Genomic DNA, 288,358 nt, shown 5'->3' with positions numbered 1-288,358 from the left:
CTATTTTTCTAGGCAGAATGCACAAGTAAATGATGTCCTCATATGGCACGAATATGAGCCAGTATGGTGAATGGCCATCAAAGACATCCCAGATGCATTGGCAGACTCACTCCACCGGCTGGCCATTCGTTTCCTTTGTTCAAATAAGATACGACGAAAAATATGATGATGATGATGATGATGGAGTGGACCTTCATTTATTCACAAACTCGCGTGCCGATGAAATGCATACATTTGCTCAGGTGTGTGCTTGCCGGATGGATTCAAAATGAAATTTGCCTAAGCAAATGTGGGCGCTCATAATGATGGGTATAAATGACGGGCTAAGAGATATTAGTATAAGCCAGCACTGGCCTCCGTGAGACGTTGAAAAGTGTTCCGATCATCCGAAAATTCTCCGACCCATGCCCAATTTAAGAACTGTCCTGCTGTTCATTGTAATCCTAATATGACCTCAGACTTGTATATCTCAATTTTAACTTCATCAGATAAATGATTCTTGTTGTTAGATATCAGTGACTGTTTTCATCTAAAAGGTTCATGTTTAATTTTTCGATTTAAAGCTTTCGTGACTGCAGGGATTCATCTTCTTGGTTCTTTCGGTAAAGTCACGTAGAAGGGAAATAATAAAATAATAAAAATAAAACATTATTAATAATTCTCACGACGTTTCGGCCATAACGCAAGCAGCCGTCCTCAGGTGCTGCTTGCGTTGTGGCCGAAACGTCGTGAGAATTATGTTATTATGTTTTATTTTTATTTTTTTATTATTTCCCTTCGACGTGACTTTACCGAAAGAACCAAGAAGGTCCATGTTTGGTCGTTAATATGTGTGCCCACCATGCATGCATGCCCGGTTGTTATAGTCTGCTGTGTGACTTCTTAGTTGACAGCAGGAGAGAGTGCAATAAAATATATTGTCGTGCTATACTTCTATGCTCCCGTCACTATGCTCCCTGCCTTTACCAACTCACATTGACCAGTCTGGTGAAGTAGTGTCGTCTTGAGATGCAGTTTGCGGCGAGATACTTGAGAAAATGAAGTCAAGTTGGATTGGATGGGAAAAAATATCAGTGCGAAATTAAATCCATGGGATTGCCACATAATGACACATAGTAATCTTCCATATGGTGTCACGGGATCATTAATTTCCACTCAACTAAAACTCTATTACTTTCACGATTAATAATAACAATCATGATACCGATAATGCGAATGTCCTTGTAGCACACTCAGACCACGTGGGACACAATATAGATGATTGACTGAATTATGTAAATTCAAATCGTGTTGTGGAGGCAATAGAAGGCTGAAATTTGCCACGAAGATAATTTAGACTTAAAACTATGTTATACTTAAAACTATACAATACAAAATTTAGTAGAAAATGTATGCTCCCATAAAGTACATCCTGGAGGTTGATTTACTTTACTAAATAGGGCAGCACCAGCCCAAGCTTATAATTTTATTTAAGTTGCATGCTGAGCACTTAAAACCCCATACAAAGAATCGTCAGTGAAACAATGCACCTGCTAAAGCTGGTATAATGTGGGCAAAGTCAGCTGGCCAGTTCTGTAGTAACAAATAGTATACATAGGTCAAATGAACGTACAAACGTGGATGCCACAACATAATTATTGCAGCTTTGTACGAAATAAATAGCACGTATTTGCACCTACAAGCGTGCAGCTCTTGCACTTACGAAGTGTTCATACGGAGCGCACATTTTAATTATTTGCCTTCATTAAGTCAAGAATTCCTAAAGTGTTTTATCCACCCGCGCGCATCCGATCCCACGTTAAATTACCATTAAATTAGCCTGCGGTTTTTTTTTAGTTGACGGTGTTTCTTTTCGTAATCGTGTTTGCGTCTCTCACCTCTACGCTCCGATAGACAAATTTAAAATTTAAACGCCAACAAATCCGCGGGCGTTGCCGTCGGCGTTGTGAGCGCTGCTTCGGGAGAAAAAAAAATAAACGGTGAAACATTTTTAAATAATAATGATCAAGGAAAATCAATCATCATCCAAACGAATGAATTTGCGTTAGCACCAATTTCTTCCGGTAGATGAATGTGTGTTGTGCGAGCAAACGGAACTCTTAATAAGGTTTCAATTAAGTAGGCAAATGTTTAATGCACTCAACAGTTGAAGCCACGCTTAGCAATCGGTAGACGTGTTCTGTAAATAAATTCCCAACCGTTTATTTACTTTTTAAAACTTTATCACAAATCCACATTCTTGAGAGCTATGGGCACAAATTTGGTATCGTTTGAAGCACATCGTCTGAGGATGTGCAGATTGTTTTTATTCTACAACATTAGATTGCGATTAGTTATTCGCAAACAAAATGTTTATGTGGGTGAAACAATTCAAAACCTTGCTCGCGTTAATAAGCTTATGTGCACTACAAAATAAAATTGTTATCTGCTGGTCGCGAAGACCAAATCCTGGACGGGGGATCACTCAGCCCATCATCCCTACGGAGAAGATAAAATTGGTACCGTTTTGGTGGGGAAGTCAACAGTGGTTGTCCTATAGAGAGACTCGCCCCTGCCAAACTAACGTGGAAATTCCACCACCGACTCGGGGCTGTGAACAGATGAGCACCGATTCAATCCTCATTTGAGCAGGAAATCACTTTTTTTACTGTAAAAATATATGTATATATTTACACAGTGGATTTTTAAAAGAAATGTGCCAGAGTTATGACAGTTCATTCTCAAGGGAAGGCTCAGACCTGTGTGCGCACATTTGAACGAACGTGCAATAGCAGAAGCACTTCCCACGTATACCAATTCTCATGGGGTAGCAGGTGGCATCGAATGGATTACAGCATTATACTTTGTTCAAAAACATTTCCTACTGTCCAACGTAAAAACAAAAACAAATGTAGAATAAACGCCAACAATCACCACCAAGGTTCTTTAAACCTCGCTCAATTCAAGACAAATATGCATGAATATGTGTTGAACTTCCTTTGCTCCGTACGTAGCCAACCATGCTAATCGGAGGTGCGGAGGACAGCAATTGTTCTGATGCTTACATTGTCTTTGTGCTGTTCGCCTTTTGGCGTTCTCTGGTCTGTCACTGGTGAGACAAGGCCGTGAAAAGACCGTCTCTGGTTAAGGCCAATCAGTTTCATAGACAATGCCATTTATTATCAGACGACGTTTGTTCGTATGTTTTTGTCACAGTTAATCACAGCTCCTTTTGTATTTTCCTGAATCGGTTAAACCTATACTTATTTATATATTTAATTTTGGATACTGGTAAAAAACGGTCCTAAAATAAAAAAAAAACGCTTAGCCTATTACACCATCAACAGTGCTGGTTGTTGCTGACTTTTGACCGTCTGGGCCTGTGGCCCGTCGACGTTGGTGCAAATGTTCATGAGGACAAACCTAATTCCTGAGCAGTAGGAGGGTCTTTTCCTTCTTCGTCGTCTCTCTTGTCCAACCGGTATTTAGCCTTGTCCCAATATTCCGTGCAGGAACATTGGGTCCCAATATTCCGTGCAGGACCACCGCTTCTGGCTTTGGCATTGCCACATGTTCGGGCGTGCGTCGTGGTGGCTGCAGGGCATCGCAAGAGATGAGATCCACTCTTTGCTTCTCCTGACGAGCAACATTGGTGGGTTTGTGTCGAAGCCCCAGTAGGTGAGTAAAACCACTTCAGTAAATCCACCCTGCTTGCCACCTACCCAGTACCGGATCAATAATAAAGGTACCCTAAATAAAATAAAATAAAACACATAAATATCTAAACACACTTTTTTTACTTGCATAGTAAATTAAATGTATGTTTTCATTTGCTATACAGCCAGATAATACGACAAATCGCTAACCTTAAACACCCAGTCGTTCATAAAAGTTTAAGGCAGTCTATTACTATAGAAATAGAGCAAGTGCTGAATCACTGAACCGAAACTGATAGCTTGAAAACGTCTAAAGTGCGGGGCCCCTAGCATTTGCTACTGTGATTATCCGTCACTGCACCCACCCACCCACCTTGCCAGTTCACAAATCCGACGGCGTTATAGCGGGCGGGTAGAGGCTGGATTTAATGGATAAGCGTTCACTTTGCCTCGCCTCTCGAGTTGCCACGGATTTGGTGGTGGGTTGTTGTTTTTTTAGTAACGACAAATGCGTCATGGCGCACGGTGCTCCCGTGTCGGATATTGGGGCCGTGTTGGGTTTTTTTTCATTCTATGATCTAACATGCTGTCGTGTTGGTTTTGCAGCGTGTGTGAGAGCGGTGTGAATGTGTGTGTTCATTTTCCAGCGCCTCTGTGGGGGTCGCTAGCCCCCGAGATCCCTCCCTCGATAATACTAACGGCCGGACTAACATCATCAATCGCCCCCCCGCTGCTAAGCGAACCGCCGCTAGGCTCCTCACCCAGGGTGTGGGAGCCGTCACCCGAGGGTTCCCCTCCACCGCGGGTCCGCGTAGCAGGCATGGATAACCACGCACGCGCACACCCACACACAGCTCTGCACGGCACTCACCCAACCCTGACCACTCACGTTAGGATCGCGCACCTGTGTTACACACGTCGTGAACGTGCGCGCACACACGCATACAGCTCCACACGCGATACCCACTCCTGCGCCGCTCTGCGCCGCGCTGGCCGCCCACGTTACGATCGCGCACCTTGGGCACGCCGATTACGCACGCCGAGAGCTTACGCAAGTAACGAGCGCACGCAAGCGGGGCACACGCCGACACGACGACTCGTCCCCTCCCCCACTCGCGCGTGCACGTCAACACAAATATCGTACAAGGACGATTCTCCTCTCACACGGCTGCGTAGTCACGCCAACACACCAAAAGTGCTCTCCCCGGGCGTTAACGCACACACCTCCGTACCCGCACAATCGTACAGAGACCACGGCCTTTATGCGTACAACGACCACACACTCGCGAATGCAGTGCACGCTAATACCACGTTCCAAAAACACCCAACAACACGGTTTTGTTACTACGCTCGAGATTTTATTAGCCCTTGCTAACCAACCGAGCCACCCGTGTGTGTGTGCGGGACAGCAAGGCGCTTCTAACCCACACTCTGGTGCCGTGTAGCCCTATTCTATGCTGCGCTCTCTGCTAAACCGCTTTCCTACTCGTCCTTACCCCGAACTAACCCTCTCCTACGGATCCTACCCTCCGCTCTGAGGTGTTGTAAGGCGCGCAACACGATACCGTCTGTAGTCCTTGGTGACCTTGCGGCGCTCAGATCGTCCTGCAGACAATCTAGCGGCTCGCCCGATGACTCCTTCGTCGCTGACCCCGTGTCCAAACTCCAGAAGAAGAGAGTTCCCTACTGCCCCTGCGTTTTCTTTTAAACTATTCACATCAAAGGCTAGGCGCCCCCGTCCCGACCGCCTTGGTCTCTCGACCAATCCTGAGCCTAGGATTTCCCGCTCTTTTGCGATCCCGCCGGCCTTTGAACTTTCGACCAATCAGTCGTCCCGGTTCCTGATCCCAGCTATCTGCCTTGCTGACCCGTGTTTGTGTTTGTATGCGTTTCTAACTGCGGGGCTCTCTGAGCTCGCCGTGGTCGTGCGATCTCAAATCCGCCCACGGCGCCGCAGTGTTACTTGGCCTGGGAAGGGTCCTGTCCAATTCCCTGGCCCTGAGAAACCGTGGGGTAACCCCCCTAGGGGGCCCTCGGGTGAAAACTCAGGGTAGGTGACCCGACCACGAGGCCCTACGTGGGTGCGGGTGCGTGTTTATGTGGGGGGGGTGATGGGGGGCAGTGCGGCGGTGGAAGCCGGGCGGCTCCCTGGCTCGGCCGAGCGGCCCCGTCGCTGTGGCACCACACCTCACTCCTCCGGGAGAAGAGAAGATGGGTGACTTTGATCATCCGCATGTTTGTATGTACGAGGGTTTTTTTTTTACCTATGTTTGTGATGTATTGTGTGTGTGTGTTTGCATGTACTGCAGCATACATATTGAATAAAAAATAGATCAACACATTGATGAAGATGTTCACAGCTCTATAAGGTGTGCATCATTATTGTAAAAAGGGTATGTTTTAGGATGTATTTAGTTTTTTTATAGGCATACACCATATCGTAAAGTACAGCATGGTAACTAGGCATGTAGCAAATCACCCACCTCGTGATTCAGTGAACTATTACAATTCAATAGCACAATTAGATTAAAATTTATAGATACATGGAGAATATCGAATCCTCCAATGGCTGCAAAGTACAGCCACGAAAAATATATAAAATAATAATATTAATTTACAGCCCTTTTTTTTCTTCTTGGTTCTTTCGGTAAAGTCACGTAGAAGGGAAAAAATAAAATAATAAAAATAAAACATAATAAAATACAATTCTCACGACGTTTCGGCCACAATGCAAGCGGCCGTCCTCAGGTGAAGAACAGGTCTGTCGGAAAGACAGCCATAAATCGATTGCTAATTGCTCATGGGAAATATTATTGGGCGGACTTTTTCCATCGATATTACTTTTTGTGACTAGACAAGCCCCACCCCTCGTTTAGATATAGTGCTCTTGACAGTAACATATAGGCAGCCAGGCAGAATTTGATCAGCAAATCTGACTGCTGATGAGACTCAGAAGGTTGAAACCTGTAGTGAGTTTGCTTTGATTGCGTCAACAAACGCCGCTTGATAATACTTGTCTGGAAAGTCAGCAGGACGATGGCTTACAACATATATATTTTTTTTTATGTATCCTGTCCTCTATGCGAACACACGCACATTGAGTTTTGCGAACATTTTCTCATTTGCGTCAATGCACTCCGAAGGAACATTTGAGATGCTGTCCTGTATTTTATTTTTACAAATATTTTATGAAACAACCCAGGAGCCGTGTACTTCAGAGCTGCGCAGTAAGATACTACATTTAAATAATTCACTTGCACCGCGGTGATGTGATTATTTTACTCGTGCACGTGAGCGAGTTTGCTCCTGATTTATGTACCGTACATGAAATGCCACAAGTTTAATTGACTCACCGAACGTGCAAATGAATGCGGAGTTATTAGAAAAGAGAAAATGCTAACTTACGTTGGGAAATCCAGCTCGATTATGAAGTTGAATTCTACGTGATTATGTTTTTTTTTTGTATTCTGATGCACCCGTTATGGATAGTTTATTGACATGAAATACATTTGTGGAATGTACAAAATATAAAAATATAACTTTAATGCACTCTTCTGCATAACAAAATCCAGAAAAAATGCAACCTTTGAGTAACCCATAATAATGACACGTGGCAATGGAACTTATTTATTTATTCACCTGCAGACAGGAACAATTCATGAAAACAATGACATGTCACGCGTCTTTTTTTCCCCACTAAACATTTTAACACGTAGGCTTTCACGACCAATATTATTCATGATGAAGGTTTTTTTGGTTAGAGTGTGTAAGTTTCAATGTTTCGTAACCCTCCGACGCAGCCTGTAGGGTTTTTCACGTCAACAAAACGTGCCAATTTAGTTACTGCTTCAGCCCACCAATTTGTATTCAACACACAACCGGTGTGCTGAAGTGGTGACTCATGGGCACGTTTTGTTTACGTGAGAAACCTGACTGGCTGTGTCGGGTGGTGGACGGGTTACGACACAACATTTATACTTATCGATTTCAAGCTTTCGTGACTGCAGGGATTCATCTTCTTGGTTCTTTCGGTAAAGTCACGTAGAAGGGAAATAATAAAATAATAAAAATACAACAATAAAATACAATTCTCACGACGTTTCGGCCACAATGCAAGCAACCGTCCTCAGGCGTTGTGGCCGAAACGTCGTGAGAATTGTATTTTATTATGTTTCATTTTTATAATTGTATTATTTCCCTTCTACGTCACTTTACCGAAAGAACCAAGAAGATTTATACTTATGTGGAGGAGTAGTGAGTGACGTCGCGGGGAGTGACGTCAGTGAGATCTTGGGGGAGGGTGACGTCATGTCCCAAGGGGGTATTTAGGGGGAAGCCCGTGACGTAAGGGGGTCGCCCTGGTAGCTGGGAACGGGAGAGTTTGACGGTTGGGACCCGGGGTAGTGGATCCTCACACGAGGCTAAGGGTGGCTACTTCACCCGACCGTCCGAAGCTGGTTGAGCCCTCGGCCGGTGCAGGGAGAAGAGCCGAGTTAGCCGGGGTGGTAGGATCCCCAGAACCCTGTACCCTTGTTAGGCATAAGTCTGTAACCTGGTTAGGCGTGCGTAAGCCCGTAATAAACTTGGCGTGAGCCCCCTACAACTCACCCGACTCTGCGTCGTAGTTTGTACCACAACATTTACACGAACCAAATTTCAAAATCCTTTATCATAAATGCATATTTTAAATTCAGCCAAAACTTTATTTCTAAACATCAAGAGGGAAGTCGTTGTCGATGCTGTTGATACTGCCACTACATCTTGCCATCGCTCCTTTCCTTCTGCCGAAACCCTCGCAGTCGCAAAATCAACATACACCCTCCAATCTCCTACCACCGGAGCACAGGTAATTTTGTATTCTCAACCATGTTCAACCCACTGCTAGATGATGGCCTCCCCCAAGCCGTCACCACCTCTTGCGGATCCTACGATGCAATAATTCCACCCAGGACCCACGCACAAACGGATTTAATTCTCATGTTCGCGTGAGCAAAAAACACAAAGCCTTCAAATTGGTCAAATTGCTCCGAACAATTCCTTCTTGAAACACCTCAACGTTTACACTAATACACATAATGACAGCAATCTTTCTAACGACCACAATGACCATAATAACGGGAGCATAATTACTAAATTAACCACAAGAGCTAAGTAGTTAACAAAAAACGACAACATAAATAACAGCAATAATTGTCAGGATGCCAAAACTATTCATACATAAGCAATACTCGTGTGGTAAAGTATTTCGTGAAATTGACGTTTGGTCTCACTCGTAACACGCGGTTAGTGTGTATCTCCGTCATTGATTTTCAGGGGAGTGGTGGAAATTCCACGTTCCCGTCATGTGAGCAAAGCTACTGGACGACCACTGTTAACCTTCTTGCACTTAGCGGCGCGCGACAAATTGACACCGGATACGCAAAAATCTCATCTGAGCACAGAAGCTAAGCAGAGATTTATTGAGCCTGGCAAGGGCTTGGATGGGAGACTGCATGGGGGCAGCAGGTGTTACAGGCGTGGGCTGCAAGGTGGCCAAGCGGTGGCAGTTCAACAACGTGTCTTGTTCTGTGTGTTCTCGACAAATAATGAAGGTGGTTTTGTGGCAATCCGTGTTTGTGCACCGATGCCGACGCGATATACTTTTCTCAAATATGTCCGTGCGGAGCGTTATATAGATTCATCGCCAGGCACTCCGGCGTGACAACGACACGGACATGGAATTTGCAAAACATCTCAATTGTAGGACCTGAAAAGGAGTCTTAAAATGTAGTGAGACTTTTTTGAATGAACCAACAATTTCAATACATTCGTCAATAGCACTGCCCTAAAAAAAATACATATATATGATATAGGTGTTATTACGTGTATTATTGACAAATGATAGGGGTTTTCTGCTTGTTTCCCACTGCCAATACAATATCGTTGTAAATAAACCAAGGCTATTTAGCCTTACTGTGCAGTGCTCGTTTTTATAAACCCCCCAGAGTGGTGATGGGATGTTTATGTCGTTTATTGTGAAAATTCGGTCACAGATCCTATGATCACTGTTACATTGCTTTTATGGCTTTATTTTGGTGATGTCGAATGCGTTTTTTGATTTGGCCATGTTTGTTTGTTGTAGTACGGAGTTAGACTGATGGCCTTAATCTAAGTTGTCTTGTGGTTGTTGTTGTTTGACTTGCATCCCACTGGGATTTTTGCACAGCGTTGGTGTACAATGCTTTTTCTGCAATATTTTGCTGTCTTTTCGTAGATTTTCTGTTTGCACATAGTCACATAGTCACTTTAAGATGTTTTCTTGTTGATGTTTTTGTTTTTTTGTTTGTTGCGGTTGCACCCGATTCAAGAGCCGAATAGCTCACAGGGCTACACCAAATAAATGAAAAAATTAAACTAAAACTGAGTCAACCCTGGCCGGGCATTGAACTCATGGTTCTTGGCTGGAAGGCTTTCTGTGCTAGCAATTGCTCCGCATGCCCCCAACGTGTACGACCGATGGTCATAATAACCGTACAGTACTTTAAAAGAAACCCACACAAAATGGAGTTATGTTTTGTTGACATGTCCACAGACTGCTTTCTACGTGAAAGCGGCACAGATACACGTCCCAGCAGCTGCTGCTTCTGATTTGCACATCAACTCACTTCGCCCATAAACAAATGCATTGATTGCACTTGGCGGGACATTCGTGACGAACGGAGAATGCGTCCTTATCCTGGCTGAGTAAGCCTATTAATTTGTGCAATTTGCTCGTTATTCAACTGAGTTGTGAATTCAGACCGCGCATGCGAGAAATTAGGTTGAGTCTACGCGGCGAGCAATGATTTTAACACGTGACAAATCTACACGATAATAAGCTTAAGTTTGTCCAACTTCGAGTCAAGCTCGTGAGTCATGGTTACTCTCTTAACTAATGTGTGTCACGTGTGCATGGTCAAGTACAGCATAACCCCTCCTATTGAATCAGAATCAGAAAGGGTTTTATTCGCCATGAAAGTTCGCACAGACAAGGAATTTACTTTGGCCGGAAGGTGCATACATTCAACATTTAGGAATCTTAAATCTTAAATAAGTGGTTTACAAGTATAACTATACTAAAGGTACAAGTCTAACTAATACTAAGGAGCTAAAATATGTAAAAATTTAATAAATTAATATCTAAAATATACAATAGCTATAATATATCAATATTAAATTACAAAAATGCAAATCGACGGCGATTGGATCCACGAAGCCGGTCAAGTGATTTGGTCGTTAAGCGAATTTCGGAAATACACCTTAAAGGCTTAATTCGTTCCGAGAGCATCGAAAATTTAAATTTATCACCCACAAAACGTACTTTAGAATATTTAAACAATGCATGTTGATGAATAAAGATAATAACAACATGATAATTAAAATAACACTCAACATTAAACTAAACATTTTCTTGGTTCTTTCGGTAAAGTCACGTAGATATGAAACAAAAATGTAAATTAAAATCAAAAAAATCCACGACGTTTCGATCGCAACACACGCGGCCTTCTTCAGGTGGAGAGAGAAGATGACCGCTTGTGCTGCGATCGAAACGTCGTGGATTTTTTGCTTTTAATTTTGATGTTTGTTTTCTATCTACGTGACTTTACCGAAAAAACAATAATGTGAATTCCTTGCAGTCACGAAAGTTTTAAGTCTAAATTAAAATTAACGTGGTTAATCAATGAATTAATTAATATTTACTGTACCTACAACGGCCCGTCATTAACAGGGGAATGGTCGGTAAGCGAACACATTGGGCTCTATGGAGGCACTACACTACTATACACTACACTATACACTACACTATACACTACACTACTATACACTACACTATACACTACACTATACACTACACTACTATACACTACACATAGGGCTCTATGGAGGCCTGTCGTTAAGCGATGCGTCGTTAATCGGGGTAGTCGTTAAGAGGGGTTCTAATGTATGGTCCAGCACCAACCCTCCATCACTGACATAGCCACGGCCCCCAGTTGCCAGCAGCACTGGATGCACCATCCCTGGCATCACGTGGGATGGTGACGGAACCGGGGGTGCGGATGATCACCGGGTATGAACGCAGCACCTTCCATGATTGAACGCGTGTGTGCACGTCTATGTTAAACTTATTTCGCACCGTACGTAGCCAACCGTACTAATCGGAGGAGGTCCAGGGGAGAGGACAACAAACTAAACGCACACACAAAATTCCATCGCTACGCACAACACATGGACTGGTACACACCAAGGCCTGACTAAAACAAATTGCATTTAGAAATAATAAATTAAATAAATATTACAACAACTGAACAGCCACACTATGATTTGACTGGGCGGCTGTCTGGATTCGAACCCAGGATCACAGTGGTGTCAGCTCAGCGCTCTTGACCTCCGAGCCACGCGGACACCTATAGCTTTACAAAAAAAGCTTTCAATTTATAAAACAATTCACCCCATCGATAGGATGAACTGGTACCGGCACCGATATAGATATTTTTTTTCCACACCAGCCCACCATGTGTAATATTGCTCTTAATAGTCGACAGTAATTGTCCCCATTTGGCGTTCTGTGAATGTGTTTGTTTGCACAATGGGCAGGTCAATCTTCCATTCACCATTGTAACTTAACCCGCAAGATTTGGGTCTCGGCTCTGACCCAACACTAGTGAGCCTTCACCATTTCACATTAATTTAAAGTCCACCTAGCTTGGCATAGGTTCTGTGTCGAGATCACTGAATGGGAGTGTTTGTGCATGTGTATGTATGTGCACGTTTCTCTCACGCAGTTCCGTTGAGGGTGTCATTGTGGTGATGTTGATGGCGTCCGGTATTTAAAGCCTGCTGTGCATTTGCTTCCAAAGCAATTTTGCACTTACTGTCGACAAAATAAAACATCTTTTCCGATGCTCGACACATCTTGCTCACACCTCGCTATGCCAACCAAACGGTGATAATTACACACGCCCACACGGCTATTGGTGTGAGACTTGAGAGACTGCTAATTGGCGTGAAAGCAGGTTTTGCCATATTATTTTATATTTTAACAAAAATAACAAAAAATAAGATATTTTTTTTTCATAATCCAGAAAGGCTTCATTAAGTTTGAAGAATCAATTTCATGAGGGTTCTGCTGGGAATTGTTTTACATTTTTTTGTCCGACTTTGTACAACGTGTACAAATGTAGTATGAAGGTGCAGCCCTGCAATTCCTTGCTCGCATTACCGCCGGCGAAAGGGCCTCGACATCAGGGGAGGAGGGGTTCTAGAGAGGCCCTCTAGAGGGTATTTTGCATACTTGTCCAAGCTGAACAGAGGTCTGCAAGTACCCACGTTTTACCCCACCATATCCATATGCGACCTGCCTCATCGCGAACTGCGGTGTGTCTATTGATACTGCTGGGGGGACAGAGGCACGATTATTCCACGTGCCAGGCCGGGAGATCAAATGGAACCGGTGACCTCTGGTTTGTAAGTCCAATGTGCGAACCATAACAACTACATTAAGACAACTATCTCGAAATGTGGCTTTTTTACATGCACACTATTTCTCTCTCTATATATGTTTTACTTTAAACTATTTAAAGTATGAACTATTTTTTTTATTTTCCTAGGTAAGACCCACTAAGCTATATAGCTATTTCAGAAGCGACCTGGCCACAAATGATAGCTCACCGAAGTTGCTTATCATCATGTAGAAATGTATAGCAATCAATTACTGTAAACGCATGTTTCTAAATGTTGAGGGGGAAAACAATCCACGCGACCGCGGGAAGAACATGCAAACTTCAAATATACAAGCGTCAGGGTCGGGATCAAACTCATGAACTCCTGCATACGAGGCGAGGTAGTTAAAATCTCACCACCGTGGCGCCCGCGAGCGTATATACATTCTCGTACATAGCACCGCTGAGATCCTGTGCTCAAACTCTGCATCGCGTGATGGGATTTCGTAGCAAGGAAAGTCCTCGTGTGTGGCCAGTCTGAGAGGGTTTTCTCTCGACCGATCGTCACTAAACCTCACAACAAACAGAATTGCAAACGTTGCGTTTCAAACTTTAATGCAGTCGTGTCGCGGGGCCTCTGAGAGTGACCTTTCTCCCCGCACGCCACTCAATGTGGCTCGGACAGAAGATGCGACCGCCTAATTGGTATCGAATTGTTAAGGGGGGAGGGGAGGAGGAGGAGGAGGATGGGGGGGGGAATCACACGCAGTGTCTTCACCGAGACGAAGCTGCTGGTGGCTGATCCGAGGGCACCTTCACAACACCCGCCCCCAAACCCTCCCTCGCTACATTCCTAACGAGACGCATTGGCTGCCACACAATGCCCCGTTTCGCCCACCCGCGAGAGCAATTCTCCGTCCAATTGTTCCCCTCTCACCTGCTCTTGTCCTCCGCAAAGGACGGAGCAGAGGGGCGCGTCTCTACGATCACCGCTCTCCGCTTAGTTGCGTCCGTCACCTCCTGCAGGCGCGCTGCGAACTCGATCCCTTGTTGGCTTCACAATGGGCGAGCGCGCCTTGCAAATTGAAGCTGGGCCACCCGAAGTTTATCTGTTCAACAGGAAACGCTCGCAGTTGGAATGTTCCAGTAGCGATATTATCAGTTCAGGGGGTGCGTCAATTGGTGAGATGGGGCCCCGACTATTTGATGTGTTTCAAACGGTCGTACCGAGGCTATTAAACGGGGTGCTTCAAAAACATGTTAACACTTCCGGGAATTTGCAACAATACCACGAGAAATGTGGCTCCGGGCTCTGGAGACCACCTGGAGAAGATTCCAGGCACGTGTTGACAAGTGGGGGCTCTTTGACTTGTTGAAGCTATTAACAAACATTTGTCATCATGTTACAGTATATATTATCCGTTCATATGAGTCTCATATAAGTGTTAACATTTTTTCGAAGCATCCTGTATCTCGCGGACTCCTCTTGCCTAATCACATTCTTAAGTATTTTAATTTTGAAAAAAGAAAATTACCGCGTTTTTAAATCAGTGTTTGGTCTTTTAACACTGTTGTTAAAAGCAAATATCATAGTGGTTGTCAAGGGGGGCCCCCAACGCGTAGCTTTGGCCACAAGGGGGGGGGGGGGCAAGACACACCTTGTCCCGACGCCAGTTACGCTTCTGACATGTGACCTTTAAGTAACACACCATTCCCAGCCACGGCTAACATCAGGATCGAGTGATATCTGAACCAGTCCTGGTCTTCCCCCCCCTGACCCCACCCCTCCCCAACAGTGGGTCGTCGACAAGAGAATGGACGTCTCTGAAAAAAGAGCTACGCAGCTTATCGGATTCCTCCAATGCAAATGAAGATTCTGACTTTGAAATGCTCACGTACAACGAGTGAGTCGGCTGGTCAGTGCGGTGTGCTGTGAACCCCGTTGTCCCGAGTTCGATTCCCTGCCATGGCAAACGTCGGTGTCAATAAATCCCGATGGCTAAAAGGGCTGAAAGGTCGTGGTGTCCTTCATCCGGCAGCGGATCGACAGAGAGAGCTGCACAATTCGCAAGCGAGTGTCGGGTCAAATCGCGTAAGCAACACGTGTGTCGTACACCCTCCTCCACTCGACACCGCTCACTGAGAAATGTGTTACGTGAGCAAACGTACCAATGTAATACTGCTACAGCACACCACCTGTGTGTGTTGGAGAGAAAGCCACAAAGCTCTTGATTTGCTCTCCAACACGCCCATAACATTGCTCTTGAAATCCTTCTTGTTAATGAGTCGTCCTTTGTAAATGGTGCAATGCTCCGTAAAGTTCACCTTGCTGTGATCGTTCTCTGCTATCTTAATGTTTTTTGTCTTTTTTTTGTCGCAGCTACTGCCGCTGCTGCTGCTCGCATGCCACGGATCTCCCGCTTAGTCAGTTTCCCGACTAAGCGGGACCATCGTCCGTGTAGCGAATCAAATCAACGCGACACTCAAATGTGTCATCGATCAGCGGGGTGGTCGCCTCCAGGTCACCAGCCACACGGAGAGCAACTCTGCCGCGTCCATTGGCGGCTCGGAGAAAGCCACCGCTGTATCTGCAGTTGTCTGGGCTTGTGTCACCGCCTCGCGTCAACTTTTTGTGTCATCGTCGCTCGCCTGCGCTGTGGGCGGTGAGAAGCGACGGCGCAGCTTAAATTGTACCTGCTGTCAAGACGTAAAAGTATCTCTTGTCTAGACTAACCTTTAACTTTTTATTTTATTTTTCCATGTTAAGGCCCACTAAGCCACATGGCTCTTTTTCAGAAGCGACCTGGTCACAGCTGATAACTCGACTAAGTGGCGTATCGTGCGGAAATGTGTAGCAGCCAAATACTCAAAACGCGTGACGGTGATTCTAAATGTGGAGGATAAACCAGCGGACCCAGAGAAAAATCGTCGTTATAACGGGAAGAGAGACATTCAAACGCCAGGTATGCAGACGTCAAAGTCGGGATGGAACCCACGACCTCCTGCATACCAGGCGACGGAGGTAACATCTCGCCACAAGGCATGTGGGAAAGTCTTGTATGTATGTATGTAGAACTTCTTTCGCACCGTACGTGGCCAACTGTGCTGATCGGAGGTGCGGTGGAGCGACACAAAACTACAGTGAGGGAAAAAAGTATTTGATCCCCTGCTGATTCTGTACGTTTGCCCCTACATTAAATGCAAATCAATTTATAAAATTTTTGACATGCGTTTTTCTGGATTTTGTTGTTATTCTGTCTCTCACTGTTCAAGTAAACCTACCATTAAAATTATAGACTGATCATTTCTTTGTCAGTGGGCAAACGTACAAAATCAGCAGGGGATCAAATATTTTTTCCCTCACTGTAGGCATGAAAATAAGTTTTAAAGAAATTAATTTTTAATCTAGATTTAAAAGCGCATAGCTTCCAGTGGATCCCTAATATCGGGAGGAAGAGCGTTCCAGACGGCCGCAGAAGCACCGTAGGTTTTCACCGGGCAATGAAATATGTTTATTTCTTGTTTTATATTCATCTTCAAAGCGAAGAAATAATCGTGAGACACGGAAGCCTCGTGAGCAAGGCGAGTGTCGTTCATTACGAACAGCGGAGGAGAATCCGCGGCCCCTTGTCCACTTGTTGGTGGATGGTTGAGTCGGCACAACGCATGCGTGTGTCACGGAGAGTCAAGTCACTAGTGTACCGTGGACCCTCGCGCCCATCAACGCGTGCCCAGAGTTTGGTGCTGCCACTCAATGCACGAATCCGGATCAGCCAACTTCTCCAGTGGTTTATCCGCCAAGCAGAGCGGCAGCCAATTTTAGACGTTCACCTACAATTGTATTTTACTCATAGAGAGGGAGTCAACCCACAAGCGATGGCGTGAATTGCAAACAATTTTTTGAAGTAATTAAGGTTTTTTTTGTGGAGTTGTACCGCGTGAATATAAATGTGAGTCAAACGCGCCAATTAGTTAAAATTGTAAATGCCGTGGATTTACTCACCAAAACACCGGTGTGCTGAAGTAAGTAGTAACTATTTGGCCCGGTTTATTTTTACGTGAAAAATTAGCTGTGTCGGGTGGTGGTGGGTTAAGTGTACATATTTACGCGATCTAACCCAAAAACAACTTTTTACGAAGAATATTCGTCGCGCGAAATCCTACGCGTTAAAATTCAGTTTTTTTTTTATAAACAAAAGTATTTTGCCATTAGTTCAGTCACCGGTGGCTGAGCTTAGTCCGCAAAATAAATACAAGTCTCTCCGATCTCTTTCAAACATAGATTTTGTGCTAGGTATTTATTTATTGTCTATTTTATTTGTGCACCAGCTGAGAAAGATTATGGAACTTGCCCGCACAGGAACTTTAAAATTGGTGTCGGGTTATGGAGCCTCAACTCCGTCTCGTCACTTCTTGGTGGACACGATGGACACGATTGAATAAATACGCAAGTCTTGTGCGGACAGCTGTCCACCAGCAACAGTTGTCCACCAGCACCAGATGCTACTTTGCTTTGCTGGAATTCAAGTTTCAAGTTTCATTTATTCGGTGTAGCCCTGTGAGCCATGCGGCTCTTGAGTCGGTTGCAACCGCAACAAACAAAATATGAACAGAGAACATCTTAAAGCGACGACGCGCAACAGAAGCATCCTGGATAAACCAGCAAATATTCCAGAAAAAACACCGTATTACAACGCTGTGTGCAAAAATCCCAGTGTGATGTAAGTCAAACAATAACAACCATAAGACAATTTAGATTAAAATTATCACGCCACGACACGCAATTATTAGTATCATATCAACCATAATCAGCACGTGCCCGTATTTGTGGTACCTATTCTCTTTCTCTCTCCATCATGGCATTTCAATGATTTTTCACACAGGTTGCGATTTGTTCTTAAGCACTAGTTATTGTTTTATACCGCGAGCAGTGGGCTTTACGATCTTGATTTGAAGCTTTCGTGACTGCAGGAATCCATACTCTTTGGTTCTTTCGGTAAAGTCACGTGGGTAGAAAATAATAGATCACGACGTTTCGATCGCAACACAAGCAATCGTCATCAGGTGGGACAACCACAACAGCTTCTTTCTTGCTGTGGTTGTCCCACCTGATGAGGATTGCTTGTGTTGCGATCGAAACGTCGTGATCTATTATTTTTCTACCTACGTGACTTTTCCGAAAGGCTTTACGATGTTTCGTGTAAATAATGTTTGTCTTTGCTCGTTTTAGTTTGCATATTCACACCCCTGCGATGTTCGATAGCTTTCCGCCACTGCCAACGATCTGGAGCTGTGGTCATCTTTGTGAAGAGGAGACCTGCCCTGGTGAAGAAGGATCTTTATTTCCAAGGCACCACACATCCACTCGTCATGAAAACCAACCCCGAACCCTCCAACTCCTTTCCCTTTACACCATTGGAACCTCATTTTCCAGTAGCAAAATATGATAATTGGTTTTCTACCCTTTTATCAATGGTGTAAATGCTTACCCCGAGCTCTCATACTCTGATGGTGCATTGTCTTTGAGTTGTGCGCCTTTTGGCGTCATCTGGTCCAACACCATGTGAGACTAGGCTCTAAAGAAAGCTGTCTCGGATGTGGACCAATCAATTCCAAGGACAGTGCATACATTATCAGAGTTATGTTTTTTGTTTGCATTCCGACTGCAGGTATTGTGGTCAATGCAAACATGACTCCTTGTAAAAAAAGCTGTCAGTTTTGTTGCCAGATAAAAGGGTAAAAAACCAATTATCCTTTCCCCTTAATAGCCCCTCTCCTTCCTTTTCCGCCAATCCCCTTCTCGGGGTTTTCCGCCCTTTGTTAATCCTTCTCGCACCAATCAGAGTGTCCTCCACTCAATAATCGGATTGCGCGTCGTGCACGGCAGCGCTCCCGTGACTCCTGACCCTTAACCCGTGGTTGTGTGGTGTTTGTGTGTGAGGAAGTCCCGAACATCCTCTACATCTGGAACAGAGCTGCTCATAGCTCAGTGGACCTTACGGGCTGAAATATCGTCTGAGTCGGAAGGGTAATTGGCACAACATTGCAGCTGTTTGTTGTGCCTGGCAATCCACCCGGTGGCATCAGGAGTTGCTTGACGTACAGCGTCCAATACGTCCTGTGTAACGTGCAATAGGGCAGTGGTCGGTCATGTGACCAAACAGATCCAACTTCATTAAAAAACTAATTTCTCTAGAACAGCTTTCTTGTGTTTAGTTTGTTGTCCTTCCCCGGCACCTCCGATTAGCACGGTTGGCTACACATGGTGCGAAAGAAGTTCAACATACATACAGACGTACATTCACATTATAACGACTTATTGGGCCTAAAATAAGTGGCAATCAGTCGTAGCCTAACGAACATAATAATACTTTATACTTCTAAGCGCTTTTCACCCGGAGGTCACAAGGCACTGGACAGAGCCAGACATAAAAACCGTCTTACACCAATCAAATGCGAACCCCAAAACGAATTATTCAAGAAGTAGAAAAAAAGCCCCTTGCTGCGTTAGTTCAATGAGCACCTCAGAATTTTGTGAGACGATTGTTAACTTGTCCCTCGTGGCTTTTGTTTCCCACCGCCTTCGTGAAAACTCCCCTCGGAAGTCCCTGACGGGAAAAAAAACTAAATCTATAAATAACGTATCAACAACATCGAGGGCTTTTGATTAAATTACCCGTAATTTTAATTCTAAGAAACAACCACTTCAGTCTCTCGGGCGGCATTTCGTATACTGAGCACAAATAGGCAAAGATAATTGTCTCCTGTCATCTTGTTCTTTGGCCATTCGGGTTTGGAGTGCTGCCCCGGGGAACAATAGTCCATTACTGGTCACAGTGTTTGAATGTCATGTCAATGTGTTGCCGTGTCACGAAATGAGTGATTAAGTGCAGGAGGCGGCCATAACAAAGCACAAAATTACGTGTGGACCCAAACAAAAACACCGATGTGGCCAATGGCATTGCGTCATCGAAAAGTGAATGAACGAAGAGCAGTTTGTACAGGGCAATTGTACCGCACAGGGCAATTTTAACCCGCGCGGTTGAGTGATCTTCAACAGTGCACGCCAAAAGCATGCGATGCGAGCACGTGCGAGACACATGCGAACAATTGGGGCTCTTTTGAAATCTCGAGGCGACGTGTATCACCATCGCCATGGTCAACAGGTGTGGCGTCATCATCGTCATCAGCATGAGCAACGTTGAGTCATACAGATGTTCACTTTGTATTAAAAGTTGAACATATTGGTAGTGGGGGTAGTGGTGGGGAGCGGTGGCGTAGCAGTTAACGTTTTGCGCTATGAACGCGGCCATTCGAGTTAGATTCCCGCTCACGGCCAACACCAATGACGATTATCGGTACCGGTCCAGAGCCTCCACTAGATCGATTCAAGTAAGTACCTGGTGCGATCCATAAACATCGCCACTAGGGAGACTGTTACTTTGATAGTGGTGGTGGTGGTGGCTGCTTACTAGTGAAACACCAGGGCATTGGCCGCATATAATTTCACGAAATGTTGTAGTCGCCTTCCAAACCTGTGGATTCGTGCGATTTCAGAAGAAAAAAAAGGAAATGCCCGGCGGTAAATGCGCATTGCGATGAACTTTAAAATGGCTCTGATTCTTTTGGGGGCCTCGTGTTGGCTGAAACCCCAAGGCAACAGCGGGAATAGCGGTGCCCGATCGACTGTGGCCACGGGCAGCCCCGCCATGTCGCCGGGAAAGCGCGTTCGCGAAGGTTCTTGCGAAGGCGGATTTGCGAATGCGCCGCGCGTCCTGGCGTGTGCTCCTGTGCTCTGTGGGCTCCTGGGAGAGCTCTGCATTAACATGTAAGCCACTAACAAGAGCTATCTGCTGCTGCCCAAGGCATGGCCTAACAAGTCTCGCCAGGGGTGGCCCCAGGTGGCACCCTGGGCTTCCCTAATGGGGTTGGCCATGCGATGCACGGTGTGCAACCGCGCGCGTGTGTGTGTGCGCGTGTGTGAGTATATGGGGAGCGGTGGTGCAGCGGTTAGCGCTACGCTGCGCGAACGAACCCGGCGACCCGGGTTTGATTCCCGCTCACGGCCAATACCAGTGACGATTATCTGAACCGGTCCTGGGCCTCCCCTAGGTCGACTCAGCCTCAAATGAGTACCTAGTACGATGTGTAAACATCGCTACTGGGGAGACAAAGGCGGCCGGGCGTGGTGTTGGCCACCCACCCTCTTGTGTGCCATGCTGGCCTTCATAGGTGCTCGCTAAAAGCACTTGCCACAACAGTCTGTTAAGGCTATACGGGAGATCGTTGTCTTTTTGTGCCTGTGTGTGTGTGTAGTGCTGCGTGTGTGTGCAAGCCAGCATCAGGAGTCATGGTAGAAGTGAAAATAAAAACCGATAACTGTTTCTATTCATGTTACTTTCTTTTACGTTTTATTTATTATACAGTTTTTTACAGTGTTTCATGCAAATGTACAATATTTCTTCTTATTCATGAGCTTAACAAAGCTTCCCTTTTTTGTTGAACCATAACACATTTCATAACACTGACCATATGGGCATTTTTGTGTTGCGATTTACGAACGAAGCCCAAGAACGAATTGTGTTCGTAAGTCGAGCATTGTCCCTACGTTGAAACTCTTTAGCACAATACCTCGCCAACCGTGTCAATCGGAGGTGTGGTGAAATGGCAACAAACTAAACACAAAAAACAGTTCTCAATAAATTACTTTCCATTCGAGATTCCAAAGTGCATCACTCCAGTGGCTTCCTAATATCGAAAGGAAGAGCGTTCCAGACGGCCTCAGAAGCGCACCTGAAAGTGCACGATGCAGTGCCCGTCATTGTTCGACGGCCAGCCAAAAGCCGCTGTGAGGGTGACCGGAGTTCGCGTGATGGTGGTTCGTTTGTGGCAAGGACTTTGTGTATAAAAAGTGCCACCTTATAACATTTAAAACGGAGGGATGGTGGGTTGCACTGACCACTGACTAGGATTTAACTCTTAAGATTGTCGGATGGTGAAGTGGTGGAATGGTTGAACTTCCAATCCAGAGATTGTCAGTAAGATCTCCCGGCCTGGCCATGGGCAGGTTTCTAAAACCCTCACAGTCCACCCAGCAGTCCAATAGCAGGACACGTGATGGGGTTAAATATTGGTTCTACTACCTCTCACAATCTGTCTGGCCAGCATGGATTATTAGGCCAAAGTACCCTCCACAGAGAATATCTCGAGAGTTCTCTCTGGTGAAGGTCCCTTCTGGCAACAGCGGCGTGAGCAGGCAATTGCAGGGCTGCACCTTACCGTCACCGCGTCCTTCTCTTCGGCGAACTGAATGCAATGTTCTTCGCGAGCATTTATGATTTTAGATTTGAAGCTTTCGTGACTGCAAGGATTCATATTCTTAGGTTTTTTCATTAAAGTCACGTAGGTTAAATTTTTTAATTCATAATATTAATTTACATTTTTTACCTACGTGACTTTACCGAGTCACGTAGGTAAAAAATTTTCATTAATAATATTAATTTTAATTTTTTACCTTCGTGACTTTACCGAAAAAACCTAAGAATATAGCATTTGATGCCTACGTTTGGCACTGGTGTGTGTGTGTGATATACGAGCATTACACATGCAAATGAATGAATACATATGGATGGAGAAACCGCATGCATATTTATGAGTTTTCACACTGAGTGACACGTTCCAAGACTTGTCGATCACAATGCCCAGGCTGCGCGGACTTGCCCGCTGTCACATTCGCAGCTGATTCGACTGGCAAACGAGCAATTTGTCCTGCAAATGTGTGACGCTGGGGACATGCAGGCGTAACGAGATTCCAATGTGTTTCACAATAAATAAATAACACTATGTTTGTGTATACTCCATACGTAAACACATATGCATCAACAAAGATAAAGGTTTTTTCTGTGCAGTTTCACAGACTGTTGGGGTAAGTGCTGTTAGTAGCTAATGAGGCTGGCCTACAGCGCGCAAAGGGGTCGTGAAGTCACCATCACTCCCAACTCTGCTGATGTCACACACCGCAAGAGGCACTAATTTAAGGTTGAGTTAACCTAGAGGAGCCTGATGGCATATTCTTCTCTCATTTGCCACTGATGTTAACTGTGGCTGGGAGTCAAACTCATGTGGCTGGGTTCATAGTGCAGTGTGCTAACTAACCACTGTGCAACCCCTTGCCACGAACAAACACATACATATACATACACACATACAATCAAAGTCAACAAGGGATATGATAAAACAAGCATAGGATACTAGTAATTGCTTTGACTTTCACCTCTCAACCAGTGGTGGAAATTCCACATTCATGTAACAAAGCCAGGCGGTTCGTAAGACAAGCATTGTTTACCCTGATGGAATGATGAACTGAGTTGATTATAGTCAGGATTTGAATTTGAAACCATTTGATTATGAACTAAGCACTGCCAGAATGATGCCATCTTGCCAGATAACATTGTGCAACTGAAGATATTTGTCATTCTGATTACCGTAAAATTGAAGAACCAAATTGATTCCAGAGATGAGCAATACACCAAAACAAATCTGCAACAAATGTGAAAACAATTTCAAAGGTGTATGGGTTTAATGCTTTTCTTTCAGAGGGCATGACCTGTCCTTGAAAACTGGGAATTTTTTTTCTTCCCATGTTTTCTTGTGATTACTCGACAGAGACATCTCACTTGCAGATGGCTGAATTGCAATGTTTTTTTTTCGAATCGTCGTCCATCACCGTAACAATTACATTGCTTGAAAAATGTGTCACCATCCGCCGTTCCAATTTTAACTCGGGAACCAAAACCATTCCAAGCCCGGGCACCTGCGGTTCACGGCAGCCATCCGTTGTGGATAGCCGCAGTTCAGCGAGGGAGCACCACAGGTAATACTGTGATACTCGTGGCAAGATCGTTGAGATTCAACCGTGATCAATTGCTTTTGAGATCACGGTTATCCCGTCATCACCCAAACCCACGGTTCGCTAACCGGCGCCTCTGGAACCGCATGGCGGCTCTTTTAAGGACTGCTTCGTGACATTGTTCGTGAAGGACCACTATACCGTATTCACATGCATTGCGGCTCTCGAATGATTGATGTGTTGTTTTTTTACCGAATTCTAAAAACAAGGGCACATCTTGTTATTTTGGTTACCGACCCCTGACACAACCCCCTTTAACTCCAATGATCTCCCTCCAACCTCGCCAAAATCTCCCCTCTCCAATGGCACACGCTAATCTGTTCTGTATGGTTTTGGATAACGCCACACCTCAGCGGCATCGTCAATAGTAGAGCGCACAAGCAACACGGCTACCAGTTGTTGCTTTTGTATTTTACGAGGTAAGGCCCACTGAGCTATATAGCTCTTTTTCAAAAGCGACCTGACCACAAATTATAGCTCAACAAAGGGGCTTATCACGTGAGAATGTATAGCAGCCAAATACTCTAAACGCACGTTTCTACATGTGGAGGAAAAAAACTAGAGGACCCGGAGAAAAATCCTTGCGACCACAGAGAGAACATGAAAACTCAAAATATACAGCAGGTGTCAGGTCAGGATGGAACCCACGACCTCCTGCATACCAGGCGAGGTAGTTAACATCTCTCCACCATGGCACACCAGTAATCTTACTTATCGGTGTTACGTTCCGTTATTTTCAAGTTTGTCTGCCACATCGACTACGGATAAAAATGAGCTTTTCTACAATAAGTATCACCACAAATACCTACATCTGCTGTACACCCGTGGATACATAATGAGCGGTGGTGCTGTGGTTAGCATGCTGTTAACTGTCACATAGAAACGGTTTACAATCGTGGAATGATGGCAATAAGAAATTAAACAAGACCTGTCCTTCCCCTAGGTTGACTCAGCCTAAAATGGTTAACTCGTGCAGGATGGTTTTCAACATCAGCACTTGGCGGGGGGGGGGGTACAAATGTGGCTAAGGGTCTATCGTACTGACTACACTGCCCTCTTCTGACTTATGCTGGCTTGAGTGGTTACTCCGAACCAGTTGACTCTTGAAAATGCAACTCAGCCTGGTCTCTTGAATTCTCAACTGGTTATAAACTTGTCCCGTCTGTGCAGCTACAAGGAGTAACTTTGTGTATCGCTTACACGTGTGCACACGGTCAATAAACAAGTCTTGATTTTCAGGGTTTTTTTAAGGGTGGTTTAAAAAAAAAATCTGCCGATTTATTTACCCGCTCACTCTATTCTCAAATTGCACATTTGTCTGTGTTTGTAGCGGTTAACGCGCTGCGTTACGGACCCAGCCACCCGAGTTCGATTCCCGTTCACGTGACGATCATCTGAACCGTAACCAGGGCCTCCCCTAGGTCGACGCAACCTCAAATGAGTATCTAGTGCGATGTGCAAATATCGCGGCCGGGAGTGGATGCTGGCCACTCACCGCCTCGTGTGCCGTTCCGGCCTTCATAGGTGCTCGCTAACAGCACTTGCCCCAAAAGTCGGTTCAGGCTCTACGGGGAATCTGTGTCTTTATGTGTACGCACACACAACATCCATTACTCTTCCACGGCGATTCAATCCCATGCATTAGTAAGTCAATACAGAGTGACGGGCATAACTTGCATTTAGATAGTTTACATTTAGATTGGGATTATACGATGCCAGCACGAGCCGTATCCCGACTTTCGCTTGCTGCGCACAACTTCCAAGAAAAAAAAGAATATCGCACATTGGCAGGCATTGGCAACGATAACATTCACGTTTTTTTTGCCAAACATTTTGAAAGTCGTGGGAGAGAAATCTGCACGCAGGTCACTGACGGAATGCAGAAAAGCCACGATGCTGTGTGTTTTAGCAAACGCGATGTAAGCCACAGCTGCTGAATGAGCTCAGTTCCCAAAGACCCCACAGCACACAGCGGCCGGCAACAAACAGCACTGTCGAGCAAACGCTGAAAGAGCTGGGAGTCGGTGGGAAAGAGACTATCGGAGGGAATCTCATAGTGGGGCAGTGCGAGCGATGCAGCGGAAAGAGAAGCGTTCTGACCTGCAGTGTGGTGAGTGAGTGTGTGAGCGAGTGGCTGGGTGAGTGAGTGTGTGAGCGAGTGGCTGGGTTAGTGGGTGGGTGAGTGAGTGTGTGAGCGAGTGAGTGGGTTAGTGAGTGAGTGAGTGTGTGAGCGAGTGGCTGGGTTAGTGAGTGAGTGTGTGAGCGAGTGGGTGAGTGTGTGAGCGAGTGGCTGGGTTAGTGGGTAAGTGAATTGGCGAGTGAGTGGGTGAGTGAGTGAGTGGGTCAGTGAGTGGGTGAGTGAGTGGGTGAGTGAGTGGGTGAGTGAGTGAGTTGGTGAGTGAGTGGGTGAGTGAGTGAGTTGGTGAGTGAGTTGGTGAGTGAGTGGGTGAGTGAGTGAGCGTGTGAGCGAGTGGCTGGGTTAGTGAGTGAGTGAGTGGGTGAGTTGGCGAGTGAGTGGGTGAGTGAGTGAGTGGGTGAGTGAGTGAGTGCCCAAAGCCCAGATGTGACAATGTTCCAACTTTGTCGGGTATTGACCATTGTTCAGAGTAAGCTTCGGAACGCTGTTCATGCAGAGGCTTGCACAGCAGAATGTTACTTACCGGACTGCCCGTGGCGTCGGGTTGCACATGGAAAACTTCTAATTGACTCATTCAGCATCTGCACGGTTTCCCTTTCCTCCAGCAATGATGGGTCCTCAGGCTAAAGCCTAAAACAAAAGAAACACGGCTCTGCGTCACTGGGTGGCCATGGGTTTAAATGAACATCTCCTGAATTATGAGGTGCGAGCCATTTCGACGAGCACGTTCCTGCTGAGACACAAGGAGGACAGGATGAAATAAAGCCAATATTGGGGGAGAAAGACGCCGTGTAGTGCCTGCCCGCTGTGCAAAACTCGAGATGGATGTAATTTAGGGTCTGGGGTACGGGGAGACATGAATAACTACGTGAATAAACTCGAATTGGTACTTTGCTGTAAGAATGCATTAGACCTTGTCTGTGAAATATCACCGTTCAAGTCCCACCAAATGTGTGCGTGTTGTTCAGTGGAGACAGGCAGACTGGTCTAACACTGCGGGGAAGTTTGCAGCTGTCGTCACTGGTGGTTGAACATCGCTGTTGACAACGGTTGGAACCACACAAACTAATTTTCGTCAATGATGGAGTTCATGATGATGATGATGATTTAACAACATGTCTTACTTGCCTTAATATGAGAATGGCACCGTTTAGGCCGCGTTACTGATTCCGCACGTCCAAGCTTTCTATGTGCACCTAACCACATCTACCCCCCAGCCATACTCTGTGCCCGTCAATCAGCTCAACCATCCGGCCACCAGACCTCTCTGCCCCTACCACCCTCCAGCTACCCTCACCCATGCCCATTTCACCACTTCACGCTCGTGCCACATACCCCCACCGCCTCTCATCCACGTTTCATCCATCAGACACCCTCACTCGCCATCACGTTCCACCTTATTCTGCCTTACCTACGCCAGCAACATCAGCTCCATTGCCAGCCCCTGTCCCTCCGTCCATTCCGTCTCCTCCCTCGCTGAACGCCGTCGGCTTGTATTGTAAAGCGCCCTGGAAAGAGGCGCTTTATAAATCTGAAATATAATCGAAAACGTTGTTCTCCAGGCACGATTGTCGTGCTCTTTTTCCGTATCGTATCCGTGCATCCACAAGTGTCCCTGCCTCCCACTCTTGTCAAAGAGTAAATGTAAACATTGAACAAATAACTTAAAAGCGCAACCAAATGATATGGAGAAATGCGCACGTGGAATTAACCCCTCGCAGGAACAATAACACGTGGATCAAAGCACATCTCCTATTCAGACATCGTATTGACTCATGGGACATTTTTGCCAGTATCAAAGTATGAACAATAAAAGTAGGTTGTACCATTTATTGGTCAATCAATCAATTAGCTGATCGATTAATTAATTAGTTTTAGCATGTATTAATGTATTTCTTTATAAAGGGGTAAAACCTTTCTGGTAATTGCCAGAAGGGGTAAAACCTATTCTCAGATTTTTCATATCATGTTGACTGTTAAGAAACATGAGTGGGTAGGACACGTCTATCTTCTTGGTTCTTTCGGTAAAGTCACGTAGAAGGGAAGTAATAAAATAATAAAAATAAAACATAATTTTTATGTTTTATTTTTTAATTTTTTACTATTTTTTATTATTTTATTACTTCCCTTCTACGTGACTTTACCGAAAGAACCAAGCAGATGAATCCCTGCAGTCACGAAAGCTTTAAATCGAAAGGACAAGGGGGTCGATCTTCTTCTTCGCGTCTCCTGTCCAACCTGGACGGGCCTTTCCCCAATATTCTGCAATAGTTCCACCGTTTCCCGGTGTTGGCATCACCAACACCGGTTACAACCCCGAGTCGAGGTGCACCGATTGTTCTCTTTTAGCCCCGCCCACCCCCCCAACACGTTCCATTCCCTGGCTACCACGTTCAGATAAGCCCCCCCCTCCCCTTTAACTTGTATTTAAGAGCTTGTCTCTTGGAATTTTGCCTCACTTGATACAGTAAATTTAGCTGTGACGGTCACACCTGATGGCGGAGACTTGTGTTGCCTCCGACACGTCGTGATTTATTATTTTATTTCTATTATTATTTCTATTATTTCTATAATTTATTTTTACCTACGTGACTTTACCGAAACAACCTAAGAGCATCACCAACATCTTGAAGAAGTAGCATCGTGGTGCAGCAGGGGCTCAGCTTGGCCTCGTGTGAGTTTGAAGGTTCCGATGATCGAGGGGGACAGACTCGTTATGGAATGTTATAACCAAAGACCAAGAAGTGCCTGGAAGACGCTGCATTTAACATCATCAGCTCGTGTCCGGGAGTGAGATGGATAATTGTGTCTCTTGGATTTTTTTTTATACCAATATTAAAAATAAGAATGTGTGTATTGCCCTTTCTGGCAAAAACACGTATTTGTTTTGCCCACTTCAGCAATTGTTTCTCACTGTGGCTGTCCCACCTGATGACGGACGCTTGTGTTGCGCCCGAAACGTCGTGATTTAATTTATTGTATTTCATACCTACGTGACTTTACGGAAAGAACCAAAGAGTAAGTAAAGGGGTGTTATAGATGTTCATACACTGCTCAGCCCGCGTTATAAATCCTCTGCTACTTGCATTGTATGTGTGCTGTTCGCCTTTTGGCGTTCTCTCGTCTAACACCGGTGAGACAAGGCCTTAGAGAAGGCTGACTCTGGTATATTCCAATCCGTTTTAAAGGCAAAGCATATATTATAATCAGAGCACGCTTGCTCGCTTGTTTTGCCACAAGTACGTGTGGTTAATGCAGACGTGATGCCTTGCAAAGGGTTTATATTTGGTGTGTGAACATTTCAACACCTATTTTATTACCAGAAAGGGATAATCCTATTCTTAAATATAATTGTGGCGACGCCAAAACATAAGGGGATGGTGATGGTATGGAAAGAGACCTGCAACGGTGGATAGAGAATGGCTGGCGATGATTAAAAGGCGAGTTTATGCCCCTGGAGTATTTTTGGCATTTGAAAACTTGCGATTTTAATTTGTGTGGAACAACGTGTGCCCAAATGCGAAACGAAACACGTAAATCCAGACGTGTAAAAATTATTAATGGACTGGTCAGAATTTATTTTAATTAAACATGCACGTGAAATAAAACATTTACAACAGACAAGGGAATGTTTTTTTTTTTAAATGTCGAATCCGTTGAATGTCATAATAGCCTTAATTAATTTCCAAACTTTAATAAACGTGGAAACTCTACTACAGTTATGGTAAAGAGACAGATAACACCCGTGTAATTATATATTTAAATTCCATCCTGTTCCATGTGATCCAGTACCTTGTCCAGGATGTATAATGACAGTCTCATTGCCATCTGGCAATTGCAAATGTGGCATGAGCCTCTTGAAGCCTCCAGCCAGCATGGGAATTACAACCACAATTTGTGCCCGTTGTCAAGTCTCCTTTGTTGCGTTGAAAACGAGCAACCAGTGGAAGTAGGCAGCATCAAATGGGGCAGTGGTCCCCTTACCCCATACCACTGAACTTGTATTATGTATGTATGTAGAACTTCTTTCGCGCCGTACGTAGGCAGCCGTGCTAATCGAATGTTGTGGGGGGAATGACAACAAACTAAACAAAAAAAGCAGTTCTAAATAAATGAGATTTCAAAGTGCATAGCTCCTGTGGCTTCCTAGTATCGGAGGGAAGAGCGTTCCAGACGGCCGCAGAAGCGCATCTGAAAGCGCGCGATGCGGTGGCCGTCTTTGTTCGACGGTTTGCCAAAAGCCTCTACGAGGACGACCGGAGTTTGCGTGATGCTTCTTGACGAGACCAGCAAGGTATTGTGGTTCCTTTTGTGGCAAGCAAAATGTTCCCAGCTGAATTATGTGGCATAGGAATAGATATATATTTTTTTCTATCAGGAAAGCACACCGATTGAGCAGAAAATGAAAAGCATGAGCCAATAAGTAGCACGCAATTGATGCTCCCATAATTCATTCGGAGCAGTTCAACATAACTCTGTGGGTTCGGCCCAAACGTTGTACCTGTCATTGGACAAAAAGCGAGCCCGATCAATTGAACAAAAGCCTTGCATGCGCCTAGTTCTAGATGATAATATCCATTATTTTTCGTGAGGTGGGCACACACTCAGAACTTAAGTAATGCCCCCAAATGATGCACAATATTGGGGCCGAAACTCGTGAGAGTCAAAACACTCGCAAACACACCCTGGCACGCGATGCTACTGGGTGTGCACAACAAAGGTTTTAAAGCATCAACCACAGGGCATTGTGGACCAATCATTTTTTCCTGCTGCGTGTTGTAGCAGGCAAAGTCTGGACCGGTTTCAATTCTCTGTGCCTCATAAGCAGGGGCCAGATGAATCTGCCAGGACCCAGAAATTTTGCAACTCGACGGATTCTGCTAAAGAGACACTGGGAGTTGAACGCATTCCGGTGTTTGCCTGATTAAACAAATTCTGCTGGAAAAGATCACTGCACGGGTCCCATAGGCGGATGGAATATTTTTTTTTTCACGGTGAATCAGACCCTTAACTCTTTAAAAAAAATGTTTTAATAACATTAATACCCACAATACATGACAATAATACTGAACACGTTTGATATGCATCGTTATTTAGCGATTTAAAAAAAACCCACATGAACGTCAGTGGAAGGTAATGCACCCTTCAAGAATATAAAAAATTAGGGACTATATTTATAACAGTAATTGTCATACATGAGCTTGTAAGATATTTCAGCTGGAGACTCCCTTGAGACGGAGTGTGTCGCTTGCGAGGTTTTCTCGGTTGCAAATGACACATCGCAAGCACGCGACTACACACGCGCAAACATTTAAAAAGGTAACTTCATACAGTTTCATACCGAGCCAGTAATGACTTTCAGCTATTAACGACACATAGGTAGTCAATTTGAGTGTTAATAAACCATGATGTGCGTGCACTGCATTGGGAATACATCATTTTAATGCGGAGTTGTTGTTTTTTTATCCTCTCGTCAAAACACTGTGCATCACATTAATTTGTTGGCGTATTGGTTAGCACACTGCCCTTGCAAATCCAGATGATACGGAGATCGATCTCCAGGCGCGGCAGTTGAAACAATGATGCAATTTCTTGAATCTCCCTGCCCTGCCCGTGTCCACCCACAGTGATTCTTTGGTTCTTTCGGTAAAGTCACGTATAAAGATAAAATAATAAATTAAATAATAGCATACTACGACGTTTCGATTGCAACACAAGCATTCGTCATCAGGTATAAAAGAAATAGCAACAAAAATCTAAGCAGAAAACTATAGACAGACATATAAGCAGACAGATATTACAAAGATACACAGAGAGAGAACACGTATCGGCACAAAGAGAAAGATCGTCTCTGTGACGAGGCCTTAAATATAGAGAGGGGGCGGGGGCGGAGAGAGGGAGGGGGCAGAGAAAAAATTAGCATGTCAATGAATGACTTTACCGAAAGAACCAAAGAATAATTCCTGCAGTCACGAAAGTTCCAAAATTAAGATTCACCCACAGTGAGTCAATCAGCAGGTCACGTGTGACGAGGTATGTGTTGGCACTCCAAACTCTTCCAAGACGTCCGGCCAGAGTGGAAAAGTAGACCAAAATACCCTGCAAGAGGGTCTCTGGAGCTTCCTCTAGTGGAGGGCTGTCTGCCAGCATTGACATGAGCCAACAATTCCAGCCCTGCACATTCACCTTTTTCACTTTACCTGGTAGCGCTACAGTAACGAGATGTCAACTACCACGCCGGGTATGCAGGAGGTCGTGGATTCGATCCTGACCGTGACGCCTGCTGCTGTATATTTGTACTCTTAGGTTTTTTCGGTAAAGTCACGTAGGTAAAACATTTAATAATAATAAAAAAAAAATTTACCTACGTGACTTTACCGAAAAAACCTAAGAGTATGAATCCTTGCAGTCACGAAAGCTTCAAATCAAGTGTACATACACAAGCTCTTGCAAGACCCTTTTGGTGGCTGAGTGGCAGACATGAAATAGTTCACCCCACTGGCATTTCGGCAAATCGTCACTATCCCAAATAAAAGATAAATTTGTTCGCGTCATTTTAGCGATTTTTTCCTGTCTCATTTATTACAACATTGTTCGCTGTGTTAACCTTCTACTCCGACGATGACTACTTTTTTTTAAAACGTGCTTACAACCTGTGAACTGCAAGATCTGGCAAAGGACGGAACATGCTTTGCGAGTTGCGACGGCATCGACAAGCTTTGGCCGTGGTGACGTCTTCATTTTGAGGGTTAATTATGAGCTGTGCATCGTTGCCTCGGTCACAACAGACCCCCGTTTATGAATCTTAAATTTCAGTGTAAAAATATTCCAAAAAAGGGGGCTCCAAAAGCCAAACTAAAGCCAACGTGATGGCAAGAAGCATCCCAGCTCTTGCAAAGAGCTTCTCTCATTTCACGCGGGGAGTTTTTATTATGTTTGCCATATTATTTCAGCAGGAGATCGTATCACCGCAAGTCACACACAGGTCGCTGTAACTGATGTCACTTTACGGCGAAAGTAAATGTACGCAAGGTGTTCTGTGCTATATATGGCCGCGGTAGAAAAATGAGCCTCACTGAAAGCCCGTGAACACCGCTGGAGTTAAACCAATAAAGAAATACATAAATAAGAATTCGCATCATTTACGGGGTACATTTTTGATGTATCTTTTCATGCTTCATGGAAATGAATAATGCTCTGCACAGCTTCTATAAATGTGGGGTGGGAGGGTTAGGTATCAATCTTTCTTAAGTTCAGGTTATTCTTGATGTTGGATAGGGGATATGTGTGGTGGGGGTGGTGCCGATTCACCCAAAATACACAGATGTTTTTGCGCCCACATAGCCAGCACAATACACATGCGCGCACGAAAGCCAGCGCTGGCCCACCAACACCTACCAACGGCGAAATCGCAAATTAATTATAAAGCTAACGGCACGTTTTGACAGCTTTCAGCGAGTAAATATTAAATATTCAGTAAACAGGAGTGTTGCGTGCGAGTCTATGGTCTTCTGCTCTTCCTTGGGGGCCGGAGGCCAGAAGCGGGGGGCGAGTCGGGGTTGTGGCAGGGAAACCGACACATATGCGGCGCCCCAGTCATTTTAAAATTTAATTGCAAATGTAATTCATTTGACGGCTCGCTTGCCAACGGTTTTATGCGTGTGCAGCACGGCGCTCTCGGGGTTGTGTGTTTATACCTCGGTCCGATGGGGGGAGGGATAACGCCAACGCGTGCAGCAGCAGCAGCAGCAACAGGAGGATGGGGAGGGGTGGAGGTTAGGCTGTGCTTTAATAAATAACACGGAAGGCGGGCGGGTTCCGTGGGAAGAGGCTCAAACATGTGGAGGGAGGTGAAGAGATGTGGAGGGGGGTGTGAAGGAGGGTGGCCTCTGGAAAGCTGTACTGCCGACAGAGTCCAAAGCAAAGTGGACAAAACCTACAACCACTTGTTCCATACAGGGTCATGATCAGGGTTAGGGATACACACAGCAGGCACACCACGGGGCGTTTCAATATTGTATGGCTTGCCACAAATTATTGTGTGGATGTGAGCACATTGCGAGGTCCGGCGTCGTGATATTTTATTCTCGGCCACAGCTCACATCCGTGGCGGGTGATATTTGAGTCAGTCCTGGACCTGCCGTCCCTACATCGCCTTCGCCGCGTGCCCAAAACCCACTTGGCAGTTCTAAAGGACCAGCGTGGTGAATTATGGCCAAGACAACAATAACAACCTTATTCTTAGGTTTTTTTCTGTAAAGTCACGTAGGTAAAGCATTAAAATTAATAAAAGTAAAATAAAATAAAAATCACGACGTTTCGGAGGCAACACAAGCTTCCGTCTTCAGGTGGAACCGTCACAGCCACGACAGCTGTATCAAGTAAATGAGAGATTGCAGGAGCTACCACTCAGTATATATAATGGTTGGAGAGGGGGGAAGGGCCAAGTACAGCACACTTTTTATTCATATGGTAAGGTGAGGCTTAAGAGGGTGAGCCTATGATATGGAGAGGTACGGTTTGTGACTCAACCTGGCCTACCTAACAATAGTGTGAAAAGGAAAAAACAACTAAACATGGTATAACAACCTTGACTAACACAGCATGGGAAGGTCTTTGTCGAACAACAGTGGATTGGCAAAGAGTAGCAGATCTCAATAATGTTTATATCAAACGGCATATCATCATTGATTTTATATATACAGATCATCGTTGGAATTATGCAGTCTCCCGCTTCCCCACTACAATCCCACGACGATTAAACAAAGTCACAATCTGTTTAAATGATTTTTTGTTTTTACATTGCAATCAATGCTAGCACTTCGAGTGGATGCAGGAGTGATGTGAATCCATACGAATGAATAAACAACGGTCAGTATCCATGCCGTTAAATGTACGTGTTGTGAACTTAAGAATGAATATGGATTGATGAATCAACGCTTCACGAAACTCACACTGATAATTCAGTATTGCAAGATTAAATGCAATATCAGTTAGATTACCCTACATTCTCTGCTGTCATCTTGATTTTTTTTATTTGAACTCCAATTGTTGACGCCTGCTTTTAACACTATCCACGTTTTTTTAATTTTCTCACTGAGCCCATCATCGCATCGGGGTGGTTAAAATTGAGTACCACAGATGCGGTCACGTGGCTCAGGTGTCAGAGCACTGACGCCAGCCACGATGACATTCTAGATTCGTTTTAGCCGCTTGCAAATAAATTGGGTTCTAAAGTGGAGAGAGTTTATGTTCTCAGTTTATGGCCTAAGCAATGGACAACAGTGGCTGGCACACAAACAAACAAAAAACATAGCGTTTTCAGCTTAACTTCGCCAAACTGCAGCTATGAGATGGACACATTCCGTTCGATTGACATTACGGTGAACGTGGCAGAGAAACGTTCTGTCCCCAGAGTAGACACATTCCCATAACTTAAGGAATAGTTCAACGCTGGCATCTTCGGTGGAAATTCGTTAGACATTGACGCGGGGTGATGCCCTCCTTTTCTTCAGAGGCCCGAAATGCAAAATTGCCTTAATCTCGCGACTGTTACAGTGACAGCGCAATGCAGAGGTCGCAAACGGGTTTTGATTCCTTACCCGTACCCGTACCCGGCCACACCAGGGTCGCAAACGGGTACCCGTACCCGGCCGTACCTGTACCCGTACCCTACCCGTACCCAGCCGGGTACGGGTAGGGTACGGGTACCGGGTACCTGATTGCGACCTCTAGGATGAAGCCATGTTGCAGGCGCGGGTGGGTTGATTCTAGGAACTTGAAGTGTGAGAAGAGACAAGACGTTGGGAAATGAGTAACAAACGGTTACTCACCAGTGACTCACGGTCTACCCGTACCCGGCCGCACCAGGGTCGCAAACGGCTACCCGTACCCGGCCGGGTACGGGTAGCCGGGTATTGGGTAGGGTACGGGTATCGGGTACCCGGTTACGACCTCTGGCGCAATGCGAATAAATAAATATATGTCAGATCAGGAAAAAAGAGTTCCACTTTGTGGTAGATGAGAGGGTGCTTTGCAACCAATGAAAAACTGACCCCACCAACACTGCCCCTTGCCAAATCATTCTGGATTGTACCTCCAATGAAAGCGAGCAACATCGACTGACGTTGACTTGAGCTATGGGGACACTTGTGCCCGGTTTTGTTTATTGCGTTCTCAAAGATATGATAATTTACATGTGCACACCAGAGCGTCCCCAACACCCCCCACCAGCCCGGGCAAATTCAATCACAAGTTAAGTCGTAAATTGAGTCTTGGTATTTCCATAAAGTTACGTGCATTTTAATAAGTGACATTTTCATTATTTCCCAACATTCAATGACGGCGTTAATCTATTTTCGACCCGGGGGCTCCGGCCGCCGAAATTACCAAAGGCAAACAATGCCAACCCTGAACGTTGCTGGTTCAGGGTGTGAATTATGCGACGGTCGTTATTCCGCGCAGTGCCGGATCAAGCTCGTGCGGGGCCTGTTAGAACACGTTACAAACGGGCCGCAAATAAATGAATAAACACGTAAATATTAAAACACACATTTATTTTTTTACTTGCATAGTAAAGTAATTTAAAAATTGTATTTGCTACACAGAGAGATAATACGACAAGCAGCTAACCATAAACACCCAGTCATTCATAAAAAGTTGAAGGCGATATAGTACTATAGTAATAGAGCAAGTGCAGAATCACTGAACCAGAATTGATAGCTTGAAAGCATTTAGCGCGGGGCCCTTGAAAGTGCGGTGCCCGTAGCATACGTAGCTATCTTCTTGGTTCTTTCGGTAAAGTCACGTAGAATGGAAATAATAATATAATTAAAGTGTAACATATTTTATTATGTTTTATTTGAATCCCTGCAGTCACGAAAGCTTTAAATCGAAACATTTGTAGCTACTTTTGCTATTGGGATAATCCGGTACTGGTTCCGTGGCCTCACGCTCAAATTCATATGAACCACTTTCAACCGACATTAGTGGCAGACTATATCCTAGCGGGATAGATTTACAGCAACAGCAACAACATCGACACCCGCCCCACGTTTTCCACGCGAATGTGACGCGATGAAAGATTTTCGCCGCAGTTTACGAAACACTTTGGCGATTCCTCGAGACGGAAGGGAATCTGTCAGGCGATGCGCCCTGGCAGCGAATCGCCGCGGGTAGAATGTGATCACTTAAATTAACAAACTTTATATCGACCTTGACTGCTCTGCTCCACAGCGTTATGAACGAACGGTTGTACACAGTGCATTATAAATCACACCGGATAGCGCTGCGCCTCCAAAGGTGATATATTTTTTTTGAACGCATCTGTGCTCCCAAGGTAGCTGCCGATACGTTTACAAGGCGTTACTTTGTAGCGCATTATTCATCTTGTAATTCTTAGGTGGCAGGGTGGCACTGTGAACACCCACCGTGCCTTACAACAACACGTCCCTGGGTACCATTCCTGACTCGGGTGCTTTTCCACGTCGAGTTTTTGTATGATCTCCCGCCATGCCCTCTGTGTTCTCTGGTTCCCTCCCGAATACAAAAAGGCTCTAATGAACATACAATTTAACTGTTATGGGCCAAAAATCCCAATGTTAAAATAAATACCTGCAAATCACTCAATTGGGTTTATTGTAGATAAAAAGAAAAAAATCACCCCCTTACTGCAAAAAACTTGACTGGATCCTCCTGAAAAAGAGTATTGAAACTCGGAGAGGACTTTCCTGGTGGCCAAGCGAAATAACAATACTAATGAATGTGCTGCTTAATACAGCACCGATGTAAAACATATATATATTCACAATTAAGTCTCCAGCAAGCTACAAATTGTTTTTTAGACAGGTCCTAATTTGGAAGATGCATTTTCTTCTCCCCCCCCCACAATTTTTCGAAGTCATTCGTGCTTTGATTGAAGACGTCAAGCTGCTAAGCAACGAGATGCATCACTGTGGGGACACGGTTCAATTAGAGGAGGGAGGTAAAATTGTCTCATTCGGTAAAAAAATGTGCATTTTAGAAATTCTGATGACATTTATAATTGCATGTTGCCACCAGCAGCCTGGCTGAAATGAAAATCTTGACCCGCGATGTACAAACTCCTCTTGCGCTAATGCAGCAAGGGATGCGTAACAGCAGCAATAAACCTGCCCAGACAAATCCAGACCTGGGCTCTGCGTGTAGGGTTAGTTGTTTTGACATTCCCAGGCGCAGAGAGTGTAGGGTTTGTGCTAAAGCGCTCCGTGTTGCGTGCGTTTGTGCGTGAGTGCGGAGAGCGGTGGGCGTAGTGGCTAGCACACTGCGCTTCGAAAACCAGCAGCCGATGTTAATTCCTCGCTCACGATCAATACAACTGCGAATACATGAATTGGTCCTGGGTTGCCCTTAGGTTGCCTCGGCCGTAAATGAGTACATGGTACAGTGTGCACACATCAGCACTGGAGAGACAATGGCAGCCGGGAATGGTGCTAGTCACCCACACGCTCGTGTGCTGTGCCATCCTTCATAGCCGCTCGCTAACAGCACTTGCCCCAGGAGTCTGCTAAGGCTATAATGGGGGGATCTTTGTCTTTGCAGTGGCAGGACCACATGAGTGGCAAATATCTGAACCTGTCCTGGGTTTCACCTCCCCCCCCCACCGAGTTCGATTGGGCCAGCCTTAAAATGACCGCCCGCTGCAGTGTGCCGACAACACGCCCTCACGTCTCCGTGCCGGCGTTAATGGGCCCTCGCTAACGGCGCTCGCCTCGACAGCCCGTGTCCCAATCCGTGTCGAGGCGGCGCTTGATCCCAATCCGTGCACGTGGCGCTTCCAGCTTTTCGTGAATCCGTGGCCGAGCGCTCGGACGCCGGCGGCGATAGAGCGCCACGCGGGCGGGCTGGCTGGCCCCGGGATCGCGTGCCACGCACCAGGACGAGTAACCCGCCCACGGTTTTTGTGAACATCGGGGGGAGGGGGGGGGGAGACAACGGCGGCGTCCCGGTTGTTTTTTTTTCTTCTTCTTTCTTTTCTTTTGAACACGGCAACTGTTGGAACGTCTCTAGTCGGAAGGGAATAACGCGCAGCTCATGGAGACGAAACGCGTCGACGAAGTTTGAATTCGCTTTACTGAATTAGAAGAACCAAGTGGGCCAATTACATTCAAGAAGGGTGGCTATTAATAGAGGTTCCTTCCCACCCCCCTCCCAACACACACACACCGTGCCCCCCAGAGGTATTTTAGTCAACGTACAGGCTATAGAACCAAGGGGTTAATGGTAATGGGCCAGCTGTGTTCGTAGCTGTAATGAGAAGCGGTTAGATGCGGTGCTCCTGAGGTTAGGGTGACGTGAGCCCACAGCCTCCCCTCCTCCTGCTCCTCCTACGCGGAATATCTATCGCACCGCTTACAAACATATCCCTGTGGACGTGCGGATACGCGCGCGCCATATGAATGGACATTTTTATTTTTTTCACGCAGGAAGCTGTGAGTTTTAAATTCTCACGGTGTCTCCCCCGTTCCTCTTGCAAAAAGGTGGCTTTTTAGTATCACTGTGGGACCTCGTCCGACTCGCAGATGAAGGTTGAACTTGCTGGGTTAATAATGAGTCGGGTAATAGCTTGTGTGTATTTAGAATCTGCTTCGTCACCCTCCCTCCCTCCCTGCAAAACGTTGTGTTTATTTTACGTGGCAATTATGTCATCGGTTGTTTTAAAACACGATTCCCCTCGATGACTAAATTTTTGCTTTCTTTTTTTGCTTTCACTTGGCTGTTTGATGAAAAGGCCCTGAAAAGATCGTAACGTGCTCACGTGTATCATCCCATTGCCCGCATTAGTTTCTGAACTCGTATTCGTTTAACGTCTCGCTTGGTGCACGACTGAAGCATCGCGTTTTGTCGTACCGTCTCTTACAGCCGCCTCGCTATCACGGTGGCTGCGTGTCTCTCACGCGCAATCTCAATGTAATCCACCAACCCCTTGACTTATTGCAACCTGAATGAAGCTGTGACCAAAACACAACGACGAGCTCTTCATTTCCTTCCAGTGGTGCTGTTGTTGTTGATGCTGCTGCTGCTGCTGCTGTGCTTGTGCTATTATAACGGCGTCTTCGTTAGGCAATTCATTTTGTGGTAAAAAAAAAAAGTTATTCCGAAACGGCATCATTCGTCGAGGTCGCTTGCCTAACGCAGTGGATTTCTCCGTGAAAACAAGCGTGCGTGTGTACGGGCCATGAGCCCGCCTGTCGCTGTACCTCGCATGCCGTTCCCCTCCGGCACCTGGGGACGTGCTCCCTAATTGTTCTTCCCATTTATTTGTCGGATAACCCTCCCGCACCGCGACTCACGGCAGCTGCATCGCCTTCCCCAAGCAGTGCGCGTCTGCCTCAGTAGCTCTCCATCAGACCCGATGCCGAACTGGGGCTGGAGCAACAGTATATCAATGTTGATCTAATAACCACCCTGTGGGCTTGTGGTTTCTCTCTGTTGCGTCTCTCTAATGTAATGAATCGGTTAGACCTTCAGCACGTTGAACATACCGAGTACTCAGTACGTAGCAACGGAGTACTCCGTATGATAACGAGTGGTGCAAGGAGACATCTGCCAGGGTGGCGGAGCAATAACATCAGTTTTTTTTTTATGAACTATTGTATGTTGAACTTCTTTCGCACCGTATGTAACCAACTGTGCTAATCGGAGGTGCAGTGGAAGGACGACAGACTAAATACAAAAAGGGCAGCTCTGAATAAATGAGTTTTTCAACGTAGATTTAAAAGTGCATGGCTCCAGTGGCTTCCTAATATCGGAAGGAAGAGCGTTCCAGACGGCCGCGCGAATGTGACGCGATGCAGCGAAAGGTGGATCATTATATCGTAGGATCGTGAGAGTTGTCGGCGAATCGGCAAGTCCTTCATCCAGCAGTAGATTGACCATGTCTGAGTGCGATGATGGTGATGCACAGTATGTTCAGAAGAAACCGCTGATTGCATGTTTTATTTTGTACATCTTGTATTGAAATGTACCCTTCATGGCATGGCTGATTTTGATGGGAAGCAACAACTCTCATTTAACATTGAAGTGGTTGAGCCCAGATGATTGCGTGGGGAGTAGCGAAGTGTTTCGTCATGCAATCATGTTTGCATTGTACAACAACAAACAAACGTTCTAATGCCCCGAACATTAATTAACAATCTGCGTGTTGTTTTGCCCCAGTCTGGTCACAACCGTATCGAGTACAATAACTAATGTCGTGACACTTTGATTCCACAGTCATCAGAAACTTTCTAATCATAGCAGTTCGTGTCGCAAGGTCAGCCACAGTGTTTGGGGGAAAACAGCATCGTCTATTTTTCATCGCCGACAACATGTTTCCTTCATATATCCCTATCCCCACAGAAATAAAATATATTTATTCCATGACCCGTAGGCTGCATGGCCCTCTGGGCGCCCACAATTTCAGCAGCATTTATTTCAAGACAAGCGATGGACCAGCTTCGACATACGGCGTATCATGAGCAGACTCAGCCTTGCTGAAAGTCTGCGATGAGACACCGCGTGTCGAAACCGGTGGGGAGTTTTTCACTTTGTGTTTGCTTCTCTTGAAATGAATGCTGCTGCGATTACGCGCTCCCAGAAGGCCGTGCGGCTGACGGGTTGCGAAAGAATGTTTTTGATAATTTTATTTGAATTTAGCTTTTTTATTTTCTCCACGATGACACCAACGATCACGGGGTAAGGTATCGTGGCAAGTGTAACTCTTTAATTTGGACATGAACCACGAGTGTCGTGGAGGATACGTCATGAACAAACTTTAGCCACGGCCCTGCACGCATGTCCGCCCGTCTCGCTCGACGCTCACCCAAATGCTTAACCGCGTGACCCTCATTTGCCCGCCGAAGATCGATTCCCTGCTACCCTATTACGTGACGCATTGCGACGCGTAATACGAGTTGCTTTCCACAATAGTTCAGTGGACCTGTGCCAAACACATTGGGTGGCAGTGGTTTAGCAGTGCTGTGCTGCGCTGATGTTTCGTAATAATGGGCAAGCCGGACACAGGCTGTGTGACCTGGCCAGGTGTCTCAGCGGGAGAGCGAGCGCCCCACGATTTGAAGGATCTTGGTTGGGATTGACTCAACCCATCCATCGTTCCTCCGGGGTCAGAAAAAAATTGAGCCTCGATCCTTGCCATAGGAACGTAGAATTTCCACCACTGACTCCGGGCTGTCAAGAAGAGATGAGCACCGTCCGATTGCTCAATTGAGCAGGAAATCATTGTGTTTTGGTTCTAGCCATACTAGCAACGCTCTCAAAAGCCCCACCATAACATGGCCTACTTCAGCCTTTTAACAATAAAAATGATGTTTAGTTGTATATGTAGCATCCTTCATGGAAATTGCATCTCACCACACCGAGGAAGCAGCGACAAGCTGGAAGGCAACCAGGCAGTGAACCAGCACCAACAATCTTCCAAGCTCTGCAGTCTTTTATATACTAAAACAAAAATTTCAGCCAATGAACGAGTGGGTTTTTATTTTTTTTCAACTGTGCTCTCATAAGCAACGGGCGTATTTTTTGGATTACGTAACAATTAGGTGAGGTTTTAAAGTGGTCTGAGAACTTCGTCCACAATCGGAAAGTCGTAAGTTTAAATCCGTGCTGAAGGTTGACTCAATCTTTCAAGGTAAACAATTTTTTGAGGATGTCAGCAGTTATTGTCTCGTGGCCAGACTGGCACTCGCAAATCGGAATGCGGAATTCCAAACATTTGTTTGAGTCCGGCAGTGGAGGAGATGATCATAAGCGCATTGCTCATTCAACAGAAAATGAACACATTCCGTCATTACCACCGCCCTAATGTTAACATGAGTTAGAATATGATCATTGTTTTTTTTACCCTTTTATCTGGCAACAAAACTGACACCTTTTTTACGAGGAGTCATGTTTGCATAGACCAGAATTCCTGCAGTCATAATGCAAAAAAAAACACAACTCTGATAATGTATGCACTGTCCTTGAAGTTGATTGGTCCACACCCGAGACAGCTTTCCTTAGAGCCTAGTCTAACATGGTGTTGGACAAGATGACGCTAAAAGGCGCACTATTATGACTACAAGTATTGTGGTCTATGCAAACGTGACTCCTTATAAAAAAAAGGTGTCAGTTTTGTTGCCAGATAAAAGGGTAAAAACCAATAATCATATTTTTTACTGGCAAATGAGGTTCCAATGATGAGTTCCAATAAGCGACGTTTCGGGCAACAGCCCTTCTTCCACAGCACGCACGTCGCATAGATCAGTCGCTCGCGGGGGCATATGGAAGCGTGGCATTTCACGGGCCGTTCTCGTTCCGCTGCTGGATGACAATGCACAGCAACATGAGATGGACATCGATAGGGAATGCGAATAGCAGCCGCCGTGCTCCTCCGCGTGGAGTGAAGGGAGCGCGTGCACGCGTTGTGTCCTTGCGGCTGCGATGCACGATGCGTCATGCGGGGTAATGGTGATGTGTGGCGGCTGTCTCCGTGAAGCTCCGTGCACCCACACATCAGTCAGCCTTCCCTACAAAGGGCCTTCTTTTTTACCCCTGCCACCTTATCTTCATTAAGTTCGTTTTGGCTCTACATACATCTGGGCAGAGTCGATGTGTTGTTGTGCGCGCGTGTCTCTCTCTCTCTCTCTCGCTGAGCCGTAGTGTGTGTGTGTCTCCATCTGAGTCGTGGTGAGTGTGTCTCCATCTGAGTCGTGGTGTGTGTGTCTCCATCTGAGTCGTGGTGTGTATGTCTCCATCTGAGTCGTGGTGTGTGTGTCTCCATCTGAGTCGTGGTGTGTGTGTCTCCATCTGAGTCGTGGTGTGTGTGTCTCCATCTGAGTCGTGGTGTGTGTGTCTCTATCTGAGTCGTGGTGTGTGTGTCTCCATCTGAGTCGTGGTGTGTGTGTCTCTATCTGAGTCGTGGTGTGTGTGTCTCCATCTGAGTCGTGGTGTGTGTGTCTCCATCTGAGTCGTGGTGTGTGTGTCTCCATCTGAGTCGTGGTGTGTGTGTCTCCATCTGAGTCGTGGTGTGTGTGTCTCCATCTGAGTCGTGGTGTGTGTGTCTCTATCTGAGTCGTGGTGTGTGTGTCTCCATCTGAGTCGTGGTGTGTATGTCTCCATCTGAGTCATGGTGTGTGTTTCTCCATCTGAGTCGTGGTGTGTGTGTCTCCATCTGAGTCGTGGTGTGTATGTCTCCATCTGAGTCGTGGTGTGTGTGTCTCTATCTGAGTCGTGGTGTGTGTGTCTCCATCTGAGTCGTGGTGTGTGTGTCTCCATCTTAGTCGTGGTGTGTGTGTCTCCATCTGAGTCGTGGTGTGTGTGTCTCTATCTGAGTCGTGGTGTGTGTGTCTCCATCTGAGTCGTGGTGTGTGTGTCTCCATCTGAGTCGTGGTGTGTGTGTCTCTATCTGAGTCGTGGTGTGTGTGTCTCCATCTGAGTCGTAGTGTGTGTGTCTCCATCTGAGTCGTGGTGGCATCAGCACCTTCCGGGGTCCACCAGTGGCTCCCACTTGACGTTGTTCCTCCCCACAGAGAACTCGGACCGCTGTGGCCAGTCCCGCCTGTGGTAGTGCGCCTTGGGTGTCTAAATCTTTTGTAGTAATTTTAGTATTAATTTAGTATAAATACATGTTAATTTTGATTCATCTTGTTTTTTTTTACTTTATGTGAACGAAAAGACGCAAATTCGCCCGTTTTCTCATTGAAAGTAGGTAAATATCAAAATATCACTGTCCCGGTCACAAAAGCAAAGTTTGTGGGGAATAATAGCCATTTTCTGTACTTTTGAGGCAGAAGGAAATAACACTTACTACCCAGGAACAAAATAAATTGTTACACAGTATATCTGAACGGGTGCTGGGCGTAGATCGACTCAGCCTAAAAAACCGAGTACTTAGTGACGTCCTTGAAAACATCGCCACTGGGGACACAAAGGCGGTCGGGCGTGGTGCTGGCCACCCACCCCCTCGTGTGCCGTGGAAAACCCCTTGGAGAGGCATGGAAATCTGCGTGTTCGGGATTGCACTGAGAAATGGCTAGAAAGATGCGTAGATCAAAGAACACAGTTGACTTAAGACACTTAATGTTGCCTATTGGGTAAAGCACAGAGGCTCTAAGCAGGACGCATGGCCACAAGGGACGATGGACGGCGGTGAAGTACTTTTAGAACGACAGCCAAAGAAGGGAAACGTGCCCGAGGAAGACGTCCCCCGCAGAGATGGAGCGACGTGGAGCGGCTCGCGCGCGGGAGCATAGATTGATCGTCGTAATCACGAGACGGCGGGGAGATGGCAACAGTTCATGGGGGGCCTTCATCCAGCGGCAGATCGATCATAGATCGTGGCTTATGATGGTGTAACGCGTGCAATGGTTTTCAGCATTACACATTCAACAGCGCACCGGTGTTGCTGTGTACTAGTAACGGATTGGCACGTTTCGTTAACGTGGCCATACCTTCACTAATTGGCTGCGTCGGGTGGTGGCGGGTTTCACGACGCATTTATATTTACGCGATCTACCACAAAAAAACTATATTACACTGGTCAAGAAAAAAAAAACATTTTTTTTTCTGGCCTGGACTTTTGCAGCTGTTCTAGACTAATATCAGGGTGCTGATTCCAAATCTTTATCACATCTCATTTTATTGCTATCGGCATAACCCATTTTCATTGATTTTACCCGAAATTAACTCTGTCACTTATGATTGCAAGTTGTTGCGAGTTAGTGACTGCTTTAGTGTTAAAATATGCTGCTGTATTTTTAGGATAGTGTGTTTATAATATCATTTTATGTAGATACCCACATTTATTTAATATATTTCTTCTGCAGTTTTTATTGAAAATGCAATATTTGATATCTCAAAAACCTGATGTGATAGACACAAACTGATGCCAGATTTGGAATCAGCACCCCAAAATTACCTTAAAACTGTTGGAATACCTTATGCCAGAAAAAGTGTGTTGACTAGTGTTATCGATCATATTGGCCGCGAAATCCCTGCTACGACTCCGTGTTAAACACGAAGCTGTTGAGCTCAACTATCCCTGCTCGGCGTGCGTTCTGCCTCGAGGACAATCGCTGAAACGGTGAATGGTCACCCTGCTCATGAGAGATCATAAACTATTTGCAAAGGCACCACACATACTTAACTTCGCTTTCACCGTCGCGAGGAGCAAATGATCATATTTCACGGCGGGCGCAAACGAGTGAAGGCTCGCAGCGATGAAGCCGTGAAATCGCTTATTTTGTTGGGGGGGGGGGGTGGGAGAAGATACAAACAAAATTGCCGCTCCGGTTGATGTGCTGTGCTGCGGCGTGAGTTATGCACGCCTTGCGTGAACACTTGACCTGATTGCTCCCTTAAACTCATCGTCTAAATCTGTAAAGTGACTGCACTACGTCAGGAATGCCAAGCAGATTTGCCCGCCGCTCTCTTTTCACTTCGTTTTTATTGAAATAGATGGGGCGCAGTGAATTTTGAGTCGGGGCACATGGGTGCAATTCAGAAAATTGCGCAGGCTAGGGAACACACAGATATGCAAATGGGCAAAGACAATGGTTCTAGATTTGAAGCTTTCGTGACTACAAGGATTCATACTCTCAGTTTTTTCGGTAAAGTCACGTAGGTAAAAAAATTAAATTAAAATGAATAAAAAATTAAATAATAAAAATCACGACGTTTCGGAGGCAACACAAGTCTCCATCATCAGGTGGGACCGTCACAGCCAGATTTGCTGTATCAAGTGAGGCAGGGATTCCAAGATCCAAGTTCTTAAATACAAGTTAAGGGGGAGGAGAGGGGGGGAGCTTATCAGAATGTGGTAGCCAATGGTTACCTATATCATCAGCTGTGCTGCATCATCAGCTGTGCTCTCCGTATGTACGTTGAACTTCGTTCGTACCGTACGTAGCCAATCTCGCCAATCGGAGGTGCGTGTTCGTGCTGTCCTATGCTGGAGGAAGGCCTCCTTGTTCCACCTCGCCCCATCACCGTTGTGCCGGTGGCCGTCTTGGCCGAGTTCTCTCTTGAGCCGCCGTTCCATCACCAGTCGCACCCATCGACAATTGTCACTCAATGCCAGAGGTCAGCAACCGAAATAACAAGAAGAGCTTTTTTTTTTATTTAAAAATTTGGTAAAAAAATATATATCGATATCAATATTGCAAGAGCCACAATGCAATGCGGATACGAGACAGTGGCCCATCATAAATGACGTCACGAAGCAATCCTTATAGAGCCGGACCATGCTGCAGAGCCACAGGTTGTCAACTCCTGCCCATGCTAAACTGGACTCCCATGGTAAACTGGACTCCCATGGCGAACTGGACTTCCATGGTAAACTGGACTCCAATGGTAAACTGGACTCCCATGGTAAACTGGACTCCCACGGTAAACTGAACTCCAATGGTAAACTGAACTCCCACGGTAACTGGACTCCCACAGTAAACTGGACTCCCATGGTAAACTGGACTCCCACAGTAAACTAGACTCCCATGGTGAACTGGACTCCTATGGTAAACTGGACTCCCATGGTAAACTGGACTCCCACGGTAAACTGGACTCCCATGGTAAACTGGACTCCCACAGTAAACTGGACTCCCATGGTAAACTGGACTCCTATGGTGACTGGACTCCCACGGTAAACTGGACTCCCATGGTAAACTGGACTTCCATGGTGAACTGGATTCCCATGGTAAACTGGATTCCCATGGTAAACTGGACTTCCATGGTAAACTGGATTCCCACAGTAAACTGGACTCCCATGGTAAACTGGACTCCCATGGTAAACTGGACTTCCACAGTAAACTGGACTCCCATGGTAAACTGGATTCCCACAGTAAACTGGACGCCCACGGTAAACTGAAGTCAGGGTTTAGCAACCGAAAATAACAATAAGAGTATTTTTTTTTTGCAATTCGACAAAATATATATTTCAAGAGGCATAATGCAGTCCTTAAAGAGCCGCAGGTAGCCCCTGCTCTATGCGATGTTTCCTGCCCAATGAAATCAGTGCAGGCGCTCGGTGGATTATTATATTTCTGGCCCGTGAGAAATGACCGCAGCTTAAGGAAACCTGCAGTTGATTGACCATAGCTGACGACGATGATGATGATGATGACTTTGTACTTTGTACCATAGACACAAACATCTATAAGATAAATATGAATGCAGATATTGATCTGACTATGTTTAGAGATTTTTTTTGGTTTAAATGTGCTTAAATTTTAACGTGATTACAAGTTCGTATCCCTATGACCATGCTTCACGACCATAGCAAGTTCGAGTTGGTAAAGGGAGAGTTCAGAACCAGTTAAGATGTGACTCGCAAAATGATGTTAGCTGTTTGCAACGAATTGAACTATAGTCATATTACCCCGGTGGTTCTTAACCTTTGCTGCAGCCTTGCAACCTTTTCGTTATCAATCGTTAAACAAATGTAGAATGTTAATAAAGACACACAGGGGTTTGATGCAACAAAGTAGTTGCACTCACGTGCAAGTGCTCAATTTGTGTTTTCGATTATTTACCTTCTTAACAAATCTGGCCGCGTCTCGTACCCCCAGAAAGGGCATCTCGCTCCCTCGGGGGGGGGTGCAGCGTGCCCCCCAGGTGAAGAACCACTGTTTGACACAGCGCACCAACCACTCCCCCCCACGTTAACATATTATTCTAATATTATCGTGTAAAATGTTACGTAATAATAAGTATTTTTCATATCATCGCATTAGTAATTTCAAGTAGATTTGAATGCATATCCATATTTACACACACCAACACACACAATAATTCATCATTGTGTGCATGACTTCCAAAACCATCCTATGGTTTAATTTAAACAGCAAATACAAATATACGCGTGCAACATGAATAATTAAACTATCAATTTCATCAATTGCCCTTATACCACATTGCAAACAGCACCATGCATTGCTGCTGTTTGCACAGCTACGCCTATTTAATTTTGCGTTTTATATTTGGTGTGTGTATATATGTGTATATAGTCGGGGTAGTGTAACGGTTAGCGCCCTGCGCTACGGACCGGTCAACCCGAATTCGAGTTCCGCTCACAACCAATAAGTCGCGAATATTTGAACCGGTCCTGGGCCTCGCCTAGGTCGACTCAGCCTCAAATGAGTACCTGGTGTGGTGTGTAGTAAACATCGCCACACGGGAGACAAAGCCAGCATCTCGTGGTGCTGGCCATCCACTCCCTTCGTGTGCAATTCCGGCCTTCAAAGTTGCTACTCGCCAACAGCACTTGCCTCAACAGTCTGTTAAGGCTATACGGGGGGATATTATATATATGCACACCACGCGTGATGTGTATACTGTATTATTTTCTGTTACACCACTGGCCTGGCTAATTGGAAAGATTGCTTCTGTGTGAGCCATAGAAGCCGGGAGCACCAGGGTCACAGAATTAAGAATCCTGGCCGTGACATGATTGTGTCGAGGAGGGTTAGTGGGGGGGGTTCTGCGTTGTACGCTCCGTGAGATGACTGTGGTCCCGATGGATCAACACAACACCCAGGCACGCCCAGCTCAGCCAGGGCTGAACCACTTCAGCCGAGACCGCACCTACAAATTCGAGCCCAATCTAGTCTCGTGTTTTTTTTCTTCATTTGAACGCATTCATGAATGCCAAAATGCTCGTGGATAATAAGCCACGGATAAAGGCGACAATGCCTCGTTGCTCATATCATTTGAAGGGCCCAATCCAGGTGTTGTAAATTCGACATTACTGTGGACAGACCAGTTTATCCATTGGACATCAGCTGTTGGAAGTTCATACCACATCAATGAACGTGGCCACTGCTCATCTTATGTACCTCTGAATATAATTGTCGTCAGCCTTGGTTAAATCTACTGTTGGATGGAGACCTTCTCAAGCGTGGCGTCAAAGTAATAACCTGGCTCAGCACTACTTAGCTCTGAGATCTGACAAGATCTGGTGCAACCGACATTAATTAGTCATCAGGCTTTGAGAAAAGTGTTTAAAAAATCTCATTCCGTGTGCCAATATTTTTAATCTGCAATGCTTCAGTCTCCATCCCTTTCTGTGTCGATACAAAGTAAACGAGCTTGTGCAGCCACTCAATATGAATATGTTATTATTATTATTTAATGCTCAGGTACTCCTTACCGTCTTGAGCTTCTTGTCTTTCAATGACGACTGACTAACGAAACAGGAAGACTTTTCCACAAATCTGGCTGTCGCCTGATGAAGCTGGTTTTAATTACGTGGTACTCAGTTTGTAAATGTTGTGGCTTGGCTCTCCAACACACAACGGTGTGCTGTACTAGTGACGATTTGGCCACGTTCTGTTTACGTGACAACCCTTACTAGTTGGCTGTGTCGGGTGATGGCGGGTTTAACGTCACATTTATATATTTACGCGATCTAACCCCAAAAAAATCTCTACTATGCCCGACTGACTGTTCTGCTTGGATGATCATTCAGCGTGTGCAACGACGCATCAACAAATCGATTCGAACAATTTTTTTATACACCCAGGGCAATGCATTAAACGGTGCATGTGAGAACAGATTAGATCCTCACAACAGCGAGCGGAGCGCCGGGCGGCTAAAACACAGCGGGTTGGCACAGTAGGGGGGCAGAGGTGGTGCATCGGCCAGTCGTCTCCGTCAGTCAACCCGTGACACCTGGGACTGTCCCGTGACCTCCGGCCAGCGGGCGCTCGACACTTCACGTGGCACTAAAAGTGCACCTAGCCTGGCACGAGCGCCGTGGGGACGTCCAGTGGCGAATGGCGCTTGTTGTTGTTAATCGGTTCACGCAAATCCAACAGCCACTCGAGGTGCATTTCTCCGCTCGCTTGCAACGGTTGTTGCGCGTTACGTCCACGCGGAAAACGCGTCAACTTTGCACAGGTTGATGAGCAACAACGGAGAGTCTTGCAGTCGCAATATGCTGTGATCGAAGGCTGCTGGAGAGACTTGCGTGACGACAGCCGATGGGGAGGGAAACAAGATCAAATCAAGAAACGAATTTTTTTACTAAATATTTTGGTCAATAGAAATACATTGGAAATCCCCAAACAATATATATTAGTATCATGGGACCTCCTTTGCCAGTGTCAAAATATAAGAATACATTTTCCCCTTTTTTCTGGCAACAAAACACTGTTTGAGACTAGGCTCTAAAGAAAGGTGTCTCTGGTGTGGACCAATCAGTTTCAAAGACAATGCATATATTATCAGAGCATGTTTTTTTTTCACCACAATTATCTGTGGTTAATGCAGGCATGATTCCTTGCAAAAGGTTTAAGTTTGGTGTTTTAACAACTTAACACCTGTTTTGTTGCCAGAAAAAAGGGGAAAGCCTATTCTAATATGTATTAGTGACAGGGGTGAACTTGTGTTAACGATATAAAGCATTAATACCATCCATGAAAGCGTGTGCACGTATCCATGCTTTATTGAAGCTGCAATGAAACGCCATGCATTTATATATTTTCCTTTGTGCTACAGGTCAAACTCATTTTGTGGGGTTTTATTAGAAGCGTGCCACTATTGATTTCGACCATGATGGCAACCATCAAATAAATATTTTCGAATCGACTCACGATCTCCCCCCCCCCCAGCACCTAATCGTGACAATTCGTCGAATCATTAACGGAGGGCAGATCGATGCAAGCCAAACAGTAGTAGTGGTAGTGATGGTGATCCAATTAATTGGATTGCGGGAGGGTCTAATCATACATTGTGTAATTTTTTAAAGGGGGTGCCTTTTCGGTTCGCAAAACTGCGAGCGAGCTGGCAGAGGAGGTTCTCGACAAGACACACCGATGCAGTCACATGAGAGAATTGTGGACACGAAAGCGATGTAATGAATCTTCTTGGTTCTTTCGGTAAAGTCACGTAGAAGGGAAGTAATAAAATAATAAAAAAATAAAACATCATAAAATAATTCTCACGACGTTTCGGCCACAACGCAAGCAGCCGTCCGTTGTGGCCGAAACGTCGTGAGAATTATTTTATTATGTTTTATTTTTATTATTTTATTACTTCCCTTCTACGTGACTTTACCGAAAGAACCAAGAAGATGAATCTCTGCAGTCACGAAAGCTTTAAATCGAAATTTTACGGTGTAATGATGTGAGAGAAGGGAGATGCCGCCGGGACAGATTTGTCGTGGGGATGAGAGAGATGTAGACAAGCGGTGGAGATGTACTGTATGTACAGCATGCATGTTGAACTTCTTTTGCACCGTACGTAGCCAACCGTGCTAATCGGAGGTGCGAGATGAACATAGCTCCAGACAATTTGGAGGGAATTCATTACGTAGCTTATGTTCGTTAGCATCTAATTTGCAGCCGATATTTGAGGCATTCCTCGGTAATCATGAACCCGGGACTCCTTGAGCTGCTAGGGGCCTTCGCTCCGTGTGCTTTTCGCCTCCAAACGCCACCGCTGCTTCCTGAGAGTGAACTCCCACCCCTGCAGGTGCAAGTTCAAGTTCATTTATTAGGTATAGCCCTGTGAGCCATTCGGCTCTTGCATCGGGTGCAACCACAACAAACAAAAAAACTAAAACATTAACAAAAAACATCTTAAAGTGAATATGTGACTGAGTGCAAACAGAAAATCCAAGAAAAGACAGCAAAACATTGCAGAAAAAGCACCGTACACCAACGCTGTGTGCAAAAATCCCAGTGGGATGCAAGTCAAACAACAACAACAACAACAACCACAAGACAACTTAGACTAAGGCCATCAGTCTAACTCTGTACTACAACAAACAAACATGGCCAAACCAAAAAACTTTTCGAAAATCACCAAAATAAAGCCAGGTCGCAGCACTTTGAGCGCGGCAGGGCAATCGCAACGCGCGGAGGAGAGTTCACGCGCGCGTGCCCCGAGAGGTCGCTCAAACTCGCACACGGGCGCATCACGAAGCCACGTTTCTGCGCTGCCTCCGTGGGCCCAGCGGGAGCGCTCTTTTGTCGAGGTTGATCTCACGCTTCAATTCCATCGAAACCCCCCTCCCCCCGACTCCGGTGATCTCTGCGGTGTACGTATTAACCCAACCAAAAGAAAACAAATGATAATCTTGACTTAAAGCTTTCGTGACTGCAGGAATTCATACTCTTTGGGTCTGTCGGTAAAGTCACGTAGATTGAAAAAATAAAAAAAAAATCACGACGTTTCGATCAACCTGAAGGCGATTGCTGGTGTTGCGATCGAAACGTCGTGAATTTTTTTTTCTACGTGACTTTACCGACAGACCCAAAGAGTATAAATAATAATTGTTAAAAACTACGTGCCGTACCGCTTCACAGCGCACGTTAAAGATCACGTGCGCCTGCGTCGCGGTCCAAATTTGCCAAACATTTGAAAAATCATGGGACCTCTCTTGCCAGTGTAGCGACATCGCGGATGTCGCTGTGTGGTGCCCGCTCTAGCAAGGCACGGCGTGCGATGCACTCACATCGCGGACACCCCGTAGGTGGGTGTAGTACCAGCCCTAGTGGGGCTTGGTGAGCGCTGGGATAGCGCTCAGTGGCACCACGCGTGGCGTGCAGTGCTGACCCCTACAGGAGGGAGTGTGAGAGTGTCAGTCATGGGATGAGGTTACCCTCGGCCATTAGGACGCGTTCATTAGGATGCTGTCTTTCCGACAGCCCTGTTCTTCACCTGAGGACGGCTGCTTGCGTTGTGGCCGAAAGGTCGTGAGAATTGTATCTTATTATGTTTTATTTTTATTATTTTATTATTTCCCTTCTACGTGACTTTTCTCGAAAGAATCAAGAAGATAGATCCATGCAGTCACGAAAGCTTTAAATCGAAACAAAAAACATGCTCTGCTAATACGATTCCTTGCAAAAGGTTTCTGCGTGGTGTTTTAACATCTTAACGCCTGTTTCATTTACCGAAAGAACCAAAGAGTATGGATTTCTGCAGTCACGAAAGTTTCAAATCAAGATAGAAAGGGTTCAAACTTATTCTTACATTTGAAAAATGACGCCGCACTTTGCTCAAGTGGAATGTGCGCGCGAGACGTCGCACCCCCGCCTCCAACTGCCAGCAAAGACTTCGCAGGACGACCCTGAACAATAATAATAATAATTTACCTTATCGACAGCCGTCCAGGGGGAGGTACTTGCTGACCGCATCTCCTCTGGCTCCATCCAGTCCGGCCTCTCTCATCTTCTGGGTCCGTGAGAGCCTTCGGAGCCTCGTCCCCGGGACAGGGCCCTGGAACGCTCCTCCTTCCGACGTTAGGCAGCCACTGGAGCTCTGCTATTTTAAATCCAGATTGAAAATGTACTTTTTAATAACCGCTTTTTTATTCTATTCCGCTTGTTGCCCTTCCATCCGCACCTCCGATTGGCACGCTTGGCTACGTACGGCGCGAAAGAAATTCAAACATACATAAACACGTGTGACCCAAGCCATGAACATATTGCTGGAAATGTTGTGGTGGCAAAATAAATGAAACAGCTCTTGGCACCGGGTCAATTGCTGCGGTTCGGTCTCCGACTCAATCGCACGGCCAGAGCAGCAGAGGTCTTGCTAAGAATACAAAGAGCTCAGTTGCAAAAGATTTCCACCCATTGATTACAATGCCAATTTACAACCAATTCAGATTAACTGGTGCCATTTGCCACGGAACCCGGCGCTTAAATCAAGCTGAAGAGCGTGAGCTGCACAGTGAAAAGTTTTTAAGGAGGGAAACGTAATTTTAGCGTGTGCTCATTTATTTACTTGTGAGTGCAGCGAGTCTACGGCATTGAACCCAGATGTACCCGGATTTTGCATTTGCAGGCTTGGACGCAGCACAAGTATAACTCACGAGTTAATAACTTGAGTCATGCTCGCACGCTCGCAGGCATACGATGTTCACACAAACGCAGACCCACGGGGCACCGCCGTTGCAATGCCTGGGTGTGAGTTCTTGTTGACAGCCGGCGTGCACCGATCAGAGGGACGCGACAGTGGAGCGATGTTAACTACCTCGCCTGGAATGCAGGAGATCGTGGGTTCGATCCCTGACGCCTACTGCTGTATATATTGAGTTTGCGTGTCTCTCTCCCCGTGGTTGTGTGGCTTTTTTTCTCCGTATCCTCCGGGTTTTTTTTCCATCCACATTTCGAATCAACGTCACGCGTTTAGAGTATTTGGATGCTATATATTTCCACGCAATAAGCCACTTCGTTGAGCTATCATTTGCGATAGCCGAGTCGCTTCTAAAAAATAGCTACATAGTTCAGTGGAGTTTTACCTGCTAAAATAAATAAGTAACATTTAAAAAAAAAAATGTAAACACGCTTTAATGAAATGTACCGTACTCGTAATGGCAAAACTCCACGACTCAAGGAAGTGGCCCCGAAGCTTGTCATAGCGTAAGCGACCGTGGTGATTTACAGCCAAGGCGAAACATAACATATAAAAAAGATGGTTTAAAAATATATATTTTTATTTTTAATGATAGAATATAGTATTGTCACAAGTATGACATACGTATACCAAGTTTGCAGTCGATACAACATTGGGAAGTGGGTTAAAATTAAGTTACAAGATTTGAGGATACGACAGCAGACAGAGTTTATCAAAAGCGTGCTAAAGAATGTTTAAAAATGTGTTTTTGATTTTTTTTTATGATAGAATATAGTCTTGTCATCAATATGACATAAGTATACCACGTTTGCAGTCGATACCACATTGGGAAGTGGGTAAAAATTGAGTTGCAATATTTTTTGAGGATACGACAACAGACAGAGTGAGTTAAATAAAAGCGTGTAAATAATTAAAAATAGTTTAGTTTTTGAGCAGCACAGGCAGACAGATCGGCAGCAGCGAGACCTGCACCACCTGGTCGCTTTTGCCCCCCCCCCCGCCCCACCAGCACCAGCTACGACTCATCCCGGTAACAATCAACAACAATCAACTCACGTTGTGTATTCATTGATGTGTAATTCACAACACAAGATTCGATGGGCAACCTTCAAAGCATTTGCACATTATAATGATCTCGAGGGGTAGTGTTGGGGGTAATATTGAGATGAATAAATGCATCAATTAAAATTCTATTGTCACGCTCACAACACATGCATCGAAGCACGTGCGTGTGTGTGTGTGTGAGAGAGAGAGAGAATTGATTGCAATCTTTTATGCAAATTATATGCAAATTGCACACTTGCGTTTATGTTGAAGGCAATGGAGCGAGGATGAACGGGACGAATGAGATGGAACGATACAACTGAGACGGTAACAATCGGACAAAACTTTAATAAAAGTCATACAATTTTAAATGATATTGTAACACCCCCCCCCCCCCCACCTAAATCATGACAATTTATGAAATCGCCAGTGGAGGGGCCAGATACATTTCTACAACCAGACGATCGGCTATATTCTGGTGCAACCGCAGTCAGTGAAAGCCACCAGAATGGGTACCCAATGTCAGACACGCGCAATGGCAAAGATATTCCCCCTGCATAACATTATGGATTGTTGTGGCCACTTCCATTGACGGGCACCTATTAGGGCCTGCTTGGGGGACAGCGGTGTGGCGTGACAGGCCTAACGCCCGCTGCTTTTGTCTCCGACGCTTCTAAAGTTGTACACAGCGCATTCGTTTCACGGCCGAGTTGTTCGAGGGGATGCCCAGATCATGCTTGAGATAACACATTGTCCTGCGGAGGGAGCTGGAAGGAACGTTGGGTTGCTCGGTCAATGGCCAGGGTCAACGGCGGCCTGGTGTATTCCGCAAATATGGCCGACTGTGAGGGCGGGCACAAGCCAGCGTGAGTAGGTTAAACGTTGAGTTTTATAAGGGCACCACGGGGTGACCAGCCCCTCCCCACTCAGCCCCACCCCTCCCACCCCCCACTCAGCCCCACCCCTCCCACCCCCCACCCAGCCCCACCCTCCCCACCCAGCCCCTCCCCACCCTCCCCTCCCCACCCTCCCCTCCCCACCCTCCCCTCTCCACACCACCCCTCCCATTTTTGGATGCACCACGGACAGACGGACACAATAATCCCCTGTAGGCTGGTGTAACCAGGAGGTTCCTACCAGTATCACTCGCCACTGATGTTTAGCCATCGCGGGGAATTGAACCCGGAGTCGTGGGGTCCCGTCGCGCTGCGCCCTCACGACTACACCGCCGCTTGTTCCCGAAATCTCGGTGTTGCTTTTGGAAGTTGTTGGACTTTTCCATCTCTCTTTCTTTGTCACACATCTCCATCCGCGGAACAAATGTGGCGTTGCTCGGTGGCGACCCTCGCTTCTCTCTGTCCGACGCCCAGAATCCGGTTCACGCCTCTGCGTCATCCAGAATTCACGGCTTCAATGTGTTATTTGGTGGTGTCACTATGAGTTGTAATGAACGGATTACACGTTGTGTGCAGAAAGCCACTGCTCAGAGATTAACAAAAAGCTCAACAACGACAACAACAAAAATCAATCTTATGCTCATATAACTCCTGGCATATTCGCGTTGGTTTCGTGTACAAATGTCGGATTGGTTGTAAGATCGTGTTGCTATCAGAATTGCAAAGCTTCATTTATCCACGAGAAATCCGATGAGCTATGAAGCTCTTTGTCACCAACGTCCAGTGACAGTACTAACATACAAGGCCCTTGAATGATCAGGCTCTGTTATACCCAGGAGATCTCCTTTGCTGGCCTCCACTCGCAGGTGACCTTTGGTCTGCAAACTCTGGACTTTATATTCTTAGGTTTTTTCGGTAAAGTCACGTAGGTAAACATTTTTTTTCTAAAAGTAAAATAAAAAATAAAATAAAAATCACGACGTTTCGGAGGCAACACAGGCTTCCGTCTTCAGGTGGAACCGTCACAGCACGATAGCTGTATCAAGTGAGAGAAATTCCAAGAAACAGTATTTGTATATATGTAGGACTCGTACAAGGGTTGTCTTTCTCTCCTCTTTATTTTCCTCTTAGAGCCCACCTTCGCCGCGCCACCACTCCGCGTCTCGGCGCGGCCTCGCTCCGCTCCGCGTCTCTCTGCTACGCCACCGTTCCGCGTCTCTCCGTGCCCACACCCTGCTCCACGTCGCTCCGCGTCGCTCCACGTCTCTCTACCTCACTATCGCTACGCTTGTCGTCTCTTCGGTTTCTCCTACTCTGCATCCTTTCGATGCATGGCTACCCTGGTTGCTCACTGCGTTCTCGCTACCACTGTCTCTCTACGCTTTACTCTACTATCACTTGCTCTGCGACTCCCGTTGCTGCAGCTCCATCCACGACGCCAACTCGTACAGGACTCCCTTCTCTCCGTTGCGCTCTGGCTTATATCCCCACACCAATTAATCTCCCTAATTATCTCTACCCCCCGCTTATCGCTCGCCCCCTGGCCCCCCGTGTCACGTGGCCTTGTTTTTGCCGCCGGAGCGACGCCAGCTAATGCCCAATTACCTTTCCAGCCAATCACTGGCCTGTGTCCTCCCGGCTACCCTGACACCTGTTTCAACCCTTAACAACCCACTTCGCCTAAAGCCACAACAACAACCATTACCTCACATCACCCCACTGTACTGTGCTTGCTTGCATAGCAACAGAGGCGGGGGATGCGTGGCGCGCTATACTCAAGCCCTACATCTATACTGGTTGAGGGTGGGAGGAGCCAAGGTAGGTCCTGAATATTATTTTTGTGAGGTTCGGTGCGGCTGAAGCACGCTGTTAGGAATGAGCCTTTCTTGTGTAAACTAGGTGCGGACTCCAGCCGGTCTCCAGCACGAATCTTTCCTCCGTGGGCCACAACGCATTCTGCTCCTCTGCTCTGAGACTGAGGAATTATTTGCCCACGGCCGTCAGACACTTGGATTGCACGGGTAAAAAAACATTTTAAACGTATCTTTTAAACTCATTTTTATTCACTGGCCCTGTTGAAATGATTGAGTTTGGGGGTTTTGTTGCAGTAGTTATTGTTTTTTTGTTTGTCATTTTATTCTGGTTTTGAACGTACTGTACTTTGGCATATCGAGTATTTCTCTGTGAAATGTGCAATACAAAACTAAATTTTATTGTACAAAAAGGTCCCCCATATAGCCTTGAGCAGACTGTTGGGGCAATTGCAGTTTGCGAGCACCGATTGATAAGGCCAGCACCGCGCACGAAGGAGTGGTGTGGTTAGGACCACGTCCGGCCACCTTTGTCTCCCCAGTTTTGAGTTTTACACGTTTCACCAGTCACTCACTTAAGGCTGCGTCGACATAGGCGAGTCCAGGAACTGATTCACATATGCATCACAGATGTTGGCCGTGAGCATGAATCGAACTTGGGTGGCCGGCTTCGGATTGCAGTGCACTCACCGCTACACTAGCAGGTTTGAAACTTTTTTTTAAGAACTTCAGCACACACACCAGCATGCAAGCACATATAGGCACGTACAATTGCACCTCATTTGTAATCATAATTGATAGCCAAGGTGGTCTCCTCAGAGCCACCCTCTGGCATAAGTGAAACACATTAATACCAGTTTAATGGATAAAACTTTGGAAGACAATATTCAATAATGGAGCATTTCATCAGCAAGCTGTGCACAACCTAATTGAGATTTTTCAGTCTAACAATAATTCATGATACAATTATGGTCTCCTTTGAAACTCCGTAGACATATCACATGCTGGCAAGAAAAGATGCTCGGCCAAAACTAAAACAAATACTTCAAGCAGAGCTCCACTGAAAACAAAATATCTGCAGGCTCATTTAAGTTTTCCCAAGCGATCACATTGATTTTTTTAGTTATTTGGGGAACGAAGGACCATTGTCACAAAATGTTACTAATTTTATATTTTCCCCTATTATTGACGAATGTCTGAAATTTATAATAATTCGATCATTATTATTACCATCCCCTTGCAATTATTATTCTGAACATTTTCCTAAAACGGTTAACACGAAAGTGGTCATAATAAATCTTCTTGGTTCTTTCGGTAAAGTCACGTAGAATGGAAATAATAAAATAATAATAATACAAATTTCTATTTTTATATTACATTTCTTTATTATGTTTTATTTTTATTATTTTATTATTTCCATTGTACGTGACTTTACCGAAAGAACCAAGAAGATGAATCCCTGCAGTCACGAAAGCTTTAAATCGAAATATGGTCATAATAAAGTTTATTTTGGGGTTAGAGCGCGTAAATATAAATGTGTGATTAAACCTACCACCACCCGACACAGCCAATTAGTAAGGTTTGTCACGTAAACAGAACGTACCAATTCGTTACTAGTTCAGCACACTGGTGTGTTGGAAAGCAAAGCCACAACATTTACAATCTGAGTACGACGTTTCGCCAGTAATTACAACTAGCTTCATCAGGCGACAGCCAGAGTTGTACGAGAGTTTTGAGTCAAGCGTCCTGAGCTATTTGGATTTATTATATATATTTATACAGTGAGAATATTACAATATTTGCTTCAAAACTCAAACATAATATACCTGTTAATTGTGAGTAAGGTTTGAGGTGCATGACGTTGAATTATATGTTAAACGTGTACAGTTTTGTATTATATTTCATTTTATCTAACACATTCCTGCGGAGGGAGCTGGTAGAAACGTTGGGTTGCACGGTCAATGGCCAGGGTCAACGGCGGCGTGGTCTATTCCGCAAATATGGCCGACTGTGAGGGCGGGCACAAGCCGGCGTGAGTAGGTTAAACGTTGAGTTTTATAAGGGCACCACGGGGTGACCAGCCCCTCCCCACCCAGCCCCACCCCTCCCACCCCCTACCCAGCCCCACCCTCCCCACCCAGCCCCTCCCCACCCTCCCCACCCAGCCCCACCCTCCCTCCCCACCCAGCCCCTCCCCACCCTCCCCTCCCCACCCAGCCCCTCCCTCCCCGCCCAGCCCCTCCCTGCACGACGGACGGACGGACACAATAATTCCCTGTGGGCTGGTGGAACCAGTGGGTTCCTACCGTTTTAACACCCCTTCAAACCTGGTATATTGCACCACTAGTTACGAATGCGTCTTTATCCTCATAGAGTCGGCTTTGGTGCTCACAATGAGACAACGGTGATAGTGGAATGTTCCATTATTTATAGGAAATTAAACCCAAAGTTATCCTATATTAGAACTAGAAAATATATTATAATTTACAGAATCTAAGTGCAATACTTTTTTTCTTGAGCAGCGAATATACTCGTCTTCTTTTTATCATTCCGACTTATTCGCCTCGGGTGTATTTTGCCATACATTTATATTTTTTTCATATCAGAGAACAATGTTGTTCACGCTGGGATTTCCCCGCAGGGGCTCCGAGAAAATAGCGGCAGAACTTTGCTCAAGCCACTCGCCAAGACAGGATCTATTATCGCAACCCATCCGTTAATTTTCACCCCGAAAGCAACGCTCGCGGTCAAAATGAATATTAATTGCTTCGTTGCTTTCTGATTCCTCCCTCTAGTGAGCAGACTCCCCGCGGCCGATGGGCAATTGGAGGCGGGGTGGGAGTAGCGAAGTGCGTGGCCTGGGCCTCTTTCCCACAGTGAACACAATGTCGTCCCAACGTCTCACTCTAACCGGCTCATCGAGAGCAATTTTGCCCGACGGATTTGACGCAAGTTCCTTTTGACGTTGCGTGGTGAGGCCCTGCCAAGTTAATTTAGCCGCTTGCTCCACGTGATGACTTTATGTGCTTCGTCTGTTGTCCCCCCCCACCCGCCGCCGCACTTCCGATTAGCATGGTTGGCTAAGTACGGCGCGAAAGAAGTTCAACGTATTCACGTAGAGCAAGCCGTCTGCATCTGCCAAAGATGTTCTCAAAAGTGTGGACGATTGTCCACAATTGAGATGAGCATTTTCGGAGGCCTGCACATGAGACTGCACGTTACCCTGCAGCACGGCAAGGGGATGGGATTGGGGGGGGGGTAAAGAGATAGCAGGAGAATAGAAATAACACGCAACGGTGTGCTGCACACAAACAGCCGTCGTGCCCTTTGAGTGCAATGCCCTTGTTCGTGCAACGCTCTCAGGCCCTGCGCTGTTACTGGTGCAGCGTTGGACTTGAAGGCATCTCACCACCATGTCCACCCGGTGCTCGCTGAGCTGCATTGGCTTCCAGTTGCCGAACGAATGCATTGCGAGGTCGCTCTCGTGCACACAAAGTGGTTGCCACAAAGGAGCCGGAATAACTTATCTCGTGAAGCAGCATAAACCATCACGCGCGCTCCAGTCATCCTCGCAACGGCTTTTGGCTGGCCATTGAACAAAGACGGGCACCGCATCGCTCGCTGGAACGCTTTTCCTTCCGATATTAGGAAGTCACTGGAGCTGTGCACTTTTAAATAATCTAGATTGAAAACTAATTTCTTTAGAAATGCTTTTCTGTGTTTAGTTTGTTGCGCCTCCCCCCGCAACTTCGGTCGGTGTGGTTGGCTACGTACGGTGCGAAAGAAGTGCAACACGCAACACGTGCATCTGAATGCACCCATGTGCTGTTTCAACGTGAAAATCGGCCCGTTGATGGATTTATGGGAGTCTACTGCAGAGGATGTTTGCTCCATTGGAAATCCAGTGAAAGGCTGTGCATAGCCCACCTAAATGATTGAAATTAGTTAAGAAGATGAATAACGATAATGTAGATTCATAATTTTGCCTTTTTTTCTATTTTTGTTTTCAAATTGCGCTGTGATTTCCCCCACGTTATGCTTTTTCGAGATCTCCATAGCAACACGATCAAACCAACAATTTGAATTCCAGGGCAGCACCGCTGCATTCGTCTGATTCAAGTTCACGTTTGTTGTGTGGGGCCAGGGAGGGGACTCCAGAGACCAGGGTGAGTTTCGGTTTGCAAGCGAAACCTGCGGTCACCAATTTGACAACAGCAAAAACAAACAACAATAACAAACAAAGTACCCCCAGTGAAGCGAACACAAATCACGACTGTCTCAGATATTATGAACATTGGCAAAAACATAAACATTCACGTGAAATCACAGTGAAATGTCATACTCTTAGGTTTTTTCGGGAAAATCACGGAAGGTAAAAATTAAAATAAATAATAGAAATAATAGAAATTAAACATTATGATAATTTTATTTATATTATTATTACGTGACTTTACCGAAAAAACCTAAGAGTATGAATCCTTGCAGTCACGAAAGCTTCAAATCTAGAATAAATATGTCACTCCCCGAAGTGCAATTTGCGCGAGTGTGAAATTCCATAAATAAGCCGTGCGCAGCCATCGCATAGCTTTTCCGATTGTTTTTGGGTGCAGCGACTTTCCCCGACGTGTCTAGGCCCTGCAGGCTCTGTTTTCAGCGTGTGCCCCTCATTCTAGAAGGTCCCAGGACACCCCGAAAGCAGCCACGGCATAAGTCGAACGCGACTGTAATTGCAGCTCTTCTTTTCCGCACTTTCAGAACTTTCATTATTATAAAAAAAATTCGCGTCTCGTTTTAAATGTCAGGCGGAAAGGGGCCGCGGGATTTAGAGGGTGGATGTTGTTCTGGTGCCTATGCTAATGACTGCTCTTGATCAAATATTACGTTCAGATTTGTTTTATTGTTTCTGCACCGACTTGTATTACTCCTATTAAAGAGACACATTCTGCAACACATTGGGTCAAATTTCGATTTAACGCTTTCGTGACTGCAGGGATTCATCTTCTTGGTTATTTCGGTAAAGTCACGTAGAAGGGATATAATAAAATAATAAAAATAAAACATAATAAAATCATTCTCACGACGTTTCGGCCACAACGCAAGCAGCCGTCCTCAGGTGAAGAACAGGTCTGTAATTCAGACGCTGTCTCCCCGACAGACCTGGTCTTCACCTGAGGACGGCTGCTTGCGTTGTGGCCGAAACGTCGTGAGAATGATTTTATTATGTTTTATTTTTATTATTTTATTATTTCCCTTCTACGTGACTTTACCGATAGAACCAAGAAGATAGTGATGATGTTGATGGCGGGGGGGGGGGGGTGTTTTCACTCTTTGTGTGTTGTCAGGTAGCCGCACATCAGGGGTGGCCCACCGGGCATGGCAATCGTGCTGTGACGGTTCTACCTGAAGACGGAAGCTTGTGTTGCCTCCGAAACGTCGTGATTTTTATTTTATTTTTATTTTACTTTTATTAATTTAAATTTTTTATCTACGTGACTTTACCGAAAAAAACCTAAGAATATGAATCACTTCAACTTGCACCGCGGCGACACCACCGCCTCCGCACGGCGTTCGCTCCCTCTCGAGGAAGAGAGAGGGAGCGAGCGAGGGGAACGAAGGGCGAAGGAAGATCGTCCGCCCCTCGACCGCCGGTGGCCGCGTCACGGCGATGTCTTGGTAATCGTCGCCATCGTTGTCGATCGGTGGCAGTCGTGGGTGAAGGCTGTCGCCACTTCTCGCCGCATCGGTGATGCAAAAATCCATCCACCTGAGCTGATCCTTCCATCTGCATTGGTGGGAGTCCTCTCGCGTTAGAGTTCTCACTGCCTTTCTTCTAGTTTAAGGCCTTAAATGTATTTTTATCAGGAGAAGGGGGGGGTCTCAATAGGGGGGAATGGGGAGGTAGGGGGTGGGTGATTGCACCAAATCACCCACCCTACCACTCCCCTCTTAAATGTACCTGTGTACGTGCGTTGAACTTCTTTCGCGCCATACGTAGCCAACTGTGCTAATCGGAGGTGTAGGAGGGAAGGACAACAAACCAAACACAGAAAGCAGTTCGAAAAAGAAATGAGTTTTACATTTTAGATGATTTAAAAGCTTATAGCTCCCAGTGGCCTCCTAATATCAGAAGGAAGAGCGTTCCAGACGGCCGCAAAAGCGCACCCGAAAGCGCCACGCGATGCAGGTGACCGCCGTTTTCGTTCGATGGCCAGACAAAGAATCCGCCACCGCTTTGTCACTCGGCATATCGACAAATAACGGCGCGCCACAAAAACCGCGTGGCTCATCAGCGCACGGGCGATGAGCGGCAGGGCGCGCACCGGGATTTCATTCACTCCTCGCACAGACGCGTCCCGCGCCTGCGATAACCGTTGTTGCCAAATGGCAGTGACTCTCCGTTCAACGGGGCCGGCGCGCGAGTAGAGAAGCGAACCGGCGCGTTTATTAAACGCGACGATGCGTCGCTGGCGACGGCAGTAAGGGTGCTTTCAATAAAAACGTTTTTTATATTGAAACAAAAAAAGTCGCCGTGCCAAGGCGGCAGCCATTACCACCGCCGGGAAATAATGAACGGCGGAGTAATGTCACGATGCCCGGTCCCTTAATCTCTACGCCACTCGCACCCACCGAAGATCCGACGTTCCGTGGCTGCCCCCGTGCAACATCTGTCAAGCGCGTGGACCACCCTGTCTTCATGTGGCAAGCATCTAATGAGAGAGGAATGACTCTTGCCGTTGTTATTCCTCTGCTCACGACGGAACGTACGCGCGTCACGCATGACATGGGCGAGTGCGAATTCTATAAACAAACAAAACAAGCATTTTTATTTTATTTTACCACGTAAGGACCACTGAGCTTTCGATTTAAAGCTTTCGTGACTGCAGGGATTCATCTTGTTGGTTCTTTCGGTAAAGTCATGTAGAAGGGAAATAATAAAATAATAAAAATAAAACATAATTAAATAATTCTCACGACGTTTCGGCCAAAACGCAAGCAGCCGTTCTCAGGTGAAGAACAGGGCTGTCGGAAAGACAGCGTCCGAATGAACACCTGGATGAACACCAGGACGGCTGCTGGCGTTGTGGCCAAAACGTCGTGAGAATTGTATTTTATTATGTTTTATTTGTATTATTTTATTATTTCCCTTCTCCGTGACTTTACCGGAAGAACCAAGAAGATGGACCACTCAGCTATGTAGCTCTTTTCCAGAAGCGACCTGGCTATCGCGAATGATAGCTCAACAAATTGGCTCATCACCACGTGGGAATTTCTAGTTGCTGGAGCATTCCACGTCAATAGCTGGGAAGTGCAAGCGGTCAATGGGTGTTCGCGTGATAGGGGGGAGCAGAGGTGTAAACCAACGTTGGGGTTTGTTCTCCCTCGCTGCAGAAAACATGAATTATGAAACGCGCCCGATTCGTTCGACCGAATGTTGTCAAATTATGGGTATTCCAAGGCGAGATGAAGGCCTCGATTCTAGATGTGAAGCTTTCGTGACTGCAAATGTACTGTATCAAGTGAACTTGATACATAAAGTGAACTTGATACAGTAAATTTGGTTCTGACGGTCCCACCTGAAGACGAAGACTTGTGTTGCCTCCGAAACGTCGTGGTTTAATTTAGTTATTTTCATTTATTATTAATTTTTTACCTACGTGACTTTTCCGAAAAAACCTCAGAGTATGAAGGCCTCGGTTGGCAGGTGTGGAAGTAGCCACACTATAACCCCACCACGCTATACTCTTCCCGATCGACTAAAGTTGCGGTTAACTCTTGCAAGATCGACAGAGGCTGGCGGGGAAATTTGAGAAACTCGCCCCATAGTTTCAACTACCGCGCCGGGATACGGAATTGAACCGGCGACATCCAGATTTAAAGTCCACCGTGCTAACTGTTAGATCCCAGTGGCAGCTGCAGTCAAACGCAGTGCGATAAAAAAACAATATCATGCATATGTATACAGAGATACAAACAACTTTCTCAATGGCACTTTTGAAATGGCCAGCTCTCCCTGGAGGAAAACATATCGAGGGGGGGAAAAAAAGCTGTCAAAAAACGTTTCAATGTTTAAATGCTCCACTTAAAAACATCGCCGACCATATGGTCGGGCAATGCACCTGCATGCGAATGCAGGCATGCACGCAGACACATGCCGAAATCACCCACGGCACGCTCCGTGTAAACGCTTTATAGGGAAGAGGGTGGTCAGCTGGTGCAGAGGTCACGTGGCGGAGACGTCGCGTGGCGCAGAGGTCAGTCGCGTGGCGCAAAGGTCGCGTGGCGCACAGCGGCGGTTAAATCCCTCGGAGCGCGATGATCGCGTGCGCAATTGATCCGCGGGGGGGGGGGAGGGGGCGGCATGCGTCATGGCATTGGCTCGCGAGAGCAGGCGTATCATAACGCGGAATGAAAATTGATTTGCCGTCGATGGCTCCTTGGCAACGAGGCGGAGAGCTTTTGTAGTGCGCGGCGCGCGTGAATGGTAACGGCATTTCGAGGCTCACGTGCGTTTGTGTGTGAGAGAGAGAGGTTGTCAAAGTTTTTGAGAATGTTTTTTTGTTTGTTTCATGCTAAGCAGAGGCCCAATGGATCATAACGCAAAGCATTCGCCAGCTAAGAGCACTGATGATAGCGTGCGGTTACGAATCAACTCGCGTCTTGAATCGAGAAAGGTTACAGGAGCCTGGGGGTATCGAAGGAATCCCAAATCCAGAAACTAAAAGCACGGCCCAGCAAGTTTCGCGTTCACCACTTGTGTTACAGACGTTTCCTCTTTGGTCCAGCTACCTGCGAATACTTATTTACCTCATTAATATGCAAATCAATTTATAACATTTTTGACATGCGTTTTTCAGGATTTTTTTGTTGTTATTCTGTCTCTCACTGTTCAAATAAACCTACCATTAAAATTATAGACTGATCATTTCTTTGTCAGTGGGCAAACGTACAAAATCAGCAGGGGATCAAATACGTTTTTCCCTCACTGTATATTTCTCCACAAAGAACCTGCGTGGAATGAAGTAGATATGGGATAAAACTGTTTAGTACCTGGAGATAAGAGGGAAATAACACTTAATGTTCCGCACAGATGGATTCGATTTATCGCTGTACTGTCATCTGGCCACCTTAATCCGTGTACTAAACAGGCTCAGGCCTGCTTAGCTTCTGAGATTCAGACACGTTGGGGGTGCATTCAGAGTGCTACTGGTAGGAACCACCTGGTTCCACCGGCCCACAGGGGATTATTGTGTCCGTCCGTCCGTCGTGCATCCAAAAATGGGAGGGGTGGGGGCTGGGTGGAGAGGGGAGGGTGGGGAGGGTGGGGAGGGGCTGGGTGGGGAGGGGCTGGGTGGGGAGGGGCTGGGTGGGGAGGGTGGGGCTGGTTGGGGGTGGGAAGGGTGGGGCTGGGTGGGGAGGGGAGGGGCTGGTCACCCCGTGGTGCCCTTATAAAACTCAACGTTTAACCTACTCACGCCGGCTTGTGCCCGCCCTCACAGTCGGGCATATTTGCGGAATACACCACGCCGCCGTTGACTCCGGCCATTGACCGAGCAACCCAACGATCCTACCAGCTCCCTCCGCAGGAATGTGTTTTTACCGTGGTGGACGTGGTAATCACAGCTGTGCCTCTCCTTATGAAGTATAAAGAGCTCATCGAGACAATGAGTCGGTCTTACAAGAGATGTGGTAAAACTCGAGGAGGAAAAAAAATAGACAAAACAGTTATTTATTGCTACAGAAAAACCAGCGCCCAGACCAATACAAACAAGCAAACACAAATCGCAACCAATTTCAGAAACTTTCTTGTGAATGTTTGAAGGATATTTTGGTTGTTTAACCATGCATTTTCATATTACTTTGTTTGCGTAACGCCCTGAATCAAGATTGACGAATCGCACTTTTTGTTGTTGTTGTTGTTGTTTATTACAGACACAAATCAAGAGCTCGCGAATCTCGTCATGACAGCAACCCATTCACGAGCAGGCCCGCGCCACATGGCACGACACCGACCACCGTAACGCTCCCTTAAACCAACATTTACTGCTGGGACCTCCGTACCAGCAGCGGAGGCACTTGCCCCTGGCTGCCGCCTGATGATGCTGGTTGTATTTAACGGACGAAACGTCGTACTCGAAATGTCCGTCCGTTTGTCCGTTCGTTTGTTTCTCAGACCGCTTTGTCCTGGTGAGGGTCGTGTCGGAAGCGTGTTGAGTGGTTGCGGTCCACAGACTCTGCCTTCTCGACTTCTGCCTTTTCTCTGCCTTCTCGACGGAGAGAAGGCAGAGTCTGACTCTGTCGAGAAGACAGTCAGACTCTGCCTTCACGACAGACCTGTTCTCCACCTGAGGACGGCTGCTTGCGTTGTGGCCGAAACGTCGTGAGAATTATTTGATAATGTTTTAATTTTATTATTTTATTATTTCCATTCTACGTGCCTTTACCGAAAGTACCAAGAAGACCTTTACAATACTTACTTGTTCATTGTGAAGCTTATCCTGACAACTGCTTACACTCACCACCTCTAAATGCCAAACCTTCCTTGTCCTTCACACCCAGGGAGCTTTAGGTAAAGGTGCAGACATGTGATTGTGTTGTCACGCCACTGGCGTAGAAAAGGGCCTTCACTCGGAAGACCTCTCGAGAGAGCCATCTCACTGGGTGGTGTTTTTGTTATCTAGACGACCGAGATTTTTATGGGCAAAATGCACACACATTATCGTCGTGACGTCTGCGATCGGGTTTGTTCAGACTCTTCGTAAAAAAATGTTTCATACGTTTTAAAACAAAGCTCCCCCCCCCCATAAAAAACCTCCCCTGTCGCACCTGCAATTTTTTTTATAATACCCCTAACAACAACAACAAATGCATTCTCGCTTGCAAGATGATATGTCCCATATCGTTGCCCAAGACTACAAGTATTCACACAATGGAACATCTGCAGAAAAGAAGAAAAAACAACATCGAGTGCCGCGTTGATTGCAGTGCTCGGTAGTAATCGTCATCCCGTTGTGTCGACAATTTCCATGGAAATTGCAGAAAAGTGGGCACGAAACAGATCATTATTGACAACAACAACAAAAAACCCAATCGGTCTTACACTTTTACTTTAACCATATGAAAAATCTGTATTTTGGAATCAAAATGTATAATTTTAAAAAATGCATCAGTCAAATTTAGAAACAAAAAAAAGCCACCCAGTACTTTTTGAGTGTGCTTGCATATTTGTCTGCAACCTGCAACCCTACTGCATTGTCATCTGGTGCAAAAGTTCACAGTATCTGGTTCATATTCGTGAGGTTCTCGTTGAGGAGTTCGAATCGCTGCTTGGGGTAGGTAAAATTGAGTAACTCGATTTCATGGGTCAACAGTGGCTCTCCGCTTGTCACCATCACGTGAATGTATCAGCGAGGGAGGTGACGGAATGAACGGAGGAACAGGGGCTGATGTTGCTGGCGTAGGTAAGGCAGAATAAGGTGGAACGTGATGGCGAGTGAGCGTGTCTGATGAGTGCAACGTGGATGAGAGGCGGTGGGGGTATGTGGCACGAGCGTGAAGTGGTGAAATGGACATGGGTGAGGGTAGGGCGGTAGGGGCAGAGGTCTGAGTGGCCGAGTGGCTGAGCTGGGATGTTGGCAGGCCGGAGCGAGGCGGCGCGTGACGACGTCAAGGCAATTCTGGGCCCGGACGGACCTGGCTGAAGCTAAGCCCTGTTCACGATCCCACGATGCAGCGATCCACACGGGACCTAACCTCTCACGCCGACCTCTTAGCTCCGTCTCCCACTAGGGGTGGCCGTGCTTTTTGGCTGCGTTTCTCCAACTTCGGTTGCCACTCGGTTGTTCGTCTCGCCCCTGCCCCCCTTACCCCCCTTCATTTGTTCTTGCGGCATGTCTCGCCCAAGCCCACTTATCCAACAATGTCTCTAACCAGCGTTTGTTATCTGATGTGTTTATTCCTCTCTCTCTCTCTCGAGTACAATCCCAAGCGTGCATGCTTAGTTGCTTCGTTTTTACGTTCTCATCGTGTGTTATCGCGGGTTCTCCGGAAACATCATCTTGCTAAGTATCGTTTTGCGATGAGGCCGTGCGGATGGCATTACAACCTGAAAATAGATGTACGTGTGCATGCGCAAGCGAAACAATTTATCCAACGTACAATATTTACTGCCTTCTGTAGCAGTTGGTTCCAAAGTAATTATGTTAGGCACAGCACGTAATTGTGAACCTTAATCAGCTTTGTTCTTTACACAGTGTGAATTGTGTACGTGTAATCAGTGCGCGTGTATGCATGGGGAGCGGTGGTGCGGCGGTTGGCGCACTACGCTGTGAATTCGGAGAACTCAGTTCAATTCCAGCCTGATCGACCCAACACTTAAAATATTATCTCACGTGGTGCAGCGTATGAACATCGGCACTGGGGAGACAAAGACGGCCTTGCGTGGTGCAGGCCACGCTGCTCGCTCACGCACCCTGGCCGTCATTAACAGGTGCTCGCTAACAGCACTTGCCCAAACAGTCTGTAAAGGCTATAAGGGCGGGGGGGGGGAGTCTTTATCTGTGTAAGTGCTCAGCGGGGAGTGCTAGTGTGTAAAGGGATAAATGGGGGATCTTTGTCTTTGTGTGCACTCGGAGAGTTATATAAGCTGCCTTTTTTTCATTCGCCCCCATTTCTTCACATCCAGCAACGCGTGCGAGACCACGCCGTTGCGAGCCATTCATTTGCAGTCCGCGACACAACATTACGGAGACTGCCTCTCTCCTGCGTGGCCTCTGCGACCTCCCGTGTCCCATCCCGCCAGCAGCACTCACGACGTCGAACCCTTGTGCCCTTTTCTCTCCAGTGGCAGCAGCAGCAGCAGCGGCAGCAGCAATTTTAAATAAAAACAAAAACATTTGCTTTCACATGGCATTTGCTTAAAAGCCTTTGGGGAAGCTCAAAAAAGCGCCTTACGTCACATCTCATCTCAAATATTCAGAGGGAATAATCCCTCCTCCCCCCTGCCTCCCCCCTCCCCCCGCTAGTGGCAGCTGTCCCAGTGCGGCTCGGTGTGACCGGCCTACGAGCCGAGTGATTCCCGTGCGATATTTTACTTTTTTTTACAATCACTGGCGATGGCGCCTAACACACGGACAACCCAAACTCTTTTTGAATGACATCGTGGGATCGTTCAAAGTCCACTGCAGCCTACGCATATTCTACGGTCAATACGCCCGCAGCATTAACCAGGGCGGCCAGCGGGAATCGAGCCGCGAACTACCGCAACAAGCAGTGAACGCGTTACCGCTGGGCAATGTCATTGCTCCAACATTTTTTTTGTGCAAATTACTTTGTCGCGTTGGGCCGCTGAGGGGCCTGACCGTCTTCACTTACCCCTGGATATCTCCGTGCAGCACTCCGTATGTACGTTGAACTTCTTTCGCACCGTACGTAGCCAAACCGTGCTGATCTTGTTCGCTTCTCTCCGTCCGCCGCTGTATTTTTCTTCAAATGAGTCGTGTTCCATCCCGCCCGTTGTTCGAGGTCACATTCGAGTCAGATGTTGGTCTTTCCCGTAGCCCCTTCGAGTTTTCCCTCCAGCGATAGAACACGTGCAATGGTTGCTGCCACTATGTTGAACGACGGACAGCTGAACGGCCAATACCGTTGCAGTCTCGTGGCTGCGACCACAACCATTGTACACGTGTAATGTGAGGATATATCCGGGTCGTTGACGGATCACAACTCGTCACGATGATTGGCTCTGCCGGTCCTGGTCCATAGCCAATGGGGGGAAGCTTAGGGGCGTGGCCCTGACGTAATGGAAAGGTGACAGCTGTAAGTAGGGGATTGGTTCTGCTGGCTTTAGCCACAGCCAATGGGGAGACGAGTCAGGGGCGTGGTCCCGGGAGCCTACGGTGAAGTCTGGAAGATTCCATAGAGGCTAACCAGGATTGGTGGAAACGTACCACGTGACCCGGGTATTAAATAGGGGTGGAGACAAACAACACGTGGTCAGAACTGGAACGAACGAAGGGAAGGGGCCACGCGAGAGCCGGGGTCCAGGCTGCCACGTGGTCCAGGCTGCCACGTGGCTGCGCGCGTCTCTCACTCTCTCTGTCCCTCTCACGCTGTCTCTCTCACGCTGTCTCTCTCACGCTGTCTCTCTCACGCTGTCTGTCAGCAGCGTGGAGGAGTGTTGTGATGAAAGACGAATAAAGACCGGATTCCAGGAGTCGCTTCAACGACCTTTATTACACACGTGTACATATGTATAGGATGTTGCTGTGGTGTCAATGTTTAGCATCCAGAGGTCAATCTCCGACCGTGACAGTTGAATCAATGGGAACATTGTATGTTTCACCCCCTCCCCGATTGTATTTATCTCGAAATATAAATGTGTACATCCCAGTTAGTCGATCGGCAGGTCGTGTGTGGCAAAGCATGGGTACATCCAACTCCAAGATGTCTGGCCGGTGAGGAAGAGTAGACCAAAAATATCTCCCCGAGAGCTCCCTTCAGTCGAAGGCCCTCACGACAGCAGTGGGGTGAGCGAGCAGTTGCGAAGGTGCATCTCCACGTGCATGTCGATATTGGGGCAACCTCGATTAAAAGTCGTCTTCGTAGTTCAAAACCCCACCGAGAAAATGTCAAATGAGAGCTACGGCATCTGATTTGGCGTCTGAGCAGAAACATTTCAATGTCGCCTCTTTGTCAAAAGCAAAGAAAATACTCAAACTCCTCAGGGTAATTGCCCGCCGTGATTCCAATGCTACATCTGCCAAGAACGAATTGCCCATTTTGCAAGCCACTCATGCCAAAATTAAAGTTCTGTTTTCAATTGTAAAAAATATATATTCTGTTTCGACTCGACCAACTTTGGCCCTGTGGCAACAACAGGTCTCTGGGTACATCTTCTTGGTTCTTTCGGTTAAAGTCACGTAGAAGGGAAATAATAAAATAATAAGAATAAAACATAACAGAATGAAATTATCACATGTGTTCATTCGGACGCTGTCTTTCCGACAGCCCTGTTCTTTACCTTATAATAATTATTTTATTTTTATTAATTTTAATTTCATTTTTTTACCTACGTGACTTTACCGAAAAAACTAAGATCACGTAGATAGATAGGTTCAAAGAAAATAACAAAATTAACAAAAAAACTACGACATTTCGATTCGTGACCTCACCGAAAGACCCAAAGAATATGAATTCCTGCAGTCACGAAAGCTTGAAGTCAAGACTCCCTTTGAAGTCGAGGCTCTCTCAACCGGCAGTGGTGTTGAGCAAGAAATTGCAGGGCTCTGCGCCTTTCATCTCTAACCTGTTTGAAGTGAATTTAACGCGTAGGCTTTCGCGACCAATATCATCCATTGGCTCTCCAACACACCGGTGTGCTGTACTTGTGACGAATTGGCATGTCATGTTTACGTGACAAACCTTACTAATTGACTTTGTCGGGTGGTGGTGGGTTTTAACGACACATATATTTACGCGATCTAACTAAAAAAAACCCCTCTATTATGGATTTAAGTGGATTGTTTATAGATCGTTGTTTTCTCGTAATCTTATGCCAATGTGAAGTTTTGGCAAGAGCACACCCTTCTCATTGAACGGATCCATCGCACCGAGGGTAACAGCATGTACAATGCTAAATGTACCTGGCCGTCGTCCGACAATCAAGCGAATTTGCTCATGCAATGGCTCTGTGATGACGTTGTTTGCTGTAAAGAATGTTCCAGTGGTCAGCTGTCAGCTGTCAAGGCAGTGACTTTAGCAATGCAATTAAAATAATTTTAATCAGCAAAATGAGTTCGTAATAACACCGCTCGGCCGTTACGTCTGTCGCTTGAAAGACATTTTAAAATTAATAAATTAGCATTTGCCGAAACTGACACGGATAATCCCGGGAAGGCTGATTTTGCTAATTGAGTGGAATGTAATTGATTTACTGAGAACCTCAAATCTTTACCAAACCGTGCACTCTCCACCGAGAGATGCTGTTTTCGATTAACCTGTTTATTATATATTTTTATTGTAAAAAAGTGTGCGTAGCTAATACGCACGTATTATTGTTAGCATTAAGACAATTTAATCTTCATTGAATCCCGGCCCATGGGAATGTTAACATTGCATGGTTGGGGGAGGCTAAAGAGGGTTGTGGGAAAAAAAATCTCTTTCTGCCCCTCCAGCGACTCCCAACTAAACGGTACCTATTTGATCAACCCTGGAAAAAATGGTGGTGATAAGTGGACCCTCTCCCTCCCCTCTCCTCCCCACTAAATAGAATTTTAACTGTGCAACCTTCACACTGGGAGTGGGATGTTACATCCGCAGCTCCATCCGGCCCGGTTAACGATTTTGAGCAAATTCATATGGCAAGCGGCGAGTAAACACTATGTGATCCGGCCAAGAGAAAGCGATTCCCAGGTAGGAAGGAGGCAGGGAACGGAAGTAATCACAGCCCCAGCTACGGACATCCCTGCAGTGTGCAGCCAGCGTGCTTTGAGCCAGTGCTAATGAAAGTGCTTATCTGTCACTGCAGGGACAGACATTTCCATAACCGCACAATTGTTCTCACTGCTCGTTCATTTGCGGTGCGCTGGCTGCGCCCCGTAGTTAGTTTTCAAGGTGCATTACAGTCGCATATATATTTATTTTACTTGCTTGTCTAACCACCCTCCGCTTTAGGAAGTAGCAGATTCTGTTATTACAACGATACCAATCAAATTTCGCTCGTGTGCTTTTAAATTACATTTTCCTTTGAAGCTTGCCGAGCTGAATGTTTTGCCTGGTTTTTTTGTAACGAATGGTCGTTATTGCTAATACGAAAAAAAAACATGTTGACGATTTCAAATTTGAAACAACGCAATGGGGAACGCAGTGCCGAGTTAAGCTCGTGCGGGCCTGTAGCATATGTTATAAAGTGCAGTCCCTAAATAAAATAACAAAAACACAATAAATATTAAAACACACATTTTTAACTTGCATAGTAAAGTAATTTTTTTTTATTTGCTATAGAGCCAGATAATACGACAAGTAGCTAACCTTAAACACCCAGTCATTCATAAAAGTTGAAGGCGGTATAGTACTATAGTAATAGAGCAAGTGCAGAATCACTGAACAGGAATTGATGGCTTGAAAGCATTTATCGCGGGGCCCTTGAAATTGCGGAGTCGTAGCATATGTAGCTACTTTTGCTACGAGGATAATCCGGCTACTGGGGGAACGTATTGTAAAGTGCCTTGTTGTGTACGCGTAGCCTACAGCTTGTCTTACACCACTGCATCAGGAGTGCCATTCGCCATCAGGGTGACATCATAAGGTGACCAAAGGCCTCCCAAGTGCACTTATTCGAAATGTTCACGAAACCTTTTTTTTGCCTTGGAGGTGCTTCATTATATTTCTCAAGGGCAAGTAGCCTTTGGATTGCGTTCAAACGTGGGATGTGCTCCCGCTTTTGGGGTTAAAGCCGCAATATATAGTGCGAAAATTGGGCCTACGTACGACAGTTCGGATTGACCCGAAGTTTGATCCCAAAGTTTGGCCGTCACGTGAACGGCGTCACGTATTGCATCGCTTCAGTGTCCTTTCCTGCGATAAGTGGCATCAAACGTCCAATGAAAATACAAAATATAAATATCCTTAAATGGTTCTTAAAAATCAGAAAATTCTAAAATACGATATGTTTAGATGTGACACTCACCCCCAACACGGGCATTCAGACAATTGTGGCAAATGCTGTTAACAGTTGCATCTTGTAAGGGACATTGGGTTGGTGCCCCATCTAGTGCACATAAAAGCAAAAATTCTACAAAACGATAAAGACATGTAAAAAGTTAAAATAAAATGTATTTAAATTAGATTAGGAAACAATTGGATTCAAACAAAATGGAAATACGGGCAGCTAGGTCTCACTGCCCCAGTGATAGGGATATTTCGGCATCTCATTGGCTGATTGAAACGACTCCTCCGGATCGCCAGCACGTACTGCACGCTGAACTTCTTTCGCACTGTACGTAGCCAGCCGTCCTAATCGGAGGCAATAAGGCTCAAACAATTCACCCGTTTGCATAGGGGCCAACGACGAGGGATGGCGAAGGCTTGGGAAGGCCTCATCCAGCAGTGGATAGATCCTGGCTGACGATGACTACAATCTCCTTGCTGCAGTCGCAACACTTCACGTGTTTATTATAAGGCTGGGTGACAAGCCCCAAATTAAGCACACACACACAAAACGACAAGCTATTTTTGTTTTAGCCGGTAAGACCCTACTGTGTATAACTCTTTTGCAGAAGCGACCTGGCCACAAATGATAGCTCAACGAAGTGGCTTATCACGTGGGAAATTATAGCAGCCAAATACTCGATGCGCATATGTAGAAATAAAATAAAATTTAAATAAATAAAATAAAATTTAAATAAATAAAATAGAATTAAAACCAATGAGTATAATTTCTGCAGTCACGAAAGCTTCAATTCTAGATTACTCTATGCGCATGTTTTCGTGTTTTAAATGTGGAGGGGAAAACGGAGGACCGGAGAAAAATCCGCGCGACCACAGGGATTGAGCCACGGTATCCCTGTATACCAGGCGAGGTAGTTAACATCTCACCACCGTAGCGCCCCCAAATTCACCTGTACACATTCCCAGCAACCCTATAAAGGTAGTCAATGGTCCACAAACCACCAGCAGTATTCGACAGGCATCAACTCAGCTACCACATTGCAATGGAGGGGAAAACGGAGGACCGGAGAAAAATCCGCGCGACCACAGGGATTGAGCCACGGCATACCTGTATACCTGGCGAGGTAGTTAACATCTCACCACCGTAGCGCCCCCAAATTCACCTGTACACATTCCCAGCAACCCTATAAAGGTAGTCAATGGTCCACAAACCACCAGCAGTATTCGACAGGCATCAAATCAGCTACCACATTGCAATGTCACCTTCGAGGGGGGGCAAATAAGCCTCCAAAATAGCCAGGTTTGGTTGAACAGTGATGCCGGTCACACACACACACATCTAAAGCCCTGTTGCATTCACTGACGGTTACACCGACGCTAATTTCAGAGGACCACCTAACACACCCGTACAACATATATTTCACTTTTCGGTAATCAAGATGTTCATTCTTGCTTTGTATGCATGTATCGATTGGCGCGTGAAGGATATATGGTCCGAGCGGTTAGGTGAATATTGAACGGGACAGATTTTTAAAAAAAGACTTTTGCTTTGCATTTTTTTTTTGTCAAGTGCGCCGTTTCTACTTGTCAGCGTGACAAAGCCTCGCGAGTAATTTATTGTTCATCAAATACGAGCGGGCTTGGTGAATTGAGAGGGTGAGGGGGGGTTTGGAGGACAGGGTGGGGAGTATGGGGGTGGAAGGGGAGCTAGAGGGGACTAGAAATAAATAATTTTATTCCCACTAATTACATTGCACTGACAATTACTCACGCTGACAGTTACCACCACATCTGCCAAATTTCACGTGGTGGAGGGAGGGCTCTAGCCCGCAACTTAGCGAACCAAATACACGTCCACAGCCCCATCTGCTGACTCGACTGCACTGGCAACTCCTGGGCAAACACTTAAAATCCAACACTCTCTGCAAAAAAATAAACCACGAGAACACCCCGATCACGACAAAAAGAATGCGTGCAGGTAGGAAACTTTCCGATTGAATAACGCACAAAGTTGCGCTGCTCACAAATAGCAGGGAAGGGGGGGGCACACCCCCAAACACGCCTTGCATTCGTGTCACGTGACCACCGCATTCCTTACGCAATGCTGTCGGCCTTGTTTAGACCACCAACTCAAAAGGAGCTGAACGTGTGGCCATCGACTAGGACAACCGCATTTTTAAAACGCTTAATTGCATTGGTTGCCTACGCAACAACAAAAAAATATGCCCACACGTGCAGGTCTTTTGAGATGGTGGTCTAGACAAGGCTGATCGTGCTGTGCATGCCATCTCTCAATTGTCGTGACCTCTAGAGACTGGGAGGGTCACAGGAACACATCACTGTGCATGCAACCAACACATACGAATCGAACAAATCGATTCTTATGCACATATGCGTGCATTTGCAACTTCAGAATCAATGTTAATTGATGCATCGATGCCCATCCTCCTCATATCCCCCCCCCCCACCCCGAGATACGACCAGGCAAACTCCAACCCATACTCTTAGGTTTTTTCGGTAGTCACAAAGGTAAAAAAATTAAATGAAAATAAATTAATTAATTCTAGATTTGAAGCTTTCGTGACTGCAAGGACTCATACTCTTAGGTTTTTTCGATAAAGTCACGTAGGTAAAAAAATAAAATTAATAAAAGTAAAATAAACAAATTAAAAAAGTCAAGACGTTTCGGAAACAACACAAGCCTCCGTCTTCAGGTGGAACCGTCACAGCCACGACAGCTGTATCAAGTAAATGGCGTAAAACGCTTCGGAATTACTTGATACAGCTGTCGTGGCTGTGACGGTTCCACCTGAAGACGGAGGCTTGTGTTGCTTCCGAAACGTCGTGAATTTTTTAATTTGTTTTATTTTACTTTTATTAATTTAAATGTTTTACCTACGTGACTTTACCGAAAAAACCTAAGAGTATACATCAATTAAATCACGAAGTTTCGGAGGCAACACAAGCTTCCTTCATCAGGTGTAAAAAGGCACAGCAAAATAACTTCAAATCTAGAAACTCCAACCCCTCCTTCGACCTCTCCTGGCCGTTCTCCTGTCACCAGAACTACACCACCGCTTTCAATATCTCAACCACGGACAATTTTATAATTGGCGTAAAACGCTTCGGAATTATGCGATGCATAAATCGTGCACGAGATGGAGGAAACGTCGAAGGGCGTCGCGCTCTTAACACGCTTTTATTTAACTCACTCATCTTGTGGTCGTATCCTTAAAAAATATTGTAACTCAATTTTTAACACACTTCAAATCAAGATCGTTTGAATTCTATTGGCCAGCCAAACACGTGCTGTGGGTCGGACTGACGAGCTGATTGGCTGACCGCTGAGCATACGCCCTTCTGATTGGCTGGGCGCACGAAATTGCGTTTCAACCACATTTGGTCGAGAGAATTTAAAGGGCGAGAGCGCCCTTTAAATTCAAAGACGAAAGCGTGGCGAGTTGAAGACTACCCCTCCCCCCCTTTTGGGATTCACGGGGGCGTGCGATTGGTTGAAGAATACGTCAGGCCCAGTGACGAAAAGCCTGAGAAGGACTCGGGGTGGGGGGGCATCATCGTGTCTGCTGCCTTCGAACGCGCGTGTTCTGTGTGCACAAACCATCACGTCCCACGATCGTAAAACACCACGCGAACTCCCCCGGTCATCCTCGCAGCAGCAGCAGCAGCGGTGGCTTTTGTCTGGCGATCGAACAAAGAATGGAGCAATGCACTTTTATATTAAGATTGAAAACTAATTTCTTTAGAACTGCCGTTGGTGTTTTGTGTGTTGTCTTACCCCCGGTACCTTCGATGGGCACGGTTGGCTACGTAGGGTGCGAAAGAAGTTCAACATACATACATGTGGTATGTATGCATGCCGAATACACATTTAAAGTGAATAAACCGCTTGCAAGTGTGATGAAAAAAATAACTCTTATCCACTCGCTTCTGAAACTATTGAGGATTGGAGACAAATCTAGCATCATCCAGCAGTGGATTGAGAATGACTAACTAATCCAAGTGGACTGTCACACATGCGGATTTAGCTGGGCTCACCAACACCGTTCAGCTTGGTCTGTGGCCAGAATGATGGCTTTGTGCGGCTCTGCTTAGCAGACTTTGCGCTTGCGAGGGCTTGCCAGAGCGTATAAGCTGTTTTAGGAGGCGGGGGATGAAAATGGGCATCAAGGAACAATATATTTATTTTAAAACGTGAATATACGCGCAAAGTATTAGGTTTGTGCAGACATCGGTGTATGTATAACAGTGCGCGGGGCCATGGTGCAATGCAGACATCGTTAATCATTTTTAGCACCGGGCATGGAAGGGCTGCGGCCAGGGAGTTGGGGGAAAAGTGACTGCCGAGGTTGCTGGTTCAAATCCCGCAGCGGACTTATTTTTTTAAGATTTAAAATGCACTTAAGGCTGCAGCATAAATGCCGTGGGCTCATGCAGCCAAAGCGAGTTGCCCGTGCACGAGAAAACAGGGTGGCTCAGAGCGGTCCACTCTCGCCAACACTTCCCTCCATACGGTGCGAGATGTCATGCAGCGGGTGGAGTGATGTTAACTCCCTCGCCTGGTCTGCAGGAGGCCGTGGGTTCAATCCCGACCCGACGCTTTTAACATTTGGAGTTTGCATGGCTCTCTCCCCGTGGTCGCGTGGATTTTTCTCCGGGTCCTCCGGCTTTCCCTTCCTCCACATTTAGAAACATGCGTTGAGAGTAATTGGCTGCTGTAAATGTCCGCGTTTAACAATAGTTTATTTTTTATTTTGATTATCAGCTAACACCGGCCACAACCCCGAGTCGATGCGCACCACGCACCAATTGCTTTCTTTTAGCCCCCCCCCCCACCGTTCCTGGCTACCACATTCAGATAAGCCCCTCCCCTTTAACTTGCATTTAAGAGCTTGTCTCTTGGATTTTTTCCTCACTTGATACAGTACATTTATCTGTGACGGTCCCGCCTGATGACGGAGACTTGTGTTGCCTCCGAAACGTCGTGATTTATCATTTAATTTCCATTATTATTTCAATTATTTATTTTTTACCTACGTGACTTTACCGAAAAAACCTAAGCGTATGAATCCTTGCAGTCACGAAAGCTTAAAATCTAGAATGTCCACATAAGCCACTTTGTCGAGCTATCACTTGTGGCCAGGTTACTTCTGAAAAAAAGCTGTATAACTCAGTGGGCCTGACCTGGTAAAATAAAACAAAACGTTCATCGTTTCGTAGTTTATATGTGTAATGTTTGTATTCCCCTGTAAGATTATCTGAACTTACTACTGGCATAGCAATTAGCAACGAACTGGACTTGCAAGCCAGAGATCACCAGTTCGATTCGATCCCATCCCGTGTGGCTATCGAAACGATGACGCAGTTAAGAGGAGCCAACGGCTCCGTCCACACAGCGGTAAAAATGGTGGGAACACCGCAACTAGTCGATCGCAAGCTCCAAAGTGGTGTGGTAAATTGTGGGTACTTAACACCGCTTCGAGCAAGTCTGCCAGCGTGGAAATAGTAGGCCAAATACCATGCGAGAAGAAGTGGCTCTGACATACCCTGCAACAAGGCAGCAGACATCGCAACTATCGCGATTTTCACCTGAAGACGAACGCTTGTGTTGCGTTCGAAACGTCGTGATTTATTTTATTTTATTTCTACCTACGCGACTTTACCGAAAGAACCAAAGAGTAAGAAGGGGCTTTGGCAAATACCCTGCAAGATCTGCCAGCAGTGGCATGAGCAAGAAATTGCATGACTCAATCTTTTATGATTATTGAAGTTCAATATGAAAATATGAAGCCAATCTCTTACTCAGGTGATTGCGTTAATGACTCGATTACACAGGACTGTTAAAGAGTACATGTCTTTGACCAAATGACCCGGATTGCACCGACTTTGATCGGATTTCCGAACACAAGCAGAGTTGAGCCTGGATAGCTCCCGGATGGGTGACTGCCACACAGCATGGTGAATTATGGTCACATAATTCCCATGACCAGCAATATCTTACGGGACAGGCAGAAAATCCTCGTCTATAAACATCGAGCAGTTCACCAGCACTGGTTCAAGTAAACCCGACTCCTGATGAGAGAGTCAAAACTGGTCAAGAATTATCTTTTTCTGAAGCAATACTGCTACGATGCACCCCCAAAAGGCTGTGTATGGTTTGTGTAAAACAATACTTTAAATTATTCATATGATCCTTATGGAGGAATAATACAAACTGGCCGAGGCAATTAAATATTTTATTTCTTGGACACTATTTTTTCCCAGGGGTGGACTTAACTCCACGACTGGGGTACCAATCAATCCGAAATCAGTGCCACACTCCGCGATGTCGAAACGCAGCGAGGACGATTGCGCCGAAACCCTGAACGCTCGTACGCACCGTAGTGGTGCATCGTGTACAGCTCGTCGAGATGAGTCGATTGCCGCATCACGGACATTATGCGAGAGCCGGAATGCCATGGTACCCCAGGGTACCACCATAAGGTTCATATAGAGAGACAAATATGGTAAGGGGGTAGTATTTATTTATTGTTAACATTATCCACAACGATGCTTAATGGTTACATTTAATTTGGGGAGGTGCATTTGTACGCTTGGCGAGAGAATCCAAATTATATGGAATGCTGCCAAATGTTGACAGAGTTTAATGCCTGAAGGCTCGTGTAAAATAAAACATGGTTTGGTAAACAGTGCACACCATTGGAACCTCATTTGGCAGTAAAAAATATCATAATTGGTTTTTAACCTTTTATCTGGCAACAAAACTGAAAAAAGGAATTTTGGCGTCATCTGGTCCAACACCATGTGAGACTAGGCTCTAAGGAAAGCTGTCTCGGGTGTGGACCAATCAACTTCAAGGACAGTGCATACATTATCAGAGTTATGTTTTTGTTTGCATTATGACTGCAGGAATTCTGGTCTATGCAAACATGACTCCTCGTAAAAAAGGTGTCAGTTTTGTTGCCAGATAAAAGGGTAAAAAAACAATTATCAGAGTGCACACTGTTATACAGATTCCACACCAGTCAATGCATGTTCAAATTGGTTTCTTTCAACTTAGTCGTAACACACTCGGAACTCCGAATCCTTTACTTGCTTAGCTGCCACAGGCTCCTGTTTATAGTGTCATAAAGAATACATCACGAAAATGAATAAAATGTTAAGCACTGGCGATAGATACACTTAACCCACACTGGCACCGATCTCGCAAGAAGCCGCGAATGTGATTGGGCAATGTTTGATGAGGTTTTTTATTTTATTTTTTATTTCAAACATCTCAAGTACAGCCCCAGATGAATTACGCATCAGAATAGTCTCAGGATGAATACAAAAAAAAAGACACGTGAAACACTCCTGACAATTACCCAACAATCGTATATTCACACCGTCACCATGCACGGTGCAACGCTCTCTGTGACCGACACGGCGCGGAGTGGACTTCATCCGGCAGTGGATTGACAAAGGGGCTTTCTGTACATTAGTTTCACACGTAAAATACAACAAAAACCCACAAAGATGTACCGCACAACAGAACCCACATCATAATTACAGTAGCCACTATAATCTATCCCAAGTATGGCAAACTATATACACACAATCTTCAACACGTGTTGTTATGCAGACGTAAACTCTAAGTACCGGCGACTGAACGCCACACGCCTTACTGGACCGTGGATGGTTTCCGATGCAATCCTATCGTGTTTGGTTCACTCTCGGTGTGCAGACAGCAGCCCTAATATTTACATGAGCTTACTGATGGGTAAATATTGGTCAAGGCACATTGGCTCAGGAGGGATGACTGACCTGTGTGAGAGACTTAAGCATTCGCTCGACCCACACACCCCAGCAATGCCCCCCCCTCCCTCATCCACCTCCCAGAAGCTCGGCACAGTACCGTGACGGTACACATCTCCCCCCACGACAGGTTAAGAGGAAGCAAACACGCATCATAATGATGATGTGTGCAGCCCCGTCGTCAGCTTACTGCTGGATGAAGGCCTCCCTCCCCACGTCATATCTGCTTTGTCTTTAGTTTGTTGTCCTTCCCCCCCCCACGCCTCCGATTAGCACGGTCGGCTACTTACGGTGGTGCGAAATACGTCCAACACGCATCCCAACATATATGTATCGCTATCTTCTTCTTTCTCTGGTACACGAATGAGACGTCATCGGGCACGGTGGCTATCCAACCGTACTTCTCCACACTCGTCAGTGTGGCTCGGTGGAGCGGAGGGACCCAGCAGGACTGGTTCGTATGTTACTCGCAGCGAGGCGACAGAATATACAAGAGATAGAGACGACAGACAATAGAGATACAGATGAGACAGCTGTGATGGAACGAGCTGTAGATCAGACAAAGAATATGTCAAATGAAAGATGAGACAAATTAACTTTTGATGTTCATTGAAATATATTTTTCTGACTTTGCTTTGTCCCTATAGTTTTCATAAACCCAGGGCCCACTGCACTACTTGGGGCCATCAACTTTTGCTGAATTTGCCCGCGTCTAGCGCCAACGCCGATTATTCCACAACGGGAATCGAACTCGAGTTGCCCTGTGCGTGGGGACATGCATTACTGCTCACCGGTTTCCCAGGGCGCCAAATGCCCGCCAGTAATTGTCAACGCTGTATTTTACTCGCTGCTTTTACACTTCTCTTATATCCCACCCCACCCTGCCCCTCAGCAAAATTTGCGTCACAAAGTAAATTAACGCATTTGTGAGACAGGCAGCCACCGTTTACAAGAAGATAAATGGTTTGTTAAAGCCGATAACTGACCCGCAAGGAGTTGTGTGTGTGTCCTGGTTTGCGTCCTTTTAAAATGTTAACTTGAACAAAAAACACCCGAAAACTTACTTCTTAACAGCAGCACATCGATTTTGCCCCGTAAAACACGCCGCGATTTAAAGCGCCACCCACAGCAACCCCGCCGATAAGTTTGTTTTGCCGCTAATAATTTAGATCAATCCACTACGGGGTCCAATCCACTCCTCGGTGAATGTGGTTTGCCAAAAAAATGATCATTTCCGCAAAAACAGCATTTCTGACCGTTCCGAGGGGAAACTGAGCACCGACACCAAACGACCAATGACCGAGAGATGACAAACGAGCGGACGAACTAACCGACAAACACAACGAGCGCAGTCGAAAAGCTTCCGACCCGAAGCGACCGTCACGACTTCGACTTCTGGCCCTGCCGGACGGTGGCCAGCAGAGCGTCCTTGTCAGCACGGTAGCCCGAGCGCTGCCAGACAGCGCGCAGGCGCTGCAGCTCCGTGCCGATCTCCTTGCCGGACGTGAGGCCCAGCCGGCGGAGGTCGTGGCCGCTCACGGGGAAGGCCGGCGGCCTCCAACCGTCCAGCTCGCCGGCGGGCCCCGCCTCGCCCAGGTAGCGCAGCAGCTCGCTCGCGCGAGCCTTCGCCTCCCCGTGCGGACGTGCCTGCGCGCGACAACGATCGGGCACACGGGTCGGTGAGCGCCTGCTAAGGGTGCAGGCGGTACACTGGGACGAGGGTGTCGTGACCGGCAAATCTGTGCTGCCTTGTCTACCTGTTGCCGATGTTTATACTTTGCACTCATTATGCGCGTAAGTGCTTGCCGCAAATGAGCCACGATGTCGCGCTGATCTCGTTAAGGAGCGTAAACGGTCACGCAAACTTGGGTCATCCTCGCAGTGGCGGCTTTTGGCGAGCCCATCGAACAAAGACGGTCACCGTATCGCGCGCTTTCAGATGCGCTTCTGCGGTCGTCTGGAACGCTCTTTCTTCCTTTATTAGGAAGCCACTGGAGCTATGCACGTTTAAATCTAGATCGAAAAATTAATTTATTTTAAAAATGCTTCTTGTGTTTAGTTTGGTTGCCCTTCCTCCCCATACCTCCGATAAGCACGGTTGGCTATGTACGGTATGGAAGGTCTACATACATACTTTATCATTCCATTCAAGCGTCGTAGCCGCATTAATCGAGTGCTGTAGCGTTTCCACTTTTCGCGAGCTCAGTCACTTCTGTCACCGCGAGCACCTTTTTATATTCCTGGTCGACACGTGCGTTACAGTTGGATAACGCCAAGGTGCAGCATACACCCACGCTACGGAAATGTTACGAATGCAAATATATTCGATGACTACATCGTTATTGTAACCACTGTGACACCACGAGGTTCGGCGCTCACGTCGGTGACGAAGGCCTTGATGGAGCCAAGCAACATAGCGCCACGCTTCGGAACTGTCACGAATGCAAAATGCCTTTGATTGCACCGTTGTCACTACAGTAAACGCGGTGACGGCACGGCTCTTACGTCGGTGACGAAGGCCTTGATGGAGCCGAGCGGGTCGTCTCCGTCCGCGTCGGGCCGCAGCTCCCCGCGGTGCTTGACGACGAACGCCGCCAGGTTGCGCTCGTCCTTGGAGAGGCGGAGACGCGCGTCCAGCTGCCCCACGTCGTCGGCGCAGCGCAGGAGCGCCGACAGGAGCGTGATGGGGCGCGGGGGGGAGGCGCGCGAGCGCTCCCACACGCGCTGCAGCTCGCCCACGTTCCCGTCGCATGGCAGGCCTGCGCGCGTGGGGGTGGGCGCGGCGTGCGGGTTATGAGAGCCGCGTGATGACGCAGCCAAATTGAACAGGTTGAATCGGTGGGCGATGTTGCGGCTGCCACGTTGACAGTGGTGCACGAATGCACGATTGACAACAAAAATCAACACATTCGTCAATAACATTGCGTGGTGTTGGTATAAAAAGACCAAAGTAGGAGACGTTTCTTCTTAATAGCATGTGAAGTGCCAAATTCATGTCGTGAAGACTCTCCCACCACCCCATTCGGCCAAACAAATGAACGTGTCATCTGTGCAAGCATCGAACGAGCCGCCGCTTATGATTGGGCCTCTACGAGAGAGCTCCAGAGTCCCTCTCACGAGATATTTGGGGTACTCTTCCCACGCTGGTCGTACATATTCTCACAGAAATGAGTACCCACCCCAACCACACACAACCCTGCCATCTGACTGCGGTGCACCCATTCACACGGTGTGACAACGTTGGCAGAGACAACGACTAAAATTCAGCTCTCCCTCTTTCGTATGGATTGATAGCAGCAGATTAAAGATGTAATTTTAGATGTTGTTATCCACGCAATTGTCTGTTCAGACGCAGAGTGGATTTCGTCCATTCCTCCTTTAAAGAAGTGAAAGCAGCACCAGTGTTTGGGATGCGGCCGATGGTTTGGGATTCGTGGCCGGACACTCGCAGGGCTGCCCTGAATTTTTTGACGCGCCATTTGTGCGTCAGGTGGCCGCATCGGCCACGCAGCTCAGTCCTGATTCGGTTGATGGTCGGCCATTGGCAGCATGGAAGGTTGAAACCGGAAAATTCGACGGGAGGGTCCTGTATGAGATGTTTACATTTGACATCGGCCGCAGTCCAGACTCTCGCTTCCATCCCTCGCCTTCGTTTATATTTGTTGAGTGAAGCGAGGCCGCTGGGATCCAGACGGGGTGGCGTGATTTTATGCTAACAGGCGCCACCGGGTTTATGTCCCGATGTAAAATTCAGGTGCAGCCCTTCAATCGCTTGTTTACGATGCTGCTCGCAGAACGGCCTGCCCACTCGTTCTCGAGAGCCCCTCTATGGAGAGTACATTGGCCATCTCTCCTAGCCATCGACACGACCTGCTGATTGACTGTGGTGTACCCACTTATATGGCTGGGCGAACAGCGGCAGTGGGAGGGGACGTAATAAGCTCACCCATTGCTTCAACTGGAGATTGAATTGAACCGGCGTCTTCCGGATTGCAAGTCGAGTGTGCCTAACCATTACACCGCCGCGGCAGCATCTCGGCTATCATTATAACCATATGTACACTGAACTTCTTTCGCACCGTACGGAGCCAACCGTTCTCATGAGAGGTGCGGGGGAAGGACAACAAACTATGTACAAAAAGCAGTTCTAAACAAATGAGCTTTCAATCTAGATTTCAAAGTGCATAGCTAAAGTGGCTTCCTAATATTGGAAGAGCGTTCCAGATGGCCCCAGAAGCGCATCTGAAAGTGCGTGATGCGGTGACCGTCTTTGGTCGATGGTTAGGCAAAAGCCGCCACGGCTAGGATCACGTGGTGAGGGTTTATGCTCCTTGAGGAGACCAGCAAGCTATTCTGGTTCATTTGTGGCAAGCACTTTGTCTGCACTGAGTGCGACCTTACAATGCATTCCAGGAAGCCAATGCTTCTGGTCAAATACCGGATTTATTATATTAACACGCCGTGCCTATGTGTGGTGCCACGCCGAGCTTGTAGATGAGAGCGAAGAGGTGGCTCGCATGGTTTCCCATGAGCGTCTTCTTCAGCTCCACCCAGATGCGCTCGCCCGCGATGCCGGCCAGCCCGCCCGCGTTGCGCTCGATCGCCACCAGCGTCTGCGGCTCGTGCGCGTCCGCGTGCTCGGCCACGGATCCATAAAACCTGGAAGCGCCACGTACACGGATTGAGATCAAGCGTCTACTCGACACGGGCTGTCGAGGCGAGCGCCGTTAGCGAGGGCACATTCACGCCGGCACGGGGACGTGAGGTCGGGGGGGGGGGGATTCGCCAGCACTGGGCCCGGCCGACTTTGTCTCCCGAGCGCCGAGCGAGTTGTCGGCACACTGGAGTGGGCGGTCACTTTAAAGCTGGCCAAATCGAACTCGGGGGGGAGGGGGCGCCCAGGACAGGTTCAGCTAATTGCCACTCATGTGCGCTAAGGTTTGGAATCAAAACTCAGGTGGCTAGATTTGTTCCGCAATGCACTAACCACTGTCCTGCCACTGCAAAGACAAATATCCCCCGTATAGCCTTAACATACCGTTGGGCAAGTGATGCTAGCGAGTAGCACCAACGAAGGCCGGAATGGAACATGAGGGGGTGGGTGGCCAGCACCACGAGACGCCGCCTTTGTCTCCCTACTGTCGATGTTTACACACCGCACCAGGTACACAAGTGAGGCCGAGTCGTCCTAAGGGGAGGCCCAGAACTCGTTCAGATAATCATCACTGGTGTTGGCCGTGAGCGGGAATCAAACCCGGTTGGCCGTGTTCATAGCACAGTGCGCTGACCGCTACACTACCGCTCCCCCTGCCACGCACACACAAGCCACCCTCCAAGAAGCAATGGCTCAGCACTGCAGCTCAAAAGTCAACAGGTCAAAGTGTCTCCCGACTCAATGAGCATCAATGGGGGGGCAGCCGCTCATCTCCACTGGTGGCTCCCAAACAGTCGTAGCAATTCCACAGGCCGGTCTCTCCAATACGCGACCACTGTTGACGTCCCACCAAGCGGCAGAGGTCGCAATCGGGTACCCGATACCCGTACCCTACCCGATACCCGCCTACCCGTACCCGGCCAGGTACGGGTAGCCGTTTGCGACCCTGGTGCGGCCGGGTATGGGTAGGCCGTGAGTCACTGGTGAGTAACCGTTTGTCACTCATTTCGGGTAGGGTACGAGTAGGGAACGGGTACCCGTACCCGGCTGGGTACGGGTACCCATTTGCGACCCTGGTGCGGCCGGGTACGGGTAAGGAATCAAAACCCGTTTGCGACCTCTGCCAAGCGGTAGATATTTAACCGCCCTGGAGAAAACGATGGGCCGAGCGAATCTCTTGACCGCGGTACGAACTTGCAACCTTCCAAACGCGAGACCAAGCATGCCATGCACACAGCCACCCGGCCAGAGAGCATTAACGTCTACGCGCTCAGCACTTCATCAAATAGATGTTCAGGTCTTGGGTATTTTATCACCAATTGTCACCCGAAATGGGCGAGGAAAAAAAGAGGTCCTTTTGGAATGGTCATTTCACAAGGGCATCGCCTTCCACATCAGGGAATAAAGGTGAAAAATGACACCATAGTGCTTGTTCTGTAGCCACTTTGGAATATTTGGCTGTTGCTACACTTGTAAATCTGGCTTAAAGCAGGCGTGGCTGCCCGAGCATCAATGCAGCCAGCAGCGATGCCTCAGTGGTCAAACATGATGCGAGTCATCTGGCCACCTAACGAGCATTGTATTCAGGTTGTGACTTTAATTTGATCCTTTCTCATTCATCACAATCTTTTTTTTATTGCACCGAAAAACTATTTATATGGTTTTCAAGTCACCGACACACACACAAACAAAAAAAACGAAAAACAGACATCCCGTCCGTCTATTTTACGAGACGCAGAATAGGTGGCGTTGAAGAAATATATATCCTCCACGAGACTGCACCTCCCGCAAAAATCAATGAATGTAAAGACTACTTATACGCAAGTGCACAGCGGCTTGATTGCTCTCGCAGACACCCATTGTGTTATTTCTCTAGACTGATTCATAATATTGATTTTCAAAAGAAAAGTAAAGCCAGACTTGTACGTCCAAGTTCAGCAGACGGGGGGATTATTTTTTTTCTCTCTACATAAATGATTTATTACAAATTGTTTCACAATATTAGCAAGAGTCTGGTTCTTATAATAAAGCACCATTTCGTTAAATCAATCGCGTAAAGTGCTGAGCCATTAATCCTGATGTAGGAGTGGTAAATGGTTTAAAAGTGAGCCAAAATAATTGTGGGAAACTTATTCGAGTCCCAAGGCTCGGTTACACGTACGGTATTTGAAGGTATGTACAAGTGCCAAATTTTGAAAATGAGTTTAACACGTAGGCTTTCGTGACCAACATTATTCATAATAAGGTGTTTGGGTTAGAACGCGTAAATATTAATGTGTCGTTAACCCACCACCACTCGATACAGCCAATTAGTGAGGTTTGTCACGTGAACAAATCGTGCCAATTAGTTACTACTTGAGCACACCGGCGTGTTGGGAGAGTAAACCCACAATATTCACAATTGTGAAAAATGTGGGTTAACGACACATTAATATTTACGCGATCTCACCCAAAAAAACCTTTATTTTGAAAACTACTTGTAAATTACTTAATTGGGGAACACCGTGCAATCCTCCTGTCGTATGGGGGAAAAGACCTTCACGCACTGCTCTCTCGATCTGAGCAATACACACAGGCAACCACAAATCAGCGTCGTCAACTGGCTCCGGACATCAACCCTGTGGTACATTCGCTAAGAAGTTACGCTAATAGCAATCCAGCAATCGTCACACCTACCCTCTTCTTCTTTCGTATGGTGTGGGAGGGGGGGAGAGAGTAAGTGTGTATCGATGTCATAGTTGAATGTTAAGATCCTTCAACTGATCCAAGGCGGCAGTAGACGCTGTATGGATTGCAGCGATCCTGCCAGGCTGTGTGTGGATGGTGCACTCGACAGTGATGCGTTTGATGTTTTGGGTTTTACCACAGTCGCAGTTTGGCGATTCTTTGAATTACCCATACTCTGAAAACACATTACAAGACCCTCCTGGAGAAAGGGGGGGGGGGGGGGGGAGGCGTGGAGGGCGTGCAGGACAGGACAGATTCAGATATCACACATCAATTATGTTAGCCAGGGTCAGAACTGAAACTCAGGTTTGCAGGTTCATAGGTGCAGTCTGCGAACCACTGCGCCACTGTTCCGGACAGATGAAAGGAGTATGCACCTGAAATATCGCAGGATGCGGAGATAATCTTCCTGGATCCTTTTCTCTGGGTCTCCTACGAAGCGCACCTTCTTATTTTTCAGGTCCTCCATCCCGTTGAAGTAGTCGTAAAGTGTCCCATCGAGACCTGGCGACGCACGACAAAGGGCGTCACTGCACGATGCCTCGTAGCCGTAGGCATCGATCGTACAGTCGCGCCTGCTATGTGTAGTGCATGCTATGATAGTGTATGGAACTTAATAATGCCATATTTGGAATGTGTTAATTTACAAATGAAATGCAATTGTAATTCATGGCGTGCATGAATGCCATTTGAGATGCCATTTTCGAGTTCCTCTCACTAATGTCATGCACGTCACTTTGGATTGCTAGCTAGATTAGTCATGTTTATTAACTCTTCCTGCTTTTGTACTTCACAACCCTTGTGCGTGCTGATGAATCGGCCGTTTTGGCCGGGTATCCGTTGGAAAAGAGCTTATTAGCTCAATGAGCCTCACGCGAAATAAACCGACCGACCGCTTCATCGTATAATTACACATTGTGCATAACGGAGACATGACAATGACACTTTAGGCTTCGTGTAGCAAGATGCGATATTTGTAACACCGCGTTCTGCAGATTATAGGATGCTGTTTCCCCGCTGTAGTTTAAAGCAAAAGTTGGGAGTGTATCAAATAATCTGGTTGTGGTATGTGTGTAACTATATTTTTACAAAATGATTGACACAGGGCACAAAAATTTTGGGTTTGTCTTATTTTCCCGAGTGTCTTATAATCAGGGGAATGCGGTAGATGTAGGCTTTCAAGTTATTGATTCAGTAGAAATATTCATTAAATAAATGGGTTAATTTAATTACTAACTAAAAGTTTAATGTTACCAGGTAAGGCCCACTGAGCTATACAGATTTTTTTCAGAGGTGACCCAGCCACAAAGGATAGCTCAATGAAGTGGCTTATCACGTGGACATTTAGAGCGGCCAAAAACTCTAAACGCGTGATGTTGATTCTAAATATGGAGTGAAAAACCAGAGGACCCGGAGAAAAATCCACACGACAGCGGGGAGAACATGCAAACTGCAAATATGCAGGCGCCATGGTCGTGATCGAACCCACGACCTCCTCCTGTACACGAGGCGACGGAGTTAACATCTCGACACCGTGATCACCGAGACGAAGGAGGATTTAACGAACATCAGTCGGCCAAAACATTGGAATTTTCCTTTGCTCTTACAGTAAAAACACAGCCTGTAGTTGTATTTAATTGACCTGTTATGTGTGTATATTATACCATTTGGCACGTATTGTGGCTGAAAGTACTGAAAATTACAATCATCATCATGGCAGAAAAAAATGAATATTAACAACTTCAGCATCCTTATTATCAACACAAGGAGTCATCATCCCACACCGTTATCACAAAAAACATGTATTGCATATTTTTTTTACGTGATGCAGTTTGTTCTAAAACTTAAATTTTAGTGAGTATAAAATACATTAAATCTTGACGTAAAGCTTTCGTGACTACAAGAATTCATATTCTTGGGTCTTTCGGTAAAGTCACGTAGATAGGTTCAAGGAATATTTTTTTTTTATTTTCTTTGAACCTATCTACGCGACTTTACCGAAAGACCCAGGAATATAAATACATTGCCAATTAATAGAAAAAAACGCTGGAAATAAGCAACATTTATGTTAAGGGGAAAGTTTCTTAAATCCCCAAGTTTCCACGAAGCAGCATACAAGGGTCCACAAGTCAGTAGAATGGCAGGTTGAGTGTTGGGGTAAAGTGTGGGAAACTCGCGCCCTCTTTCAAGACGGTGTGGCCAGTGAGGAAGAGCAGGCCAAAAACACCACCTAGAGTGGATCTCCAAAGCTCCCACTAATGGAACGGTGTGGCATGAACCACAAATTTCAGGGCTACACATTTGCCTAAAGTTACGCGAAATAGCTCTCACCAATAAATAAGGGCATGGTTATGCCCAATGCATTAAAATCACAACACAATTTGTATTCACAAGATGTCCACATTTCAAATATGCAAAGGCTTTTCATGACGAAGAAAATGAAGATCCAGGAGTTGATTAAATATGTAAATCAGACATCCACGTCTGCATTCTCCGCTCTAAAAGTGCAACGTGTCGGCTTATATTAAATGTCACTACTACGAGGCACACACCCACAAGTCAACATCTGACTTTAGTACGGAGGCCTTCCGTGTCTCAGCACAAATTAGGCTCAGCGTATACACACGGGCTGCGTTGATTCACTTAGAATGATGCATCGACTGCAATGGAAGGCGTAATTTGTATTTATGCATTTCGGAATTTATGTTTTAATAATGTGCACAAAGAGTGTTGACAGCCATTATTCTACTGCACAAGAAGCAGTGTTAACATAAATGGCCAAATAAGACATCTCAAATAACTTGACACCCTTTAACATATTTAACAATGCCACTTAAATTACTAGGTGTGACGTATTTATTACTGTAATGTAGCATGTATAATTTATAAGTGTGGAAATGTTCCCCTTTAAAGCATTGTCTGTTTAAATAACAAATGCCCCTAGAAAGAAAAATAAATAACCGCCTTAATTTAAAATTGCCCAAGTTGCTGATAAAATAGCTGAACACAGTCCCAGAATAAACGGTTCATGATGATAATGTTTGGACCGGGCTCAGAGATTAAACTTCATTTAGATAAGGTGGACTGAAACAGTTCTTTTTTAAGAATTCACATTTTCCAGCAAATTGGTAAATCATGCAATGGGCCATCGAGTTTGGAGAAGGCTGTTGCAGAGTAAACAAAGAAAATGTTTGGACACAGGTATTAAGCGTTTAAACAAAAGTCACAGCAATGTCCTCTCCCTTTTATTACCCCCCTGTGTTGTGGCTCTAACAATCAGATAGACCACAAATGACCAAAATAAATATCGGGCCCCAAGCTATTTGGTCTGAAAAAGGGAGATAGAGACGCAGGAATAAATAGAAAAATCTCTCCCCCCACAAAAGCCGGTCCCAGACCATCCATCTATCTTCTTTAGAGTGGACAGTTTTGCACGCCGCTGAAAGAAATTCAGTACAACTCGGAGTCTCTCCCACAGATTCGTGTCGCCTCGGCCAAGCGGACCGTGACTGCAGATCCTACCCTCTGTAGACTGGAAGTTTCTTTTTTTTCTTTCCCCAAAGTAAACTACTGCAGTGCGGGCTCGTAAATGAGTGTGTCATGTGAGGACACTTTTTTTCTGGGTTTTATTGGCTGCCCAATCGTTTGCAATGTCCAGCACTGCAAGCGATCTGTATCACTGGAGGAAGGTCCCACAGGACTAAGGGGCCTGGTCAATGAGGAATAGAGTTGTAACTCCGTAGAGTCCCGACGGATGTAATAATGCGTGCTCCTGTGAGGCTGCGCTCGTATTAGAGTTTTACTACAGCACCATTATGGGTGTAATATTATTATTGCCGCCGATGTATCACCAATCCACGCCTATAACCAAATCACTCAACATGTAACCCGATCTCAAAAGACCGCAGAAGCTAAGCATAACTAAGCCTGGCGAGTACTTGGATAGTTGCCCACCATGCATGGATGCTATGGGGTTATGTTTCGGGCGGCAGACAGCAGTGCGGAGAAAATCTATTATTTTATTCCCAGATCTATGCTCCCTTCCATCACATAGCCACTGCTGGTCTCCGAAACTGGCGAAGATGGCTTAAAGCAGGGTTATTGCTTTCCTTCAGTAATATTTCCAGAATGGACTCACAGTATCAGCCACTGATAAGCCAAATATTAAAAACATTAAAATCTGAGATTGGCAGAGTGGTTAGCGCACTGTGCCAACCACTGCCGCACTCACTCGTGTGGTGCGGTATAGCCAAACGACTTCCATGCCCAGGATGACATGGGAAGGCTTTCATCCAGCGGAAGATTTACATGTGCATCACTAATCAAGATATGCAGCAGCCCCGACTGACAGCAGGATTCAATCTTGAGCCAGTCGAAGGAATTAAATTCCTGTGGCAGGAACTATTTCCCGCACTGGAATCCCACTTCCGACCTCATGTTGAGTGACACTAACCAGGTGGTGCTTATTTTGGAGACCCTGGAGGGACAACGAGCTGAGTTGATCTAGTCCAGCATTTTAACCTTCAATTGAGAGCTCCATGCCATCCAAACACTTCTATATCCCAGCTCTAAAACTGTGGCGTCACATGCACATATCTTGGCAATTGCGTGCTTCGTTCTCCAAGCTAATACCACGCGTTCATTATAAAGATGCAATGTGGAATCAGCAAATCACTCCTTAGAAAACCAACTTGTGCGGCACACATTCACCAAAATGTAGCCAATTTTAAAGTGGCAATGGGTAAAAGGCGGCCCGAAAGTTGTGAAACAACCTACATCTGTAACGTGCCGAAAATATAACAAACGTCTCAGAGCAATGAAATACTTGGAGGGAATGGGAGGGGCACTAGCAGGCAATGAGAGAAGGCGCTCATTAAGTGGGTGTGAAGGCATGGACTGATGATGATTGCTTGTGTTGCAATCGAAACGTCGTGAGAATTTAATTGTTTTATATTTTTATTATTTTATTGTTTCCCTTCTACGTGACTTTACCGAAAGAACCAAGAATATAGTCGTCAAAGTGTTGAGGTAGTAGTGATGTAGTCTGCACTGCACAGGGCTGCAGACACGAGTCTCGGCATGCTCGGCCCACTGTTCGTTCCAGCAGTGGATAGGGCATGCACAACACAGAGTGGGCTTTTTCACCTAGTTTTGTGAGCACAGGCCCAAAGGCCCACAATATCAAATGGCAACCAACAAAACATCACCATCGAAAATGTAATGGATGAAAGTTAACATTTTTCTTGAATGGAGCAAGGTAATTGGAAGGGCTTGCGGGGGGGGGGGGGGGAGAAACACGAAGAGGGAATTCCCTCGCTGAGCAGTGCGAGGAATGAATCAGAATGAGATGTATCGTGACCTGCAGTGGTGATTCTCGAACGCAATGTGGATTGAATGACACAATCAATCGAGGTAGACCGAGTCCTCAACATGGGTGGAGGAATCAATGAGTGACAAGTTCACCGAACCAATAACCACGGCGGCAGCAACGATAGAATATTGGTAACGAGGTGGTAGACCGTCAGTGAGCGAGTGACTGGAGTGATAACGCGAGAGCTGGATCGTCAAAACGGAGCGTGCGTGATCACGGTGCAAAATCCCCTTCGGGGGGGGGGGGGGGGGGGTGGGCACCTGCCTAGGAACATGGAGTTGATGGTGAGGTCACGCCGCTCAGAGTCCGTCTGCCAGTCGGTGGTGAACTCCACCTCGGCGTGGCGGCCGTCCGTCGTCACGTCCACTCGCAGCGTCGTGATCTCAAAGTTCTGCTCGTGCACCTGCAGACAAGGGGGCATGCCGAGGGAAGCGAGCGGGTTCGAGCGCGCAAGAGGACGCGCCTGGTTGGTAAGCCGAGGCTTCGGCCCGCCGAACGAGCTTGCCGATGGAACGCACCCGCGGCTCGAGCGGTAGACTAATGCGAGAGATAATAGAAGGGGACGTTGTTTGGTTTTATATACCGGAGCGAACAGGCGACGTAGCACTGCCCGCTCCCCTCCCTAGGGGATTCCGGCCGAATGCATTTGCAGTGGGCGTCAATTACAGGACGAAATGCATCGTCTTGCAGCAGCAGCTTTGGCCCAAAAGGATGCTCTGCTTGCCTTAGCTTGGAGGCTTTCTGCTCTAACAAGCATTCATGGAGCAACAAATGGGTAATTTAACAATCGTGGGCAACCTTCCAGGTTTAGGCCATGACCCTAGCTCATCATGGTCTACTCTTGTCAATAATGCCATGGATGCATTTCACAGCCACATAAATCAGCATATGGCACGCAGTTTGATACCATTCCCCGCGGTGCTTTATTGGCGGACCTACGTTGGATACGAGCCGACCAACCCTGGGAAAAACCATAAGCGGGTCACGAGTGGCATGCTAGCTGCTGAGCAAACCAGGTTTTTGATCCTTGGGCCAAAGTAAAGCGGTGTAAAATATTATGAATATATGTATAGTCTTGGTTCTTTCGGTAAAGTCACGTAGAAGGGAAATAATAAAATAATATAAATATTATACAATAAAAAATTCTCACCTTATTATTTCCCTTCTACGTAACTTTACCGAAAGAACCAAGAATATGAATCCCTGCAGTCACGAAAGCTTTAAATCAAAATATATGTATAGCTGAGCGCTGGCGGTGCACGACTGTAAAATTGCGAGGGATGTGAGAACCATACAAATTCGTGAAGCTTCCTACCGGGCAAGTTTCGCCATCTTCTGGCTCACCGGAGGAATGGCAGTACAGCAAAAGTATCTCCAACTGGTCAGGAATGGGAGCGTTACCTCCCCCCGCCGACACATACATGAGCTTTCTCCGGCCACTCTGATTTCCTCTGGTTTCCTCCCGCATGCATACAGATTCATCAATGCATTTCATCAAACATCCAAATGTAGGACCACAGAGCTTGGGCAACCGGTTCTGGCTGACTTCTCTCTCGCCTGCGGTGTCCCTGAATCAGTCTCTCGTTCTCCGCTCTCCGACAGCGAGAGGGAAAAAACTGTGCGATGGACAGTTACAACATCGTTAATGGTTTGCACGACGGAGATTATCGTGGTGGTGGTGGTGGTGGGACGAAGGGCGCACCCTTGCGGTGATGGTCCCATGCTTCTCGCCGAGCGTGTTGATGGTGCGGACACCGGCCGCTGAGAACATCTCCTTCATCTGTGCCGGGGTGGCGGACGTGGCGAAGTCGATGTCCTGAGGTTGTTTGCCGCTCAGCAAGTCCCGCACGGCGCCACCCGCAATCCGCAGCTCGTGCCCGTGCTCCGCAAACAGCGCTGTTGCGAACGCGATTGGCGGGAGGAATAATAATAAGAAGAAAACAACATAATTCTGCAACTTGGCTACAATGCCAGTATTTGTATATGGTGTAAGCTGTCAATTTCTATAGACCTTCAGGGCCATCCACAGCAAGGGCCTGGGGCAAATCCCACCGTGTGGGCTCCCCTGTCAAGTGAGGATTTGATGAAGCTGGAAGATCAATAAGCTGAGGAAGAGGCCGATGAAACGATACCTCCACCATCACCACCACCGCCACCACCACGAATGTTCACTTCAAAAGGATTGTCAGAGGTTGTTATTCATTGGGAAGCAGCAATAGACATTTTCAGAGAGGATAATCCAAAAATAAAAATCAGCTCTAGAGCTAAAAGGACATGAACCGATGGCATTCACTGCTCTGAGGAGCTGTACCAGGTCCGAGGAAGAGCCCGGAAGAGACGCAGCTTCCTCTGGTGAACAATCCTGTGGCTCCAGCTTTCATCGTCAAGATCAAGAGGCAGGTCATCCTGCCCCTTCGTCTGCATCACTCCACCAATGCTCACTCCAAGAGGCGTCCGTCAGTAGACTCTTCAACCATCTCTGATAAGGTTTATATAATTATCTGTTTTCATCGTTTGTTGAAATGTACGTCCAATTATAATCACATTTTTGTACACACATTTTTTTTCCAGAAATGTCGACTCGGAACTCGACCCCTGATTTTAACATTATGTCTACGGGAAATTAGAGTTCGCTTTAAGTAATTTCAACTTATGTAACATTTCCCAAGAATGCATTCCTTATGCATAGCGGGGGATTCCTGTATTTAGTTAATCATGTATTTTTTATTGTGTCATTGTGGATCATATTTCTTCCCTAAAATAATCTCTTTCCATAACCAATTTCTTTTTGTTAAATTTTATGCAATCATTGTGCCAGTGTCTTGCTTAGTAAGTGCCAATTTGTTTGAAAATAATAATTTATCACAGCCTTTTAAAGATTTAATTCACACTTATTGGGATAAAATTCTGAAGCCCATTCATGAAGCGTAAATGAAGTCATGCTTTTCTCACCCCAATTCATCAACATTGATATAATATCTTAAGAAAATGTGATAAGCTATTCAAGTAAAAATGGACAAAGAAAATGTCCCCACGTGACGTCAAACAAATTAACACGTTGGCTTTCGCGAAAATCTGTCTGTCCGCCTGATGATGCTAGTTGTAATTACTGGCAAAACGTCGTACTCAGATTGTAAATGTTGGGGATTTGCTCTCCAACACACCAGTGTACTGTACTTCTAACAAATTGACATTTTCTGTTTATGTGACAAACCTTACTAATTGGCTGTGTCGGGTGATGGTGGATTTAACAACACATATTTTCGCAATCCAACCCACAAAACCTATATTATGGATTCATACTCTTAGTTCTTTTGGTAAAGTCACGTAGGTAAAAAATAAAATTAATAAAAAATCAAATAATAAAATCACGACATTTCGGAGGCAACACAAGTCTCCGTCATCAGGTGGGACTGTCACAGCCAGATTTGCTGCATCAAGTGATGGATGTTAAACAATCTAAGGTGCTCCGAACCGTGGATGGCAGTTCATGCGACTTTGTCCTTGTGAACTATCAGTGTAATGCATCTAGTTATTAAATTAATTACAAGCAATGATCAATGACAAATCGATCACAACCTGAAAGTAATTATAGAGGAGTTCATTTGAGCCAAAGACATTCGACGTGGCAGCGATGTGACAGGTAAAATTAAACATATAACCAGAAACAAACAAATATATCCCGTACATATGTACCAGGACCGAATGCCCTAGGATGCCCAATGCAAGCTTGAAGCTGAGTTAATAACACGAGCAACTTACATATCAAATGCACATACAGGCAGTCCCCGGGTTACGGAAATACGACTTTACGGAAATGCTCCCATAAATCATGTTAAAAAATTATGCTGTATGCGTAAATGTTTGCATTAGTTAACCAAGCGCAAATAGTGCAGCGCGGTGAGCTTGCAGATTAATCTAGCGGAGCGAGGCGTAAAGTGGGGCTGCATATTCCCCAAGGCGGCGGTGTAATGTGTCGCACTCCGAGTCACGCTGTTACATTGTTACCGTGAGCATACTGTACCCGCCACATCGTGTCGTAACTTTCAGTGCAGTACTACCCTTAATTGCATTGGAATAATGCCTGGAAAGCGACCAAGTGCTTGCAAGAGTGCAGGACCTGCTCGCAAGCGTAAAGTGGTTGATTTAGAGCATAAAAGCCACGTTCACCACCAAAACGCCGCCTTCACCGGGCCCCGCTAGGACTAAGGTAAATGGATTTTATTTGTAGCGTTGGGTAATTATTTTCCTTTTGCAGCATTACGTTATTGTTTTGTTTGCCTATGCTTCGGGGTATTCATTAACAATTGGACACAGTACAGTATATGTTGCGTTAGTTTAAGTATGGGTAGTGTTAGGGATGATATTTGATCAAATGAAAGGGTCCTAGGAAGTGCATAGCGTATGTAGAAAGATGCAATACGGTTAGCGATAACAAATCGGACGACAACGCGATACGGTACTGAGAGAAAACGGTAGAGGAGGCACAACTATTTCCGGCTAAGGGATTTTATCTTGAATTTGGGGGAAAATTGTTCAGTTTCCGACATGGAAAATTCGGGTTACGGATATTTCTCGGGAACCTAACCATTCAGTAACACGGGGACTGCATGTATACGTTATGAGTACAGAATTACAGACAACATTGCCCCCTACTCAGAAAACGTGGCAGGAACCTGCTGAAAGTCTTGGAATTCAGTGCGGCTTTCCTGGACAACCAAGTGTAATAATGAATCTAAAATAAACGAATGAGACAATGGGAGGAATCCATCAAGGGAAGGAGTGAAAAGATGCAATTAATGATTGCGAAGGCACAGGGCTGAAGAGAAAGGTGTTGTGGAGAGACGTTGAAAGCAGAGAGAGACATAGGATCAGGCTCACTCCCATACTCTCTTAATGAGTCACTGCAGTCTCGTCACTGGGGCGGCATGGTGGTGGCTCTAACGAAAATCTATATTGTTTTATTACACGCTTTTATTTAACTCACTCTGTCTGTTGTTATATCCTCAAATTTTAACCCACTTCCCAATGTGGTATCGACTGCAAACTTGGTATACTAATGTCATACTGATGACAATACTATATTCTATCATAACAAATGTATTTTATATAAACATTCTTTTTTATATGTTATATTTCGGCTTGGGTCTAATTGTCCACGCTCAACTGATGTTGGCTGTAATTGGCCACGGTCCCCTTACGTTATGGCAAGCTTCGGGCCACTTCCTGGAGTCGTGGAGTTCTTCCATTACTAGTATGGTACATTTTATTAAAGCGTGTTTTAAAAAAAGTTTTTTTTAATATTACTTATTATATTGTTCACATTGACCATTGTGCAGGACGGCTCAGGATGCAGTGGCAGTCCCTATCTACAAAGTTTCAATCAGTTGACGGAGAGTTTAACTTTCAACCCCAGGGAAACATAGCGTTCCAACCTACGTTTAATATACGTCTGTTTAAACTTACAATACTATTTAGTGTCAAATATTTAGGCAGGTCAACTAAGCTGCACATCACCGATAGTTAAAAGCATTATGAGCGTGACAGGAACGCACAAGAAATCCCTGCTTGGTCTGCTGCAGGGATTTGACGTAAGTTTTCTAAAGGCTGCCCATATGGCTTAAACAAAGACAAAGATCCTCAAAATAGCCTCGTCAGGCTGCTGAGACAAGACACTATGAAGGGCAGCACAGGACACAAAGCGGTGGTGTGGCCAGCACCATGCATTGCGGCCGCATTTGTCTCCCCAGTGCCTCTGTTTACATGCAACACCAGGTACTACTCTTATGAGGCCAAGTCAATCTAAAGTTCAGATATTCACCATTGATGTTGGTTGTGAACGGGAATAGAACTCGAGTCGCCGGATTCGTAGGGCGCTCTGCTACCGCTCCATCTTCTCTACGCTACAGCTATGGCTTGCGAACACACAAAGGCAAAGACAAATATCCCCCGTATAGCCTGAGCGGACTGTTGGGGCAAGTGCTGTTAGCGAGTACCTCTGAAGGCCGGCAATGGCACACGAGGGGGTGGGTGGCCAGCACCACGCCCGGCCAACATTTGTCTCCCCAGTGGCGATGTTTACACATCGCACAAGGTACTCATTTGAGTCCGATTCGACCTAGGATAGGCCCAGGCCCAGTTCAGATAATAGTCACTGGTGTTGGCCGTGAGCGGGAATCAAACTCGGGGCGCCGGTTTCACAGCACAGCGCACTAACTGCTACACTACTGCTCCCCATATAAAGGCACACACACATACAGCCCCATGAAGGGGGTGAGGGGGGGGCAGTGGTGAAGCTAGGCAGTACCGGCAATGGCTTTGAGGCCATCAGTGAAGAGGCACTGGAACTCGCTGGTGCCCAGCCTCATGGTGCGTCCCTCCACCCGGGAATGCAGCGTCCTGAAGGCAGGCAGCACGAGTCGGCTCCACAACATCCGCTGCATGCGGTGGCGGCCGGGTCCAGTGAACTTACTCCACCCCAGGGTCACTAGCGTCGCTATGCAACCTTAAGGGGAAAAAACAAGAGCAATAATAATCGAGAATTATGTGGCACATTTGGTATTCGTGATATTAGTGTGCAAAGATATCACCAAGGTGCTGTTACACAGAGCAGTAGAGTCTGCTAGTAAGGCGATGCAGCCGTGTCAATATCCACAATTAGGGGTGCCACGGTGGTGAGATGTTAACTACCTCGCCTGGTATACAGGTCGTGGGTTTGATCCCAAACCTGACGTCTGTATATTTGGAGGTTGTATGTTCTCCCCGTGGTCGCGTGGATTTTTCTCCGGGTCCTCTGGTTTTTTCCTCCACATTTATGAAACGTGCGCTCAGAGTGTTTGGCTGCAAAACATTTCCACGTGATAAGCCACTTCATTGAGCTATCACTTGCGGCCAGGTCGCTTCTGAAAGAGAACTATATAGCGCAGTGGACCTTACTAGGTACAATAAAAAGTTTTAAAAATACGGAATTCACGGGACATCCTTTTTACGTGGTAAACTTGGACCATGATGCCAGGATACGGGGGCCACTATTTTCTGAACGCTGTCACAGGAACTTTAATGTTCACCATGAAGCAGATGCTGTGTATTTATGGGCTATATACAGGAGAATTAGCCGAGGCGGCCGATGGGCTTGAATTCTGACAATCTTAACAAGCGGAAAACGTGCCATCTCTTGGTCACGTCACAGCCAAGCGTGTCGCGTTGTTAGTGTTATAAATAGATGTATAAACTATCCTGTGTTCGTATGTTATGCGTGACAGTGTGAATGTTAAACCAGAGAAGCAAATAAAAAGTGATAAGGCGCCTCGGCTAAGTACCAGAGTTGGAGTTATATGTTCAGTGGGAAAAACTATTACTTGTTGCTTGTTCACGAGATGGTTTGAGTTAAGGGTAGACCTAAGCGTTACTGTCTGGTTGGTTGGTTATACGTTGCGGTAGGGCCAGCATTGTGTTGGCTAATGTGCTCCACCGGGAAGACAAAGGTGGCCAGGCATGGTGCTGGCAACATTACCCCCTCGCTCACTTCTTGCCGGCCTAAAATAGGTGCTCACTAAAAGCTCACTCGCCCAGTCTACACAGCTTGCACGGAGTGTAATATGTAAATACTGCCCTTGAGCTGTGTGTGGACGCTGGCCTATCTTCTCTGGAACAACAAGGGTGAAAAGATTCCCTCCAACAGTCGAGGGGAATTTCCACCACTTAACACCACAACTTTGCTTCAAATGAATTTTCATTAAATTTAGTTCAAATCCACGGGTGAGTCGGCCAATCATCCCTTCCAGGGGCAAGCCAACCTCCAGAGACACCCACAACACGTTCGTCAACCACACCGTCCAAAGGTTATATAAATATAATAAGCGACGTTCCAGGCAATATACGTTTCTTCATCTCCTCTGCAATAAGGTGATAAGAGCCACTGCTCTTCTTAATTGCATTGGCCGAACGTCCGCAATTACATCGTGTCCCTTATAGAACAGGGTATTGCCTCTAATGTGTTGTGGAGTTTGTGTCATTAGTGCTCGTGTGCCACTGCCAACGTAGAATGACCATACCTGGCATGCCCTTATCAGTGCCCTACCTTATTACAGACCAATTCAGACCGTATTGGTCACCCCGTGCCCTTATAAATCTCAACGCTCATACTACAAAGTCCCATCACAAGGAGAAAAACACAAAGACAGATTTGTGTTGCTGCCCGTATTGAAACGGCTGTACGCCGTATGGACCCGAAAACTCAATGTCCCTGTACAAGAATACAGGGTAACTTATGTGGGTTGACAGGACTGAATTAAATATGATGTGATCATGAACTGCAATACTGTACGGGGCAGTTCAGCGAGATAATACTGGTAGGAACCTCCTATCTGGCAACAAAACTGACACCTTTTTACAAGGAGTCATGTTTGCATAGACCGCAATACCTGCAGTCATAAATACAAACAAAAGACATAACTCTGATAATGTGCACTGTCCTTGAAGTTGATTGGTCCACACCCGAGACAGCTTTCCTTAGAGCCTAGTCTCACATGGGTTGGACCAGATGACGCCAAAAGGCGCACAACTCAAAGACAATGCACCATCAGAGTATGAGAGCTCGGGGCAAGCATCTACACTATGGGAACCTCATTTGCCAGTAAAAATATGATAATTGGTTTTTTACCCTTCTATCTGGCAACAAAACTGACACCTTTTTACAAGGAGTCATGTTTGCATAGACCGCAATACCTGCAGTCATAAATACAAACAAAAGACATAACTCTGATAATGTGCACTGTCCTTGAAGTTGATTGGTCCACACCCGAGACAGCTTTCCTTAGAGCCTAGTCTCACATGGGTTGGACCAGATGACGCCAAAAGGCGCACAACTCAAAGACAATGCACCATCAGAGTATGAGAGCTCGGGGCAAGCATCTACACTATGGGAACCTCATTTGCCAGTAAAAATATGATAATTGGTTTTTTACCCTTCTATCTGGCAACAAAACTGACACCTTTTTACAAGGAGTCATGTTTGCATAGACCGCAATACCTGCAGTCATAAATACAAACAAAAGACATAACTCTGATAATGTGCACTGTCCTTGAAGTTGATTGCTCCACACCCGAGACAGCTTTCCTTAGAGCCTAGTCTCACATGGGTTGGACCAGATGACGCCAAAAGGCGCACAACTCAAAGACAATGCACCATCAGAGTATGAGAGCTCGGGGCAAGCATCTACACTATGGGAACCTCATTTGCCAGTAAAAATATGATAATTGGTTTTTTACCCTTCTATCTGGCAACAAAATCAGAGTTATGTCTTTTGTTTGTATTTATGACTGCAGGTATTGCGGTCTATGCAAACATGACTCCTTGTAAAAAGGTGTCAGTTTTGTTGCCAGATAGAAGGGTAAAAAACCAATTATCATATTTTTACTGGCAAATGAGGTTCCCATAGTGTAGATGCTTGCCCCGAGCTCTCATACTCTGATGGTGCATTGTCTTTGAGTTGTGCGCCTTTTGGCGTCATCTGGTCCAACCCATGTGAGACTAGGCTCTAAGGAAAGCTGTCTCGGGTGTGGACCAATCAACTTCAAGGACAGTGCACATTATCAGAGTTATGTCTTTTGTTTGTATTTATGACTGCAGGTATTGCGGTCTATGCAAACATGACTCCTTGTAAAAAGGTGTCAGTTTTGTTGCCAGATAGAAGGGTAAAAAACCAATTATCATATTTTTACTGGCAAATGAGGTTCCCATAGTGTAGATGCTTGCCCCGAGCTCTCATACTCTGATGGTGCATTGTCTTTGAGTTGTGCGCCTTTTGGCGTCATCTGGTCCAACCCATGTGAGACTAGGCTCTAAGGAAAGCTGTCTCGGGTGTGGACCAATCAACTTCAAGGACAGTGCACGTTATCAGAGTTATGTCTTTTGTTTGTATTTATGACTGCAGGTATTGCGGTCTATGCAAACATGACTCCTTGTAAAAAGGTGTCAGTTTTGTTGCCAGATAGAAGGGTAAAAAACCAATTATCATATTTTTACTGGCAAATGAGGTTCCCATAGTGTAGATGCTTGCCCCGAGCTCTCATACTCTGATGGTGCATTGTCTTTGAGTTGTGCGCCTTTTGGCGTCATCTGGTCCAACCCATGTGAGACTAGGCTCTAAGGAAAGCTGTCTCGGGTGTGGACCAATCAACTTCAAGGACAGTGCACATTATCAGAGTTATGTCTTTTGTTTGTATTTATGACTGCAGGTATTGCGGTCTATGCAAACATGACTCCTTGTAAAAAGGTGTCAGTTTTGTTGCCAGATAGAAGGGTAAAAAACCAATTATCATATTTTTACTGGCAAATGAGGTTCCCATAGTGTAGATGCTTGCCCCGAGCTCTCATACTCTGATGGTGCATTGTCTTTGAGTTGTGCGCCTTTTGGCGTCATCTGGTCCAACCCATGTGAGACTAGGCTCTAAGGAAAGCTGTCTCGGGTGTGGACCAATCAACTTCAAGGACAGTGCACATTATCAGAGTTATGTCTTTTGTTTGTATTTATGACTGCAGGTATTGCGGTCTATGCAAACATGACTCCTTGTAAAAAGGTGTCAGTTTTGTTGCCAGATAGAAGGGTAAAAAACCAATTATCATATTTTTACTGGCAAATGAGGTTCCCATAGGAACCTCCTAGTTACACCAGTCCACAGGGGATTATTGTGTCCGTCCGTCCTGCATCCAAAAATGGGAGGGGTGGAGAGGGGAGGGTGGGGAGGGGCTGGGTGGGGAGGGTGGGGCTGGGTGGGGAGGGGCTGGGTGGAGGGTGGGAGGGGTGGGGCTGGGTAGGGAGGGGAGGGGCTGGGTGGGGAGGGTGGGGCTGGGTGGGGAGGGGCTGGTCACCCCGTGGTGCCCTTATAAAACTCAACGTTTCACCTACTCACGCCGGCTTGTGCCCGCCCTCACAGTCGGGCATATTTGCGGAATACACCACGCCGCCGTTGACCCTGGCCATTGACCAAGCAACCCAACGTTCCTACCAGCTCCCTCCGCAGGAATGTGTTCACTGATACAACTGTGCCCCCTAGCGGATTAATAACCACACACAACACGTAATGAGCGAGATTGCGACGGACACAGCACAAATATAAAAAGAAAACATTCCTGCATTTCACCCTCCACGTTATCAGCCGTATAATAAACTACACGATTGTCGGTCGGGGTGCTGTTGGTAACCAAAGTTTAACAACAAGTCGGGAAGTCTGCTGAACGGTTCACAATGTCAACATTCGGTCTGTTGTAACGATTAAAATCGGTAAAGAGTTTGACAGATTTGATTACCGGCTCCGATATACGCGCCGATCGGTGAGGATAGATTACCCCCCGGGGTTTGTTTCAACAGGCCGAGAGCTGGGATCGAACCGTCGAACCCCGAGTTCGACCACCATCGCCACGACGATGGCAGCGACACGTTCCAATGCTGCATTCCCAAACATTTCTACATACGCGCGGCAAAAGCAGTAACCGGTTTTATCCACCGGTTTTCATTCGGTTACCGTTCGCGTGAATCAAAAACTCTCGAAACTGCGATGGGGTTTTTTGTTTTGGTCGGGGGTGGGGGGGGTCCTTTGCGCTAAGGAGGCCGTCACTCGCCTTTAAAACTCCCGACAGCTGGCGACGAAAGGCCCTTCGAAGGCGTCTTAGCGTACGGGCCGACGTCCTAAAGGTTTCTTGTCAGAAGCATTCCGCCTGGAAGCGCGAACGCCGATGAAGTCGTCGTCGTCGTGGGTCGCCGGCCCCGGGAGTCGCCACGCTGGAGCCGCTCGCAGGGCCGGAGCAAAACTACGGCGAGCCGCGTGTGCAACGCACGCGCACACAAAAAAAAACGCGAAAAAACGCGATTTGTTTTTTTGTGTGTTCTCATTTCGGACAGACAAATGTAATCCCCATCACTATTCTTTGGTTCTTACGATAAAGTCACGTAGATAGAAACTATTTTTTTAAATACAAATGTTATTTAAAAATGTAAAATAAAATTTTGTTTACATTTTTTTTTCTATATACGTGACTTAACCGAAGGTACCAAAAGAATATGAATTCCTGCAGTCACGAAAGTGTTAAGTCAAAATCCCCATCCCACTCCCCCCCCCAACTCACGTATAACCCAACCGGCGATGGATATACCCAATGTCATTTATATGCATTCATTAATCTACCCCCCAAACCCCGCCACCACCACCACCAAAGCTTCAAATCAAGATTCACCACCACCACCAACTTCGCACGTGAAGGGCTCACGAGTGATGCCATCGGCATCTCCCCCTCGATTTAAGGAACGCGAACAGGAGGTTGTTCTCCACAAATCTGTGCTGTCGCCTCATGAGGCGAGTTGTAATTACTGGCGAAACGTCGTACCCGGTTTAAACACGTAGGCTTTCGCGACCAATAGTATTCATAGTAATGGTTTTAAAGGTGAGATCGCTTAAGTATAAAACAGTTCGCCTTTAGTGGCTTCCTCCCTTTCAATTTGTATTACACGCTTTTTATTTAAAGTTCCGCATTTTCATGTGACGTCACATTTCTCAAACCCCCACCCCCTCGTCACACATCGTCACAAATGTCTGACACCCCCCCCCCCCTAGGTGCGTGACGTCATTTATGGACGGCCCCTTACTTTATTACTTTTTTGAACCTACTACGTGACTTTACCGAAAGACCCAAACAATACAAATGTGTCGTTGATTTCGCTGTGGAAATCCTGTGGAAATCGCTGTGGATTTCACACCTGATGATGATTGTTTGTGTTGCAGTCGAAACGTCGTGAGAATTTTTATTGTTTTATATTCATATTATTTTATTATTTCCCTTCTACGTGACTTAACCGAAAGAACCAAGAATATGAATCCCTGCAGTCACGAAAGCTTTAAATCAAAATTTATATGAATGTATGTCAAACTTCATTCGCACCGTACGTATTCAACCGTGCTAATCGGAGGTTGCGGAGGATGGACAATAAACTTAACAGTAAATAGGACCAATAATTTAGTTTGAACAACTGTTCCCACTTCCTTGATGGTGACATACAGTTTTACCATCTGGTCGAGGCTTCGCTTTTTCATACTGAGAAGGGCAGCGTTTACTTCCTCAAGTGTGACGTTGAGCTCACTCACTCTGCTTCATCTGAAATGTGGTTTGATTCCTGACCTTTATTTTCTATTTTTCCATTTGAAAATATTGTATAATTAACCCGGTAACTTTTAGCCCAAAAAAGACGTTTTACTCCCACTGTACTCCAATTATCAAACTATTTAATGTTTCCGTGCTCCCATTGCTTGCCGTGGCATCGTCTATTATTTAGGGTTGAATACTGTTTTCCTAAAACAATTGCAGATATTTGTTAAAGCCCACAACTGAAAAACATCTCAGAGCATGCATATCCAGGGCAGTTCTTGATGGTGGACCAAGATGGAATTAATCTAGTGGTGGACAAGAGCAGGTGCATATTATCAAGAGCATTTGGCTACTATAAATGTCCACATGATAAGCCACTTCGTTGAGCTATGCTTTGTGGTCAGGTCGCTTCTGAAAAACAGCTATGTAGCTTAGTGGGCCTTACCTGGTAAAATAAAAATAATGTAGGTGATTAGTTTGGAACAATATCTCAAAATCATCTTGGTTCTTTCGGTAAAGGCACGTAGAATGGAAATAATAAAATAATAAAAATAAAACATAATAAAATCATTCTCACGACGTTTCGGCCACAACGCAAGCAGTCGTCCTCAGGTGGAGAACAGGTCTGTCGAGAAGACAGAGTCTGAATGACACACCCCAGGCTTGGAGCGTCTATTTAAGCTGGGATGGAGGGGGGAAGAGCGCCTTGACAAAATAATTTGCATATCAAGAGGAATTTAGCATATTTATGGGAAATGCAGATATGCGATTAGTACTACTTGTGAAATGCGTAGGAGTAACCAAGAAGATGAATCCCTGCAGTCACGAAAGCTTTAAATGGAAATATCTCAAAAGTCTTCAAAGAGGTATGGAGAGTTTGCATGCGTGAAATTACACTGAGTTAAATTCATATAACAGTGAGTGCTTTTTGGTAGGAGACATCACGAGGAGAACGATGAAATGATGGTCTTTTGAGATTAACAATGGAGTAAGCAAATCAGTTGGTGTGCAGGAACTAAGTGGATTGGCGCGTCGCTAAGACCGTTAGATATCCCAGTTGCTTGTAAGAGGCCTTCATCCAGCAGTTGATAGATCATGGCTGGCGCTTTATGCTGAAGAGTCAAGCTCTTGGCACTATAGCTGCACACCAAAATAACTTGAGCCGTTGCTTATATATGACACATATCCGGGATTATTAGGGAGCCTTTGACCTACTGAAGTTTAACCCATAATAATTATTTTAATCCACGCAGACCGCCAGACTCATGTGCAGAGCAAGATAATCGCAGGGAATTAAATAAACTACCAGACGCCGAGCCAGCGGCATTGGTTATCTGCAATGTGGTGTGAACTTTTCAACCAAAACATGTTTCTGCACATTCGAGAAAGCAGACGTTGATACCGCCACGACATTTTTGGTAACTTTGATTCAAATACTTATTCAAATACTGATTTTAATCAATGTTTTTTTTTTACCTGTGTCTACATTGAGGTTATTAAATGAACAGTAAGATGTTTCATTTTCGTTATTTATGTGAGTCCAAAAAAGGTGAAGGTCCACATTTAATTGTTGTATTACGTCATAGCGACTCCATGCCCAGACAAACAATAGGGCAGCACTCAACGTTGCCCATGGTCTTGAGAAAGTGTTGGAAATTCCACGTTCCTGTGGCAAGAACCACTAATATTACCGAGGTCGAGATGTTTGTTTGCTGCGCTGAGTGCTGTTCAACACGATGTCCGACGTTTCGCTCCACGTGCTGGGTGCTTTTCCAGGAAATTAATTAAGTTCCTTTTTTTTCTTCCAACAAAACAAGAGCTCTTGGAGAAGGCACAGACCGCACGCAACAAGGGGGTGGGGGCGGTGGTTACAAAAACTCGGCAGACTGAAGCCCGGCCTCAATCATTCTGGGTCCAGAGATGGGGCAGGAGATTTGGGTCACTACCCAGCACACACACACACGTGGCGACTGCGGGCGACTGCGGCCGGGAGCGTCGGTTATTATAAATTCAGTTCCTTTTTAATTTCTCGCAGGACATGGAGCGAAAAGTCGTCCTGCCAAAACAACGCCGCCTCTTAAACGTGAAAGCAGACTTTTGTTGCTCAACACGCTCGCAAGCACTTGAAGCAAACCCACAGCATCACGTCACACAACGCGCAATACAACGATATCAGGAAGCCACTGGGGCTATGGCACTTTTAAATCCAGATTGAAAATCATTTCTTTAGAGGTGCTTTTTGTGCTTAGGGGCCGTCCATAAATGGCGTCACGCGATTTTGGACTATTTTTGACCCCCCCCCCTCGTCACACGACGTCACAAAAGGTCAGACCCACCTCTCAAATATGACGTCACAAAGCTCTGCCCCCCCCCCAAAAAAAAACACATGCTTCAAATCGCTTTAAACTATTGTCATTGTAGTGCGTATTTAATGTGGCGCTGCACTCTGATGTTGTAGGAGAAAACATTTATTAAAAAGTCTATTTAATTAAGTAGAACGTGTTGTCTTTCTTTACTTAAAGTTGCGCATTTTAATGTGACGTCACATTTCTCACCCCCCCCCCTCTCTCGTCACACATCGTCACAAATGTCTGACTCCCCCCCCTAGGTGCGTGACGTCATTTATGGACGGCCCCTTTCCCCGCACATCCGATTAGCACGGTTGGCTACGTACGGTGTGAATGAAGTTCAACACACATCATACACATGCATACATACAACGTAAAGACACATTGGACGGCTAGACAGTATATACGCGAAAAACATGAAGTACAGTCATCGAACTTATTAACGTAATGTTTGACATACTGATAAAATCATCTTATTACAGTTCTAGACCATGAAAGCAACCCTAATTTCGGCCTTGTTAAGCATCCACTTTACAAACCTTTTAGGCCAGTGGTTCTTCTTAACCTGGCAATGTTTGACTAAACCAGTGGTTCTTCTTAACAAGACAATGTCTGACTAAACCAGTGGTTCTTCTTCACCTGGGGTGCACGTACTACCTGGGGGTACGAGATGCCCTCTCTGCGGGTGCGAGGCATGGCCACGTGTTTGTTCGAAGATAAATAATCGAAACGCAAATTACACATGGGGCACGTAAGTCACAACTTACTTTGTTTAATCAAACCCTGTGTATTTATTTATTTATCACCGTTACATCCATGAAACAAACATTACGACCGAGAACCCAAAGGGGTGCAAAACCGCAGTAAAGTTTCAGCCAATTCCCCCGACGTATTTGTGCAAAAGTTGCCAAATCTGCGTCTGTGCGACCGATGAGTTTAAAATTTAACCCGTGAAAACAAAGTTTTTAACTATAAATCCTTTATATGCGTGGCATCGGTTTTATTTTATTATTCATTTCTGTTTTTCTTGAGTAAGAGTTTCATTTTTATCACATTGGTATTTTAAATTAAATATGAAATTTTTTTTCTTCATAAAAAGTGGAAAATTTTGGAAAAAAATTTTCACGAAAATAAATTGTCACGCACAACGAGTCTGTGTGCAAAATGTCAGCTCGATTGGATCACGGGAAGTGGGTTAAAAAACGACCGAAAGATTTGCACGGTCGTAAGCGCGCAAGCAAGCGCGCAAGTGAACTTAATATAAAGGATTTAAAAAGCCACCGCTGCCACCGCCTTGACGCGCGTGGGTTTCCAGCCGAACGTCATTGGTGGTGGTGGGGAGGAACTGTGGAGAAATAGCCAAGAGTGGTGCAACCGGTGCGTGGGCCCCGCCAGCATTGTGGCATCCGACTTCCTTATCAGCGGCGTTTTGCAAACAGGCGCGCAAGACGCGCGCCAGCGATACGACTGCTGCCCACGACTTCGTCGAACGCAATCGGCTGGGAGCACGCGGCATCAGACATCGACCGCATGAGGCTCTCCCCCCTCTCCATCCACCACCGTCAGCCCACCACCACCACCACTCCCCTCCGTGGTTGTCTGCGTTCCCCCACCCCCCCCTTCGCTTGTGCGCACGGGCGTGGCAACGTCAAATGCGCTGGGACACATTTGACGGCGTCGTCTATAACGGAGGTCGCGTTCGCAACGGCGGAAAGTTGCCGGTGGGCAAGGACCCTTCGACTTGCTTCCACGTGCGACGCTGCTGTTGCATCGTCGACAAGGCGGCGGTTTGGTGGTGGTTGGTGGGTGGTGGTTGGTAGTGGTTGGTGGTGGTAGTGGTGGTGTTTGGTGGTTGGTAGTGGTGGTCGGTGGTGGTGGTTGTTGGTGGTGGTGGGTGGTGGTGGTTTTTGGTGGTTGGTAGTGGTGGTTGGTGGGTGGTGGTTGGTAGTGGTGGTTGGGTGGTGGTTGGTAGTGGTGGTTGGTAGGTGGTGTTTGGTGGTTGGTGGTTGGTGATTCCACCAAAGTCTTTGGGAAGGATTCGAATTGGTTCCTTCTCGTGGGACTTTTCGACACGCGTCGCGTTCACTTGTGGCCGTCTCGTCGTCGTCATCATCGCTCTCATGGCAGGTGAGTTGATCGAGCTGGACACAGCGCTGCTTACATTGTCATTCGAGATTTTCATCGCGTTATTACGAGCTTGTGCTTGGTTTTAGAAGTTACTTGAGCCGTAGTGGGTTTGCATCAAGCCGAGAGATTATTGTACACTCAGTGCTCGTTTCTGTGCCTTGTCGAAACGTATTTACACGAGCCGATGTGGGCCCTCCCCCCATCACGGTGGCGAGATGTTAACTCCGTCGCCTGGTGTACAGGAGGAGGTCGTGGGTTCGATCACGACCATGGTGCCTGCATATTTGCAGCTTGCATGTTCTCCCCGCTGTCGTGTGGATTTTTCTCCGGTTTTTCACTCCATAGTTAGAATCAGCATCACGCGTTTAGAGTATCTGGCTGCTCTAAATGTCCACATGATAGGTCACTTCTGAAAAAGAGCTGTATATCTCAGTGGGCCTTACCTGGTAACATAAAAACAAAGTTTATAGGTCTTTTTTAGTTTTCGAGGTGGGTCTGAGGTTAAACACACGCGTTTATAGTACAGTATTTGGCTGCAATACATTTCCACGTTATAAGCCACTAAGTTGAGCTATAATTTGTGGCCAGGTCGTTTCTAAAAAAAGAGCTATAAAGCTTAGTGGGCCTTACCTGCTAAAATAAATATTGTTTAGTTTTTAAATAGTTTTAGGTTCCCAGAGGAATACTTGGTAACAGTGTGCATGCATAACTGTACTGATGAGTCTTAATGATGATGAAACCGCTGCTCGTTGGGTGATGATGAAACCGCTGCTAGTTGGGTGGTTACATTTGTTCATAGTATTGCTGGCGACTTCAGATGATCACAATGCACTTCTTGAGGAAATGGTGGTTTTGCATACTTCTTAAGGCTGATAACTTTTTATACAGTGTATGTTGAAACTTATACGGTTTGTGGCTATATAGATTTGTTTTTTTTACACAAGACCTGTTACAAGTATTTATTTTAGAATATTACACAATAGTGCCCTTTTTTGGTAGTACGGTATTTTATAAAAAAATATATATATCTGAACGATATGTAAACTCCACGGTGGCTGGGCGGCTCAGAGGTTCAGAGGGGTGAGCTGGCACTGGTGACACACTGGGTTTGAATCCAGGCGGTCGCTTGTGATTAAACCGGGTTCTTAGTTGGTGGCCTCAGCCTGGTTGGTCATCAATCACGTCACAAAAAAAAGATGTCATTCAATTTGGCCTTGCATGAAATTTGGTTACATTTCAACATGGAAATAATGGCTATGAATAGTTATTATTCAGCGACAAATAATACTTTCAAATGTTTGCGAAATATGGTTTAAAAAAATAGAAAGTGCTGCCCTCTACTTGTGTGGACCAGACTTTACATTAACGCAAGTGGTTCTGTGATATCAACTTCTGTGGGCCATTCTCTGATGTGAAGAGGAACGCCTCTCAGCCAGACACCCGAGCGGATACTTCGTCACATTACATGACGCTGAGAGCGCGATTGAGATAAAATTGGATAACAATAAAAATATAGAGAAACAAAACATACGTACACACATAAGTACTGGAATTTAGTTCGTCACGTTTTGAAATACAATTGCTTTGCACTTTAATGATGCTTGCTATTCGTTTCTGTCTCCCTTCTCTGTGGAAAGTCAACACCACAGAAGCACTTGGGATTGCCATCACGAAGCTTGGACACGTATTTTCTCAGCCGCCTCCTCGCGGTGAGTTGAGACATATTTCAGACACTGACATTTAAAAGTCTTTAATATTTGAGGATGATATACTTGATCCTCCATCTTGTGCATTTGTCAGTGTTAACAATTGAGATGTATTGACAAGGCTAGTATGGTGCTGCAGTGCATTGTAATCTTTCATATTGGTTTCAAATCTGTTTGTTACCCTGTGTGCCAGTGATGGAAATTAAACTTTTTTCCATTTTGGGCATCTGATAATTAATTTGACCTCCACCACTACAGGTTACATAGTGCAAATATATATACTACAACTAAACTAAATTTTTTATTTCATCAGGTAAGACCCACTGACCTTGCCACAAATGATAGCTCAGCAAAGTGGCTTATCACGTGAAAATTGATCGCAACCAAATACTCTAAACACATTCTTGATTTGAAGCTTTCGTGACCGCAGGAATCCATACTCTTTGGTTCTTTCGGTAAAGTCACGTAGGAAGAAAAATAATGAATAATAAATGATTGCTCTAAACACATGTTTCTAAATGTGGAGGGAAAACCAAAGGACCCGCAGATAAAATCCACGTGACCACGGGAAGAGAGAAGGATTCATAGTCTTAGGTTTTTTCGGTAAAGTCACGTAGGGAAAAATAAATAAATAAATAAATATTGCTTTATACAAATTATTGAAATAATAATAGAAAGAAAATAATAAATCACGACGTTTCGGAGGCAACACAAGCTTCCTTCATCAGGTGTAAAAAGGCACAGCAAAATAACTGTAGTGGATGTTATTTGTGATGGGGCATTAATATATAGGGTAAGAGGAGGGGGGAGAAGCCAAGGAGGATGGGTGCAGGGTGGGGGGTGGTTTTGAGAGAGAGACATGCAAACTCCAAATATACAGCAGGTGCCAGGGTCGGGATCGAACTCAGGTGCTCCTGCATACCAGGCGAGGTCTGCAGTTAACTTCTCGCCGCCATGGCTGACGTTTAGGGGTTCGAAGGGGTGTGTCCTGGACTGCCAGATGTTCCTTTGGGCCAACCCAAGTTCATTCCCCCTAGCGGTGAATCACTGTTGTGGTGGCCCCCCACAAACCTCCCCCCCATCCGGGAAGTTTGACGCACGCCGTTTATCAACCCGTGCCATCCATCCTGCTGGAGTGTGGCAAAACAAACTTCCCGAGAGCAGCATGGTCGTGGAGGGATCTTTATACAGTTGTTGTTGTTTTTTGCCGTCAATATATATTCCCATAAGCAATTGTTTTCGTGACATTTGACGCAATCATTTTGTTGGGTCTTGCTTAACGACCTTCATGTCTGTCACCACGTGGAAACACCTTATTCACCCATGGGGTAGATTGGCAAAAGTCTGGATACTTTGTTTATGAGAGGTTTCGGAAATGACATAAAACTATACAATCGCTCATTTGCATTATTTCCTATCGTATTTGGCCTTCATTGTACAATGTGTCGACAATGTCCTGCTACCCCATCTGATAAGTAGCCTAATCTGATACACGCCCTCTATTTGGTTTTATACTGCACACTGGAGATCATCATTATTTACACCATTGGAACCTCATTTGCCAGTAAAAAATATGATAATTGGTTTTTAACCCTTCTATCTGGCAACAAAACTGACACCTTACCCCGAGCTCTCATACTCTGATGGTGCATTGTCTTTGAGTTGTGCGCCTTTTGGCGTCATCTGGTCCAACCCATGTGAGACTATGCTCTAAGGAAAGCTGTCTCGGGTGTGGACCAATCAACTTCAAGGACAGTGCATACATTATCAGAGATATGTTTTTTGTTTGCATTATGACTGCAAGTATTGTGGTCTATGCAAACATGACTCCTTGTAAAAAAGGTGTCAGTTTGTTGCCAGATAGAAGGGTAAAAAACCAATAATCATATTTTTTACTGGCAAACGAGGTTCCAATGGCATCCCATAGTTGCTGATGACATGGTCATGATATCAACCAACAGAAATGAACAACAGGAAACGATTAGAGAAGCGAGTAAAGTTGCAATGCGAAACGCAATATAAATGCGTATGAGCGACGCAACAATCGATTATAGAAAGTTTTCTAAACAATAACAGATACTTAATAATAATAATAGCATGGCTAATTCACGTAGGAAAGCCACACTGAGCCAATAACTAATTGGGTTTTTATTTTGAGATTATTTTTCAGCCAATTTATAATGAGTGTTTATACATGTGGGGGGGGGGGTGGGGGCTGGAGCACGTGGAGAAAATCCTCACGTGCGAGGGAGGAACACTCTCTCCTCGTACAGATGCAAATGGACAGAAGTCAACTTGCTGTACCGCCTTCTCCTGGTGAGCCAGGGTATAAGGCTCCTCAACGCCCCACGGGAAGGGAGTTTCTCATCCTAGATTTGAAGTTTTCGTGACTGCAAGGATCCATGCTCTTTGGTTTTTTTCGGTAAAGTCACGTAGGTGAAAACGAAATAAAAATAAAACAACTAAATTTAATCACGACGTTTCGGAAGCAACACAAGCATCCGTCATCAGGTGTGAGCGCTCCAGCAAAATTACTGTAGCGTATGAAGAGCGCTACATAGAGACACGTGTTTACATAGGGTATGAGTTTCACATCGTTTGTGCAATCCACCAACCTTCGTTGCCTTTCCATTGCTGGATAACAGGCCACGCCAATCGTAGCCACGACGACTTGTCCGGCGATGTCTGTGGAAGGATCCTGCATAATGCACGCGCATAATATGACTTTGAAACCCCCCGCCCACCTCCTACGCATTTCACAAGTAGTACTAATCCCATATCTGCATTTCCCATAAATATGCTAAATGCCTCTTGATATGTACATTATTTTGTCAAGGCGCTCTTCCCCCTCCAACCCAGCTTAAATATACGCTCCAAGCCTGGGGTGTTTCATTCAGACGCTGTCTTCCCGACAGACCTGTTCTCCACCTGAGGACGGCTGCTTGCATTGTGGCCGAAACGTCGTGAGAATTATTTTATAATGTTTTATTTTTATTATTTTATTATTTCCCTTCTACGTGACTTTACCGAAAGAACCAAGAAGAAGACAACGGTGTGTTGTGTATATGCCTCAAGACAATTAATGATGGGTGTACCACGATGAATACTCTTAGTTTTTTTCGGTAAAGTCACGTAGGTAAAAAATAAATAAGAAAAATAAATAATCCAAAATAATAGAAATAAATTATTTTATTTCTATTATTTTTTAAGAGTATGAATCCTTGCAGTCACGAAAGCTTCAAATCTAGAATTCATGTACAATCAGTTTGCTAAACACGATAAAAAAAAATATTTACTGGAGGAACACAGTTTGGAAAACAGGATACTCGAAATGCGTTTGCGTTTTTTTTACATTTTTAGCGAGACAATGCAGACCTGTCATCTGACGAGTGTTTGTCAATGTTTTTTTTTTGTTGGATGCTATAAGCCGAGCTTTCGAATGTATACGAGTGATGGTCCACAGTTGTTCGTGTAGACGCATCTCTCAAATCCGTGTTCACTTGGGGTTATCCAAGGTGAACATAGGCACACTCTACATACGCGCTCCTCAACCGTGTCATGCCATGCAATGATTCATGATAACACGTGCAACAATGCATCACGTGCGTGTCACGTTGGTCTAGGTTTCTTGCTAATTTTCCGACTGTCCCGTGTTCATTCAACCCTGCCTGGCGGCAGTGGCACACGTGGCCTCTAATCCAGCACTCCCAATTCACACGGTTGGCTGCATATGGTGCAAAATAAGTTCTACATACATACATATGTGGTTGCAGCGGTGGTTGGTGGATGGCACACAGATGTTGTAAAACCCCTTCCCTGTGGATGTTGAGGAGGTGCCATATCCTGGCTCGCCAGCAGAAGGCGGTCCAGCAAGTGGACTAAATTCCATCGGTTTCCATCTGTATGGGGATAGAGCGTTTCACCCTCATGCGTGGCAGATTTCTCTGGGCACCCCGGTTTCATCCCACACGGATAAACACTCACTTTATTGGCTGCATTGGCATTTGCGTGCCTTTTCTGACTGCGTGCTGCACCTTTGCATCTGAACAGAGGGAAACGAAGACATTTTCAAAAACAAAGGGCACGAAATCGCCGTGATCGTCGCCATCATCAGCGGCGCCGTCATCCTCCTTCTCGGCCTGTGTTTCATCGTCTGCTGCCTGAGCAGGTGCTTGAGCAATTCGTCAGCGCAGCGGAGAGACGCGCACTCAAGAGGCGTTGACCGGACAAGGTAACGCTCACGAGCAAACACACATTCACCGGTTGGCTACGTACAGCGTTAACGAAGTTCAGTGTACATACGTACGAACACACACACACGTACACAAGCGCTCGAGAACGTTTTAAGGCCTTGCACAGCCAGCCCATTCACACTTGGCTACTGGCCCACGTGTCAGAATCAGAATCCGTATTTATCCTGGAGGAATTCGATGAGCTATGCAGGCTAGATGAGTGAGCACATCAGCCATCAGCCAACTGAATTTGTTGTGTATTTAAAAAAAGTATATGACGATGATGAAGGTGCATCACTGCAATTGCTTGCTCATGCCATTGCTATGCACTTTCAAATCTAGATTGAAAACACATTTCTTCAGAACTGCTTTTTGTGTTTAGTTTGTCATTCCTCCGCACCCCCCGATAAGCATGGTTGGCTACGTACGGTGCGGAAGAAGAGGTTCAACATACATGTACTGTCTTCTTATTCAGACCACTGTCAGCCCTCCAAAACATGTGCAGGATCACTGTGCACTAATGGCACTTTTTCCAATGAAAACGACTCCAAATCTTAGCATCAGGAACACAGCCTTGCAGACACCCACCGGTCCGCTCGACCACAGTCCCCTTTCGATTTAAAGCTTTCGTGACTGCAGGGATTCATCTTCTTGGTTCTTTCGGTAAAGTCACGTAGAAGGGAAGTAATAAAATAATAAAAATTAAACATAATAAAATAATTCTCACGACGTTTCGGCCACAATCCCTTCTACGTGACTTTACCGAAAGAACCAAGAAGACACAGTCCCCTTGTAACGCCTTGCCATGGTGCGGTGTCAATGAAATGGCTGTTGGCATTTTTATAATGATAATAAATCTCGACGTGGGTGAAGTGTTGAGTTTAAATTTGACTTGTTGCACGGATGATGGTCCCGTTGAGTCAGCTGCCCAGCTAATTCACACGGGAGGTCCGTGGTGCGTGATCACAGCAACAGTAACAACAAAACAAAGAAAAAAATATCTATATTGGAGAAAGTGAGTACAGGGTCCTTAAGTGATGTTGCACAACAAACGAGGGATTTAACGGTCACAAACACAGATATTTTACAAAAATTGTCCTGATATAATGAGAGAAGAGAATGGGTGGTTAAAATGTAATGCTCATATGCCTATGACAGAGCATTGAGCCAAAGTCCACTGAGGGCCCTGAGTTTGATGTGGGCAGCCACCTCCCACCTGAAGTTAAAGAAGGTTATCCTCGATTTAAAGCTTTCGTGACTGCAGGGATTCATCTTCTTGGTTCTTTCGGTAAAGTCACGTAGAATGGAAATAATAAAATGATAAAAATAAAACATAATAAAATAATTCTCAGGTGAAGAACAGGTCTGTCGATAAGACAGAGTCTGTCTTATCGACAGACCTGTTCTTCACCTGTGGACGGCTGCTTGCGTTGTGGCCGAAACGTCGTGAGAATTATTTTATTATGTTTTACTTTTATTATTTTATTATTTCCATTCTACGTGACTTTACCGAAAGAACCAAGAAGAAGGTTCTCCTCCTCAAGTGCGGTGTATTGATGTTCACAGCGTTGTGGAATTACTGTGTCGAGTTTTCTACTCCCTGGCCCCTATTACAGAAGGTTATGAATCTGAATTGGCGTTCACCCGGTGAGATGCGCGGGCATTGATCCTGTCTGAGGTCCAGTGAGCAGGTTAATGGAATTACAGTAACCTATTACATCCGTATTAGTTCGGCAACAAGGGCGTTGTCGAAGAAGCTCCGAGCATTGTGAAATGAATCGTCGGACATCGTGGCCCAACCCCCGAACACACATCGGAGAGTCGCGCAGAATCAACGCAAAAATCCACAGAGTTTATTATCATCCAGAGGGAGATGATACAATCAAAGCAAAAGTATGAAAAGTATATTGTCAAGTGTTGCAGTGATGCGAGCATGGCTTATGTTTTAAATAAACACGTGGGTTATCAATATTTGTTCTTCTTAGGGAACCCACAGTTATCACAAGGAGTATAAGGGCCTGTCATTTCATCAATTAATACAACATATGCTACATATCACGAGCATCAGAATTAATGTTTTCCAAATCATACATGTCGTATGTAATGCCCGAAAAAAACGAAGAGTATCGTATGCAATGGTTTCACCTGACCTCTGCAAACTACAAATGTTAAACAAGGAATTGCTATTTTAATTTAATTGATCCCCAGAAATGTGATAACTTTTCGAACCGTCCTTGTTCGCGGCAGGGGGCGGTGTGTTTTTGATGATCAGCGTATACATATCCACTAAGCTCTTGGCAAGTTTAAAATGCATTATTTAATCCTCTCCTATTTGTTCCCCACAGCCATGTTGTGAACGTGTTCGATGAGGAAATATCCTTCACAAGCACCTCTGGAAGTCAATGGAAGAACAATGCCACTGTGGACAGAAGCCCAATGTATTTCTGAACTACAGAAGCACCGTTTTCAAGTTCAAGTTAATTTATTAGGTATAGCCCTGTGAGCCATTCGGCTCTTGAATCGGGTGCAACCGCAACAAACAAAAAACAAAAACATGAACAAGAAAACATCTTAAAGTGACTATGTGCAAACAGAAAATCCAAGAAAGACAGCAAAATATTGCAGAAAAAGCACCGTACACCAAGGCTGTGTGCAAAAATCTCAGTGGGATGCAAGTCAAACAACAACAACCACAGGACAACTTAGATTAAGGCCATCAGTCTAACTCTGTACTACAACAAACAAACATGGCCAAACCAAAAAACTTTTCGAAAATCACCAAAATAAAGCCATAAAAGCAATGTAACAGTTTTGGGGCAACTACTACTCCTACTACGGTGTGTGAAGCGTAAGTTGAAGTCATGTCATCAGATGCAACGCGTGGCGTTTAGATTTTATATTTTCCACATTGTCCAACGCTGTCTCAGATGAGGGGGGGCGGGGGAGACGCACTGTGTCTGCTGTGAGTTTCCGCCGAGCAGTCTTTCTCTTTACGATCAGCAGAGGGCACTATAGCCGAGGTCGTGACGACTGAAAGTGCGTGGCTGCAACGTTGCATCGACCACATTGACCCGGCCGTCCAATTTGAGCAATATTACTGTGGTGGTGGTGGTGGTGTTAGCATTGAGGATGGAAGTGTTTACTATTTATAAAAGCATAAAAAAAAGAAATCATAAACTCAGTCGAATATTTTACTTGATAACCCAACACATTAATGCACTTGTCATATTGCTGATATTTACAGAACAATACATTCACGCAGTGAACATTTTTCTCAGGTAAGATTTTTTATATTGACAAAATCGGACTAATTAATATCAATGCACTTGTAGAATTGTTAATTAATGATACAGGGTTGGGGAAAAGCTTGAGCTAAGTTTGAGTGCCAGCCCCAGCTGATGTTAGTGGCGAGCGATATCTGAAGTAGACCTGGACCCACTTCCCTTTAGCAACCTGAACTGACCAGCGTGGTGAAGTATAGTCAACTTCTTGGTTATTCTTTGGTTCTTTTCGGTTAAGTCACGTCTAAAAATAAAATAATAAATTAAAATAACATATTACGACGTTTCGATTGCAACACAAGCAATCATCATCAGGTATAAAAGAAATAGCAACAAAAATCTAACCAGAAAACTATAGACAGACATACAAGCAGACAGACATCACAACGGCACACAGAGAGAGGACACAAATCGGCACAAAGAGAGGGGTCGATTCTGTGACGGTCCCTTAAATATAGAGAGGGGGGGCGGGGACGGAGAGAGGGAGGGGGCAGAGAGAATTAGCATATCAATGAGTATACGGCAACGTACTGCTGTTGCAAGTAAGATGACAATGTGGAACGGGCACGCAAGCTTGAAAATTAGGAGACAGGCACACGAAAATGAATGTTATTTTAATTTATTATTTTATTTTTAGACGTGACTTAACCGAAAATAACCAAATAATAATTCCTGCAGTCACGAAAGCTCCTAAATTAACTTCTTGGTTCTTTCGGTAAAGTCACGTAGAAGGGAAGTAATAAAATAATACAAATGAAACATAATAAAATTAAATTCTCACGACGTTTCGGCCACAACGCAAGCAGCCGTCCTCAGGTGAAGAACATGTTTCCCCGACAGACCTGGTCTTCACCTGAGGACGGCTGCTTGCGTTGTGGCCGAAACGTCGTGACAATTATTTTATTATGTTTTATTTTTTATTATTTTATTACTTCCCTTCTACGTGACTTTACCGAAAGAACCAAGAAGATGAATCCCTGCAGTCACGAAAGCTTTAAATCGAAATTTAAGTATAGTCAAATGAACCGCACCATCTCCCTTGACTGGCAAAATGTCGAGAACTAAGATCTCCATTTTCATCGTGTTTTATTATCTCCATTATGCCGAGGGCTTCAAAATAAATATGCTTCATTTGAGTACAGTACAGCATATTGCTGTACGGAATACAGTACCATAATTTGGGGACCTTATAAAGAAAAAAACTAGGCTAGCAGAAGGCTCTGACGCAAACAATACAAGATGGGATATTTATTTGGTTTGGACATGTAAATGGAATGGAGGCCAAAAATAACCCTGACCCTAACCACGTCACCATTGGCCTCGCCCGAACATGTGAAAGGAGCGGCGAGTAGTGACAACTCTCACAAAAGGTGGATTGACGGAGGATTTAAAAGAGACGCGGGCTGAGAGGAAGCGATCGCCGTGACCAGGGAAGGAAACAGTGAAAGACAGCATCGTCATCAGCCGCCAATGCCGGGCAGAAGAGAAAAAATAAGATCTTGCCGTCCATGGCTTTTGTTGACATGTTATATATAAAGAAGGCTAAACGTTAAGGCCATGTGTTGTGAAATAGAGACAGAAAATGGCTCCTATTTTTGTTGAACAGAATGCTAACACCGTTTGCAGACGTGTTTGTAATTCGCAGCGTTAACGTGGATGCTTTTGAAAATGTGACCATACTCGACCATTCATCATGGTTAATGTATTGTGCTTGAGACAAAAAAAACTGAATCCCCGTCTTGCAGCGCGAGACGCTTTGAAAGAGACCACTTCAAAGTTAATAGGCAGGAGGGGAAAAATGCCGCATTCCTGGGCGAATTTAAATGTGGCTTAGCGTTTTGATGTCAGAGCAGTTCCATTTCACAACTACATTTCAGAATAATAATTCAAAATATAATTGCAAAAAAGATGTGTAATTTTCAAAGCTTCAATTGCACGTCATAAATAACATAGCAACCGCGCAATGGAGGGTTTTCTAAACTCCAGCCCTCACGACCTCCCACCACTCTCCGTCTTTCACCGTTCACCAATTTACTCCTCCCCGTTCAAACTACTAATTAAATCTAAACACGTGACTCGCTAAAGCAATCAACGCCCTCTGCGTCAAGCGCGCACACGCGCACAGAGATCTCAGTCTTATTTTGAATTGGCCATGAAACGCAGACTTTATTTACCACTTAGAGCGTCACGTGGTATGTGTTTATCAACCATCGGGTGCGTGCAGCGTGGAACGAGTTCATTTGTATTCGACGCCGACAGACGTGGCGAGGTGGTTGGTGGGTAGCAAAGATTTGAGTTTGGATAACCCTGGCCAAATGGGCACATCCACATATGTGTCATGAACATTTTCGCCCAAATTGCGTCGAATTGCACGCCGATGCCTCTCGGTCGCCAGCAATGCGGCAAGCTGGCACGGAGATATATTTCTGCCGGCATGTAGATCTCACCCATATCAGTCATCCCGATGATATTGTACGTGTAATGTATGTGTCGGTGCGTTTACGTTCATAGCTGTTACGCTTTCACCACACCATACGATACGATGTACATGTGTGGTCCAGATGTTTCGTGATCCACATTTAACTTTATTAAAACGTATTTTTTTGTATATATACCAATGGGTGTAAAATCAGAAATGAACGATCAAGGGGAAACAAATGTTCGGGGTCCAATAATTGGGGATCAAAAGACATGTGGACCACCCTCTGTACACTGCCAAGGCCTGTGACCAGATCATTCGAGATGCGCCAGGTCTCATCTTGGTTTCCAAGGAGCGATTGAGCCCGGATCGTTGCTCAGATGGTTGAGCCAGCATGTGGACTGCTGCAGGTTTTAAATTCTCTCAAAGGGCTCCGCCGTGGTGGACAGCAGAGGGCAGTGCAGGAAACTGCACTCACCCGGTCTGAACAAGGAGACGGCCAATTGACCGATGACCCACATTAGTATTGGGAGGGCCCCACATCCAGTAGTGGATGACAAAAGACCCGTTCGTGTACATTACTACCGTAGAGCACAATAACACTGTTAATATTTCGATTTAAAGCTTTCGTGACTGCAGGGATTCATCTTCTTGGTTCTTTCGGTAAAGTCACGTAGAAGGGAAATAATAAAATAATAAAAATTAAACATAATAAAATAATTCTCACGACGTTTCGGCCACAACGCAAGCAGCCGTCTTTCCGACAGACCTGTTCTTCACCTGAGGACGGCTGCTTGCGTTGTGGCCGAAACGTCGTGAGAATTATTTTATCATGTTTTACTTTTATTATTTTATTATTTCCCTTCTACGTGACTTTACCGAAAGAACCAAGAAGACTTAATATTACATATACAGCATATGTAGACAATTTTCTATGGAAATTGCTCAAATCGGTTGTGTTATTATTGCGTGGTTCAGCTTTGTGCTTTTGATAACATTCTACAGTTGAGTGATTTTTCGTTTAAACATTTGTGCGGAGTGGCGATTTGCATGTTTCAGCCTTGTTTATTGCTTGTTCAGTAACGAATAGGCGTTGTCATTGTCAAGAAAAAAAAACACTTGGCAGTACAGAGTGGGCATAATTGTATGCATCTGTTCCTGTTGTAACACCCACCATTCATTACACTGAAGAGTTTTTTTTTATTATTTAACCGTGCGTTGGGAGACATTTTTTCTTTATTTCACAGCAGTACCATCTCGAGTCAGGACTGCGCCCATCGTGTACCTGTGAATGTTGGCAAGAGCGAGCCGTTTGTTTTAGCTCGGAAGTTCACTGTTCCTGCTGTGGACCTATAATGTTGATGAATAAGAGAGCAATACTTTTTTTTAATTCAATAAATGAAAAAAATCTCGAGGAGAAATTGCATTCACAATTGTATACTTATTTATACATTCATACCACCAATGATATTGTCCACATACGAGTCCAGTATTTTCCAACAGACACGTTCATGCCACATTTGTGATATGCCAGCATTCAGCGAGACAATTCACAGTAAGCACACATTTACATCGTGAAACTTTACGCTGAAATGCATTAGTGCCGTCATAACCTGTCAAATGTTTTGTGAAAGATGATCATTTGCAAACATTTGCAAAATGTGTACAGTGTAATGTACAATAAATTCATACACATGCTGTATGTGCACATGTGCCTGTAAACTATGACAGGATTTAAATACTCTTGACATTTACAATGTGAAAATGATTTAAAAGCACCTATTTTTATTTCATGTCTTGTTTTATATCTATATGCACAGTCGTGATCATTATCATACGTGCTCTATCCACTGCTGGATGAAAGGCATTCCCCCAGGCGAAGCCGCACCGCATTCCTGCACGGTCTCGCGATGATGCGACGATCCATCTGGATTCAGCCCCCAATGCGCTGCATCTCATCGCTGCATCCGATCGCTGCATCTCTGCATCCCATCGCTGCACCTCCACAGCAGCCATCCTCTGCCCCGGCGTTTTTCCTCCTCCGGATGCCATTCCATCGTTCCACCGCGTCACTTCCATTCATGGGCCATCATACCTCCTTTCAAGCGATGCGTCCCCTGCCCAAGATAATTTTTTTTAAAGAATATAGGTCGTTATACATTATGTACATGGAACGCTCCTACTTGTATATTCTGCTAAATTGACTTGCGTCCCCCGGCGGCAGCACGACACTGTTTTTTGTGCCACTGATTTGAACCGCCGTGGTCGTAGCCATCGAGGGTTACCCACGGAGCAGACGAGCCCAACACACGCTCTCTGTCATCGCGCGGCGTGCGACAAACGCAACGTGTTTTTTTTTTAATCCTTTATATTAAGTTCGCTTGCTTGCTTACGACCGTGAAAATCTTTCGGTCGTTTTTTAACCCACTTCCCGTGATCCAATCGAGCTGACATTTTCCACACAGACTCGTTGTGCGTGACAATTAATGTTTGTGAAATTTTTTTTCCAAAATGTTACACTTTTAGGACAAAAATATATTTAATTACCAATTGCTTAATGGTGCAATGCAACCATCTGACCCATATGTGGCAGCCATCTCAAGCCAGAGGACGAGAGGACTCTAGCCGCCACGCATATAAAGGATTTATAGTGAAAAACTTTGTTTTTACGGGTTATACTTGTTTACATCCCGGTCCCAGTTTAAAATCCATGGCGCGCTGTCATATTACACCGCTTGCAGCCTTTACGGCCACCGTTCCATTGCCATGTCAAGGCTTTGTGCCGTGATGCATTGTTCAATGGCCCCCTTTGCGTTATCGATCTCCGAGTCCCATCAATCCACCGACAGAGCACGAGTCATCTGTATGCACGGCGCTGGGGCTAGCTATGCAAGCCTCATCTCCATGATCCTGTCGTCGCTGTTACGTCCTCGCTCATTCTCTATTGACCAGCCGCAGCGACTTGAGAACGCGTGGCGTGAAACGTGCGCGTTGCGTGTCGTGCGTAATGAGCGTGAGACGGGGGTTTTGTTGTTCCATTGGAACCTCATTTGGCAGTAAAAAATATGATAATTGGTTTTTTACCCTTCTATCTGGCAACAAAACTGACACCTTTTTTACAAGGAGTCATGTTTGCATAGACCACAATACCTGCAGCCATAATGCAAACAAAAAACATAACTTTGATAATATATGCACTGTCCTTGAAGTTGATTGGTCCACACCCGAGACAGCTTTCCTTAGAGCCTAGTCTCACATGGGTTGGACCAGATGACCCCTTTTGTTTGCATTATGGCTGCAGGTATTGTGGTCTATGCAAACATGACTCCTTGTAAAAAAGGTGTCAGTTTTGTTGCCAGATAGAAGGGTAAAAAAACAATTATCGGTTTTGTTGTTGTTGTTGTTGTTTATTCCCGTGACCTGCCCCCACTCCCATGATACTCGCCGCAGCGCGGGACCCAATGGCTGTGAGCTGTTGAAGCCTCCTCGTTGCCAGGAGCGCAACGAGCGTGGCGGCAGACAGGGAGTGCCTTGACCCCCCCCCCCCCCCCCGTGGCCAAAGCTACGATTTGGGGCCCCCCTTGACAACAACCATGAGATTTGTTTTCAAAAGAACAAATCACTTATTTAAAACGCGGTTTAAATCGATTTTTTTTTCTTCATGAAAACGCTTTCATTTACATACCACGATTTATTTCAATTTCATTAGAGCAGTGACGTTTTGGTTTCCGCAAATTGCTTGTCTTCAATGTCGTTGTCGTCACGGTGTAACCAGGTAAACAAGCAGAGCTGTAGCGGCTGCATTTTGCGAAGACGGTGCAGTCCCTACAGCGTGAAGCGTTCGAGACGGTGAGCGTGAAGGTGATGCGATTGGGGCTAAAGGAGACCGCGAGATATAAATAGCTTCGAGGTGCGACCGTGCGAAACAGACCGGGAGATAGCATCTCAGACGACTTAAGCGCATCTGGAATCTTGGCTTAAAGCTTTCGTGACTGCAGGGATTCATATTATTTGGGTTCTTCGGTAAACACGTAGATGGAAAAATAATAAAAAAATAATAACAATATCACGACGTTTCGATCGCAACACAAGCAATCGTCATCAGGTGAAAAAATATAGCGGGAGAGCTGCTGAGGCAGGATGTTATGAAGGTTTGAGATGGGTGTAGCCCAAGGGTAAATGGGCGGGGCTCGAGATGAAATTTGCATGTAAATGTAAGATCAGAGAGCTGAGCCATACCCACGACGATGAGGCTGTCGGGGTGGCTATTGCTTATCCAAGCGAGAAGCAGTTACGCAACGACATTTAGCAACTTGTTTACATTTCTCGTGAAAGTCACGTAGAAGGGAAATAATAAAATAATACAAATAAAACATAATAAAATAATTCTCACGACGTTTCGGCCACAACGCAAGCAGCCGCCCTCAGGTGAAAAACAGGTCTGTCGGAAAGACAGCGTCTGAATGAGACGTTTCGGCCACAACGCAAGCAGCCGTCCTCAGGTGAAAAACAGGTCTGTCAGAAAGACAGCGTCTGAATGAGACGTTTCGGCCACAACGCAAGCAGCCGTCCTCAGGTGAAGAACAGGTCTGTCGGAAAGACAGCATCTGAATGAGACGCTGTCTTGCCGAGCTCTATCCGATTTTACATTTACATGCAAATTTATCACATTGACATGCTAAACTCACACAATACAATGGCAACCCCCACAGCGTCGTCGTCGTGGGTATGGCTCAGCTCTCTGATCTTACATTGACATGCAAATTTCATCTCGAGCCCCGCCCATTTACCCTTGGGCTACACTCATCTCAAACCTTTATAACATCCTGCCTCAGCAGCTCTCCCGCTATATTTTTTCACCTGACGACGATTGCTTGTGTTGCGATCGAAACGTCGTGATATTGTTTTTATTTTTATTATTTTTTCTATCTACGTGGTTTTACCGAAAGACCCAAAGAATACACATCTGGAATGTATTTGATTTCCCGGTGCGGCGGCGGTTGAAACAATGGGGCAAGTGTCGTGAATGTCCACCCCTGCCCCCTCACCTCATTCTGTCCACTCAGCAGGATAGGTAAGGACACCTAAGTCGAACGGCAGAGAGGTTCCATGTGGTGGGTACGGCGTGTCAGTTATCGTCCACTGGACATCTGTGTAAAAGAACTTCAAACTTCAAACAGCTCATCGGATAAATAAATCATTCTGATGCCCACGTGTTTGGCCAGTGTGAAAGAGTCGTCCAAAATACCAAGCGGTGGGACTCTCTAGAGCTCCCTCTCGTGGATGATCTTCCAACAGCAGTGGCGTGAGCAGGCAATTGCAGGGTTGCACCTTTACCGATACAAGTCGGTGGGCCTATGAACCCAAATCACCGGGGAACGCACGTGACCTCGCCAGACGCTAACGAGGTTAGACTCCAGAAGCTGTGGACAGATCTTGCATGGGCGACCACGACGCATGCAACAGGCGTATGCTGCTGCTGTCAGCAGAGAGCGGTGAAGCAAAATCAATTGTACTGTACTATGATCAAACGCCTGTGCCTCCCCCGCCTTCATAAACCCGCACTGAGCAGTGATCAAGTATGGCCACATAACCCTCACGATCCTTGTCGCGTGAAAGAGCCCCCCCCCCCTCATCCAGCAGTGTATTGATGGAAGAACCTTCGGTGTACATTTGTTCAAGCAGGAAAATTCTGGACCGGTTTTTTTTTATTGACAATCTAAATCTCATCAGCAGAGGCATTTGAACAAAAATAGAGCTACTGCTGGGTTATTACACATTATTGGTGAGTGCACGTGCCCTCGAAACCACGGTTGCCCTGTCGTTGCAAATTTGTTTTTCGTATACAAAATGATTATTCGGAGTAGTGGAGCGTTAGTAATGCAATTAATTTAGTAATGCAATTAATTGAACCTCGTGTTAGTATCTCTCCACATCAGAGAATGGACGTCGATTTGTTTACGTGATTATATGGAATATTCCAGTACAGCTCATAATGAGTTTTGTTCATACCATATACAGTACACAGAGATGATTTGCTTTGACATGGTCTCATCATTTATAGGGAATGCTTTGATCATGAACATCTGATCAACCAGCAGCACCATTTCTGATTCTAATGAGACCCAGAAGGTCTGAACTGGTCCATAATTGTCTTCATGATATATTCCCTTAATTAACACAATCCCTGGAAGGCCATTTGGCGATCCTGTATATTTTTTTACATGAAGATAAGGATGTGAGAGCTCCTCATGATGCCCGGTGTAATCTCCAGCGAAACGTCATGCAACAATGATGACGTTTTGCTTGCGCTTTAACATTCCGATTCGCTTAAAAAACTATAAATTAGCATATTTGCCCACGTACCAACTTGAATTGATTGGCTCTGTCTGGTGGTGGAGAATTATTAAAAACATTAAATCGCACTATATCTGTACGATCTGACCCAAAATAAAACAAGTGTAGTGGCGTAACGCGCGCAGGGTTCGCAAACAGCAGTTGCATGCACGTACGGAGTTGCAAACAGTGAGGCCAGCTCAGGACGAGCAGGTGCAGGCGGGTGGCCTGGGTGGCAGCAGACAGAGAGACGCCAGCAATTGGTGAAAGAGGCAGTGATTGGCTGGCTGCAAATGCAAACGCGGGGTAGGCGCCACGGAGGCGAGAGATAGTGGCGATAAGGGGCAGAACACGTGCGAGAGACGCCGGAAGGACGCCGGCTTGATGAGGGCCATCTGAGGGCACTTAAGGAGGAGGGGGATGAAAGGGGAACGCGTGAGGCAGTTGGGGTTGAGTTGGTTGGAGATGAAGCAGTGAAAGAGATTCAAGTGAAGTCCGGGACCTCCCCCTCCACACCTCGTCCTAACCCAGCGGTGTTGGCTGAACCCCCGCTGGGGGTAGCGGGCGAGGTTGGAGGTGCGGGTGTGGACAGGCTAGCAGTGGAGAGGCTAGCGGAATCTTTAGTCTGAGCGTGATAGGCTAGCGGGGTGAGAAGCTAGCAGAGTATACAGAGAGAGAGAGAGAGAGTCCGTGACAGGCTAGGAGAGCGGGGAGTAACAGGCTAGCGGAGGAAGAGAGGAAGAGTTCGCGACGGGAGAGCGTGGTGATGAACAAGAGGAGCGTCCGTGTGGGATGCTGTGAATAAAGTGACACAGGAGAGAAAGACGAAGTTTTTCCTCGTGAATAAACACCACACTACACAAGTATGAGTCATGATATTGGTTGTGAAAAGCGTGTAAAATGAAGGATGACTATGGATATTTATTTAACTCTAAACGACCTATAAGATACGATGCCTATTCACAGCAGGCTGGCGCAATATTTTGAGCCAAAGTAAACATAAACGCCACAGCTGAGCCACTTCCACGACGTGACGTGTATTATTTATTTAAAATTGAACTCTACGGAATCTTAGCACACAACATTGACGTCGTCCTGTTTTTACAATTGGACATTTTCCACAACAGAAAAGGCCATCTGTCTTTTCAGACTTACCAGCACTTAACTCTGGGACGGCCGTACTTGGGAAAATTCTACATTTAGCGCAGCGTTCGAGCAAGGTCATTGGACGGCCCGATCAGTCATGTGGGATATTTTGCGTGTTATCCAAAGCCATCCGCTGTTAAGAATTGCACTTAAAGAGACGCTGCATGCAGAGGCTCAGCCTGGTTGTAGATCGACGTGAAATGAGGTGGAAAGAAATAAATTATTTTCAAAGATGCACTACTGCTATCATCCTCGCTGTACAATGCCTGAAGGTGTTCATTGATTTGTATTTTTTAGACATTGTGCCAGGGGCTTTAGATTCCCCGCAGGAAGGAGGCAAAACAAAACTAGCACGTCAACATTCCACGTATGTATTCAATCTTCAACCCTATTGCTACAGACAAGCCGGAAAGATGCCCTGCATCCTCATGGACGTCGATACAGTAACTCTGTCAAGGACCCGTGCTCATGGCACACTGGGTGAGACTCATCCGGCTGTGAATGTTTTCTGTGACCAAGGCATTGCCTGTACACTTACAAGGTCACATTAATGATTCTGTGCTGCAGCGTGGAATCTTCTTCGCGTTCGTGAGACGGCTAAAGCCAGAGGGGCTACCCTCGTGTAATATGCCGCAGATGCCGTGGTCATCGAATGCTGTTTGCAGGAATGGCCCTTGATGTTGGGTTTATGATATTTTGTTATCATCGTTATGAAGGTTGCATACTCTAGGTCTCAATGAGTCTCCAGACTCTCTTTCAGGAGGGTCCTGGATGAGTAATCCAAATTTAGTAATTTTCAAGTAATTATCTTGCATTGGGATGTTTGGCCAATACCAGATACAATTTATGCTTTTTTTACTATGTGGGGAAACCGGAGAAAATTGCGCAAAGCTTGCAGAACAGGGGGAGAACATACAATCTCCACACAGACTCGAGTCTGGAATCGAACCTAGGTCGTTGTTGTTGTGAGGTGCAAGCGTTACCACTGCACCACCCTGACGATTAGCCAAATAGTGCATGCGTGTGCGTGGCACTGCAAGCAAGTTGAGAGCTGGTACACCAAGGGTCGCCAGCTGCCCAGGTTTGACCTGGAGGGTCCAGAAATTGACCTCTGTGTTCGGGCAGCAGAAATTTATTTGTACCTCGATCTGGTACTGGGAATGTGCTGAAATTTCTTCCAGAGCTGTGCCGCAGTGGATAGTGCACTGCAGTGGAAAATGCAACGCCGTGACCCCAGCAATTTAGGTTGAATTCACAGTCACGGCTAACGCCAATCGTAAATAAAACTAATTTTTGTATTTTACCAGGTAAGGCCCACTGAGCTATATAGCTCTTGTTTCAGATGCGACCTGGCTATCACAAATGATAGCGCAACGATTGGAATCGTACATAAATGACATTTATAACACAGATCAGTGGAAAAATCTCAATATTTATTTTATTTTATTATTCTTTTTTTCTACTTTTCATAACAGCTGTTTTCATTGGAGTATGACAGGTGAGGCTCTGCTTCCCCTGACCGCACGTCCCTGACCCCCCCCCCCCCTCATTAATAATCATGAGCAGGTGACGTCACTCCACATGGAGCACCCTCCCCCCTCATTAATAATCATATAGCAGGTGACGTCACTCCACATCGAACAGCCCCCCTCATTAATAATCATTACAAGGTGACGTCCTCTAAATGGACCCCCCCCCTCCCCATTCATAAAATTAGAAGGTGACGTCACTCCACATGGGGGGGGGGGGGGGGCGAGGCGCCTCCTCCCCCCTCGGCGTCAACTCACAACCCTCACTACAACGGCAGAACCCTCACGTCACGCGATCTCCGTAACGCTATTGAGACATTGAAGTAAAAAGGATGTCATGATGAACAAAGGATTATAAATTCTAGATTTGAAGCTTTCGTGACTGCAAGGATTCATACTCTTAGTTTGTTTTGGTAAAGTCACGTAGGTAAAAAATGAAATTAAAATTAATAAAAATAAAATAATAAAAATCACGACGTTTCGGAGACTTGTGTTGCCTCCGAAACGTTGTGATTTTTATTATATTATTTTTATTAATTTTAATTTCATTTTTTACCTACGTGACTTTACCGAAAAAACTAAGGGATTATAACCTTTAAATTAACTAAGTCTGTGTCACCGCGCCCTTACAAATTGCACACGCATTGATGCAATGAATATCGCGCTCTGCTTTTCGCTTGCAAGTTTCACATTTACTGCAATGCGCCCGTCCTTGGACGGGCAAAAGGCTAGTTAATATATAATTGGCTTATATTAATACTGTATATGCTCATTATATAGTTATACGCAGTAGTTTGAACTAGGATAGCACTTTATGAAAGCCGAATCCGAACTTAATGATTAATCTTTCAAAGATGCGTCACAACAAGCCCCACAGTGACTGGGGTGTGATTACCCTCCTTGCCACGCAGTTGAGAATTTTAGAAAAACGCTCACAAGCAAAAACTACAGAACGTATTACATGGAAATACGTTGCTTGATCAAACCGTGGCATATTTAGTGACTATGGTACTCTTTTTTATTACAGTGGATTCATGTTTACCAAGGACATGCACTCGAGTAGTCTGCTGTCGTGTGACAGACATTTTAATTAAAAGCTCATATTGTACGGTTCAAGGAAGCAAAAGAAACGTCACTCCGATTAACGCAAGTGCTTGAATCCAGTGCGTGACTTAATCCGCAACCACAAACTTAGACTGTGCAGCTCGGCATATTCACGGTGTATTTCCTTCGGAATGTATTGAGACGACTGGTTTTTTCTTTGTCACCGTGTGACTTCTCGTGAGGGTTGTGCTAGGGCACCGCATTCTCGCGATGATAAGAAGCTCCAGAAAGCAAAACGCACCCCAAATCTTGTGCCCGGTGTCAAACACATTCCTGCGGAGGGAGCTGGTAGGAACGTTGGGTTGCACGGTCAATGGCCAGGGTCAACGGCGGCGTGGTGTATTCCGCAAATATGCCCGACTGAGGGCGGGCACAAGCCGGCGTGAGTAGGTTAAACGTTGAGTTTGATAAGGGCACCACGGGGTGGCCAGCCCCTCCCCACCCAGCCCCACCCCTCCCACCCCGCACACAGCCCCACCCTCCAATCCCCACCCTCCCCACCCAGCCCCTCCCCTCCCCACTCAGCCCCTCCCCACCCTCCCCTCCCCACCCAGCCCCACCCTCCCCACCCAGCCCCTCCCCACCCTCTCCACCCAGCCCCTCCCCTCCAAAATATTGCTATAAAATACATTTCTGTTTATATGATTGTGGTTATGGTTGTACTTTCTTAATCCCTAACCTCTGCCATTACATACAATGAAACAAGACAAGGTATAAAAGAAAAAACAGAGCAATGTAATACAATACACTTTTAAGCATTGTTGTAAAAAATGAATAAAAAGTCCATCCTAATTGTTAGTGATTTTTTTTTATTTTAGGCAGGAAATGGCAGGAAATTCGTTTTCAAATTTAGATGTTTTTTTCTGGGGGGACCCCTAGACCCCCTGGAAGATTTGCTCTCCCCCAATGTTGACTCCATGGTTACGGCCTTGCTTGTAAGTACAGTGAAGCTGATAGTTTTTCAAAAACCAAGACTACAACAATTTACTGTACTCAACATTGAATGCATATTGAATATGTACTGAATTGATTCATTACGTCCCCGCGCCCCCTTTCGCACGTGAAGGGCTCACAAGTGACATCATCACATCTATCCCCTGATGATGCTAGTTGTAATTGCTGGCGAAACGTCGTACATGTTGTGTATTTTCTCTCCAACACACCGATGTGCTGTACTAGTGACGAATTGGCATGTTCTGTTTACGTGACACACCTTACTAATTTGCTGTCGGGTAGTGGCGGGTTTAACGACGCAATTATGTTTACGCCATCAAACACAAAAACAAACCTGGATTATGAATGATATTGGTCGCGAAAGCCTATGTGTTAAACTACTGTACTGAAACGATTTCTTACAGTGTATCGTACCTATGGTTTCCATCAATTACATTAACCTCAGATGAAGATTGCAAAATTTGAAAGCCCAAGTTGATTTCAAAGCAATTTATTTTTCGGTTTGTGCAACATTTGGTTGTGTGTTGCCCTTTAATCGTGTTGTCTCGCTGACAATCACATGGTAAAACTGAAAGCAATGAATTCAAATTAAGAAATGAAATCCTAGCAGTGACAGTGATAAACCAGTAATGGTGAGGACACGTTGATGAATTAACATTAAAGAACAGACCCAGACTTTTATTTCATATTTACAATACTGTAGTAACCACTGACATTAAGGCACTTGCTTCTAATATGTGATTTTCGGTACTTGGTTATTTGACGAGCAGTATTGTTAGGTTGGAGAGATATCTTGTCCTTTGGACAGGAGCACTATATAACATTTAATAATCTTCCAAATGATATAGCCGAGACTTAAAACGAACACGATTTTTTTTTCATCTCATCAGCTTTCAGACGGACTCAGTTGCACACAGCGAAACCCACTTTGCGAGAGTTTGAAAGGTTCGCATGGCCACGTTAGTTCGAAACATCAAGCTCGCTGCCAGAGCCATTGTTGAAAATAAAATAATTCTTCTTGGTTCTTTCGGTAAAGTCACATGGAAGGGAAATAATAAAATTATAAAAATAAAACATAATAAAATACAATTCTTACGACGTTTCGGCCACAACGCAAGCAGCCGTCCTCAGGTGAAGAACATGTCTGTCGGAAAGACAGCGTCTGAATGAACTTTCATTGTGGCCGAAACGTCGTGAGAATTGTATTTTATTATGTTTTATTTTTATTCTTTTATTATTTCCCTTCTACGTGACTTTACCGAAAGAACCAAGAAGATGAATCCCTGCAGTCACGAAAGCTTTAAATCGAAAAATAAAATAATTATTTTGACATTTTAAAACATGTTTGTCTCGGGGGACAATTCAATGGCATTGTGGGACGAGATGCAAAACCACCAACTGGCACATAGCCAGGTCAAACTGCTTGGCAAATGTGAGAACAAACAAATCAATTTAGTCCGTGGTCTGGAACCAACGCATGAACTTTGGAATACTTTTTCTTGCCCTTTTTTACGACAACCTTATTCCGATTGTACAATGAACATCATGTCACGTGTTGAGCAATAATTTCGTACAAATTTCAGGACACTGCATCACCCCGTGGTTGAGAATGGTCCGCAGAAGGAGACATTTCAGGACACTGCATCACCCCGTGGTTGAGAATGGTCCGCAGAAGGAGACATTACAGAACAGCTTCTGAGATCCCTTCAATTGGGCCTTTGTCTACACCAGGGATCAGCACTTTCCCACCCACTATGCTGCGAAGAGGAATTCTCGTCGCCTGGCAGTCAAACCAATATTTTGAAATTTCAGAGTTGAAAATTTGCTGCGTTAAATGCAAAAACTATATTTCACATAATGCGTTTTTTGTATTGTTATTGGTGACTGGGATGAGACCATCACCTCACTAAACTTCATAGGCCTTTGTGTCTCGAGAGAAATTTATTTTGCGCCTTACGAGGTCAGCTCTAGGTTTTGCAGCGCCTAGAATGACTTAGTAGGCCAATCCTTGAGTGGCAATCCTTGCCACAGAAATTGCAAGTGAATGCGGTGGCAGCTCTAGAGGTGTTTGTTGCTTGTTCTTTACGTCGCTCCCTTTTTGTCTGCCAAGCGGTGCGTCTTTTGTCCTCGCCTCTCCTGAGGCCTGTTTTCACAGCCTGCTGCCAGCTGAGTCGGTCACCGGCAGTTTTCTCCCAGTCATTTGGGTTGATGTCGCAGCTCTTCATGTCCCGTTTACAGACATCTTACTACACTCAGAATCTCACTGATGCCAGCTAAGCTCTCCGGCCTTTGAGCCACTTTATCACCATGAGTTGTGGAAATGTTCATGAATCACATCGTCACAGATATTTCGGTTTGGAATTGGTGCATCCACAGTTGTTGACTGTCCAACCGAGGGAAAGCAGGCAGTTAAAAAAAACACACTCAATGAAAAGCTAGGTAATGTGTTACGTCAATTTGAACATTAAGCCATTGTAGACTCGTGCAATGAAAACATTGATAATCAATGTTATTGAGTGCGCATTGTATACAGGGGTGCAATTATGTATGATTTCATCACTTTATATTGATTATCGAGATCTATGCATTTAGTTATACATGTAATAATGAACGTATGTTTTTTCTTGTATATAAATGTGGTATGTAATTGGTTCACATGACACTTCCGGCCACTGCAGGCTGTTGCCTTCCCACTGTGTTAAGCAAGGGACCGATTATTAATTATTTAATAAAATCACCACGCTGATTTGTGACACTTCATTGAATCGCGATGGTAGCAAATCATTACAACCCTGATTATAAACTAATTTTAACCCTCAGGTCTTTAAGAAACGAATGTGTGTCGCAGTGGGCGTTCACGTGATTAAAAGTTTATTGGAGTCGCAAAATGCTGAAACTTCGCTGTGCAAGATCGCAACCCCTCCTGACCTACACTGTCACGTGCACTCGCTGAAAGAATGCCCAATTGTGGCCTAAAAATAACCATTGCAAACACAAAGTGTGTGGAAGTGCTCCTGGGATTTCATGAAATGCAGGTTGCTCAGGACCTATTAATTAAAACAATACATACGTGGACTTCAAAAATAGGTTTGAATGCCCATAGTGTTGCCCCTGGCTCTTGTGGGGTTTCTCCAGGCGGTCCGGTTTCTTCCCACAAGGTGTAAACACATTCCTGCGGAGGGAGCTGGTAGGAACGTTGGGTTGCTCGGTCAATGGCCAGGGTCAACGGCGGCGTGGTGTATTCCGCAAATATGCCCGACTGTGAGGGCGGGCACAAGCCGGCGTGAGTAGGTTAAACGTTGAGTTTTATAAGGGCACCACGGGGTGACCAGCCCCTCCCCTCCCCTCCCACCCCCCACCCAGCCCCACCCTCCCCACCCAGCCCCTCCCCACCCTCCCCTCTCCACCCAGCCCCACCCTCCCCACCCAGCCCCTCCCCTCCCCTCCCACCCCCCACCCAGCCCCACCCTCCCCACCCAGCCCCTCCCTACTCTCCCCTCCCCACCCAGCCCCTCCCTCCCCACCCAGCCCTTCCCTGCACGACGGACGGACACAATAATCCCCTGTTGGGCTGGTGTAACCAGGAGGTTCCTACCAGTATTAACACTCATTAATTGGCTGAAAAACATCTTAATATTTGCGCACGTCCGTATGTCGGGATATTGTGCAGTTGTGAGATGCAGTTTGCAATGAATGATGCTTTGCGAAACACCGACGATTATTATTATTAATGTCTGCACTTACAAACAATTGCGTGAACGCTTATCGCGCGTAGAGTTGCAATAGGCGCGATATGCAAAGCCACGAAGACTGTGTTTCAGAGCTTAATACATGAGGGGGAGAGAAGTGGCCGCCGTTTGTAGCGCGCTGCGTTTTGAACCTGGCTCCATCAGTTTGATTCTCGGGCCACAGCTGACATCGACTGGGAAGTGATAAGTAAACATACCTGTGAACCCCTTAATGTCAGTGCCTACATTATTACAGACCAATTCAGACCTTATTGGTCACCCCGTGCCCTTATACATCTCAACGTTCATCCTACAAAGTCCCATCACAAGGGAGAAACACAAATAGACCATAACATGTTTTTGCCCGCATTGAGACGGTTGTACGCCAAATGGACCTACAAACGCAGTTTCCCTGTAGTACAAGAATTCGGGTAAACCGTATGGGTAGACAGGTATGAGTCAACCAGTCTTGGGTACCCTCCCTTTACTGACACGCATTGACCACTGCAATGAAATATGGTCCAACAAACCACGTAAATGAGAGATTATGGGGAGATATTCATCTGGTAGTGGATTGTCTAAGGGCTGTGGCAATGATTAATGATGATAATAATAATACAGCAGTATCAGACTGCATTCATAAAGAAGTTAATGGATGTATTTCGGTTGGGTAGTAACACGTATATATGTAAATACCAATGTAATAATAATAGTTCACGTACATTTTCTAATTCACCACTACAGTAACATACCGTGTTGTCATGGGGATTTGTTAAGTGTATAAATATAAATATTCCAACGTGATTCCGATAGTTGTATTAATCCCATTGGGGCATTTAATATAGATTCCAGATGTCTTAAGGTTTTTATTTATTTTTCGGCCCAAATTTGTATAAAACTAAATTTGGTCTTAATTCACATAAGTTGTCAGTTTTTTTCTGATTGTTGCAACCAGGTCACAGCAACTTAGAGCAAACCTTCAACACTATTTTAGAGGACATGTTAGGAGTAAATAACAGGCCAAAGGAATAGAATGTGTCTCATTATATTTGATAAATGACAGTGCTTTAACAGTAATTTTCTATTTATATTAATAGCAAAACAATGTGTACTACATCAATGTGAATAACAGCTGAGTCACGATGTCGAATTGCATCAACTGAATATAACATCTAAACCAATGGTCCGATTAACATTGCAATATTGAATTTCACAGTGAACTGATCGTTGAGAAAACAGACTCAATTCACATGGGAGTTTTCAGAATTGTAAGCAACCATTAAATGCACACAATGTAGGCAACGTTTTAGCATTGTAAAACTGCAATTGTACTTAATTGTTGTGCTTTTCCATTTTAAGTGGCTATTATTGGACTATTAAGCACAGAAAATGGTTAAATACTCTGACATCTTAATTTGCTAGCGAATGTCATCATCACATCACAAGATGAAAATAAATTGCACGAAATCAGTTCCATGATAAATACAAGGAACATTTAAAAGCACGACTATTGTAGGGAAACTGTCAGAAGTACTATTTATAATTGCAGGTGCAAAGAACAAAGAACAACCACAACGCCATTATTATTTGATAGCGAATGTGAATTTATATTTATGCGATCTAACCCAGAAAAAAACCCTCTATTATGGTTCTAATTACTGTAGATTTGAAAATAGCGGTCTGATATATGCAAGATGAACTTTTGCAGAAAAAAAAAGGAGTGTTTTAGAAAAACCTTTGGAAGACCACATCACAGAGCCAGTGCAGTAATTGATGTAGCCTTTTCAAGTGCTCTGCTATAATGTCAATAAACCCTCGGAGTTGGAATAAGTCAAATGAAGTGAAATACCAAATGCAAAATACAATAATATTTTATTCATTTTTTAGCAGTCAATGATGACCGGGTGGAGATTATCAACTTGCTATACTTGATAACATCATTTAAGCAAGAGTGGCTGAAATTCCCCATCAAACCCAGGTTCTCGGCTATGCTGGCCCTGCGTTCAGACACATTCATGGAGAATTGACAGATTCGGGCGCGTCGTGTCTTGACAAGAAGACAAAACCTGCGTGTCAGATTAAAAGCCGGCCACCAACATATCATGAGGACATTCAAGAGACATGTATAAGCTTCGTATGACATGAAGCTGTAAGTAATGACAACTGATGGACACAACTAATCATAGGATGACAGTTAATAGAAGACACGCATCAGTCAAATATTATATTGATTCATAACCAGGTGGTGTGCCTATAACAGCACGTCAGTCTTGCAAAGGGAGACTAATGGACACACTCAGATTTGCAGCAACCTGTAAACATGCGACGGGTCAACGTTGGCATGCAACTCGATCCATTGGAGAATCGTTGGTCCAACGTTCCATATTTGCCGTGAAGGGTTCATGTAGGATGCACCTCCGATAAGCACGGTTGGCTTTGCACGGTGCAAATGTTCAAAATACGTACGTACAAATGTTCAAGGGATGACATTAAATCAGTGGAAGCCAGTGACAGTATTTACTCAGGAAAACCACATTGCGTGTCAAGTATTTATTTTCAGGAGGGTCCTGCTACAGTATTGGAATGTTGGCAAGTTGAGGTTTTGAAGGAGTTATTTGGCAAACTAAACTCCAAATTGAATAATTTAAACGCACTGACTTAACGACGATGTGCTGATTCGGGTTATTTTATTGCGTAATTTTCCATTGCTAAAAACAAGGTATAGTCGTTGGTACTGGTCAAACATCCAATTGCATTAAACAATTGCAAATACCCAGCAGCAATATCGTTCCCTGGTAGTAAAACTCTCCCCACGGCCCACCTCCTGAATACGAGTCTTCAGACTCAGTGAGCCTTTTCTGAGTAAATAAGAGCAATACTAATGATGATGATGAAGAAAAGCATCTAAAATTATACTTATCTATGTTATCCACCCCATATATTTGTATGTTTATCAAAGTGGTAATATAAAATGTTATCGAATTATATATTAAAAGTACTTGTTACTTATAGGGTAACTCGCTTTTTGTCCGTCCAAGGACGGGTGCATTGCAGTAAATCTGAAACTTGCAAGCGAAAAGCAGGCCGTGATATTCATTGCATCAATGCGTGTGCAATTTGTAAGGGCGCGTGACACAGACTTAGTTCATGTAAAGGTTATAATCCCTTGTTCATCATGACGTCCTTTTTACTTTGATGTCTCAACATCGTTATGGAGATCACGTGACGTGAGGGTTGTGAGTGGACGCCGAGGAGGGGGGAGGAGGCGCCTCGCCACCCCCCCCCCAATGTGGAGTGACGTCACCCGCTAATTATATTGAATGGTAGGGGTGTCAGTTTGGAGGACGTCACCTTGTAATGATTATTAATGAAGGTGGTTGTTCGATGTGGAGTGACGTCACCTGCTCATGATTATTAATGAGGAGGGGGGGGGGGGTGACCATTTGGAGGACGTCACCTGCTCATGATTATTAATGAGGGGGGCTGTTCGATGTTGAGTGACGTCACCCGCTCATGATTATTAATGAGGGGGGCTGGTCAATGTGGAGTGACGTCACGAGCGTTAAGGACATTCCTGGGTGATTATAATAGGTATATGCATTGCAAAATGTGTTCTTTTTAATGTCAACGATTTCATTGATAAACAGTAACGTATCAACGTTAGTGAAATTTAAAAAGTCCACATTTATGACTGCAGTAGATGCAATGCTGCGTGTTAATACTATTCTGGTACGAGGTACAGCATATTGTCATTAATGTACGATTGCAATGTATGAATGGACATACTTGGATTCGCTGTACAGGTTTTATTTTGGAAACAATTGCGCAATATTGTTGCATTGTATTCAAGACAATTGTGGATGGCTTAGGCACCGGGAAAGGGAATTCTTCACCTAGCAGTGGATCGAGAATGACGCACGTGCTACGGCTGCTGACGTCATCACGTAAATTATAACTCGTGATGTAATGCGCAACCATTAGCGGATATGACGTCATTTACAAATTTACAAAAGTCATTTTACAAATTGGCATAGCATTTCATTTATTGCAGAATGTATACGAACAGCTACGGTTATTTATTAGTGAACTCGTAGCAAATATAAACATATAAATCAAATACTGTATACAATAAATGTTCTTTTAGCCACGCCTTTTCCGTTATAGTTGATGGGGGGGGGGGCAGAGGTGGAAAAAACTGATTCGTGAAGCGACTTCTCAACTGAATTGATTCATTAATCGATTCCTCTGGTGTTTATATTGCTCTGGCCATCGAATCGATAGTGTATGCATGGCGATTTAATAACATCCACGGACACGTCCGATCTATGTGAGCACATCGCATGTAACGTTATAGAATCGTAAAAATAAGTGGTTTATGGCGGTCGAAATCGATGCAAGAATGAATCGCGGGCCAAGGAGTGAAATCGGAGAATCCTTAGATGGCTCGAGTTACGTGTGACCCCCTCCCCTCCATCCCTCAACACACCCCCCACCTACCCCCTCCCCTCCATCCCTCACACACCCCCACCAGGCAATCCCCCCATCATCCCCCTCCCATCAATACCCCCATTCCCTCAACTACCCCCAAAGCCCCCCTTCAATTCCCCCCCTCATACCCCTCCCCTTAATATCCCCCTCCCCTCAATTCCCCCCTCCCCTCAATTCCCCCCTCCCCTTAACCCCCCATCATCCCCCTCCCGTCAATATCCCCCTCCCCTCAACCATCCCCAAAGCCCCCCCCCCCCTTCAATTCCCCCCCTCATACCCCTCCCTTCAATTCCCCTTCCCCCTCAATTCCCCCCTCCCCTCAATTCCCCCCTCCCCTCAATTCCCCCCTCCCCTCAATTCCCCCCTCCCCTTAACCCCCCATCATCCCCCTCCCCTCAATATGCCCCTCATTCCCTTCCCCTCAATTCCCCCCTCCCCTCAATATACCCCTCATTCCCCTCCCGTCAATCACCCTTCTTAGCACCATCCCCACCCACTATCACTCACGTTCCACCGGCGGCGTCAATCTGACCAATCATGTTCGAGCGGCCACGCTCTCGACCAATGAATGGGCTCCTATATACAGTAGCCCCGCCCTATTTTAGACATCTGCTAGAAGGGGGGATGGGGTGCCAAACCGGTGAGCACCCCCCCACCAGATTCTATCGCCCGTTCAACCAATGAGCGGGCTCGTACACGCGTAGTCCCGCCTTTTTTTACTGCCCCTCCCCCATTATCGGGGTGGCCCCGCCTACCCGCGCGCGCGCGCCCTCAGTAGTGGGTGGCCGGCGTAGCTCGCGCGCGCTCTCTGGCAGCTGCGGCGTTGGCTTGGCGCAGCCCGTAACAGCAACAATATAACACGACTCCAATAGAAGCAATTCGTTACAGATAACGTTCACAACGGTAAATAAGCAACGTAATCGTAGAGAAAACGATTAATGTCGTTTGTTGATATAAGCGGCATTCGACGCGGATGTAAAACGTGAGTATATTGTTTGCTATGAAAAGTATATTTATTTATTTTACCTCATTGTGTGGTGGGAGTAGTACAAAGCATTTTAGACTCGTAATACTGCTTAACAGTGATACTTCCTATTAGAGTATAATTAATCTAATGATCATAATCGAACGATTGCTGTGTTACGGTCGGAGGAGATGGAGTATAGTTTTAGTGGTTTCTAGAAATCTATAAAGCTTAAGTGATGTTTGACATGCTCTCGAAACCCTTGTCCCATTCACTTGATTGATCCGAATGTTTTTAACGTTTTAATTTGTAATTGTAAATACGTTGCACAGATGCACGTGTGTGTTCACATGTGCATCCTTCATTGATGCAAGTTAAATGTTCCTTTTTAAATTGTAGATATATATTTCATAAGGAGTACTGACGACGTACTGTAGTGTATTTACATTAACAACTGTAGCTAGTGTGTGTAATAATATAACTTGCGTTTAATGATCATGTTTAGCAGCTATTCTGATAGTCCATTGTTTGACCATACTTCACATTGGTTAGACACGGGACCAAAGAAAGTATAGTGCGTACAGTATAACAGTTCATTTTCTGCATTTCTGTCACAATGCCTTGGTTATAAATAATCCTTATCAGCAAATGAAATCCGCGTGGGTTACGCGTGTTCATGACACACCTATCTAATTGGTTATTTAATTGAACCCGCGAGAAACCAAAACGGATCTTCTCCCATAGCTACACAGCAGCTACTTGTCCACGACTTTCATACCTGTCAAACCCCTTATCATTGCGCTTTATTAAAGGACAATTCAGACCGTATTGGTCACCACGTGCAGCTTATGAATATCAACGTTCATCCTACAGAGTCCCATCGCAATGGAGAAACACAAAAAATAGACAACATTGTTTTGCCCGTGTTGAAACGGCTGTACGTCGCCGTATGGACCTGAAAACTCAATTTCCCTGTACAAGAATAAGGGGTATAAACCGTGTGGGTTGTTTGTTTGTTCATTAAACTTGAGCAAGTGTGCCACAAGGTTGATGACATGTGATGTTTTAAACAGGAGGCTATGCTGCGCACGTGCATATTGTATGAGTAACACTTCTATGCAACTACGGGTTCGGGGAGTTTTAGTTAATGTAAACTTAAATAATATATATCGATAAGGATGTATAAAAAATACTGTATGTATACAGTGCTTTAAAAAGCGATTGGAATCAACACCAGGATATGCTTACAGGTTTTTTTTCTTCTTCTGGGAATAAGTGAACAGGATTTGGTGAATAAGTGCAAACATACGGTGTGTTTTATTTGTAGAATTCAAGTGATTTGGCCTGTTTATAAGTAAAGAAACGAAGCCAATTGGTAAATGCTCATTATGTAGACAAATCCAGCCTCAATCTTCTTCTGGGAATTAGTGAACAGGATTTGGTGAATAAGTGTAAACTTACGGTGTGTTTTATTTGTAGAATTTAAATGATTTGGCCTGTTTATAAGTAAAGCAAAAAGCCAATTAATAAATGCTCAATATGTAGACAAAGCCAGCCTCAATCTATGAGCTTTTGCTACGACCAAATCACCCTGATTGCCCTCCCAATTTCTGATCTCAAGATATTTCAAATACATACCTGTCAACCCATACGGTTTATATCTCGTATTGTACAGGGAAATTGGGTTTTCAGGTCCATACGGTGGCGTACAGCCGTTTCAAAACGGTAACATTGTTCGTGTCTTTGTTTGTGTTTCTCTCTTGTGATGGGACTTTGTAGTATGAGCGTTGAGATGTATAAGGTGCACGGGGTGACCAATACGGTCTGAATTGGTCTGTAATAAGGTAGGGCACTGATAAGGGGTTGACAGGTATGCAAAGATGTGTGTGTGTAATGTAAAACATGTGCATTGTCTTTCGGCAATTCTGGTTCTTCCCACATTCCAAACATTCATGGACTTAGCCAAATGAGCACAATGCGGCCAGAGACCCTATTGGATAAAAGAGTCTTGGAACTCAATGAGGATTTCCTGAATGAATTGTTCTAAAACGGCTTTATTATTTATTAAATGCAGCTTACCAACAACACTCACCTCGTTAGAGTCTGCGGTACTGTACTGTGCACACACACACACACCTCGAGTGTAGCATGGCGCAACCAGCTGTCTTTAATGAGCTGTTACTGCTCCTAGACACGACCCCCTTTTGCCGCGGCTCATTCATTCACTCACCCATTAAAGTCCAACGTGTGTGTGTGTGTTACCGTCCTCCGCACACGTGTGTAACACGGCACTGTACAGCGTGGTGTGGTCGACCATCCATATCATTTCTAATCTACAACTTGGGAGGGTGGTTATTGGAGCGTACGCACAAATTGGCTGTCGTTTGTGTGCGTCTGCTGCCTTTTTAGATTCGTTTGTCAACTATTGATTAAATTGCGTCTCTGTTTCGATTCTCGCGTGCAGCGCGATGATTACGATGCCCACCGTCGTTTACACAACAGGGCAATCATTTACCGAGTCACAATTACGGTACCTGCCTTTCAGAAGGTGGGGAGTTCTCTCTTCACCGGTGGGATGACAGACAACGTTGCATTGCAGTGCGCACGCGATTGAGTGCACGCTTAGTGTGGAAGGGAAATCCACCGGGCAATTTATGTGACTGGATGTTTTGTCGTTGTTGTTGTTGTTGCAAGAATGTAATCCTGCTGCCGTGCTCACATCTATCTCCTCGCCACCGTGGAAACACCGTGTGGTGTTTGCTGTTGTTGTTGTCTGTTCAGTCATTGCAGTCACTGCGGTATGTAGTGAATGCACTTAGCTGTGTTGCCTGGCACGTTATCTCGCGGTAGAGTGGTGTTTGCTTGTTTATTACGGCTCAAGGGGGGTTAAAATCAGTTCCTCTGTACGCTTCGACTCAAAACGCGCATTTCATTTTTGTCCTGTCGTCACATCAGTGGACTGTATGTACATCAGCGCAATTGACGGAGCCGCATTGGACTAAATGTAATATTTAAAAAATTATTGCAAAAAAACCCACTGGCCTTTGATTGCAAATTATATGCACACATGTACACTAAACACAATTTACATGTATATTCTTCATGAGAGCATGACATTGTTTGAAGCGCATATCAGATCGTCGCTTTGGCCCATTGCCAACGCGAGTCCACGATACATGTGTAAGCGTCTGTTTATGGCCAATGCTAAAGGTTCACGTGACGTTTTTTTAAAAGCAAAATTGTATTTTCACCGAGATGTTATACGTTTATGATGACCTGCAGTAAAACATAATTTGGTCAATGCAGGTTACCGCTGGCATCTGTTTGTGTTTCTGTTGCATTTCACGTTTGTTTCTCGAGACTTACATGCGATGTACAGTATTTTTGTTGGTAAAAATATCATTAAACCATAGCCATTGTCTATTGCCATCCGAGGGTTGCAATACCCTCACTGAGATACTATTGCCGTGAGAGTTCTATAGGTATATTTGTTTTATTCTGTTTTATTTTCTTTGACAGATTCTGAGAATTCATCATGGGGCTCGGCTAAGGTAAACAAGGAAGGCTAGGTGGAACACCGTTCTATATCTACTGTCTAGTTGTATTATTTTCTTTAATTGTAAACGGGTGATGTCGCAGATAGAACAAGAACGACCATCTCGATCTCGGGAAAAGGCATCTCCTTCTGTAGCCCCGGCTACCACATCATCATCATTAGCATTGACATCACCACCAAATTTGGCATCATCACTGTCACCCCCAACATCGTCAGCATCATCACCATCGTCATTAGTGACGGCAATAGCAGCAGCAGCATCGTCAGCTGCAGCTGAGCCATCTCCTTACACAGCGTCATCATCATCATTGGCATCACCACGAATTTTAGCAATATTGCCATCACCACCAACATCAGCAGCAGCAGCATCATCATCATTGGAGACAGCAGGGGCATTAGCATTCACAGCCTCAGCGGCTGAGCGCAGACATGAAGAGGCGAGTGTAGCGGAGCCTCTGAGGAGGTCTCGCCGCACCGCCCGTGCCGGCATGCCGAAGCGTTGTGCCTCTCTCTCCTCGTCGTCTGAGACGATGGCGACGGCGGTGCCACAGGGCGTCCCCGTCCCTGAGAGACGCGCGTGCGGAACGCGGCGCTCGCTCGACTCGACGTTGCGCAGGCCAGCCGCCTGGCCCTCCGCAGACCGACCCTTCGCCAGACGCGAGGACGCTGTGTCGTCGCTGTCACCGCCGGCGTTGCTGCCTCGGACGTGCCCGAAAGTGGGTCACGCGGCCCGGGGAGGGGCAAAGCCAGCGAGTCACGACGCACGCTGCCGGGCTACGGGCCATGATTCTGTCGGCGACGGAGGAGCGGAATCGGCCGCCGACGGTAATAGAGGGCGAACGAACGTTGATGACAATCGAGAGGTCGCGGACACTGGGGAGCAGGGATGTGCAGAAATTACGGGCGGGGACTGCAGCGATGTCAGAAACAACAACAACAGCGGGGGCAGCAATGGTAAGGCGAACAAGACCTGTGAACGACAAGCAGATGAGGTGCAGGAGGAGGAGGAGGAGAGCGGGGCCGTTTGTGCGGTGCTGCACGGGGATGCGTGCGAGTCTGATCGCGAGCCCGGGGTGCCCAGCCCGGTGTTCGTCCGCCGGCAGCAGCTGCAGGAGCAGCAGCAGCAGCAGCAATCGCAGTCGTCGGCTCGAAGGCGTTCCTCTAGCGTCGAGGCGGCCCTGGCGGATGCTGCGGCGGCCACGGCGAAGCGCGAGAAGGAGGAAGAGGAGGCGGAGATGAAGGCCATCGACACGTCGACTGACGGCCGCTTCCTCAAGTTTGACATCGAGCTGGGTCGTGGCTCCTTTAAGACGGTGTACAAGGGGCTGGACACGGAGACCTGGGTCGAGGTGGCCTGGTGTGAACTGCAGGTGAGGGCGTGCGACGGTGGTGGCGTGGGGAGAGATGGTTCGAGTCTGTTGATGTTTTCTGATGGTAATTCGAATTTAGTATATTTGGCATTTGTGCCATTAAGGCAGTATAAGGCTTTCACGAATTGACTAATTCACAAATGATTATAGTTTGGCTGTAGAAGGGAGATAGAGTTACGTGAATTTACCCACATAGCAACGAGATCGAGAGTGGTTGTTGGCCTTGTGAATTTGGTAATATAGGCCACGTAAAATGCACTAAATATATAGTGAGTAACAATCATTGACTTATTTGTGTAGGTGACCAGTTGGCTTGTAAGTTTAAGGTGGGATGGTGTTAGGCCTCCACCACCTCACATGGTTGTAATGTTTACGAAGATAATGTTATATATGCCAATGTAATCATCACATTCTCACCACTGAAGGTCACCCGGTGGCTAAATACTCAATCACTTAATTCGGCATCAATATATGACGTTTCGCTCAAGCTGCTTTGCGCTTCATCAGCTAAACCACCAATGTTGAGCCTTATTGACCATAATTAAATCAATTCATTGGCACATGTAAATATTATCTTTGTAAACATGACATTCTTGTTGGATGCTGGAGGGTTAATGACGATAATTTTGGTATAAGACTACCCTTTGTCTAGCCCTGAAAACAAACGTGGATCAGGTATTTTGATGTTAGTTCCTGAAGCGTATGGATTTTTCCCTGGGCGCTGCAGTTTCTTCCTGTATGGAAATTACTAATGAACCAACTGGACCAACATTTCAACCGTACTACGAAAGGTCTTGAGGTTCACTGTGGTTTTCCTGGAGCCATTCATTGCGGTTTGCTGCACCGCGCTGTTAAATTGGTGTGCTGCTGTTAGCAGCTGCAAAGTCCATTATCTAATGTGCGCACGCAGCGTGCATGTTTTATATTTACAGCATACAGTACACTGAATCTCTGAGAAAGTGCTGCTGCTTACTGCTTGTAAAAAAGAATTGCTGTCATTTGAAGTTGAATCGGGACAATTTATTCTGAAGTATTTGCTCTGCAAGTTTAGCTCAGCAAGGCACTCAGTGTTTTTCTATGTATGCGTGTATGGATAAAGTGGCACAGTGAAGGCTATACACACACTGTGTTTGGTGTGTGTCCGCTGAGTTCAAACTTTGTGAGAGTGTTGTGGTTATTTTAAAAGCAGGTTACAATTAAACTCCGGTGATTGATGGGCCCTTCAAAATAAGCATCACTTGCAGGAGTGTTACAGGAACGGATCGTTTTGCTGCTTTTGTGCCACCCTCTCCGCTGTCCAGACGTTGCGGCAATAAGCTGTCAGTCAGACTTGGAAAAACCATGCATACTTAATGATGAAAACACTAAACGCTCTACCTGACCACTGGGGTATTATGCAAGAATCAGCAGTACCTTTCCCATTTCTGAATATGTCGTAGGAATGTTTTGAGCAAAAACGTTCCATCGTCACATTAAAAAATATTAAATAATATATATTTTACCACTTAAATGTCCCAGCTCCCGTAAGGATGACATGAAGTATATGCCAACAAATTACGTATTGTTTGCAGGAATTCGGTGTCGCACTGCCCTGCAACAAAACAAAATCAAGTGCATTGGCTGTACTGCGGATTATGACTTTAGTGTGACGACTGTAATATGTGAAGTGTGAGATCATGCTTTAAATCTTCTTTACACAGAGCAGGATGCGATTGATTGGGGTTCTTGGTCTAGTGCGTAGTAAATTATGTCGGCGTGTATTGACATTTACAAACAGATATGACATCAGCTGGCATCGGTCTCCAATTATAATTAGTCACAGGGGGATCCTCTCTTTGTGATGTGGTTCCTTGAGAGGGGACATGATAACTTGAGCGATTATTTAAATATACCTTAAATGGTAGTATGCATTTTGATTGAAAGCTTCCGTGACTGCAGGGATTCATATTCTTGGTTCTTTTGGTAAAGTCACGTAGAAGGGAAACAATAAAATAATATGAATATAAAACAATACAAATTCTCACGACGTTTCGACTGCAACACAAGCAATCATCATCAGATTTCACACCTGATGATGATTGCTTGTGTTGCAGTCGAAACGTCGTGAGGATTTTTATTGTTTTATATTTTTCTTATTTTCTTATTTCCCTTCTACGTGACTTTACCGAAAGAACCAAGAATAGTAGTAGTATGCATGTTTAGAATTTCTGCAATTCCCCAGTCCTATTAATATATGAACAGCTGAAGGATGCCGAGTTTAAAGTATTTGTTTTAACTTAATATATGAGGAGCATTGTCAGTGGTGCGCTCATTGAGCTCCCTGATAATTAATCATTGTTACGCTCATTTTGCCCGCATATTGTCTGTATTGTGGTTCGATATTTCTTTGTAATATAATGTATGCCTATGGAGTGTTCATTGTAAGTGCTCTTTCTGAAAGCTTGTTTTTTTAATGAAAAGAGCTTCATGTTTTTTTAAAAAGGGTTTTCTTTTTATAACGCGACCAGCTGCTGTTTGCAGTGACACCTACCAGTGTTTAAACAAGCAAAACAAATGTGATCTTTACCACCATCTCCAGCCACATACCCGCCGCATCGATCAAAGAGACGTTATTTAAAAGTCCAACAGATGACAATTGTTGGTCAGCAATTTGCTCGTTTGCTCTTGTCACACAGACAGTCAGCGACTCGGGTTAAAATCACGGGCAGAAATACACAACAATGTATTGACTCCACCCATTTTTTTTCCTATTGTTGTTCGTAAAGCATATTTTTTGTTAGGCATTAGAAAGCGTTACTTATTTTAGAATATTACGCCGTGTGCGTCTATACTTATCTCGGGGTCAATGGGAACAAGAAAAAAAATCTGCATATTTTTTTTTTTAGCAGGATTTCGGATTGAAACCAAACCGGGTGGAGGCATTCAGAGATTCCACAAAAGGCAGACAAAGCATACTTGAATGATTTATCGTGTGCTGACAATGCTATTGCCAGGTGCGTCTCCCTTGACAGCGTTTCAGGACCAGAGCCAGCAACAACAAAAAAAATCCTTTTCCTTCCCCCCCCCGCCCCCTTTGCATGCGCCTCCAAAAACAGACTGTTGAGGCATATAGTGAGCACCTATGAAGGGCAGCATGGCACACGAGGGGGCGGGTGGCCAGCATCACACCCGACTGACTGCCTTTGTCTCCCTAATGGCGATGTTTACACACCGCACTAGGTACTCATTTGAGGCAGAGTCGACCTAGGGGTGGCCCAGGACCGGTTCAGATAATCGTCACTGGCGTTGGCCGTGAGCGGGAAGCAAACTCCGGTCGCCGGGTTCGTAGCGCAGCGCGCTAACCGCTACACCACCGCTCCCCCCACACACGCACACACACGCTCCACCGTAACAAAAAAAAGTTCGCAGCTGTAGTTTTCATTCAGAGGGCTTAATTTAGTGATGCTAATGCAATTCTCCTTCGAGGCTTTCAATTACAAGTTCAACCGGGTTCAGGGCTGGCTGCGGTTCAGACGCTTAATTATACGTTTTGATTGATTAGTGCGATTGCAATTATGCTAGAGCACTGTAGATCTCTTTTCCAGTTTTGCTGTAGCTCAATGTCACGTTCTTTATTCAGTTCAGCTTCAACACACGCTATTGGTTGAATGACTTATAAAAGGTCTGCTGTCAACAGAGCCTTGTCTCTGTGATCCTTCATCTGGTTAAATAATGGAAACTACTACTACTGTTACTGCTGTAGGTGGGCCATTTTTGTAGCACATTTTTTTACTTTGTATGCCAGCCATGGCATGAAAAAGGACGTGGATTAGAATTACATTGTGGTTGGTGCACCTGGATTTAATCTCAAAAGGGTATTATGCAGATGTACGTGGACTGGAATTGTTTTGCTTTCTAATTTATATTGTTGCCAAAAATTCATTATTTGTTGTATAACAAATGAACCTCATGGCGGGACACTGGGGTCCCATAAGCCCCCGGCTCTCGCATAAACTGCATTGCGACAACATTTCATGTCTGTTGAACGCCAACGATATGGCAATCTATTCCTCTCGACGAGTTCTACACAATGCGCTAATGAAAGTTTCAAAGTTTTGTTTCTTCTGCGCATTTGTCCTCGCTACTTCGCTTGGACGACATGACCACAGAATGATTAGCGCCAGGTGGGTCGCGGCATATATGCGCGCGGTGGGACGGAGTCGCCAATAATAAATGACTTAATTACCATTTTGAGTTCCGTTTATTCGGGACCCCGGGATCCCCGCCATAAGGTTCAAATGGCAATACAATTTTTTTATACTTTCATTTGAAGTGCTGAAGTTATGTTATTTTGTCCATTGGAGCCAAAAGATATGAATACCCAACCGAACAAACGTTGTAATACGAATTACTAAATTGGGTGAATTTGTTATGTATCTGTAATTGTCATGATTGATAAGCAATGAAAACAGATCGTTTTGTCAAATTAGTACATTCGTCCAATCGTGCATTGGAGCAAATGGGCGGAAAATATTCCATTGTTGCGCTAAACTTCTGTGCTCTGTCACTCTATGTTCCCTGCCTTTACGAACATACACTGACAGTCACAGTGAAGTATAGTCCAACCCACACGGTGTGGGGAGGCTTTCATTCAGCAGTGGATTGACAAAGGGCTGTACAAAGGGCTATCATGCAATTAGACAAGTTTCATCTTACTTTCCTGGAGAAATCTGGTTAGTCATCCCATTGGCAGAAACATATCCCATGTTACATATCTGGATATCAGTTGTGCTATGGCTGCCGATGGACCAGTTAGAGATTCCCTATCGTCATTTGAGGAACCTCAGCGGTGTATGGTATAAAAGCAAACCTGCCGGAGTGTGTAGGGTGACTGGTGAACTGTTGAGGCTTTGTTCTGTGTACTCGTAAGTCCCAGTGGAGGCTGCTTGAAGCCAAAATGTTGATCTTATATTTTATTGACTCAAATATTTGACCTAGTTTTAATCCCTTGCCAAAATGGAACGTCTCGGTTGGAAAGGGTGCCTAGGGTAGCTGAAGACGGTGTTTCAATCTACGCATAGTGATAAGCTCTGGGAGGACCTACGAATTCGTTGATCCCTGCTAAGATTGTTGGTTTGAGGCCTGCTCACGCTGCAGAATCAAATGCACTGTTAAAGGTGGTTATGCCACTGGCTTCAAAGTAAATTGCGAGGTATGGGCGTGCTCACCACTGTGCCTCTTGAGTTCTCGATCAAACATTGCGTCTGATTATTTAAATGTGCGTGTTATCAGTTATGTTTAATTATTTTTATGAATTGTCTGCTTTAATAGTGGATCATGGTCTTTGTCGTTATATGTTGGCAAAGTCTGAATTGCGAATGTTGACTGCTGATGATATCACGTTTGTTGACATTGATCTTTACTTGTTTGTCTGTCAGTCTTCTGGAGTTGAAGCCACTGGGATTATTTGGGTCTTAGGATAGAATACAATTAAAGTCCTGTACATGTTTTCAGTTAATCTTTGGATAGTGTATGTGGCAAGAAAGTAATGGCCTAGGCTAGATTTAATCACCTTCTGAGTGTTGTGTAGATGAATGGACGTTCGGAATTGCCCAGGTAATTGGGACTTACCTTTGATCAGATGGATATGGCTCAACCGAGTGTTTCATGTTGCTGCTATTTGAGCAGGAGAACAAGGGTGCAGACATCTATTTTTTAAAGTGTATTGTGCTACCTGTCATTTTCCCCAACAGTCTGCATGTTTGTCTCTGACTCTCTGTGTATCCATATATGTTTCTGACTCCGTGTCTCATTGAGTTTATTTGTGTCTGTCTCGTGATCAAGTTCAGTGCTGCCGGTGAAATTGCTTTGGTCATATCACATTTTTTCAAATGAAAAAAAGCCGATATTCGGAGTAATTTTCCGCACGACCCTTTATCTGCGGTAAACTCCAATATTTGGAAGCCCCTTCACTCGGCACAACGGGCAAAATCGTGAATAATTGTAGATCATAGGAAGAAATAGTACCGTGGATAATAGGAGTTTCCTTGGAAACTCCTATCACCTCCGACGAACATGGTTGGCTCCGTACGTTGCGAAAGAAGTTCAACATGCGTACAGCTGCTGCGGACAATATAGTGCGGCGCGGATAAGAGGAGTTTTTTTCTCTACTGCAAGATATTTTGCCGCAAAGGTTTTCACTCGTGCCAGAATCCCCCTTTCCCGTGTACTGTATGTGCTTCACTGCATTGTACAAAAGCAAAAATTTACCCCCATTCAAAGTTCATCACAAGTAGGAGTCCACCGGGTTCAGCTCAGCTGTGCAATGATTAGCATTCCATTGTGGCTTTACACAGACAGACAGTCGTTCGTCGCTTCTGGTGAACGGCGCTTGAAGCAATAACAACCCCAGTTGACTGGCCACGGTCGCGTAGTCGGCCGTGTCTGTAATTTTCCAAAGCATGCAAAGCGCAAGGAAATCACCATTTGAGCATGAATTTAATGTGCACTGGTTGGCCAAATCATTGTCTATATCCCCAAGCGCTGTGTTGCATTTTGAAAATTTGTTCCAGAGAGATGTGATCGTCTCAGTACAGGCCAACTTAATCCAGTTAGGCGTTCAGGAAAAGAACATGTAATAGATTCAGATAATATCCCAATTTTGGCTTTGGAAGATGAGCACAATGGTGGGCTCTTGTGGGTAGTAATTATGGATTATCATCAACTTTGGTCAAATCACTGCTCGATCAAGGCTTCACCAAGCCACCGCCGCCTTCCCACAATCTCATGGATGATAATTATACGCCTACAAAAGTATAACTTCTGATTTGACATTGTGGCTGGAGCACATATAAATTGACAGAGGTTTGATTAACTTTAGTAATGGTTGACCTATAGGAAAATGTTCCTCTGGGCAGCTCCTCATTGCACTGTAATAATAAAACTAATAGTACAGTTAATAAGGAAAGATTAGTGCCTCTAACCCGAAATCAGCTTATGGCTTGCTTCTATTACTCTGATTGTTGATTGGCATGTTTTCAAGGGTTTGACCCAGAAATACCTTTGGTGGGGTTTTTATTTTATTTTGGTGCATGCTCCGAGGCAAATGCAAAGCGGGTGGTGAGCATTTGTCCAGTGCCCATTGGGAGATTTTCCGGTGTGAGATGGCCTTGGCATATCCCAGACTATACTGGATGACCTTCAAGGTTGCCTGTAAAGTCTGTGTACCTTATATTCTTGGTTCTTTCGGTAAAGTCACGTAGAAGGGAAACAATAAAAAAACAATAACATTCTCACGACGTTTCGACTGCAACACAAGCAGTCATCATCATCATCTGATGATAATTTTATTGTTTTATATTTTTATTATTTATTATTTTATTTTTCGATTTAAAGCTTTCGTGACTGCAGGGATTCATCTTCTTGGTTCTTTTGGTAAAGTCACGTAGAAGGGAAATAATAAAATAATAAAAAATAATAAAATACAATTGTCACATAATAAAATACAATTGTGAGAATTGTATTTTATTATGTTTTATTTTTATTATTTTATTATTTCCCTTCTACATGACTTTACCGAAAGAACCAAGAATATGAATCCCTGCAGTCACGAAAGCTTTATATCTGTGTAAGTTGTTGGCGAGAAGAGACAGCAGGCACGTTTTACGTCTTGTCAACATTATTTTTGCAGTACACGTAGCCACAGGAGGTAGAAGCAATGGATTCCCGGCCCATGTTGGTTTGGTTTTAAGTCCCTGTGAACGATGCCTACTTAGTTGTACAACATTTGCGCGATCCACCAACGTAGATGTGTCAATACATTTACAAATGGTTGTAAGTGTATTTTTTAAATCAATGCCTATTTTATCTTTAATAAGAGTACTGAATGAATACTGTAGTGAATGTGTACTTTTTGGAAGGTTCCGTTCATCTGTTATTCTATTATATTCGGAATGTGTATTGATCGAAGTGGTATAATTGGATGCATTTCGTTTCTGGTGAAAACAAATTGAAACTCTTGTCAAAACCTAAGAGTGACTTTGATCGTCATAATTAGCATAGTATAATGGTTTTTTTTCCAATCCGTAGCTTCGTGGATTTCATTAAACATAGAGTTGCTATAATGTGATTATGAAACCCTGCCCAAATGGCATTTATTAAAATGGGTGTCCATATGGCGTACAATCCTCTAATGCAATAACAGACTGGGCGAGCTGGATTTGTGTGGTTAACACGCTTGCCACTGGGGTTGATATTCCACCTAGTTCAAATGCAACATTCATCATTGTTTATTGTTTTTATTTATTTAAGCCACGTGCTCCCTTGAGAAGAGACCACTGGTCTCAATGGGCTCTTAATACCTAAAAAACGATCAGCCCTTTGTCAGTTCAGTGCTGAATAAAAGCCTCCATTGAGGGCTGTATGACATACTTCACCACACTGGTCATAGCTTGGATTTGGATTCAGGTCACCAGATTCATAACGCAGTAAACTGGGTTCAGAACCACGTTTGCCCACCACTCCACCAAATGTTGGGTGAGCACGTACTGCAGAATATAAATACCTTTCATATTTACTCTCTAATATCTATAATGTAATAATTTGTTTGTGGAACATCGTTAAATTCTCGCACTGTGTAGTAATTTCTGTGGACTCGAGAAAATTTCACGTTGTATTTGTTGTAATGGTTATAAAACCATCGTTTGTATTTTCAAAGCCTTTGCATTTACCGCATTCTCACTTTGACTGCACTTGCTTTGCACCAGTAGAATATACCGAGCACAAAGTGTCAGGAGGGCAATGCTTGTCTTACAAATGATAGTTCAATGCACTGCAGTATTTGAGCAGTATCAAGTAGATGCCCTGTGAATGAGACACTGTAATGTTTACGAATTGGTGACTCCTTCTACTAAGGCATACTTGCTTACTGTAATATTTATCTGTGTTCAACTCGGGAGGATAATATAAAGGTATTTTACTAGTAGGAACCTCCTGGTCACACCAGCCCACGGGATTATTGTGTCCGTCCGTCGTGCATCCAAAAATGGGAGGGGCCGGGTGGGGAGGGGGAGGGTTGGGAGGGGCTGGGTGGGGAAGGTGGGGCTGGGTGGCGGGTGGGAGGCATGGGGCTGGGTGGGGAGGGGCTGGTCACCCCCGTGGTGCCCTTATAAAACTCAACGTTTAACCTACTCACGCCGGCTTGTGCCCGCCCTCACAGTCGGGCATATTTGCGGAATGCACCACGCCGCCGTTGACCCTGGCCATTGACCGAGCAACCCAACGTTCCTACCAGCTCCCTCCGCAGGAATGTGTTACATAGCCCTCGGTTACTAATTCATTGCTGCAAGGACATGGATGTAGGTTAATTATCTGGTGCGCTTGCACAGTTTGCCAGTGTGGCATTGACCCAGGAAATGCCAAACAGGCGCATAATTGGGTAACTTTTATGGTTAAATATTCAGTAGCCATCGTGTGAGCTGTGGATTTTCACAGGCAATGTATTAAGTCAACCGCAGATTAGCAAAGGGATGGCTGTACTTTGTATGCTGCATCTTCCTTTACTTGAAAATGAAATCATCTCACCATGCACAGGCAGACTCACAATTTACGTTTATCATCTGGTGACTGATGGGAGGGAAAAAAAGATCATAGGAACTGGGCTGCCAGGCTTTTTAAGGACATTGGCTCATAATATTAATTCCATTTATCATTCAAACGTTATTTTGAATGTGGGTCTGGGAAAATATTTTGCGTGTGTGGTGCTTCGTGTCCTTAGGACTCTCGCATGGCTGGATTTTCTAATTCCTATAACCAAACCACGGGTTTTGTTTCATTCTGTAATTTAAGAAAGTGCGTGAGTAGCACACAATACAATTTAATAAATGGAGGTCTTACCCAGCAGTGGATTGATCATGGCTGATGACAATGAATATTGTTTTGTAACTGCATTGTTGCTTCTTTGCATGAAATGTGTATTCCAGCAGCAATTGGTATTGCTGAAGTGGGTAATAATGTCTGCTCACTCTGTGGCTTCGCACAGACAAATCGTGCCACTTGTGGCATTCAGTTCCGGTGAATGCGGCCCAATTTACCGTGAATGAAAATGAAGGCGGCTCTGGCTTATTACGTTATTTACCAATTTTCCGCCGGAGCTGCTGTGTGTAACGTGCTGTGTTGTCGACCGGGGGGCGAACGACGGTGGCGGGCGTCGTGCAGGACAGGAAACTGAGCAAGCCTGAGAAACAGCGCTTCAGAGAAGAGGCAGACATGCTGAAGGGCCTCCAACACCCGAGCATCGTGCGCTTCTACGACTCATGGGAAAGCACCCTGAAGGGCAAGCACAGCATCGTGCTCGTCACGGAGCTCATGACGTCCGGCACACTGAAAACGTGAGCATTCGCGAGCACCCCGTGGGCCCTCTCGCGCAGTTTGTCACGTTCATTTGGAACATCACGGTGTCCGCAACCTGTCTCGTTGAAACTTGCGTTTTATGCCATGCGGGTATCTAGATTTGAATTGCGTACACATTTTTTGTATTTTTAAAGCGTCTCGTCTATGTTGTCTATCTCGTCTGTGTGGCCTTTGTGTTATTGATGCTTTGATTTTCCTGCGTTTTTTTGGTTTAATTCCAGGACATCCTTTGCAGCTAAGACCATGTTTTGTATTGTATGATCAGGTTGTTTTCAACCCCCCCCTGGTAAATAAAAGCTCACCAAGCATTCTAGATTTGAAGTTTTCATGACTGCAAGAATCCATACTCTTTGGTTCTTTCGGTAAAGTCACGTAGGTGAAAAAATAAAAAATAAAATAAAATGTCTGTACTCCCTGTTGCCTCTTCACAGTCTGGAATTGTTTTCTGTCTGATTTTGTGCTGTTTCTCACGTCTGTATTGTCTCATTTGTACTATTTGCCTGGTTTGTAATGTGGTGCTGTCCAACTCCTCTTTACTGTGTTTCGTCTTTTCTCTTTGGATACTTTGTATTGTCTGTCCATCGCGTTTTTATTTTTTTCCATTTGTATCGTGACTTTTTTAATCCTTTATATTAAGTTCGTTTGCTCGCTTGCTTACTTGCTTGCGTGCTTGCTTGCGTGCTTGCTTGCTTGCTTACGACCGTGCAAATCTTTCGGTCGTTTTTTAACCCACTTCCCGTGATCCAATCGAGCTGACATTTTCCACAGAGACTCGTTGTGCAAGACAATTAATGTTCGTGAAAAAAAATTCCCAAAATTTTACACTGTTTAGGGAAAACAAATTAAATATTTAATTACCAATTGCTTAATACTGGCAGACAATCATCTGACCCATAGGTGGCAGCCATCTCAAGCCAGAGGACGAGAAGACTCTAGCCGCCACGCATATAAAGGATTTATAGTGAAAAACTTTGTTTTTACGGGTTTACTTGTTACTGTCTACTTTGTTTTGGCCATCTGGAAAAATAATAACATTTGCATGGTTGGAAAAAAATGTTACACGCACGATTTGATTCATGGACTGATTTTAATCGGTGCACAAACTGTAATTATATAATTTCCCTTTAGAGCAGTGGTTAGCACATCCAGCTTGCAGAGATAAGGTTCCTAGCTTAAATCACAATTGGTGGTTTGTAAAATCACGACGACTTTGCTCTAAGTTAGCAATTGTTTCTTTATGGTGGAACTGACGTCCGTCATAGGAATGTGGAATTTCCACCCCTGGGTCATGGCCATCGATGAAGAAGAACACTACCAGCCTATTCTTTATCTGAGGAGGGGGAGACACTTTAACTGAGGTTGATATTCTGTTTAACTATAGGCAGTAGCTTACATTTGGGCTGTCAAATGTGAATACTGTAAAAGCTGCCCTCGTGTAAAAACATTGAATACCTTTTAATCCTGAATAATGTTGAGTCTTTTCCCATTGAGTCACTTGGGAAACAAGATACCGCTGACTGTTGCAATTGACACACGAGTAGCAGTGTTTTCACAACATAAACAGCCTCCGTTGGCAAGCGCCGCAACCTACTGTGTACTAAAACATTTCCGATCAATTGACACGGATATAAAGTACACTCAGATATGCCACGGCAGTCCAAACCATTAGGGTAATCAGATTAATGTTTGATTAGTTATACAACAATGGCCATTTCATATACTAAATCCAATAACTTGCACCAGTAAAGTCTATTTTAAAGAACGAATATTAATTGCCTCTTGCATACCACCACTCTTATATTAAGATTTAAACAAACACTTGCTATGTTTAAACACTGAATTCCCGGTGTCACTTTGTGTTTTGTCAAATTCAGTGGAAGGGGCTTTAGATGTGTACCAGACGCCTCACAATTGTAGACTTTCTACGAAGGGAGCAACGCGCTGAAGGAAAATATCACTGCAGTGATCGCTCCCTTCCAGGCAACACTTTTACGGGACGACAAACGATTCTTGAGAATGTTTAAACGCGACAGATGTCTCATATGCGGAGGTCGTAGCAGCGCATGATGAACATCGGCTAACTGTTGACATTGTAGATTTGAAGCTTTCGTGACTGCAAGGATTCATACTCTCAGGTTTTTTCGGTAAAGTCACGTAGGTAAAAAATAAAATTAAAAGTTAATGAAAGTAATAATGGAAATAAAATAAAATAATAAATCACGACGTTTCGGAGGCAACACAAGTCTCCGTCATCAGGTGGGACCGTCACAGCTAAATTATAATGATGCAGTAAATTTAGCTGTGACGGTCCCACCTGATGACGGAGACTTGTGTTGCCTCCGAAACGTCGTGATTTATTATTTTATTTCCAGTATTACTTTTATTAACTTTTAATTTAATTTTTTACCTACGTGACTTTACCAAAAAAACCTGAGAGTATGTTGACATTGGTCTAAAGAGTTTTGCTCTCCCCCTTTTCAGGTACCTGAAGCGTTTCAAGGTAATGAAGACGAAAGTTCTGCAGAGTTGGTGTCGTCAGATCCTAAAGGGCTTACACTTCCTGCACACGAGGACACCGCCCATTATTCACAGGGACCTCAAGTGTGACAACATCTTTATCACGGGTCCCACGGGCTCGGTAAAGATTGGAGACCTGGGGCTGGCCACACTAAAACGAGCATCGTTTGCCAAAAGCGTGATAGGTAAAAGCATTTATTTTACTGTTTCTTCTAGAAAAGTCTATGTATTTTTGTCATCTTTCCACCAATTTTTGTGTTTGTGCCTCATCGGTGGCATGTCATGTGACAAAGAATCCCTTAAGAAATCTCAAGGAAAATTGACCCTGTGCCTCAGTACATTTGCCCATTATATTTTAACTCAAACTTCAAAAACAAAAACCCCTCCAAGGGGGGTGCATTTTCCCACACTCTGCTATGAAATGGGTGTCTTTGTTACTTGACAGTCGGAGGTTTCTTTTAATTTTCCGAGTTGAAATAAGACAAACTACGTTCCAAAACCAAATGTGACTTTTTTTTTCCAGTAATTTATAACTAGGCTGGGACCATCAACTCGCTATGCTTGAGGAGACAGTTTCCAATTGCGTTGTGGATGGAATGTCTTGAGATGAAGGATTGATTAAAAACTTTAAAAGCGCAGTGCATTGCCCAGGGTGTAACAGAACGACCCTTGCAAAGGGATGTCGCCGGACCTCTGATGAGCCTTCTTCTACATGACATTTATTTGTATTCATGCACTAGGGGGGCGGCATTTTCTCACATGCCGTTTTGCAGAGCTGGAATCGCACCTAATTATTTGGTTGTTCAAATTGAATGTGATGACGTGGTTATACACCACATTGGGTGTGCAGTCAGCAGTTCTTTCAATTTTTTGCTAAGTTGACTAAATATAATTTTGTGTTTGTGGAAAACTAAAATGTAGATATTACAAATGCACTATTTAGTCAACCGTGCCATTCAGGCATCGACTGAATTCTACACAACATACTATTTTGCAATATCTCTGAAACCTTGGGAAAACACAATTTGAATTTATTGCGATAATATATTTGAGTTTGAAATGTATTGGCCGGATTTGACTAAATTGAATGCACGAAAGAGTGTATCTGAAAACATTTTTAATTACCTTTAAAAACATTGTAAAGCGTATGCGCGAAATGTCATGCTTTTTACATCCACAAATGTGAACTAAACGGTGGCAGCATTTCTTTCCCTAAGTGGCAGTGTCGAGCGTGTCGCACGCAGTTAAGCAAGTTGATTGTTTTAATTTTCCATTTTTGAGCAAATCTCTTAAGATGTGGCGAAACCTCACGGTCGTGATTATTGGTGGTTGATTCCATTGCAGTGCTAAATTTAAATCGAGCCCTGGGGTGTTTGATCATGTATTCCGCAGGAACACCCGAGTTCATGGCTCCAGAAATGTACGAGGAACATTATGACGAGGCCGTGGACGTGTACGCCTTTGGAATGTGCATGCTGGAAATGGCTACGTCAGAATACCCTTACTCTGAGTGCCAAAACCCGGCGCAGATTTACCGTAAGGTCACTACGGTGAGTACTTGGGTTTAGGTCAAAAGATGTTTGTCGTTGCTCCAATTGCGGAAGACATCTGCATTAACAAGGAATCGCCGCGGACACCTTGACACCTAATGGCAGCAGGATGTCACTTGTAAGCTACATATCATGCCAGTTGGGGAATTCTTTAAATTGTTCATTATGATTAAAAAAGTGTATGGTTGAGGATAACTAAAATGTAATGATACATTTTAGAACTTCTCACTACGATGGCAAGATGTTATCTCCCTTGCCTGGTATGGAGGAGGTTGTGGGTTCGATCCCGACCCTGACACCTGTACATTTTGAATTTGCATGTTCTCCCCGTTGTGGCATGGATTTTTCTCCGGGTTTTTCGGTTTTTCAGTCCACATTTAGAAACTTGTGTTTAGAGTATTTCGTTGCGCTACATTTATACATGATAAGCCACGTCGTTGAGCTATCAGTTGTTGCCAGGTCGTTTCTTAAAAAGAGCTCGATAGCTCAGTGGGCTTTACCTGGTAAAATAAAAATGTTTATACGCTTTGGGTCTTTCCGTAAAGCCACGTAGATAGAAAAATAATAAAAAACCACAATGTTTCGATCGCAACACGAGCAATCGTCTTCAGGTGAAAAAATACAGCAGGCGGACTGCTGAGGCAGAAAGAAATATGGCGAGAGAGCTACTGCAGCCATAGGTTATAAAGTTTGAGATGGGTACAACCCAAGGGTAAGTTGGCAGGGCTAGAGATCGAATTTGCAAGTAAATGTAAGATCGCAGAGCTAGGAACACCTCGGCCATTGTATTGCTCGAGATTAGAGACTAGCATGTCAATGTGAGACAGCTCCCGCAGCAGCGGCTGTGTTAATGAGAGACATTCAGCCTATTAAACAATGAGCGCCACCGCCGCATCGAGGAAAAGAGGAGCAGCAGCTATGTTAATGAGACATTTAGCCTGTTAATGTAAAGACATTTAACAAGGTAATGTAACTCAGAGAGTCGTAAATAACTGCTAACATAGGCAGGTAGGATGGAAGCATCACAGCCAGTTATGACTTTACCTGGTTAATAACATCCTTCCAATGATTGCTCAGTTTGTACCCATCGTCTCGGTCGAAATTGTGTCTGGGGTTATATATATCTGGATGGCTTCTTGAACAAATCTCTGATGATAGCCAGTGGGTTTGCATAGTACCTTCGTCTTGGAGAAATCAATTTCATGTGTGCCCACGGCGTTAAAACAATGATCAGCCACGGCAGAGGTGTTGGTCCTACCGTGTTTCAGATCCGCCTTGTGTTTGCGAACACGGTCTGAGACAAGTCGCTTAGTTTCCCCAATGTAACTACTGCCGCAGGCACAGCTTAGTTTAGTTTCGTTTAAACATGACTGTTGACTCGTTTATTAGAAGCCACAGGTTTTTATTCCAGACAAATTCATCACGTGGCTTTGAATTTACTTTCAATGTAATTATAACTCACTGAATCTTGTCTGAGCAGAGTTAAGCGTAATTTTATGCAAAACATACACAAACGTACACTTGACACGGTTGTTTAAACGCTTGAAAAAAACAACATGGTAACTCGCTTTCAACTTAAAGTGGCGGTGAGGAAATTGAAAATGTGTTTGTCTTGTCAATACTGTCACAACAAATAGATTTTGTTCCATTTATCCGTGAACTGAGCAAGATACAAAAAACAAACTGCCTTCTTTGGAAAAACGAAATCTTGTCTTGCAAGTTTATTAAAATTGCAGCAGCAAAAAAACCACACATACAATGCAATATGGAACGAATTCTGCTTCATCTGTAATTAACAATTTTTTGATCCATGTAACCATCAGCGGTTTTTAAGTTCCAGGGTGGCATTGTTCAAATTTTTTAACTTTCATTTACAAAAAAGCACAAAAATCCGGTGTAAGTCCTTGATGGACAGTGAATACAGTGTTTGAATTTGTGGAACATAACGGTGAGTTGCCATGAATAATGAGTTTTGGCTGACTTGCCCACCAGGATTTAGCCTGGCTATTTTTTGAGAACATAAACAGTAGTCAGCAGTTCTTGTAGTATACAAGAGGAATGCAATGTTTATTGTGTTAAGACTGCTGTATTTACATTTCGAAATGTGTCAGTCCTTTAAATGTCAGATGAAACAGCCACTGTTTATTTTGCTTTTCATCATTAAAAGCCTACATTATGTGAGCAACGTGCAATTTTTACTCTCTGTAAAATATCCAAATAGTGTAACCCAGAACAGTGCATCAAAGATGGATCAAAAACTTTAAATTTAAAAATGCGCAAAAAGAAACTGAAGCGCAGCACACGTTTTGGCAGTGGCCTGTCTCAGCAGACACATTGCGTTGTTTTAACATTGATCCGCAAAGCGCATTGTTTCATGGGAACGGTGGGATTTTGCTGAATGTGGGGTTTTGTTGACGTACAAGAGCACGACTGGATTAATGTCTGCGCATTGTACAGTGGGGAGTGAGCTTGGCGTGTGTAGGCCTTCCAAAACATGCTTTATCGAGACACATTTTGCTAAATTTGGGGTCTTTTTCATATATCTTAATATGTGTCAGCTCACTAATGACGGAACCCAGGACTTATGTGGCTGCATTAGTTTTTAATTAAACGAGTGTTCTGTCTGCTAAATTTTCCTTGACAATGTAATGAAGGCTGTGCCGAGTGGGGCACTGCCTTAATCTTGTTTTATGTCCGGCATTAAGACCGCATGAGCACATTCGACATTACGTTATTGACTTCTTTCAAATATAATATTACGCGGAGAAGCCCCGTGGACATTTTCAATCGAGAAAACTACATTGTGAAGCACTTCACATTGTATTACCACTGTGGTCAAGGCCTTATGCTGGTAGTTAAAATTCAGCTGGTTTAAGTTATTATTTCATTACGTTTGAATATCGATTTTGTAGCCGTATTTCATTGCGCAAGCCAAAATTTAAGCGCTTTATTTGGTTATTAAGCAATTTTATTGACTTAAAAAGCAACATTAAAACCATAATGGCAAAAATATTTATTTGTTTAATGTTCAAGCTTTGTTTTTTTTTATTTGATTTACTTCCATACAAATTATTTGGCCCAAACCATATGTTCTTACAGTTTGTGCACAGGACTGCTTGCAATAAAAGTATGATCTGTTGTGAGGATTCATTGCTATTAATTGTTTAAGAAAGCCCATATGTGAGGCTGTGTATAAAACACTTCTACGTTGACCGTGATTTATATTTTTCCGAGCCAGTTCCCGTGAGCAATTCGTAAGCATGTCCCTGCTTATTTGTGTTATACTTGGAATAATTCGTACGTTGTGATGATATCACTTGGATAAAATAAATGTATGTGAATGATAGGTAAACAGACTGTTTTTAAAGAGATGAGTTCATTGCATGTTATCGACTTTTTAAAACTACCATAATTAGACATACCTATAAACCCCTTATCAGTGCTTACCTTATTACAGACCAATTTAGACCTTATTGGTTACCCCGTACCCTTATACATCTCAACGTTCATCCTAAAAAGTCCCATCACAAGGGAGAATCACAAACAAATAGACAACATTGAAACGGCTCGTACGTCGTATGGACCTGAAAACTCAATTTTCCTGTACAAGAATACGGTTAAACCATATGGGTTGACAGGTATGATTTGATCACCTATTCATGTATTGTTGGATTTTTCTTGAGAATCATAAAAATAACAATCCTTACCAGCTGTTTGTCATGAGAGTAAATTTGACCATGCTGAGCAGTGCAGGTTGGAGATGTTATCTGTGGCTAGGAATCTAACTCTGGTTGCGAGATTCACGGGTTAATGGTTTAGTGCAATAAGCATTGAAAAACTACCCCTTCCCAAATAAGATCAAGTAAAAAAATGTGTTTTAAACACAGTATTTTCATTGCATGCAATTCGTGTTTTTGCTCTGGGAAATATGGGCTGTTTTATGCACCGTTGAATTGCATCTAAGATATTTAATTACACTGAAATACATGTGAATGTGCTTCATAGTAACGTGAATATAGTTAATGTACATTCAATATAATAACTTTTTAAGTAGGCATATAAATGTATATATGTTTTACTTTCCACATTTGCTTGCACCTTCAATTTTGGAAAATTAAGCCCTGATATAAATAAACCGGTGAAACATACAGTGATCATTGAGTGTTGCACTTTAATTGCGTCTTTGTCTTGTATGCAGGGCGTGAAACCAGCAAGCTTCAACAAAGTTGCGATGCCAGAATTAAAGGAGATAATTGAAGGTTGCATCAGGACAAACAAAGATGAAAGGTATTTAGGCGGGGCAGAAAGCAGGTCAGGCACTTATAACGACATGGCCCAATAAAATCAAAACATCCAGTGATTGCGGACATAAGGAGTGCTTCCTATTGATATAACACAAATGTTCTGAAGTCTCCCAATGTCAGAACTTAAATGTGGTATGCTGGTGAGGTTGAGCACTTTGGAGGAAGTTGCCTTCCTAATCGGAATTGTAAATTATTTATTTTCACGTCAAATTTATCCCCCAGATGCTTGTGCCACAGGGCTTTTGTTCATAACATGCAATAGAGTGTTTTGTATTGGTATCTTTAAGCAGGCGGTGTAGGGCGCTTGTGTAAATATATTTTTCTATTATACGCAGCTTCAAACACTGCTGCCTAAAGTGAGTGGTTTATCGTTGCGCTCAGTAAATCTTTCACAGCTGTCTTCGCCTTCGCTTTATAACGTGGCAATATACTGGCCCATTGGCGCGCACACGCAGTGTGCTGTTGTGAGCAGCCCGAATCGCTCTCCACCACAACGCTTATCGCGGCTGAAATTGGTCGGCCGAGTTCTTGCGCGTCAAGCCTGCACTTATGAAACTGTGCCGTAAGGCTTTTACACAGTGTGGCCTCTCCAAAAAATAAAGTGTGATTAAAAGTGCAGCTCGGGCAGTACTCGAGTTTAATCTTTGACCCATCGGGTGAGTTGTCCATTGAGACTGGCTTTGCACTGGATGTTGAAGTACATCCGTCAGATTATCCTGTTGATGCCCCCTACACTTTAGCACAACAACAAACGGTGCCCTTCTACGCCTATGATGTCAAACGCTCGAATTTGTCAACAAGTGACCGTAATTACTCTGTAAAGGTATCATCACTTTCAAAGAAATTTAATTAATCGGCACTTTGAGCTGGCTTCATAAAAATGCACGTGCGTATTCACTTTAACGTGTGGGTTTCATGCCTCTAAATTATCACGTGTCTGCCATGGTTCTGTCGGCACACATTACGTTTATATTTAAATGGACAATAAATATTCGCCAACGTCTTTAGTGCAATTTTTGTTCAAATGCTTTTTTAATTTTCTGTTGAAGATCACTGCAGTTTTTGAGTAAATAAAACAAATTGAATAAGGAACACACGTGTAGGATGGACAACAACATGCAAATTAAAATGAAAGGAACCGCAAAAAGAGGAAGACCTAACAGAGAATGGACTGACGGCATAAATAGATTGGTGCCACAAAGATGTGGCACTACTTGAGCATATTGGCACAGGATAGATTAGCACGGTCCGCACATCCGAGTTGCACGGTTGGCTACGTATGTTGCGCAATAAGTTATACATACATGCAGAGGAAAATATAAACACATTTCGAAATGTGCAGTGGATACTTACGGGGCTATGTGCCCATGGATCGTGATGATTATGATGTATAAGGAACTTCTTGCCAACATTTGAAGGACGTAGTTCAAACTGCCGTTGTGAATTCTTAAACAATGGACGATGGCTTTGTGGAAAATTTGTGTAATGATTAATAGTAACTCTTGTCGTCACAGTTTATTATACTTTTGTGTGTTCCCAATTGAAAATAAGATTTATTTTATATAAATGCATTTAGTTTTGCATCTATTTCATGTGGTAACTGTGGTCACATTGTTGTTCCATGCGATTTAAATGTATTCACTTGTTGACTTTAATTGCCAATGTTTGGGTTGTTTGAGTCAAGGGTGTGATTAAAATTCTACTACCAAGGTCTGAGTGCTGTATAATGAAGCAAAGGACTTGGCAATGGGTTTTCTGAATCAAAATTGTATGTTTAGCATCATATAACGCTTATAAATGAGTGAATAATAATATTTTTTTGGCATAATGCCAATACTGGAATGCTAACCTGAACTCGACCGGAGAAGATCGCCGCACGTGGAAAGGCAGTTGATGACGGGATGGGAGCAACTTGAAGTTCCAGAAGCCCTGCCCTTAGCGAGCAAATCAATGCACCGCTGAAATACGTAGCGTGAGGCAGCTATGTGAATGTCTTGCAGGTACTCCATTAAGGACCTGCTCAACCACGGGTTCTTTGCCGAGGACACTGGAGTCCGGGTGGAGCTGGCGGAGGAGGACGACGGTGAGAAGCCCGTCATTGGCCTGCGTCTCAGGGTTGAGGACCCGAAGAAGCTGAAAGGGAAGTACAAAGAAAACGAAGCTATAGAGTTCAGCTTTGAGCTCGACAAAGATGCTGCTGAAGAGATAGCACAGGAAATGGTAAGAGGTCTCGGGGCGACTGTGCTTTCCAATTGAGGATGAACGTTGTTTCTGCTTGAGCTCTGTCTGCCCTTCCGTCTCTCGGTCCGCCCTGTCTGTCTGTAACAGGGGAGCCTGTTGAAAACTGGTCGAAGTGATAAAAGGGTTGGTCAACCCCGATTCGTGCTTTTGCCTAGCCTGTTTTTCTTTTAATTTGCCTTTCTTGTACTTCACTATGTGAGTCGGAGATCTGAACTTTAACAAAACGATGTGAAATATAGCTTTTGGCAAGTCCCAAGTGGAGAATGCTGGGAATTTAATGGCAATATGGTGTGTAAGCTACTCGGAGGGTCAGAATAGAACATGACAAGAACGTTGTAATCTTGGCATATGCTTCGAATGAATAAGACGTAACTTATTGGGAGAGAATGAGGAAGACATTGCAAGCAACACTGAAACATGTGGAAATGCAGACAATGTGAATGATACAGTACATTCAAGAAAGAACTTAAAAAAATAGACCGTATAAATGAGAGAGGATGCAGGGTAATAGTGATGAGATAGATGGAATAACGAGACAGTGCAAAAGAGATGACAAGTAATTTATTCTTCAAGTGGATAATGACCCCAAATCGTGACAATTTATCAAGTGGTGCTGAAGACGGTGTATGAATCCGTTACTTGCCTGCTGTAAGAATGACAAATTTTTTTTTTCTTATCTTCCAACACATGTTCCCGTCGTCCTGTTTCTGTGTACAGGTGAAGTCTGGCATAGTTCACGAGAGTGACATCAAGGTCGTAGCCAAAGTGATCAGAGATCGCGTGGCGTTGATTAAAAACAAGCGTGAGCAGAACAAACAGGTAATGGATGGTTAATCATGCGGATACATAATTATCTCATTTGCTCCTTTTTTTGCTGCTGTTTATGGACTTGCTCACGGGAATTTTTTGACGTGGTAACGTGATTCCATCCCCTGACCTGCTGTGATGCATGTGTGGACGCTTTGTTGGCAAGGACCGCAACGCTGTCAATAAACGTCAATAAAAGTGCACACAATGACGACGGACTGTGAATGAATTGTTATTGGTTGCTGTGTCATGATAAAAACATGCTGTACGATCAGGTGTTTTACAAGAACAACTGAAATTATGGATTGGCTTTGCCGTGTTGGTTCAGTAACCTGATGACGTTCAGCTCATTAACATCCATGTGCATTATCTAGCTCTGATGATCATTGCAGTTTGTTAGCAGCCAGCGATAACTATAATTGATGACATGCTGATTTGTGTCACAAGATTAATTTCACCCAGGTAAGGTTCCCCGAGTCTTAACAAATATTTTTCAGGACAGTCCTGCTTTGGGATGTTTGACCAATTCCATTAATGAGTGTGTTGGTTGAGTGAGGAGGAAACTGGGGTGCCCTGGGACAACTCACTGCATCTTTGGGGTGATAGGGACGACTTCAATAGCCCATTGCTGTAGTGTCATCTCCTGGTCGCCTCGCAGTCCAAGTCTAACGACATCTAATAGTCCTGGGCAGGCTCCCATCCAAGTAATATGCAACTGGTGATGTTAATGCTGCTGCTGATGATGATGCTGGTGATGCTCATGATGCTGATCATGCCGTTGATGACGATGATGCTCGTGATGTTCTTGATGCTGACCATATGATGGGGGTTGCAGGTCATGGAGGAACAGGACAAAGGCGGTGGGATGGCAGAGGAAGATGCCATGCGGTCTGGCCTCCACACTCAGACCATGGCAGGTCCCACAGCTGGCGAGTTACTGCTGCCCATGTCCCAGCTACCCATGGAGCAGTGCTTGCTTGGCGAGACGACAGAAGGTTGGTTTACGGAGTCCCTACTTAGCGCAAACCACTGGTGCTGTTTCCTATTAAATAACGATGGTCATGTTTTTTTCATTTTTTTTACCAATTGCTTTTGGAGTACTGTGCATTGTCGATCCGGAATGTTTGACCTCTGCTACATAACACATGCATGCAAAACCAAAAAGTTAAACATTGACAAGCAAAATTGAAACTACAGTTGACAAAAATACGAATAATGTTTTTGAGAAAAGCATTTTTTCCAGTTTTTTTAGGAATGTAATGATTCATCAAGAAAAATATATTCTCACATGCACAATACATGCATGTATGTTTGTACGTTGAACTTCTTTCAGCCAACTGTGCTAATTAGAGGTGCATCAAAAAATGTATGCAAATATTAATTATTTCTAATTCGTGCACATATGCAAATGTAACCTTAACACAATTGGAACAAATGAGTCGCTATAAATGTGACGGCATATCAGGCAGACGATACAAATGAGGCAATAATTCTTGAATCTGTGAGCCCAAATTGTGATGACACATTGCAGTGGGTGCTGAATCGTTTCATGCCTGCTAAGTATACTTGGGTACACCAGCAACACCGTAACATATCTTGTGGCAAATTTAATATATTTTGAAGTATTGGATCAGATGTTAGTTTATAATATTAAATCCATATTAAACACTGATAAAATGTAAGTGACCTTGTTCGTATGCTTCTCTCGCCAGCGCCAGTCCATGCGGACATTGGGCTGCTACTGGACTCGCAGAGTGCACACCTCAACATGCCCCTGCCTCCGCTACAGGAGCTGTACAGTCAACCTCTGCAAGACCAGCCACTGCCCCCCCATCAGCAACACTGCCCCGCCGGCAACACCACACAGTCGGTACCAATGCAGCAGGTTCAGATGTCTGGCTACGCGTCAGTGCTGGCACCTTGTGCCCCGTTGACCGCATCGGTGCAGCAGGCGGCCCAAGTGCCGTCGGACGGTGTGCAGACGTTGCAGCAGTGCACACCCGGCACTCTGCAGCAGACGTGTCCGGTGGGACTATTGGAACTCGCGCAGTGTTCAGGGGTGCAGGCTCAATTTGCTGTCGTGCAGCAGCAGCAGCAGCCAGTCGACGCTGCCCTGCAGCAGCCTGCGCAGCAGCAGAATGTCATGGCCGATGGCCTGCCTCCGCCGGTGAACCTACAGCATCCGGGTCCAGCTCAGTCGCAGTTGGAAACTGCTCAGCTACCAACGCAACAAGGTGGAGTGCCACCGTGCACTCAGGGGGTGGTGCCGACCGCACTGCACCAGAGCTTGGTGGTACAGACTCAGCCAGACGTGCATGCCACTTCTTACCAGCCACAAGTTCAAGCACAGCAGCATTTTACTGGGGGCATACAGCAGCAGCAGCAGCCGAACGTGATGGCATTTGCACAGCCCCAGGCGCATCAGCCGCTGCAGGAACTTTCCGGGCATTTTTCAGAGCTTGGTTTAGAGATGGCAGCACAAATGCATATCCAGCCACAGGCACAGTCGTACGCAGAGCAGGTTTTGGCACCACCTGTCGAAACGCAAGATTTGGTGAAGCCCCAAATCTCAATAGAGGCCTTTCAAACGGCTGTGGAGCAGGGGTCGGTGGAGGTTGTGCACACACAGATGGCACCGCAGCAGCAACACTACAGCATCGGTGTCGTTCAGCCATCGCCGCTGCTGCTTCAGAGGCCAAGCCTTGCAGAAGCTGCCCTGCAGATGCAACTGGAGACCTTGCAGCAGACTCAGCAGCATCAGCAACAGCAGCATGCGGGAATCATCGAGACTGGGCAGCAGCACCCACCAGCGCAGCAGCAGCAACAACAACAACCGCAGCAGCAACAACCGCAGCAGCAGCAGCTATACCTGCAGCAGCAGCAGCTTCAACAGCCATTGCAGCAGATGTATCAGCCACAGCAACATGAGTTACAACCAACGCACCAGCCTCAGCAGCAGCTAATGCAGCAACAGCAGCCACCGCAGCAGCTTCAGCAACCACAGCAGCAGCTGCAGCAGCAACAGCACCAGGAACTGCAACAAACACACCAGACTCAGCAGCAGCAGCTAATACAGCAACAGCAGCAACAGCAACCACAGCAGCAGCTTCATCAGCCTCAGCAGCAGGAGCTGCAACAAACACACCAGCCTCAGCAGCAGCAACAGCAGCAGCTAATACAGCAACAGCAGCCACAACAGCAGCTTGAGCAACCACAGCACCAGGAGCTGCAAACACACCAGCCTCAGCAGCAGCAGCAGCTAATACAGCAACAGCAGCAGCCACAGCAGCAACAGGAGCTACAACAAGCACAGCAGCAGCAGCTAATACAGCAACAACAGGAGCTACAACAAGCACAGCAGCAACAGCTGCAGCAGCAGCAGCTAATACAGCAACAGCAACAGCCACAGCAGCCATATCAGCAGGAGATACAGCAAGCACACCAGCAACAGCTGCAGCAGCAACTAATACAGCAACAGCAGCCACAGCAACAGGAGCTACAACAAGCACAGCAGCCACAACACCAGCTGCAGCAGCAGCAGCTAATACAGCAACAGCAGCAGCAACAGGAGCTACAACAAGCACAGCAGCCTCAACACCAGCTGCAGCAGCAGCAACTAATACAGCAGCAGCAGCAACTTCAACAGCAGCAGCCACAGCAGCAGCAACTTCAGCAGCCACAGTTGCAACAGCTTCAACAAGCACAGCAACATCAGCTACAACAGCAACATCAGCAGCTTCAACAAGCACAGCAACAGCAGCTACAACAGCAACAACAACAGCCACAGCAACAGCAGCAACTTCAACAGCCACATCCGCAGCAACAACAGCAACTGCAACAACAACAGCCACATCAAGAACCACAGCAGCAGCTGCAGCAGCAGCAACCACAGCAGCAAGTACAACAGCAGCCATCCCAGCCACAGTCGCTACAGCAGCCACAACTACTTCTGCAGCAGCAACAGCCACTCCAACAGCACCCGCAGCAGCCGCCACAGCAGACGCAGCAACAACAGCAAACACCACAGTCACAACAGCTGCAGCAACAGCCAATGCAGCAGGAGCTACAGCACCTGGTACAGCAGCAAGTGCAAGAGCTACAGCAGTATACACAGCAGCCAACGCAGCAACTAAATCAGCAGTTGCAGCAGCAACCACATCAACTTCAGCAACAGCCCTTGCAGCCAACACAGCAGCAGCAACAGCAGTTACAGCCACAGTTGCAACAGCAGCCACCACAACATTCACAACAGCCACAGCAGCAGCAACTGCCTGAGCCACAGCCTCTACAACAGCTGCAGCAGCAACTGCAGCCTGTACAGCAGATGCAGCACTTGCCACAGCATTTAACACAACAGCCGCCTCCGCTGCAACAGCAGGCACACCTTAATATCCAGCCGCCGCCACAACAGCTGCACCAGCAGCCGTTGGAACAGTCACATCCATTACAGCTGCCTCAGCAAGCACAACAACAGCTGCAGCAGCAGCCAATGCAACAGCCACAACAACATCAGCAGCTGCAACAACCACCAATGCAGCAAGCCTCACAGCAACATATTCCTGAACTTCCACAGCAACAGCTTCAGCAGTTGTTACAGCAGCCACAGATGCAACAGGCTCCATTGCAGCAGCAGCTAATACAACAGCCACCACAGCAGCTGCAACAGCAGCCACAGCAGCAGCTGCAACAGCAGCCACAGCAGCAGCTGCAACAGCCCCCACAGCAGCAACTGCAACAGCCCCCACAGCAGCAGCTGCAACAGCCACCACAGCAACTAACACAGCAACTAACCCAGCAGCTACAACAGCAGCCACAGCTGCAAGAACAGCCTCCGCAACAACCACAACAACCTCAACAGCAGCTGCAACAATTGGTAATACAGCAGGCCCAGCAGCTACAGATTCCTGAACATTTACAGCAGCAACAGCAGTTGATACAACAGCCACAACAACCTCAACAGCAGCTGCAACAGCAGCCACAGCAGCAGCTGCAACAGCAGCCACAGCAGCAGCTGCAACAGCAGCTACAACAGCAGCTGCAACAGCAGCTACAACAGCCACCACAACAACTAACACAGCAACTAACACAGCAGCCACCACAGCAACTGCAGCAGCAGCTACAACAGCTGCCACAGCAGCAGCTACAACAGCAGCCACAGCAGCAGCTGCAAGAACAGCCTCTGCAACAACAGCAATTAAGTCAACAGCCACAACAACCTCAACAGCAGCTGCAACAATTGGTAATACAGCAGGCCCAGCAGCTACAGATTCCTGAACATTTACAGCAGCAACAGCAGTTGATACAACAGCCACAACAACAGCAGTTATTGCAACAGAAACAGCAGCCACAGCAGCCACAGCAGCCACAGCTGCAACATCAATCACTACAGCAGCCACAGCTGCTTCAACAGCTTCAACACCCGGCGCAACAGCTGCAGCCTCCGCTACAGCAACAGTCTCCGCACCCGCAGCCCTCGTGCATTCCATCGGAGCAGGCGGGAAGTCTTGATCTTGGAAACCTGCAACAGCACCCAGCACACGCCTTCGTTCATCAGCAAGGGGTGAGTGACCTGCCCCTTAGAGGACAGCGGAGTTTAGAATTTTTAAAATGTGTAAATGTGACTGCATCTCACAGCGCTGAACAATAGGGGGATATTTGCCTGTTGAGGTTATGTGAGCAAGGATATTTTTTGTTTTCTTTGTATGTATGTATGTTGAACGTCTTTCCCACCGTACGTAGTCAGCTGTGCGAATCGGAGGTGCGGGGGAAGGACAAGAAACTTAACACAAAAAGCAGTTATAAAAAAACGAGTTTTCAATTTAGATTTCAAAGTGCATAGCCCCAGTGGCTTTCTAATATCAGAAGGAAGAGCATTCCAGACGGCCACAGAAGCTCATCTGAAAGCACGCGATGCAGTGACCCTCTTTGTTCGATGGTTAGCGTGCTGTTTTATGCTCCTTGACGATATCAGCAAGGTATTGTGGTTCATTTGTGGCAAGCACTTTTAATGGGGAGCACGGTAGGTGGGACGGATTATTCCAGACAGTACCCTGAAGCAGAGGTCGCAACCGGGTACCCGATACCCGTACCCTACCCGATACCCGGCTACCCGTACCCGGCCGGGTACAGGTATGGGTACCCGTTTGCGACCCTGGTGCGGCCGGGTACGGGTACGGGTAGGTCGTGAGTCACTGGTGAGTCACCGTTTGTCACTCATTTCCCAACGTCTTGTCTCTTCTCACAATTCAAGTTCCTAGAATCAATCCACCCACGCCTGCAACATGGCTTCATCCCAGAGGTCGCAATCAGGTACCCGTACCCTATCCGATACCTGGCCATGTACGGGTAGCCGGGTATCGGGTAGGGTACGGGTACGAGTACCCGTTTGCGACCCTGTTGCGGCCGGGTACGGGTACGGGTAAGGAATCAAAACCCGTTTGCGACCTCTGCCCTGAAGGTGGGAGTACACTATAATACAGAGAAACTGCGCGTGCGTGTGAGCGGAGTTATGGGGAGCGATAGTGTAGCGGTTAGCGCACTGCGCTATAAACCCGGTGACATGAGTTTAATTTCCGTTCACAGCCAACATCGGTGACAAATATCTGAATTTGTTCTTGAGCCTCCCCTTAGGTCAACTCAGCCTTAAATGAGTATGCCACGGCCGGGCGTGGTGTTGGTCAACTCGTGTGCCATGCCGGCCTTCATAGGGGATCTTTGGGTTGCGACTTACTTTCCGGGTCCTCTTATCATCCACAGGATATTGTGGATATGCAGAGGAAGGTATTTCTACATTATTTGACTGCTATAAGTTTCAATGTGATAAACCACTTTGTTGAGCTATCATTTTTCACCAGGTTGCTTCTGGAAGAAAAACACGATAGCTCAGTGGGCTCTACCTGGTAGCATAAGAATAGTTTTAGTTGCGTTACTTTGAGTAATTTTCTTACCTTTCCTATAACTTGCACTACTGTCGTTTTTTTGTATTGTAACTTTCTGAGAAAAGAGCTTCATAGCTCGTGAGATTTATCCAGGATAAATGAAGATTCTTATCCTGAACTACGCGTCCCCTTAACATTTGGATGAATTCTCACAATGTGGCGTCACCATTCGATGAAAGAGTGTTGTATTAACTTGCTCTGAGTGTAAATCAGGTTGGAGCCGACTGAGACGGGTTCTGTAACGGACGTGTTTGGATTGCGACATGATTTGAGCAAGTGCTGCTAAGGGTTATACAGCCTGCACACTAGCCTAATGAGCGTGGCATTAAGCACACTTCGGGCATATCACATGCTATAACTAGGTTTAACCTTAGGTGACCTTATGTAAGGGCTGTGTGTACCCATAATGTCTTTACCTAACACGGCACCGTGTAAGATTACATGACTGGAATGTATAATTGAAGTGTATGAAACTATATTTTTTTGTGCCGAGGTAGGCGTTAAAAGAACTTGGGAGTCATTCTTATTTGGAACGTAGGTCACAAATCGCAGCCCTTTTTTTCTCTGCTATCTATGGCTCCCATGCCCAGTGGTGGAAACTCCTCATTACTATGACAGAGGACATTCGTAGGATAACCAACACGGTTGAACAGAGATAATTAATGTTAAAATAAAATGAATGCAGTAGATATGATTATTGACTTTGTTTGCTCTCACATGAGTCATCGCTGCATAATTTTGCCGTGGTTTGCACTCATCTATATACACTGACCTTTTTTTCCATAAACTATTTATAAATTATAATTAGGCACGCTTCCCTAACGCTGCAATGTCGGTTTCAAGATGTGCATCAATTCATCGATGAATATTGATTCTCAATCTCAAGATACGTATAGCGAATCACATGTTTAAGAATCTTATGTTTTTAGATGAACATATGTGGTGTGTAAATTGGTTCTCTTCACCCCTGCAGCCACTGCTACTATATGCACAACGAAAAGTATAAAATAGTCATTGGCTCTTGAATCAAATAATAACCCTGAATCGTGACAATCCGTTGAAGTGCTGACAGGGTGAATAACTTCACCCCTGCTCTGAAACGAGTTGAATCATTCGTTTTACTGTCTGGCCTGTTGGGTTAGAAATTTACTTTGTGCTCTGTAATTCGATCCCAATGTTGACCATAAATATTTTGCAATGCTTGAGAGCTTCTGCAGAATGTATTCCATTTAAAAACGGGATTTATGTATATTTTTTACACAGTAAATGTGAAACAACGTGATCGCTGCTTAAATTGTCGAGCCGAGCCGAGGCTTGGCAACGGCTTGCCATGACTGTCCTTTTTTTAGTCAATGAATGGCTGGCACTGTGATCCGGCTGGCATTTTACGCGAACGCACGCAATGTTATCTGTGCCTCGGCAAGTGATTGAAGGTTATATAGGCGCATTGAGAAGAAAAAAAAAGCCGTTGCCTGGACACGAGAGCAAGTCGAATGTTGCGTTGCCATAGAGAAACGGCCGTACGCGCACAATGGCACGGATGACATCTCCGATGCAGCGCCTTCGATGTGAAGCTCTGGTGCAAGTGTAATTTGCAGTGAAACAACGCAGCCAAGAGTCGTGGCATGTTTTTCATTTGGACCTCGGTTACAAAAGTGCAAGGGAGTTGAGGGGGGGGGGCAACGTCTGGGGATGAGGGTAAGGGGAGACCCTGGGGAGTTCAAGTTATATAGGTCACAGCCGTGCCTTTAAAGACGACACCCACTTTGTGTGCGCTTTTAAGGCCTGCTGATCTAGAACAGATGGGTCTGCTTTGTGTTATTACGTGGCGGCAATCCGCGTCAGCCCCCAACGAGCAGATGCATGGTAATTTGTAAAGCCCTCTGTGGTCCGCTCGCGTCTTTTCCACGTTTTTTTAATGCCAGTTTCCATTCACGCACGGCACTGGGTGCACATTTACGTGCTGTCACCACTCTATTCACGTGATTTCTCCCCCAATTTTGTGGCACGTCACGAGATGGGGTTTCGATTCCTATATCTTGCGAAGTTTTGCGCACCCCTTGTCGGTGAGAGGAACAGCCCCAACGCTATCTCTGAGATGACTTACGTAAGCTTCTGGTCCACACAGGGGGTGGAACTTTTTCCCACTTGTCCTGTCGAACGAGAGTAACGTCTGTTGCATGACAGTCAGACCAAGGCTTGTAATCTTCACACCTGGAGTTTAGCCAAATGAAATGCAGAATTCACATTTGGTGTGCTGATTTTGTTTCTTGCAATTAATTCGTGACCAGACTGATACTTATCGACTCGCTCCACTTGGGAACCCCGTTTCAATCGCAGGCGCACGCCCAGGATTCAAACTCCGACTCTCATCGGTGCAAGATAATTCCTATGACCTCTGAGCAACCTCCACATGGTGTTAAATTCTAAGGAACTTTTCCCACAGTGGCCACGGTTATGTCGGCATGCAAGTGTGCCCACATTGATGTAAAACAAACATTTTGTATTCATCTGTGTGTTAAGTATAATTATTGTTTTGACGATTGTACGTTTCTACAAGCGGCCAAGGCGCTCGGTCATCCAGTGCCGGTCTCGTGTCGGTTTGCGATGTGACGGCAAAGGACGTGACTGCACTTCAGAAAGGGCTTTTGGACGCCAAGAATAGTGTCGTCTGTGCACTGCAGTTGTCAAAACTCAGCACATACGTGCGTAACTTAATACTGCAGTGTTGATTTATAATGTGTGCAGTGTGCTGAACTTTCCCACTATGGGAGGTCTTCTTTTTATATAGATTACAATATGTAAAAAAAAAATTTGTGGTTAACATTTTCTTGACTTTTGTCACTGGCAACTTTGGAGAAAACAATTTCATACCATTAGTGTCAAATCTTGACTTAAAGCTTTCATGACTGCAGTAATTCATACCCTTTGGGTCTTTCGGTAAAGTCACGTAGATAAAAAAAAAATAAGAAAAAATCACGACGTTTCGATCGCAACACAAGCAATCGTCTTCAGGTGTGAGAGCGTTAGTGTTCTCGGTTATTCGTCTGTTTTTACATTTGCCCTCGCTTATTTTCAAATTGTATTTTCCGCATCATCTCATGAGATTATTTTTGCATTTTTAACTCTTGCAAGCTAGCAATGTCACCAACCGTTTGTCGGGAAAGTCCTCAGAGGTTGATGTCGCAGAACTACTTCTCAAGTTACTTTAATAAACCTCATGCCAAATTAAGCAAAAAGCCAAATGTAATATTCCGATGTGTTTTTTTTGCACTGAGATCATCACCTTGCGACACTCGAACCGCACCTCCCATTAGCATGGTGTGGCTACGTACGGTGCTAAAGAAGTCCAACATAAATGCATACATACGAACCTAGTCTAATCACAGAAGGCTTAACCCAAGATCCAAACCAAGGTGCTGGCTCATTGCTCTGTTGGGATATTAATCCCCTGTGCCCCCCAGAATCTGTCATTTGCGCCGCTTGACTACAAATGTCAAGCGATATTGCTTAGTTGAGTCCTCTGGGTCGTGATTTACATATGTTGTGTCCATAGTTTAAGAATTATTTACATCTAACGCAAGTAGAGTAGGGGAGCGGTGGTCCACTGGTTAGCGTGCACTGCACTATGGACCCCTGAGTTTGATTCTGGCTCAAGGCTATCATCAGTGGCGAGTGTTATCTGAATGGATCCTGCATCCTTAACCAGCCCGCATTGAGCAATATTGTGAAATATGGTGAGAAACAAGTATAACCCGTAAAAACAAAGTTTTTCACTATAAATCCTTTATATGCGTGGCGGCTAGAGTCCTCTCGTCCCCTGGCTTGAGATGGCTGCCACGTATGGGTCAGATGATTGCCTGCCACCATTAAGCAATTGGTAATTAAATCTAATTCTTTTTTTCCTAAAAAGTGTAAAATTTTGGAAAAACAATCTTTTCACGAAAATAAATTGTCACGCACAACGAGTCTGTGTGGAAAATGTCAGCTCGATTGGATCACGGGAAGTGGGTTAAAAAACGACCGAAAGATTTGCACGGTCGTAAGCGCGCAAGCAAGCAAGTGAACTTAATATGAAGGATTTAAAAAGCCTCTTTCTAACACGATGTGTGCAGAGCTTCATCTAACAGTGGATTGACAATTCTCAGTCGAGAGACTCGTGTTCGCGTGAATGACAGCATGTCTTATATGTTTTGGCAGAGTAAGGGTTCGAATTTGCGTCACTAATATTGTAACCAGCGTATGGAAGCATGTAGCTGAATATAGCTGCGTTGTAAGGCCCATGCATTGTGGCAGATTTTCAGTGGTAACTCATTTGGAAACCCCGTCTCACGTGACAATCATCTTGAACCTCGCTGTCCTTAAATCTCCATACTTTTTGCGCTCGGAAGCACTGCTGCCCTGTTGGCGCACGCATGTCAATTATCCCACAGCACCGTTCGCCATGCCTTCCAATTAGTCCTTTGCTGCAGCGTGGATCTCACTTGACCTTGGAGCAATGTTAAAGGAGTGCGGCGTTTTCTGCTCAGCTTGCACAATCGGGGACACAAACCTTAACGTTCTGCAACCCCTTTCCTGCGTTCACCACCTCGCCTGCCACCAGCGATTTATCCATTAAAATTAGATTGGCTTTACTCCTGAGCGTTTGACTTGCGCATTCACGAAGGCGATGACGGTGATGCACACGTACGTGCCTGCGCACTTGCTCTTCTTTCCTGGCCTAATTGTCGACTCTGCACTCGCTCATCTGGTCCACGCGTACCGCGGGGTTGTGGAGCAGAGCTGCTTTTGGACAAAGGCTGCGGCAATGCTGACAGCTTCACTAGAGGGGATTACAGTAGCTAGTCATTCTTACTCCAAAATTAGCTTTTGCTCCTTTTATTGGCCGTGTTGGTTTGAAAATTAGCATCGTGCATTTTTAAGCATTAAACAGCCAGCATTGCAGGGGTTTTGGACCTGTTACAATATCCCTGTATGACAAAAAAATGTCCCCTTGCCCGCAAGGGAAAGGCTTTTGGCTATGCACTGTATGCACGCACCATTGTGCTTCTGATTTAAATGAAGGGGTTTTATTCTCCGCATTCTCCCCCTGTTGAATTGTTTAGGAACATTGCATCCGTCTGTCAATGCAGACGCGCAGCGCAGAGCGTGCACGCTTGCATGCATATTGCGCACTAATGCAGAAATTTTGGCTTGGGAATTCACGAAAGACCGGGCGAGCGTTTACGCTAGGAATTTCTATTTCTCTGTGTTGACATTTGGCATCGCTGTTTTATTATAGATGGGGATGAATTCACATAGAAGCCACACACCGCATTGGGGTGTCGGAGGAGGGAGTGGCGGTGGAATGGTCAGCGCACTGCGCTACGAACCACCTCTCCCCCTCTTCACCAACCCACACTGACTAGTGTGGTGAAGTATAACCATCCCCCCCATGACTGACCACGTATATTCACTATAAATTACTCGGCATAATATTTCAATCACATTTTCATGATATTGGTTATTAGTGATTTTAAATATTGTACTTGTATTTTTTAAATCGAATGATTACTTTTAGCTTATAATCAACAGAATATTGTGCCAGTCATGAGTCTTGTTTGACTATACTTCACCATGCTGGCCATTGAGGGTTGGTGAGTGGGGGGGAAGAGTGCCCACAGCCTTTTCGATATCAATCGCCGTTGATGTTCACCTTGGCCATACATGGAACTCAGATTGACGGTGTTATAGTGCAGTCTGCCAATCACTCTGCCACCACTCCCCAAATTCATTATCATGGTAGACTTTCACATCTATACTTGGGACGATGACAAGGTTGAAAAAAAATAGTGCTCAGTAGTGTCTAGCACGTTTTTTTTTGTTCCCTTGGCAAGTGCATGACTGTAGGCTGGTGTTTTGTTGTCGTGCCGATTACAATGCATTATGTGCATGAGGAAAAAGGGAAAGTCATCAGTTTTGCACTCGTGGCAGTCACTAGATTATATGGCCCAGACTATGGGCCATGACTGCAGTCTGGTAACGATTACCGTGCAGAATTTGTAATGGTCAGTCTGACTTGGTGTCTGGGCCCAGGTATTAGTATTCATTGGCAGACCACACTGTACACACTTGTATTGCAATCGCCACTGCTTTTACCGACACGCGGAGAGGTCTCTATTGGGGTGGTATATTCCTTACATTTAAATGTCTGTACAAAATATGCCGTGACGTGTTATTGCACCAATAATATAAACTTAATGGCAATTTATCTGCCCAAGCATATTAAACATTCACGAAGCTTCCTACATTTATAGCTTGTACAGTCGTGTGGCGATTGCTACCTCGTCACTAGGCAGAGGGTTTTTAATTTCACAAATACATTTTTGTGCAGTATAATAAATAAATAAATATTAGTAATGCTATAATTTCGTGAACAAAGCAATATCATATATTTATGATTTATTGAGGTGGTTTTTAAACACTGTATGTTTTATATATGCATAAATTGTAATTTTATTTCTTATGCATTTTTATTTTTCATTTTGCTTTGGTTGAGTGAATGTTACCGCACTCGGCCCACCATATTCAGAATGTAGCCTTTGAACACTCCTTTAAATTTTGAATCGATACGCCTCCGTATTATTTATCACAATGTCAGCAGGGCTGTGCAGGCTTCCTTGGCCGGATGTTACGTGCGGTTTAAATTTAACACTTTCTTTTTTGGCGTTGTGTGCATTATATCATTTTCCTTTTCACCTCCCATATTTCGGTCCTCCTGTCCCCCCCAACACTTGTTAGCGGATTGAGTACGCGGCTCGGCTAGCCTCTCTTGAAATACCTCCTCCACGTCGCTCCTCCTCCCAGCTTGGCTTTCTTCCTATAGACCATCACTTGCAGAGACGCGGAAGCACATCAATCCTCGAGGCACCAGCGCAGCATTTTCGCCCCATCCGCCGGGCTGTTAGCCGCGCCCTGTCGCGGGGAGCTAGGCACTGCTACTCGCAGGCTGTCGCGCTGTCGCTGGCTAGCATGCAGCGCCTCGCCGCTCAGCGATCATCCAGCGAGCCACCACCCTGCGCGCACGACCGGCACGGTGCGCGGGGCAGGCAGAATCCCTTGGGCCATCCTCCCGACTACGGCTGTTACGCCTTCGCCGCTCATGGCCAGCCGGACGAGCCCTTCCCTCACCCGACCCCGGTGCGGTGCGGAGCAGCTCCGGGGCATCGTTACCCGCCTCCGTCCATATACGCCCGCCCGCCGTCGGACAGGTTGTCTGGAAGCCCTCCAAGTGCTCCGTTGCGGCAGCAGTTTTCCGGCACCGCCGGCTCGTCCGACGGCGGTGCCACACAGCTTCTGCCGCCGTCGTTGCAGAGCTTTCCGTACCCGCTCGTATACCACGTCCTTCCTCCGGCGCAAAAGCTCGTCATGCAGCCCGTCCCGGGTGTGCACGGCATGGCCTACGGAGTTCCCCCTGCCTCCCCCTTCCTCCTGGTCAGCACGCAGCAAGCCATGCATGTGTGCCGCGTCCCTTACTGCCCGTCTCCACAAACCGGCGCCTGCTATTGCCATCCCACGAGCGCTACCCTCGACTCCCTGAATTTGGCCACCGGACAATGCTCGGTCGCCCCGCCCATCAAGTCGGTCCCCCACTCGGCCCCCGCTGCCCCGTGCTCCGAGCGGCATGGACCCCCCATTGCGGTGCAGCCGGCGGTCGAGGTGAGATACCAACCCTCTCGGGTGGAGCACTGGGAGGCTGCCGGGAGAGCGGCGCGCCAGCCGCCCCAGCCCGACCCGCCGGGCAATGCTGCGTCGTCGGCTGCCCCGGCCAGCGGCGGAGCACTCGACGGCGCCACGACCAAGGACGGTTTGCTAGCGGTAGGTGGCGCGGACGGTTCGGTAGGTGGCGCGCAGCTTTCGACTCCCTTCACATCCCCCCTGTACCTGCTGAGCTGCGACGGCTCTGTGGGCAGCTTCTCGGTGTTCACCTTCCCTAGCCCCACGGACGACTCCGACGATGAGACGGAAGACGTGTACTCGGAGGTGGAGGAGTTTGAGCTGGTCGAGAGGCCACAAGTGGTGGTGACCGATCACGGGCTGACCACATCCCCCCACCTGCCGGGTGGCGGCTCAGACCCCAGAACTTGCGACGTTGGGGACAGGACACAGGAGGGCGACTACAGGAGGTGTCCCATGCCCGAGTACCCCGCAGAGCCCTCCTACGTCCCGATGCATGGTTACCAACTTCAACCGAACCCGCTTGTGCAGTCGTACCCTCCGTACTTCCCCTGCGCCACCTTCAATGACCCCTGGGCTGCTTCCAAAAGTTTGCACCGCTGCTCCACACTGGACAATTTCTCCCAGGCTTACCAGGCTCAGGTCGGCATGCCTGGGCCGTCTTACGTGCAGCAGACAATGCTGCTCGGTCATCCCAGCGGTTTTCCTCACCTCCATCCACCTGTTGCTGCTCCTGACAACTTTTACGGTTTTCCCACTTTTTTCCTTCCGGTGTCCAAGGTAAAGACTTTAAAGTGTTTTTTCTGTTTAATCGGTCTGGAATTAAGTGATACGTGTCATTGACAGTAACACTGCTTTTGTTTGCGTGCTCCATTTTTTCTTCTCTTTAATGTCTCTTTGAATGTCTGAAGATTTGTTTTGTTGCTCTGTTTTGTTGCTCATCTTTGCTCTATATATTTTGGTCTCGATCAGTAAGTGATGCAAGTTGCAGAGTTACATTTAATGTGATGGTGCTAATTTTGGAGAATACGTTAATTCAGAAGCTAACATATCAATGGTTATTGAAATCTTCTTGGTTCTTTCGGTAAAGTCACGTAGAAGGGAAGTAATAAAATAATAAAAATAAAACATACTTCCCTTCTACGTGACTTTACCGAAAGAACCAAGAAGATGAATCCCTGCAGTCACGAAAGCTTTAAATGGTTATTGAAAATCACCGTGCGATATAATATATATTGCACCACTATTACGGTGCCACTCCCAACTGTATTTCCACATGATAGCGTGTGCTTTGATTGTCTTAGCTATTATTTTTATAGATATAAATTAATTCGGTGCAAGGTCGTTGTGATTTATCGGCGCTTATTTTTTGCCAACAGTCTCCAGGTCTTTTGCAGACATGCTGTCTGCCCCAGCCATATGCACAACCTTTCCCATCAGATCAGCCTCCCCTGCAGCAAGCATCTTGTCAGCATGGTCAACAGGTTAGATTTGTTTTTTTCTCGTTGTCCTTTTCCGGACCTCGCACGTTGTACCGGCAGCTCCTGTAATTTTCAGTATTAAAGTGAAAGGGAAACAATGCATTTTTGTAGTAAGGTAAAAATTGTGGGTTGCGATTTAATTGACTTGCAGTATGATTAAAACTGTGCTGCCAGATTAGATACTTATATGTTGCAGCCTCTTAAGGGCGTGCGTGTGTGGGTTTGCTTGTCAGTAGAAATTGGTGCATCGTTGTTGAGTGCACTCCTCTCTGAATCTGGTGGCCTGAGTTAATTTCCCGGCCATGGTTAATGTCTGTAGAAAGTGGCATTAGAACCTGCCCTGCGTCTCCTCTCGGCCAACTCGGTTTTAAATAAGTTCCTGGTAACAGTATGTGAACGTTATCATCGGGGGAGACAATGGCAGGTGGCCACGTTACTGGCCATATCACCCCTGACCAGTCTATGAAATAGGAAGGGGAATCTTCATATCTATGTACAGTAAAACCTTGGATTGCGAGCATAATTCGTTCCGGAAACGTGTTTGTAATCCAAAGCACTCGTATATCAGTTGTGATCACAAGATGCTCGGCAGACAAAGCGTATACACGTACTACTCGTATTGCAAGACCTCGCTCGTTTATCAAATTAATATTTATAAAAAAAAATTACTCGTCTTGCAAAACACTTACAGACCAAGTTACTCGCAATCCAAGGTTTTACTGTATTTCACAATTTAAAATTAATAAATGAACATCTTCCCAAATACCGTACGAAATACGTGCAATTGTTATTTGCGTTGGATGATTAGAATACAACCTTTCCTTTCCGCAATGTTTGACAATATGCCATCTCTGGGACATTAACGTAATTGAGATGTCCGATCTCGGGTTGTGCATGCTGGCAAATAATCCCTTTAATAGATTAAATTCAGTTTCTGGAGTCGAAGGGGACACCATCACTTTGTCCTTCCAAGTAACCATAAGTGTTTCATGGCCAAAGTTGAGTACAGTTTTTTGGCATTCATCACTTATCGCTCTGGTGTGGCCTTGTCGCAGAACCGCGATACAAATTGCATGGCACGCTGCACAGAGAGGCCTGCAGAAATCAAAAGGGAGGTGGCTATCCGGCCTCTTAGGTTGCTGGAACATTGTGAACAATCCGATGCATCCATGTCTGTGTAACCCTGCCCTCTCCATGACCACATATGCGATGCTCTGTATTATCCACTTCGATTTTTGTCGTTTAAACGATGGCTTTAATGCGGTGCATCGTATGTGTATGTACATTTGTTCTCTCGCTGAATGATTATCTTGGATTTGTTTCCTTTTAGTATGGAAATTGTTACTACATGGCTCACCCTCAACAGGTAGATATTAATTCCACATTACGTTACACAGGATAATGTAATAATATATATGATTTTTATTTAAAGCTTTCGTGACTGCAGGGATTCATATTCTTGGTTCTTTCGGTAAAGTCACCACGTAGAAGGGAAATAATAAAATAATAAAATAAAAATTTAAATACGTGACTTTACTGAAAGAACCAAGAATATAATATATATGATGGTAATAAGTGACCTTTGATTAAAAAGACCAAAGCTCCTTTTTCCTCTGGTTTTGGGTGGATGTAACAAAATTCAACTGAAGATTGGTCTCAAGAAAGCTGTACAATTTGATGATGCTAATATTGTGATTTTTTAAAATTCTTACTTTTTATGCAAACTCAAGGACATGTCTTTCCTATAATGGCTGTATAAAGCAGAATATATTGTAACTAGTCTATAGCCCCTCCAAGGACAGGTGTATTGCAGTAAATCTGAAATATTCAAGCGAAAAGCAGACCATTAGTGTGCAATTTGTAAGGCCGTGGTGACAGATTGATTTCATTTAAAGGTTTTCATCCCTTGTTCATCATCATGACGTCCTTTTTACTTCTGTCTCAATAGCAACACATTACGACGTTTCGATTGCAACACAAGCAATCATCATCAGGCATAAAAGAAAATAGCAACAAAAATCTAACTAGAAAACTATAGACCGACATACAAGCAGACAGACATCACAACGGCACGCAGAGAGAGGACACAAATCGTCCTCTCTCTGTGTGCCGTTGTGATGTCTGTCTGCTTGTATGTCTGTCTATAGTTTTCTAGTTAGATATTTGTTGCTCACACTTAAAATTCTAACTTAGCAAATTTTGAAACACGTAGTCAACCAGGCCATGCATGTATTACATCATTACATCACATTTCAATATTTTACTAGGTTATTTAATTTTCGTGTGCCTGTATACTCCTCTCTATGTGTGCCGTTGTGATGTCTGTCTGCTTGTATGTCGGTCTATAGTTTTCTAGTTAGATTTTTGTTGCTATTTTCTTTTATGCCTGATGATGATTGCTTGTGTTGCAATCGAAACGTCGTAATGTGTTGTTTTATTTTGATTTATTATTTTATTTTTAGACGTGACTTAACCGAAAAGAACCAAAGAATAATTCCTGCAGTCACGAAAGCTCCCAAATTAAGATTGTCTCAATAGCGTTACGGAAATCGCGTGACGTGAGGGTTCTGTGTTTGTAGTGAGGGTTGTGAGTTGACGCTGAGTAGGGGGGAGGAGGCGCCTCACCCCCCCATGTGGAGTGACGTCACCCGCACATGATTATTAATGAGGGGGGGGGGGCGTTTGGAGGACGTCACCTGCGCATGACTATTAATGAGGGGGGCTGTTAGACGTGGTGGGCCATCACCTGCACATGATTATTAATGGGGGGGGGGGGGTGTTCTCCATGTGGAGTGACGTCACCTGAAAATATTATTAATGACAGTGGGGGGGGGGTCCATGTGGAGGACCCCACCTGTTCATAATTATTAATGAGGGGGGCTGGTCGACGTGGTGTGACGTCACGCGCGTTACACACAAACATTCTTTGCTCATTAGAGCGTTCTGAATTTGTTTTATTTGATGTCACAGCGACTAGCAGCAGTGAGTCAAGTCTATTTAAAGAAATCCCACTGTTTTTAGTGCTGAGGTCCAATTTTACATATTTCAGGTTTTGAACATATGAATTGGCCTTCATATGACTATCAATAAAAGGCATCTCGTCTATGAAATTACTTGAATATACTTCAGGAACCGAAACATTGCCAATTGCTTTAAAATATATATTATAAATGCGTTGCTACGTTGCAGATGTATACATATTGTTTATAAATCCATATTCCATGTCTACGTTCATTAACACAACGACTTGGGTCTGCTTCCCAGCTACAGTAGTGGCAAGTGATATCTGAAACAGTACTGGAAGCCCCCTTCACCAACCCACACTGACTAGTGTGGGTTGAAATGTGGGGTAGATGACCTGCACGGCATGGGGAGAGCTGAAACATTATTAGTAACATTTGGAAACTTGCCATCCGTAGAAGCTGCACTTAAGCATTACTCTATTACCCCGGTTTATATGACAACAATGCATTATTCTGTACTCAGCGCTCACAAGCAGGGAGCATTATTGCCAAAAATGTGTCCGTGTTTCATGTCGTCGCCCATCTGCGTTGTGCGTTGAGCACGTTTGCATTCCGGACCAAAGCTTAATAGCGTCTCGTGATAAAAAAAACTTCAGAAGAAGAATATTGACACGGGAGAAATCCGTTGAGCTTCGAAGCTCTTTTTCGCAGATGTCCAGTCGGGGCGGATCATAAAGTTACGACGACAAACAATACGAAAACACGATAGGGGTGCAAAGTGTAGGAATATCTATCGATGTTTATTTTACCAGGTAAAGCCCACTGAGCTCTTAACTTGACATTGCCTCCAGGCCGCTAATAATGTTCTCGTGCTCACGGAATTGACCTTTTGCAGCAGGTGCCAGTGCAGTCTCTCCAGCAGCAACAGCCACCGCCGCCTTGTCAGCAGGGAGCATTTAATGGACTTCAGCAAGCGGCGCAGTCGGCGGTGCAGGCAGCGGCCTACATGCAGCAGCAAGATGTGCAGCCTGATCATACGTCACAGATCTACGTGTGCACTCAGCCACAAGAGGTATGCATGCTTGCTTGGTCTCCTGCACCTTATAACGTGAGATTGAAGCACACCTCACCCCCCCCGCTCCTCCACCCAGAAATGAATTGGCAAAAGTTGTGGGATTTGACAGAAGAGGTAATGAAACGGTGGCAAGGTGTGAGCCATCAGTGGCATTTGGCCATGATGATATTTTCAAACCTACTGCGAATATGCATTGCAATGTGTAAAGGAAGACAAAACCCAAGTCAACAAATAAGCCTTATGTAAAGGTTTGCACCAAGGTTGTATGTTCCAACAGTCTGACATTAATTTGAAGATTAATGAAGGATAATAAAAAAAATCAAAAGTGACAGCTTGAATGCTTCAGTGCATCTTTCTCTGAAGTACCCCCTCTGCACTTTAATTAACATTATTTTGTAAACCAATGATTTCTAAATATCATGAATACGTGATATTAGGTGTTGACTTGGACTTAAATGTACCGAAAGAAACGACTGTCAAAGCGAGTTCCATCCAACCGATAACTGTCGTGTGCAAATATTCTGGTTTCTTTCGGTAAAGTCACGTAGATAGAAAAGAAAAATAATACAATTTACATTTAAAATAAGAAATTGAAAATAATAAAAGCAAAAAACCCACGACGTTTCGATCGCAACACAAGCGGTCTTCACCAGGCGGAGAGAAAAGAGGGGGCAAGCCTCCAAATGCAACTGCTTCTAAGGATTTCCAAAGTGAGAGAGTGGGCAGGGGTCGAGAGCTGGGAGGAGGAGGAGAGGCTGCGCGGCACAAACAGTGACAATGTCGGAGCAGACACTAGGGGAGCAGCTTGGAGGGGGAGAGATGAGCGGCATGAGTCAGCCGGTAGTAATGTAGTGTCGTGTGCAACTTGAAACAATCGATTTACAAACCGCGTGATATTAGTCTTTCCCTTTGTTTTTGCGAGTGTACAAATGCACTCCTCGAACGGTGAGTGTGACTTGTGAACGCGGTGTGGCCTTAGGTGTGCTCTCGGTTGGTTTCCCCCCCCCTTCAAAGCAAAACGCAGAAGCCATGGCCAAAAGCTAGAATGTGGGTCTTGTGTCTTTGGATGTCTCTGCTGTTCTCACCCCACCACTGCCCACGTACTCTGGGGTCATGCAGGTGGAATTGGATTGTTTATCCTGTGACTCGCTTACAGAGCTTTTTTATGCAAGCCAACACGAGTGATTGCCTGTCAAACATTTTTTTGGAGCCTGACTTTTGAATGCTTGTTATTTTATTTTGTTGGTTACGTTATAGAATGAAAAACTAGAAATGTAATGGTGATGTGGACAGATTTAAGTGTTCAAACATTCACATAGCCATTCATTTATTATGGCGTGCATGAAAGGGCCTGCAGATGTTAATGTAGTCAACGTATGAAATGTCAAATGCATTGCATCATGGATTCTTTTGGGTAATTATGTTCTAACTGAGCTCTCATGGAACTGCCATTAAAAAAACATTGTTTATTTCACGATTTTTTGGTTCATTGGAGATTACAAAGAACAAATATATTGAATAATTTAATTGGACAATATCTCTAGTAAGAACTGAACTGCACATGCCTGTCTGTAACGGTCTGAACGGTGTGTTCCCCAGTCCCACTTTGTCTGCGTGACCTGAGTGTAAGGACAGCCTGTAGAACTTCTCCATGCGTAACCGTTATAGTGGTGACATTGTTAGTTGTACTTTCGTACATCTTAACACGAGGATATTTTCATTTTTTATTGCAGGCAATATGTTACCTATTAATATAATTACGGTGATCATTATGAGTTATAACGTATCTAGTTTTGGGTTATGGACTTTGCCCAATTTCCATTACCTGTGACATGATACAAGCATGGGGGATAAATTACTTGGTTCACTCGGTTTAACTGATAGGCTTTTGTGACCAATATTATTTATAATAAAGGTTTTTGTATTAGATCGTGTAAGTATAAATGTGTCGTAACCCTCCACCACCCAACACAGCCAGTAAGGTTGTGGATGCTGGATGTAGTTACCAGCGAAACGTCGAACTACTCAAATTGTAAATGGTTTGGATTTACTCTCCAGAACACCGGTCAGCTGAAGTAGCAACTAATTGGCACGCTGTTTACGTGACAAACCTAACTGGCTGTGTCGGGTGGTGGAGTATTACAACACATACTTACGCAATCTAATCTAAAAACCTTTATTATGAATACATAGTTTGCTGTTGATGGGAGATCGTATTTTTGTGAAGTGTTCAGCAGGAGACTTAAACCAGTTTAGAGTTGTGGCTTAAGCCTATCAATCTCTGAACTCTAATTCATTGCGGAGTCCAAAGTCGAATGTTTTGCGGTGGGGGGGGGTTATGAGCATCGACTTTACTCTTTTTGTGTTACATCTGTGCCGATATTTATCATTCTATTCCATTCATAGAAAGTCTTATCAGATAATACCGCACTCATTCACGAATGTTTTACATTTATTATAATAGATTATCATTTTTGTGTAACAAATGGCCACGTGACATTGTGTTTAGAGCTTGAAACAAGTATTTGGAAGGTTACAATTTCGAATCCCAGTCAGTGATTCAGTAATTCATCCCTCCAAGATTGATAAAATGAGTACCACTTTGTGGGCAGTTGACATTCGTTGTATTTTTTACGCTTAGACTGGTCCCTGTCCATGAAAATGTGCAATTTCTGCCACTGGCTCAGGACTGTACTAGATGAGCATCGCTCCACGAACATTTGAGAGTGGATAACACTCTAACTTGGTTGTGATAAACACAATTAGACATTTCAAAATCGGCAGTACTTTGATATAGCGATGGCACTACTCTCGTGTATTGTTTAGTAAATACCCAAGTAATTGGGTATGGCGTCACTGTGGCGAGATGGGAGGTCGTGGGTTTGATCCCGACCCTGATGCCTGTATATTTGGAGTTTGCGCGATCTCCCCGTGGTCACGTAGTTTTTCCTCCGGGTGTGCCAGTTTTTCCCTCCACATTTAGAAACATGCGTTCAGAGTATTTGCCTGCGATACATTTCCGCTGGATAAGCCACTTCATTGGGCTATCAATTGTGGCCAGGTCGCTTCTGAAAAATATCTATATAGCTTGGTGAGCCTTATCTGGTAAAATTAAAATAGCAGTCATTGTCGTATTTAATCATTGTTACGGATGAAATGTGCATTAATTCTAGATTTGAAGCTTTCGTGACTGCAATGATTCATATTCTCAGGTTTTTTCGGTAAAGTCACGTAGGTAAAAACATTAAAATTAATGAAAGTAAAATAAAACAAAACAAAATAAAATTCACGACGTTTCGGAGGCAACACAAGTCTCCGTCATCAGGTGGGACCGTCACAGCCGAATTAGCTGCATCAAGTGAAGCAATGATTCAAGATGTAATCCCTTATAAGCAAGTTGAAGGGAGGTGGAGAGGGGGGGGGGGAGAGCTTATCAGGCTGTGGTAGCCAATGAATGGAAACGTATCGGGAGGGAGGAGGAGCGGTGATCAAAGACTGCACGCAGTGCTCAACACAATGAATGAAGACGTGTCGGGACGGAGGGCGAGCGGCGATCAAAGACTGCACGCAGTGCTCAACACAATGAATGGAGACGCGCCGGGACGGAGGGCGAGCGGTGATCAAAGACATCACGTAGTGCTCAACACAATGAATGGAAACGTGGCGAGCGGTGATCAAAGAACAATGAAGAGATTACTGTTAAACACTGTGGATGTTAACACTCGGTGAAGTAAATTAAAATAGTGCCTGTCAGATAAGATGGTCCAAAAAGTGTAATTAAGTCTTTTTTGCGTGGTTAATAACATCTTTCCAGTGATTACTGAGTTTGTACCCATCATCACGGTTGAAATTATGTCTGTGTTTGTATATTTGTATGGCTTCGTGTACAAACCTTTGATGGTAGCCCGGAGGTTTGCAGAGAACCTTGGTCTCGGAAAAGACAATTTCATGAGAGCCCGCCGAGTTGTAGCAATGATCGGCAACGGCCGAAGAATCAGTTCTGCCGTGTTTCAGATCTGACTTGTGCTCGCGGACACGATCAGCAACATGACGTTTTGTTTCTCCAATGTAGCAATCACCACAAATGCAACTCAATTTGTAGACTCCAGGATACTGTAAGTCAGGAACGACATCCTTCACAGATGGAATCAGATCACGGATTTTATGCACTGTACTGAATCGGACTTGGATCTTATGTTTGTTTAGAATTTTGGAGATCTTTTTGGTCACGCCTGCTATGTATGGTAACGTGATAGTTTTGGTCAGAGTTTCATGTGGTTGTTTTTGTGTGGTGGGAGAGACAGCTTGGCGGATAGTGCGGTCAGAGTATCCGTTCATCCTGAGGGCCCGATGTACATGTCTTAATTCATCAGTCAGGTGGTGTTGGTCAGAAATGCCATGGGCTCTGTGGTATAGCGTTTTGATGAGAGAATTCTTTTGAGATGGGTGGTGGTGGGAATCCGGTTTCAAGTAGGAATTTGTGTGGGTGGCTTTCCTGTAGACAGAATGTCCCAAGGATCCGTCAAGCCTCCTCTTAAACAGAATATCCAAGAATGGTAGTTTACCGTCTTTCTCCACTTCCATGGTGAATCTGATAGATGGGTGTCTAGAATTGATGTGGTCCAAGAAGTGGTTCAATGCTGGGAGGCCATGTGGCCAGATGACGAAAGTGTCATCCACATATCTCTTCCACAGGGAAGGACGCAGGGTGGATGTCTGGATGGCGTCTGATTCAAACTTTTCCATGAACATGTTGGCTATAACTGGTGACAAGGGGGAGCCCATAGGGGTACCCTCATTCTGTTTGTAGAAGGTGCCATTCCAGGTAAAATAGGTGTTGGTGAGGCAATGCCTAACCAGCGCAGGTACATCAGAATTCAATCCATGTTGGACTAAGTCCTCAATTATTGTTAGGGTGTCCGGTACTGGGACTTTGGTAAACAAAGATACTACATCAAAGCTGACGAGGATGTCATCAGGAGATAGTACCATGTCCTTAACCATAGAGACTAATTGGGTTGAGTTGAGTACTGCCGAAGAGGTCTTGCCTGTGAATGGGAGCAGAGTATCTGATAGAAAACGGGCTAGTTTGTACGTCGGAGAGTTTATCGTCGACACGATGGGTCGTAGCGGGGTGCCTTCTTTATGGATTTTGGGAAGACCATAGAGTCTGGGAGGTCTTGCCGCCGATGGTTTTAGAGAGGGACGTTTGCTTGGTTCGATTAGGGAAGTCGAACTCGTGATGATACTGTTGGTTTTTGTCGTTAGGCTTTTAGTGGGATCGTTTTTAATTTTGGAGTAACTCCCATCATTAAGCAGGTCCAGGATTTTGTTGTTGTATGAATCTTTATCCATGATGACCGTGGCATTGCCCTTGTCTGCCGAGAGGATGACTATATCATCTCTCTTTTTTAAATTCGCGAGTTCAGAGCGTTCGTTTTTGCTGATGTTACTAGTGGGTTTCTTAGCATTCTTAAGAATAGTAGCTATTTCAGCTCTTGCTACATCCGCATGGATGTGTCCTATGCCTCTGAGGGCTACATCAATCTGAGAAATCATATCCTCTACTGGTATATATTTAGGGGTGACGGCGAAATTTAGTCCTTTGAAATGTGCATTACAAATGTAAATTACTGTCATGACATTTCATGGCACTGGAGCCATTGTGTTCGCTCGCTGAATCTCTAACACTCGGCCTGCCTTGCCCCCAGGCGAGCGCTGCCCAGCTGAGCGCCAGCGATGCCCCCATGACCCCCGCTCGACTCGCGCCGTCGAGCGGCGTCGCCACCGCCGCGGGGCAGGACACTCCGGTGCAGTGCGCCATTGGACTCGCCGACCCGGCTCTTCGGCCGCACTGCCCCTCATCGCACCCTCCTCCGCTGCCGCCGCCGCCGGCCACCGACGCCGGCCAACTTCATTGGATGCCGTCGGTTCCTCGAACTGCGCAGACTATGCAAGCGCCACTCGCAGATCAACTGATGGTCTCCATTGACACGCAGACGCAGGTGAACAATTTGTTTGCAGTGCACTGTTGGATGAAGGCCTCCCCATGCCATGTTGTTCATTGGAATTGTTTGACTGTACTTCACTACCGTGCTCAGTTGGAGTAGGTGAAGGGTTGTCTGCAGAACTGGTTCAGGTGTCCTCTCATTACTTATGTTCGCCATGACCTCCTAGAATCAGCGTGTGAATCACTGTGCCACTGCTTCACCCCCAGAGGTGTTTAATGACGAATGTTGTCAGTGTTTTTTTCATGTGCTTTGTTACAGTTATAATAAGCAAATGTTATAAAATATGCACCATTTTATAGAATGTCTGCAATGGTTGTGCTGCGAGTAAATTGGTCACTCTAATAGAAAAGTAGAATTTTGATATGATAATTGTTTTTTACCCTTTTATCTGGCAACAAAACTGACACCTTTTTTACAAGGAGTCATGTTTGTATTGACCACAATACCTGCGGTCGGAATGCAAACAAAAAACACAACTCTCATAATGTATACAATGTCCTTGAAATTGATTGGTCCACACCCGAGACAGCTTTTCTTAGAGCCTAGTCTCACATGGTGTTGGACCAGATGACGCCAAAAGGCGAGGTAGTTAACATCTCCTAGCCACCAGTTTTGTTGCCAGATAAAAGGGTAAAAAAACAATTATCATATTTTGCTACTGGCAAAGGAGGTTCTAATGGTAGAATTTTGATAATTCGCGCAGGTCTGCTGATGACGTTAAGAAGTGCCCAATGCTGGTTTCAATGTGGGTAGAGACTTGACTTTTGACTTTACTTACCCATGTGCAAGATGTGGGTTGGTGATGGCAGACAGCATCGATATGGCTAGAATCAGAAGTCCAGGACAACACTGCCTCACAGCCTATGATATTGTTATGCATGATGGTTACCTATCCAAGCATTATCCAGACACATAAACCCTGTTTAGATTCCAAGATGTGACGGGATTTATTTTTTTATAGGCCTCGTGTGTATATATGAATATGTGTCAAGAGCACATGCATTTGTGTGTGTCGATTCATCGGACAAAATTACTGACCGTTTGTTTCACCACAAAAATGTCGTTGCTGCTTGTGATCTGCCCACAGACCGTGATTTCACCTTCGCTGCCAACGGCTCACGAAGTCGGCCCTGAGATTCAGTCAAAAGTGACTGCTGGCATCGATCCTGCATCCGCCGTTGGCACGGGAGGTGTGGCGCCTCCTGAGACGATGCAGTTTCGTGACACAACTCTGGACGTCCCCGTGCAGAGCGCGACGGACGTGGTGCCCTCATACCCCATGCCGAGCGGTCAGGAGCACGACCCCACACGGAGCCTTCCCGCCCAGCCTCAACGACAGGTACAAGAAGAGGTACGTTTGCACAGAGGTTGAATCGACTCGCATTTGTTCTTAGGGGCGTGCCACTGGTGGCGAGATGTTAACTACCTCGTCGGGTATGAAGGAGGTCGTGGGTTCGATCCCGACCCTGCCGCCTGTTGTATATTTTGAGTTGCATGTATCTCTCTCGCCGTGGTCGCGTGGATTTTTCTCCGGGTCGTCCGGTTTTTCCCTCATTTATAAACATGCATTTTATAGGTTAGATGGCTGATATAAATTTCCACGTGATGAGCCACTTGGTTCAGCTATCATTAGTGGCCAGATTGCTTCTGAATAAGAGCTGTATAGCTCAGTGGGACTTACCTGGTAAAATAAAAAAATTGTTGAGTTTAATAGTTTAGTTTATGATGCTAACCGTGTCATTGTAAGACATGTCTCCTTGATCTTTTTGGGCAACGTTCGCTTTTAATGATATTCATGCGTCATGATGTATGCCAGCCTTTACCGAACTTTACAGAAGAGCATATTCAATTTGGATGTGCCGTGACTTTTTTGCCGGTGTCGGAAAGCTTGTTCATTCAATCAAACTGATGTGATGCATCTGTCATGTTCTTGACCGTATTGCCACGTTTTGTTCAATGACATTTCGCTGAAAGTCTGGCCTCTGTGTGAAGTTCTGCTTGTTAATTACGTGAGTCATCGGCCGTTCATTTCTTTTGGATATTAACATCACTATGTTATTGCTTTGGGGTAATATACGTGACATTAACTCACTGAGCTTGATCAATTAATAAAATCCCATCAAACCTTTGGATGTTATTTGGAAAGAGAGCCAGGGATTACAGGATTTTATTCGTATGCTTTTATTGGTTTATACGAAATGAATATACCTACGAAATAACATCCACAAAATAACTGGTGGCAATGCATTTTCATAGGTGTCCAACTCTGGTGTCGATAACCCAAGTGAAATGAATGAAGCACAGATCGCCCAAGGATTAACCATGAACGAGAGGTAAGCATGTGATTTGTAATTATTTTTCCCAAAAGTGGATCCACATTTGTTTGTGGCTGCCATTGTCTGCACACGTTCAGCTTAATCCCTGAGACTGCTTTAACATGATTATACATTTTTTTTGTGTTGCGGAAATTCCACGCGTAATTAGAATTTTCACACAAGTCACAGGTTTAAATTATACATGGTCACATTGAGCAGCATGCACGCATTGCAAATGAAAAAATGTTTGCATGCAATATGTTTCTTATTTTTTTTTGCATATCGTTTATCTTACCACATGAGAAATGTATGAATTGGAGTGCATCACATAAAATGTTTTAATATTTCACCAATGTTTATTAACAACACAGATAGCATTTGTTAGGGATGTAAGAATTCGATCCCTGCGATCAGGGTTTCACTCTTGAATCATGCCTAACATCAGTGGTGAGCGATATCTGAACCGTGTCTGGAGGGGGGGGGGGGACCCCCTTTCAGAACCAGAATCAGAATATTTACTCATACTGGAGGAATCCAATGAGCTATTATACAGCTCTTTTTCACAGATGTCCAGTAAGACTCTCACTGACCAGCTTGGTGCATTTATGGTCAAACAAACCCCACGACCAACAAAGTGTGGCTCGCCCTTAATTTCATCCAGTCGTGGATTAAGAAAAGGCTGTCGGTATTAACCATCAATGTAATCTCAAACGGATAAACACACCACTGCACGTGAATAGTATCGCGCTCTCAAAGCCTTTCCGGCCCTCTCTTGTTGTGTGTTCTCCTCCAGCATGACCTCCGACGCCACGTCCGCCAAAGAGCTGAGCGAGAACGAGGCGACGGGCGGAAGCAGCAGAGTGGACGGCAGACACTCGAGGAGAATTCGCAGGTCCAATCGCAAGTCCCGGCAGGAAAAGTCTGTCAAGCCACGCGTCACCATTCTCAATGTGAGATGACGGATGGGTTCTATTGAAAGTTCCGTACCCGTATGTGACCGGCTGCCGTTGCTACGAAGTTATAGTCCATTGATTACGTTTCCTTCCTCTCTTAAACTGATCTTCATCTCCTATTGTGTAGGATTTTGAGATAAGATTGAATGGTGTGTGATCGGATTCGAGCCCAGGATTTCAATGCTGCCAGCTCATTGCTGTAGCCCTTAAAACCAGCAGCTGGCCGTCTTACACGATGGCTTGTTTTTAAAATGGTTTGTCCTCTCCGCCCCCGCTTGCTTGGAGTGTGGTTGTAAGCTGCTTTCTCACGCGCATTCTGCATTGTTTCGCTGAAGGTTTCAGAAGAGGGAGATAAGGTCGTTGAATGCCAAATGGAAACGCACAACCACAAGACGGTCACCTTTCAATTTGAGCCAGATTATGACGACCCAGAGGAGATTGCGGATTACATGGTATGCCATCTTAAATGCGGACACAATTTACCGTTAATGTGCAGCATTCGCACGCGGCAATTTGTCGCCCTCATCGCCTCACAGCGCGGTAATGTTTTCTAAATTGAATTAAGGGATGCGTCAGCATTACATTTCCTTCGGGCTTGTAAAATGTACATGATGAACATTAAATATGAGCGTTAGGTTCTGTTTTCAACCTGTAGTTGTCAGTTGGTAAATGTTGTTTTTGTGTTTCACGAAATAATATTTCTTGTATATGGTTAAATGCAGGGTTTGCTGCTGCTGGGTTCATTTACTAGGCCCACAGGAAAACCTTTGTTCGTGAAAAAACTATTCCATATTCATATGTCACGTTACAAATAGGTAATTCTATTTCATATGATGTTGTAGGTGGTGAACAACTTCATACTGGATTCGGAAAAGGAGATTTTCACGGAGCAAATTAAAGATATTGTGGAGAAGGTTGACGAGATGAACATCTGGGCGGTGAACGACGGAGACTGCACGGAGAGTCTCGATGGCACCAATGCCGATGGGGAAAAAGAGCCCACCAAACATCAATGCAAGGTAAATGCGCGCGCGGAACATGCGACCTCGCTGGAGCACACTGGCATCTTTCAATCGACACAAAACAGAATCGCGCTAGCAAGGCGAATTGCCGGTTTTGCTCTTGGCAAAATGTGTAATAGATTTTTTTAAAATTATTATTCAAGAGTTGACTCAGCAAATTGCACTGAACCTCTAAGAGCTGTCCTTGCAGTAAAAAAATTGGCATCTGTATGACAATTTTTTGCAGCATTCGTCAATGAAGACTCCGGGTTCACTTACCTGTGGTAAGCACAACTTTGCTCTGGATAACCAGAATCAACGCAGCTGTTTACACGCTCATACAGAAGGAATCCCATGCACATCAACATTTCCCGACTCGTTAAATAGAAAACAACTACAGAATCACTTGTATTGCAAACATTCTTGTACCATCACAAAGTTAAAACCTAATCTCATTAAAAAGCTGAAGTTGTCCAAGTGTGGATCCATTCTTCTCCAGTTTGTTCCATTCCATGCCATCTATTGTCAGCTTTATTTTTGCAATTTGCTTTTCTGAATTCATTTCCATGCCTTAAAATAAGCTGTTGTTTTGCATTTCCTATCATTTATATATACACATTAAATTTGAGATTTTTTATTTTATCCAAAATATATCTCGTAAACAGTTCATGTTTTTTTACAAAGATACATCTTAGAGTAGGACACATAGGTTAACTATGTATGATGAGCCCATGAATGTATATAGGTGTTTAATTTTCATTTCGTTATCTAATTATGAATAATCATATCGGTTATGAAAGCCTGCAATTAAAATAATAATTATTTCCATCTTTTTTATAATGTCTTTATTGAACCCGAAACCGCGATCATGACGGACGGAATAAAGCAAACATGCCGGATTTATTATTTGCATGATAATGTCAGCCAAATAGATGGTAACTTTATAGTCATGCCTAAATGGTCACATCTCACAGCTTAATCTAATCCAAAACGAAAAGACAACCATGTTATTGGTGAATATCCAGTTTAACAAACGACAACACGTTAGTAAATGAAGTACATTAATCTGACACTTGGGGGCTAAGAGGCATTCACTAATTCAGAAGGCTTTCCAAAACCTGCGCATGCCGCATGACCCCCATGAGGTGGTTTTTAATGACGCATATGGCTACAAGCATCATTGTCTGCAAGGCATTCCGTGTAAATGCTTTATTTAACATTGGGAATATCAAATTAGCGCCGCAGCGAGCCTAAGCTCATGCTCTTTGTGAGTATGCAATGAGTGTGTTTCTCATTTATTTTTGTTGTTGCTTCAAGGAGAAGCCACAAGACGCTCCACAGTGGTTCGCACGGGAGGCCGCAAGTTCATCGTGAGCCCAGTGCTTGAGAGTCAGCTGGAAGATATCGGCATTGAGGCCGACTCGACAACAGATGTATTTCCCACAGAGCCCTGGGTACCTGAAGCTACAAATGAAAACAGTGAGTCATCGCTGACTCATTCACTCGTCAGTATACCAGGGGGTGGTGAGTGAATCATGCTCCTATAATAATGTTGCTGGCCTACTGTTTTATGAAATATTGTCTCCAATTATAAAATTGTCTATCTATCAGTCCGCAATGCTTCACTGTGTTTCTCCAAGGCCGTACATTTGGACTCCGCTTTGAATGTTTTATTGGGAACAGTTATTGTTCATGTATTAAATTAATTTTGATGAAATTTGTATTTGTGTTTTAGCGTGCTCGTGAGAGGCCATACACTCTTCTTCTGCTTTGAATATCAAAATAATGGAATCAATTACTGTTGACATAGCTTCATGTTCAAGTTTCATCACTCTTTTTGCATAATTTGATAGGCTTAACAATTTTTTTTAGAACTGATTTTTGTGTTTAGTTTGTTGTCCTTCCCCCTCACCTCCGATTATCATAGTTGGCTACGTACGGTGCTGAATACATTTTACATAAATATACATTCAGCAACGTACAATTTAAATGTTGGTACGTGTGAAAAAAAAAACCAGGATTTGAAATTGAATTCAAGCAAATGACGAACAGCGACACTGCGTTTATCCTTGTTTTGTCACGCGTGCAGGAAGCGATGTCAGAGCGGGGCTGTCCAACTCGGACTCGGTCGTCAGCTTGAAACGGATGTTCGACGAGATGAGGAAGGGCTGCCAGCTGTCCGAGAGCCCCAACACGGCACCGCCGACTTTCCAAGCCGGCCCCCCGCCCTTCCTCCTCCTCTCCAGCCCCTCCGTAGAAAATGACGCAGCACCGCACGAGCTTTTCATAAGCGTTCCCAGCGCCGTCTGCCGAGAGTCGATCGCGGACGGCGTGGCAGAAATGCCGTCGCCCGAAGTATGTGTCGCTCTGGCAGAGGGGGGCGGCGGCGGCGGCGGCGGCGGCGGCGGCGCGTCGGTTGCGTGCGGCGCTCCGGACGCGTCCCTCCCTGTAGCTCCTCCGCCGGCAGAGCAGCAGCACGCACGGCAGCACTCGAGCGCCCACGTGCAGGTTCCCATGTCCCTGGCCATTACTGTTTTGGAAGCCCCTGTCGCTGCACTGAATGCGACGCCCCTCTTAGCCGTGAGCTCCTCTGGCTTCGAGCCATCCCCGTCGCTTGAGCACCAGCCGTGCGCGTTGATGTTGGCCGTAACCCCGGGCAGCGCCACGTTGCCGTGCGCACCCGTTCAGCCGCCCCAGTCCGGGCTGCCGGTAGCGGCCGACTCTCCCATGGTCTCCCCAGGGAGCATCTCGTACTCGGCTGTCGCGGGCGACGCGCAGACGCACGTCGCTCAAGCGAACTCCCAGACCGTGGAGTCGCAGCAAATCAATAGCGAAGTGTCCACATCCACATCTGAGCCGGACACCCCCAAGGTGCCCACCCAGGCTGGTAATATTAAGGACTTGGATGAGAAGCTGAGGACCCTGTTTCAGGACTCGTGCAGTTCTAGCTCGTCCGTGTCGTCTGCGACGTACGGCGATGGCCAGAAAGATCTCGCGGCCAGCGTCTCGGAAACTTGCGGTGCTGATCAAGGCGGCGCAGAATCGCCGAGCAAAACCACGGGCCTCCCCCTCCCCGCCGCCGCCACTTCTGCCGCCGCCGCTAATGCCGCCGCCGTTACGCCAGCCGGCACGCCATCCTGCCAGCAGAACGCGACCCCGTTCCCGCATGCCGCACTCGGAAGTGTTGCCTTCCCTCCCGCCCTAGCGTCGGCAGAGGAGTCTCTTCTGCCTGCGCTTCCCGACCAAGCTTGCAACCGGCCCCCAACCCCACCGGCCTCGTCCCTTCCCAGTGGTGACCCTGCTGGATTGCCTTTCCTTCCTGCCTGCCGTCCCCGAGCTCATTCCCTTTCTCCGTACGCACCTGTAAGTTGGAGTTGAGCCTAATTAGTCGATTCCCTTTTCTTGATTATGCAGCTGGGTGGGTGGCTTACTTTTACTACGTGCTAATCTTTGTGAGGGGGAGGCCCTTGTCCAATAGGATGCGGTAGCTTTGGAAGTAATGGAGACTTGAGTTTTAAGCATTTTTTTTAATACAGCAAATTCGATAAACAAAACATGTTATTGAATAGTGCTTCCCATTTGTAAACATGTTTTGTTACCAAATTATTTTGTTGGGTAGTACACATTAATTTTATTCGTGCAATTGATGCCCTCTGTTGAAATTTACTTAAAATTTCAAAGTGAGATTAACTCAATCGGTGATAGCAAAAGATCAATGTTACATTTTGTGCTTTATACATCGTAATTAGGTCTGTCTAAACTTATCTCTGTGGAGCTTTCTGTGTTTCAAGTACTAAAATAATTAACCTAATACTGAAATAATGAAAATATAATTCGATTTATTATATTGGGCAAACAATGTATAGCTTATTAACACGTAGGCTTTCGCGACCAATATTATTCATAATAGACGTTTTTGGGTTAGATCGCGTTATTTATAAATGTGTCCTAACCCTCCACCACTCGACACGGCCAATCAGTAAAAAAGTGTCACGTTGACAAAAGACAAATAGTTCACTACTTTAGCCCACCGGTGTGTTGAAGAGTGAATCCACAACATTTAAAAAATTGAGTACGACGTTTCGCTGGTAATTACATCCAGCATCATCGGGCAGTTTGCCAGAATTCTGGCTAAAGTAGTGGAGCATTGCCCGATAATGTTGGATGTAATTACCATCTAAACGTCGTACTCAAAGATTATAAATGTTGTGGATTCACTCTTCAACACACCGGTGGGCTAAAGTAGTGAACTATTTGTCTTTTGTGAACGTGACACTTTTTTACTGATTGGCCGTGTCGTGTGGTGCAGGGTTACGACACATTTATAAATAACGCGATCTAACCCAATAACGTTTATTAATGTATAGCTTGCACACACCTGCCATTTTAGTTCATTAAAATAATGCAAATATGCAATGAATGTTTATTTTTATGAAGCAGAAAAGAAATTCCACCAATATCAGAATCCGCTACGCTCTCTGTGCCTATTTTTGAGACGCGCAAAATGTAAAAAGCAACACAAATTATGACCATGCCAGTCTTGCGAGACTGAAGTGCAATTTTCTAAAAACATGGCACGTCCTTGCATCCCAAGGACGTTCTGTTGATGCTGTAAATAAATCGGGCAGCTGATGACGTTCACGCAGATGCTGCCTGCATTGCCCCAACAACACCAACACAATTATTGCAGCAGAGTGACACATTCTTGTATTTCGGCAGAAACCAGCTGAATAGAGCATTATGTGGGAATTTTTACTATGCATGTACATTTTTTAATTTATCTCTCTCTTCCCTGGTTGGCCGAGTCTTCTTTGTGGATGCTGCTGCTTGTTCTTTTTATAGCGTCCAGCCGATATGGCAGCGAAAGTGCTCTCTGTGACTGCACAATCGCACTGACAGGTTGGGCAGATTCAGAGGAGCTTGGCACAGCTGTGACGATGCCAAAGCATTATGCCAACCACACCAGTGCCTTATCTTGCGTGTGATTATTGTTGACAAGTCATGTGATCTCAGCTTGTTATTTGTTACGCTTTTTTTCCCCAGGACGAACTGCTAGCTTGAACCCCTTTGACTGTTATTTATTTTCGCAGTTCGGTAATAGGTGATTTATGTTATAAATGACAACATTGCAGCTAATACTTGACTGCTAAGATTTTCATAGCAGTGGGCAGGTTAACATTTATTTTTAAAATCATAAGCTATAAGACAAAGTTGGCTTTACAGTCAAGATATGTATCTGGTTTCATACTGTGTGTGTATGTATGTTAAACTTCTCTCGCACAATGCGTAATCAACCGTGTTAATCAGAGGTGCATGTGTATTAATATATTTAGTGATTAAAAACCTTATTTAGTTTTATCCACTGTTTAGCATAACAGCTTTGGGGCATATACTGTTAGCAAGCACCTATTAAGAACAGCGTGGCACCCAAGGGGCTATTGTGACCAGATCTACGCATTCCCATTGTTTGGGTTTTTCGGTAAAGCCACGTAGATAGAATAAATAATAAAAATATTAACTATCAATCGTCTTGCTTGTGTTGCGATGTAAACGTGACTTTACTAAAAGACCCAAAGAATATGAATTCCTGCAGTCACGAAAGCTTTAAGTCAAGATTTAAGCATTTCCCAGTTGCCTTTTATCTCTGTTGTTGATGCTGACACTGTACTCATTTTAGGCTCAGTTGACCCAGGCACGACACAAACTAGGTTGATATTCCACAAGATATGAGTGTTAGGCACAGCGCGGATTGAAAGTGCAACGCTTAAATCGTAGCACAATGCATTAACAACTCCGCCCTTGCTCACTTTACTTTAATATATGTGATGCACTATCTTCATGGATGTGGGCATATTAAGAGCCAGTGTTTCAGTGGTATGAAAAAATGCACTAAGCGCTGACACAGACTAATGGTGTTTTTTCCATTTCAGTATTAGATTTCACACACTGATTGATACTGAATTGTGCACCAATACGTTTACGTGTTAAGCTTGGTCTCGTGCACAGAGTTGAAAATATTTAAATGTGCTTGAAACAAATGGAAAGACATAATCAGTCATGTCTACTGTTTAAAAAAATATGCTTCATGCAATTTTTGTCTTGTTGATATCTGCCTTGAACGGTGCCTATTATTTATTTCCAGGCTGTCGGTGGTGAATCTGGAGGTATTGGTCTTGATGAATTTTCACAACGATTCAGTATTTCAGATAATGAAAGTAAGTGCATCTTTTCTTCCGTGTATATCAGGCTTTATTTTTATATGGATGTTTATGGGCGGTGGGAGTGTATGTTATTCGTAAGTTGGCTATACAAGGCAATGATTTTTCTTGCCAGAGAGAAACATTTGGTTTTCATATGTAATTGGAGTATAATACAGGGCTGGAATGTATGTGTTTAATATTGTTCCATGACCATTAAGAGATTACAGCTTATTGTGTGTTTATGATACATTATACAAAGTGGACTGCCGTATTGGAAGCTGCAGTTTGGGATTTTAGCACTTGCCCAGCGTGTGTAATATATTCCTTGCCGATGCCAGGTGTGCCTTAATATAGAACGGGCAAACATTTACTGCCAAGTGCAATTTGATTAACTCCAATGACCACACATCAGTTGGATACAAATTTGCCCAAGTGCACGCTAAGGAACTTTGCATGCCTGCACAGAGCTCCACACCGAGACGCACGGCAATGCCGCGAGTGTAATCTTGAGCGTGTGTTGGCATCGGCACACGGCCTCGTACGTCGCATGATGATTATTCCTTCGAACGCCCAGTCCGTGCGAGGCCCTTGGAAATCTGTGTTAAACGAACTGATTGTCTCGGGTTTTGTTGCACAGTGGCGGCGGTACGCGGGCAAGATTCCCAAGCGAGTGCCGGCGTGCAGTTGCGCCCGTCTGAAGCTCGCTTCGACGAGCGTCTCCAACCCGTCGTCAAACTTGGGCGGTTTCAGGTATTTTGTTTCCTCCTCTGCGTCAATGGCCTTTGGCCGTGTGGTGATGTCTCGCCCTTGATCTTTTCCCCCGGGGACACTCGCCGAGAAGCGACGTTCGTCCGCGTTCAGAGCATTCGGCTGCTATAAATGTCCACGTGATGGTAAGCCGCCACTTGGTTTAGCTATCGTTTGTGGCCAGGCCACTTCTGGAAAAGAGCTGTATTGCTCGGTGAATCTTCCCAGGTAAAGTAAAAAAAGTTGAGTGTAGTTTAGCATTGCTGTTAAGATACACGCAGTTCATTGACGTAAATGCTAGTTGGTCAGCATTTTGACCCCAGGATTTCCATTGGATATGTGTTTTTTTTTTTCAAGACACAGGCAAAGCACAAACACTTCTTACCTTCTAGATGTGGACCTTGGCTGTGTCACCCGAGCTGCCTGACATGAGTTGAAATGCTTCGTTCATGAGATGAAAAATGTAAATGTTATGCCTGGACCAAAAGCGAGTTTTCACACTTTAACCTGGTCTGCCCTCGGAAACAGTCTTCAAGTCACTCAGGTTAATACATGAATCACATTGAACGTCGATTGTATCTCTCACTGAAGTCTATTCAATTTTGGATTTATATAGTGCCCTTTCCAGGGAAATCAACGGTCTTCAATGGTATAAACTTAAGACTAATAATTGGTTATTTGCTTGGGATAGCAGAATCTAACCCAAACATAAGCAACGTGTGCTTTTGAATCACCGTGTATTCTTACACCATGTCCCCCTTTTCATAGGTAAAGTGAAAATTAAGCCTAGAGTTCGCAATTTTTGGCAGTTGTCTCATTGTGTATCATCATCGTCATCATTAACGGTTGAATTGACATCATTGGACAGACTGCACATATAATTGTAATAGCTATGCCAGAACTAAACTCGCAACCTCTTTAGTACCAGAAGAAATGGCCTGACATTAAGCTCGTCTTAATTTGATTGTCATCGTTATGCACCCATTAGTTGATCGATTAAATTATTAGATTTTTTCACCCATGAATCGTTTTATTTATTGCTTACAATCTGGCGAGATAGCTCTTGATTATTCCGTACGGTTTTGTTGAACCACACCGAGTGTTACCCTGGGACCCACAATTTCCCTGTGCGGACATTATCCATAACACCAGACATCGGAGCTGCATTTATTGAGTAGTAGCCGCACCCGACTGATGAGACTCAAGGCCAGTGGAAATAGGTTAAACTTTGCCCGGTATAACACGTTGCTGTCAAATATTCTTGCTGAAGAAGACCAGCGGTTAATGGACTCAAACATCGTATTTGGGCAATGAAAGCAATATGTTACGTGTTGAAATGTGTGTTTGATAAGTGTAGAAATCAACGACAGACAAAATTAACGTTCGCTTTTACATGGCCATTAAAACACATTTTGACCTCAGCGCTAATATGTTGGTTACATTTTGGCTTATTCACTTGCAGTAGGGCGTTTAGTTTAAATAGTACACGACATAGTTTCTTAGAGATTAACCAATTCACCTTCATTATAATTGGTACCACTGCAGGTGATTCCAGTGGCAGTGGAAACACCGCAGGAAGTGCAAACCGGCACCAAGGCGACTGCGGACCCCGGATCGGCGACAGTCGCTCCTTCCGTTGAAGAGATGGAAACGGGGCAAGTGCTGCGTAGACGCAGCGTGGACGAGCACACCGCCGCCGCTGACGGGAGCGGAAAGCTCGCTGCCGTTGGCGCGCAGATGGACGCGACCGCTGCCAAGGCCCCCGATTCCCACTCGGCAAACTCGGACCAACGAGCAAATCGTCGCGCAGGCTTCGAGAATTCGGCGCCTTCTCCCGTGCCCACGAACTCGACGGCGTGCCACGCCGAGGAGCAGGATGACGGCATCGCCGCGGTGCTAGCGGCGACGACGGCCAGCCAGACGCCCTCGAAGAAGGGGGTGGTTTCATTCCAGCCGATGGTCTCCGTCATTCCGGAGCAGAGTGCACCCGGAGACCAGGATGACAATGATGAGATGTACGCAAGCCTCGAGCCTCGCTCTGCAAGGATGGTGGAGCACCCTTACCATGAAGCCAGGGACTCGTCCGACGAACAGCGGTCGCCCTATTTAAGCAGCGACTTGGACTCGGATCCCGATGAGGGAGACCTAAAGAAGGAGCTGCAGAAACTCCGGGAGAGGTGAGACTGCGTCGATGGTCGACTTGTCTTTTGGCGTGGTTGTTGTCCCGCCAAGACCCCGAGCACAGACTGCGTGGTATCTTGCTCACCTGAAAAGCGGTGCTCACAAATGTGGTGGATGATTAATTTAAAAGTAAATACCCTCCAAACGTGAATGGTTTCATATTGCAGTGAAGTTTCCTGTTCATAACTGATGTCAATTGCGATGCTATTGTTTGTTGTTGTGCATTGGTTACATGAAGCACACCTTCAATAAAATAAAATTGGTACACACCTGCAATAATATTTGAAGCAATCACATTCCTGCGGAGGGAGCTGGTAGGAACGTTGGGTTGCTCGGTCAATGGCCAGGGTCAACGGTGGCGTGGTGTATTCCGCAAATATGGCCGACTGTGAGGGCAGGCACAAGCCGGCGTGAGTTTTATAAGGGCACCACGTGGTGACCAGCCCCTTCCCACCTAGCCCCTCCCCACCCAGCCCCACCACACCCTGTCCCACCCCACCCAGCCCCCACCCAGCCCCACCCTCCCCACCCAGCCCCTCCACCACCCTCCCCTCCCCACCCAGCCCCTCCCTGCACGACGGACACAATCCCCTGTGGGCTGGTGTAACCAGGAGGTTCCTACCAGTATTATATTGTAGTGCAGAGTTCAAACTGTTGGGCCTGCGCAAGATCAGTAATCAATGCCTTGATGAACAATCAAACTATTATACTCTTTGGGTCTTTCGGTAAAATCACGTCTATTATTTTTCTATCTCCATGACTTTACCGAAAGACCCATAGAGTATGAATTCCTGCAGTCACGAAAGCTTTAAGTCAAAATCAAACTATTGCTCTGCTCAAACAATGGGGTTGTGCTCATCTTTATTGACTGCTGTTGACCAGTGGTGGAATTTGCACACGTCTATGGCAGGGGAAAGTTTGTGCGGAATAACCTTTATTTTGCATGAACTTTTTCTCATCTTTTTGATCCAAACCGTCATTGGTAACCGGATCGAAGGAACTGAGTTAACGTTCGTGCTCGCGCTTCCTTGTGGGCCCGCTGAACTCTCGGCAGCACACTCCCCGCAACAGACGGCCGGACAAAACAACTCCGTCGCTTTGTAACCGAGCTCCGTCGTTTACGAAGAGCTTCCATCGGCCGAGTCATCGAGGGAGACACCCTTTGGGGGGGTGGTGTCCGCGCTCTGGAGTTGCCATTGCTCTGGCAATGGTTCCTCTGGCCGAAATCCCCAAATCCTGGCATTGTCCGTCGGCGCCGCAAAGTCCCCCGCGTTCGCGTGTTGCCAAACGTCCGCGCCGGCGTCAAGCCCCCCCCCCCATCCCCCCCACCCCCCCTGCTTCTTTTCCATTCAACCCCCAGGCACCTGAAGGAGCTGTCGGAGCTCCAGACGCAGCAGAGGAGGGAAATGGAGGAGCTTTACGAGCACCTCGGGCGACTCCCGCCCACCCCCGCGGGACTGCCGCAGCTGGTGCCACCTTCCGGCCGGCGGTGGCGCAACGGCAAGGGCGCGCGGACGGCCAGGGCCGGAAAATTGCCACCAGGAGGAGGCGGCGGAGGAGGAGGAGTAGGCAGAGGCGAGCAGGCGCAAGCCACCGCGCCGTCGCCTGCCAGTGGCGAGTGACACCCCCCCCCCCCCCCCCCAGCCATTCCCATGCGCCTCTTCTTTCTGTTCCCCCTCCGTGTTAGTAGCCGTGAATAATTAACAATGTCCGGCTGAGTGTGGAAGTGCTTTGTCCATTGTAAGCGATAAATTGGAAAGATTTAGCTTCGCACGTAATTAAATATAGACGTTAATGCATTCTGAGTAATTAGGAAAGGCATCCATTACCGAGCCAGAATGATTTATAAGTCGGAGAGTGGGAGGATAATTTTTTTTGTTAAATATACGTGCAAGGTTTTTATAAAGTGACCCTCTCGTTATTTGTTCCTTAAAAAAAAATTGGGATAGTGCCGAAATGGAAAAAAAGGCAACAATCCAGAACACAAGCAACAGATGTTGATGTCTAGCAATTCATAGGAGTGGGTAGATTGACGGCGTTTAATGAGCTTTCAAAATGATGTCCCATTGATGTTAGCAGTAGGCGTCCAGAAAAACAAACTGTCGCTTTGCATGGGAAATTGTGGAAACGGTGTGTTTATTTGAGCCTTTCTTACACGGCTTCCCTTGGGAAAGAAACCGAGTTTTCCCGTGCAGAAGCCAAGCTTCCTTTACAAAAACAAACATATTTTCTCTCATTAGTTGTGACGTGCTCTAATCAGCTGTTTCTGTAATTTTAACTTTCACTCGTTTGTTTTGTACTCACTGTACGAATCAACGTGGATACATGCTTAAAAGGGTGGTCACGTTTTGTGCGTGTTTTTGAGAATCAATGCCGAGTGGTTCAATGGGACGTTATGTTCATTGCAGTGCTTGCAACCATAGAATACGGGAATATAATGATTTGGTAATTTAAATATAGTAGGCCCCGTGTCTTCTCCTCAAATTGTGTCGATCACAGGAGGACTTAGCCTGGCAGATGGGTGAGGCGAGCATCCTACATTGGTGTGTGTGTGTAATAGAAATATCTAATAATAAGTGTTTGCGTTTGGAAGGAATCGCTTTACTTCACCACGCTGGTCAGTCTGGGTCCGGGAAGGGTGAGCAGCATAGACATGGCAACAAATGTCTTGCACAATATTGGGGCTTCGCTGCACCATCTGCTGCTCACAGTTTATACCCACAGCCTATGACGGCCGTTATGCATGCCATCTTAGCACTATCCAAGCTCGAAAAAACCTGCTTAGCTTCCGAGGTGTGACGAGAACCGGACGCATTCCGGGTGATTTTGACCGTAGGCAGTCTACGCACAACAGTGCTTGGGGAGGAAAGTAAAAAAACCCTCCAGTGTGCGACTGCGGTCATCCAGAATAGACAGTACAACGTGTAAACGACGCATTGCCCCGATCCGCAAATGCGAAGGAGACATCGAAGCGATGACACACTCCGCACCTCCTGACCCAGTCATCTGACTCAACCACCTGAATGTGAAATTGTAGTTGTAGCTCTGCATCTGCATCGGCCGTACGACAGGAAGAAGAAGAAGCACGCGGTGGTGTCTGGCGGATTGGGGGGGTGATGGGGTCTGTCGCTTCGATCGACGACGGACGACGACTGACAATCGTTTGCGACCGCAGGCGCGACCGGGCCCTCCTCGGCGTGCGGCACGGCGGGCACTTGGCTGGTGGACGCCGTCACCAGCCCGCTGGCGGTGGCACGGCCGGAGCTGAGCACGTGCCCCGCGGGGGTGCAGACCAAGCAGCCCAAGGCGCTGAGGCCCGCAGCGGCCGCTGCTGCCCCCGAGCAGGAGTGCGTGCAGAACGCCGTGCTCGGTGACGCATCGTTTTCGGGTCACGGTGGCAGCAGCCAAGGTAGGGAACCGCTGATCCTAAGGCACCAAGTAGCCTTCTTTTATTTGCTCGCGATGTTTTATGCGTTTTTGTATTGCTTTTGTGTTTTTTAAACGGCCGGTGGGGGTGGGGGGGCAGTGGTTTTGGCCAAAAGGAGAAGGTGACATGTTTTTAATTAAATCTGCTACGTTTGGGTTAAGTCCATCTTGTTTTGGACATGGCGTTGGACTTTTTCCATTGTTTCTGTGGGGACGATTGTTACGACTGTGTGTTTAACTTGAAAAGTTGCTTGATTTGCTGAACAAGTGCGCTTCGATGTTAAATCGCAATTTCTTCAAAGCACTTTATGTAGAACGGTTGTTTTACGTGAAAATAATGCTGACAACTTTGCGTTTACGGTATGGTGGTCTCATAATTGAGTAAAGAAAAAGTAAAAATGTTCTACTTTTGTAGTATTTGAACACCAGGGTTCGTTGTATCGCCTTTTTATTACTAATGTTATGAATCAATGTTGCGACACTTGTACCAAACACTGAATACTGCCTCGTTTTTGCACTGTAATAACCGTTCGAGTAATAAAAGATACATAAAATAGCTCTCAAGCCTGTGAAAGTATAGTTTACAAAAAAAGGAACAAAGTGTCTCGGATGGTCGGGACATGCACTCGCTCGCCACGCCGGGGGAGTCGCATGAGTCACGCCGTTCTTTCCGACGTCCGCACCTTTTGTGCACAGTTCCGCTGATTGAATATTTATCATTTGTTCTTAAGAGTCACATTACCTCTCTCTTGGCTGCACCCGACACCAGGGCGCTACGCGAGCAACGTCGGCCTGGCTCATGAGTGCCGCTGTCGCGACGTCCAGTGGTACTCTGACGCAGTGAGGCATTGGCGTTCCTTCCCCGGTGACGAAACCGCGTTCGCTGTCGCTTCGGCGTGCTGTCGTTTGGAGCGTGTACCGTTTGTCATTAACAACTTGACCTGTGAGAGTGTCTTCCTTCGTTTCCTTCCCCCCTCTTTTGTCTTACCTTCACCTGTAGGTTGGACACTTTTCCGCAAACCCTCCGAGAAAGTCGCCAATAAATCTAGTAGCAAACCTCGTACCAGATTCATCAGTGGATCCATGTCCTGGTCTATCTGTAATTGTTCTTCGTCTTAAACTCTAAACGTGCAGCTGTTGGCAGCTCTCCCCGATTGTACACAGGGTGGCGCTGCTGTGCCCGTCTGCACTTGAAGCCCTATAATAGTATTGGGCTCACATTCCATTGTTTCCACATCAACAGCCAAAACTTTTGGCTTCGGTTTAAAATAGTTGGACCACCCTTCACCGCAATGTTTCAGTCTTCACTCTGGTGATTCAATTTCCAGTAGTGAACAGGAATTGGCCGCTTTTAATTGTAACGTGGTTGGTCTAAACCGAAACGCATGCGCACGGAATTGATGTATCTTGACAGTTCAGCGTACAGTCATGGAGGCATGCGTAAACGAGGTATTTTGTGTAATGTCTACAGGCCGATTGATTCCTCACTTGACGGGTTCCCCTTGTGCGCGCACATGCATTCTTTGCACGTGAACTCGAATCCATTAGCGCTCCACCCACAAATCGCGTAAACAATCACCTTGACTGTTGCCAGTCCCAAGTCGAGATGACCTCCCCAAGTCCCCCACCCTTGTCGTTACCAGATGAGATGATCACGTGTGACCTCACTCGACGGAAATGTTTTCGTTGCACCGGGAACATTCACGCTTGGGTTCTTGGCAGCTGCGCGGACAATCCTCCGATTGCAGGCCCCCATTGACTAACTCTTATACTAGCGTAGTGCATTATGCCTCCATGCTGTGCTGAATTGCATTCACTCTTTGAGAAAGTTTGCAGATCTGGGAGGGCTGTCGGATTTGCTTGGCTCGCATTAATTTTCGTTTTTATTTCCCCCCCCCCCCACTCGCAATTCCCTCAAAAGAAGTGTTTATTTAAAATGTCTGTGAAAGAAATGTACATTTTAATTTCGTAAAGTGAATTTGTGTATGTTGTTAATGCCTAATTGTATTGAGGAGGGGGGAAATAAGTAATTCGTCCATTTGGTTTATTGTCTATTAAGATATAACATTTTTTTTTATCCGAAAGCCGCATGCAAAAGTATTCTTATTTGCATTCGCGTTCACTGCTTAAACAAATAAATAAACGTTTATTAAATATCGTGTTCCCGTTTGGTATTTATAAGTACAATAGTCGGCGCAGTATTACGTTATTGTACGGCATCGCTGTTAACCACACAGCACATAGACCTGTTTCCGGGGTCGGTCTGCTTTACGTACAGTGTCCGTGCAATTGCAACTTTTATCGCAATTGAAACTTTTATCCCAATTGGGGTTTTTTTTATTTTAAAATCACCGAGTAGTCATGCGTGCAGGGCAAGATCTACCCAGCGGTTTTTGCCTAACACTTGTGGTTTCTTTCCTTTGCTTTGCAGGGAACTCCCTAAGACGGTTTTGTCTAGGAAAAGATCGCAGTAGTAACTATCGGTCTTTTTCTCGTTCCTCCTCTATAGCTGCATGTGCCATTGTGCCTGTGTTTGTGTACGTGTGAGCTCCCTTTGTTATATTTTTTTTCACAGGGATCACACTGGGCTCCAAAAATGTGAAGGGAAATAAGAAAATGAAGCATTTTGTGATGGGAAGGGGTGGATCAAGTTATTTTATCCGAATTATATATAGAGAGATAAATAATTGCACCACATTTAAATGGTCCTATCGAAAGACCCAAAGAATATGGTCTCACCTCTCGAAGCAGGACTAATTGGGCGGAGAGCATTTCCCAATAATGGGGACGCTTTGTATCCTACAAATAATTAAGGTTATTTTCTGCACCTCCGATGAGCACGGTTGGCTACGTACGGTGCGAAAGAGGTTCTACATACATACAAGATTTTTAAAATACCATATTGTAATCAAATGTATATGTAATGAACACCTGAGATGTTTAGCAAATAACAAAGCTTGAGGCTTTAATTCACAATAAAGCTAATATTGTGTCATTTAATCAGTCACCATGAAGCACAGGTGGAAGGCCGCGAGGCTCTTTGGATGTGCAAGGCCGAATACATTTTTGTTTGCATTTTGACCACAAGTAATTGTGGTTAATGCACACATGATTCCTTGTAAAAAGGTTTCAGTTTTGTTGCCAGAAAAGAGGGGAAAACCCCTATTATTATATCTTGGTACTGGCAAAGGAGGTCTAAAGATGAAACTTGAAGATGTGATTTTGAGCACTTGGCTTTTAATGGGTTTTGCATGATTCCATTAAACAGATATATACGATACGCTTACAGCTTTATAATTGCTAGTGAACATATGCACACTTTCTTTTGATACCCACAGCTTAATTAGCGTGTGAAGATTGTTCCTGTGGAGAAGCTTTATTTTTTTCTGTTTATTTTGGGTAACCTGGCTCACCCCAAATTCTGGCTAAATTGAGTCCGGCTTTGAGAGGTTTTATTAAGAACATTATTTGTTTTTCAGCTGTGCATCCTGTTGGATGTGTTAACAAATTCCATTGTCGTGCAATGGTTTTGTTCCAATCGCAGGAATCATTTTTGATCATCAAATAATTTATTCACGATGTACAATTTATTGCTGCCAAAAATACAGCAACGCCTTATTGTCATCCCTGATCATTGTTTAATGTGTTTTCGTTGGTGGGTATCTTAGCATGTCGATGTTTCTCTGTTTGAGTCCGTCTGTTATGGTTCCTTGGACATTTATTTTGTCACCGTTTGTGCAGGTTTTATTGCTTTCGGTGGAAGCGCGTGGCTCTGTTCTTGATTTTTTTGCTTGGCATCATTTGACGGACATCAGAATGCAACCCTTGTGCTCATGTTATGGTGGCAAGTATTGATCATCTGAAAGTTTTCTTCCCGTATATATGTGGCGTGATACTACACCGAATACAGTGAGGCCTGTAGTCGACTTTAATTTTTAGTGTATTAATATTTTGTACACTGCAGCAGACCTTGAATAATAAATAAGCTTATAATGAAACCAACGATTGTAAATTTGCTGTATAAAATGTGCATGGATGTGTAGTAATGGTTTTCTTTTAGTTTTTTTTATCCTAGGTATTTGACATGAATACTAAAATTGCATAACGCCAGTCGACTTGAACAGAAACTGGGATCTAGCAGATGGAAGGAAGTGATGGCGATGTGTGGTAGAGTAGCCCTATCGGCCGAGGTCACCTCTTCAATTTGACTTGGAACACCCTAAAACTTATCTGAGCTCACTAAGATATTCAATGACACATTGAACTTTAATTGGAAAACATGTGGAGTAACATTTGCATAAAAATCCCTGTACAAGTGGATGTTGAGAGACAAATTACTTTAACATTCAGTCAAAGGCCTCATTGTATTTCGTTGTGCACAGTCCATCTCCATGCAATACAATAAAATATAACCTACTCAAATTAGTTTTTCCCTCTCCTCTTTTTCTGCATCTCTTTGCTGCGGACTTTAATCATCGCAAAGGGCCAAGGAGTTTCAGCGCCAACCAGCACGGCGGGCAAGCACAGGCTGCAGCGGCGGCGGCAGCGGCAGCAGCAGCAGCCCCGGGAAACAAGAAGGGCACCTTCACCGATGACCTGCACAAGCTCGTTGACGACTGGGCTAAGGACGCCACCAGCAGCACCAACAGCAGCATCAAGACAAAGCACGCGCAGAGTCGGCAGGATACGGCGGGCGGGCGGCCAAAGCCTTGCCAGTCAGAGGTAAAGCTCCGTCAAAAGAGAGGGGTTTATATATACAGGGTGCTTCGCAACAATGTTAACGCTTCTGAGAATATGCAACAATAAGGAATGGGCCCTCTGGGCTCTGGTGACCACCTGCAGAATATTCCAGGCATGTGTTGACAATGATGGCGAATAAGTGGAGACTCTGACTTTTTGAAGCTATTAACATTACATTTGTTATCATGTTACAGTGTATTTATTATCCATTCTTTTTCCATTCAAAACGATAGTCCCATATAAGTGTTAGAAAAAAAAAGCACCCTATATTTAGTTGCATCCGTTCCACAGCTCTATTGGGATTGTGTTATTGCCGTGGCGTCACACAGTGGGAAATCTCGCAGAGCGGCGTGTCGCCTCTGGTTAGCGCGCGGCTGGCTACGTACGGTGCGAACGAAGTGCAACATACACAATAGTACACTGCAGTCAATGAATTATTATACACGATTGCACAATGATGATGATGACGGACGCTTGTGTTGTGCCCGAAACGTCGTGATTTATTTTATTTTCTACCTACGTGACTTTACCGAAAGAACCAAAGAGTATGGATTCCTGCAGTCACGAAAGCTTCAAATCAAGATTGATTGCACAAGTTGTATTTCCTTGAATGGCATGCAAATCCATGGGACCAAGCGAGTCACTTGTTACCTGTCGCTGTGCAGTTTCCCCATCCTGCTATGGTGCAATGGTTATGAGCACCTTGGACATGCAATCCAGAGGTCGCCGGTTCGAAGCCGGTTAAGAGAATAGGGCAAGTTTCTGAAAACCCCCCTTGCCTCTGTCGACCCGGACATATCAATTGGTCTCCACGGTCAGGTGAGTAAACCCATAAAATGCGGGTAACCCCATTTTTTTCCACGATATCTGGCCAGTGTGGAAGAGAAGGCCGAATACCCTGTAGAGGAGCTCTGTAGAGCTCCGTCAGACAGGTTATTCTGCCAGTCGCGACGTCGGCCATGAAATTGCAATGCTACACTTTCACTTAAAAATGTATTATTCCTGTTGCAGACTTCTCCCGTCGTGGTGATGCCTCCGGTCATGCGCAAACTCTCAGCGCCGGCACAGCTGGGCCTGCAGGTTGGGGTGGTGGCGTCCGCTTCTCCGCACTCCCCTCCCTTGGCCACCACGGCTTGTGGCCTCGGCGGCCGCGGCGGCAGCTGCCCCGGGTCACGGCCGCCCGCGACCCCCTACTCGTCGGCTACGCCCATGGCCCCACTTCTCTGCGTGCAGTACGGTGCGCCGCCCGGCACCTACGGCGGAGCGGTCGGCATGGGCTGGGCCTCGTGTGCACTGCCGGGCGGCCAGCAAGCGTCGGCTGCGCCCTCGCAGGGGGTGGCGCAGTACCAGCCGATGGGGAACGGAGGGGTTCAGTCGTTCCCCGTGTACGTGGCTGCCCCCAATTCAAGCCCAAACATGCGGACCACATGAGCGAGCAAGAAAGAGGAGAGCTATTCCCCCGCGGCTATTCCCCCGGGTTGAAGTTTATTTATTACGTGAAGTTTTTGTATGATTATGTTATCACGAGTAGCGGGACCGGTGTATTTATTTACGCCGCAATTTGTGCGTTCCTAATGCGAGCTTGTGGCAGCGTTGTTGTGTGTTGTGCGAGCGCGCCTTAGTTGCCCTGTGCAAGAAAATGGCTGAACAAAAAAAAAGAGCAATATGTTAGACGAACTAACGGTGGAGAGTTGCGCCCGATCGATAGTTGGTGTTTTTTGTTTTGTTCTAACCGCACGTGTGCAAATCAAAACACTTTCACATTGTTAGAGGATGCATGAGACAGCATTGTAAACATCTATATTTGTTTCTTTGAAGGGCCCCTTGTAACTGTTTATTTTACGTAATTATCCTTTTAATTTCTCAAAACAAAAGCAACATGTTTTCAGCGTTGCAAGCATCCAGGTGCACAATTGCGATGAAATGTAAATTACGTGTAAACAAAGGACAAACGTTGAAATGCTTCCTAGGTCAACCCAAAACCCCGTAATTTTGGAAGAGAGTGCCTTGTGTTTTGCTTTGAAGCCATTGGGAACGATAGGTGGCAGGTGTAAATGGTGTAGGTAAGAAGCCAAGACCTCAGACTGTGAAAATGCTCAATGTTACCGTTTGCTCGGAAAAAAAAATACGAAAGAACAAAGAGGTAAAAACAAAGCCTATTGTGTGGCCAATCACTTTGGAACAATCCTACAACCTTGATTTTGGGCATTATTTTGGCACTATGAAGATTGCGCTCAGACTAAATATAAAAACAAGTCCTTGCAATGTGGTGCCTTGCGGATGCATGACTGAAAGCTGTACATGGCATTTGTGTAAGAAGAAGAACAAAAAAGCGTGTACGTGCGGAAACATTGTTCGTCGTCTCCCCATTGGGAAAAAATGCGCACGCGTTTTGGTGGTGGCATTGTTGTTCGCTGTAAGACAAACAGCTTTGAGTGTAGGGGCAAGGCATTATTTTTTTACTGCAACCTCACTGAAAGACGAGCGATAAATAATTGAAAAAATTATCACACATGATTCCCATTTTGATGGCAGCAACTTGAATTTTAAGAATTTTTCAGCCCCGCGTACGAATTGGCGAACGTTATCCGATGTTGAAATTGTAGGTGAGTTTTAGTGGGTCGGGGGGGGGGGTTTCCCTCCTCCCACCCCGTCGCGGTTGACTAAAATGCCTACTCGTGTGTGTTGTGATTTGTCTTTTAGCCACAGTGTCATATGGGCTTAAAGTAAAGTTGCACTGTGTTAAGGTGAAATGTGTAAAAAAAATACCACCGAAAACTAAAATAAGATACTTGAAGAAAAAAACACATTTGTTTACCCCGCTCACAAAAATGTAACTGATGTAGCTACCTTTTAAAAAGTACGAGGCTTTGCTGTACTGTACGTCACAACTTTATATCAGTGTTACGAAGAAACTGTGAATAGTGGTTCTCTTCCCTTGAAACATTTGCACATTTTCTTTTCCCTTGCAGGAAATGGTAGAACCATTGACCTACAATCCTGCAAATGGATTGTTTTACTCTTTAACGTTTCTTTAGGCCTCCTATTTATATATATGCTTACATTGCAACCTTATTTTTTCCCACTATTTGAAATGTCATCTTTAACGTAGAGCAGAGCTGACACTGATATGACCACTTCTTAATGCTGAGACCACTTAATGCACAAACTTTAGTGTCGTCACTGTTCTCTTGGTCCTATGGAACTCATCTCTGAAACTTTGCACTGCCTGAAAATTTTTGCATTCTTAAAACCCCTTAGAATTACTGTCCAAAAATGTGTATCTCCAGAATAACAATACGTTTTCAAAGTTATTATTCTATCATGTTGTGTCTGTAAACACATCATATGCAATTCCTCCACAAAAGCCTAAGATTAATATTGATGGAAGCTGTGTTTTGCAAATAATTATCATAATTCAGTCCGTGAACGCCACTGTATGCAATATTTAACTTTAAATATTTACTAAAAGGGGGGGGGGGTGCTGTGGCTGTGGTTAATGCACTGCACTACAAGCCTCAGTCACCAGAGTTTGATTCCTGGGCATGGCTAGCATCAGTGGCGAATGGTAAAATAGCCAGTTCTTGGACCAGGTTCCCTAACCTGCAATGAGCAGCATGGTGAAGAATTGTCCAAACAACTCCCATGACCAACACAGCATGGGCATGATCTTCAGCCGTGTATTTGAGATGAGGTTGTAAATGATTAATCTCTGCTGAAAACACTCTTTTACAACAACACAAAATTACCTATTCAACTCAAGTGTTTAAAAATGGCCATGAAATATTGGCTTGTGCATCATAGTCGAGTTATTAGGGCGACAAGAACACCTGTAGGGTCACGCAAGAATGCATTTGCTTTCACCGTGGTGGATGTGAAATGATAGGTTAACGGAGATGTGTTTTAGCTGTACGTTGCCCCTGTAGAGATGTGAACCACTTGTTTGTATGTATGTTGAATTGCTTTGGCATCGTACGTAGCCAATTGTGCTCATAGGAGGTGCGGGGGAAGGATGACAAGCTAAACTGCGTCGAACGTTGAGTAGAAGACGTGGGACTTGTATGCCTGTATGTATATGTTTAACAACATGCCGATAATAATAGCTTCTTGTGTAGTCTTGGCAAGAACAAGCAAATCAAGTCGGTCTTCTAGATTTGGAGTAGTTAATTTATGTACGTATGAAAGACGAAAAATCCTGGCTTTTGTGCCATTGTAAAGGGACTGGCAATTTAACTTAAAGGCATAAGCTTGCACTAGCAATGTGTGAAATTGTCAAGTTTACGTCCTTTGGCTTCTGCATGCCTGTATAAGCTGTGGCCATTTTATTAGACAATTTTCTACACCATCCAAGCTGTATTTACCAGCAATACCTGTATGTCACACCCTGTATGCAAGTGGTGTTTTCCCCCAATTTTTGTGTAAAACGGAATTCTGTCTTAGAGCACCTAAATGCACATTTTGCAAATCAAAGTTTTTGTGTTCCATTTAAGGCATATATTCTAATATGCTTGTGTAGCTAAATTTTGACTTAAAACTTTCGTGACTGCAAGGAATTCATCTTATTTGGTTATTTGGGTAAAGTCACGTAGATACGTAGATACGTGACTTTACCGAAAGAACCAAATAATACTTGCGTAGCTACTAAAGTACTTTTATTGTTTACATGTTTCTCTGTTACCAACATTGCTGATACCTTTAATACAACGTATGTTGCTTTCTCTCACCACCTTCGGTTGACCAATGACAAAGTTTGAAATTCTGTACTTTAGCTTTGTCCCGATGTGGAATACCCCCCCACCCCCCATTTGAACCTTTGTGGTTTTCAGAAATTGTCATTCGATAACAATTGTCGAAATAAATGACCGAATTGCACCTGTGATCGTATTTTTTTTACTGTGCAATTTTCTGTAACTGTTTATCTCACTCGCACGGGAGACTGAAACGATGCATCAGTCCATTAATTTCCATACACGAGTGTGTGGACTGTCATCGCATACATCTTTGAAAATAGTTTTTTTTTTCTCAGCTGCATTTAGAAAATTAATTGGAAACAACCAATGGAACCTCATTTGCAAGTAACAAAATATGATAATAGTTTGTTTTACCCTTTTATCTGCCAACAAAACTGACACCTTTTTTCAGTCAGTTTTGATGCCAGATAAAAAGGTAAAAAAACAATTATCATAATTGGAAACAACTTCAATTGATGATTCGTGTGTGCAGGCATTGGTATAAGCCACTCAATGCTCTGATCTCTGAGCCTGCCAAACCACCACTTCTATTCCTGCATTATAAATTTCCACCACCTCCTAGGTTTCTTCCTTAAACAATCGACTTTAATATATCGATGCCCATATTAAGAGGCCAGGGCTTCAAACATTGTTGAGACATTACTTTTTCATTCTGTTGCGTCAATTGCATGGTGACCTCTGACCCAACGAACGAAGCCAAAAAAACTTGGTGAGCACATGTTTGTGCAAATTGGCAAGAAGCACAAGTGATGCTTGGCCGAGTCCCGTGAAGGCGAGTGCAGCTTTAAATAATTTACTTGCACGGTGCAGCGGCGATGTTCCAAGTTCCGTGACACTGAAGGTGTTTCTTTAGCCTTCACGATAAGCGCTTGAAGAACGTCTTGACTTGAGGAGGTCAGAATCTCCATGGAGATCATTTGCTCATGGAAAAGAAGCGAGGCACGTTCCCCGACGGGCACGCGCGTAAATTGGTCGAAGCTGCGAGGCCCTTCCTGAATGGAGCAGTGTTGTTGGTGGTGGGGTTTTTTTTATGAGTCCCACAACACTTCATGACTATCGGTGGCCAAAGATGCAGTGAATCAAAGTCAAAGGAAACTTGTGTTTCAAGCGAGTTCAACCACTGGAACTGCTTGACAAAGTAAACCTAATAAGTTAACATTTAGAGTACACGCTGTCCTGTGTGTCGGCAAGTACATGTGTAGTGCGGTGACTTCGAAGACGATATTTGTAGTGGCACCTTTTATTAACACAAATGATCTTACGTGCACACCACACTACTCGCTAGCCTATGACACAACACTAGCCGTCTAGCATGGGCAGCGCTAAATGAGACACTTAGGCTATCTAGCAGCTCAATGTCGAGCGAAGATGGCAGCGACGATGGCGAGACGGCAGCAACGACGAGACGATCCAATCCCAACACGCCAGCCTCGAGCTCCTGATCTCGACCCCTTTATTCCCACCAGCGTTGCCTGGCTCCGTCCCTGGTCGCGCCTCCCTTCTCGAACCCACTAACAGGTTTCAGGAGCTCCCAAATGGGGCCCTCCATGACCCTTGCCCCAGTTCCTCCGCCCTGCCGACACACCCGTGTATATGCTCACCGGCGTGTGTACTGTTTGTACACCGCAGTTGCTGCTGCTGGTCACCAGCGGGTGCTGTTACACTACACTTGTACAGGTTTGTTCCAATACAACTTGTGTGTGTGAATTTTTTACAGACAACCACACGATTTTTTTTATTTAAGCTTTGGTGAGGCAGTGTCTAACCAGGGCCGGTACATCAGCATTCAGTCCTTGTTGGACCAAATCTTCATTGATTGCAACGGTGTCAGGCACAGGAACTTTGGTAAACAAAGATACTACATTTAAACTGAGAAGCAAATCACCTGGAGATAGTGAGAAGTCCTTAATTAGCGATACCAAGTGAGCTGAGTTAAGTACAGCTGAGAAGGTCTTACCAGTGAATGGTTGTAAGGTCTCAGAAATCGGGCCAGTTTGTAGGTGGGTGAGTCAATGGTGGAGACGATTGGACAGAGTGGTGTACCTTCCTGGATTTTTGGTAAGCCATAAAATCTGGGCGGTCGAGCAGCAGAGGGTTTTAAGGAAAACTGCTTGGTTTGTTCGATTAAAGATGTCGAATCAGAGATGATGTTGGTTTTCGTAACCAGGCGGTTGGTAGGATCTCTTGATTTGGTATAGCTGCCATCATTAAGTAGGCCCAGCACTTTGTTATTGTATGTGGTTTTGTCCATGATGACAGTGGCATTGCCCTTGTCGGCTGAGAGGATGACTTTGTCATCTCTATTTTTTATTAGAGAAAGCTCAAAGCGCTCATCCTTGCTGATGTTGCTAATAGGTGTCTTAGCGCTTTTGACGATTTCAGCGATTTCCGATCTTGCCACGTCTGCAGGAATGTGTCCCAAACCCTTAAGGGCTGCGTCAACCTGGGCAATTATATCAAATAAGATGTGTTTAGGGGTGACTGCGAAATTCAACTCTTTAGCTAGACCCGATTTTAAGCTGTCGGAAATTGGGATGTTACTCGGATTGATAACAATCTTGTCACCGTCTAACTTTTTAATGTGTGGACCTGGCTTCTTCTTGGAAAGGAGGTTGAACTTGGACATCAGGTTATCGTTGCATTTAGCCGACAGCTGAGGAGGCTGTCATGTTATCTACATGTTCCCAATCAGATGTAGACATTTTTTTCTGTCAATGTTAAGTGTGATTGCAAGATAATTTTCTAAATTGTCTAGTTCAAATCGGGGCAATCTCATTCTCTCTGAGATCAGGGGCAAGGCCGGCCCTATATTTTTACACATGATGACGATTGCTTGTGTTGCGATCGAAACGTCGTGATATTTTTTTAAATATTTTATTTATCTACGTGGCTTAACCAAAAAACCCAAAGAACATTTACAGCTTGTAATAATATTTAAATTCCGCTTTAAGTATATTATAGCGATATAAAATGAAATCTACATTAAAGTGTTTTAAAAAAGACACCACCATCCAGATTTGGCTTCACAATTGGAGGTGATCGCGCCATTGCAATTGCGACACCCTAAACTCTGGACCTCCTTTCCCTTCGAGGCCAGGACTTCCAAGACACAAATCTTTAAATCTCGACTAAAAACATACCTGTTTAAAATAACTTTTTTTCTTATTTAGTTATTTTCAAACGTCTTTCTCACTTCTGTATTTGGTTGATGTTATGCTATTTAACATCATCTAAGAAGATGATGTTAAGCTATTTCTGGATTTGTACGCATTGCGCCCTGAGAACGATTGCTTAAGGGCGCCTCATAAATGTAATGATTATTACGGTACTAAACATATTTATCTGTGGCAGTGGTCTTCATTGCAAGGCACGTGGGCTACTGGCGGCCCCTGGTGGCCTTTAGTGCGGCCCCCGACAATACACAAATGTGAAAGCACCCCATCCATCTCCATCATCGTGCTGCTGTCAAACACCCAATGAGTTTAACATGTTGTGGGGGCCCTCACGCTGATGATGTTTTATCGGCGAAAGTAGCCCCCCTCTGAACATTAGTGGAGAACGCTGACCTATGAGATCTTTTTTTGTTTGGCAGCTTGGAGACACGGCTAATGATCAGTCTGCTCGGCTTTACAACGCTGTTACATTTTTGAGCTTCAGAGTACGATATACAAAAAAAATGTTATGTGTTTTTTTTTTTATACGTTGACAAGACATAATCCGTAACAAGGGGGCGGTGTGGGGGGGGTACAGAAATTTCGTGGTCCGAAGCCGGAACTCAGTGCTGCTGGGTTCTGGGAAGAGGGAAGGTTGGGCTATCCGCCCCACTTACGCAGGGAATGTGAGCGAATGTCCTTTTTATTTTTAACGGGCACCGAAACACCACCCTGTTATATTCTTAGGTTTTTTCGGTAAAGTCACGTAGATAAAAAAAAATGAATAAAGTAAAAAAAAATCACGACGTTTCGGAGGCAACACAAGCTTCCGTCTTCAGGTGGAACCGTCACAGCACGATAGATGTATCAAGGTGATACAGCTGTATCAAGGTGATACAGCTTTCGTGCTGTGACGGTTCCACCTGAAGACGGAAGCTTGTGTTGCCTCCGAAACGTCGTGATTTTTATTTTATTTTTTATTTTACTTTTATTAATTTTATTTTTTTATCTACGTGACTTTTCCGAAAAAACCTAAGAATATGAATCCTTGCAGTCACGAAAGCTTCAAATCTACCACCCTGTTATATGCAGGCCACGGGTATTTGTGCCCACACTATCTCTGTCGTGGGAAAACTACAATGTGATGCCGTTTCCCATCTCTGCCCCCATCACAGCATGCCTTTGGGCTTCCGTGCCAAACTGCAGTGTGACCATCGAGGCGCACGTCCCAGCTCGCGAAAATTCCGAGGCGTGCAACTTTCGTTTGTCGCTGGCTCAATGCCTCCTTTTCAAGCTGCAGTCTTCGCACTGCAACGCGGTATTTTTTTTATTATCGCAAATTAAGTTTTCCCGTGAGATTATTATTATTATTGCAGTCAGGAATGTGAGCTTTTACGGGGCAAAACTAAAAAATCCTGGTCAGTTTTTTTCTTGCAAATTCAATATTTGTGTTTTCTTGGTCGTATTTGTTGAAATGGGCGTCATTGGGTTTGGTTAGAAAGTACAGTATAGCAAATATTAGTTTATGAAAATATCTATGGAAGGTTTTGTTGGTTCCACACATCGTAATTTTATACTTCTTCTGTGTGTCTGGTGGCCAAGGCACACACGTGTGTGTGTGTGTGTGTCAATGCATGGCATTTCATACTTTCAGGGGAATATTGGAATCAAGTATCCCAATTTGATAAAAAAAATCACCGCAGTTGAAAGTAACATAAAAAAAACCTTTCCATCTTGAGACATTGATAATATTCCACCTACTCCATCCGCATGCAATACATCTCACTCGGACGCTATCCAAGTGTGGGCCTAAAAGGTCCAAGCGTCTGAAACATTGCGATGCTTGTAATAAACGACCGACACGCAAGATGTCAACTTTTTCAGTGTTCCGTTTCGAGTAATTTTTTCCAGGACCATCAACAAAAACGCCAAACTTCCGAATCATCATTACTGCGATGTTGTCAGCATTTCTCTCCCCCACCCAATTTCCATATTGCCTTGCCAAACATTGGCTCTTTTGTTACAGATTCAGAGCTGAACATTTGCTGATCGGTCTTCACTGGGTCGCCAGTTTGGCAGAGATCCTGTAAATAAAAACGCACTTCCCTCCGCGTTAAATAAAAAGCCCATTCCTTAAGTCTGGCACCTTTGGGGAGAGGTGCAGGCGTGCGGGCAATGACTTTTTAACTGGTAAGCAAGCAAATTCATTTCATTTTCCCACATTCACCCGACTAATCGTTGAAATCACGCTCCTGCGCTGCGCTCAGCCACGTGAGCAGTGGCTTTATTTATTTTGGGGATCATTTGCTGTCAACTGCTGCACTTGCCAGGAGCAAGTGGGTGGCGATGCGTGATCTCATGTGCAGATGGGGGGCGCGGTTGTGCGCGAGGGAAGACAAACGCGCGCGTGCGCGTGCATGGCCCGCGCTCTCTCCACGTGGCGAGCGTCGCGTCCGCCGGTCGACAAACGTGCCCATCATGCGTCCGTTGCGTTTGTCTCCGTTGTTCTCCGCGGCCGACGCCTTTCGCGGTGCGCGGGCGGTTTCGCCGCGAGCAATATCGCATGTGAGCAATGCCGTAGGGGACAGACGTCGTTCCAAAGCACGCGCAGTCCTTTTGGAACGTTCTCTCCCACCACCACCACCCCCTCCTTCCCTTGTAATGTTTGTCTTGGGAGAGCCACGGAGCGCGTGGGATAATGGAATACGACGCACCGAGCGGGCAATCTCCGGGGTCCGGACTTGACGTGAGACGTTCACCGAGTCCGGGGAACTCTTCGCCGTTCGCCGTGAGCTCTGCGCCCTCGTCTCTCTTTTTAGTTCGCGCAGGAAATGGATCGCGCAGCAGCGGCGCCATCGCCGGCGGTGGCGGCCCCCCCGGCACAACCGTCGGGCGCTCTGCGTTTGGTGCTCGCCGCGTTGGCCGTGCTGACGCTGGGAGCGAAGGAGAGTCGTGCGTATCCTCCGGACTGCGCCGGGGTGGTCTGCCCCCCAAACGACCGCTGCATCGCAGAGAGCTCGGAGCCCCCCACTTGCTGCCCGACGTGCCTTCAGCTGGGCTGCACCTGCCAGGGATATCAGTACTATGACTGCGTCGCTGCCGGATACACAAATGGAAAGGTATTTTGTTCTGTTCATCGCCTTTTGACCGCAGTTTCCCGAGTGTTTCTTCGTTTCGACAGCTTTGTGCACGGCCTTGGCTAAACCTGCTCAGGGCTGTGGGAGCTCCTGTTGTCAAGAGGCACCTGTAGCTAATGTGCCTAAAAGTGTGTGCACGAATATAAAATTAGAATATTTTACAACCCCAAAGAATTTCATAGAAAATTAAACTTTCCCGTGGCAAGGGCACAAAATGTGAGTGCATAATAATGATGATAGCCCTTCGTCAATCCACTGCTGGATGAAGGCTTCCCCCGGCCATGTCGGTTAGAGACAAAGTTTGACCATTTTTCATCACGCCGGTCAATTCGTTGCCGGTTATAGAAATGGGGGGGGGGGGGGGGCGGTGGGACGTGGCACTCGCCACTGGGAGCGACACTCAAGCGGCGGGGTTCGTAGCCTTAGTGCGCGAACCACTGCACCACCACTCCTCCCACGAATTCGTAGGAGGCGTGTGAATGTGTTCATTCGTTTTTCCATTTCACCGGATCAAATGCCTTGCGTGGTCTATCTTTACCATGCCGTTTGAGCGTCGCTGAGGACGCACTGTTGACAGCTTTTAGTGCGTTCCACTCCGATGTTTAAATTACCGTGGTATTAAAAGCCCGGTCTCATGATTGTCAACAATCGACTATTGTGTCGTGCATGCACTGGTGCCCGTGGGATGTTCGAACCCGAGTCGCCGTAGGAAAAGCCATGCGCAGAATCCGCCGCGCAGATAGGCGGGCAACCTACTTGCTGTACTGTCTCGTTTAGATACAGCATTCATTCTCTCTGCAGGTGGGTGGCTCGAGCACGTTAACATTAAAGTCGGGAATTGTTCGTGGTTTATCGTGGCCAGTATCACCAGTATCTCCTACCAAGCTTGTATGTAATGCTGTGTATTGCCGTCAAAGTAATACCATGTAATAGCGGTTCTTTGCACAGTAGAGTTTAAATGAGGATCAAGCCTTGTTTTCATGAGAGTCCTGCATTGAGATGTTAGACCAATTTAATTCGTGAGTGCTTGGCACGTGCGAGGAAGTTGGAGAAAATGCACGCGTACAAGGAGCTAACGCTAAAGATTATTCAAAGATTCAAGAATCCATTGCTGCAGAGGGTGGCTGGAGAAATCCGGCACGTGGTGTAATGTTTAGCACGCTGGACATCACTGGCTCCGTACAATCTGCCGCCAGGGCAGTTGAAGCAATGGACACGTTTCTTAAATCCCCGTGCCTCTGTCCGCTCAGCAGAATGGATGGGTTCACCGCAGTTGATTGGCGGGTTGTGTGTGGTGGACCAACAGTGTGAATATTGCTGACCACATTCAAGACGTGTGGCCAGCATGGAAGAACGGATCAATGCCCAGAAGAGATACTCCCTTGAGCCTTCTCGAGTAGAGGTCCTTAAAGCAGCAGCAGCAGTGCCATGGGCAAACAAATTGCAGGGCTGCATCTACAAAGAGATGACTATGTATGTATGTAGAGCTTCGTTCGCAGGGTACGTAGCCAACCGTGCCCATCGGAGGTGCGGGAGAAGAACAACACATTTCATTGAGACTACAGTTCTCAGTGAAATGGCTCACTCAAACGGATCGAATCACGGCGATTATAACCGGCGTTTCGTGCGTGCGCGCAACTTTGTACGTAAGTTTGTGTAAGGATGTTCGACATCCTTGGATAGCGTCTTTGAATGACATGTGGGGTGACTTTCCTTTGGCCAGGAAAGTCACAAAATTTGCACAAAAACGACGCATTCCTGCAAGCACCCGATGTTCCGTTTAGATGTTTTATCTAATATTATTATATTCATCATCACAAAAAGATAGATCAAGTTGTGCGCTTACCAACGCAATGGAACGTCTGTCCCTGCGACTTGTTGATTGCGATAGCGTATGCGGGGAGAATGGGAAATTGTTGTCGTCGTTATTGCAAAACAAATGGCAAAGTCGTGTCGGTGGGGGACACGTCGATTCTGGGAATCGACACCGAATCGCCTCATTCTGCAGATCGATTCCAACGTAGTCGAACGTTTGTCCGTGCGCCTCCGTCGTTCAAACCTACGCGCCCCCTGCATGAAAACAACGGGAAGTGCAGCGTTCATCACAGATAAAGTAGGGCGTTTATATAAATAGTATAGAAAAGAAGATATCATAACCACCACGAGGGGGAACTACTGTATAAGGTTAGCCGTGACGTGTCCTGCTAGATGGTGATTGGTTGGACGGTTTAAAAGAGAGCGATAAAGGCGGGGGGTCAGTTAAGTCGGTTAGAAGGGGAGCAGAGAGATTGGTTAGAAGGAAGGGATGGGCGGAGATGAGATACGGGGAGGGGGAAAAGGAAAAAATGGAAGGGTGAGGGGGAAGTGGTGGGCCCTTGGGAGAGGGAAAGCAAGGGACTTGCGTTGGCTGGTGGTAGGCCACTGGACGTTGTTGTCGAGGACAATCAACTTAATCCAAGCAGTGCCGCATTTTTGGAGTCCTTCATTACGCACGTAGAAATGCTGAGCTTCTTTCGCACCGTACAAAGCCAACCCGGTGCTGACTCAGCCTCCGTGCTTGGTGCGCGAGCAGGTGCCGGAGGGGCACGTCTACTACGTCGACGACGGCACCACGGCGTGCTCGTGCCCCGCGCGAGGCGGCTCCATCAGCTGCAGCTTCATGCCCTGCCCAGACCTCCCGTCCAACTGCATCGAGGAGGTCCACCGGCCGCTCGACCACTGCCCCGTGTGCCTCCGCGCCGGCTGCGTCTCAGACAATGGCCACAATCACGACGCCGGGTTCACCTTCCGCCTGCCAGGCTGCCGCGTCTGCCACTGCCCCCTTGGGCAGTCGCAGCTCCTGTGCTACACCGTCCCGGGCTGCGACTCGGCTGTCGATTTTGCTGCCGCCGCCGTCCCTCCGGTGGACGATGGGGAGGGCGCTCGAGGGGATGACCGTGGCGAAGACGGCTACGGTGGTCGTAATGAGAATGCCGCTTCCGCTGTTGCTGGACGTGGTGGTGATTATAATGGCGGTGGCGACGGCGGTGGCGACGGCGGTGGCTTTGCTGATGGCATTGGATCAGAGCCCTCGCTGGTGGACAACAGGGGAGGCAGGCGAGGGGATGACTACGGTATAGACGGCGACGACAGTCATTATGATAATGCTGGTGGCGATGGTTTTGCTTACGGATTTGACCCGGGACTCGCAGAGCATCCTGATTATCCATGGCATGCGAATGCCCTGCCCTCGTATCCGTTGTACGGGGACGTGGGTGCGAGTTATCTAAGTCCCGGTGTGCTGGACTCATCCTTGCCAAAACATCAGCCCCACCCAGTGGACCTGTCGGGCATGCGAGAAGTGCAGCCGGATCTGCGTGTGCCACTCGAAGTGGCAAACGGCCTTCACGACCCGTCAGTGAATGAACTGCCCCCCGTTAGATTTCATTTCAGCGAAACGGCCTCTGCAAAGGTACCTGAGTACGTTGACGCTGCGCCAAACTTGGAGAGAAGTGCACAACTTGCAGACAATTATGTGACTCGGTCAGAAGAGGAAAACCATGATGACAGGAGTGACGAGGAAGAAGGTAACAATCTTGATGGACCGAGGGCATGGCACGGTGGAATTGTTCTTACTCGGGAGGTAGAAAACACACTCAGGTTTCCCGTATCACCGGCCACAGCGACAACGCCGACGGACGGCGGAGAAAGCGGTGGCATCTCGGAGCACGGAGAGATCGTAAACGACAAGGCGCATGGCACAGCAGCCGCCCCGCACAGAGAGAAGCACGGACAACTCTCTCCTGAAGGTAATGGGCGCTTCGGCACGTCGGGCACCATCGGTCACGCGTTCGACTCGGACGCTGCCGGATGGATAACGGTCAAGGACGCCTCATCTGTGACCGGGACGACGGCCGCCAAAGAAGTGTCCGAGGTGCAAGCGACGATCGGATGGCACCGTGGCCAGAATAGAGGAGTGACCACTGAGTGGGTGCGCGACTCCAGCGCTCATGGCTCCACCACCACCACTGCCGCCACCACCGCCGCAGTCGCTCCTGCACCGCCTGATGCTGATATCACAGGACCGCCGGCGCCAGCGGCCATCTTTGCTCTAGGTGAGTCAGTCAAGAGCTGCCCTGTCTGTGAGAAGTGATAATAATCATCCAGCCCAGTGTCAAAGGCACTGTTGTTGTGATGCCCATGGGAGGTGGGAGCTATTGTATAATTCACCGCACCGGATAGTGCAGGTTGGTTACGGTGGAGAGCATTGACCAGGGGCATAGGATAATACATTGTATTTAGCTGGGCTGTCTTATGCAGCTTTCAGTGTAGCCCCACAGTCTGTAATGTGTTGTATGCATGTGTAGTGAGTCATTTCAGAGACACTAATTGACATTTTTATACACTTATGCAACACCGTTACACACGGGACTAATGCACCTATCTCTCACTCTTGTTACACACGGGACTACAATATACCTATCTCTCTCGCATACGGGATAACTATAATCGGGTCAGAGCAGCCAACGTGCGGTCTGACCGGCTTATATCCGCTCCGGCCATGCCGGAGCGGATACAAGCCGGGGCGGAGAAGCCGACAGGGTCGCCGTCGTTGGAGGGCTGTCAAAGAGAGATGGGACCCGCTCGACAAATCTTGGATCCTCGGTCTTCGGGCATGAGAGAAGTCGTCCAGAGCCGGGCAACGTGTGAGCTGGCCCGGCAGTTTATATAGTGTTCCCGTGAGTGTTATGTAGCTATTCAGGGTGGTCACCACCCTTAGCCGTTATCCCGTCGAGTTGTGCCTTGCCTGTTGTGTGAGTGAATAAAACATGTTGCCTCTATACTCAAGAGTGTGTCTCAAAAGAACCCATTACTACACATCTGTAGTGGCATAGCGCTGGCTGCTGGTGAAAAGGGGTAACTGCAGTGTACAGTAGTACTGACTTCAGCAGACCCTGATAGACACGAGAGGGAGACATCTGGGGGAAAGGTCACAGAGGAGGGCCCATCGGGAAGTCTCTGGATCCCGCTAGTAGGTTCCAGAGAGGGGGCGTGGTCAGGGTTGGAGAGGGGCGTGGTCAGGGTGGAGAGGGGCGTGGTCAGGGCGGAGAGGGGCGTGGTCAGGGCGGAGAGGGGCGTGGTCAGGGCGGAGAGGGGCGTGGTCAGGGTGGAGAGGGGCGTGGTCAGGGTGGAGAGGGGCGTGGTCAGGGCGGAGAGGGGCGTGGTCAGGGCGGAGTGAGGCCACGCTGGGAGTAAAAGAAGGGCCCCTGTGAGGGACCTCGGGGCTGTTGCTGGAAGTGGGATCTCCGTCTTGCTGTTCAACAAAGTCGTCGTTACCATCTCGTCGTCGCCATTGTCTCGTCGCCATCGTCGCTGTCCGCTTCACTCGACATTGCTCTGCTAGAAAGTTGTTGGGTGTCTCCGTTCAGCGCCGTCAGTGTTAGACGGTTAGCGTTGTGTTTAGGCGAGCAACAGTGATAGTGTGTACCCACGTAGGGTGTGTATTGTCTCAATAGTGCTCGTTACATAAAAGAAGTGCCTCCAAGTCTTTCCGTCTCCGAGTTAGTCACTACACATCTGTAAAGAAGCTCCTTGGAGACGTCCATCATAAAAAAGGCGACGTCTTTATTTTCTGAAAAATTATGTACATACAGCTCCGCAAGCAGTCAGCTCTGATGTCGTCCACCTCGTCGCTTCACGATCAGTCAGTCCCAATGTCTTCCACCTTGTGTGTTGCTTCACGATCATTCAGCCCTTGACGCCTTCTACCTCGTTGCTTCACGATCAGTCAGCCCCGACGTCTTACAGCTTGTAGATCCTGGTCCAGGGCAATCGTCCAGACTCCGGGCCTCGCTCTGGCTTATATACCATCGCGGTCCCGCTCTTAATTGGACAGTTGCCCTCCATCCTGCGGCCCGTGACTTTAATGATCTCAACGTGAATATGTCCCTGTCCTCTCTCACAGCTCCCCACGGCCACCTGTTCATAATCATCTCGACATGTCTGTACTTTAATAATAATCTATACAGTATTCTAAGGCCACCTGTTCTTCATTATCTCCTCCTTGTACACTTTTACAATTTCTCCTACACACGCATCGTACTCTGAGATCTTCACCAATCTATATTGTTATTACTCAAACCCCACAAACTGTGGTTTAGCGGAAGCCATTACCGAACTCATCGTCGTCATGATTATCATCTCTATCAGTGTCATCATTACTCCAAGATAAATCAAACCGGTGTCATGCTTAAACAGTATCGCAGTGCTCGTACACTGCGACACTCTTTAGTGATGGAAATTCCACATTTGTATGGCAGGGGCAAGTGTGTCTACAGGACAGTGTCCATTGACTTCCAACATAGTGGTAATCAACATCACAATCATCATCAGCAGCAGCAGGAGTTGCCTCTAACCTACTGCTAACAAAAACACTACTACAGAAGCTCCTCATATCTGCGACCCTATTACCCTCAACTCTTATTATCCAGTGGAGTTGTAGGGTCAGCGAATACTATTATCCGTGGCCCTATTTCTATATCCACGTCCCCCCCCCCCCATCAGCTTCCCATTATCCGCAAAGTGCAACAGCTTCCCATTATCCGCAACATTCGTTAGCACGAGAGTTCATTGGCGAAATTCATCCTATTACTGGCAATTTTATCCACATTAAGACAATATATACACTTTGTGGATAACCCTGGCGGAAAAGCTAATCTTTTGATGGTTGCTCGCCCTCAGCACAGGCGGATACGAGGAGTTCTATATTTGTTAAAGTTAGAAGCTGTAGACTGTTTTTTTTACATCACTGGCGCTTAGAGCCGTCTGGTTCAAACCCTCGCATGCAGCTATTTCACCCACAAACGCAATATTTGATCGTCTGAAAGAGGCCACTGTTTTACGGAATAACTTGGCGTGAAGGAGTCCTTAATAAAGCAATAGTTGCACAAATCGCTTTGCGCGAACAGAACGTATAACATTTTTATTTATTTGTTTTTTTAATATGGCTGTTACATTTTTAAGAAGGAAAAAAACCCAAAGTTAAATATTTCGATAAATAACTACATTTATTTATTTGCACTTCCCACCATAGCATTTGGAATTAGTTGTTTAAGTGTGACGCCTGAAGTTGTTCATATTATACCGATAGCTATCATTCATTCAAATAATAACAAATATTATTACATAACCAGGATTTTCTCACTAAGCCTCAAGATTTGTGTTCAGCAGATTCCTGCTCTGAGATTTTTTTGACTGCATTCTTTACGAGTGTATTTCTGCACGTCCAGTATATGTCTGGAGGATGTCGAGAGAAACGCATATAAATGAATGGAAATCAAATACAATAGACCGAGGTGGGGACAGCGAAACTGACCGTGGATTGTTTCTTGTGCTAGTATGGGGGATGTGAAAGAAAGAACACAAGGAAGGGGATAGAAGGGACGGGGATGGGTGGGGGTTGGGGTGGCAAGCTCAGCCAGTGTCCTCACTCCTTTTCAGAGGGGGGGGGAGGGTACTTTCACCGATGAGACATCACCGGCGCGAGAGCTGCCACACAATTCTGAATCCACTGAGACATCTCCTTTACCAGTGGCAAAATATAGTAGTAGGTTTTTACCCTTTAAACTAGTACAAAACTGGCACCTTTATACAAGGCATAATGTTTGCAATAACCACAACACAAATACTGTAGTCAAAATGCAAACAAAAAGAAACAACTCTGATAATGATAATACTAGGCACTGTCCTTGAAGTTGATTGGTCCACACCCAAGACAGCTTTCCTTAGAGCCTAGTCTCCATTGGTGTTGGACCAGATGACACCAACTCTGATAATGATATTATTATCATTATCAGAGTTGTTTCTTTTTGTTTGCATTTTGACTACTTGTGTTGTGGTTATTGCAAACATGATGCCTTGTATAAAGGTGTCAATTCTGAAACCACTGGGGGGGGGGGGGGGGGGGGTTACAGCAGCACGAGGACTACGACGACGATGGTATCGCACTTGCTGTGTGCGTTGTCGGCGGGAGACCGAACCGTCAAGGGCCACACTCAGGGCCACCACCCGGTGGGCCACGGTGGCGGGGGGAGGGGGTTGGGGGGTTGGGGGGTTGGGGTCATTTGCCCCGCGGGGCCTCGCAAGGAAGAGCAGCCGAGCTTGACAGGAGGCGTCTCACGCCGCTCTCGAGTGGCGTCTTCCCCCGACACGCGCGGCTCCGCTAAGATCTCCCTCGCTTCCACGGAGTTTGGCGCTCTGGTCAGAGCCAGGGTGTGGCTGGAGTTCCGCCATGCGCGGCTGACCCACGCCGTGCCGGCCTTCAAGGAGCAGTGGGCGATGGAGGAGGCCGTGTGCTCGGTGGCAGATGACGGGGAGCTCAGCATGCTGATATGAGCTACCCGTCGGAGGCCGTCGGACTGCGCGAAGGGGCTGCGTGCAGAACGAGAGAGTGAGCGAGAGAGTGACCGAGAGAGTGACCGGGAGAGTGAGCGAGAGGTGGGGGTTTACATAAAGCAAAGTAAAATAAAAATACGAAATGATGAATGAAGCAAAGTGCCGACTACACCGAGCATCTTCTTGTTTCCACTGATCGTAAAAAAAAAGAGAAGGAGATGGGGGGCGTTATGTTGTGTTGGGGGGGGGGTGTTGGGGGGTGGCGGCATAAAAAAACCGCACATGGCCGGTCGCGAGAGGCGCGCGCACCAAACAGAAGGGCGCCCCCCCCCCAGCCAGCCCCCCAAGCGGTTGCGCAAGGCCCCACCGGGCCAGGCGGTCGACTGCAGTGCTCGGAGGGGGGGGGGGTGAAAAGCGGCCTTGAAGTGGAGCTGGTGCCACCGTGAATGACCCCCTCCATCCATACTCATTCTCCCTCCCCACTCCTTCCGCCCCCCCCCGCCCCGGAGTGGCGAGGTAGAAAGGCGGACGCTTGTTCGGAGTAACGGGACCTCTACCCAGTACCGGGGCGCGTGCGTGCGCACGCGTGTTCTTGTTTGTGCTAAACGATGTTGACCTGCCCCGGGGGTTTGGAACGTTCTCGTGGCACGAGCTGCGCCACGAGCGGCACGCGCTTTCGGACGTTTTCCCGACGCAGAGCTGAGAGGGATGAATTATTGAGTAGGAACAGGCAAGATTAACAACAGCAACAGCAGCAGCAACAGGACAAGACGTCGCGCATAGCTGCGGCTCGCGTGGATCGCGCGCGGTGCTGTTCTCTGACATCGCTAATTGTGTTCAGTTTGTTGTCCACACACACCACGCCTCTCTCTCGCCTGCACCATCTGATGAGCACGGTTGGATAGGTACGGTGCGAAAGATAGTTCTACACACATACACACATACAGAGCTGACAGGCCAACACCGATGGTGATTGCATCAGGACAAGTCCTGGCATCTCACGACAAGCCACGCAGGCGAACTTTAACCTATCGCTGCTCTTGAGTGGCCACGTAACGAATGCACTCCGCATTCTGTGGGCATCATCACGCAGACTGATATATTAATATCTTAATTTAAGGGTGTGTTGAATTATATATTAGACTTTGTATGCCGAAGTTCTGAAATAAGTGCTGGAAAAAAGTTTATTCTTTTTAATGTTGCGACAAATACTTGCCGTTTCCTCTCAATGAGCTCTTTGAATTTGATTGCCGCGTTGTAGATGTGGCATGATTTGCGTCCTTCCAACCCGGCACTCAAGAGCGAGGTTATCCTTTCATAGTCGTGAGCTTTCTCCAGGGACCCTGGGTTCTCTAAACACAAACTTAGCACCGATGAATGGCATCCGCCTCATGTCCAAATGCAGGATCCACCTGACAAAAAAAAACAATCTTAAGACTCAGTGAGGCTTTTCAGAATGAAAATGTATGAAACAGATATGTATTACGTTCTGGTTCTTTCGGTAAAGTCACGTAGAAAGAAAATAAATTAAATAATAGAATACGACGTTTCGATTGCAACACAAGCAATCGTCATCTTCATTGCGGCGAAACCATTCACGCTGCTGGGTGAACGGAGGCGGTGGGAAGTTTGGCGTGGGGTTTAAGGAACGTGAATAATCTTGATTTGAAGCTTTCGTGACTGCAGGAATCCATACTATTTGGTTCTTTCGGTGAAGTCACGTAGGTAGAAAAATAAAATAAATCACGACGCTTGTGTTGCGCCCGAAACGTCGTGATTTATTTTGTTTTATTCCTACGTGACTTTACCCAAAGAACCAAAAAGTAACGTGAATAATGTCGCAACTGCCGCAACGGGAGAACTGGCAACCTCTGAATTGGGAGCTCAACGTGTTGACCATTATACCAACGACATTGCGCGCATAACCAGTCGCGTTAGCATGTACACGCATTTGTGTTGTTATTGTTGTTCTTGTAGAAACGTTCCGACCGATTGTAACCCCTTGCACGCTTTCCCTCTACTCCCCTGAGCCCTTCTCTCTTACTTTCCTTTCTGCGAACGGCGCGCGTGTATACAAAGGGGGCCTCAGGGTTGCTTCTCCATTGCGCACGAGGTCATGCCACTGGGAGCGACTGTCAGCCGATGGAACTGTTTTGATTTTTGTTTAACTTTTTAAAAATGTTATGTTAACAGGTGAAAGGCCCCGACTGAGCTGTTTTTCAGAAGCAACCTGGCCACAAATGATAGCTCAGACGAAGTGGCTTATCGTCACGGGGAGATATGTATGAGCGGCCAAATGCTCTAAACGCGTGATGTCGATTCTAAATGCGAAGGGGGAAGCAAAAACCGGAGGACCCGGAGAAAAATCCACGTTTGCCACGGGGAGAGCACGCTGACTCTTACATACACAGCAGGCGTCAGGGTCGGGGTCGAACTCACGACCTCATGTATACCAGGCGAGGTAGTTAACATCTCCTATGTACCGTGGCGCCCCTGGTTTACACGGGGAGGGGGCATGCGGTTGATGGCCACAGTAAATCATCGTCGTAGTCCGTGGTACAGCTGATGAGGAGGAGGCGTCACGCTCGATCAGTCGTAAAAACACAGCACAAAGATCACGCCATGAGCACAGCGCACGCAATGCAAGGCGGGATAGTCAGTACCATTGCCAATGTATTCATAAGGGGGGTTGGGTCAGATCGCTGTAAGTATAAATGTGTCGTCACCCTCCACCACCCGACACAGGCATTAAGGGATTAATCACGCAAACAACGCGCCAATGATTTACTACTTGAGCCCACCGGTGTGTTGGAGAGTAAAACCACAACATTTACAATTTGAGTAGTACGACGTTTCGCTGGTAATTACATCCAGCGTCCACAACCTTGCTGGCTGTGTCGGGTGGCGGAGGGTTACGACACATTTATACTTACAGCGATCTAACCCAAAAACCTTTATTATTAATAATATTGGTCGACAAAGCCTACTACGTGTTAAATTGCCAATGTATGTGGAACTTCTTTTACGCCATACGTGACCACCCGTACTAATCGGCGGTGCGGGATTAATAATAATAAAAATGTGATTACGAATTTTTTTAAGTATTTGGCAGTGGAATTAAGGATGTTCATGACTAACTGCATAGTTAATAGTGCAATGAAACGACTTTAACGTTAATACGTGAACTAAAATAATCACAATAGAGCCGTTTTTTTAATGTAAAATATATATGATTAACAACAAGCCTGTTGGTGAATTAACTACATTCACAGGATTGTGAATGTAATAAATTCACCGACAAGAGGTCAATACAATCATTTAATAAATTCAAATAATAAATATAACACGATTGTTAACATTGCTCTGGGACGCTGCTGCTGCCATGCAGTGGCCGCGTGACGGACCTGCCACCCAGAAGGGGGTCACAGACTCGATCCAATCTCCAGGCGCGGCAGCTGTTAAACGACCGTGCGAGTTTCTTCAACGCGCCTCCCTCCACCTCTCTCCCTACAACTGTCCATCCAACAGCATGAGTCCACCACCACCACTACCACCCACACCGCCACGAGTCGTCAATGGGTGAGGTCCAGCCACGTGCGTCGATTGCCTCACCTCACGGGGGGGGGGGGGGGGGGGGAACGGTCCGGTGTGTGGGGGGGGCTCCCAAACGTGAACGCGAGAAGAAGACGCGGGTCCTGGCGTCACGGCCTCTCCCGTGCACACTGAGGCCCCTCTGTGTGTCTGTGCCCAGTAAGCACCACACGCCCGCCCGGAGTAACGCGTCGATTGTGAAAGTGTGTGTGGTGTGGTGTGTGGGGGTGGGGGGGTGTAGAAAAAAACACATCTCAAAGTGCCCCGTGATTGCACGGGTGGCGAGGTCGTGAGTCAACTCCGTGGCCAGGCGGGCAGCGAACAAGCACGAGCGCTAATCTGCGTAGCGTGGTGGTGGTGGTAGTGGTGGTGGTGGTTGGTGGTTGGTGGTGCCGGGAATAGCGACGCTTTGCCATGGGGAGCCGCTGGCGACGAGCTCTGCTCGTGCCGTGCGTCGCCCTCTGGTTCTTACTACAAGCAGGTACATTCCACGTTCCCGTGCCAGGAGGGCGGCGGCGGTTCGAGGATTGCTGCGTTACCACTCCGGTAACGCAGCAACGCTCAATCCCGACCCTGACGCCTGTTGTATGTTTAAGAGTCAGCGCTAGCGTGTGAGCGCCAGCGCTCGGGAGATGAGCGTATCGCTCAGATGAAGATCGCACTATGCCACGTGATCGTGGGGGTTGTTTGACCATACTTCACCACGTTGGTCTTTGCAGGTTGGCGCAGGGCGGGCGGTGCCCAGAACCGGTTTAGATATTGACGTTAACCGAGGCCGCGGATCCAACTCAGGTTGCCAGCTGCGTAGGGCAGTTCGCCGTGCCATCGCTGCACCCCAATGCACTACGTACATCACGTTGTATTGTTTTCAGCGAGCAAACAACCTTGCCCGATTTATACTCATTCAATAATTTATCGCATGAAAAAAACGTTTCGTTTTCTGCTCCCGAAGTTTGTCAAGCTACATGGCTCCAATTAAAAAAAGCCACACAAAATCGGCGGTCACTCTTCGCAGTCGCTCCACCCGCTTGAGAAGGGAGGCTTCATTACGAGGATCGCGGTGGCTAGGAGATGTTAAGTACCTCGCCAGGTATACAGGGGTCGTGGGTTCGATCTCGACCCTGACGCCTGCTGTATATTTGGAGTTTGCGTGTCTCTCTCGCTCCCCGTGGTCGCGTTGATTTTTCTCCGGGTCTTTAGGTTTTCCCCTCCACATTTAGAAACATGCGTTTTAGAGTATTTGGCTGACGTACATTTCCACGTGATAAGTCGCTTCGTTCAGCTATTATTTGGCACAGCCAGGTCGCTTCCGAGAACAAGCTATACAGCTCAGTAAACCTGGTAAAATAAATAAAAACCTGGTAAAATAAAATGTTTTAAATAGTTTTCATATGGATATCAGTGATATACCGACAATTGTCTGATTCAGATATTCAATGTGCAGTTCTTCACTTCAACATTTTCCAACGACACAGCAAGGTTAAGATTAAAACGCTGGAGGGGCTGATCAAATCGGTGGTGTGTGGTGATGAAAAAAGGAAGAATTTGTGGTCAGGTCGCTTCTAAATTTGTTTTAGCTATGCAGCTCAATGGGCCTGACCTGCTACAACATTTATATTTTTAGTTTGACGCGTAGGCTTTCGCGACCAATATTATTCATAATAAGAGTTTTTTTTCGTGTTAAGTATAAATGTGTCGACACATTTATACTTACGCGATCCAACCCCCCCTCCCCAAAAAAAAGCTTATCGCGAATAATTTTTGTTTAGGTTTATTCACGACAGGAAATGCAACGCCTCTTGTGTTTCCCTCCTCTTTGATTCGTGACAACCCCCCCCGTCCCCCTCTGGCCTGCACCCCCTGCCACAGCTTCTCTGGAGGAGCTGATCGGGAGCTGCTGTGACGAGGGACGATCCTGGGCTTTGGCCACGGGTCGCTGCGAGGACGTGGCCCCGAAAACTCGCGGAGCCACGGAAGAGTGCAGGTTCAGCGCCACCACCACCACCACCCCTCCGCACGCACCGATTTGCCCGCTCCACACCGCTGCCGTTGTCACCACTCGTCGTCGTGGGCAGCGCAAGCGTTGTTGGAACACCGTTGTCGTTCGCAGAGGCCGCGATCGTCAGCCAGTGGCAGCAGCAGCAGCAGCATCAGCATCAGCAGCATAATTATCATCATCATCAGCAGCAGCACCATCGTAACTACCAGTCTTTACCATCATCATAATCATGAGTAGCACAATCAGATATACCAGTCTTCATCATCAGCAGCAGCACCGTCATAATCACCAACAGCACCATCATCACTACCAATGTTCATCATCTTTTATGTTTGAAGCATGCTGCGAACTGCACGCTGGCTCACAACCCATTGCCTCTTGCACTCAAGGGATCGATATATAAATCGATAGGTAGGGGGCAGGGCCGTCTCGGGGGGGGGGGGGGGGGTTGCAGGGCCCCGGGGCAAACCCCACGGTGTTGTGCCCTCCGACGCCTCCAAACCAAACCGATCACATCTCACATCTCCCCCCTCCCCCACCGCCTCCCCCCCAAAGCGCGGGGCCCTGGACGGTCGCCCCGATTCGCCGTGCCCTCCCTAGGGACGACGTTGGGCTGGGGTTCGGTTAAAATCGCCGGTGGCGAAACGCGTCTTGATGACGAGCAGTTTGCGCGGGGGTTGCTCTGCTGGCGTGTCGGTTTCCTACTACGCACAACAACAGGAACAACTCAAATAAGACATTGGACAAACTCTCACAGCAGTGGGGTCCTCTTTGACAAAGAATGCTCCGTAATGTACTCGGCTGGGTTCATTGTTAGGCTACAGGGTTTCAGGCCAACGTTTAAATAAGCAGCCAGACAAAATGTCCGCGTAATTTTGTTTTTAATTCTGGCAGCAGAGGAACACAACAATCCCATCCCACCAAAACTACTTGTCAACCCTGCAGTCACCACAACGTGTTTCCCATTGATTTGAGGTCTGTTTTTTGGCGTGACAACCAGTGCCGGATTATCCTCGTAGCAAAAAGTAACATTTGCTACAGGCCCCGCGCTAGCTGGTGACGACTCAGTTGCGATGGTATCAACGTTGAAATGTCGGCTCGCAGGTCTTACGGCACGAAGGATGTGCAAGCAGGCGGTGTCATTTGATTGCAGGGGACAAGGCCGTAATATCTCCCCCAATATATTGCTATGAAAAAAATTGCTATGCTATGTAAATAAAATAAAAAACAATTTGCTAAACCTTGGCCACAATATCTGGACTTGTCTTCATATAAATCAATGCATAGATATATGTTAATGTGATTGTGGTTATATCTTCTTGGTTCTTTCGGTAAAGTCACGTAGAAGGGAAGTAATAAAATAATAAAAAATAATAAAAATAATTCTCACGACGTTTCGGCCACAACGCAAGCAGCTGTCCTCAGGTGAAACCAGGTCTGTCGAGGCGACAGCGTCTGAATGAAACAGCACACGTGCTTGGAGCATATATATAAGCTGGGTTATAGTTGTACTTTATCAATCCCTAATCTCTGCCATTACATACAATGAAACAAGCAATGGGAAAAAAGTAAAAACAGAGCAATTTAATACAATACACTATTAGACATTATTGTAAAAAAAAACAAGTCCATCCCATGTGTTAGTGAATTTTTAAATATTTTAGGCAGGAAATTAGTTTTCAAATTTAGATATTTTTTATGGGTTGGGACACCCTGGAAGATTTGGTCCCCCCCCCCTCCAATGTTGACTCCATGGCTACGTCCTTCGCTCGTGGCCAGCTCCAGATGCTGCCGCCCGTCGCTTCGTAAGGCGGGTAACCGCGCGGTGTCTACACTTCGTAGGGCTCGGCACAGTGACGTGCTGCGATTGTAATTCCAAGGACGCAGTGATTGATGACGCCAGCAGAGGTGATAAAAATTGGACTGCTGTTGCTGCTGTGATGATGATGATATACGTGTTATTAATGATGGTGATGCAGACGATGCTGATGATGTGGACAGTGCTGCTGCTGCTGCTACTTATCACGGTGCCGATGTGCGATTGATGCTGCAACCAATGATGATGAACGTGCAGAGAGTGCTATTGGTGATGGTGATACTGATGCAAGCCACCCTATTGATGGTGACGACGCAGCTACTGCTGTTTCTATTGCTGCATATAACGTTGCTGATGCTGTTGTTGATGATACTGCTGTTACTGCTGCTGCTGATGATACTGCTGTTGCTGCTGCTGCTGATGATGATGATATGGTTGCAGGATCACGCAGGAGCAGTGCTGCCTTGCTGCTGTGCAGGAGTCGCAGTGCGGAGCGGGGATCTCTGTGGCCAAGAGGAGCGGCTTCTGCACCGCTGAACCTTTGGATCAGTGTGGGGCCGTGCATTATAAGGTGTTACAGCCTTAATCATTATCATCATCAGTAGCGTGTCTGCATCATCATCGTCACCACCACTACATCATCATCATCATCACCATTATGACCTCCACAACTTCTTCAAAAACTCAACGCATGTTTCCAGGTAGTGGCCTTCCTTCATAGGCTATGGTTATGAAGAAGGACCATTGCCCGAAACGTCAGCTCTTTCACGTACTTCCTCTTTGGGACAGCGCCGTTCACGTGATGTGTTGAGTTCGTATCGTTCGGGGGGGCTTGTGCACCACCCTGAATGCAGCATGCAAGACACAAATGCGCTCAGTGCACGTGCTGGGTCAACGTGCCTCCGTGTCGCTGCTGCTGCGCACAGGAGGAGCGCTGCGCCTCTGTTGTGAGGGCAGCGATCATGTCGGCAGTGGCGAGAGATGAATTCACGCGTGTGTCTCTGCTGCCGCTGCTACTTCTGCCACTGTCACCACTGCCTCTGCCGCTGCTTTTGATGTCCCTGCCACTGCCCACGCTGCTACTGCCGCTGCTGCCACCACCACTGCCTCTGCTGCCCCTGCCGCTGCTGCTACTTCTGCTACTGCCTCTGCTGCCCCTGCCCCCGCTGCCCCCGCTACTTCTGCCCCCTTTTGCCGCTGCTGCTGCCGCTATCGAGCAGCAGTGCTGCGAGTGCTGCTCGCTGGGCCTGCGGGCCAGGCGACGGGGCCGCGGCTGCGAGGCGTCGCTGGGCTCCCTGGGCTCCCTGGGCTCCCTGGGTTCGCTGTGCGCGCTCGTTATGCGCAGCTGCTGCCAGGAGCCCGAGACGGCGGCGGCGGTGGTGACGACGGCCCGGGCGGCGGCTCTCGGGACCCAGATGTCCGTCGGTCCGGCGCTCAGCACCGCCGGTGAACTATTGACCTTTTTGTTGTTGTTGTTTGCTTCGTTTTATTTACGAGTTTGCCAGGTGTTAAGGGCCCCGCTGAGCTGCGTGGCACTTTTTTTGTGGGAAGCCACCTGGCCATCGCAAATGATGGCTCAAAACGAAGTGGGTTTATCGTCACGCGGCAACACAAACACTCTGAACGCGTGAGTTTCGATTCTAAATGTGGAGGGGAAAAAACCGGAGGACCCGGAAAAAAATCCACGCAAACTCCAAATGGGGAGGCGTAAGGGTCTGGATCGAACCCCCGACCTCCTGAATACCCCCCGATTAGCACGCGCGCTGGCTACGTACGGTGCGAAAGAAGTTACACATTCATCCATCTGGCCATCGCGAGCCACAACGCGTGGCCGCACGGTTACACGCAAGGAGCGTGAATCACGAGCGGCGGGGAATGCCTCGCAGGAACGTGGCCAAGGGACATTGTGTTGCAGCGATCGCACCCGGTATTACTTTTAGTTAACCACTTATCTCTGATACTGACTAATACTTGCTAGAATAAAGACACTTCCTAATAATGATGTTCATCTCGTGTGCCGTGTTCCCCAGCCAATGTCCCACCTGGCCATCGCAACATTGGCTGGGGAACGGATGGAACGCCGTGATCGTTACCGTCCGTCCTTATTCATAATTAATGCCCTCCGTGCATTGGCACGATCGGAATTTGTTTCCAGATCCAATTTTTTTTCTGCCGCAACTATGAATTACCGCGCGGTTGTCGTAGGGTATGAATTTAACAACAACAAGAACAGCAGAACGGACACATTGCAGGCACCCGTGCAGAGGCACAAACGCGCATTTGGTGGCTGAGATGAACGCAGCTCGTAGTAGGGTCCCTTCGACGGGTGAGTCGTTTAGATTTAAAGCTTTCGTGACTGCAGGGATTCATCTTCTTGGTTCTTTCGGTAAAGTCACGTAGAAGGAAAATAATAAAATAATACAAATAAAACATAATAAAATAATTCTCACGACGTTTCGGCCACAACGCAAGCAGCCGTCTTCAGACTCTGCCTTCTCGACAGACCTGTTCTCCACCTGAAGACGGCTGCTTGCGTTGTGGCCGAAACGTCGTGAGATTTATTTTATTATGTTTTATTTTTATTATTTCATTATTTTCCTTCTACGTGACTTTACCGAAAAAACCAAGAAGGGTGAGTCGTTGCTTGCTCTGGCTGGTAGGAGGTCCTGAGCGTTTGGGTCCAGTTACATCCAAGGGACGCTGCTGTTGCTGCTGCTCCTGCCACGGTGATTAAACAGTTAGCACACTTGCCCTTGATGGGCAATTTAGAGGTCGCAGGTTCAATTCCATCTCCAGGCATGGATGGTTGAACCAATTGAGCAAGCTTCTTAAATCCCTCCAACTTTGTCCATCCAGCAGAATAAATAAACTAAACTATATATGTTGTATTTGATCAGGTAAGGCCCACTGAGCTATATAGTTAAGCGACGTGGTCAAAAATGATAGCTCAACGAAGTGGCTTATCAGGTGCAAATTAATAGCAGCCAGATACTCTTAACTCATGTTTCTAAATGTGGAGGAAAAAAACAAAAATCCACGTGACCACGGGGAGAGAGAGACACGCAAACTCCAAATATGCAGGCGCCAGGGTCGGAGTCGAACCCACGTGACTGCCTGCATACCCGGCGAGGTAGTTAACATCTCGTCAACGTGGTCACAAGTCTTCTCCCTACTCAAAAGAGCATTGGGCGGTGCTCATCTCCGCTGGTGGAAATTCCGCATTCGCATGGCAAGGGGAAGAACTGGTGGTACTCATTGAATGATTGGTATTCTACTCCCCAACTGTAATTGCTCTACGAGTATGAAATCGTCAAACTCTCTCTTCCTCCCATCTCTCGAGACGCACGTGTTGTTCTTTCCACGTGCGCGGCGTCGTGTGGGCGCAGTCGCGTCGGGAGCTGCGTTGCACGTACAAATTGCAGATTCATTTTCAACGTAACCAACACGTGGTGGGCTGCAAGGATTGGGCCGAGTCCATCCACCCCCACCCCCCCCCCGGCATGAGACCTCGAAAACTTGACAACCAACTCGACTTTGCCGGAGCAGCAAACGCACCGCGTTGCGCGCATCCCGAAACCGACGGCCTTGACGGATAATTCTCTTCGCTGCCCGCGTTGCGAATCTTCAACCGCTCTTTCATTCCCTGCGGTGTGGGGTGGTGAGGTAGGACGGGCGGGGAGGGGGGGGGGTTGGTGGGGGCATTAAACGGACCCCTCCGTCTCGCTCGCCCCCCTCCCCTCGATCTGCACCCACCGTACGTATGCGTACATCGAACTTCTTTCGCGCCGTACGTAGCCAACCGTTGCTTTATTGGGGGTGCGGGGTGAAGGACTCAAAATGAAATGCAAAAAAGGAGTTCTAAAGAAATAGATTTTCAATCTTACATTTTTAAAGTGGCTCCGTACGGTGCAAAAAAGAAGTTCAACATTCGTACTCAAATCGCGTGATGATGCTGGATGTAATTACCAGCGAAACGTCGTACTACTCAGATTGTTAGTCTTGTGGATTTACTCTCCAACACACCGGTGTGCTGAAGTAGTAAACTAATTGGCGTTTTGTTTACGTGACAAATCCCTTACTGATTGGCTGTGTAGGGTGGTGGAGGGTTACGACACATTAATACTTACGCGATCTCACCTTTAAAACCTTTATTACGAGTAATATTTGGTCGCGAAAGCCTGCTACGCGTTACGCATTCGTACGCGCATGAATGGCGCCATCGGCTTCCTGTGAGTCGTCCGACGCACCTCCGTGCCGCGCACATCAACCGCGAGGCACCACGGGCGGTGCAACGATCAGGCTGGGCTAGCCCAGCGTGCCACACTCGCGTGCACCACCTTCCAATGCAGCAGCAGCATCAGCGGCATCAGCGGCATCAGCAGCATCAGTAGCATTAGCAGCATCAGCAGCGTCAGTAGCATCAGCGGCATCAGCGGCATCAGCAGCATCAGCAGCGTCAGTAGCATCAGCGGCATCAGCGGCATCAGCAGCGTCAGCAGCATCAGTAGCATTAGCAGCGTCAGTAGCATCAGCGGCATCAGCGGCATCAGCAGCATCAGTAGCATCAGTAGCATCAGCAGCGTCAGCAGCGTCAGTAGCATCAGCGGCATCAGCGGCATCAGCAGCATCAGCAGCATCAGTAGCATCAGCAGCGTCAGCAGCATCAGTAGCATCAGCGGCATCAGCAGCATCAGTAGCATTAGCAGCATCAGCGGCATCAGCAGCGTCAGTAGCATCAGCGGCATCAGCGGCATCAGCAGCATCAGCGGCATCAGCAGCATCAGTAGCATTAGCAGCATCAGCAGCGTCAGTAGCATCAGCGGCATCAGCGGCATCAGCGGCATCAGCAGCATCAGCGGCATCAGCAGCATCAGTAGCATTAGCAGCATCAGCAGCGTCAGTGGCATCAGCGGCATCAGCGGCATCAGCAGCATCAGTAGCATTAGCAGCATCAGCAGCGTCAGTAGCATCAGCGGCATCAGCGGCATCAGCAGCATCAGTAGCATCAGCAGCATTAGCAGCATCAGCAGCGTCAGTAGCATCAGCGGCATCAGCGGCATCAGCAGCATCAGCAGCATTAGCAGCATCAGCAGCGTCAGTAGCATCAGCGGCATCAGCGGCATCAGCAGCATCAGTAGCATCAGCAGCGTCAGCAGCATCAGTAGCATCAGCGGCATCAGCGGCACCAGCATCGTCAGTAGCATCAGCAGCATCAGCAGCATCAGCAAGGGTCAGCAGCGTCAGCAGCCACTCACATCCAGTCGTGTTATTTAATTTTAGTTTTTCGACTTTTGGCGTCCCACGCCTCTTGCGGCACCCACTGGTAGTCGGAGTTGTAGTACCATGGGTGGAAAAACCCCGACTTTTCCAGCGGCAGGCATCGGGTTTTTTCTTTAATACAATTAAACCCGATTTCGGGGAATTAAAACCTGGTTTAATGAATACGAAACTCGGATCCAAGGCTTAGGCTGCTTCCTCGTCGGTGCTGCTATCGTACTCGGGGGGCCGTCGGGCACGGGGTAGTCGTAGAATGCGGCGGGCAGGTTGGTCTTGATGAACACGAGCTTCTCCTCCACAATCGTGGGCGCCAGTGAGTTCCTTCGCTTGGAATGGATGAAGCCCATCGTTGAGAAGTGCGGTTCTGCAATTAGAACCAATTAAACCGGATTTCTCCCAATCTCAGATGATCGGGTTTAATATAAAAAGACAATTAAACCCTATTGTAAAAAACCCGACTGTGCCACCCTTGAGGCGTACGCCGTGGTTATTTTAAGGACACCTCCAACAAGCATTGCTCTTTTTAGTAGCCTACAGGAATTTGGTTTAGTCAACGGAGATAGAAATTTATACAAAAAAACATTATATTCGTATTTATTTAGGGGGGACATGATTGCCAATTGGTGTACACGTAAGACGGTCGTGAGTGATGAGTATTGTATGTAAATTATAACGATATTCTATGCAAGGTCTAGAATGCTCACGTTTGGCTTGAATATAGGCGATTATAAACTTATTTTTAAAACAAGGAAAAAAAATCGCATTTAAGCCTCCCAGAGATTAGAACGCACAGTTCAGTATTGGACGTACACGCAGGGCAGGGTCGACCCTAAGTTCGATGTCCGCTGTGAGTCTCGAGCCCAATGAAAATATAAAGGTAAAGGTGCAGCCCTGCACATCCTTGCTCATGGCCCTGCTGGCAAGGAGGGAGGGCCTCTACATGGAGTTTTCGTGTGACTCTCTCTCTCCCCGTGGTCGCGTGGATTTGTCTCCGGGTCCACCGGGTTTCCCCCCCTCCACATTTAAACTCAACACCACACGTTTGGAGTATTTTGGCTGCTATAAATGTCCACGTTGATCATAAGCCACTTCGTTGAGCCTTCATTGGTGATAGCCAAGGTGGCATCTGAAAAAAGAGCCGTACGATAGCTCAGTGGGCCTTACCTGGTTAAATAAAATAAAATGTTGAGCAGAGAATTTGACCCTCCCTGTGACTGACATCCAGTGCTGTAGCCCTCTTTTGTCCACGCCTCCTTGTCCACGTCTCCCGTGTCCACGTCTTCTTGTCGTCTGACAGCCCCCAGGGTCACGCTGGAGCCAATGGACGGCAGCGCTGAAACGTTGGATGGGAGCGCAGAGGCAATGGAGCCCGGGGCCACGGTTCCCAGCCACAGCATCGGTGAGGTCAAGAGGTTTTGTGGCCTCGAGCCGTCGATGAACAACAAAAGGAGTCGTATACCCCTCCCTCATTTAGATCTTTTTTTTGTTGGGGCAGGTGCCGTAGCAAACACCTATTAACCGACCACGTGGCTTCTTAGTCAGCAGTAGAGCGAGCAATCGGAAAGCTGCGAATTCAAATCCTGGTGCTGGGATCGACTGAACCCATCATCCCTCCGGGGTCGGTAAAGTGAGTACCACTTTGAGGGGAAGTCCAAAAGTGATTGTCCTATGGATAGACTCACCCTCGTCACGGGAATATGCAATTTCCACCACCAAGCTCAGGAATGAGCACCATCTCAATGCTCATTGGCGCAAGACATCACTGTTAAACATTTTTTATGACACTGGCCTGGTACAGGCGGAGCTTTATCCGCCCATACTGGTCATCCGTGAAAAATAGCCCCGTGGCTCATCCGACTCATCCAGTCTAAATAAAGATGATGATTCTGTTATGAGCAGCAACCAGGCCCGGATGCCTTTACCTTCGCAGCGCTGATGTTCATGCACCGCAGTGAATGCCAAATCTGAGGCTTCGTCAACCTAGAGGGGAAGCCGTTTTATCGGAGCAACCCGAAGAGCGACCCTCCCTTTGGCGGCAGAGGTCGCAAACGGGGTTTGATTCCTTACCCGTACCCGTACCCGGCCGCACCAGGGTCGAAAACGGGTACCTGTACCCTACCCGATACCTGGCTACCCGTACCCGGCCGGGTATCGGGTAGGGTACGGGTACGAGTACCCGATTGCGACCTCTGGGATGAAGCCATGTTGCAGGCACGGGTGGGTTGATTCTAGGATCTTGAATTATGAGAAGAGACAAGACGTTGGGAAATGAGTGACAAACGGTTACTCACCGGTGACTCACGGCCTACCCGTACCCGTACCCGGCCGCACCAGGGTCGCAAACGGCTACCCGTACCCGGCCGGGTACGGGTATCGTGTAGGGTACGGGTATCGGGTACCCGGTTGCGACCTCTGTTTGGCGGGCACCCGATGCAGGAGCTGGCTCCTGGGTTCAATGTCGCCACCTGCTGGCTCTGCAGGGTACGGCAAGTCCTGTCGCGAACAGGGCCGTTTCGTGTCCACCGGTGCTGCAATCTGTGTTCTCCTGTTTCTTGCCACCAATGTGACTGTGAACGGAGCGGGGCAAAACATCCCAACAAAGGACCGCAGAACTTGGGCAATTGACGGGTTTGGCTCTGGCCGTGTTCCCCACTCTAGTCCGATGTCCCGCGCCTCTGCGAAAACTGCGCGCGAGAAAGTGGACAGCGTTGTGAGATGCAGTGGGCACGAGCGATGCGATCTAGAATAAAACGCGATTATATTTAAGGGACGCAATGATTTTAATGTATTCGATTGCAGTTGTATGTGTTTTGTGAAAAACGATGTTGCTCAATGTGACGACATTTTGATTTGCATGAGCCGAGTCATTTCATACTTTGGGTTTCTATCCATACGTGGTTGTAACTGATGCAAAACTCCAAATGTATTTACTATATACATTACTAATTCATAGTGATGATGTACATTTTTTATCGGTAAACCAGCCGAAGGTACAAATGGATTCTTACGCAGCAAAAAAAACCTAATGCTTGCCACATTATACTTCTCACTTAAGGACATCATTGAACGCTTTTGGGGCAACGTTGCAAAATAGTTTTTTGTTAAACATTTGGACTGAACAATATTATTGAACTCCGCGCACGCTTGTCCACGCATTGACGACGGAAAGCTGCGTCGCGTTGTTTCCTTGTTTGTTGGCTCGCTCCGCGTGCCGCCGCCGACTTCGCCCTCCGCTCCATCCCGCGTCGAATGTTTGTCTCATCGGCAGAGGTGTGGACTCGAGTCATGTGACTTGGACTCGAGTCAGACTCGAGTCATGAATTTGATGACTTGCGACTCGACTTGGACTTGCATAACAATGACTTTGTCCCACCTATGAGATGTGGACTCGAGTCATGTGACTTGGACTCGAGTCAGACTCGAGTCATGAATTTGATGACTTGCGACTCGATTTGGACTTGCATAACAATGACTTTGTCCCACCTATGAGATGTGGACTCGAGTCATGTGACTTGGACTCGAGTCAGACTCGAGTCATGAATTTGATGACTTGCGACTCGACTTGGACTTGCATAACAATGACTTTGTCCCACCTATGAGATGTGGACTCGAGTCATGTGACTTGGACTCGAGTCAGACTCGAGTCATGAATTTGATGACTTGCGACTCGACTTGGACTTGCATAACAATGACTTTGTCCCACCTCTGAGATGTGGACTCGAGTCATGTGACTTGGACTCGAGTCAGACTCGAGTCATGAATTTGATGACTTGCGACTCGACTTGGACTTGCATAACAATGACTTTGTCCCACCTATGAGATGTGGACTCGAGTCATGTGACTTGGACTCGAGTCAGACTCGAGTCATGAATTTGATGACTTGCGACTCGACTTGGACTTGCATAACAATGACTTTGTCCCACCTATGAGATGTGGACTCGAGTCATGTGACTTGGACTCGAGTCAGACTCGAGTCATGAATTTGATGACTTGCGACTCGACTTGGACTTGCATAACAATGACTTTGTCCCACCTCTGCTCATCGGGCAGCAGCAGCAGCAGCAGCAGCGGACGTGGAGGCGTTCAGTGGCGAAGAGGACGCGGCCGCAACGGAACTCTGCCAAGGTCACGCGCTGCTCGAGCCCTCGTCACCCACGGCGCGTTTCGCGGCGCGCCGTCGTGTTTTCCCGTCAGCATTTCGGGGGCGCTTTAAAAACGCGAAGATGAAAAGGCAGGAAGGTTCAGTGCAATTCGTGTGGTTGCGCACGTACGTACATTGAACTTATTTTGCACCGTACGTAGCCGACCGCGCTAATTGGAGTTTGCGGGGGAAGGACAGCAAACTAAACACAAAAAGCAGTTGTAGATCAATGAAGAATTTAAAGCGCACAGCTCCAGTGGTGTACCAATAGCTGACGGAAGAGCGTTCCAGACGGCCGCAGAAGCGCGTCTGAAAGCGCGCGATGCGGTGACCGTCTTTGATCGATGAAGAAGGGTTCATTGCCCAAACGTCGCTAATTATAGAAATGTTTTTGAAGTTCACGGTGTTATTGACGAGTAAGGGCTCAGTAATAAGACAGTACGAGTGATGATGATCGTCATTGTTATGATGACCGTGATATTTTACATCATGGTTTTCTCGAGCATAAGCGGCCAGCAACAGGCAGCACTTGTGTAAGAGATAAGAGTCGATAATTGTATTCAATTAAGCGAGGTTTTACGAACTTGGTCAAGGAGACGATGGGAGGGAATTACATTTTTCTTCTCTTTTTAGCACAGGCCAATCAGCCCAACATGCTCAGCGACCAGCAGCTGACAGCGCTCTTGTCATAAAAAAGCAATAATTTACTTATCACGTTTCTTGCATTCTGGGTAAGGTTATGATGACTTGGCGACGGAGATGATAGTGAGAGGGAATTCTATAGTGGAGCAGTGCCTTGGTTAAGGCGCCATGTAAATTAAAATAAGATAAGAGGGAAGAAGTCGTGATCGAACACCTTTGGCGTCACATAGAGAGCGCGAATGAACTGGACAAAGCCGACGTGAATTTCGACTGCACGATGCACTCGGCACTCGACATTTAGAATCAACGTGCGCTCAGAGCTTTTGGCTGCGACGCATTTCCGCACGACGATGAACCACCTCGTTGACCTGTCATTTGTGACATCCAGGTCGCTTCTGAACAAGAACTGGATAGCTCAGTGAGCCTTGCACATGGTCAAATAAAATAAAATAAAAACTTTAGTGCGTAATTCGCCATGTGCTCGGTACATCGCATAAACCGGAACAAAGGAAGGTGGCATAGAAACTAGCAGTAAGTTGTAAATATTGACTTAACGCTTTCGTGACTGCAGGAATTCCTATTCTTGGGTCTTTCTGATGACGACCGCTTGCTTTGCGATCGAAACGTCATCGTCTTTTGCGATTTTTTTGCGATTTTCTTTGAACCTATCGACGTGACTTTACCGAAACACCCAAGAAAATAAATAGTTAATAGTTTTAAAATAAGTTTAACCCATCCCACCACCCCCCCCCCCTCCATTTGCGTGCATACCAGGAGGTGCTTGCGCCCAGCTGTGCCACGCGACGGAGCAAGGCACCGTCTGCACTTGCAACGCAGGCTTCCGCGAGCGAGGCCCAGGGGATGCTTGTGCCGGTGGGCACCGCAGCGGCGCGCCGTTTACTCGGCTAGGGACACGGACGCGCGCACGTGCGGTCAACACGGGGCCTGACGCTTCGCGATAGACGTCTTGGTTCACGGTGGCGAGGTGTTAGCTATCTCGCCTGGTGCACAGGAGGTCGTGGGTTCTATCCCGACCTTGACGCCTGTATGCTTGGGGTTTGCGTGGTGTCTCTCTCCCCGTGGTCGTGTGGATTTTGCTTGGGGTTCTTCGGTTTCTCCCCCCGCACCCCCCCCCCCCCGCATGGGTTTAGATGATTTGGCTGTGATTCGTTTCCACGTGATAAGCCACTTCGTTGAGCTATCATTTGTGGCCAGGTCGCTTCTGAAAAAGAGCTACATAGCTCAGTGGGCCTTACTTGGTAAAATAAAGAGTAGTGTAAGTTGAAATCGTTTAGTTTGATTTCGTATTTGAACATCTTTTACACCTCCTGTATTCTCGGCAGAATGGGTAACTCTGATTTTTTTTCATCATGTCAATGCTAATCTACGTATAGTCTTAACAAATATCAGCAAAGCTCCGTTTCTGTGTCTCCACGCATAGACACAAACGTGTTTTAGTCTATCACTCTCATGGCTTTCTACAGCATGATCTTAGCAGATTATCTCAGCGAATGGTGGCACGGTAATCATCATTTAAAAAAAATAATTTCATAGTTCAGCGCTCGTTTATGTATGTGTGTGTGTTGAACTTCTTTTGCACCGTACGTAGCCAACCGTGCTAATTGGAGGTTCGGGGAAAAGACAGCAAACTAAACACAAAAATAAGTTCTTAACAAATTAGTTTTCAATTTAAATTTGTGCCCAGCTGTGCATGGCTCCAGTGGCTTCCTAGATAGGTATTTATTTAAAGACGGTCACTGCATCGAGTGCTTTCAGATTGGCTTCTGCAGCCGTCTGGAACGCTCTTCTTTCCGATATAAGGAAGCTCCCTTTAAATCTAGATTGACAACTCATTTCTTGAAAATAGTATTTTTTGGTGTTCAGTTCGTCGTCCTTTCCTCCCGCACCTCCGAGTAGCACGTTTGGCTACGTACGGTGCAAAAGAAGTCCAACATGCATTTATACACGGTGCACTTTAGCGCAGGTGCAACCATCGATGTAGGGCAATCGCTAAGACGGGCATGGCACGAGGCTTGCGATGCGACCGAGCGATAACGCTGACAGAGCACCGCACGCTCGGACCTCTCTCCCCCCATCTCTCTCCCCTCTCTTTGTTCCCAGACATTGATGAATGCGAGAGCGGCGCTCACAACTGCTCCGAGGGCCAGGAATGCAGAAACACTTGGGGCTCCTTCGTTTGCTCCGAGGCCGACGAGAGCTGTCGCAGAGGCTTCGTCCGAAACCCGCGCGGACGCTGCGTCGGTACGACTCGCGACGGACGGACAAACGGACTGGGTGGACAGACGGACGGACGGATGGATGGACAGACGGACAGCCAGGCTGTGACCGTTCGAAGAAGGCCCCTTGTAGCACGGCAGTGCAGCCAACTGCGATTAGCGCGAACCAACTAACTCAACGCACTCGTCCAGTGACACCTAAAGATAAGTATAAAGTATCAAGTATTAGCGCTTTTTCACAGCACATGGAGAGGCAGAGGAAGAAGACCATTGCCCGAAATGTCAGCTGTTATATGTGGGGGTTCCCCCCCCCACCCCCCCATCATGAAGTGTTATTGACGAATGTGTTGAGGCTTTTGTTGTTGTTGTTGTGCTTGTGCACTACTGCCAACACAGCGGCAGAAACTACCAATGGCGATGCACAAAGCCTGTAAAGTAGAGTTTCAAAACACATAGGGTGTAACTGGCATTGGCCAAGCATTACAATGATACAAAAAGTTAGCTGCTTGGCAGAAACCGTCCAGGAAGTGAGTAAATAGCAGTTATGTAGAAACTTAGTTTGCTTTACAAAATACAAAACTATGGAGAGACTTGTGGAAAATGTAACAATACAATGTCAGTCAGACAAAATGTTCACTATGAGTGTCCTATGGAGAGACTCGCGCCCACCATGGGAACGTGGAATTCCCACCACTGGCTCAGGGCAATTAGCATGCGACGAGCACTCGTAGCGTAGACGTTTACAAACATAGTGGACGAGTGGCACGTGGTCACCACTCAACGTACCATTGGCATCATCTTCCAGAGCCACTACTTACCACTCGGCAAGGATGCCCTGCCCGCTCGCGAAGTTTCTGAAAACATCCCGTGAATGTAATGGCAAGACCGCAAAAAATACCGCAAAATAAATTGTGCGAAGACTGTAATCGGTGATTATGTATATACACATCTGTATAATAATAATAAGAGCACTTATGACCACCGCAATGAACAAATATGCGACATACATCAGCCGGGGGGGGGGGGACATTTACGTGCGTGGCGATAATGTTCAGGCAGCGTGGACATTCAAATGCCAAACAATTTTACGATGGCAATCAATCTCGCGTTCTTGTCGAGTCGCCCCTCGCGAAGTGCGGCTCATGTGGCCCACGAACAATCGCTTGGACGACACGGATACTCTCGACATCGCTCGTGATTTCGCGATTATTGTGATATCGCGATATCACGATACTCGGGATATCGCGATACTCGGGATATCGCGATACTCGGGATATCGCGATACTTGGGATATCGCGATACTCGGGATATCGCGATACTTGGGATATCGCGATATCACGATACTCGGGATATCACCATACTCGGGATATCGCGATACTTGGGATATCGCGATATCACGATACTCGGGATATCACCATACTCGGGATATCGCGATACTCGGGATATCGCGATACTTGGGATATCGCGATATCACCATACTCGGGATATCGCGATACTCGGGATGATCGCGATTTCACGATACTCGGGATATCGCGATGCTTGGGATATCGCGATACTTGGGATATCGCGATATCACGATACTCGCGATATCGTGATACTAGGGATGTCGCGATACTCGGGATGATCGCCAGTGCGGCGGTTACAACGAGCCGCGCAAAAGGGATGGAATGTTGAGCAAAGGTGCAGAGTCCTTGGGGTGGCTCTCTCTCGCCACCGCAGGCAGAACGGGCCTCCACCGCAGAGGGAGTTCAAGAGAAAGTGAGCCCTTCCTGCCCCAGCTCTGGAGCAGGGGGGTCGGCAGCCTGAGGTTCTTTAAGGACCGCTGTTTTGTGGCTCGCGACGCTATCATTGCAAAGTAACAACAACAACAAACACCCTCCGAATTCATTATCGATGAACGGCGGACGTCCAAAAAGCCCAACGGTGATTCGTAATGCGGCAATTGCGAATAATTGCGCGTGCGACCTTCTGAAAACATCGATCGCAAGACAACACGGTTTGACGTTATTAGCTAAGTACCCGTCTTGTATTTTTCGATTTAAAGCTTTCGTGACTGCAGGGATTCATCTTCTTGGTTCTTTCGGTAAAGTCGCGTAGAAGGGAGGTAATAAAATAATAAAAATAAAACATAATAAAATAATTCCCGTCTTGTATTCGCACGCATTATCGCGGCTCTTGAAAATAATTATTTACCAAATTTGAAGAAAACGGCTCCGCTTGTCATCTTGGTTTGCCGACCCCCCCTTGGCACTGGAGGGTTAAGCGTCGTCCTCGTCTCCGTATCTCTCCACCCCCCCCCCACACCCCTCGGCAGACGTGAACGAGTGCCTGGCGGTGAGCCGCGCCTGCGGGCCGGCTCAGCGCTGCGTCAACTCCCCCGGCTCCTTCTCTTGCGAGCGCGGCGGCGGCTGCGACAACGGCTACCAGCTAGACGAGGACAACGATTGCATCGGTGACTTCTTCATCTTGTCCACCCTTCGTCTATCCACTTCGTTTACCTCCCCCCCCACCTCTTGTAGCCACTTCTTCCATGCTTTAGGGATATGGACCAACAAGATCCCTCAGATCCTCTGGTGCCGGTCTTTTAGTCGTCGCAAAGGTTAGGACTAAACCCCAGGGAGAAGCGGCGTTGAGTGTGTACGGTCCTCGCCTGTGAAGCAGCCTGCCAGGGGATCTGAGGGCTTCAGAGTCATTAAGCACTTTTAAAATAAGTCTAAAAACTAACTTTTTTAAAACTTGCTTTTAAATTTCGAGCTTTCGTGACTGCAGGGATTCATCTTCTTGGTTCTTTCAGGTAAAGTCACGTAGAATGGAAATAATAAAATAATAAAAATAAAACATAATAAAGGTGTATTTAATTATGTTTTATTTTTTATTATTTTATTATTTCTCTTCGACGTGACTTTACCGAAAGAACCAAGAAAGAACCAAGAAGGTATATTTTATTATAATGGTAGGTTTTTACCCTTTTAACTGGTACAAAACTGACACCTTTATTCAAGGCATCATGTTTGCAATGACCACAACACAAGTAGTCAATAAAGCAAACAAAAAGAAGCAACTCTGATAAGGATAATAATATGCACTGTCCTTGAAGTTGATTGGCCCACACCCGAGACGGCTTTCTTTAGAGCCTAGTCCCCATTGGTGTAGGGCCAGATGACACCAGAAGTTAAAAGGGTAAAAACCTACCATTATATTTTGCCACTGGTAAAAGAGATCTCATAGTGTAAATATTTTATGATGTTTTATTTTTATTATTTTATTATTTCCCTTCTACGTGACTTAACCGAAAGATTTCGATTTAAAGCTTTCGTGACTGCAGGGATTCATCTTCTTGGTTCTTTCGGTAAAGTCACGTAGAAGGGAAACAATAAAATAATAAAAATAACACGTAATAAAATAAAGAACCAAGAAGACGAGACCTCTTGAACCTCACTCGTCCGCAAGTAGGGGAGTCACTGCGCTGGTTTTCTCCACCACCGCACGCGATCAATACCACTGTTGTCCGTGCTCGATCGCGAACGCGTGAGCGTGCGTCCCCACCGCCTCTGCGCCCCCTCCCCTCCGCAGACATCGACGAGTGCGCGAGCGGCGGCCACGACTGCACCGACGGCACGGAGTGCAGCAACACCAAGGGCTCGTTCCTGTGCCAGGCGCGGGCGCAGTGCGGCGCCGGCTATCGCCTCGACGACAACGGGGGCTGCGCCGGTGCGTGGGCACGATGGGCGTCTCCCGCGTCCGACGTTCCCCCTCGCTCGCCCGTCACTCGGGACGGGGGCGCGCACAGACCCACGCGGAGAGCTGCCATGGTGGCGGGTGGAGGGGGGGTCCCCATATGGCTGTGCTGCAGAAGGGCAACGGAATGGTTTAGAGTTTTTGAGTTGCTCAGGCTTTTCAGTGGCCTAATATGTTCATCTTTAAACTTAAATTATTGCTATCGTCAAAGGTGGGCGGGGGGGGGGGGGCATTATTTTCTATCGCGGGCAGACCGGACAGGTGGCTGTGCGGTAGGGCGAGTAGCTTGCAACAATCGGAAGTTCGGGGGTTCATACCCTGGCGTTGGGGTTCACTCATCCCGTCATCCCTCTAGGCGGGGGGGTGGGGGGGGGTCGATACAACGAGTTCCAGAATTGTGGGGGAAGTCAACGGTGGTTGTCCTATGGATAGACTCGGCACTGTCATCGGAGTGTGAAATCTCCACGGCTTGCCCGAGGCTGCACGCAGCGTGTGAGCACTGTGGACCCAGCAATGCTCACGTCACGCTGACAGCCACCCCGCCCAGCGGCTTGTGTGGCGGCGTGGGGGTCGAACAGGAACAAACGAATCTCGCGACAGAACGAGTGATGAATGAGGAGTAATTTGGAGTTGCCTGAAGAACGGTCGCTGAATTTGCGCGCGCGTTCAGAGGCGCTTTTGCGGCCGTCTGGAACGCTCTTCCTTCCGATATTAGGAAGGCACTGGGCGCTGTGCACTTTTCACATCTAGAAGGTCGACGTGCATACATACACAGTGCACTTTGGAGCAGATGTAACTGACGACGCAGGCATCTGCAGCTACGAATTTTTAAATCAAAATCGAAAACTCACTTCCTTGAAAACCGATTTTTTCTTGTTTAGTTTCTTGTTCCCCCCCCCTGCACCTCCGATTAGCACCGTTGGCTACGTGCGGTGCAGAAGAAGTTCAACGTGCGTACAACAAACAACAAAGATCCCCCGTATAGCCTTAACAGACTGTTGAGACAAGTGCTGTTAGCGAGCACCTATAAAGGCCGGCACGGCACACGAGGGGGTGGGTGGCCAGCACCACGTCCAGCCGCCTTTGTCGCCATAGTGGCGATGTTTTACACACCACACCAGGTACTCATTTGAGGCTAAGTCGACCTAGGAGAGGCCCAGGACCGATTAAAATAATCGTCACTGGTGTCGGCCGTGAGCGGGAATCGAACTCGTGTCGCCGGGTTCATAGCGCAGCGCTAACCGTTGCACCACCGCTCCCCACACGTGCGCACACACACGCGCACACAGCAACAATCGCCATTCGCCACTAAGTGGCGGCGACGTCACCACGACGCTTGTGCCAGGCCATGTGCACCTTGAGGCCACACACACACGCACACATGCACACACACGCACACACACACGCACACGCGCGCGCACGTCATCGCTCGATCACCGCTCGCTCGCGCGGCGCGCGCAACGCGTCGACGATGTCGGAGCTCGACGAGCGCTCGGTGACAGCGCTCGCTCTCTCTGCAGATGTGGACGAGTGCTCCGCTGAGCAGTCGCCCTGCGCCGGCGAGCTGCCGTGCGTCAACACGGCGGGCTCGTTCCAGTGTGGCGCCCAGCCCATGCCGTGCGCCCGCGGGTTCATCGCCAGCCCCAGCACGGGCGCATGCACAGGTCCTACCGTCGATCCGTCTGGCCGCACGCACGCGACACCTCCTGCCAGTTCGCTGGCGAGCTGTCGACCCACTTACGTGTCTTCGTGCGTGCGCTGTTTTGAATCGGGCACAGCAGGGAGGGTCACAGTTGGTGCATCTGTCGGTCGTCTCAGTCATCCCCATGGCGCCTGCGTCGGTCACGTGACCTTCGGCACTTCACGCGATGGCCACAAAGTGCACCTAGCCTGGCACGAGCGCTGCGGTGGTGACGTTGCCCACTGCTTAGCGGTGAACGACTGCGGCTGCTGCTTGCGGGTCGTTATTGTTACGGGGAGCAGTGGTTAATGTCCCATAGATATAATAATAATAACATCTTTATAAGGCACGTTTGGGAAGGGGGTGGGGAGCGGTGGTGTAGTGGTTAGCGCACTGCACCACGAACCCGGCGACCCAAGTTCGATTCCCGCTCACGGCCAACACCGGTGACGCTTATTTAAACAGGTTCTGGGCCTCCCCTGAGGTTGCTCAGCCTCAAATAAGTACCCGGTGTGGTGTGTAAACATCGTCACTGGGGAGACAAAGGTGGCCGGGCGTGGTGCTGGTCACCCACCCCCTCGTGTGCCGTGCCGGCCTTCATAGGTGCTCGTTAACAGTCTGTTCAGGCTATACGGGGGGGGGATCTTTGTCTTTGGGGTTGGATATTCGTCTTCGTTGTCGCTGTTGTTGTTGTTGTTATCAAGTTCATTTATTTAAGTTCAAGTTCATTTATTAGGTATAGCCTTGTGAGCCATTCGGCTCTTGAATCGGGTGCAACCGCAACAAACAAAAACATGAACAAGAAAACATCTTAAAGTGACTGAGTGCAAACAGAAAATCCAAAAAAAGACAGCAAAATATTGCAGAAAAAGCACCGTACACCAACGCTGTGTGCAAAAATCCCAGTGGGATGCAAGTCAAAAAACAACAACAACCACAAGACAACTTAGATTAAGGCCATCAGTCTAACTCTGTACTACAACAAACAAACATGGCCAAACCGAAAAACTTTTGAAAATCACAAAAATAAAAATAAAATCACCAAAATATGATGCGGTGCGTGTGACGACGCTCGCGTGTGACGATGATTGTGTCGACGATTGTGACGACGTTCACACGTGACGATGATTGTGACGACGATTGTGACGACGATTGTGACGACGACGCTCCCACGTGACGATGATTGTGTCGACGATTGTGACGACGTTCACACGTGACGATGATTGTGACGATGATTGTGACGACGATTGTGACGACGACGCTCCCACATGACGATGATTGTGACGACGATTGTGACGATGATTGTGACGTCAACGCTCGCACGTGACCATGATTGTGACGACGATTGTGACGATGATTGTGACGTCAACGCTCGCACGTGACCATGATTGTGACGACGATTGTGACGATGATTGTGACGTCAACGCTCGCACGTGACGATGATTGTGACGACGATTGTGACGATGATTGTGACGTCAACGCTCGCACGTGACCATGATTGTGACGACGATTGTGACGATGATTGTGACGTCAACGCTCGCACGTGACGATGATTGTGACGACGATTGTGACGATGATTGTGACGTCAACGCTCGCACGTGACCATGATTGTGACGACGATTGTGACGATGATTGTGACGTCAACGCTCGCACGTGACCATGATTGTGACGACGATTGTGACGCCAACGCTCGCCGCGTGCCACGGCAGATGTGGACGAGTGCACCACGGGCGTCCACGGCTGCGGCGAGGGCCAGCTATGCCGCAACTCCCTGGGCAGCTACCGCTGCGAGTGCCGGCCCGGCTACCGTCACGACCCGCGCAGCCGCTCGTGCCTCGGTGGGTGGGTGGGAGCGGCGGGCGTTTGGGGCCGTTCATAAATGACGTCACGCACCTGGTGGGGGGGGGGGATAGAGTCAGACATTTGTGACGATGTGTGACGATGGGGGGGGGGGGGGGGGGTTGAGAAATGTGACGTCACATCAAAATGCGCAACTTTAAATAGATATAAATAACACGTTCTACTTAATTAAATATACTTTTTGATGTTTTCTACTGCAACATCAGAGTACAGCGCCACATTAACTACGCACTACAATGACAATAGTTTATAGAGATTTGAAGCATGTTTCATTTTTTGGGGGAGGACGGAGGCAGAGCTTTGTGACGTCATATTTGAGGGGGGGGTCTGACTTTTTGTGACGCCGTGTGACGAAAGGGGAGGGGGGGTAAAAATCGTCCAAAATGGCGTGACGTCATTTATGGACCGCCCCATAGCAGCATCACTCTCCAGTGTGAAACGTTGGCAGGACCCTCCCGTAAGATAGTCTTGAGACTCGGCAATTGCTCCCCTGGGTCAACCATTTTAGCAACAGTAACGAACACATTGTCCTGCGGAGGGAGCTGGTAGTAGGAACACGTTGGGTTGCTCGGTCAATGGCCTGCAGGGTCAACGGCGGCGTGGTGTATTCCGCAAATATGGCCGACTGTGAAGGCGGGCACAAGCCGGCGTGAGTAGGTTAAACGTTGAGTTTCATAAGGGCACCACGGGGTGACCAGCCCCTCCCCTCCCCACCCAGCCCCACCCCTCCCACCGCCCACCCAGCCCCACCCTCCCCACCCAGCCCCTCCCCACCCAGCCCCTCCCCACCCTCCCTCCCCACCCAGCCCCTCCCCACCCAGCCCCTCCCCACCCTCCCCTCCCCATCCAGCCCCTCCCCTCCCCACCCATCCCCTCCCTGCATGACGGACACAATAATCCCCTGTGGGCTGGTGTAAGCAGGAGGTTCCTACCAGTATAACAATGTTGAATCTGAGTGATGCTGGATCTGGCTAACGCTGCTGCTGCTGCCGCTGTTGTTATTGTTGTTGTTCACACACACACAGATGTGAACGAGTGCGCGCAAGGCTCGGGGAAGCCGTGCGAGCAGCTCTGTGAGAACACGCAGGGCTCCTTCCGATGCCTCTGTGCACGGGGGCTGGCTCTCAGCTATGACGGCAGGACATGTGAAGGTGGGTGCGTTGGACTTTTTTTGCACCGTACGTGGCCAACCGTGCTAATCGAAAGGTGCGGGTGGAAGGGCAACACTAAACACACAATAAACTCCTTAAAAATTTGTTTTTTTTTAAACAACGGTTTTATTAACAACTTCGTTTAACTCACTGTCGAGAAGTTCGTCATTGGCGCTTGAGACACGCGGCGCCTGCGTTTTGTGCGAGACAATTCCACAGTTTAGGGACCGCGACGTGTTTGACCTCCGCAAATATATATATAAATAATAAGGCGTCCATACAAAATGTAAATTGCTTTAAAGTAGCGAATTAATTGATGAATTGATACCGATTTTGATACAGGCATGCATTGTCACCGGATCTGAGTACGCGTGCAAAATGTGGACCTGATTGGACAATGGGAAGTTAACTAAATTTTTACTACAAGATTTGACCACGACAAACAGAGGAATCAAGTTGAGTAAAACTGTTGAAAAATGTCGAGGTACGTGACGTAAGGGGCGGCAGGAGTGCCCTCTCGTGCAATGTCTGTGCACAGGGTTGGTTGTCGGGGCTTGGTTGACCGTACTTTGCTTCCGCCGGTCAGTGCAACTTGGTGGGGAAAGTGCCCGTGGGATTACGAGTCGATATCACCACAACTTCTACTGTTTTTTTTTATTCTCGCAGGTGAAGCCCACTGAGCTGTATAGTTCTTTCACAGAAGCCACCTGGCTATCACAAATGATAGCTGAACGAAGTGGGCGTATCGCCTGCTAATGTTTAGCTGACAAACACTCTAAACGCGTGACGTTGATTTTAAATGCGGAGGGAAAAACCGGGGGACTCCGAGAAAAAACCACACGACCACGGGGAGAAAGACACGCAAACTCCAAATATACAGCAGCAGGCATCAGGGTCGGGATCGAACCCACGACCCTCCTGCATACCAGGCGAGGTAGTTAACATCTCGCCACATTACACCCAATTCGGACAGAGCGTAAAAGCATCATACTTATATCTATATCATGGCTATCTCGTCTCTCTTACAGTTGAACCGAAGCGTATTTTAGTTTGTATATCCAGACACGGGAACAAACAGCGTCTAACCCGACGTGGACAAATTATCCGTATTAGAAATAATCTAATACATCGGGACGTAAACCCGGTGGCGCCTGTTCGCCTAAAATCACGCCACCCCGTCTGGATCACAGCGGCCTCGCTCCACGCCACAAATATAAACGACGGCGAGGGATGAAAGCTAGAGTCTGGACTGCGACCCTCCCGTCGAACCTGCCGGTTTCAATCTTCCACGCCGTCGACGGTCGACCGTCAACCGAAACAGATCCGGGCCACGCGGCCGCAGCGGTCACGTGATGCACAAATGGCACATCACATCGACCGGCATCGTGAACACTCCGCTGCTGCTGATGCAGTCTTTGCTCCTTTAGAGGAAGAACGGACGAGATCCACTCTGCTGCTATTAATCCATACGAAAGAGGAAGAATCTGGGACCTAGCCCAGTGCTTGCAATGGTTGCGGTGGTCGCGATGTTTGCGGTGGTTGCGGTGGTTGCAGTGATTGCGGTGGTTGCAGTGGTTGTGGTGGTTGCAGTAGTTGCAGTAGTTGCGGTGGTTGTGGTGGTTGCGGTGGTTGCGGTGGTTGCGGTGGTTGTGGTGGTCGTGGTGGTTGCGGTGGTTGCGGTGGTTGTGGTGGTCGCGGTGGTTGCTGTGGTTGCAGTAGTTGCAATGGTTGCGGTGGTTGCGGTGGTTGCAGTGGTTGCGGTGGTGTCGAGAGACTCTGAGCCCATGCCCCCTTCTCCCCCTTTCATCGTGAGATTGACGCCTCGAGACACAGAGGTGAGACAATTAAACATTCCTCGCTCGAGGGGGGTTCCCATGAGCAGCGGAGTTCAGCGACGAGCTTCAGAGAGACAATGCGAAGCCTTCCCCCGTCGTTCACAAGGGACACGTTCTGGAGATGCTCGTGAAAGAGCAAATTTCGTGGATAAATGACGTTGGCTTATATAACTACGACGTGAATAAGCTATTAGGTACGCGACAATCGTAACAAATATCTCTCGTCACTTTATCGCATCACCTCCAATTGGCGCAGTTGGCTGCGTACGGCGCGAAAGAAGTTCAACGTCCATACCATCTTCACCTCTCTCGCTCTCTCGGTGCGGTGGTGTAGAGTTGAACATGTGAGTCGCAGATAGCCCCAAAGTTGCGGACAGCTAAGTTCGTGAATGGCGAACACTGCACGTGTGCATGTTGAACGTCTTTCGCACCGTACGTAGCCCACCAAATGGATTCCTGCAGTCACGAAAGCTTTAAATCAAGATCGAACACAACATAATTGAACTTCTTGGTTCTTTCGGTAAAGTCATGTAGAATGGAAATAATAAAATAATAAAAATAAAACATAATTAAATAATTCTCACGACATTTCGGCCACAACGCAAGCAGCCGTCCTCAGGTGAAGAACAGGTCTGTCGAGAAGACAGAGTCTACGTGACTTTACCGAAAGAACCAAGAAGATGAATCCCTGCAGTCACGAAAGCTTTACATCGAAATTTAACATAATTGAAGACTGGCCGGGTGCGCGCCGATCATGGTGTGGGGAGATTTTGTGTCCGGCCCCTCGGAGTTCACGTGCGTTCGTGCACCTCTCCCTTGACCCTTGACCCCCCCCCCCTGCGCTGCAGATGTGGACGAGTGCCTGCGCCCGTCCGTGTGCCAGCAGCGGTGCAGCAACACCTACGGCTCGTACCGGTGCCACTGCGAGCAGGGATATCGGCGCGGCCCCGGGAACAACAGCGCCACGTGCGAAGGTGCAGTGGGGAGGAGGGAGTCGGTGTGGGGGGGGTGATGGGTTGAGAGGGAGGGGAGGTGGGTAGGGTGGGGTGCGGAGTGCGTTGCTTTTCACCGAGTCTCTCGCCCGTTTGTTCACTCGCACGCTGGCACATCTGCCCAGGGGCCGACTGACCGACTGTCCGATGACTGATTGATAGACTCATTAGGTGACGCACTCACTCACCTCGATTGCTTGCCCATTCATTCACTTCACCCGCCCGCTCACTCGTGCCCATCACTTACTCGCTCCTCACTCACTCGGTCACTTACTGACTCACTCACCTCCTTTGCGCGTTCATTCATTCACTGACCCGCTTTGCTCAGCGACTCGCCCAATGAATCGCTCAACAACTCACGCTCTCGCTCACCTACCCACTCACCCAACTCACTCCTTTTCTAAAGTCGACAATGCACCTGTCTGTTGCCTTGCAATGCACGCAAACCTTTCATCCGCGGGCATTCATCAGTTTTACAAGCGGTGGTCAAACATTAATATTTTTGGGGGGACCGTCACGTTAAATGTACAGCGACTCAAACATAGGCCAACTTCCACAATGTTAATGTGCAACACCAGCTCATTCGGGTATCGATTCTCGCACTGCACGGCGTCTTACCGCTGCCACGACGTGCGGAACTTTGCGCCATGATGATTTGTCCTCAAATCCTCCTCTCCGCCCGGAAATATTTCATTCGATTGGTCGTTCCGTTTGGACGAACATCCATCGACTCGATTTAAAGCTTTCGTGACTGCAGGGATTCATCTTTTTGGTTCTTTCGATAAAGTCACGTCGAAGGGAAATAAAATAAAATAATAAAACATAATAAAATAAAATTCTAACGACGTTTCGGCCACAACGCAAGCAGCCGTCCTCGGGTGAAGAACAGGTCTGTCGGAAAGACAGCGTCTGAATGAACAAATTTCGATTTAAAGCTTTCGTGACTGCAGGGATTCATCTACTTGGTTCTTTCGGTAAAGTCACGTAGAAGGGAAATAATGTATTTTATTATGCTTTATTTTTATTCTTTTATTATTTCCCTTCTACGTGCCTTTACCGAAATAACCAAGACGATGAATCCACCGACTCTTCACTCCATGCGCTCGTTTTTGGTTATTTGTTTGTTCGCTAACTGTAAGTTTGTGTTGTCGTTGTGTCCGCATTGAAACGTCGGGTTGTGCGTGACCGCCCTTGCCCCGTCTCACGATCGCACTCCGTTCACGCTGGGGCTCCATGATTCATCGGCACTCAAAATGCTCTTCGGCACGTACCGATATCCCAGCACAATTCCACGGCGGCATAACGGAATGGTATTTAAAGAATGGATGTCCTGCAGACTTCGTGGTTATCCTCATCACGACCCATGGGCAGATAGCACCGTAGGTTCACACTAAACATTTCGCCGTTCGTTTCAACTCTCCTCCGTCTTGTGCCAATGTGCTCAAGTGGTGGCCGCGTCTTTGTGGCACCCGTCTCTTACGTCGTCGTCAAGCTAAGCTCTGTTAGGTCTTCCTCCCTTTCCGGTTCATTCCATTATTCCAAACAACAACAACGCACTTTTAATTTCTCGTCGTTTTCCATCATGCACACGTGTCCGAACAGTGACAGTTTCCTTCTCATCGGTGACCGCATTGTCAGATCTTCTTCCATGACGATGATAAGATGTTAATTTAAAGATCTTTCTCAATCCACTGCTGGGTTGAGAAATCCTTCCCAGGAAGTCACCACCTCTCGTCATCCGACGATTACAACGATCCACCCCGGCATCGGCACAGAATCTGATTCCATCGCTCCATCTCCTTTGGGGTGACGTGCTCACAGTATTATTGATTCTATACGGGCAGGCATCTGCTCTTGCTTTGGATGCAGCGAGTATCTTTCTAATTTACAACCCTCATTAAATCGGCATTGCGTTAGCGACCTGAAGCCTCCGTTGGCTCCATCCTCCGCTACCTCCGGTCACGGTTCGATCTTCTCTGCAGCCGCCAAAACCAACTGTCAACTCTGAATAAATAAAAGAAAAACATGAAGTGAGAAGAGAGTTCAAAAACAAATTCAACTCCACTCAGTCGACAAATTGAAGTCGCACGTGTTTTTTTGACCTCGGTCAGAAGCCGCGTGTCGTCAAGACCTCGTCGTCATGGTCACAGGTTCGCCGATTCCTCTTCGGCGAGAGCGATCAAGCGCTGTGACCGACCGACTCACACGCAGATGGCTCCATCTTCTGGGCCACTGGGCTCACGACCTTTTTGCCTTCACCCTAGATACCATCCACGCAGCGCTGCCTTTCCACTTCTCTCGTTTGTCCGCCGCTGTATTCTACCATCGTGTCCAGTGTGGATGGTTGACGCCCGCTCACATAGTGTGGTCTTCCGAGCGCCTTCCATGTCTCCCTGCGGTCACGAATCACCCCGGTTCACGTGCCCGAAACATTGCGGCCTCCCCTAATTGCCCTGACTCGGTTGCCTCGATTCTTTTCGTCGGTGTCTCTTCTTACCCCGGGACTTCTTCCTTGTTCGTGTGTTTGCTCGTTCTCAGGATCTTTGTGTAAATATACCGGAGAAATCCGATGAGCTATGAAGCTCTTCTTTCACCGATGTCCCGGAGGGGCGGGTCAGAACGTTACAACAACAAACAATACGAAAAAAAACACGATAGGAGTGCAAAGTATAGGAAAGGTAAAAAAAAAATTACTTAAAAAAATTTACTCATGAAACTAAACAGTTATTTTTTTTATCTTACCAGGTAAAGCCCGTTGAGCTATTGGCTTCTTCTTCAGAAGCGACTTGGCCACAAATGACATCTCAACGAAGTGGCTTTTCGAGCGGACATTCACGGCAACAAAATCATCTGAAAGAAGCGTTGAGAATTCTCCGCAAGGCTCTCATTTCAGGAGCGGCTCTCCTCCTCCCCATTCATTTATTTCACCGACTACAACAGATGGGCCAACGAGGTTCCTTATCATGTGCGCGAGCGTGTTGACACCGTGAAGTTCTCAAGGCGGCGTTCCAACAGACTTTAGCCTCACGCCCGGCACGGAGAGTCCTGCTCGGGGCACTAAGGTTGCGCTACCAGTACCCATCACAAAGCGCACACGGGAACGTACCCTTCAGAGCACCCTCCCACCCCCCCCCAACAGCCTCCGGGAGGTTTCGCTCACTCCGATGAAGCTCCCGCAAAGCATCGTCAAGCGGGGCAAGCGGCGTTGGCGACAGCGTTTGATGAGGGTCACTTACAGCGCTCCGGGGGTGGTGGTGGTGGTGGGGGGGGGGGGGGGAGTCATCACGTGGAGATATCCGTAAGACCACCCAGTCACCGAAGACGACTGCTGCTGCTGCTGCTACAAGAGGTCCCTGGGGGGGGGCATTTTTTCTCCCTCTCTCTCTCTCCCTCCTCACTGAATTCTAAAAATGTTGCCCCACGTCGCACGAGGTCGACTGTTACCGCTCGCTCGCCCGCACCATCCCCCCCCCGCACCTTGTTGTGTTTTCTCTCTTCGCCAGACATTGATGAATGCTCCGGCGGTGTCAGCGGAGGTGAGGTCTGCACGTACCGCTGCGTGAACACCCCGGGCAGCTACGCGTGCAGGTGTCCCGTGCCGGGCTACACGCTCTCGCCCAATGGCCACGCGTGTCGAGGTGGGGGTAACAGAGCCCGCGCACCAAACACAGAGCAAAAGACCACGCGCACGGACATTCATTCCCCCGCCTGCAACAGACCGTCGAGGGGACAGGTGCTGTTAGTGACGAGTTGCAGCGCCGCCTATGAATGCCGGCCACAGCACACGGAAGGGGGTGGGTGACCAAAAAACGCAACCACGCCCGGCCGCCTTTGTCTCCCCGGTGGCGATGTTTACAACAACGCACCCGGTTACTCATTTTAGGCTGAGTCGACCTAGGCGCGAGGCACAGGATCGGTTCGAACGTTCGTTGCTGGTGTTGGGCTGTGAGCGGAAGCCGAACTCGGGTCGTCTGGTTCGGAGAGCAGCGCGCTAACCCGTTGCACTACCGCTCCCCACACAGACGCACACATAAAGTTAAAGACAAAGATCCCCCAGGTAGACTGCGCTGGGTGTTGAGGCGAGTGCTGTTGTTAGCAAGCTCCACCTAAATCTGGCACGACGCACGAGCGAATCGTGTGGTCAACACCACGCCCGGCCGCCTTTATCTCCCCAGTGCTGACGATTAAGGGCTGCACCAGGTGGTCATTTAAGGCTGAGTCAACCTAAAGAAGGTCAGGTGCGGTACAGATTTTCTCCACTGATGTTGGCTGTGAGCGGGAATCGAACTCGGGTGGCCGGATCCGTAGCTCAGTGTGCCCACTGCTATGCCATCTCTCCGCACGCACCTGCAACCCATTAACATTGAATTGCCTTGATACAGTTTGGTGTGTCCAGGGATCGGAGCACCGATGCCTTGGTTTGACTCCAGATCTTAATTTAGTTGTGTTTGGAACACACGTGCATGTATTTGTGTGCTTTCTGAGATTACATTTTTACACCGTTGCTGAGCTAATTTCCCAAAGGCACAAAATATCAAGCGGCTAGCAACAAGCAGCACCATAAAACGTTTCAACGGAATGTTTTTTTTATTGAGCGAGGTTAAAATATATTTTGGGGCGTGAGACGATGATGGAGAGGGAATTTCAAAGTGGAGCAGTGTGAGGGAAGACGCAGAAAGAGAAGTGATTTGACTTGCAGTGTGATGCGTGAGTGAGTGGGTGAGTGGGTGGGTGAGTGAGTGGGTGAGTGGGTGAGTGACTGGGTGAGTGAGTGGGTTACTGGGTGACTGGGTGAGTGAGTGGACGAGGGAGAGACTGGGTGAGTGAGTGGGTGAGTGGGTGAGTGACTGGGTGAGTGAGTGGGTGAGTGAGTGGGTGGGTGAGTGAGTGGTTGGATAGGTGAGTGAGTGGGTGACTGGGTGAGTGAGTGACTGGGTGAGTGAGTGGGTGACTGGGTGACTGGGTGAGTGAGTGAGCAGGTGAGTGAGTGAGTAAATGAGTGAGTGGGTGAGTGGGTGGGTGAGTGAGTGGGTGTACGAGTGGGTAAGTGAGTGAATGGGTGAGTGAGTGGGCGAGTGAGTGACTGGGCGAGCGAGCGAGTGAATGCGTGAGCGAGTGGGTGAGTGCTTTGTTGTGACCTGCAGTATGGTGGCTGAACACGGTGTGAAGGAGATGACACACAGCCAGTGAGCTCGCCCGAGTCCTCAACACGGGTGGAGGAATCAACGGGTGAAGTTCACGGTAACAGTGACCACGGCGTTAGCGATAGGAAGACCGATAAGGAGAGTAACCGACCGCCGATGAGTGAGCGATCGACCGCCGTGAATTAGCGAGCGCTGGGTCATCAATCAACGTGACTGCCCTACAATGGACACAATGAATTCTTACGAGATTGTTTCATCCTCGGCGGGCGCGCGTGTGGGGGGGGGGCGGTGTGTGTTTCCGCCTTCCCTAAAGACATCGACGAGTGCTCCTCCGGGACTCACAACTGCACCTCCGCCGAGGTCTGCTACAACGTGGCCGGTGGATTCCGCTGCCTGGCCTACAGCTGCCCGCCCAACTACAAGAAGACTTCGGCCACGTGAGTTGCGTTCAGCCGCCGCCGACGCACGCGGCACGGCGTCGCCAGTCCGAGTCAACACGTGGGGGAGACCGAGGACCACGTTCGTGCACTCGCCACTGATGTTGCCGTGAGAGCCGGGGGGGGCGGGGGGTTGACGTCGCCGCTTGCACGAAGGGGGTGCACTGACCGCTACGAAGCCGCTCCCCCGCAGGCAAGGAGGCAAAGAGGAAGATGCCCCCCCTCGTAGACTCTGACAGGCTCTGGGGGCAAGTGCCATTAGCGAGCAGCACCTGTGAAGGGACGGCACGGCACACGAAGGGGGTGGGCGGCCTGCACCACGCCCGGCCGCCTTTGTCTCCCTCGTCGCAATGTTTATACTTTGCACCAGGTGCTCGCTTGAGGCTGAGTCGACCTGGGGGAGGCCCAGGACCATTTCAGATAATCGTCACTGGCGTTTGCCCGCGAGCGGGAATTTAACTCTGGTTGGCAAGTTTGCCGCTACACCTCCCGCTCCCGAGGTGTTGACGCACAAAGACGTGCACGCATGCGCACAGATACTACGCATGGCCAGGAGTCAAACACACATCGCTGGAATCCGCATTGCAGATGGGCGAATCACTGCAAGACCGCTGCTGAGACAAAGACGCACACCCATGCATGGCAGCCACCGTTCTTCGGGAAGTGGTGATGATGTGACCATGGAATGGGCACGCACACTGCACTATTTTAGTGTTCAGCGCGCTTTTTCATGATCCAAAATTTCAGTTGTTCAGCTGTGAGCTGTGGGCATAATTTAGGGGCCGTCCGTAAATGACGTCAACGCACCTGGGGGGGGGGGGGGGGGTCAGACATTTGTGACGATGTGTGACGAGGGGGGGGGGGGTTTGAGAAATGTGACGTCACATCAAAATGCGCAACTTTAAATAAATATAGGCAACACGTTCTACTTAATTAAATATACTTTTTAATAAATGTTTTCTACAACATCAGAGTGCAGCGCCACATTAAATACGCACTACAATGACAATAGTTTGAAGCGATTTGAAGCATGTTTTATTTTTTGGGGAGGGGCAGAGCTTTGTGACGTCATATTTGAGGGGGGGGGGTCTGACTTTGTGTGACGGCGTGTGACGAAGGGGGGGGGGGGTCAAAAATCGTCCAAAATCGCGTGACGTAATTTATGGACGGCCCCTTAAGGTTGACACGTGAACTTGTCCTGTGGCTTACGTAGAGATTTCACTCATCTGAGCGTTTGTGTGTGCAGTCCTGGCGATGAGTTTCAAATAAAAACAAACAATAGGACTGAGGATCTTTGGATTTTTTTAAGGGCAATTTTGGATCTCCCTTTGCATTTACGGATGATTTACATTCGCGTACGAATGCGTCGTGTCTTCGCGTTCGCAAAGGTGAGGTCACGACCGATGGTGCACAAAGCGGCACCGAAGTGACAGAACGTGACGTTTAATCGCTTTGTGTGTTTAGCGTTTGTTGTCCTTCCCACTGCACCTCCGATTGGCACGGTTGTCTACGTATGGTGCGGAAGAAGTTCAGCATGCAGTACATGGATACGTACGGTCACCGCATCGCGCGCTTTCAGATGCGCATCTGCGACCGTCTGGAACGCTCCTCTTTCTGATATTAGGGAGCCACTGGAGTTATGCATTTTTAAATCATCTAGATTGAAAACTCACGAACCGCGTGTTGTTGTGTTTAGCGTTTGTTGTCCTTCCCCCTGCCCCTCCGATTGGCACGGTTGGCTACGTATGGTGCGAAAGAAGTTGAACGTAAATTTCGATTTAAAGCTTTCGTGACTGCAGGGATTCATCTTTTTGGTTCTTTCGGTAAAGTCGGCCGAAACGTCGTGAGAATTATTTTATTATGTTTGATTTTTATTATTTTATTATGTTTGATTTGTATTATTTTATTATTTCAATTCTACGCGACTTTACCGAAAGAATCAAGAAGAAGTTGAACGTACATACACACTCCAAAGTTTCAAATAAATCCACCAGAAATGTCACATTTAGGGCCATTTTTTTTATTCATCCAGAGAATGACAATCCTAACCCACAAATGACAACCGTAAGAAACTAACTCACTAAAAGGCCCCACTTGTGAGTTTTCTGGTGAATGTCCTTGACACTTTGCACCCTACGCATGTTGCCAAACGTTTTCGCAAATGTCGCCGCAGGCGATGTGAGCGAATATCGTGCGAGGACGACAACGATCACGACCGCCTCCTTCATGAGCTGAAGCAGAAGGAGCTGATTGAGCACCACCCTCACCACCACCACCACCACCAGGACTGCGCCACCAGCCCTGCGATCATCACCTACCACCGCGTGTCCTTCCCGGCTAGCGTGCGTCCTCCGGCTGCGGTTCTGCACGTGGGCCCGTCGCGCACGGTGCCCGGCGACAGCGTGCTCCTCTCGGTGTCGCCGCACAGCGATCCGGGAGCCCACTTCGGGGTGCGGACCCTCGCGGGCCATCGGGGGGCGCTGTTCCTCCGGCGGCGTCTAAGCGGCGTCGCCGATTTTCTCCTCGATGTGCAGATCCGGCTGCTGCGGCGCGATCGGCGCGCGCTGAGCCTCCTGGCGAGGGTTTTCGTCGTCGTCACCGACGATCCGTTCCGTCGTCCGCCCGTCGTGGACGGCGGCGGGGAGGGGTGGAAAACCGTGTAGGGGAGGCGACGATGGCCGGGTCGATTCGTACGCGCGCGTGTGTGCGTGTCGTGTGTGTGTGTGTTGTGCGTGTCGTGCGTGTGTGTCGTGCGTCTGTGTGTGTTGTGAGTGTGTGTCGTGCGTGTGTGTGTCGCGCGTGCGTGTCGTGTCGTGTGTGTGTGTGTTGTGCGTGTCGTGCGTGTGTGTGTGTTGTGCGCGCGTGTGTGTTGAACTTCTTTTGCACCGGACGTAGCCGGCCCTGCTCATCGGAGGTGCGGGGGAAGGACAACAACAAACGAAACACAACAGAGCAGTTCTGAAGGAATTCGTTTTAAAATCGAGAATCGTTAAAAGTGCACAGCTCTCCGGCGGCTTCCTAATATCGGAAGCAAGAGCGTTCCAGACGGCCGCGGAAGCGCATCTGAAAGCGCGTGAGATGCGGTGACCGTCTTCGATGGGCAAAGCATTTAATTGCGCCCCCCCCCCCATCTGTAGCCCCCTACCACAGACCTGGGGGGGGGGGGGGGTGGCAGTCCACGTTAAACAAGCGTTAAATCACAACGTTAAACATCACGATGACGTCATGTGATGGACAATGTGCCATCACGTGCCGGTTAAATTGATGATCCTCGGGAGCTTTGATTGTGTCCGCAGTTAAATGAAGCGCCCGAATTGAATGTCATGGGTTCACTTCCGCGCGCGGTAACTTGTCGGCTTGGCTGAGACCATCAATCCGCTTGCGCTTGAGGATCCGGTTTAAGCACCTGGGTGGCTGTGTCGGGATTCTTTAAACCCACGATCTCAGCAGTCACGGCTCAGCGCTCTTGACCTCTGACCCATCTGGCCACTTCAAACCACCACCACTACCACCACCAATCATTAAATTATCACCGCCACCGCCGCCGCTATCATCATCTTTAGAGCAATGTAAAATTGCACCAACGGTACTCATTTTGTGATTGAAGCTGCCACAGTCGACGTTTTGATATGTGCTGTGCGTCTCGTGACCTCTCAGTCGCTGAATAATGTAAGTGGCCAGCTTAAAGGAATGTCCGATTGTTAACCAGGTGAGTGGCCGCTGAGGTTCAAACGTTGCCAAGACGCCCTGGGTAGAATAGTTGCATAGGGGAAGGCTATTTTATTTTACTTTTTGTTACTTTCCAACTGAACGTTGATGCAATTAGCTCTGCCCGTCTGTCTTTCTGTTTGTCCCTCTGTCTTCCTCTGTTTGTCCATCTGACTCGTCTGTCTGTCTCTATTAAAGGGTCAAGATAGGGCGCGTAAAACGTGACCTGATATTATTATGAACGTCCTGTTGATGCGCTATATTCTGCTGTTTCGTGGACGCGCATTGCAACTATTCTTGTGCATTTCATTTCTTGCACTGCTGAGACAAAGACGCACACGCATGCATGACAGCCATCGTTCTTCAGGAAGTGGCGATGATGTGATCATGGTCATTACGCACTAAGGACCTCTTGCTCCATTCCATCCGCCTATCCGTTTACTTACTGAACGTTTTCATTACATTGCAAGATTTTTTTAATCGGAGAAATTAACCAGATATTTTGACCGCAAGCCCATCTTAAGTACACTGCACACATATTTATATTTCAGGCGTAACTTTCATATAATTTGCTTTGTAGACTATTCTTGTGTTTGCGTATATATTGGATGCTGTAAAGCATTTCAAGAAAGCCATACGATTTCTGTTTAAGTGAGAATATTAATTTGCAGTGTACAATGTCGGTCAATTCTGCGAATTTACAAGCCACGTTTATCGAGTTAAAAGTCAGTTGATCGTCAGGACGTGTGTAGTGTGGAAAAGTGTGGGTACCCCCACCTCGACGGAGACGTCTGCCCAGCATGGAAGAGTAGGCCAAGCGCTCTCTAGAAGGGCCCTCAATGGCTCCCTCTTGTGGAGGGCCTTCTGCCAACACATACATACATACATGCATTCACACATAACGTCAATGGTTCAACATCAATGCATCAACACATACATTCGCACATACATACATCAGTGCATAAATGCATCAAGATCAATGCTTTAACGCACACATCAGCACGTGAATGCATTCAGATATACATGCATCAATGTATCAACATCATTGCATCAATGCATCCACACACACCTTACAATGTGGGCCTGGATTGACCTGTTGGCAAATTCACGTTTTGATAAAAAAAAAAATAGCCAAAATGTGCACTGATGTGTCCCATTACGAACAATGTGGCATTCGCCCATGTAATGGACCAAAAACGAATTGCTAGCAAGTCAAGGTATCAAAACGTTAGTCATGCTGAGTGATTGAACGGCGAATAAGAGACATTGCTTTGACAGCTCACTCGTTTCAGGTGGTTATCACCTAATTCACTGTTAGTGGCCACACAGACATTGGAACAGCTAAAGTTATGCCACCTCAGATGGCATCGGCTAAAGTGAAACATCTGGTCTGGGCAAGTGGAGAATAAATCCCTTCTGAGTTGCAGCCGATTCGTGAATATTAAGTCTGAGCCTACGCGCGCACATTTATGTTCGTTGTGCACGCGTGTCTCGATTCACAGCCACCAAAGTCGCGGTCCGATCCAATATATTATTCTCATTTGAATTTTAATGCCTCCGGTGGCTGCACTGATCACGTGAACCGCCGTCCACTCTTAGACGCGCGTGCTCAGATTCGAACGCACGTTTTGCAACTTTGCAAAAACGATACGAATGGGTACTTTGTTACACCCAGAGTATACATATAGACCCGTAGCTTATTTATATAGACGCGTGTGTCTGTGCTGTCTTCAAGTGTGCACGCCTTGTATTTATACGGATCAACAACCTCGCATTTATTTCCATTTATTCCCACATAAATAAAGGGCTTTTTTTTCAAACCTGCACCGCGTCTCTGTCTGTCTGTCTCTCTCTCTCTCCCTCTCTATCGCTACGCTGAGTGGAATGTGCATTACACTCACACAGCTGTCTCCCCATCGCAAGCCACCTGCATGCGCTCTCTTTTTTTCTGCATCCTTGGTATTTAGAGGCAATAATATTTTCGCGAAGAATTAAATGCCGCAGATTAGGACTCGCATTCCGGGAATGCTCGACGGCCACGTTTTTAAGCTTTCGAGTGAGTGATACGTGTGAGCAAGGGCTGTTTATCGCGCGACGTTTTGGCATCTGCCGACTGAGACATGCCCTAAAGAGGGCTCTGATACCTGCCCGTGCAGGAAGTTCGCAGGGATTTTGAGGAGCTCGATGTGTTTTGGTAGCTTTATGCCTCCCCGCAGAGAGAGAGAGACGACGAATTAAAAAATATCGGCGGCTTTGCGGCCGTTTTACAAAGGCAAACAAACACGAGCGCATTGATGTGGCTTGTGATATGGGAGGGAGGGTTATTCTACTCTTGTGGATGTATTGCCGTGAGTAGGAAGTGCCACTGCTGCCCTTCCCAGCTGACATCCTTCGATGGTCTATTCTGCCACCACCGCTAGGGTATAGACTATTTGCGGGAGGTTTTTTTTTTTTGGTCCGCTCAATACTACGCCTTCATTTCTCAGAAAGGTTCAGAATTCAACGTAAAGGCACATTGTGGAGCCTTCTTTTTTAGTGACACACAAGAAAAAAAAAAATAAGTTTGCCTGACAAGAGTTAATGCTCTGTGTCCGGTGCACAAAGCCTGGAATCGTCCATGCCCGAGTTACTCCGATGAATTCGAACGCTTCGACATTGGAATGGAAAAAAAAAACCCAAACTGGGTGCAGAAGAAGAAGAAGAAGAGGGAATACAAACAAGCGAACCCTACGACTTTAAAACTCCGCTAAGGGGCATCTTTGGGGTGAGCTTTAGGCCCACCAATAGATACAATTTCAAAATTATTTGTGTACGAGGTTAAGCTCACATGCTGCCAACATGTTTTTTGGGTTTTTGCAGGCGAGCCCCTTTTGTTTTTATAATTACAGAGCAGAGCGTGCAGAAACCCGTCCGTCGACGAAGTCACCCTGTGACGGCACCCGCTCTCGTCGGATTTCAAAAGCTAAGCAGTGTTGAGCCTCATTAGACCTCCTTTGCCAGTACCAAAATATAATAATAGGGTTTCCCCCTTTTTTCTGGCAACAAAACTGAAACCTTTTTACAAGGAATCATGTCTGCATTAGCCACAATACTTGCAGTCAAAATGCAAACAAAAAACACACTCTGATAACATATGCATTGTCCTTGAAACTGATTGGTCTACACCAGAGACAGCTTTCTTTTGAGCCTCGTCTCAATTGGTGCTAGACCAGAGGACGCCAAGAGGCGTACAGCTCAATGACAATACTGCACTATCAAAGTACTGAGGGCTCGGGGTGAGCATCTACATCATTAGACCTCCTTTGCCAACACCAAAATATAAAAATAAAAAAGGTTTCAGTTTTGATGCCAGAAAAAAGGGGAAAACCCCTATTATAGTGTTGTCCGTACTTGGATTGGTGGTGACTACCGCGGGAGGAGCCGGGGGGAGGGGGGCTTTGCCAAGTGTGGGACTGCGAGGTTTTGGCCAGCGGATGGCGGTGCTGAGTGATGCCGAGATTGTCTGGGTTCTCTCTCCGGTTTACTTGCAGGCGAAGCCAAAAACAATGGTGGTGGATTTTCAGGCGCTTTGTGCTTATAGTACCTCCGATTAGCACGGTTGGCTACGTACGATGCGAAAGGAGTTCAACTTACACTATACTATATACTACACTACACACTACGATCCACTGCATTACTATACACTGCACCACGATATTAAATTAAAAATGCATTTCTTTAGAACCGACTTTTGAGTTTGGTTTGTTGTCCTTCCCCCGCGCCTCCGATTAGCACGGTTGGCTACGTACGGTGCGAAAGAAGTTCAACATACAAACACGTTACAGGAGTGGGACTCAGGGTGAAAGCCCCCAGTGCTTTTAACGACGGGCAGGTGAGAGGCGGAGAATGGGAGGGGAAGAGGAGGAGGGTTAGAGAGAGAGAGGGAGTGAATGGATTATGTTCACCTGTGATCACAGGGCTATAACTTTGAAGTGGTGGGTTGCATTACCCATCGCGCAAACAATGAGCGCGGAGCCTTGCGGTGCAGTTGAAAGTTGAACGAAACATTTTGGTTATTTTTGAGATTTTTTTTTTTAAGCTGAAATCCAGGTGAGGGGTCGGATTCTGCCCACAAATCCATCACGGGGTTCAATTGAATGTGTGCCACATTTTGGGAAGCCAACAGTGGTCGTGTTATGAAGACATTGGGGCCCTACCACCTCACACTCGACTGTGATCACCATCGCCGGATCTTCTAAATCATAAAACGCTCCCTGTGGTCTCCGTCGATGTGCACCATACTTTCTCGGGTTCCCACGTGCTACGGAGTTGACAATAACGCACGCGATTCATCGCAAGGCCTACGCCGGCCACGTGTAGCAGACCGCAATAATCGACAGCACTTTCGCATTCCTCTGCTGACCGAAGGCATCCCCACAATTGCGTCACTCGTGGAGGACGCGTCGCCATACTTCACCGTGCTGGTCCGGTGTGGGCTGATGATTCAATTGGCGAAGGGTGGTGAGTGGGGTGGGCAGGCCCTGTTGACACGTAGCTAGTCACCGATGCTCGCTCTGGCCAGGAGTCGAACTTGGGCACGTGGCGTGAACCACCGTGCCGCTCTTCCATCCCTATAGCAGCACTGCAATCATCGTCGAGTAAGGCGAGGCGGAAACTCCGATCGCGAAGACTGTAATGAAAGCATACCTGTACACTCCCAAAAGCCACCTTAAACGCTTTGAAAGGTCAAGTGTGAGAGTCTTATTTGAAACACAAACAGGCAGCATACCACGCAGAGAAATGTTCCAACATTCTGCAGTGGTTGGATTTTTTTTTCTTGAAAGCAAAAATCAGCCGGTGGCCCTTACGATAACCTGATTCACGTCACCGATATATGCACGATTTGCTTCACATGCCCATTTGGCACGTCAATTCGATGCACCGTCTATACGCGTGCACGCGTGTCTACGTCTAAATTAGGGTCTGCATAAATGTAAGCCAACCTTGCCAATGAAACGTCATCAAAACAGAAGATAGCCTCTGCTTTCAACATCTGTGTCATACAAACTGATATGAGACTCGCACTCCAACTTGCTCGAGACATCATCGCGCTCTGCCCACGCCGAGGGGGCATTGTCGCGGTTTATTCGCCTCTGCCGCTTGTGGCACCAACGATGGAGATTTCAATACTTTTTTATTTTTACTCATATTTGAATTAATTTTTTTTACCTGGAAAGGCCCACTGAGCTATATAGCTGTTTAATATATTAAAAAAGAACGACCTGGCTATCACAAATAATTGCTCGAACGACGTTTCCCATCGTGCGGACATTTATTGCAGCCAAATTATCTTAAAATGTGGAGTGAAAAACCGGAGGACCCGGAGAAAAATCCACGTGGCCACGGGGATAGAGAGACACGCAAACTCCAAATGTCCAGGTCGGGATCGAACATACCACCTCCTGTATACCAGGCGAGGTATAACAATGCCAATGAAAGGAAGATGTTCTTCACTGGTAGCAAATATACCGAAGAGGCCGTACACAGCGCCTACCGATGTACCTCTTCGGTGGATAGTGCCAGTCGTACTGGCACGTCGTATTCTCTCCAGTATAAACACAGATTCTGATTCCCCGATATCCAGAGGAGTGACGCACCACCTTTCTTAATGTTATTCTTAGGTTTTTTTCTGGTAAAGTCACGTAGGTAATTTTTTAAAAATTAATACAAATCTAGAATTTCTTAATCTTCTTCTTCATGGAAGCACCTCTGCACACGTGGCCTGCGGAGACGCAAACCCTCCGTGTGGGTGGAGGGTCGGGGAAGGGGGGGGGGGTTTGCTCGTCATACATCTCGACATGAAACACCACAGCACAAGCAGCAGCATACCAGGCACCGCTTACATGTAATGGGAGAAGGCGCGGGACGAGTCTCTTTCACATCAACCGATACCACGGATCAAAGCGCCCCAAGGATCGTTCACTTACACGTGCCGGGCACTCTCCCACGCTGGCTGACCTAGGGAGACGACGCTTCTCTCCATTGCCCGACGTGCCCACCACTTTGACGCCGTGCGCCCAAAGAGCTTAGTCGCTCATCGGATTTTCTCCAGCATGTAAAGGGATTCATCTTCTTGGTTCTTTCGGTAAAGTCACGTAGAATGGAAAAATAAAAATAATAAAATAAAACATAATAAAATAAGTCTCACGACGTTTCGGCCACAACGCAAGCAGCCGTCATAGGGTGATGACGGCTGCTTGCGTTGTGGCCGAAACATCGAGAGAATTATTTTATTATTATTATGTTTTCCCATTCTACGTGACTATACGGAAAGAACCAAGAAGATGAATCCCTGTAGTCACGAAAGCTTTAAATCGACATGTAAAGGGATGTTCCGATTGCGAGGTGGCTGGATGCTGCGGTGAGTCGAAGGCTGTCGTTGCGACGGCTGGCGACTCGCAATCCGCCCGGCTGGAGCTGAACGATTCGATAAGTTGAGTAACATTCTCTTCAGCAGGGTTTGTGGGTGGGTGACGTTTTAGCTTTGGTCGGGTTTAGGGCGAGTTACGTTAAGTTGAGGAGAGTTTTGTTTTCCCTTCCGCCGGTCATCGCTGCTCCATGCGAACAGCCTGGTGCAGCCTTTCAGAAAACACATGGAGCGATCATTATCATCGGTCGATAATCATGATCGAGCGATAATCATGATCGAGCGATAATTATCATTGGGCAATAATGATCATCTATTATTATCATCGGGCAACAATTATCATTGATAATATTCATCGGGCGATGATGATCATCTGGCGATAATAATAATAATAATCGAAAATTATCCATCGGGCGCTAATTATTATCGGGCAAGAATTCTCATCTGGAGATAATAATAATCGAAAATTATCCATCGGGCGATAATTTTCATCGATGATGATCATATGGCCCACGCCTGCACCTGCTGTTCCCCGTGGCAGCAGCAGCAGCGGCGGGCTTGGCGCTGTTCCCGCGGCCCTGAGGCGCTGGGAGTGACGGAGCGAGCTGCGGAGACGCCTCTCCGCGGGTTCCTTTGCAACGCCTCCATGGGAAGGACGGCGCGGTGGGAGAGCTGGAAGTGCCACGTGGTGGTTGGTGGAGATGTGCAGCAGCACCACCACCTCTTTGCTCCGTTGGGCCAAAAGCCTCGGCCACGAATGTCCACGGGGGTGGTGCGGGTGGTGGGGGGTCGCCCTTGAAATACACAGATTTGGACTCCGTAAAAAAACAAATATCCCCCATCCTCCGTATATCATTTAACAGACTATTGGGGCAAGTGCTGTTACCGACCACCTATGAAGGCCGGTATGGCACACGGGGGGGGGGGGGGGGGGGGGGGGTTGCCAGCGATGTTTACACAACCCACAAAGTATTCATTTGAGGCTGAGTCGACCTAGGAGAGGTCCAGGACCGGTTCAAATATTCGCCAATGGCGTTGGCCCTGAGCTGGAATCGAACGCGGTCTGTCGAGTTCGTAGCACAGCGCTCTAACTACTACACTACCGCTCCCCACATATAGACACGCACACGAATCAACAAAAACAATGACACACACACTATGTATAGAGATAAAGACAAAGATCCCCCGTATAGCCGTCACAGACTGTAGGGGCAAGTGCTGTTAGAGAGCACCTATTAAGGCCGGAACGGTACGCGAGGGGGTTAGGTGGCCAGCACCGCGCCCGACCGCCTTTGTCTCCCCAGTGGCGA

At 46.4% G+C, this 288,358-nt stretch overlaps 5 protein-coding genes across 8 annotated transcripts; 4 read left to right on the top strand and 1 right to left on the bottom strand.

Moving 5' to 3' along the window:
* Positions 1 to 83,682: 83,682 nt before the first annotated feature.
* TRNT1 (tRNA nucleotidyl transferase 1) lies at positions 83,683 to 109,530 on the bottom strand. 2 transcript variants are annotated; one of them, XM_078612922.1, is made up of 9 exons: positions 109,382 to 109,530; positions 108,620 to 108,808; positions 103,304 to 103,501; positions 98,699 to 98,892; positions 97,261 to 97,399; positions 92,003 to 92,129; positions 88,710 to 88,903; positions 86,750 to 87,003; positions 83,683 to 85,891 (listed from the first exon to the last, which is right to left on the bottom strand). In XM_078612922.1, the coding sequence occupies exons 3-9, from the start codon at positions 103,437 to 103,439 to the stop codon at positions 85,625 to 85,627; spliced, it is 1,311 nt and encodes a 436-aa protein (XP_078469048.1). In that variant the 5' UTR covers positions 103,440 to 103,501; positions 108,620 to 108,808; positions 109,382 to 109,530; the 3' UTR covers positions 83,683 to 85,624. The 2 variants fall into 2 exon arrangements, with proteins under 2 accessions (XP_078469048.1, XP_078469047.1); XM_078612921.1 differs by lacking the exon at positions 109,382 to 109,530 and having other exon boundaries at positions 108,620 to 109,079.
* A 4,401-nt stretch (positions 109,531 to 113,931) lies between these two features.
* Positions 113,932 to 126,429, top strand: SUSD3 (sushi domain containing 3). Its single transcript, XM_078612919.1, has 4 exons — positions 113,932 to 114,612; positions 116,250 to 116,321; positions 120,369 to 120,549; positions 122,896 to 126,429. The coding sequence occupies exons 1-4, from the start codon at positions 114,606 to 114,608 to the stop codon at positions 122,996 to 122,998; spliced, it is 363 nt and encodes a 120-aa protein (XP_078469045.1). The 5' UTR covers positions 113,932 to 114,605; the 3' UTR covers positions 122,999 to 126,429.
* Positions 126,430 to 146,325: 19,896 nt separating this feature from the next.
* LOC144731722 (uncharacterized) lies at positions 146,326 to 216,050 on the top strand. Of its 3 annotated transcripts, none has more exons than XM_078612916.1 (26): positions 146,326 to 146,517; positions 150,019 to 151,425; positions 161,620 to 161,792; positions 164,296 to 164,516; positions 165,724 to 165,881; positions 170,080 to 170,168; positions 172,186 to 172,405; positions 173,144 to 173,245; positions 174,069 to 174,228; positions 174,946 to 178,793; positions 189,267 to 189,371; positions 190,699 to 190,734; positions 193,227 to 193,403; positions 199,118 to 199,411; positions 200,505 to 200,756; positions 201,674 to 201,750; positions 202,526 to 202,682; positions 203,021 to 203,137; positions 203,528 to 203,704; positions 203,934 to 203,970; positions 205,004 to 205,165; positions 205,776 to 207,049; positions 209,829 to 209,901; positions 210,524 to 210,636; positions 212,179 to 212,810; positions 214,175 to 216,050. In XM_078612916.1, exons 2-26 carry the CDS (start codon positions 150,130 to 150,132, stop codon positions 214,434 to 214,436), a joined length of 10,212 nt encoding a protein of 3,403 aa, XP_078469042.1. In that variant the 5' UTR covers positions 146,326 to 146,517; positions 150,019 to 150,129; the 3' UTR covers positions 214,437 to 216,050. The 3 variants fall into 3 exon arrangements, with proteins under 3 accessions (XP_078469042.1, XP_078469041.1, XP_078469043.1); XM_078612915.1 differs by having other exon boundaries at positions 200,505 to 200,768; XM_078612917.1 differs by lacking the exons at positions 189,267 to 189,371; positions 190,699 to 190,734 and having other exon boundaries at positions 200,505 to 200,768.
* Positions 215,977 to 225,852, top strand: LOC144731723 (uncharacterized; the record flags this gene model as incomplete). Its single annotated transcript, XM_078612918.1, has 3 exons — positions 215,977 to 216,223; positions 220,724 to 220,962; positions 221,992 to 225,852. Coding segments are annotated over 3 exons (906 nt in total), but the record flags the coding sequence as incomplete, so codon positions are not given.
* Positions 225,853 to 231,714: 5,862 nt separating this feature from the next.
* LOC144731721 (fibulin-2-like) lies at positions 231,715 to 279,913 on the top strand. The gene is made up of 18 exons (XM_078612914.1): positions 231,715 to 232,002; positions 234,593 to 236,114; positions 245,854 to 245,968; positions 248,241 to 248,370; positions 249,020 to 249,245; positions 254,374 to 254,475; positions 257,127 to 257,201; positions 258,634 to 258,732; positions 259,981 to 260,121; positions 262,411 to 262,548; positions 263,670 to 263,807; positions 265,355 to 265,498; positions 267,225 to 267,353; positions 268,401 to 268,526; positions 271,210 to 271,335; positions 274,857 to 274,991; positions 276,811 to 276,934; positions 279,108 to 279,913. Exons 1-18 carry the CDS (start codon positions 231,715 to 231,717, stop codon positions 279,595 to 279,597), a joined length of 4,248 nt encoding a protein of 1,415 aa, XP_078469040.1. The 3' UTR covers positions 279,598 to 279,913.
* Positions 279,914 to 288,358: the final 8,445 nt, after the last annotated feature.

This window comes from Lampetra planeri, chromosome 40, assembly GCF_965212315.1.
Source record: "Lampetra planeri chromosome 40, kcLamPlan1.2.h2, whole genome shotgun sequence".
NCBI lineage: Eukaryota > Metazoa > Chordata > Hyperoartia > Petromyzontiformes > Petromyzontidae > Lampetra > Lampetra planeri.
The sequence above is the reverse complement of the archived record's forward strand: the minus strand, read 5'-3'. Positions and strand labels throughout refer to the sequence as shown.

What these genes read in the sequence shown, in the direction of transcription:
- TRNT1 (XM_078612922.1), bottom strand. Translation starts at nt 103,439, where the DNA reads ATGCAGCGGATGTTGTGGAGCCGACTCGTGCTGCCTGCCTTCAGGACG. An exon ending in ATGGGACCATCACCGCAAGG is followed by an intron (nt 97,400 to 98,698) that starts GTGCGCCCTTCG and finishes CCTTGTCTGCAG; the next exon opens with GTGCACGAGCAGAACTTTGA. An exon ending in TCAAGGCCTTCGTCACCGAC is followed by an intron (nt 85,892 to 86,749) that starts GTAAGAGCCGTG and finishes TGTCGCGCGCAG; the next exon opens with GCACGTCCGCACGGGGAGGC.
- SUSD3 (XM_078612919.1), top strand. An exon ending in TTCTCAGCCGCCTCCTCGCG is followed by an intron (nt 116,322 to 120,368) that starts GTGAGTTGAGAC and finishes GCATCTGAACAG; the next exon opens with AGGGAAACGAAGACATTTTC. An exon ending in AGAGGCGTTGACCGGACAAG is followed by an intron (nt 120,550 to 122,895) that starts GTAACGCTCACG and finishes TGTTCCCCACAG; the next exon opens with CCATGTTGTGAACGTGTTCG.
- LOC144731722 (XM_078612915.1), top strand. Translation starts at nt 150,130, where the DNA reads ATGTCGCAGATAGAACAAGAACGACCATCTCGATCTCGGGAAAAGGCA. An exon ending in GCTTGGCGAGACGACAGAAG is followed by an intron (nt 174,229 to 174,945) that starts GTTGGTTTACGG and finishes TTCTCTCGCCAG; the next exon opens with CGCCAGTCCATGCGGACATT. An exon ending in CCATTGACACGCAGACGCAG is followed by an intron (nt 199,412 to 200,504) that starts GTGAACAATTTG and finishes ATCTGCCCACAG; the next exon opens with ACCGTGATTTCACCTTCGCT.
- LOC144731721 (XM_078612914.1), top strand. Translation starts at nt 231,715, where the DNA reads ATGGATCGCGCAGCAGCGGCGCCATCGCCGGCGGTGGCGGCCCCCCCG. An exon ending in GCGCAGCCGCTCGTGCCTCG is followed by an intron (nt 267,354 to 268,400) that starts GTGGGTGGGTGG and finishes ACACACACACAG; the next exon opens with ATGTGAACGAGTGCGCGCAA. An exon ending in TACAAGAAGACTTCGGCCAC is followed by an intron (nt 276,935 to 279,107) that starts GTGAGTTGCGTT and finishes ATGTCGCCGCAG; the next exon opens with GCGATGTGAGCGAATATCGT.